This window comes from Lagenorhynchus albirostris, chromosome 19 (genome assembly GCF_949774975.1).
Source record: "Lagenorhynchus albirostris chromosome 19, mLagAlb1.1, whole genome shotgun sequence".
In the NCBI taxonomy this organism is placed as follows: domain Eukaryota; kingdom Metazoa; phylum Chordata; class Mammalia; order Artiodactyla; family Delphinidae; genus Lagenorhynchus; species Lagenorhynchus albirostris.
In genome coordinates, this window is record NC_083113.1 from 60,019,596 (window position 1) to 60,221,484 (window position 201,889).

At 51.8% G+C, this 201,889-nt stretch overlaps 2 protein-coding genes and 1 pseudogene across 12 annotated transcripts; 1 reads left to right on the plus strand and 2 right to left on the minus strand.

Annotated features, from left to right (window-relative positions):
• Positions 1 to 17,046: 17,046 nt before the first annotated feature.
• Positions 17,047 to 18,334, minus strand: LOC132509608 (small ribosomal subunit protein eS6-like; annotated as a pseudogene).
• Positions 18,335 to 23,567: 5,233 nt separating this feature from the next.
• On the minus strand, positions 23,568 to 196,432 carry ANKRD11 (ankyrin repeat domain containing 11). Of its 11 annotated transcripts, none has more exons than XM_060130819.1 (15): positions 196,109 to 196,432; positions 124,483 to 124,564; positions 111,128 to 112,346; positions 108,666 to 108,960; positions 55,136 to 55,277; positions 48,636 to 48,774; positions 41,072 to 41,242; positions 40,755 to 40,958; positions 39,923 to 40,065; positions 37,223 to 37,370; positions 30,438 to 36,898; positions 28,157 to 28,255; positions 27,943 to 28,086; positions 26,522 to 26,614; positions 23,568 to 24,537 (listed from the first exon to the last, which is right to left on the minus strand). In XM_060130819.1, the coding sequence occupies exons 5-15, from the start codon at positions 55,220 to 55,222 to the stop codon at positions 24,352 to 24,354; spliced, it is 7,875 nt and encodes a 2,624-aa protein (XP_059986802.1). In that variant the 5' UTR covers positions 55,223 to 55,277; positions 108,666 to 108,960; positions 111,128 to 112,346; positions 124,483 to 124,564; positions 196,109 to 196,432; the 3' UTR covers positions 23,568 to 24,351. The 11 variants fall into 11 exon arrangements, with proteins under 11 accessions (XP_059986802.1, XP_059986801.1, XP_059986811.1 ...); XM_060130818.1 differs by lacking the exon at positions 196,109 to 196,432 and adding an exon at positions 195,556 to 195,687; XM_060130828.1 differs by lacking the exons at positions 108,666 to 108,960; positions 111,128 to 112,346; positions 196,109 to 196,432 and adding exons at positions 41,667 to 41,763; positions 195,556 to 195,687.
• Positions 149,665 to 150,276, plus strand: LOC132509453 (essential MCU regulator, mitochondrial-like). Its single transcript, XM_060130508.1, has one exon. It carries the CDS (start codon positions 149,700 to 149,702, stop codon positions 150,021 to 150,023), a length of 324 nt encoding a protein of 107 aa, XP_059986491.1. The 5' UTR covers positions 149,665 to 149,699; the 3' UTR covers positions 150,024 to 150,276.
• Positions 196,433 to 201,889: the final 5,457 nt, after the last annotated feature.

The following is a 201,889-nucleotide window of genomic DNA, read 5'->3' on the forward strand; positions in this document are numbered from 1 at the left end:
TACAGTGAGTTTATTGTGCTTACTTTATTTTTCAGTTCTGAAATTTCAACTTGGGTTTTCTTGGTATCTTTTATTTCTCTTATGAGATGTTCTATTTTTAGCATTTGTTTGAAGAACGTTCGTGATTGCTTCTTGAGAGTACTTGCATAATAAACATCATATTTGTCAGATAATTCCAACATCTTTGCCATTTTGGCACTGGTATCTGTTGATTGTGTTTTCCTATGTGAATTGAATTTTTGTGGTTTTCATATGCTGAAGAATTTTTTAACTGTATCCCAGGTGTGTGAGACCCTGGGTCTTATTTTAAAACTATGGAGACAGGTACTTATGTTTTATCAGGCAGCCCACCTGGATAGATTCAAGCAGTAAGTTTCAACCTGCTTCCGTGAGCGGTAGTTCACTGTCAACTCAGTTCAGAGCCTTTGTGGTTTTCTTCTGAACTGTCCCAGGTGTACATCGCGTAATGGCAGTCTGTGATCTGGGTGTGCGTGGACTCTGTGTTCCCAGAGTTTGTAGTGTGCTAATTAGAAACAAATCCATGCATGTGTGAGTGGGGCTGAGCCCTGGAGTGAAAGAAGACGTTTTATGGATCACTCCTGAGCTGCTTGCTATCCACGGTCTCCTGGTGCTATCTGCGCCAGCCCTTTTTTGATCCTCTGGGCAGAAACTTGGGCCTCTAGTTACCCTGCTCTGCCTGAACTGTGTTTGGGTCCACATCCAGGCCCACGTAGTGGGAGGAGGGAGAGGGAAAAGCGCAGTGGGAGTTGACCCCACCCTCTTGGTCTCAGAGCTACTCTGAGCGGAAGAAGTTTTCCTTTCTCAGAATACTGACCCTCCCCCCGCCCACGCCCCTGCACCAGCTGCCGCCAGTCCTGCCACAGAATGGCCTGGACCTGCCACGTGAGAGGATGGAGGGATTCCATGCTCACTTTGAGCATTGGGAATCCCCCTGTTCACTCCTCCAGCCGGAAGTGAAAGTTTTTTCCCGGATCTCTGTCTGCGCCACTTACTGCCTTCTGGGTTTCAGACTGTATTAAGTTGAGGCTGGATGACGCTGGAAGAAAAGACAGTTGTGAACTCAGTGCTGGGTCAGCAGTACTTCAGATTTCGGTATCTCCCAGCTGCATCCGCTGCTGTTCACTTCTCCATCCTTAACTAGCTGTGCTGACATTCTGCTCCGGCTCAGCGCCGTATTCAGCTGCAGAGAAGGGCAAAGTGTGTCTGCCCCATCTCACCTGGAACTCGAAGCCTCTGTTCGCGGTGCTGGCCCCAAGGATGTCCTCCAGCCCAGGTCCTGCTCTGGCTGCCTTATTAGCTCAGGGGTCTCAGTGGGCACCCCGCCCACATACTTCTTTTGCTAATTATGTGGTGAATTAGCTCAATTTCTTTTCTGTCAGATTACCTCAAAGTATTTTCTAATTTCCCTTGTAACTTCTTCTACGAATATTTATGAGTGAGATGTCTAATTCCCACATATGTTTTGAATTTTCCAAATTCCCTCCTGTTATTGACTCCTGATTTTATTCCATTGTGGTTGGAGAACATACTTTATATTATATTATCTCAGTCCTTTTAAATTTATACAGCCTTGATTTATGGCCTAGCATATGGTCCTTCCTGGAACACATTCCATGTGCACTTGAGAAGACTGTATACTTTGCTGTTGCGGGTGGGGTGTTCTATAGATGTCTAGCTGGTTTATGGTGTTAAGTCCTCTGTTTCCTTGTTCATCTTCTGCCTACTTACTCCAGCCATTATGAAAAATGAGAGGAATGAAGTCTCCAGCTATGACTGTTGTCTGTCTAGTTCTCCTTTCTAGACGGCCAATTTTTGCTGAGTCTTGTAGGTAGCATATAGTTAAGTCATATTCTTTTTTAAATCACTTTTGTCAATCTCTACCTTTTAATTGGAGAGTTTAATTCATGTACATTTAAAGTAATTACTGATAAGACTTCTGACATTTTGCTCTTTCTGTGTGTTGTCTGTTTTCTTTGTCAGTTCCTCCACCACTGCCTTGTTTTGTTAGATGTTTCCTAGTATTCCATGTAAATTCCCATTTCTTTTACTATATGCTAAAAAAAATTGGTGTGGGGCTTGCAATTAACATCTTAACTAAAATAACCTAGTTTAATTGAACAGTAAGGGAATTTCAGTAGTACCCAAAAACTTTGTTCCAACATAGCTATCTCCTTCCTGCCTTTGTGCCGCAGATTACGTACAAATTACATCTTTATACATTGTAACTGCATCAACAGTTTTATAATTACTGCTTTATGTGGTTGTCTTTTAAATAAAACAGAAGAGTTGAAAACAAAAATGCATTTACACTGTCTTTTGTTTACCTGTATAGTTGTCTTTAGCAGTGTTTTTTATTTATGTGAATTCAAGTTTTTATTTAGTGATTTTCCTTTGCGCCTGAGGGGCTCTTTTTAGTATTTCTTGAAGGGCAGATATGCTAGCAATAAGTTCTCTGTTTTTGTTTATCTGGAAATGTCCTACTTTCTCCTTCATTTTTTGAAGGATGGTTTCAGCAGGTAGAGAATTCCTGGTTGACAGTCTTTCAGCACCTTGAATACGTCATCCCACTGTCTTCTAGCCTCCATGGTTTCTTTTTTTTTTTCAGTTTTTTTTTTAATGTGGACCATTATTTTTAAAAAGTCTTTATTGAATTTGTTACAATATGGCTTCTGTTTTACATTTTGGTTTTTTGGCCGCGAGGCATTTGGGATCTTAGCTCGCCGACCAGGGATTGAACCCACACCCCCTGCACTAGAAGGCGAAATCTTAAGCCACTGGACCTCCAGGGAAGTCCCTGGCCTCCATGGTTTCTGACTAGAAGTCAGCTGTTAATCCTACTGAGGGTCCCTCCGGTGGCCTGGACTGATTTTCTCTTGCTCCTTTCAATATTCTTCGTGTTTTGCTTTTGACAATAAGATTCTGACGCAGCTCGGTGTGGAGCTCTTTGAATTGATCTCCTTGTAGTTTATTGAGCTTCTTGGAGATAGAGTAATGTTCTTCATTAAATTGGGGTAACTTTGGGCCATTATTTCTTCAAATATTCTTTCTGCCCCATCCTCCCTCTCCATCTAGGATTCCCACTGTGCCTAAGTTGGTACACTTGATAGCAACCAACAGGTCTCTGAGGCTCTGTTCATTTTTACTGTTTTTCTTTCTTTTCCTCAAATTAGACCAAACTGGTTGATCTGTCTCCAAATTTGCTGGTTCTTCCTTCTACCAACTCACATTTAGCTTTTGTACTTTTCCATGATGGAGTTTCCCCTTGTGTCTTTAAAAACTTTTGTTCTCTCTCTTTATTGGTACCCTGTCTTTGGTGAGATACTGTTCTCTTAACTGTCATATTAATTCTTTAGACATGATTTCCCTTAGTTATTTGTACATATAAAAGCTGATTTTGTCTTTGTCTGATGTATTGGGGTTCTCCAAGGAAACAGCATCATCAGAAGATATATAGCTGGATGGATAGCTCGCTGGTTAGCACTTAGTCTCTCTGATTGTGGAGGCTGCAGGCTGAACCCAGGGCCAGCGGATGCTGCAGTTTGAGTCTTCAAGCAGGCTGGCGGGCAGAATTCCCTCCTCACTGGGGGACATCAGTCATTTTTTGTTAAGGCCTTCAAATGATTGGATGAGGCCTTCCCGTGACCTCCATAATATGGAGGAGGGTCTGCTTTACTCAACTTCTAGTGATGTAGATGTTAACCACATCTAAAAAATACCGTCACAGAAACATCTAGAGTAATATTTGACTGAAATTCTGTGTACTGTGGCCTGGCCAAACTGACATGGAATTAACCATCTTTCTTCCCGTTTCTCTCTTTCTTTCTAGGACTCCGTTTAAGCGTTATTGGTGCCCTTGATCGTACCCTGCTGGTCTCCGAAACTGTTCATTTTCCTTCATGCGTTTTTTTCCCCGTTCCTCACATGTGATAATCTCAATTGACGTATCTTCAAGTTTGCTGGTTCTTCTGCCCACTCAAATTCATTTAATGTACTTTTCAACCACGGAATTTCCATTTTCTTTTTGAAATAATTTTTTTCTTTACTGGTATTCTCTATTTGGTGAGAACCATTCTGTCATATTAATTCCTCAGACATAATTTCATTTAGTTCTTTGAACATGATTTATGAAAACTGACTTATCTAGTATGTTTAACATCTGGGCCTACTCAGAGATAATACCTATTAGTTGATTTAAAAAAATAATAAATTTACATACATACACACATTTATTATTTGTTTGTTTGTTTATTTATTTATTGTTGGCTGCGTTGGGTCTTCATTGCTGTGTGCGGGCTTTCTCTAGTTGCAGCGAGTGGGGGCTACTGTTCGTTGCCACGTGCGGGCTTATTGTGGTGGCTTCTCTTGTTGCGGAGCACGGGCTCTAGGCGCGCGGGCTTCAGTAGTTGTGGCACGTGGGCTCAGTAGTTGTGGCTCACAGGCTCTAGAGCGCAGGCTCAGTAGTTGTGGCACACAGGCTTAGTTGCTCTGCGGCATGTAGGATCTTCCCGGACCAGGCCTCGAACCCATATCCCCTGCATTGGCAGGCGGATTCTTAACCACTGTGCCACCAGGGAAGTCCCCAAAGTAGACACTGTACATAATATAATGTGGTGACTCGAGAAACCAGTTTCCTACTCCCCAGACTTGCTGCCGTTGCTGTTGCTGGTTGCTCTTGTTGCCGTGCTTAGTGACTTTCCTGAACTAATTCTGTAAAGTCTGAGCTCCCTGTGGTGTGTGGGTTGTGAAGTCTCTGTGCTCCTAGCTTGGTACTCAGCTAATGATTTCCTTAAAGCCCATGACCCAGTAAGTCAGCTGCCCTTTACCCACAGGCTCTTCAGTGTCCCAGCAGGTTACAGCTCTACCTTGGCCTTGACTTCCTGCTTCCACAAGGCCTCACGGTTAACCAAAAATGAGAAAATAGGATGTTCTCAGTTATTTCCTACGCACGCACACAGAGCTGCACGTGTGCATGGACTTCTGTGTCCCCAGGAGTATGTCAGCGCATTTAAGAGTATTTGTGGGCATTTTATTCCCCAGATCTTCCTTTTTTTTTTCCACTTTATGTGTGTATGTGTTTTAATTGAAGTCTAGTTGATTTACAATGTTGTGTTAATAACTGCTGTACAGCAAAGTGTTTCAGTTATACATACACATACATATTCTGTTTTTATATATTCTTTTCCATTATGCTTTACTGTAGGGTATTGAATGTAGTTCTCTGTGCTGTACAGTAGGACCACGTTGTTTATCCATTCTGTATATAGAAGCTCACATCTGCTCACCCCAACCTCCCACTCCATCCCTCCCCCAGCCCTTCCCCCTTGGCAAACACCAGTCTGTTCTCTATGTCCGTGAGTCTGTTTCTGTTTCATAGATAGGTTCATTTATGTCATGTATACATTCCACATATAAATGATTCCATGCAGCATTTGTGTTTCTCTGTATGACTTACTTCACTGAGTATGATAGTGTCCAGGTCCATCCATGTTGATGCAGATGGCCTTATTTCATCCTCTTTATGGCTGAGTAGTATTCCATTGTATACATGTACCACATCTTCTTTTCCGTTCATCTGCCGGTAGACCTTTTGGTTGTTTCTGTGTCTTGGCTCTTGTAACTAGTGCTGCAGTGAACGTTGGGGTGCATGTATATTTTCAAATTATAGTTTTCTCTGGACATATGCCCAGGAGTGGGATTGCTGGATCCTGCAGCAACTCTACTTTTAGTTTTGTGAGGAACCTCCATACTGTTTTCCATAGTGGCTGCACCAATTTACATTCCCACCAACAGTGCAGGGGGGGTCCCCTTTCCTCACACCCTCTCCAGCATGTGTTATTGTAGACTTTTTAATGATGGCCGTTCTGACCGGTGTGAGGTGGTACCTCATTGTAGTTTTGATTTGCGTTTCTCTAATCATTAGCAATGTTGAGCATCTTTTCATGTGCCTATTGGCCATCTGTATTTCTTCTTCGGAGAAATGTCTGTTTAGGTCTTCTGCGCATTTTTGCAATTGGGTGGTTTGTTTGTTGTTGCTGTTGTTGAGTTGTATGAACTGTTTGTAACTTTTAGAAATTAAGCCCTTGTCGATTGCATCACGTGCACATATTTTCTCCCACTCTGTAGGTTGTGTTTTCACTTTGTTTATCATTTTCTTTGCTGTGTAAAACTTTTAAGTTTGATTAGGTCTCATTTGTTTATTTTTGTTTTTATTTCTATTGCCTTGGGAGATTGACCTAAGAAAACGATAGTACGATTTATGTCAGAGAATGTTTTGCCTGTGATCTCTTCTAGGAGTTTTATGGTGTCATGTCTTATGTTTAAGTCTTTAAGCCATTTTGAGTTTATATTTGTGCATGGTGTGAGGGTGTGTTCTGATTTCACTGATTTACATGCGGCTGTCCAACTTTCCCTGCACCACGTGCTGAAGAGCCTTTTTCCCATTGTATATTCTTGCCTTCTTTGTCGAAGATTAATTGACCGTAGATGTGTGGGTTCATTTCTCGGGTCTCTATTCTGTTCCATTGATCCATACGTCTGTTTTTGTGCCAGTACCATGCTGTTTTGATTACTGTAGCTTTGTAATATTGTCTGAAGTCTGTGAGGGATATGGCTCTTGCTTTGTTCCTTTTCTTCAGGATTGCTTTGGCAATTCTGGGTCTTTCATGGTTCCATGTGAATTTTAGAATTACTCATTCTAGTTCTGTGAAAAATGTTATGGGTAATTTGATAGGGATCACATTAAATCTGTAGATTGCTTTGGATAGAATGGCCATTTTAACAATATAATTCTTCCAATCCAAGAGCATGGGATATCTTTACATTTTTTGAATCAGCTTCAATTTCCTTTATTAATGTTTTATAGTTTTCAGTGTATAAGTCTTTCACCTCCTTGGTCAGGTCTATTCCTAAGTATTTTATTTTGGGGGGTGCAGTTTTAAAAGGTATTGTTGGACTTCCCTGGCAGCCCAGTGGTTATGACTCCATGCTTCCACTGAAGGGGGCACGGGTTCAATCCCTTGTTGGGGAACTAAGATCCTGCATGCCAGGTGGTGCAGCCAAAATAAAAGAAAAGGTGTTGTTTATTTAAATTCCCTTTCTGATATTTCATTCCCTTTCTGATATTTCATTGCTGGTGTACAGAAATGTGACCCATTTCTGTGTGTTAATGTTGCATCTTGCTCCCTTGCTGAATTCGTTTATCAGTTCTAGTAGCTTTTGTGTGGAGTCTTTAGGGTTTTCTATATATAGTGTCATATCTGCATATAATGGCAATTTTACCTCTTCCCTTCAAATTTGTTTACATTTTATTTCTTTTCTTGTCTTATGGCTGTGGCTAGGACTCCAATCCTATGTTAAATAGAAGAGGTGAGACTGGGCATCCTGGTTTTGTTCCAGATTTTTAGCGGGAGGGCTTTCAGCTTTTCACCATTGAGTATTATGTTGGCTATGGGTTTGTCATAAATAGTTTTGATTATATTGAGATATAATCCCTCTATACCCACTTTGGTAAGAATTTTTATCATGAATGGATTTGAATCTTGGTTTTTTTTGTTTTTTGTTTTTTTAACATCTTTATTGGGGTATAATTGCTTTATAATGGTGTGTTAGTTTCTGCTTTATAACAAAGTGAATCAGTTATACATATACATATGTTCCCATATCTCTTCCCTCTTGCGTCTCCCTCCCTCCCACCCTCCCTATCCTACCCCTCCAGGCGGTCACAGAGCACCGAGCTGATCTCCCTCTGCTATGCAGCTGCTTCCCACTAGCTATCTACCTTACGTTTGGTAGTGTATATATGTCCATGCCTCTCTCGCGCTTTGTCACAGCTTACCCTTCCCCCTCCCCATATCCTCAAGTCCGTTCTCTAGTAGGTCTGTGTCTTTATTCCTGTCTTACCCCTAGGTTCTTAATGACATTTTTCCCCTTAAATTCCATATATATGTGTTAGCATACCATATTTGTCTTTCTCTTTCTGACTAACTTCACTCTGTATGACAGACTCTAGGTCTATCCACCTCATTACAAATAGCTCAATTTCGTTTCTTTTTATGGCTGAGTAATATTCCATTGTATATATGTGCCACATCTTCTTTATCCATTCATCTGATGATGGGCACTTAGGTTGTTTCCATCTCCGGACTATTGTAAATAGAACTGCAACGAACATTTTGGTACATGACTCTTTTTGAATTATGGTTTTCTCAGGGTATATGCCCAGTAGTGGGATTGCTGGGTCATATGGTAGTTCTATTTGTAGTTTTTTAAGGAACCTCCATACTGTTCTCCATAGTGGCTGTACCAATTCACATTCCCACCAGCAGTGCAAGAGGGTTCCCTTTTCTCCACACCCTCTCCAGCATTTATTGTTTCTAGATTTTTTGATGATGGCCATTCTGACTGGTGTGAGATGATATCTCATTGTAGTTTTGATTTGCATTTCTCTAATGATTAATGATGTTGAGCATTCTTTCATGTGTTTGTTGGCAGTCTGTATATCTTCTTTGGAGAAATGTCTATTTAGGTCTTCTGCCCATTTTTGGATTGGGTTGTTTGTTTTTCTGTTACTGAGCTGCATGAGCTGCTTGTAAATTTTGGAAATTAATCCTTTGTCAGTTGCTTCATTTGCAAATATTTTCTCCCATTCTGAGGGTTGTCTTTTCGTCTTGTTTATGGTTTCCTTTGCTGTGCAAAAGCTTTGAAGTTTCATTAGGTCCCATTTGTTTATTTTTGTTTTTATTTCCATTTCTCTAGGAGATGGGTCAAAAAGGATCTTGCTGTGATTTATGTCATAGAGTGTTCTGCCTTTGTTTTCCTCTAAGAGTTTGATAGTTTCTGGCCTTACATTTAGGTCTTTAATCCATTTTGAGCTTATTTTTCTGTATGGTGTTAGGGAGTGATCTAATCTCATACTTTTACATTTACCTGTCCAGTTTTCCCAGCACCACTTATTGAAGAGGCTGTCCTTTCTCCACTGTACATTCCTGCCTCCTTTATCAAAGATAAGGTGGCCATATGTGCATGGGTTTATCTCTGGGCTTTCTATCCTGTTCCATCTAAAGATAGATCTATCTGATCTATCTTTTGTTTTTGTGCCAGTACCATACTGTCTTGATTACTGTAGCTTTGTAGTATAGTCTGAAGTCAGGAAGCCTGATTCCTCCAACTCCGTTTTTCGTTCTCAAGATTGCTTTGGCTATTCGGGGTCTTTTGTGTTTCCATACAAATTGTGAAATTTTTTGTTCTAGTTCTGTGAAAAATGCCAGTGATAGTTTGATAGGGGTTGCATTGAATCTGTAGATTGCTTTGGGTAGTAGAGTCATTTTCACAATGTTGATTCTTCCAATCCAAGAACATGGTATATCTCTCCATCTATTTGTATCATCTTTAATTTCTTTCATCAGTGTCTTATAATTTTCTGCATACAGGTCTTTTGTCTCCTTAGGTGGGTTTATTCCTAGATATTTTATTCTTTTTGTTGCAAAGGTAAATGGGAGTTTTTGTTTTTGTTTTTGTTTTTTGCGGTACGCGGGCCCCTCACTGCTGGGGCCTCTCCCGTTGTGGAGCACAGGCTCCAGACACGCAGGCTCAGCTGCCATGGCTCACGGGCCCAGCCGCTCCGCGGCATGTGGGATCTTCCCAGACTGGGGCATGAACCCGTGTCCCCTGCGTTAGCAGGTGGACTCTCAACCACTGCGCCACAAGGGAAGCCCAATGGGAGTGTTTTCTTGATTTCACTTTCAGATTTTTCATCATTAGTATATAGGAATGCCAGAGATTTCTGTGCATTAATTTTTTATCCTGCAACTTTACCAAATTCATTGATCAGCTCTAGTAGTTTTCTGGTAGCATCTTTAGGATTCTGTATGTATAGTATCATGTCATCTGCAAACAGTGACAGCGTTACTTCTTCTTTTCCGATTTGGATTCCTTTTATTTCCTTTTCTTCTCTGATTGCTGTGGCTAAAACTTCCAAAACTATGTTGAATAAGAGTGGTGAGAGTGGGCAACCTTGTCTTCCTCCTGATCTTAGTGGAAATGCTTTCAGTTTTTCACCATTGAGGATGATGTTGGCTGTGGGTTTGTCATATATGGCCTTTATTATGTTGAGGAAAGTTCCCTCTATGCCTACTTTCTGCAAGGTTTTTATCGTAAATGGGTGTTGAATTTTGTCAAAAGCTCTCTCTGCATCTATTGAGATGATCGTATGGTTTTTCTCCTTCAGTTTGTTAATATGGTTTATCACATTGATTTGCATATATTGAAGAATCCTTGCATTCCTGGAATAAACCCCACTTGATCATGGTGTATGATCCTTTTAATGTGCTGTTGGATTCTGTTTGCTAGTATTTTGTTGAGGATTTTTGCATCTATGTTCATCAGTGATATTGGCCTGTAGTTTTCTTTCTTTGTGACATCTTGTCTGGTTTTGGTATCAAGGTGATGGTGGCCTCGTAGAATGAATTTTGGAGTGTTCCTCCCTCTGCTATATTTTGAAAGAGTTTGAGAAGGATAGGTGTTAGCTCTTCTCTAAATGTTTAATAGAATTCGCCTGTGTAGGCATCTGGTCCTGGGCTTTTGTTTGTTGGAAGATTTTTAATCACAGTTTCAATTTCAGTGCTTGTGATTGGTCTGTTCATATTTTCTATTTCTTCCTGATTCAGTCTTGGCAGGTTGTGCATTTCTAAGAATTTGTCCATTTCTTCCAGGTTGTCTATTTTGTTGGCATAGAGTTGCTTGTAGTAATCTCTCATGATCTTCTGTATTTCTGCAGTGTCAGTTGTTACTTCTCCTTTTTCATTTCTAATTCTATTGATTTGAGTCTTCTCCCTTTTTTTCTTGATGAGTCTGGCTAATGGTTTATCAATTTTGTTTATCTTCTCAAAGAACCAGCTTTTAGTTTTATTGATCTTTGCTATTGTTTCCTTCATTCCTTTTTCATTTATTTCTGATCTGATTTTTATGATTTCTTTCCTTCTGCTAACTTTGGGGTTTTTTTGTTCTTCTTTCTCTAGTTGCTTTAGGTGCAAGGTTAGGTTGTTTATTCAAGATGTTTCCTGTTTCTTAAGGTGGGCTTGTATTGCTATAAACTTCCCTCTTAGAACTGCTTTTGCTGCATCCCATAGATTTTGGGTTGTCGTGTCTCCATTGTCATTTGTTTCTAGGTATATTTTAATTTCCTCTTTGATTTCTTCAGTGATCACTTCGTTATTAAGTAGTGTATTGTTTAGCCTCCATGTGTTTGTATTTTTTACAGATCTTTTCCTGTAATTGATATCTAGTCTCATAGCATTGTGGTCGGAAAAGATACTTGATACAATTTCAATTTTCTTAAATTTACCAAGGCTTGATTTGTGACCCAAGATATGGTCTATCCTGGAGAATGTTCCATGAGCACTTGAGAAAAATGTGTATTCTGTTGTTTTTGGATGGAGTGTCCTATAAATATCAATTAAGTCCATCTTGTTTAATGTATCATTTAAAGCTTCTGTTTCCTTATTTATTTTCATTTTGGATGATCTGTCCATTGGTGAAAGTGGGGTGTTAAAGTCCCCTACTATGAATGTGTTACTGTCGATTTCCCCTTTTATGGCTGTTAGTATTTGCCTTATGTATTGAGGTGCTCCTAGGTTGGGTGCATAAATATTTACAATTGTTATATCCTCTTCTTGGATCGATCCCCTGATCATTATGTAGTGTCCTTCTTTGTCTCTTTTAATAGTCCTTATTTTAAAGTCTATTTTGTCTGATATGAGAATTGCTACTCCAGCTTTCTTTTGGTTTCCATTTGCATGGAATATCTTTTTCCATCCCCTTACTTTCAGTCTGTATGTGTCTCTAGTTCTGAAGTGGGTCTCTTGTAGACAGCATATATATGGGTCTTGTTTTTGTATCCATTCAGCCAATCTGTGTCTTTTGGTTGGAGCATTTAGTCCATTTACATTTAAGGTAATTATCGATATGTATGTTCCTATTCCCATTATCTTAATTGTTTTGGGTTCGTTATTGTAGGTCTTTTCCTTCTCTTGTGTTTCTTGCCTAGAGAAGTTCCTTTAGCATTTGCTGTAAAGCTGGTTTGGTGGTGCTGAACTCTCTCAGCTTTTGCTTGTCTGTAAAGGTTTTAATTTCTCCATCAAATCTGAGTGAGATCCTTGCTGGGTAGAGTAATCTTGGTTGCAGGTTTTTCTCCTTCATCACTTTCAGTATGTCCTGCCACTCCCTTCTGGCTTGTAGGGTTTCTGCTGAGAAATCAGCTGTTAACCTTATGGGGATTCCCTTATGTGTTATTTGTTGTTTTTCTCTTGCTGCTTTTAATATGCTTTCTTTGTATTTAATTTTTGACAGTTTGATTAATATGTGTCTTGGCGTATTTCTCCTTGGATTTATCCTGTATGGGACTCTCTGTGCTTCCTGGACTTGATTAACTCTTTCCTTTCCCATCTTAGGGAAGTTTTCAACTATAATCTCTTGAAATATTTTCTCAGTCCCTTTCTTTTTCTCTTCTTCTTCTGGAACCCCTATAATTCAAATGTTGGTGCATTTAATGTTGTCCCAGAGGTCTCTGAGACTGTCCTCAGTTCTTTTCATTGTTTTTTCTTTATTCTGCTCTGCAGTAGTTATTTCCACTATTTTATCTTCCAGGTCACTTATCCGTTCTTCTGCCTCAGTTATTCTGCTATTGATCCCATCTGGAGTATTTTTCATTTCATTTATTGTGTTGTTCATCGTTGTTTGTTTCATCTTTTGTTCTTCTAGTTCCTTGTTAAATGTTTCTTGCATTTTGTCTGTTCTATTTCCAAGATTTTGGATCATCTTTACTACCATTATTCTGAATTCTTTTTCAGGTAGACTGCCTATTTCCTCTTCATTTGTTAGGTCTGGTGGGTTTTATCTTGCTCCTTCATCTGCTGTGTGTTTTTCTGTCTTCTCATTTTGCTTATCTTACTGTGTTTGGGGTCTCCTTTTTGCAGGCTGCAGGTTCGTAGTTCCCGTTGTTTTTGGTGTCTGTCCCCAGTGGCTAAGGTTGGTTCAGTGGGTTGTGTAGGCTTCCTGGTGGAGGGGACTAGTGCCTGTGTTCTGGTGGATGAGGCTGGATCTTGTCTTTCTGGTGGGAGGTCCACGTCTGGTGGTGTGTTTTGGGGTGTCTGTGGACTTATTATGATTTTAGGCAGCCTCTCTGCTAATGGGTGGGGTTGTGTTCCTGTCTTGCTAGTTGTTTGGCATAGGATGTCCAGCACTGTAGCTTGCTGGTCGTTGAGTGAAGCTGGGTGCTGGTGTTGAGATGGAGATCTCTGGGAGATTTTCGCTGTTTGATATTATGTGGAGCTGGGAGGTCTCTTGTGGACCAGTGTCCTGAAGTTGGCTCTCCCACCTCAGAGGCACAGCACTGACTCCTGTGCAGCACCAAGAGCCTTTCATCCACACGGCTCAGAATAAAAGGGAGATAAAGTAGAGAGAAAGAATTAGTAGAAGTAGAAAGGAAGGAAGGAAGGAAAGAAAAGAAGGAAAGAAGGAAAGAAAAGAAGGAAAGAAAAGAAGGAAAGAAGGAAAGAAAGAAAGGGAGGGACGGACAGTGGGAGGAAGGAAAGAAGGAGGGAAGGAAGGAAAAAAGAAAGAAAGAAAGAAGATAGAGTACAATAAAATAAAGTAAAATATAATAAAGTTATTAAATTAAAAAATAATTATTAAGAAAAAAAATTTAAAAAAAAACAGACGGATAGAACCCTAGGACAAATGGTGGAAGCAAAGCTATGCAGACAAAATCTCTCACAGAAGTATACACATACACACTCACAAAAAGAGGAGAAGGGGAAAAAATCATAAATCTTGCTCTCGAAGTCCACCTCCTCGATTTGGGATGACTCGCTGTCTATTCAGGTGTTCCACAGATGCAGGTACATGAAGTTGATTGTGGAGATTTAATCCGCTGCTCCTGAGGCTGCTGGGAGATTTCCCTTTCTCTTCTTTGTTCGCACAGCTCCCAGGGGCTCAGCTTTGGATCTGGCCCCGCCTCTGCGTGTAGGTCGCCGGAGGGCATCTGTTTTTTGCTCACACAGGACGGGGTTAAAGGAGCTGCTGATTCGGGGGCTCTGGCTCACTCAGGCCGGGGGGAGGGAGGGGCACGATGCGGGGCGGGCCTGCGGCGGCAGAGGCCAGCGTGACGTTGCACCATCCTGAGGTGCGCCGTGCGTTCTCCCAGGGAAGTTGTCCCTGGATCCCGGGACCCTGGCAGTGGCGGGCTGCACAGGCTCCCTGGAAGGTGGGTGTGGATAGTGACCTGTGCTCGCACACAGGCTTCTTGGTGGCGGCAGCAGCAGCCTTAGCGTCTCATGCCCGTCTCTGGGGTCCGCGCTGTTAGCCGCGGCTTGCGCCGTCTCTGGAGCTCCTTTAAGGGGCGCTCTTAATCCCCTCTCCTCGCGCACCAGGAAACAAAGAGGGAAGAAAAAGTCTCTTGCCTCTTCGGCAGGTCCAGACTTTTCCCCGGACTCCCTCCCGGCTAGCCGTGGCGCACTAACGCCCTGCAGGCTGTGCTCACGCCGCCAACCCCAGTCCTCTCCCTGCGCTCCGACCGAAGCCCGAGCCTCAGCTCCCAGTCCTGCCCGCCCCGGCGGGTGAGCAGACAAGCCTCTCGGGCTGGTGAGTGCTGGTCGGCCCTGATCCTCTGTGCGGGAATCTCCCCGGTTTGCCCTCCGCACCCCTGTGGCTGCGCTCTCCTCCGCGGCTCCAAAGCTCCCCCCTCCGCCCCCCGCAGTCTCCGCCTGCGAAGGGGCTCCTAGTGTGTGGACACCTTTCCTCCTTCACGGCTCCCTCCCACTGGTGCAGGGCCCGTCCTTATTCTTTTGTCTCTATTTATTCTTTTTCTTTTGCCCTACCCAGGTACGTGGGGAGTTTCTTGCCTTTTGGGCGGTCTGAGGTCTTCTGCCAGCGTTCAGTAGGTGTTCTGTAGGAGTTGTTCCACGTGTAGATGTATTTCTGGGGTATCTGTGAGGAGGAAGGTGATCTCCATGTCTTACTCTTCCGCCATCTTCCCCTCCTTCCCTGAATCTTGTTGAATGCTTTTTTCGGCGTCTGTCGAGATGATCATGTGGTTTTTGCTTATGTGGTGTATCGCAGTGATTTCCATGCGTTGAACCATCCTTGTGAACTTGCGATGAATCCCACTTGGTCGTGGTGTGTGATCTTTTTTATGTGTTGTTGGATTCGGTTTGCTAATATTTTGAGAATTTTTGCATCTATATTCTTCAGAGATACTGGCCTGTAACTTTCCTTTTTGGTGGTGTCTTTGTCTGGTTTTGTTATCAGGGTGATGGTGGCTTCATAGCATGTCTTTGGGAGTGTTCCCTCCTCTTCCATTTTTTTGGCAAGAGTTTTAGAAGGATCGGTATAAGTTCTTTTTTGTATGTTTGGTAGAATTCACCTGTGAGGCCGTCTGGTCCTGGACTCGTGTTTGTAGGGAGTTTTTTTAAATTACAGATTCTGTTTCACTTCTAGTGATCAGTCTTTTCAAATTATCTATTTCTTCCTGATACAGTTTCGGTGGGCTGTATGTTTCTAGGAACTTGTCAGTTTCTTCTAGGTTGTTGAATTTGTTGGCATACCCTTGTTCATAGTAGTTTCCCTTACGGTTTTTTATCTTTCTGTGGCATCAGTTGTTATGTTTCCTTTTTCATTTCTTATTTTATTTGGGTTCTCTCTCTTTTCTTTTTGGTGAGCCTGGCCAGAGGTTTGTCCATCGTGTTTATCCTTCCAAAGAACCAACTCTTAGTTTTATTGATTTATTTCTATTTTTTAATCTGTTTTATTTCTTTCTTCTCTGATCTTTACTGTTTCCTTCCTTCTGCTGAGTTTCGGTTTTGCTTGTTCTTCTTTCCCTAATTCTTTTAAGTGGTAGGTTAGGTTGTTTGAGGTTTTTCTTGTTGTTAGAGGAAGGCCTGTACTGTTATGAACTTCCTGTAACAGCTGCTTTTGCTGCATCCCATAGCTTTGGATGGTTCTGTTTTCTTTTCCTTTTTTTTTTTTATTTTTGTATGGTTGTATTTTCATTTTTTCAAGGTATTTTTAAATTTCCTCTTTGATTTCATCATTAATTAACCCATTGGTTTTTGAGTAGCATGTTGTTATCGTTTTTTTCCCATTTCTTTTTTTTCCTAATGTCTGATCTTATTTGTTAGAACATCTCATTTTTTAAAAAATTTGGTTAGTTTCATGTTAGATAATGAATTTTCTCAGCTTTATTTCTTGCTTTAAATTTTTATTTTATTTATTTGGTTAGTTTCATGTTAGATGATGAATATTTTCTCAGCTTTATTTCTTGCTTTAAATTTTTATTTTATTTATTTGGTTAGTTTCATGTTAGATAGTGAATATTTTCTGTTTTATTTCTTGTTTTCAATTTTTATTTTATTTATTTGGCTGCATCGGGTCTTGGTTGTGGCACGCGGGATCCTTGTTGCAGCGCACGGGCTTCTCTCTAGTGGCACGTGGGCTCTCTAGTTGTGGCGCACGGGCTCCAGAGCACGTGGGCTTAATAGTTGTGGCGTGCGGGCTTAGTTGCTCTGTGGCATGTGGGATCTTAGTTCCCCGACCAGAGATTGAACCCACATCCCCTGCATTGGAAGGCGGATTCTTTACCACTGCGCCACCAGTGAACTCCTAGAACATTTCATTTTTTAAAAAAATTTATTTACTTTATTTTTGGCTGCGTTGGGTCTTCATTGCTGTGCACAGCCTTTCTCTAGTTGTGATGAGCAGGGGCTACTCTTTGTTGCAGTGCACAAGCTTCTCATTGCAGTGGCTTCTCTTGTTGCAGAGCACAGGCTCTAGGCATGCGGGCTTCAGTAGTTATGGCACGTGGGCTCAGTAGTTGTGGCTCGTGGGCTCTAGAGCACAGGCTCAGTAGTTGTGGCACACGGGCTTAGTTGCTCCGCGGCATGTGGGATCTTCCCGGACCAGGGCTCAAACCCGTGTCCCTTGCATTGGCAGGCGGATTGTTAACCCCTGCACCAGCAGGGATGTCCGAACATCTCATTTTTGACTGGACTCAGAGGTAGAAGCTCTGAGAGAGGACAGCCTCCATCTCTTGACAATCTGTTGCCGGCATTTTTCTTTGGCCTTCTTCATTCTCTTGGCAAAGAGTTTAGCATATTCTGCACTCTCTGCCTTAGTTTTCCTAGAATGCTGTTTCTTCAGAGCAATACACCGACATTTGTGTTGCAGAACACATGGAGTAAAAAGACACTGAATCTTGTGTGCTTTGGTCCTAGATTTCTTACCTTTGTTTAGGGGTTTCTCACAACATACTGGTGGACATCATCTTCTTTGGAGAGACTGAAAAGTTTGTGGATTCTGCTAGCTTTTTTTATTGATTGATTGATTTTTTATTTTTTGGCTGTGTTGGGTCTTCGTTGCTGCATGTGGTCATTCTCTAGTTGTGGCGAGTGGGGGCTACTCTTTGTTGTGGTGCGTGGGCTTCTCATTGAGGTGGCTTCTCTTGTTGTGGAGCACGGGGTCTAGGTGTGTGGGCTTCAGTAGTTGCGGCACGTGGGCTCAGTAGTTGTGGCTCGGGGGCTTAGTTGCTCCGAGGCATGTGGGATCTTCCTGGCCCAGGGCTCGAACCTGTGTCTGAAGCGTTGGCAGGCGGATTCTTTTTTTTTTTTTTGTGGTATGCGGGCCTCTCACTGTTGTGGCCTCTTCCATTGTGGAGCACAGACTCCGGATGCGCAGGCTCAGCGGCCATGGCTCACAGGCCCAGCCCTCTGCGGCATGTGGGATCCTCCCAGACTGGGGCATGAACCCACGTCCCCTGCATCGGCAGGCAGATTCCCAACCACTGCGCCACCAGGGAAGCCCCAGGCAGGTGGATTCTTAACCACTGAGCCACCAGGGAAGTCCCTCTGCTTGCTCTTTTGGGTCCCAGGCAATGAGGCACAGTAGTATCGGTGAGTCTGGTAATATTTTTCTCCCTTTTTTTAATGAAGACCAAATTGAGACCACTCAGATTGGCATCCACAGTGCAACCCCATACAGATTTGTGAATTCTTTCTCCAGTTCTCCTTGGTCTGTAACAGGAATGTCCCTTATTCAGTAGCAGGTGTACGCAGCCATGGGTTAAGACACCCTGCTTTATGGGGAAACCCTGTTTGTCATTCCCACCACTGATTCGGACCACATAACCCTTCCATTCTTCACCCAGAGTGTCAGCAGCCACTTCTCTGGCCATAGGATTCTCATAAAAGGTACGAAGTTTTCATTCATCATCCACTTCAGTGAGTTTCTGGCAGCCAGTGGCCAGGAAGGAAATCTTCAGCTTCATCCTTGAGTGGCCGGCTGCACCCAAGGCACCACGTGAAAGAGCTCATTTCTTCTTCTGTGGTTAATCGCTAGTTGCATGCCATTGTGGTCAGAGAAGATGCTTGATAGAATTTCTATACTCTGAAATTTGTTGAGGCTTATTTTATGCCCTCGTATGTGGTCGGTCCTGTATAATGTTCCATGTGCCCTGAAAGGAATGTGTATTCTGGTTGTTTTGGGTGTAATGTCAGTTAAGTCTTACTGTTCTGTTGTATCATTGGGGATCTCTCTTGCCTCACTGATTCTCTGTCTAGAGGCCCTGAGTGGGGCCTCAATACTATTATTGTATCCCTGTCAGTTTCTGTCTTTATGTCTGATATTTGTTCTGCGTATTTGAGTGCTCCTATATAAGGAGCATATATGTTGACGAGTGTAATATCCTCTCCTTGTGTTCATCCTTTATTAGTATATAGCGTCCTTCTTTATCTTTCTTCATGGCTTTTGTTTTGAAGTCTATTTTGTCTGATATGAGTATTGCGACCCCCACTTTCTTGTCATTTGTTTTCATGAAATATCTTTTTCCATCCCCTTACTTTCAATCTGTGTGTGTCCTTTGCCCTAAAGTGGGTCTCCTGTAGGCAGCATATTGTAGGCTCTTTTTTTTTTTTTAATCCAATCTGCCACTCTGTGTCTTTTGATTGGAGCTTTTAGTCCATTGACATTTTAAGGTAATTATTGACAACTTTTTGTTTTTCCTTTTGTGGTTTGATGTGTTTTTTTGGCCGTGCCATGTGGCTTGAGGGATGTTAGTTCCCCTACCAGGGACTGAACCCGGGCCCTTGGCAGTGAGAGCTTGGAGTCCTAAGGCACTGGACCGCCAGGGAATTCCCCGATGATTTTCTCTTGAATTATACTTACGTCCTCTTCTTTTTGGTTTTTGTGAGTCTATTGTATGTTTTTGATTTGTGGTTGCCCTGGTTTTCAAGTATGTTAACCCCTTCCTATATCTGCTTGCCCTAGACTGGTAGTCATATAGGCTCAAACACATTCTAGGAAATGAAAAAAAGTCTACATTTTCTTACTCTCCTCCCCCAACATTTTTTTTCCCCCCAACATTTTATGATTTTGACGTCCCTTTTTACATCTTCATGTTCATCCTTTTGCTGTTCATTCTGGTTATCATTCAGTTTCACAGAAATTTTTTGATTTTTAAAAAATGTGTGTACTGGCTTATTTAAGTGATTTATTTTCCAATTGTGATTTTTCTCTTTCCTGTAGATTCTTAGTTCTGTTCTATTTAGAGAAGACCTTTCAGTATTTCCTTTAGGATAGGTTTAATATTGCTGTATTCTTTTAGCTTTTGCTTGTCTGAGAAATTCTTTCTCTCTCCTTTATTCTAAATGATAATCTTGCTGGGTAGAATGTCCTAGGCTGCAGATTTTTCCCTTCCAGGACTTTGACTGTCTTGCCGCTCCCTTCTGGCCCGCAGCGTTTCTGTAGAGAAATCAGCTGACAGCCTAATGGGGGTTCCCTTGTCACTAACTCTTCGTTTTTCTCTTGCTGCCTTTAGAATCCTCTCTTAATCTTTAACTTTTGCCATTTTTTTTTTGAAGATGTTGGGGGTAGGAGTTTATTAATTAATTTATTTTTGCTGTTGGGTCTTCGTTTCTGTGCGAGGGCTTTCTCTCTAGTTGTGGTAAGCGGGGGCCACTCTTCATCGCGGTGCATGGGCTCACTATCGCGGCCTCTTGTTGCGGAGCACAGGCTCCAGACGCGCAGGCTGAGTTGTGGCTCACGGGCCCAGTTGCTCCGCGGCATGTGGAATCCTCCCAGACCAGGGCTCGAACCCATGTCCGCTGCATTGGCAGGCGGATTCTCAACCACTGCGCCACCAGGGAAGCCCAACTTTTGCCATTTTTATTGTAGTGTGTCTTGCTGTGGGTTTGTGTGGGTTTACCTGCTTTGGGACCCCCTGTGCTTCCTCTACCTGGATATGTTTCCTTCTTTAGATTTGGAAAGTTTTCAGCCGTCATTTCTTCAGATACATTTGTGGTACCCTTTTCTCTTTCTTTCCATTCTGGAATCCCTATTATGTGTCGATTGGCACACTTTATATTCTCCCATAGGCCTCTTATATTGCTTTTTTTTTTCATTTGGCTTTCTGCTTTTCTGATTGGGTCATTTCCTCATTTCCATTGGTCTACCTTCACTTATTCATTCTTCTGCATTATTAATTCTGCTGTTCATTGCCTTTAGCTCAGCTTTTGTCTCTGCAACTGAGTTTTCTAATTTTTTTTGGTACCCTTCAGAGTTTGTTTCTTTTTTATAGTACTCTGCATTTCTGTCGATAGCCTTTCTTTTTTTAAAAAAAATGTATTTATTTATTTATGGCTACATTGGGTCTTTGTTGCTGCGCGCGGGCTTTCTCTAGTTGCGGCGAGTGAGGGCTACTCTTCATTGCGGTGTGCAGGCTCCTCATTGCGGTGGCTTCTCTTGTTGCAGAGCATGGGCTCTAGGCACGTGGGCTTCAGTAGTTGTGGTGCATGGGCTTCAGCAGTTGTGGCTTGCGGGCTCTAGAGCGCAGGCTCAGTAGCTGTGGCACACGGGCTTGGGTGCTCCATGGCATGTGGGATCTTCCCGGACCAGGGCTCGAACCTGTGTCCCCTGCATTGGCAGGCGGATTCTTAACCACTGCGCCACCAGGGAAGTCCCCGATAGCCTTTCTTAATTCCTTACTTTCCTTTTTGAACTCAGTGTCTGTTGGAGCGAAGCGGTCTGTGTTGTTTCTTGCAGCAGAATTCTCTTGGTCTTTTAACTGGAGTGGTTCCTCTTCTTATTTCTCTTACTCTGTGCGTTTAGGAGAAACAATTGTCAGCTGTGGTTTTGGAGGGCTGTTGACACGTGGGGGCATCCCTGTGTAGCTCTCGTGGGTTTAATATATTTGGTACCAGGGCTGCTCTTAGTATGGATGCCTGTCAGCTCTTTCCTCAGTGTGTGCTGGTGGTTAATCCCCTTGCTAGGGGTGTGCAGACGTGGCAGCTGGTGACCAGTCCTGGGTTTCTCGACAGTGGTGGCAGCTTAGGCACACCCCGGGAGTATGCGACGGGAGTGGAGCTGGCTCACGATGCCTCCTGGAGCCCGTGCAGTTGGCGATCACACACGCAGGGGAAAAGGCTATGATTGCAGGTCCCGCTCCCCCTCTCAGGCACCCCCCAAACAATGGTGCCCGGCCTCCAAGGCAACCCAGGCTTCCTCTGCGTACACCCTCAGTTGCAGTTGCACCAGATTGCAGCCCTACCACCCAGGCTGTCTCCACACAATCACCCCAAGTTTTCTCCCCAGGTCTGACCTCCGAGGCCTGAATTTCAGCACCCATTCCACCCCCCGCCCAGGTGACCACCGTTATATTTTCTGTCTGTCTGATTTTGACTACTCACAGTACCTCCTATAAGTGGAATTGTACAGTATTTGTCTTATTTCATTTAGCATAACGTCCTTAAGGCTCATCCATGCTCTAGCATCTGTCAGTATGTATCAGGTATATACGCCACCTTTTCTTTATCCATTCATCTGTCAGTGGATAGCTGGGTTTGTTCCATGTTGTAGCCGTTGTGAATAGTGCTGTGATGAACGTGGGCCGTACAAGTATGTCTCTGAGACCCTGGTTTCAATTCCTTTGGGTATGTACCCAGAAGGGGGATTGCCAGATCCCATGGTAAGTATACTTGATGAACCTCCATACTGTTCTCCATAGTGGCTGTACCATTGTACGTTCCCACCAGCAGTGCACGGGGGTTCCAAATTCTCCACACCCTCCCCAGGTGCTTGTTGTTTTCTGTTGGTGGTGTTGTTAGTAGCCATCCTAATGAGTGTCGGGGTATCTCATTGTGGTTCTCATCTGCATTTCCCTAGTGATTAGTGATGTTGAGCATTTGTTCATGAGCTTATTGACCACTTGTGTATCTTCTGTGGGGAAAGGACTATTCAAGTCCTTTGCCCATTTTTGAAATTTTTTTTTTTTGCAGTTGAGTTTTACGGGTTCTCTCTTTATATCCTGGATACTAATCCCTTTTTGTTCTCTGGGGCCCACCGCTGCACAGCCATGTGGCGAGAGCATCTGTGCCGTTGTGTCTCATGGCAGGAAGTCCCACGCAGAGCCAGGAAAGGGACGTCACGATGTCACAGTGTCACTGTGGTGTAGACGCGCTTGCCGCAGCAGGACCAGCGCCTACAGCGGGCGGGACCTCTGAGTGCAGGGGCTGCGGGGTGGCCTGGCGTTGCTGACGCCAGGCTGTGCCAGATGAACAGGTGCGGCCCAGCCCCTGCTGCTTCGAAAGACGCTGGGCATGAAGGCTCTGGCCCCGCCCCAGGGCCACTCGAGGTGGGGCCGGCCGGGGTGGGGGCGCAGGGATTCGCACAGAGGGGAATGCAGAGTCGGGGCGTCTCTGAGGCAGAAACCGAGAGCTTGGGTCGGGCCAGGCAGCCCAGAAAGAGGAAACCACCTCCAGCTGGTCTGGGGCACCGTCAAGGCTGCTCTGTGAGGCATGCTGCTGGACAGGGCTGGGTTCTCACTCCCAAGTGGGGTCACGTCTGCAGCTCCCGCCTGTGCCAGGCACAGGACGCACGGGGGAGGGAGCGAGGTGCCCGAGGACTCCAGCAAGGGCTAGGGCCACCCCTGACCCCCTGCCTGGCCCTGCAGCCTCCACCCCTTGCCCTCCAGCTCGAGCCAGCCGTTGGACGGGAACTGTGGATGGAGCAGGCAGGACGGTTGCCTCTGCTCAGAAGGGGCCCCTGGCCTGGCCCTGTGCGCACCCCCCTCAGAGAGGAGCACAGACCCCAGGTCACGCTGGGCTCAGATCTCCGACTCCTGCCCCGCGAGCCGGTTTTCAGGCGGAACACACATCCCGGGTGGGGACTCCCACGTGGCAGCCCCACGGGGAGTCGGGAGACAGTGGTCCCTCTGTAGCCGTGCCACCCAGGGGACCTGCTGCCCCAGCACATGCCCCGCCCATCTCCTGCCCGCTCTGATGGGCCCTGGGAAAGAGCCTCTGGGTAGCCCGTGCTGTCCCGGCCAGCAGCCCCAGTCGTCCGTTGAGTGGAGGGCAGGAAAGCCAGGGGTGAGTATATTTGTTTCAAAATTATAAGCTACTCATTTGGTAGGAAAAAAAGTGGAAGACAGTGGGATTTCCAGGGTGGGAACCCCCCCCTCACAGCCACGTCCACCCTCCTGAGGGGGCTGTCGTGTACAAAGAGCATTTAATTAATTTATTTATTTCTTTACACATAACTGAAGTGATGTTACAGTACATAAGTTATTTACAACTGTGCAGTAATGTGTTGCAAAATAAATTATCTAGAAGGCAGCAAAAGTACATTGTGAACGTGTATAAAACTGTACAGCGTTTACGGGTACACTTTTTATATGATTATTGGCTCTGTAGTGTTTCAAGTTATGTTCTCAGAAAGAGAAACAAAATGCCCAAGATTAAAGGAAAAAATATACAAACCACGTGGATTTGACTCCATTAAAAACACAACCCGGAGTCCTGCCTGCGTGTCCCTGTGAGGCGGGCGGGCGGGCGGGCGGGCGGCGCAGCCAGGCCCTCGCCCGGCCCAGCGTCCCAGCCCAGATCTCGGGCTGGGACCGTCGGCAGCTTCGTGGCGACAGGACGGCTGCCGGCCCGAAGCTCTCCCCACCCTCTGACCCGGAGGCCGCTGTTGGTGAGGGGTGGACGCCTTAACTTTTATTCTCTTTAGTCGATCAGAAATGAAACAAGGAATTTAAAAAAACGCTCTCCATCCTGCAGCTCCTGAGATGCCTGTGCAGCCGCCGGAAAAGAGCCTGAGGCTGCCGTGTCCGTGCCCGCGTCCCCGGCTCTGCGTCCTCCCGCGGCGGCGGATGTGAGAGAGCCGCGCGCCAGAGGCCCAGCGCGGGCTTCTCCCTGGATGTCCCCACCGGGGACGTGGTCTCCTTCCACCGCCCGGACTCGGCGGCGGACTGGGGGGCTCGCCTGTGACCCGGGCAGCTGTCCCACCGCGTCAGGCCGGAAGGAGCACGAAGTCGTCGTTGACGTCGACCATGGGCACGTAGAAGGACGGCACCTCGTTCACACACAGGGACTTGTGCCCGGCGGGGTCCAGCTCCTGCACCTTCAGCTGCCACTCCATCCTCTGCACAGCGTTGAGGGCCGCGGCCTCGTGCTGCTGCCGCATCAGGAGACACGTCTACGCGGGAAACGCAGCAGGTGAGGGGAGGGGAGGCAAGACCCCGGCCGCCCCCCGCACCCATTCCCCCTGCCGCAGCGCCTCCCGGGAGGTCGGGGCGGGGGACCCTTTCGCGCTCTGGCCTCAGGACGACCTCTTGCGTCTGGGTCTCGTCCTGCGCGGTGAGTGGCCTTGCTGACCACACGGGGGTCTGTCCATCATCCCTGCTCTGTGCCCCCACCCTGGGGGTTTCAGCACAGCCTCTAGTCAGAACTCATAATAGCTTTGCTCTTCTGTTTTCATTTTCCATTTATCTTATTTATGGTTGGTGACATTGGCTTCATTTGCACTCACAGTGGAAATTATGCCTTTTAGAAATGCACTTAGTTTTTAAAAATTAATGTTCACGTGTTTACTCTTAAGCGGGTACTAAGTAAGGTAAACAGTTATACTACTAAAGGCGTACTCTGTATTTCATGTTGAGAAGGGAGAATGTTGAAACTGAAATAATGACGGTACCTGGGTTACCAACAGCACGTGGGGGGGGGCGGCGTTTGGGGTACAAGGCAGGTGACACAGAGCACAGCGGGCGAAAAGACCAGCCTTCATGTGGACAGAGTTAACGGCGTGACAGTGTGCAGGAAGATCATCTTATTTTCTTCGACGTGCACACAAGCATGTAGGGCCAGGTATCACAATTTCTGATTTGCTTAAAATAGTTCAGTTAAAAAAAGTGTTCTGGAAACAAGCCCCACAGGCCCCAGCGGCCAGCCGTGTCCTCCTCGGCACGCCTGGGCCGCTTGTCATCCTCAGGGAGGCTTGAACAAAAGGCGTGGCAGCTCAGACACCCTCAGGAGTCCAGCTGCTTTCATCTAATTTAGAGCGTTCTTGACTAGAATTGTACGTACCCCTGAGTTTTCAGTTACTAAAATGAAATTGTTTGTTGGGCTAAACCCCTGAAACATGACCAGCATGTCCGGAGAGTTGTCCCAGGGCTGCAGGAACTGAGGGTGGGCAGCCTGTCTCCTGAATAGGACCTCGTCCACCCTCTGCTCTGAGACCAGTGGCCACGCGGGTGGCCGTTTCGTGCCCCTGCACTCTCCGTACTTCACCAATTCCTTTTTCTATCCATCTATTTTTCTTATTGGTTTGTAAGTTCTTGGCACATTAAGGAAATGAGACTTAACGTTGTCTTTGTAATGTACCAAATCTAACTTCACTTCGGTCAGAAATTTTTTCTCTCTTGTAAGTTTCCCGTGCAGCTCCCTTCAGGCTGGCTGGTGGTGGGAGGAGTGACCGCGGGACCCCCGAACGGTCACCTTTGCAGCTTGTTAGAAACACGGCCTGGACCCGGCCTCAGCTGGGCCTGAACGCCCTGTAGGCTGGTTCCTCTCTGCTCTGGCCTCTGGCCTCCTGGCCGCCCCTCTGGGTGCGCTGCCGCAGTGCCGGAGGCAGGGTCACTGAGGCAAGGGGTGAGGCTGGCAGCCCAGCGTGGGAGCCTGGGTCACGCCTCCATCAGCTCCACGCAGCAGGCCCTGCCTCCTGGGGCTTCCCGGTGGTGCCGGCTTCTAGGTGTTAATTCTGTAACGGGCACGTCACTGCCGGTCAGTGTTCACGGGGGACCCCGGGTGCAACCCTCGCACCTGCAGACAAGGACTTGCTTCTTACTTGCTAATCTCTCTCTATCTCCCCCCCATCCTCTGCCCGCTGCACTGGTCAGCACAGCCAGGGGCAGGGGTGATGGGTGGATGCTGTGACCTTTGAGGAGGGCTCAAGGTGGGGTCCCACAGAGGTCTGACCGCCAGCTGGTGACAGGAGCTGCTCCCCGCACACCTGGACAGGAGGGAAGACACTCTAAGAGGCAACATGGGGGCGGGGAGGCCTCAGCTCCCTCACTGCCAGCTGGGCTCAGAGCGAGTCTGAAGCTGCCTCTTCCGAACACGGCCCTGCCGCCCCCGCCCAGAAGAGCCCTGGCCCCGCCGCCGCCGCCGGGGCCGGGGCTCACCTTCATGCGGTCATACTTGTCGTCCACGTCCTGCAGCCAGGAGATGAACTGGCGGGCGTTGAACCGGTCCCGCACTGACTTGTTCTCATCACCCTGGCGGGAGAGTGAAGCACGTGTGGGCGTCCGGGAGGGGTGGGCCTGGCACGCCAAGCCCCGGGTCCCCCAGTCAAGGGCTCCCTCCCCCACCAGCTCTCCACGCCGTCCGTGGGGGGAGCTGCCCTGTGGTGACTCGGGACCCCGGCGGCGCCTTCAGGCTCCCCTCCGTCTCCTGGGGAGGCCCCAGGGCGAGCCGGCGAGGGTAAAAAGCGGCAGTGACTTTTCCTTTGACAGAACGTCTGCGAGGCCTGGGGTGGCTGCAGGCCGCCCACGGTGGACTGTGGTTTTACAGGCAGGGCAGCCTCGGGAGCAGTAGGTCCCCACAGGCTCTTGCCGGCTGGGTTTGCAGGGCCTCCCGGGTCTCGGGGCAGGAAAGTCTCCCTCTCGCCCAGCCACACGCAACCACCTGCCTGGGGAAAGCCCAGGCCCCCACTACAAAGGGGCTTGAGGGGAGGAGGCTGCAGCCTGAGAGTCCTGTCTGTCTCCGTGACATTCAGAGGAAACCCAGCAATCCCTTGAAGGTGAGCAGATTCTTTTTTCTTTCAGATGCAAAAATCAAAAAAAGCAAAGCTTCCACCCAATCCCTAAAATACTTTGTGGACAAATGTTTTTACTTTAGGGAAAATTAGTTGCTATGCGTAGTACGTTCAAGTAGAAACTTAAAGAGGTATCCTTAAAGGTTACGTGTGAGGACCCTTTAAGGCACTAAAAAGAAATCAGGTTTAACTGAACCACCGTACGTCACCATGCGGCCAACTTGGGAATGCTGCTCAGACACCCAGGGGTCATGTGATCCACCTGTGGGCCTGGGGTCACTAGGGGCCTCCGTCAGGAGGGAACTCAGCACCGAGGCCTGGCCCAGAATGACACGCTCTGGGCTGAGAGTCACAGTGGCTGCGGGGGAGGAGAGAACATCAGGGGGGACGGGAATCGACTTGCTTTCTGCACATTTTAGATCTCCCGTGTGTCAGCTGACGGGTGGGGCCCTCAGGAGCACAGGTACCACAGGGACAGCGGTCAGCTGGGGAAGGGTGTGACCTCATGGGACAAACACAGCCCTGGGGGCAGAAGGAGGCGGGCTGGACTCTGGTGGACAGACGAGGCACACCGTGTGTCCAATTGCTGGGCGCGCCCTGGGCCCGCGTGCCCGTCGGGGGCAGCAGCCCTGTGGTCCCCAGCGTGACAGCCTCGCTGGGGCCTTCGGTGAGGAAGCCCTGGTGCAGCAGCTCCAGCCGCTGCGCAGGCAGACCGCACGTGAGTCTCCAGGGGCCCGTGACCCCAGCGCCGCTCCAGCCCCCCGCAAGCCCTCTCACCCGGACGCCCACCTGGCTCTCGAGCGGCATGTTGTACACCTCCGAGTCCAGCAGCATGGTGCAGGCGCTGAACGGCACCGCCTGGTTCGCGATGGTCCTCGCCGCCCGGCAGTGAACCCGCAGGATCTCCTGTTCGCAGGAGACGATCAGCTTCTCCTGGAAGAGGGGGGCTGGTGAGCTGAGAGCCACCCGGGCCGGGCGCCCTGGCCCGCGGCTGCCCGCTTACCCGCTCGATGCTGTGCTGCAGGCGCAGCTTCCCACGCACGGCCTCCTGCTGCTTGAACAGCTCCTTCAGGGGCTCCGCCAGGGAGGGAGGGGGCGCGATCTGCGGTCACAGGGGGAGACGGGGGTCAGCGGGGGCCGTGAATCACCCCAGCCGCCCCACTTGCAGGAGTCACCCCAGAGACCACGGTCCCACGAAGACGCGGACGCGCTGGGGGATGCCTGTCCCCAAGAGTAGGTGAGCGAGCACCCGTCCCCTGCGTGTGGCTGGGAGGAGGGCGGCCGGGGAGGGAGCGGCAGAGGTGGGGGAGGCGAGGGAAGCTAAGAACAGAGGGCATCTGCACCTCGGCCCTTGCGCAGCCAAGAGGGGATGGAGGAGGGGCAGGGTGTCCTGTTTACCGCAGGCTTCACGCACCCTGAGACCCACTGGGACACAGCTGCCCAGAAGCCACACGAACAGGACAACTGGGCCCGCCCCTCTTCCCAGGGCGTCAGTGAGGGGGAGGGCTCGCCGGGGCACTACCCCCAGGTGCCGGAGGCCACCCCTGAACCCAGAAGGGCGCTTCTCCCAGGAGAAGAAGCCGGTGCTTCCGAAACACACAGGAAGCATGTCACAACAGCACCAGATACGGGCTGGAGCCTCTCGTGGGGCCAGGAAGCAAGAGCGTGTTCAGGAAGCACGGGACTGCCGAGGAGCCCCTCCCTGGTGGCCGAGGCCAAGTAGGGTGCAGTGGCTCATGTGGCCACGACCTCGGGCTGGAGGGGAGGAATAATGCCCACGGTACAGTGGCCGCCACAGACGAGACCCTCGGAGGGGCTGGACTCGAGGCCCAAGCTCAAGGTACATGCTCTCTTCCAACTTTTCGGTCCAAAATTCTCAAAACCCGAGATGAAGCCACCCAGCCGGGTCTCTGGCTGCACGTCCTGCCCATCACGCCCCGGGGGCCCAGGGCGCCGGCCTCCCCTTGCCTCTTGGGCGCCTGCGGTGGTCTCTGTATAGGGGTCTTGTTTGGGGCTGTTGTGGGTGTGAGGTCACCTCCATTTCACCCTCCCCGGCTCCAGAGGGTGTGGGAATGAGGCCTTGGCCTGCCCTCACCCCCAACAGCCTGGGTCTGGCTGCGGGGCGACAGGCTGTGAACCGGAGCCCACCGCTAGAAAGGGCTGAGCTCCAAGAGACACACAGGTTGCTGAGGGGTGAACTCGGGTGGCGGGGGTCCAGGGGGAGGCAGGAGCACGGCTTTCTCTCTAGTTTCCAAATGTTCTAGGTGGCCACGGTGCTGTTTGTCTAAATTTTAGTTACTGAAACCAAACAGCAGCAAAGTCTCACTGACCGGGGATCCCAGGCCAGGTTCCCCTGCATCCAGTGCCTCGGGCTCCCCCTCTCGGCTCCACTTCCTGCCTGGGAACAGGCGGCGCAGGCCGAGGTCTGAGCGCAGGACGCATCCCGTGCAGCACCGACGACCGTTACGGGGGCTTCTCCCAGGCCCGAGAGACAGAACAAGCCGAAAGCTGGGCTTTTTTCCTCACGGGGGTGGGGGTGGGGGTGGGGTGGGCTGGTCAAGAAATGAGGCAAGTCCGCCACACAGGTGTGGATGGGCAGCACCTGGGCAGCACCGCGAAGCCTGGGGGCCGTGGCGGCTCTGGCTACCACTGAGCACAGGTGGCTGAGATCAGCTTTACTGGCCGCGACGCCTATGCCTGCTGCCTGGGGGGGGGGGGGGGGGGCGGGGCAGCAGCATGTGGAGGATGCGCGCTCCCCGCGTGGCTTCCTTCATGTGGCAGGACCTGCCAACGGCCCGCGTCTGGGCCTGAAGAGGGGGTGGGGTGTGTGCGGCGGGGCTCGGACAGGTCACGTCTGCACAGACGTGGGGCGAACCACCAGGGGACGGGGCACGCGAACAGACGGCCGAGAGGCGGGGCGTGGGCCTGACTGGGCAGGTGGGGAAGCCCAGAAACCCAAGGAAGGACCTGCTCTGAGGAGGCAGGAGAGGGGCCCTCAGGCCTCTAGGGGAAAAGGTCTGGGCTCTGGCCTTGGGTTGGCACCGTGGGGCCGCTGGGGGCCAGGGTTGGAGTCTGGGGAGCCCTCGGGCTGTTTAAGGGGATGGAGGGGACACTGAACCAGAGAGGGGGCCAGGCGCGCCCCACGTGGGTGGAGCCTGGGTCAGCCGAGGTCCAAGCGCGCGGACTGGGTGGGAGCCGCCATGGGGCAGACGGGGGAATGACGGGGAGGACGGCGCAGCGGGTCCTGGGCCTGGGGGGCGGCCCCCCCCCGGGCAGGCACTCACCACGGGGATGTGCAGCTTGCTGAGGGGCTTGCCGTCCAAGAGGTAGGAGCCGGTGTAGGTGACGTACTCGGCGTAGCACTGGGGCGCCTGCGGGCTGATGTAGCAGAGGATCTTGCGCTTCTCCTCAATCTTCTTCCTGATCTGCAGGTACTCGAAGTACGGGTTGGACCTGTCGCTGTGGTAAGGCTCGATGTCGTCCAGCTTGATGGCGTCCACGATGGCAGCCAGTGTCTGCTGGATCACCTCCCGCGTCTGACGCGTGGACGTGTGCATCTGCTGGGCCAGCTGCTGGCTGGAGCGCTGGAAGCGGCGCTTGCGCGGGTGCTGGGCCTGGGGGTCGTCGTCCTCAGAGCCGCGGCCCTTGGCCCTGGGGGTGGGCGCGGCCGCAGCCTCCTTCTCGGTGGGCGGCGAGCTCTGCTTCTGCTGGTTGGCCAGCATCTGGGCCCGGGTCCTGGTCATGCGCTGGGGGATCTCCTCCACCTTGGGCGCCTTTGGGGCTTCGGCTGTCGGTTTGGGTTCCGGTTCGGGGGCTTCAGCCTGGACGCCGTCCGGAGGCCCCTCGAGCCCGGCACTGTCCTGGGGGCCGGCCCCATCCGCTGCGCGGGCCTGGGCCGAGCCGTCCCCGGGGGCGTCGGGAGCACTGTGGGGCGTGGCCAAGGGGTCTGGGCCCTCGGCCTGCTCGTCCCCACTCCCCGGTGGATGCTGCTCTGAGGGGGCTGGCGTGGGCCCAGAGCCAGGGTCGGAGTCCTCGGGGGCCCTCCCCTCCGGCCCGGCCCCGGCCTCCACTGTGGCCTCGGGCAGCGCGACTGGCTTCGGCTCCTCTGGGGGCTCGGGCGCAGGCTCGGCTGTGAGCCGGGCGGCCACCTGGTCAGGAGGCAGCACCCGCTGTTCGTCAGCAGCTCCCACAGGGACGTCCCCGCCGCTCGGGAGCGCGGGGGTGTTGTCCAGAGGAACGAGAGGACTCTCTTCCACAGGCTCTGCTTCGGCATCGGAAACATCCTTCGTCTGGAGAGGAAGCTCCGGCAGCGAGAAAGGCCCCAGGTCGAGGTCATCCTCGGTGGCGGGGAAGGCACCGGGCCAGGGCACCGGCTCCACCTGGCCGAGGGCAGACAGGTTGTGACCACTTTCCAGGAAGTTATTCTCCAGGGGACCCAGGGCCTCCACCTGAGCCACGGCCGTCACACACGCAGACTCGGGGGGTGCGTCGGGGGGCGCTTCCGGAAGGGACTTGCAGGTACTGAAGAAGGACTCCAGCCTGGAGGGAGGGGCGAACGCGGCTGGCTCTTCTGAAGCAGAGACCGCGGCCGGGACTGCTTCCCCGGCCTCGTCCTTGACTTCCAGTCCCGGCTCGGGGACCGACAGAGGGTATGAGACGGGCGACACCGGGTAAGGGGGCTCCGAGTGGAGAGACTCGGCAGGGCAGAAATGTTTCGGGGACTCCGGGAATCTCTGTGGGGACTTCAGCAGGAGGTCCGACCCCACAGGCCAGCTGGCCGGGTTTTCGGGGGTGCCCCCGATGAGGCCAGAGGGGAGGCCCTGCTCCACGGTGGCGGGGTGTGCCCACTCGACCGGCTCCTCTGTGATGACAGTGCTGAAAGGGCCCTCGTCCAGGGGCTCCAGGAAGCTGGGCTCCGGGGGGATGATGGCCGCGGTGGCCTGCTGGTCCTCCGTGGCATCCAGGGGAATGCCAAGGTCAGGGGGAAGGGCCCCCTCCATGGACGGGGCCAAGAGCTCGTCTCTGTGTGAAGGGGGGGACTTTGTTGGTAAGCCGGAGAAGGCGCCCTCTGGGGAGGGGGTGATGTTGGCTGCGGCCGCAGGCGGGCAGTGCAAGGCGTCCGCTTTGGGGGAGGGGATGCCATAGTCCGGGGAGTAATACCCCGGAGACAGGCAGGCGAACTTCTCAGTGGGTGCTGGGGGCCCCGGGGCCTTGTCCTCCGGGTGCTGCCCCGGCGAGCTGTAGCTGGGCGCCGCAGGGACGCTCTGCTGTCTGAACAGCTTGTCCCCAAGTCCGAACTCTTCCTCAGGGGTCCTCCTGATGTCCACAGACACCGAGCGGTAAAGGTTCGTGCACAGCGGCCTCGTAGGTGTCTGGCCCGGTGTTTCTGAAGTCCCACTGGCGGCCACGGAGAACCTGTCAAAGAAGGAGGGCGAGCAGGCGCTGGCGGACGTGCTGGACACGGGCTGGGGGTCTGTGCAGTCGAACATGAGGTCGGGGTAGTCATCGGCGCTGCAGGACGGGGTCCGGGGCGTGTGCATGGCCTCCTCGTAGCTGGGGCAGGACACCACCGAGGCGGGGGTGGGGACCCCGGTGGGCCGGCCGTGGTCCGGCCTGGGGGAAGCGGGCAAGACCTCTTTCATGTGGGGGCCTGCCAGCCAGTCTCGGGGGTCCACCGCGGGTCCCGGGTGGGGCTTGTTCTCGGCAGCAGGGGCGGCAGGGGCTGACTCCTTGAGCTTCTTGTCCTTCGGGGCAGGGTCCAGCCCCAGCGGCTTCTTCGGCGGGCCGTCCAGGCCCTTCTTCCGCCCGTCCTCGGCGGGCCTGGCCTTGTCCTTGAGCTTGGGGTCACCGGACCGGTGGCGCAGCTTCTCCATCTGCTTCATCCTCTCCTTGTGCCGTTTGTGGCGCTCCTCGATCTCCAGGTCCTTCTGGGAGAGCATCCGCTCGAAGCTCGTCATCATCAGGTCCCCGTCGCCCAGGAGCTTCTCCCGCGGCCGGATGTCTTTCTTACCGGGGTCTCTAACCGGGAGGAGCTTGTCGTTCCCATTGCTCAGCTTTACGGGGTCGCCCTTGTCCTTCTCCAGATTCTCCTTGACCTTCTCCTTCAGCTTGGCCTCGCCAAGCTTCCCGCCCTCGTCCTTGGGCTTGTCTCGGAAGGAGCCGGGAGGGTTGTCCTTGTCCCTGGCCGCGGGCTTAAGCTCCTCCCGGTGGTGCCGCGGGGGCCCGTCCCCGTGCCGGTCCCGGTGCCGCTCCTTCTCGTCCCGCCACCGCTCCCGGTGCTTCTCCCGCCGCCTCTTCTCCTTCAGGAGGCTCACGGTGCTAGAGCCGTAAGGCCTCAGTTCCTTCTCTACCTTCTTGGGAGGTTCTCTTTCAGGATCATTTTTCTCCTTCTTTTCGGTAGAAAACAACTCGATGGTTTTCTCTAACTCGTCCTCTGCGTCGGCCTTGATGCCGTAGGAGAGGCCGTAAGCGTCGGCCTCCAGGACCTCCTTCTCGTACTGGCCGCTGTCCTTCCGGCCGCCCGTGTCCTTGCAGTCGTCGCTCTTCTCCTTCTTCTCGGGCTTGTCCTTCCTGACCCGCTCTCGGTCATGGCTCTTCTTGGAGGAGGATGAGGCGTGCCGGTGCCGCTCCCTCTCCCGCGCCCGCTCCTCCGGGGGCTCCGGGAAGGGCGCCTCCAGGAGGGCGCCGAGGCCCGGGTCGTGGCCGCGGTCGGGGAAGCCGTCCGACGACGCGTCGCTGGCCTTGTCGTTGGAGTCCTCGCGCAAGTCCTGCAGCGCCGCCTCCTCCAGCCGCTCCAGCAGGCTCTTCTCCGCGTCGGTGCCCTTGCTCGCCTTTCTCTCGCGGCCCTGCTCCCGGTCCGGCCTCTCCCGGTGCCTGCTCTTGGCCTTGTCCTCCGCAGGGGGCCTCTTCTCCCCCTTCTCGGGGAGCCTCTGCTTGTTCCTCTTGTCCTGAGTGGAGTCCACCGACGCTCGGTCCTTCCTGTCCTTGTATTTTTCCGTGGACTCTCTGTCCTTCTTCTCTTTGTGCTTTTCCAAGGTTTTTTCTTTCTTGTCCTTCCCCCCGTCTGTGGCGCCCTTCTCCTTCTTCTTCTCTCTGATTTCTTTGTCTTTCTGCTTCTCCGCATGCTGCCTGTCGGCCGAGTGCTTCCGGTGCCTGTCGGGGGGGTGCGGCTCCCGCCCGTCCTCCCTCTCAGGGGGGCCATCCCCCCGCCCCTCGCCGGCCTCCCCGACTTTGAATCCGCTCGCCGCATAATCATCTTTTTCATCTTCGCTTTCATCAGTGAATATGTCTGCAATGTACCAGCTTTTCTCTTTACCCTTCTTTTCATCTTTTTTTTCAGAGAAGTCCTCGGAGAGAATTCCGGGGAAAGCCTTCTCCCGTTTGTCTTTACCTTGGTCGAGAGATGCCTTTCTGTCTTTGTCTTTGCCATGCTTCTCCTTGGCGTCCTTTTTCTCTTTGAAACACTTATCAAGGTCTTTGTCCTTCTGGCACTTCTCAAGCATCAGTCTTTCGTTTCTGTCCTTGTCACTGGGCTTCTCTTTGTGCTTCTCCAGCTTTAGCCTCTCCTTCCTCTCCTTCTCTCTCGCCGGGTGGTGCCTCTCCCAGGGCTCCAGGCTCTTCCCGAAGTCGCAGTCGGGCCTGTCCTTGAAGACTCCCTCGCAGCCGCACTCCTTCAGGTCCTCCCTGTGCGCCTCCTCGGGCTTTGCACGGCCATCTCTCCGCTCCTTGGCGGCCTCGGGGGGCTCCTTCCTGTCCCGGCCGCCTTCCGCACACTCCCGCCTCCTCCTGTCCTTCTCGCAGAGGTAGCCGGGCACGGCCCTGTGCCTGTCGGCAGCGTGCTCTCTCCTCCGCTCCGAGCCCCGTTCCAGGCAGTCCCTGTCCTTCTTCCGAGAGAAGATGTCCCTGTCCGTGCGCTTCTCCCGGGCCTTGTTCTCCCGCCTCTTCTCCCTACTGTCCTCTTTCACCGTCTCCAGGATCAGCCTGGCCACAGACTCGCTCTTCATGTCCCTGTAGTCTGTCACTGCAGAGTCCCAGCTGTCTTCCCCTTTGAAATCGAAGGATGAATCTGACAAGTCAGAGAACCACCGATCCTGGTCATCAGAAAGACTAAACTTGGTGTCTTCGTTCTCCAGAAACTGACTTTTGTTACAATACTCATCAAAAGCAGACTCCTCCCTATACACTTTTTTGAGTTTTTCTTTATCTTTATCCTCTTTGAAGGTCTTCTCCCTCTCTTTTGAAATTTTATCCTCTTTAAAGTCATTCTTTTTCTCTAACTTGGAGGGCCTGTCTTTGGACTTCTTCTTTCTTTCCTCCTTGTAGAGCCTCAGCTTTTCCTCTTTTGGAGATTTTTCCTTCAGCAGCTTCTCCTTGTCGGCTTTGCTGCACCGGTCCTTCTCCTCCCGGAAGGCCCTGCCCCCGTCCTTGTTCAGCTCCCTGATTCTCTTGAGCGACTTCTCCTCTCTGGAGACCTTGATCATCTCGTCCTTGAAGAGCCACTCCTTCTCCTCCGCCTTCATTTTGCTGAGCTTCTCCTCCTTCTTACAGGGGTCTCTCTCGTGCTTCAGGCCTTTCAGCTTGCCCTCAGCCGGCACGTCGTCCAGGAGGATCGCCTTGTCTGCCCTCTGCTTGGAGTCCTCGTACTCGTAGGTGAAGCTCTTCAGCTTCAGCTCCTGGCTGACGGAGCACAGCCCCTTCTCCTTGCTTTTGTGTTTATGTTTCGTCTTGTGTTTCTTGACGACTTTGCCCTCCTTGTCCAGCTTGGGGATGGCGCCGTCCCCGCCAGGATGGAAGGAGTTCTTCCTATCGGGCAGCGCGCCCTGCAGGCCGGCCCTCTTCCTGTGCTCCTGCCTCTTCCTGATCGGCTTCAGTGACTCCACGCTGGAGCCCTCGGAGGAGCCATCAGACTCGCTGCTCAGTCTCGTCCTCGTGGAGTCTGATAAGGAGCTGACCTCGGACCAGGCTGGAGAGGAGATGGTTTTCCAGTTGTCTGTCCGCCAGTGCTTGGCGTGCGGGTCCGCGTGGCTGGGGTTATGCTTCTGGGGGGCGGAGCTGCCGTGGGACGAGGTGGAGGAGGCGGACAGGGAGCTGAACAGGGCAGGGTCCTTCAGCACCAGCGGGGACTCCTTGAGGCAGCCGGGGCTCCCCGCCGAGCCCCCACCGTCCTCGCCGCTCTCCGAAGACTCGCTCTCGGACCCGGAGGAGCAGAACTTGTCGCTCCTCTTCCCAAACCGCACTTCTTTGCCCTTGATTTCTTTCTTTCGCTTCTTTTTCACTTTATTTTTCTCCTTCTGCTGCTTGCAGTTGGAAGGCTCCCGTGTCTTGTTACCAGGCAGCATCGTGTGAGCCGAGAGTCTCAGCTTCTCCCCGGTCCCCACGGCGACACCGACGTCCTCCTCGTCTGACGTGTCCGACAAGATGCGGTGAGACGCCTTCTTTGGTGCAATCGTGCTGTTTTTAGTGTAACTTTTCACTTCCATTTTGGGTATAGAAATAAAACTATTTGACTTAGTTTCCTTCCTGTAATCCTTTTTCAGCAAGTGTTTGTCGTCCACGGGAGGGATTCTGTCCTGCTCGTCGTCCTCGTCAAACTCATACTCATCCTTGACGGGGGTCACAGTTTTCTGGGGCTCCGGATTCTTAGTCTTGTGCTTCAGACCTTTCTCAAACTCGGAGTCCGTGTTATTGCCGTCGACTGAGCTGGAAGGTGCGAACGATGGGGCGTCGTCCTCCTCCTCGGAGCTCTCTGCGGGGACAGGGGGGAGGAGGTCAGAGGTGCTTCAGGCAGGGGCTGCGGGCACCTGGGGAGGGGAGGGGAAGGCGCCCGTCCAACAAGCGCGTCACCTGGCTTAGTTCAGGTTGAGGCTGGCCCCGGGCAGAGGGGCTACAGAGAGGTCTGCACAGACACGGGGCTGGAGACCCTGCACGGAAGCCCCCATCCCGGCTCAGGGGGGGGACTCCTCACGGGCCAGAAGCTCCCGTCAGCAGCAGGCATCCAAGGAGGCTGCCGGGAGAGCCCTGCTGACCGCGGTGACGCCACCTGCCCAGCCCGCGCCCCCGCAGCACTGACCGGCCGAGCTCTCCTCGCTGGACGTGTAGGTGCCCTTGCCCAGCAGCAGGTTCACCATGGTTGGGGAGCTGGCCACCTTGAGCGGCGTCTCGCCCTTCCTGTTGCTCTGCTGAGGGTTCCCTCCATACCGGAGCAGCAGCTTCACCACCTGCGGAGCAGTGAGAGGCCCGTCAGGGACCCTGAGAAACACAGAGCGGCCGCCACGCCGATGCGCAACTGCGGCCCCTTCACAGGGCCTGAGCACGACCAGGCCAAGGGGTGGAGGCTGTTCACGCTGCCCGCGAGGCCTCTCCCACCAAAGACCCACCACTCAAAACAGGCTGCTCCTCTCGAGCCGCCGGGTTCCTGCAACTTGCGGGGAAGGCTTTTATGGGGGGTGGGGGTGGGGGGTGGGGGCGTGTTACACAGTACAGAAAACAAAGACCAAGCTTGTGCAAGCAGGTTTATTGCATGTTTGTTTATTGCAGGAAAGTAAGATCACCTGTCGCTAATCCGTGCCCAGGACCCACTGAACGCAAGGACAGCAGACCCCACTTTACTGCGCTTCAGATGCCGTGTTGTCTACAGACGGAGGGTCTGCGGCGACCCTACCCTGCACCCAGCAAGTCTACTGGCGCCATTTCCCCGACAGCATTTGCTCACTTGGTGTCTGTGTGTCACATTTTGGTAGTTCTCGCGGTATTTCAGACCCTCCACCAGCAAAAAGATCACGACTCCTGGAGCTTCAGGTGACAGTTACATTTTTTAGCAATAATGTATTTCTTTTTTTTTTTAAGGCCGCATGGCACAGCATGCAGGATCTTAGTTCTCTAACCAGGGATTGAACCCGTGTCCCCTGCAGCGGAAGCGTGCAGTCTTAACCACTGGACCGCCAGGGAAGTCCCGCAATAATGTATTTCTTAACGAAGGAGTGCAACTTGTTTATAGATACTGCTATTGCACACCTAACGGCAACTGTCCAGTGCAGACAACGTTCAGATGCACCAGGAAACCAAAGAATTCTGTGTGACTCACTCCATCTCGATCCTCGCTTCACTCGGGTGGCCGGGGCGGAACCGACAGCCTCCCCCAGGTGCCTGGCAAACGGGACGGCGGCCTCCACTTCAGCCCGGGCTGCACGCAGGTGTGCCTGGGTCTGCATGGCGGGAGCAGGACACTGCTTCCTGGGCAGGCGCTCCCCTGCCCTCTGGCAAATCACCACGGTGCTGGACAATCCTGGGGCCAGAGTCAGGGCTCTGGTCCCGTGTCCTTGCTGTCTGCCAGCCGACGAACACCCCAACTGCTTCAGGCCACCACGTTCCCTGGCTACGGCCCCTGCCTCTGAGACCAGCAACGCAGGTTAAGTCCCCTCAATGCCGTCCTCCCTCCGGCCGAGAAACGGTCTCTGCCGTATGCAGCCCCGAAGGCCACCAGCCCACCCGGACAGTCCTGGGTCATCTCCCATCTCCTGGCCCTCAGCCTTCTCCCCTCTGCAGAGCCCACACCTGAGGCCACGTGTCCATTGTCTCTCACTGCTCCCTAATAACAAGTTTAAAGACAATTACACAAGCGGAGATTCAGGCGGCAGTCCTCTCCCTCCCAGCTCCATCACCTACCAGCCAGCCAGCCTCATTTCACCCATACCCCATACCTGCCCACTGCCCCGGGTATCTTTTTGTTTTTTAATTTTTGGCTGTGTCGTGTCTTAGCTGTGGCAGGCGGGACCTTTCGTTGCGGTGTGTGGGCTCTTCGTTGCGGTGCGTGGGCTTCTCTCTAGTTGCGGCGCGCGGGCTTAGTTGCCCCATGGCATGTGGGATCTTAGTTCCTTGACCAGGGATCAAACCTGCATCCCCTGCGTTGGAAGGCGGATTCTTAAGCACTGACCACCAGGGAAGTCCCTGCCTGCCCTGGTTTTTTTTAGCAAATCCCAGATATTTCATAAAGTTTTTCAGCATACTTCTTCTCTAAAACGGCTCTTAAAAAGCAGTAACAACAAAAACCCCATAATGCCATCGTCTTCCCTAAAACGTTAACTAATTCCTGACGTCAGCTCTGTAATCAGCACTCGGGTGTCCCAGGTGTCTCGGCATCCTGAGCTCAGAGCACCTCCCAATCTCTCCCTGCGCCAATGCGTCATTTTCACACTGGCCACACTGCCGGTTCCCTGACACCTCCCTACAGTGACCAGCGGGGCCGCCACGACAGACCAGATGCACTCAAACAGCTGCCACGTGTCCTCATCACGCACCACCCCAGCTCTGGCCAGGGGCCTCTTGGACAGTGTGGTGGTGACCGCAGCCAGGCCCTCACCTACACGTGCGGCTCCTGCATTGGACCTGAGGGGCCGTGCCCCAGGTGCTCGCGGCTCCTGGGCTGCTCACCCCATGTTGTCTACCCCCGTCCAGGCTGCCGGGTCTGGCGGCAGCACAGGGCCGAGGACAGGCAGAGCCCCCCTGCCTCTGGGTATGACCACTCACCTCCTAATGGCTGACCACACCTGAGTGGCCAGAGCAGGGCCCTGACACACAAGCCACAGACGGCGCGAGAGGCCACCCAGGTGCTGACCCAGGGTGAGAAAGCTGGGCTGGGGGGGAGGCGGGGCCTGTCAAAGATTCACTTCCTGGTCACCCCGCACACAGGAAGGACAGAGAAACAGGTGGCTGCGGACCAGTGCACAGTCTAATGGCAGGCCTGCCGTGGGGTCTGCGGGGAGGCGCCCACCTTGTAGTGCCCATTGTTGGCGGCGTCGTGCAAGGGGGTGTCATCATCCAGGCCCTTGGTGTTCACCTCTGCGCCGGCGGCCAGCAGCTGCTTCGCGACATCGTAGTAGCCCCGGTTACAGGCCTCGTGCAGCGCAGTCCAGCCTGGAAACAGACACTCAGCACGTACGTGATTTAACCCTCAGGAAGGTCACTCCCGCTGCTGGGTGGCACTCAGGAAGCGCTAAGGACAGGACAGAGGCCTGGTGGGCACCCAGACTAGAAATGCCGAGTGGTCTTTACTTGGGCGCCTCTGGGTTGCTCGTGACCTCTAGCGGTTAACCTTACAGACTAAGAATCTGAGAGGGTGACGTGGCCCACCGAGCTGACAAGGGTACAGGATCAATGAACACAGGGTCACGAGGGGCAGCCTCAGCCCAAGTCACCTGTCAACACACAGGGAGGATGTGCCCTGTCTGCAGACAGGGAAGCAGGCAGGGCGTGGCCACGGCCGCAGGTCTGGAAGGGCCTCCGTGAGCATGCGCTGAGGCCTCTCGGGGAGCAGCTGCTCACGTCGGCACGCACACAGAGCTGCCCCGTGGACAGATCTCAGGGCTTTGGAAAAATGCAACTTAGGAAAATCGCTTTCTTTTTTCCTTTTAAAAAAAAAAAAGGTGCTAAACTAGGTTTGGGTCCAACACCCAGGGCCGTGGGAAAACCTAGGATTCCACACGGGAAGGCCTCCTGGTCTCACAAACACTCCTCTCTCAGTGCACAGCTCTGGACACACAAAAAGAGCAAATCATCCTACGTAAAAGGGGGTCTGCCCCACGGCCCTCCCTCTGAGCTCTCACCTGCGAAGTCCTTGACGTTGACGTCCGCCCCCTCGCTGATGAGCTCCTTGATACGCCGGGCGTCCCCCCGGATGGCCGCCCGGTGTAGGCGGGTCTCTCCACGCTCATTTCTCTTGTTCACTTTATCTTTGGTTTTTGAGGCAGAATTGGGCGTCCCCTTCTGACACACTGTCGACTGGGAGGGGTGCTTTGGTGTCGTGTCCACTGCAGGCCGAGGAGAGGATGGGCGGAGGTTACCGGGAGGGACCTGCGGGGCTGGGCCACCGTCCCGAAGGAGGGCCTCCCAGGCCCCAGGACCACCTGCCCCCAGGGCTCACCTGGGCTGTTGGCAGACTCCTCGGCCGTCATCTGCATGAGGAGAGCCACCTGCTGGCGCTCCGAGAGCGGGTAGCCGGCGCGGATCCCGGACAGCCCCATGCCGAACAGCAGCCCGGCCTTGCGGGCGACAGGCTCCTTCTTGATCCTCTTCCGCTCGGGACCCTGCTTCTCTGTGAGGCGTGGAGGAGAGAGGGGAGACTTCATGCCACGGAGCCCTCTGACTCCGGGGCCGCACAGCCTGCGGGGGAGGGGAGGGACAGCTGGCAGCACGCACGCTGCCCGTCATCACCTCTTCCGGCAGTAGCTGTGCTGGGGACACGATTCCGACACCTCGTCACCAGCCACTGAAGCCAAGCCTGGCCCCCACCGACCGTCCACCGCTCCAGGTGCCTCCCCAGACCGTGCCCTGCGCGCCAGGCGGCGGGACGGACGACCCCGAGTCCCGGCTCACTCAGGACGGGCCTCGGTCTAGCAACTCCTAGTGTCTGTGGTCCAGGTCCTCCTCCCCACCCCGCCTCCAAAGAGTTCAGATGTAAATGCAAACACAGCTTGGAGACCCGCGGAGAGGTCAAGGCTGGCTGGGCGGTACTGTACCTTTCTTCTTGCTTCTAGGAGCCTCCATCTCATGCCATGGCGCTTCGAGGAGCGAACCAGCCTTGCAGTACCACGGCGTGGACTGAGCTGGAGGCATCTAAAGGCATCAACACAGAGCACTAACGAGATACGGCGCCGGCCCGGCGCCCCTCAGCCTCCTCACGACAAGCATACTGTGCTCCTCTGGCCCCTCACCTAACACCCTGCCGGCCTCAGGCAGAAACACTGCGCCGTGTCTTTCACAGGGGCAGGGGGAGCGGAGAGAAGAGACACCCCCCACTCCACGGACCAGGAGCCAAAAGCTCACTTTGCTCCACACTCACCCTCCTACTCACAGGAACTGGGGCTCCGTCGAGTCTCAGACCCCTCCCCTGCTGCCCTGTGTGCTCTGGGGAGCCCGGGGATGGGGGGGCCTAGGTCACGGGTGCGGACCACGGGGAGGGAAGCTGGGTCGCCACGGGGCCCGGGTGTCTGAGGGGCTCTCCCTGCCCTCCGCGTCCCCGGGCTGGGGCGACCTCTCCACTCCCACAACTACAACCCTGGGCTGCTCTCCACCTCAGGCCCCACAAGCGTGTCACGCTTTCCATTTTCTTACAAAGCGTTTTCTGTAAACAGTTATTTCCTTAAAAAGTACCTTAAACTGCCCTTTTAAAAACTAAAGTTGTGATCTGCTGACAACGGTGATCTGTGCATCTTAGGTGATGACCCCCGAGCACCACACGCCACCCCGCCAGCAACAACTGGTTTCTAACCAACGCACGAGGCATAGGCCCAAGCAAGGAGGAAACTCAGAAAGGACGCTCCTCAGGGGTGACCAAGGACCCCGCTCGCCTTCTCCCCCGCCCCCAATTCCCCCACGGCCCGGCAAAAGCAGTGAGGAAAGGGCGGCACATGGCCCCGGCTCTTCGAGGAGGCCTCTGCACAGGGCACAGCTGGTACCCAGCAGCTTCAAGGAGCCCCAAGAAACGAAGCCACGCTGGGGCAGTGGCCGGACCTGGGCAGGAGCCTGGCTCAGAAGCTCTCCCACAGCTGAGCGCCACACGGATGGGTCTGGGGGTCGGGGCAGGGGGAGGCCGTGGGGCCCTGCTCTGCCCAACCTCCTGGGAAGCACAGCCTGGCCTCAGACAATTGGGGTGTCTGGCCTCTCAGGGGCGGTGGAGACACGAAGCCCCCAGAGGAGAGGACGGAAGCAGAACCTCAGCGAAGCGCGTGACCCCGCGGCCTCCCGCGGACTGTGGGCGGCACCTGCCGAGTACACTGGGTCACCTCGGGGGTGGAAGCAAGCAGCCCAGCCCCCTCTCCGCGGCGCACGGGTCTCCAGGACAGACGCGCCCGTGATTTAAGATGCCAGAGGAGCCCGGCAGAAGGGCCACAGCCACCTCTGTCTTCAAGGGACCGTGCAGCCAGTGGACGCCCAGGACCAGGGAGGTGCCTCGAGGGTCTTGCCTGCGCTGCTGTTGAGTGGCAGCGAAGAAGCAACTTCTACCCAGAGACTCTGATGTCGGCGGCAGAGCTGGGCCCTGTGGCACCGGCCTGTGGTCTCAGGAAGGGGCTGGGAGAGCTGTAAGGCTCAGGCAACCCCAGCGCGAGTCCACACCTGCCCAGGGGCCCTGCTCACCCCACACGTGGAGGAGAACAGACTAACCCAACCCTCTGGTCTCCCCAGGCTTAACACAGGGAAAAACCCCAAATGTAATCCCATCTCCTGAGACGCCAACTTCTCGGTGGTGGAGTGTACTTCTCTACAGGTGCCGCGGCTGCCGGGATCTGGAGAGCCCACGTCTGGCCGGGCTGGGCGTCGCAGGTGGAGCGGCTGCCCACGGAACCCGGGCCACAGAGGAGCGGAGGCCGGGGCGCTGGTGCTGCAGAAGGGCCTTCCTGCCCAGCCACTGCGTCCTGTCGGCAGGGGCCAAGCCGGGGGTCAACCCAGGTGAGACCTGCAGAACGTCCTTCCTGCCCTGCCCTGAGGTGGGCAACGGCCCCACCTGCCAGCGCTGGGATGGGGGCACGGCAGAGGAGGTGCCCGGGCAACGGCCCAGCTCCCTCAGCGCTCTGCCAGCATTTTGTTTCTCACATCCAACCGGAAGCAGAACAGAAGTTACACGAAGCCCAGGCGGCGTGTGTCAAGCTGTAGACTGGAAAACTGGCAGGTCCATGTGAGTGGCGAGCAAGGCCAGAGGGTGCTGTGGAGGCGCAGGGGCTGGAGCACACCCTGCCCCCTCGTTCTCCGGGGACGCCAGCCGTGCCATCTTCCCAGGGTAATGGGGGGAAGGCAGTCTCACGAGCCTGGACAGTCCCCTCACCGTGAGGAAAGCGAAGCACAGCCGTGTGACTCGGCCTGTATGTCCATGGCGCCTTGATTCTCACGCTCAATCACCTCGCTGGTCCTCTGTGAAATCGGGGCCACGTCTATCATCTCTTCCTGGGACACGGTCACCCAGCTAGCAGATGCAAGGATCCCCAGCCCCCCAGGCCATCCCTGCGTTTCCCCCTAAATGCGTTCCTGTCTCCCCCGGAACACGCCTCTGCTCTCCTCCCACAGCCCCCATGGCCTCTGCTGGGGCTGGGCCTGCGGAGGGCGCAGCCCTGAGGGCCTCTGTTTCAGGACCCAGCACCCAGAGTCCACTCCTCCTGGGGAGTTTCACTCCCCAGCAAAACTGACGGCGTCCAGTGGAGAACTTCCCCGAGTCACGGCGAATCCTGGCAGCAGAGACACAGAGTGAGCTTCTGGGAGGTCTCCTCTGGCTTCCGGGACGTGGTCTGCAGACACTCTCCCGGCCGCCTTCTGTGTCCCCTCGGGCGGTCCCGTGGTTCCACACGACGCTCTGCGTGGAGCCTGCACCCTGCGCAGACACCGGCGGCCCCGTGTGCTCCTCCTGGACCCCGGTCGGCAACTCCCCTGCTTCCTTCTGTGCGTCAGCCGAGGCGGCGTCTTCAGGTTCAGCAGCTTCCAGCTCACTCACCCTGCTCGTGGTGGACCCGGTAAGCGCTAGAACCCGTCCCCCGCCCGAATGCTTCGTTTCAGCAATCGTTTCTGCTGCCTCATGCTCTGTTTTACACTGTGAAAACCCTGCCTGATCTTCTGGACGCTGTTCTGTGTCTGCTCGGGTGTCTTCCTCCTGTGGCGGCCATCTCTGGGTCCAATCCTCATCTCCGCTCTGGGGCTAGGAAGGCGCACAGAGGCCCAGGGAGGGCCAGCCCCATGGGGGCAGGACGGCGTGAGCCTGGGGAGCCCTCTCGGCCCCCAGGCGGGAGGATGGCATCTTCCAGCCAGAGGAGTCGGCAGGCACGGCTGCCCTCAGCCCGTCCACTGGCACCAGACGCCCCGTGGCTGACAACCAGGGCGTACCACGTTGCCGAAAGTGGGAAATCTAAGACTCTCCTCAGATGTCACCATCGTCAGGGCTCCGCCCTGTGGTGGGGAGGGGGCGGAGGAGGTCCTCGGTCTCCCATGAAGTTGCAGGGCTCGGCCCACGGCAGGCTGATGGGAGGTGGGTGGTCGGCACTGGGGCCTGCTGTCCCAAGAGCGGCCCGTCCCTTGGCCCCAGAGCACACCTCCCACACCACACAGGGCCTGACCTCCACGATCAGTCACAAACACAGGCTTCTGACCAAGGAGCCGGCCCAGGCACAGTCCACATGTGACAGATACCCCGTCAGGTGACGTGCTGCACGGGGTCCTCCCCGCATTACACTCCGACCCTCCAAGCGCCACTGGACCCACATGGGCACCATCATTCAGGCTGTGGTGACAAACGGCTTCCCTTCCGGTTTCCTGCTCTGTGTCTCCTCCTTTTCCTTTTTAAAAAAAATTTCCAGCATTGATCGTTTAAAGAAAGAGCGGTCTGTGTGGCCTTCAGCAAGTCCCCGGCCTGAGAGGGACAGGCTGGACCCCCCACGTCTCACTCCCCCGGCAGAGGCTGCTCCAGCTCCAGGTAAGGGTGACCACAGAGCCGTCCCCCAGGTGACCGTGATCAGGAGGCCAGAATCCATGGAGGTGAGGTGGGCATAAAGGGCCTGGACAACAGGGGTTCCCAACCACTGACCCCAACTTTCACGACAGCAGCGAATCATAATCCAGACCGCCAGCAGCGCACGAACAGCAGCATCCATCCCGCCAGCCCCAGCCTGCCTGGGGGCCTCCGACCACCCCTCGAGCTCCCCACACCCAGACCCGGGAGTTCACCGGGTGGAGCGGCCACCCTGACCCAGGCCAGAGAGAAGCGGGCCCAGCCACGCCCTCTCGACTTGGCCTGGGATGGAGGTGGCCAGCGTCCTACACCAGTCCTGCCCGCTCTGGGGTCCCGAGAGCTCCAGGGTCACAGTGTGGGTGGCATGTGCCCTCCCAACCAGCGACTCACAGCGTGTCACGCCTGGCAGGCGGCCAAGCCCCTGCATGGTCAGCCACGTGACCTCCAGCATTTGGCAGGGGGCATGCTCAGAGCCCAGCGCCAGTGGATCCCCGCACACAGGGCAGCCTTGAGCAGGAGTCCCGACAGGCCCTGCCCACCAGGGAAGCTGCGTGCCCGCCGCCTCCGTCCCCAAATCCCAGCCCTAGACGGGTGAGCTGCTCACACATCCTCACTGCAGAGCCAGCACAAAGTAGAAGCAAAGAAACGTTGGGAGCTGAGAACAGGCCCCTCTCTGAAGGGCCCTGGGGGCTCCAGGTGGGAGGCGGGAAGGCTGCTGTCAGACTGAGCAAGAAGCCTGCAGGGCTTCATCCACACGGACCTCAGCAGGAGGTGTGCGTACACTTACGTTGCGGGGAAATTAAACACATAAGAAGCAGACAGCAGAGTATAATTTGAAGCAGGTCCTGGTCCCACCAAGACTGGCACCGGGCAGGAGGGCCCCCCTCCCTGCCTGCAGGCGCCCGCCCGCTGGTGGCCTGAGCTCCAGGGAGGATGCCCCAGCCCTGACTAAGCGCTGCGGGCCTCCTGGGGACCGGGAAACAGGAGGGTGCTCCCAGGGAGCCCGAGGGTCTCTGGGGGATGCTCACCAGCCTCCCCCGCTCAGGGAGCACAGCCGGAGAAACTACTGGCCACTTGCAACCGTCCCGTGAGTGCCAGGCTGCATCTTCCCAGCAGGGGGCGCTGGAGGGACACGGCAGGAGCCAGCAGGCAGGGAGGGGACGTGGGAACACGGGGACCTTCAGCCTCCCTAGCTCGGTGCTCACCAGAGTTGGCACTTCTGTACAAGAGCCTCCCCATCTGCCCTGGGGCGGGCGGGCAGGCAGCACCTGGTGGAAGCGAGGCCTCTCAGAGGGAGAGCTTCACTCTGCCTGGCCAGGCGGCCGCTCACCAGGAAGGGCAGGGAGGGGTCAGTGACCAGGGCTGCAGGCGAGGTGCCCAGTCCTGGCCCGAAGGATGAGACGCTCCCAGTTACCGGAGAACAGTTCTGCCACATGACCAAAGCAGGTGTACAAGAAAGCTGCAGGGTCAGCCCCGAACCCCGGGGGCGGGGGGGATGGGCAGGACACAGTCACCCAGTCGAAGGCCCCCCTCCTCCCACACTGTGTACTACTGAAAAAGCCGGCACATAAGCGGAGCCATGCAGCTCACAGTCGTGCTGTTCAAGGGTCAATGGTACAGCAAAACTGGCCCCCAAAGGGATAGCCACTCAACAGTAAGAGGACAAATGCTGGACTTTCCATGTATTTAGACTTTGTCCCTGCCTGGAAAATCCCACTTGCAAAACGTTCTTCAGTTTCCCACCTGCCTGGCGCCCCGTGCTGAGATGCCAACCGTCCCCCAGGCCTGCTGGAGGCCGCCTTCACGGCCAGCACCCCGCAGACACCCCCGAGGACGCCGCGCCCGCCTGTGCTCGGGCAGGGACATCCCAGAGGACGACACCGACCTGCAGGCCCCCAGCACCCAGGAGGCCGCACCCAACAGCGACGCCACGCCCTCCAGTACCAGAGCTGGCTCGGGCACCCAAGCCTGAGCTGGGCCTGTCTCTTCTGCACCCAGAGCCTGAGGCACAGGGTCCCTGCGAGGACGCCCACCTCCTCTGCCCTCCTCCCCGGCCCAACCCCTCCCCTTGCGGAGGACCCCGCGGAGGTCGAGCCGCCTGCCCCGGACCCAGCCATACCCCAGCTGGCACCACCAACCCCGCCAACCTGCCTCACCAGCCTGCACCTACCCCAGGTCATGCTCAGTGGCTGCGAGCCCGGGGCGCACCCACCTGGGGGTCGGCCGTGCAGGAGGCGCTGTGAGCGAAGACGTTCATTTCAGGCTGTTCCCCCTGCCATTTCTCCCAATTCTCTCACATTTATGTCATTCCCGTACCTGCCATTTTCCTGAGACCTGACACAAACCCTCACGTGCAGCAAAGCCCCCTGCCCTCCGCCCGATCCTGGCAGGACCTCTGCTCCTTCCCCCGTGGCTGCATCCTGGGGGACCCAGGCCCCCTCGCGGCTCTGTGGATCCACCCCACACCTGCCCCTGGCTTAGGGGGTCTGCAGTCAGATGACCGGCAGGCGGGGGAGGCCCAGCACACCAGGACCAAGAGGAGGAGTGTGAGCCGGCTGGCAAAGGGGCCGGGTTCTTGCCTGGACCCAGCACACGTCCCTGCAGGCAGCTCGGATGGAACCAACCTGAAGGCACACGCGCCACGTGGTGGTGAGTGGCACACCCGCAGCGCACGCGCAGGGGGACTGCGTGCCTCCTGCTCGTTCTCACAGCTCCCTCTGGCCTCCATTTCAAACAACTGGGTTTAATTTATGTGCTTCTGCAGCCCTGAGGGGAAACACGTTTATCCTCCCATGTGAAGTTCTCCAGAGGCTCTCCTTGAGAGAGAGGAGCCCGTGCTCACACGCACGGGAGGCCCCTGGGCAGGCTGGGGCTGGGGGAACGTGGCTTCTGTGCACACTTGCGGGAATCCTCTGCCTGGGAATCTGCCCTGTCAGCTGTGAGTCACCCCCTCCCGGGTCCGGGCTGCAGAACTGGGGCGCCGGGGGCGGGTGGGTACCTGTGTCCGAGTCCTTCTGCTCTCCATTGGCGCCCACAGTGAAGGGCAGCTTCCGCTTGGTCGTTCGCTCTCTCACCTCCTTCCCACCATCAGTGCGGTCCAGCTTTGGGGTCTTGGTTAGAGAAACTTTATCTTTATCCTGGAAAAGAGAGTGACGCTTTCAGACGCTGGCCCCAAGTTAGACTCTCAAAGTCCTTAGGTCTAGCAGGACTTCACGTGCCCGGAAAGCAAGTCTCTTATCTGGGCAATGGACACCCCTCCTGCCCACCAGGCTCAGAGGCACCCACGGCCCTACCACCTCGCTGCCTCCTGCCTCGTGTTCCCAGAGATGGACCCAGTAACGGGGAAAACGCACCTTCAGAGGGGCCTGCTGACAGACGGAACCTGCCCTCTACTGGAAACTCTCCCCGTGACCGTGAACGAAGGGGCCCGGCCTCGCACCAAACGGGAGAGAATGTCTGCCCTGAGACGCTGGCTCCCCTCCAGCGTGTCGTCCCTCGCCTGCCCGGGGCCTGAGCCACCTCTGATCACCACAGGCCTGTGACACTGCAGGGCCGTCTTTGGGACGGATCTTGCAGCCGCAGCAGCCCCGGAGCAGAGCCCAGTGCGGGCGACCCAGCCCAGAGCAGGAGCTGGCTAGAGGGCGGCCGGGTGTGGCCATCGCTCCCAGCCCTGCTGACCTGTAAGGACCCGGGAGCCCGAACTCCAGCCTCAACCTGGGAGGTCCAGCTGGGCGTCTGCCTCGCCTGCCACCGTCTGCAGAACCGGGGGAAGCGCCACCTTGGGGGGGGGGGGCGGGGGGATCGGGATGTGACACGCCTCTCACAGAAAGGGCAGCACACAGAGCCCTGAGGGTGGGGTGCGGGCGCTCAGCAGAGCCTCAGGCTAACCAGCTCCCCGGCTCGTCTGCCCGCAGCGCACCGCACCGCACCACACGGGCCAGCCAATTTGCGTTGCTGACATGGAGGACGGCACTGCTACCGCCAGGCGGCCCCTTCTCCAGCAGCAGGCTTCCTTTCTGGAATCCACCCCGGGGAGGCGGAGGCAAACACACGGCCCTCACAGCAGCCCTCACGGCACTGGGGCGTCGGGTGCTCCTGGGAGGGGACGCCCAACCCTGAGCGGCGCGAGTCCTGTCTCCCGGGGCCCTGAGAGTCCTCCACTTGACTGCCACGCCGTGCCCTCCAGTCTCAGCAGGCAACGAGACACCCTTGGGTGACCAGGGAGACCCCGCCACAACACACCGCCAGCTCCGAGGGCACCCGGAGCGCGAAGAGGGACCAGCAGGCAGAGCCCGAACCTCGGCCGAGCCGGTGCCAGAGGCACCAGGACACAGGCCCGCTTGTCACCACCTGCACGCACCTCCGCCCCGCCCCCCGCCGCCCCTGCCAGGAGAACAGCACCCACCAGTGAAAGCCCCAAACTGTAATAAGCAACCTGCCACCAAAAAAACTCCTGGTCCAGTTCGTTAATCTGATCGACAGACACAAAAAAAGATAACACAAATCACACTAACAATGTATTCAGAAATGCAAGAAATTAAAAAATCAATGTAATTCACCACACTAAGAAAATAAAGGACGGGGACTTTCCTGGTGGTCCAGTGGCTAAGACTCCACACTCCCAATGCAGTGGGCCCAGCTTCGATCCTTGGTCAGGGAACTAGATCCCACATGCCGCAACTAAGAGTTCGCATGCTGCAACTAAAGATCCCGCATGCTGCAACTAAGAGTCAGTGCAGCCAAATGAATAAATATTTTAAAAATGCTTTTTTTAAAAAAAAAAAGGATGGAAAATTATGATCATCTCCACAGCTGCAGAAAAGCCCTGAGGTCCTGAGACCAACTCCCAGCACACTGTGGGGAGGGACGTCCCCCACCTGACGCAGGTTTGGTGCAGAAGATTGGGTGCCACCCCCGAGAGGGGGTTCAAGGCAGGAATGCCTATACTCACCACATCTACTGAAAAACTAAACCTATTTTTTATTTATTTATTTTTTTTATTTTATTTTATTTTATTTTTTTTTTTGCGGTACGCGGGCCTCTCACTGTTGTGGCCTCTCCCGTTGCGGAGCACAGGCTCCGGACGCGCAGGCGCAGCGGCCATGGCTCACAGGGCCAGCCGCTCCGCGGCATGTGGGATCTTCCCGGACCGGGGCACGAACCCGCGTCCCCTGCATCGGCAGGCGGACTCTCAACCACTGCGCCACCAGGGAAGCCCCCCTTTTTTTTTTTTTTTTAAACCTATTTTTTAATGAGCAAAAGAGCTGAACACGCACTTGTCAGAAAAAAATATCCATACAGCCAGTTAACGTTTGGAAAGGTGTTCGGCGTTGGGAAAATGCAAATTAAAACCAGGAGGCAACACCAGTACTCTCACAAGAATCGCTGACTGGACCGGCAGAGCAGTGGGCCTCGGACGCTGCTTGGGGCCTCTCAGAGTTTCTAACAAAGTCCGGGGAGTGAGTGACATGCCACACGAACTCACAGTTTTGTTCATAACAGTAAAAGAAAGAGCAACCGCCCATCAAAAGGCAAATGGGTGCATCCACTCCAGTGCAGCCGTAGACGGAACATTCCACAGCTGCGGGAAGATGCCGGCGGGCTGCGCCCCACCGTGACAACATGCCTCAGGGGGGCGGTCTCCTCCACGGTCAGACCAGGCCAGCCCCGCCCCCCTCTTCTTCCTGAGGGATAACAAGGAGTATGTATCTTACGACGCTGTGTTTTTACACAGGAGAAAATCCAGAGGAATTTACAATTAAACTCTTCAAATTAGTAAGTGAATGAGAAGCTCAATCACACGTAAAGTGACTGGTTTCTATATACTATAAACCATTAGGAAATCATGCTGAAATATTACATATTTATATCGAAAGACATTAAATACACAGGAATGAATCTAACAGAAGGTGTTCAAGCCCTCTACATAGACAATTACAAACATTACTGAGAGAACAGAAATTAGACTGATAAAAATGCAGGCCCACTTATGGGACACTGTTCAATACTGTTAGCACGGCATATCTCCCCCAACTCATCTCTACATTCAAAGCAATCCAATCAAAACCCAGCAGGCTTTGCGTGGAGATCAACCAGCTTTTTCCAAAATGTACATGGAAACGCAGAGGGTCACAAGTAGCAAGGACAATTCTGAAGAACAACGAAGATGGGCAAATTAAACTGCCAGGTATCAAGACTGTACAATTATAGTCACAACAGGTAGTCCTGGACCCAAGGGCCAAAGGTTCAGAGCAAAGAGCAGAAGCTGAGCCCCACCTGACTGGTGACAAGGGCTCCGCTACAACCCAGCAGGAAAGGACAGTCTTCCCAGTGACAATGACCATGTGGACATCCACAGGGAAGAAAATAAACCTTGACCCTCCCTTACAGCACGAAACACAAAATGAGTCCAGATGGATCACAGACGGACAGCTTGCAGAGGACGGTACAGGAGACCAGTAGACGACAGAAAAAGGCAAATTAAACTGACATCCCCAAGTGTTAGCACGGATGGGTCCGCCTGACCTAGGCTTTGGGGGTGCAGAACTGTGCAGTCACTTTGACGAACCGTTAAACCCTATCTGCTGCCTCCATAGAAAAACCCCAATGTATGTATGTTCACGTCACACCTGGACTGGAAAAAACCCAGATGTGTATCAGCACAGGAATCGGCAGAGAAGCTGCTTGAACGTCCATCCGATGGACACCACACAGCCACAGAGGAAGAGCCTCCCTCCAACAGCAAGGGCCTGTCCATCGAAAGGAAGCAGAGATCCCCACCATGAGTCCGCATCCCCTGTGGGTGGGGGCGGGGTGTTACCGTGGGGACTGCTCGCGGGGGAGGGGGGTGTCCCGAGAGCCTGGTCTGGATCATCGTGATCCCAGGTTCTAGAAAGGAAATGTGCATTTCTACTTCACTAAAAGTGCTCACAGAAAGCTTTTAACCCTCAGCCAGAGCAGAGCAGGGCAGACCTTGCTGAGCCTCCCTCACTAGTACCCAGGCACCGTCACAGGGACCAACCGTACACACTCCACAGTGTGTTTACTTCCTCAATGCTAACAGGATGTCTAGACGTCAAGTTCAACCTCTATCGGGTTCAACCTCTATCAGTTCAACCTCCATGTAAGACCGTGGCACACCCTGAAAACTGCTGTGGCCCAGCAACCAGCGTCCCCTACGGACGCTCAGCCAGCTCCCACACACCACGTACAGAGACAGGAGGGCTGGCTCTTAACCCGCACCCCACACACCTGCCCTGGAACCCCCTCGACTATGACTAACTGAGTCTTATCTGTGAATGACCAACAACGACAGAAGCCAGTAGGAATGAGGACTCTATCAGCCACCAAAAACAGCACAAATAGGTTGATCTGACTGTCCCACCTTCGTCTGCTGAAAAGATGATCCTTTCGCAACGAAGCAGCCTCAGCATCTTGTAGACAAGCAGCTGAGCACACACGTGGGTGCCTGTAGGGACCCTGCTCCCCAGGACAGGTGTGCGCCTGTCTCCACTGCCCCGCAGCTTCACGGCCAAGGCCGAGGGCCTCCGACTCCCTCCTGCCTTTTCAAGGTGGCTGTTGCTGCGCCAGGTCCTTTGAATTTCCAAACACACTTTGGAAGCAGCTTATCGGTTTCTCCCCAAGAGCCCTCAGGGGCTTGGACCTGCATCGCGACGGCTCTATGAGACTGGCTTGGGGGGCGCTGGTATCTGAACACTATGGAGACACCCTCGGCCCGTAGGCCCTGCTCCTCTCCAGCGGCTCAGAACTGCCTGAGTTTCCCACAGCAAAGTTCTGCAGGTTTCAGGGTGCACATCTTTCATCAAATTAATCCCTAAACAGTCTGTAGCCTTTTTTTTTTTGCGGTATGCGGGCCTCTCACTGTTGTGACCTCTCCCGTTGCGGAGCACAGGCTCCGGATGCGCAGGCCCAGCAGCCACGGCTCACGGGCCCAGCCGCTCCACAGCATGTGGGATCCTCCCGGACCAGGGCACGAACCCATGTCCCCTGCATCGGCAGGCGGACTCTCAACCACTGCGCCACCAGGGAAGCCCCACACATGTGTTTTTAAACTTACACACCCGACCGCTGGCTAACAGCGCTCAGAAAAGGCACTCTGCACGCTGCTCCGGCCACAGCCTCGCTCCGCAGGCCTTGCACCCCGCCGCTTCTGCGCACACCTCCTGGGCCTCCTCTACAGACGGCCCTGTCGTCTGGGGGAACGCAGCTGCCCTCCCTGCTCCAGTCAGGGTGCTCCTCTCTCTCAAGGCCTGACCTGTCCCTCCCCTGCGAAACCTGCGTGGACACCTGTGGTGTCACACAGCCATGCCCGGGGAGCGTCCTGTGGAGGGGAGGGGGTCGCAGCGGGTGGCGTGTGCTTCAGCCGGCGTCCTGCAGAGAGCGGGGCAGGGCGCGGGGCTCGCTCCTCGGCCAGGCACAGCTTGTTCCTCGGCCCTTTTTCTCTATCTCCCTCTCTGCAATCCCCAGCGTCACTGGGACCGCAGGAGTCCACCTGGGACGGCAATACCCCGACCCCTTCACTGCCACCAGAAGGCCTGTCTGGAGCCCCGAGAGGAGCGGGGGCTCCCAGGGGCTTTGGATCCATGGACCCCTGCCACCCTTCCTGGGAATTCAGCATCTGGACGCGGCCTCCTACTCTCTCCTCGGTGGATTCCTCTGGGATTCCGGGAACCAGCGCTCCCAGAGTTTCCCAGCGCTGGGAGGAGCATGGAGCCCGAGGCCTCTTCCCAGACCTGCTCGTAAAACCGCGGGGCAAAGCAGCAACGAGCCACATCCAGCTTCCACACTGAGGGCTTCTCTGAACGTCCTCCTCCTGGATCAAGGGGGGCCGGGCACAGGCCACAGCACCCCACGCAGAGCACGGGCGAGGCCACCTTTGCAGGTGGGCCCTCCCTCAGGAAGCCTGTGAGTCTGTAACTCCTACAGACCAGCGTGGGGGTCCCTCTAAGAACAGTCTGGAGGGAACACTGGGTGTCACAGCTTGTGGAGCACACAGCACACACCCCCGAGCCCAGGGCGCCAGCACATTAACAGGACACAATGATGCAGATTTACAACCCATTTTTCTATTCACATTGGCAACACGCAAACGGGGAGTACAATTACCCAGCAGCGTTTCAAGTCAGGACCACTCGCACGGCTACCGTCAGATTTGGTCTGCCAGCAACCATATGGCAGGAACCCATGGTCCTGAGGGACAGACGGTGGGGCCGAACTGGGGTTCTCTCAGACAGCAATTTCTGTCCACGGACCTAGTGGTTAAAGCTCCACTTTGGCCCCCAAATAACAAACATCCTTAAAAAAAGCCAGACGTGTCCTCCACAGCCATCCAGCACAGCCGTTCCTCCACTGCCGCCCGAAGAGGGTCTCGCGGCACAGACGTCGCCCACTGCAGAGGGACAAGCGACAGTGACACCCCCAGCCCTCCCCCGGGCCCGGAAGAGGCCCACGCGGAGTGGTGGGGGAGGACGAGCTCACCTTTTTCCCGGGCTGCTTCTCCACCATGTCGCTGCTCAGGGAACGCTCCTCCTGCTGTGGGGTTCTAGAACACCCACCCTTGGGCATCGTTTCCTCCTCACCAGGCCTTCATTCACGCCGCCATCGCTTCATCGTCAACCGTCTGCTTAAAAACAGAGGACAGGGGTTAAGATCCAGTGACCCCACATGAAACCCAGGTGCCGCCTCCAGTCAGTGATGCACGATGCATGGACGCAGCAGCCTTCTGAGGGGCCGCTCCTGAGGCACCGGCCCGGCTGGCAGCCCCGGCAGCGGCACGTCCCCCTCCACGAGGGAGAACAGCAGAACCCCGGGGTGCACGCGGGGCCCTGCTCCCGGCGTCAGGCGCCACACACGCTCGGTGGCAGCACCCTCTGCCCACGGGCAGGGTCACACCTCGAGGTCCAGGGGATCACGCCCACCACCCTCTCGGCCCCCTGCCCCCACCCCCAACAGAAGGTCAGGATGAGGGCTACTCTGCCACTCAGAAAGCACCCAGCACTCCGAACTCCCCAACTCCCGCAAGTCAAATGTCCAGAAGGTAGGCAAGTGATGCCGCTGGGGAACGCCCGGAGGATGTCAGGTAGCTGTGGCGCCTACTCCTGCACGTGGGCCTGAGGCCTGCGCCCCTGCATTTCCCAGGACACATGCTGTGGTTATCGTGTTTTCTGTATTTTATGTTTTGGCATCTTCAGTTTGCTTTCTGGGGACCGACCGCCCTCCCACCAGGGCCAGCCCTTTCTTGGCAATGGCCAAGAACCCCCCACAAAACCACCCACCACCCCACCTACCTCTCACACACAAGCCGCCGACTCCCCCGAACATAACGCATCCCAGGTACCACGTAACCAGAGACCACCCCACAGCCCGCGGAACTGTCCACTCCACCCACCGCCTTCCCCGTGGAGACCCCAGGGGAGATGCTGGCCGACTCGCCTCTCAATCCTGCCGCTGCTCCCAACAAGCCCGGTGCTTCCCTGGCGGCCGTGCCGGCACAGCCAGGCGCTCTGCACCTGTGCGTGGAGTCGTCTCTGCCTGTGGCCACACTGACCCGCCCCGCCCCTGCCCGATGTGGACAGCTCTCCCCCACCCCCCCGGTCCTCCTGTGCTTGCTCCACGAATCACATCCAGGGTGCGTGCTGCGCTCAGCAGAGGGAACAGGGAAAAGCGCGTCTGCTCCGTCCTCCTGAAAGCCTTCCTCGCAGACATCCTCCTCACAGGGTCAGAGAACAGTTCACACAAACCGAATCACACCTCTGGCGCCTTGCCGTGTTGGACGAGGGGTTTTGTAAATAGCTCACCTGGAATTAAACAGCCTCTACTCTGTATGGTTTTGGAAACACGCTGTTCAGAAGCGTTCTGGAGTGGCAGCTCCGACCTGCTCTTCACCAGCCTCTGGAGAACCTGTCTCCTTTTCCACGTTAACGGATCAAAGGTTCCCCGAGTGTCCCCTTGCTTATTCACTGGCCAACACACATCTAACTGTAGTCAGTGGAGGGACCACACCACCTCCTGACACCGCCTCCGCAGCACACCACGCAGGTGGGCCGGGCTCTGCCTCCACACGTTCCCCGTGGCTGCGGCCGTAAATGATGGTTCCTATCTGCGCTTGAAACTGTGAACGCCAAGCTCTCTTCCAGTTTTCCACGACCAAACTGGGCTGTCTCAGGCTGAGGAATGGCATGTCAGAGCCTGACTCAGGACAGCTGCTGAATCTCAGGGCTACCTGAGAACTCATCAGCAATGTTTCCACAGAAATTTAAAGATTATCCGAAGTTAATGTTTTGAAAACCTCCTGACTGCCTGCTCCCAAGATGGAAACTCAGGCCACGGAGCCGTGGACGCGCGACGCTCGCACCCCCAGACGCGAATCCCCGAGTGTGTGGAGCCAGGCAGCGCACGCCGGGCGGACCCACGAGTCCCGGACCCCGACCTTGCCGCATCCAAACCAGGAGGGCGCGTGGACGGCCAGCCCAGGCCGCAAAAGCTGATGTCACCAAGTGCCCCACGGTGGCTCTGGCCTTTCCTGGGAAGCCCTGCACGAGCTGCCCAGAGGCTGGGGGCAAGAGGGGGGCCCGCTCCTCCAGGGCCTCGGTGCCCACGGCGGCCCCCCAAGCCGCACCCCCAGCTTCTGGAAACACCGGCAGACCCTGCGGCTCCTCTAGCGCCTCCTGCTCCGCTGCTGTCGTCGGCGTGAAATTTCAACACTACACCCGCGTGCATGTCTCCGACCCGGGCTCTGGCACGTCCCTGCCACCAGGAGACACTCGCCACTGCCGTCATTTTGGGCGCAATCCCCTAGCTGACGGAGGAGGCCCGCGCCTCACCAGGATGTCTGTGTTGGCAGCTGGCCCCGAGTGCCAGGTCTCCACTCATTCCTGAGGAGGGACAGGGCTCGATGGGCCCAGGTCCGCCCCAGCTGTGTCCCGGTCTCACAGGCACCCTTCTGTCCTCTCCCCTACGTGCCCAGCAGGACCCTCCCTGAGGCTGCCCAGTCCCTCGGGCTCCACACCACCCTGCACCCCTCCGCTGGGCAGCCTCTCCTTCCCGCCTGCCTGTCCTGGGCCCAGGGAGACGTCCATTCACAGGGGCTGGCAGGACAGACATCCTTGTCAAGAGACCTCGTGTCACAACGAGGCGTGTCCCTCCGCAAAGGCGCTCTGAGCACCATGGGCAGACCTAGCCCCGCGGGCACCGCAGTAAGCGACTGCCCGGACCACGGCACCCTCCTCCTTCCCGACACAACTCGGCCCTGCGAGTCCCTCTCCGTGGGCAAGAGGCGCAACTCTCGGAGGAGAGGCTCCCTCCAAACTAACCCTGAGGAAGGTGGGTGGCTGCACCCCTGCCACACCCGCCGTTCAGCAAACTCCTGCCTTTGCGAGTGACAAGCTAAAAGCAAGACACGAGGGGGAAGCTGAAGGCAACTTTACTGGCCTCGTGGGGATCAAAGCTGGAACCTGAGTGGAAAAGGCCACAGCACCGTGGGCCCCAAATCCACGGACAGGGAGAGCCCGGCCCCGCAGCTCCAGGAGGGAAGGCGCAATGGGGCGGGACGAGGGCCCACCGCCTGCCGACCTGTGCCAGCCACCCCCACCCCAGCGGCCTCATCCCCGCAAGCTGCAACCACAGGGGCAGAGAAGGCAGCTGAGAGGGAGGCTCAGAGCAGGGCCCGGAGGGACAACACACACAGGAGCAGGGTGAGCAGGGGCTCGAGAGAGACCGGGTCAGCAGCAACCTGGGCTTCAGGAGAGTCTAGAAAAATTCAGAGACAGAAGAAAAGACTCACAAATTTTAAAACGAGAGGATCCGCTAAGTCCTAGAGAAGCAATCCAGAAAGCCCGCTGTCACAGCAAGGCAAAGACGCTGCCCGAGGAGGAACCAGAGACAACGGCCCAGGACAGGACCCCAGCCAAAGGGCAGGAGCCCACTGAGCCCCGCCTCTCCCGCACGGGGGCCTCTGTGCAGGGGACGCGGACACAGCGCAGCAACGGTCCCGAAAAACGATTTCCAGACTCAAACACCAAATGTAGCCACACTGGCGACCAGGGTAACGGCAAAAGAAGGGCACTTGCGAGCCTGCAGCAAAGTGCCCCGGCCCTCCCCCTCCTGCGGGCCTTGGCGGGGGGGGGGGGGGGGGGGGGGGGTTGGGCAAGGGCAGCCGCAGGCGGCACAGCCCGGCCTCTCCTGTGGGGTCAGAGCTGAGCTCCAAGAATGGTCTGAATTTAAATCCTTGGGGGACAAAGAAAATCAAGACTAATATTTTGTAAACCAGGAAAACTGCATGGAATTAGAATTTCTGTGTCCATAAGTAAGGTCTCCCTGGACAGAGACCACACCCAGAGCACTATCGTGGGCTCCACAAGGGACACTGTGGCCTATCGGTGTCACCTGAGGGCGCCAAGACGCCCCAAGCCCCCTCCGGCCGGCGTGGCCATGCACCACTGGCACGTGGCCGCGGTGAGCCAGCGGCGTCCCTAGCGCTGCCTCGATAAAGCAGCAAACGTCGTCCACTCTGTCGCTCTGCAAACCCTACTCCCTGCCCTCCTGACACTGAGCAGACGGACGGTGGGGCTGGCGGGACTGCACTGGGCTCTGGAAAAGCCCCTGCGGCGGGGCTGTGGCCACGCCGGCTGCGTTTTCATGGGGCACAACGGCTACTTGAAAGACTCTCTCAGACAAGCTATGATTATTAAGGACTGGTACGTGTTTTCTCAAAAATGAACAAAATGAGGCCATCGCTTCAAGGAAAACTAACAGTAGTTGTGGCCAGCAATAAAATTTGAGCTTTCACATGAATTCTGGGAAACTTGTATCCCTTCCATTAGCTTCCTAGCACCCAGGCTGAAGACGGGTCAAATGAGGTTGGTGGTGATCATGGACCGTCCACATTTGGGAGACCCACACACCTCAGGGGACCAATGCTTCACAAGGGAGCCCCCAGGGTCTTCAGATCCCCCGAGTCCAGTCGGAGGAGAACCCACCCTCACGTGGAGGCTCCCAGGCGACTCCCTGTTCCCTATACATGTCTGTGAGAGGCTGGATCGTTTTCACACACTTTAAGCAAAACCGCAGAATGCAACAGATGGAGTAAAGGTGCCAGGTATTAGAAAGAGCTGCAGCTATATGAAACAATGCCACTCTTCTCACTAAACTTCTGTTTTCTTTGATAAAATAGTTACTTTTCAGTAAAAGTTCAGTAAAGTTTACTGTGGGGTCCTCACTGCAAACCCCCAGGTGTGTAAGGGACTCAGGGCCCAGCAGCTGAGCACCAGTACAGAGAGGCTCCTGGGCAGAGGGAACCCAGATGGAAGTACTTGCTGTCAGGAAACAATGAGTGCAAACCAGGAGCAGGGGCTGGGAACCATAAAATGACTCCTGTACAGAAGCCCAAATTGGCATAAGAAAAAAAAGGAAAAGGTCTTTAAAAAAGAAAGAACTTGGAAATTCCCTGGTGGTGCAGTGGTTAAGAATCCGCCTGCCAACGCAGGGGACACGGGTTCGAGCCCTGGTCCGGGAAGATCCCACATGCCGCAGAGCAACTAAGCCCATGTGCCACAACTACTGAGCCTGTGCGCTAGAGCCCGTGAGCCACAACCACTGAGCCCGGGAGCCACAACCACTGAGCCCATGTGCCACAACTACTGAGCCTATGCTCTACTGCCCACGTGCCACAAACTACTGAAGTCCACGAACCTAGAGCCTGTGATCCGCAACAAGAAGCCACCCCAATGAGAAGCCCGTGCACTGCAACAAAGACCCAACGCAGCCAAAAACAAACAAATAAATAAATAAATCTTCCTTCCAAAAAAACAGAAAGAAAAAAAGAACTCATGCTAATAAACTTAAAATGAAAAGGAAAGGACTTCAAATTGCATAAATAAATATTAATTTAAAAAATTAAAGTCAAAGTTAAAAAGCTGAAGAACAGTACTGACACCGCCTCATGCTGACAAGGGCCAACCGGCAGGCCAAGCGCACGTGCACGGTGACCCACGTTCCGACCAAGGAGCCCCTGACCTGAGCCCCCCGGCAGAGTCCATGCAGAGACATGAAGGTGATTCCCACTCACCCCCACACAGAACCCAAGTCCAGACACTGCAGACCAGAGGAGAACAGGCTGCTGGACAACAGGGTAGAGAACACCTTCACAACCTCAAGGTAAAGAAAGAGCCCGCAAAACCGGAAACACTAACCATAACGGCAAAGTCTGAAAATTCTGACACTTTATTTTTAAATTTTATTTATTTATTTTTGGCCGCGTTGAGTCTTCGTTGCTGCGCGCGCGCTTTCTCTAGTGGCGGCGAGCGGGGGCTACTCTTCGTTGTGGTGCGTGGGCTTCTCATGCCTAGAACCTGTGTTGCAGAGCACAGGTTCTAGGCATGCGGGCTTCAGTAGTTGTGGCACGTGGGCTCAGCAGTTGTGGCTCGTGGGCTCTAGAGCACAGGCTCAGTAGCTGTAGCTCACGGGCTTCATTGCTCTGTGGCATGTGGGATCTTCCCGGACCAGGGCTCGAACCCGTGTCCCCTGCGTTGGCAGGCGGATTCTTAACCACTGCGCCACCAGGGAAGCCCAGATTCTAACACTTTAAAAACAACAAGTTTTGTTCATTAAGGGTCACTTTCTCACAAAAGAGAAGAATTTTCTACACACATAACTGACAAAAATCTCTTATCCAGCATCTATAAAGAGCTCCCACAAATCAATAAGGAAAAGAGAAAACGTCCACTACAAAAGATGGAAGTGAGACTCAGGCCTTTCACAAAAGAGGAAATCCAGATGAAAAACTGATCAGCTTCTTTAACCAACAGGACAATGCAAACAAAAACCAAAATAAGCTATAGAACATCAGCGAAGATGCAGAACAGAGCAAACGACGCATCCTGATGGGAGCGCGAGCGGAGCCACAGGACCCACCGCGCACGCGCGCCCAACAGCCCACAGCTCCTGGGGCGACACCCAGAGGCCACGCCAGCGCAGGACGCAGGCCTGTACCGCACGCGCCAGCAGCCCCTGTGGGAGCCTGCAACAACCCAACCATCTCACAAGTCAAGGCAAAAAAAAGTTACATTGTATGTTTCCCTAAGTTTCTGAAAACAGTGCTGAGGGATGCACTGCTCAGCTGACAAGACTATTAAAAACGTCAAGCGGTGACTACTGTAAGTAAAAGTCTGGAGGAGGGTGGGATGGGCAGTCATGCCTGGGAGTGTGACCTGGAGTTTTCTACACAAAAGTCACATGCGTGTGTTCTTTGTGAGAATGAAATTGTACATTTTTATTTTGCAGACTTTTGGATATTATGTTACATTTCACAATAGTAAAGTTTAAAACACTGGGTAGGGCTTCCCTGGTGGCGCAGTGGTTGGGAGTCCGCCTGCCGATGCAGGGGACGCAGGTTCGTGCCCTGGTCTGGGAAGATCCCGCATGCCGCGGAGCGGCTGGGCACGTGAGCCATGGTCGCTGGGCCTGCGCGTCCGGAGCCTGTGCACCGCAGCAGGATCGGCCACAACAGTGAGAGGCCCGCATACCGGAAAAAAAAAAAAAAAAAAAAAAAAAAAAACACCACGGGGTATGTACCTGCTACACCCTGGAAGGCGCTTAGAAAGTGGAGGGCTAATTACCAGACCCTGTCCCAGGACAGTCTCCCTTCACGGGGCCCCATGCCCTGTGCAGAAGTGCAGCTCCCTGGACACAATGGGGCAGCAGCTCAAGGCTGCCAGCCTGTGGCGAGACCCACCCTCCCTTGCACAGAGCACACAAGCCACTGGAACTGCGCGGCCAGAATGGAAATGAAAACCTGATCAATTAACGGTGAACTAGGAAGGTTGGAGGAGGGGGTGGTTAAAACAGAGGAGGAAAAAGATGTCTTACAGAGAAGGGACCAAGCTGCAGAATAAATGAGAGGAGAAGACAGGGACAGGCCGGCACCCTGAGAGCCCCACGACGTGGTGACCAAGAGCACAGCACGGGACGAGTCCACACGCCTCCATGGCTGCTCCACGGAGACAAAAGCACAAGCCAGAGAAAGAGCAGACTGAGAACCCAGAGAAGGACAGCCCTGGGGAGGGACAGGATGGGAAAAGTGGCCCTGGGCGGGCACTACACCCACCCACCAGGCGGCTGCAGGACAAAAGGGGGGAAGATCCAGCACTGGGACCAGCGGGGGCCCCACAGGGTCACCACATGGAGAAAGCGACTAGAGAGGCCGGTGCAGCTATGCTTGTGTCAGAAACATGCAAACCTGGTTCTGTGTCTGAAAACCGATCCACGCAATCCACCACATTAACAGGCCAAAGAAGAAGAATCACACAATCCTAACAACTGGTGCAGAAAAAGTATTTAACACATATCAAGGCTCATGATGAAGACTCTCGGCACAAGAGGGGTCCAGGGAACCCCTCAGAGTGAGCAGGAGGGTGGACAGCATCGTCGGCCAGCATCACCCCTAACAGTGAGACACGGGACACGGCTGCCCTCCCACCACTGCTTCTGGACATCTTACTGGAAGCACTATCCAGTGAATGAGGGAGAAAGGAAATAAAAGGCAAACAGACTGGAAGGGAAGAAATAAAACTTTCTATGTGATAATGATGTGACTGTCTATCTAAAAAACTGCAAGGAATCTACCAAACTCCTGGAAACAGTGAGCTCAACAAGGTTGCAGAATACCAGATTGACACACGAAAACCCACCACATGTCTACGAATAGCAAGAACATGTGGAAATAGAATTAAAACACAATACCATTTACAAGTGCGTCAAATAAAACTGAAATGCTCAGGTATAAATCTAAATTTAAAAAAAGTATGAAAACCTGTACAAATTGTAGAAAAAAAAAAAGAAAAAGAAAATCTTTAAGACCTCAAGCTAGGCAAACAGTTCTTAAGACATGACACCAGAAGTACCGTCCATTCACAAAGGGAAAAACTGGTCAACTGTATCTCAGCAAAATTAAAACCTTCTGCTCAATGAAAGACCTAGTTCACAGGATGAAAAGGCAAACTGCAAATCACAAGTCAAAGGACTCGTATGAATAAAAAATAAACAACAATCAAAACAACTGTAAACAACAAACATCCAATTAGAAAATGGACAAAAGATGTGCAGAGACATTTCATCAAAGGAGAAACATGAGAGTGAGAGCAACTCTGGGAACGTGCCCTGCAGACACAGCTCACCTACTGGGGGTTTCCAAAACCACACTCAGTCCCACAATTGTTTTAGCATGTTCAATAGCCACTTGTTAGAAAGTGAAATAACACAGAACAGAAAATATCAGGAGGCATCACACACACCATCTCATGAAGAGTTATTTTGTGAACATGTTTCCAGGGTGTGTGTTAAGGGCAAAGACAGAAATAGACTGTTTTCCTAAATTATGAGAAGCTGTCAGGACACTTCAGAAACACTGGCCTAAGTAGTTAAGGACACAAATCTGTTGCTTTTCTATACACTAATAATGAACTATCAGAAAGAGAAAGAAAACAAAAATCCCATTTTGAATTGCATCAAAGAGGATAAAATACTGGGTTGACCAAGAAGTTCATTCAGGTTTTTCCATAACATCTTACAGAAAAACCCGAACGAACTTTTTGGCCAATCCAATACCTAGGCATAAACTTAACTGTGTAGGTGAAAGATCTATACTCTGAAAACTACAGAACACTGATAAAGGAAATTTGAAGATGATGCAAAGAAATGGAAGGATATCCCATGCTCTTGGGTTGGAAGAATTAATACTGTTAAAATGGCCATATTACCCAAAGCAATCTACAGATTTAATGCAATCCCTGTCAAAATATGTATGACATTTTTCACAGAACTAAAATAATCCAATCCTAAAAATTACATGGAACCACAAGTCTTGCCTAATTGCCAAAGCAATCTTGAGGGAAAAAAGAACAAAGTGGGAGGTATCATGCTCCCTGACTTGAGACCATACTATAAAGCTCCAGTAATCAAAACAGTACAGTGCTGACACAAAAACAGACACTTAGGGACTTCCCTGGTGGGGCAGTGGTTAAGAATCTGCCGACCAATGCAGGGGACACAAGTTTGAGTCCTGGTCTGGGAAGATGCCACATACTGCAGAGCAACTAAGCACGTGCACCACAACTACTGAGCCTGTGCTCTAGAGCCCACGAGCCACAACTACTGAGCCTGCGTGCCACAACTACTGAAGCCTGCGCACCTAGAGTGAGTGCTCCACAACAACAGAAGCCACTGCAATGAGAAGCCCACGCACAACAATGAAGAGTAGCCCCCGCTCGCCACAACTAGAGAAAGCCCGTGCGCAGCAACAAAGACCCAACACAGACAAAAATAAATTAATTAATTGATTTTTTAAAAACAGACACTTAGATCAATGGAACAGGATAGAGACCCATGCACCTATGGTCAATCAATCTACCACAAAGGGGACAAGAATATAAATGGAGAAAGGACAGCCTCTTCAATAAATGGCGCTAGAAAAACTGGACAGCTACACATAAAAGATGAAAGATTAGAACATTTCCCCACACCATATATAAAAATAAACTAAATATGGATTAAAAGATCTAAGCCTAAGACCACAAACCATAAAACTCCTGGAAGAAAACATAGAACTTTCTTTGACATAAATCATAGCAATATTTTTTTTGGATCTGTCTCTAAAGGCAAAAGAAATAAAAGCAAAAATAAACAAAGGGGATCTAACTAAACTTAAAAGCTTTTGTGTAACAAAAGAAACCATTAAAAAGACAACCTACTGAGTGGGAGAAAACTTGCAAATGATACAACTGAAAAGAGGTTAATATCCAAAATATATAAACATGAACTCCCTTGCAGTCCAGTGGTTAGGACTCTGCGCTTTCACTGCTGAGAGCGTGGGTTCAATCCCTGGTCGGGAAACTAAGATCCCACAAGCCTCATGACGCGGCAAAAAAATACGTGTGTGTGTGTGTGTGTGTGTGTGTGTATGCATGCATGCACTCACACACACACACACGCACCCCATGTAGATACAGCTCACACACTTAAATATCAAAAAAACAAACCAACCCAATCAAAAAATGAGCAAAAGACCTGAACAGACATTTTTCCAAAGAAGACACATAGATAGCCAACAGGCACATGAAAAGATGCTCAACATCTCTAATTATTAGAGAAATGCAAATCAAAACCACAATGAGGTATCTCCTCACACCGGTCAGAATGGCCGTCACCAAAGCCTACAAATTACAAACGCTGGCGGTGTGGAGAAAAGGGAACCCTCTTTACAGGGTTGGTGGGAATGTAAATTGGTGCAGCCACTATGGAGAACAGTATGGAGGTTCCTTAAAAAACTAAGAATAGGGCTTCCCTGGTGGCGCAGTGGTTGAGAGTCCGCCTGCCGATGCAGGGGACACGGGTTCGTGCCCCGGTCCGGGAGGACCCCACATGCCACGGAGCGGCTAGGCCCATGAGCCATGGCTGCTGAGCCTGTGCCTCTGGAGCCTGTGCTCCGCAATGGGAGAGGCCACAACAGTGAGAGGCCCGCCGTACCGCAAAGAAAAACAAAAAACAAACAAGAATAGAGCTACCATATGATCCAGCAATTCCACTCCTGGGTATATATCTGGAAAAAATGAAAACTCTAATTTGAAAAGATACATGCACCCCAATGTTCATAGCAGCACTATTTACAATACCCAAGACATGGAAGCAACCTAAGCGTCCATCAATAGATGAATGAATAAAGAAGATGTGGTGTTTATACACACAATGGACTATTACTCAGCCATAAAGAAGAATGCAGTTTTGCCATGTGCAGCAACATGGATGGATTTGGAGGGCACTATGCTAAGTGAAATAAGTCAGACAGACAAAAACACACACTGTATGAGATCACTTATATGTGGAATCTAAAAAATACAACAAACTAGTGACTATAACAAAAAAGAAGCAAACTCACAGATACAGAGAACGAACCAGTGATTACCAGTTGGGAGCGGGAAGGGAGAGGGGAAAGACAGGGAGAGGGGATTAAGAAACACAAACTACTATGTATAAAATAAATAAGCTACGAGGATATATTGGACGGCACAGGAAATTAGAGCCAGTATCTTATAATAACTTTAACTGGAGTGTAATCTGCAAAAATACTGAATCACCTGAAATATATATAGCACAGCAAATCAACGATAATACTTCAATGAAGAAAAAAAAGAGCCCTGGGTTTGTGGTTGGATATATCTGTTTCTCTATCTGTAAAATATGGAAGTAAACCTTCCTCATGTTAAGAGCTCAGGATGATACCTGACACCTGCCCAGGGCTCTTATCAGTGGCCGTTGAGTCTCTCAGGCTGGGGAGGTGGGGGCTGAGGATGGAGCCCTTGAAGCCAGTGTTCCTCCAGGGCACTTCAGATGCTTCTCCTGAAGGAACACCCGGTTATAGGCTTCTGCCTGAGAGCCAAGGTGTGCCCCCCTCTCTGAGGAACCAGTCTCCTCCTGCCATCACCTCCCTGCCCCCAAAGGGTGAGGTCCCGTCACTTCCGCGAAGAGCCACAGCCGCGGCAGTGACAAGGGGCGGGCAGGCACAGGCTCCGCCCACTGCCCTCACGGCGGTTTATCGCCCTTGTCTGCCCCAGGCCTGCGCGTACAGATGGTGGGGAGCAGACACGCAGCGGCGGGTGGCTGGACGCTGCCTCTGCCGTGCATCTCTGTGAATGCAACCATGGACACGTCCCCCTCTGCCTGATGACACCCGTGGGTAGATCTTTTATCAGTTTCTAAATTAAGAAGTGATGGCAACATCACAGGAAACTCGACACTTTTCCTGCCAGTTGGTTCGAAAAGGCCTTAATTGTTACTTCGATAATGGGTTTCTGGCCACGTGACCATGCAGCCAGGAGGCTTGAAGACACAGAACCACCATTCTCAGGGCGGTGAAGGCCCAGGCCAAGGACACTGCCTCCACCAGAGCCTGAAGCAGCCTGGCTGAACACACACACACGCAGGAGCACACAGCACACTCACCCCTGAAGGCTGGAGAGCCAGGCCCCGTGTGAAAATGCTACCCCCTCCCCACTTCCCGGCCCCGTCACACAGAGCTCAAATAACAGCCATCACCACCGTGGGAACCCAAACTTCCATGAGGCTGGGGGCACCCTGCCTACAAAGGTGCCTCCCCAGGAAAGGGAGGGGGCCGTGGCTGACGTGGCCCTGGGAGCCCTCCCACTCTGCACAACCCTCAGCACCTCTGTGTCCCCCCAGGATGGTCTATGTGGCCAGAAAAACCAAAGGACAGGTGACAAAAGGATTTCGTACAAGTGTAACGTTTTGCATATAAAGGGACATCTTCCCATCAGGACACCGGACAGATGGATGGAGACACCAAGCAGAGCATCAAGGTCAAAGTCGAGGTGCTCGCACACCTCCTGCTGCGCAGATGCATCCAGGAGAGGGACCCCGGCTGTCTCCTTCCTCCTCCGGTCTCGGCCCGGTGCCCACACACGGGCAACTCTGAGCAGGGGCTCGTTTCAGGAGACCGGGGCGCCACATGTCCTGTCCTGCAGCCCACGCCCCGCAGTGTGTCCCACAGCACATCCTCACCGAGGACGTGAGGCGCCCAGGCCCTGCTCCTCCAAAACTGCTTTTTAAAAAAGCTTGTTCACATCAGCCTGCTGGGCCACACGCTCTTACGGGCGCACGTGGCCCGTGTGGCCGGCGGCCCGGCAGCTGGTTATCGGCTCCGCATGCGCAGGCGCCGGTGTGTGCGCGCACTCGCAGCGTCTTAGGAAGGACTGCAGCTCAGCCTCTGAGCCAGCCCAGGAGGGCGCCCTGGCCGGCCACCAGAGCCAGAGAAGGCCTCCTCCCCTTCCCTCTGTTCTCAGCCCACAGCACAAGCCCGGGCCCAGAGACCGCAGCCTCTGAGGCGCACCTGCCGCCGGACATGCTCAGTGCAGCAGCGTCACAACATGGCCCCACAGTGACACAGGACAACCACCAGCACCCGCCTCAGGGTGGGCGACGTCCCCAGACGCGTCCTCTGCTGCTCCCCATGGCACACTGTCCCCTGTAGCCCTGCACGTCCACCTGCCCGGGCCGGGCACCGCCGAGGCCGCTCACCCCATCGTGTGCTGCTGAGGTTCCCGGGGTCACAGCCCACCCCAGCCCTGTCATCTGTCACAGGGGACACAGCGGCTAAACTCACACAGCAGCCTGGAAAAGACCTGTCTGTGCTGGCGACACTGTGTCCACCATAATCTCTGGTTCCTGAAACAGAAAGTCTTTTGCAGAAAAAGGCTACCAAAAGAACGATCCTCTCCACCTCCCTTACGTTTAAATAATCAGCTGGTAATTTCCCTCTTTGAATGGCAAGTTTGCCAAGGGGATGTTTGGAGCAAAACAAGTCTAAATTAGTAACAAAGTCATCCGGAAATAAACCCAGCATGAAGCCACCTCCTCTGCCCCAGAAGCCACCATCACCTGGCCTGTGCCCGAAGTCTCATCAGACTTGGGAAAGAAAGACCAGGGAGGCACGCGTGCCTACGGTTCCCGACGCTTCACCCTGGGACCTGAGCAGAGGGGCGTTCCGGTAACTGCTCGGGGCAACTACACTCACTGCGACCGTCTTCTAAACAGGTTTCCACGCACCAGAAACAAGTAACTCTAAACACACACCCCAGTCGCAAGTCCTGTTTGTAGTGATGGTCAGCCACATTTCACGCGCTGTTGCTGGGTGCCTTTGTGACAACGGGGGGCGTGGGCCCCACGGCGGGCAGCTGGAGGTCGTGGCCTGCCGCCTCCAGGGTCCCGGGAGCACAGGGCACCACTCCCAGGTCTCCCAGCCCTTCCTGGGCACTGGCACCGCCCACTCGGAGCGCAACACACGCTGACACTCGCCCTGGACCCACCTCCTCCCTGTACTGCTCACTTTGGCAAAACCCAACAAAAATCCTCTCCTGGGTGGAGCAGCAGGGCTCCTGGAGAAACTGAGCGGCTTTTCCTTAGCAAGAGGGCACTGAGAGAATATATTGAAAATGCATTTACCCAGACACCCTACTTCCTGTGGGAGGGAGCCTTGTGCACGACAGCCGCGAACTGCAAAGCACGTGTCCAAGAGCGAGCGGCGCCGGGTGCACCGTGCCCACAGGGCAGCGCTGCTCAGAGGCAGGCCCCCCACAGTGGGGTCCCCGCCACGTCACAGAAGTGCCCTCTCAGTGGCGTTGAGAGTCCCAGGGGTGGGCACACTTACACTGCACACCTAAGACCTGTGCATTTGTTCACGTCTACATTACATCTGAAAGAGGAAAGAGAAAAGCTACACGGTTACCTCAAGGAAGCATCAGCAGTGGGCTGAACAGCAGGCCCACTCCCAAAGATCTTGCCACGCAGCACTTGTGAGTGTGACCTTATTTGGGATAAGGTAACTAAGTGAAGGACCTCAAGAGGAGACCTTCCTGGATACTCGGGGCAGACCCTCACCCCAACGGCAAGCGTCCCCGTGACAGAAGGGAGACAGTGCCGCGGCCCCGAGCCGACGAAGGCGTGGGCCGCCAGGAGCTGGAGGAGACCGGGGGTGCTGCCCAGGGGTCTGGGGAGGGAGTGTCCTGCCAGCACCGCAGCCTAAAATTCTGGCCTCCAGAACTGTGAGGACGCACCTCTGCTGCCTACACCAGCCAGTGCGTGGTGACTTACAGCAGCCCTAGGAACTAACACAACACCTACGCAAGATAAACTCGTGGAGTGTCCTACGACTGGCCACTTGCTCCCCAAAGCCAAGATAAACGACCTCCTGCTGTGTCCTCCAGACCAAGAGAGGCTGCACCCCGCTCTCCACCCTGCGTGGTGTGGCCCCTCGGACCCCTAAGGGAAGGCGGCACACCAGCTTCAGGGGTCACCTCCACCCCGAGGAAGGGCCCCAGGCCTGGGTCGCTGGCTGCTCCCCTCACCCAGGGAAATGGACTCTGAGCGTGGTGGCTCCACGCCAGGGAATGCTCATCACAGAAACCGGGATTTGTTCACAGTAAACTCAACAAGGCTCAGTTGAGCCCAAGGCAAAAAGCTGGTGGGCACTTGCTGCCCCTCCCTGGAGAGGAGGATGGCTGGGAGGGGACCCAGAGGGGCCCTCCTAACAGTCCTCGCACTGCCAGCGCAGGCTTTCCTCCCTGCTGGGCCCACCCCGGAGCCACCGACAGTGCTGACACCTGTGAACAGCGATACAAGTACCCACGTGACACCCTCAACACTGCCCCTTAAGGTTGCGATGCCTGAAGTATTTACTCTCTGGCCCTTTAAGAAAAAGACAGCCAACCCTGTGCTAAACCAAGGCACTGGCAGACACAGTAAAGAGCAGGTCATGTCAGCAGTCACGGAGAAAAAGTCTTTTTCCACACAACAGCTCTGAGATCTGAAAGGAAAGGTAAAACCAGTTACAAGATAGGAGGCTCTAATTTTTGCTAAAATATACCATGTAATAATAAAATACAATTAATCCACGAAACAAGATTCCAGAAGCTAGTAACACAGGGACGCCCGCGGGAATGTGCTTTCAGTCTTCTTTGTATTTTATGATTTTCCACCATGCACATACACTGCCTCTATCATCTGATTACAGAATCAGACATAGGGAATTGCAAACTGCATCCACAAACCTTAGTTAACATTTCATGTTCTACTAATCATTTTACCTATATGATCTGGAAAAACCCTACGAGTTTTGTCCTAGGACAGATATTTTACAGGGTGAAAACCAAAATCCCCATGGTGGGAATGACACGCCCAGAACTAGCAAGCAGGATGCTTGGAGAGTCCGGAGTAGAACCCACGTCCCACCTAGAAACTCCCTCCAGGGCCACTGTCACAAGTCCCGTCCACTAAGGATCAGAACAGAAGGTGACATCTGACCACTGTGGTGAAAGCCTGGACTGGATCATGAAAGGACCCAGTGGGCTTCCCCTGGACACAACCAAAGGCATGACAAGTGGCCAGCTCAGTTCGAACCCTACCATCTGCCAATTAAACACAAAAAACAATCACAAACAAAAAACCTCACCAATGAAACTGTAATGAAAACATTACAGACTGGGCAGGCCAGTCAACAGCAGCCAACTGAGGTCAAGTTCTAAATCCCCAAAGCCCACGCATGGCACACGTTGTTTGAGTCATGTTTTCACAGTGTCGAGGGGAAAAGCAGTTCCTTTTCAAACCATTCCAGGAATCCGGAGGCCCCTAAATATGTTTAAAATGGGTTATTACATTTTATGATCTCCTCACAGCAAATATTTTCTATCCTTGGCATTTTATAACAAAGTAACAATGGCTAAAAGTTTCATTAAAATGAAGAAACATACAGAAAAGTATGAGAAATAATGTAAGAAACATTCATGTATCCATCGCCTGTTCATTTTGCCATATTTGGTTTGGAATTTTTTTATATAAAAATATTACATACATAGTTGGAGCCCCTGTGAATCCTGCTATCATCCCTCCTCCTCCTCCTCCTCTCCAAAGATTGTGGATTTTTTTTTTTTTTTTTGGCGGTACGCGGGCCTCTCACTGCTGTGGCCTTTCCCGTTGCAGAGCACAGGCTCTGGACGCGCAGGCTGAGCGGCCATGGCTCACGGGCCCAGCCGCTCCGCGGCATGTGGGATCTTCCCAGACCGGGGCACGATCCCGTGTCCCCTGCATCGGCAGGTGGACTCTCAACCACTGCGCCACCAGGGAAGCCCAGATTTTGGATTTTGATGCTAATCATCACCATACATGTTTTCACACTCGTGCTACATGCTACACTGTAAACCTATAAACATGATACGGGATATTTTTACAAGAAACACGTTGCACGGATCTTCATAAACCGTTTCCCCTCCAGATTATGCTTTGGGGATTTATCTATGCTTCTGTTCAATGTAGTTCTACTTTATTATAACTGCAGTGTGGTATTCATTGTCTGAAAGGAAAAAAAAAATCCTCTTATTGACTGGCATTTATTTTGTTCCTGCTCTTTGGCAGTACAAACAGTGCTACAATGAACATTTGTCTTCACGCTTCTGTACATGTATATCTAAGAGTTTCTTTTAGGGTTCACAACTAGAAATGGAACTGCAAGAAACTAACTAAATTCTTTTTAAAAACCTGATGCAGCTTCACACTGCACAGTCATTCACACCATGCCCTGTCACTTCTGATGGTGGCATACGTCTTCAGTTGTAAAATTATCAAGAGATCTTGACAGAGAAAGGGGGAAAGGTATCCTGCATGTGACAGAGTCATTCGTGGAACGTGACTAGGTTCTACCCCAAAAGTCAATAACCAGGAACTTTCATCTAAATAGAAACTGTAAATTCGAGTGATGGTATGAGACTCTTCCTGGGCCAAACCTCTGAGACGAAGTTCAGGGACAGCTGAGGTGAAGGGACAAGGGTCTGGAGAGCCCTGAGGCTCCAGAAACCGTGCAGGAAAAGTGAGAGGATCCACAGCTTTTAACCGATCCCCAGGGGGTCCATGACCCAAAGAAGGTTGACAGTTTTCTCTTCCTGAAAGTGCACAGTGACATGGCAGGTGAATAGAAGGCGGCCCCGAATGAAACACGAGGACGCTTCACTGTACAAATTCAACCTTCAGAGAGACGGAGAAGTTACCAACACACCCGGAGGAGCACCACTATAACATACGTGACTTCAGACTTCTTTAACCCAGCGGAAAAACCCATAAATCATAACCCAGGTCATATGACTACAGTTGTTTATATGCACTACTGTAAAAATGTTTAAATGGATATTTCCACTGAAAAACATATGAAGCCCGAGTTGGTCATTGTATCTCTAAGGAGGTCAGCTGAAATCAACCACAGAAACAAAGCGGGTCCCCTTCTCTCCATGGGAAACACACTGCAGGGAAAGCAACCAGGCAATCAAGCTACAAGGGGGCAGACAACGTGACTGCAATGGGACAGCCTGGGGACCCTTGTGTGAACAGATCCCGCCAAGCGTCCCCCCGCCCGGAAGGACTGTGTGGGCAGCGAGACGAGGCTCGTCACCTTGGCAACAGCTCTAAACATATGTGCAGTGATACCAGATGATTCCTGAAAGCTGTAAATAGAGGATAATGGCATAAAAATTCCAGATTAAAGCAAGGACCACCCACCCCCTCCCCTCACTACCCTGCCCACGGCTTAAATCCCACTGGTACCTCTCAGAGCAATTCCATGTATGCAAACGTGCTTTTAATCTCCGGATATACCAAACACTGCAAAATTATGTACCTAGAGAAGCAAAATATAAGGCCCCCGGATTAATCAGCTTTGTGCAAACTCGTGTACGGACATGAAGTGGCCACGAGACGGCAGCGTCTACAGCAGAGGGCGTGAGCCCACAGTGGCTGCAGTCACCTCAGGGATCTCTGGGTCCTCCCCACACGGTCACCTGAGCCTCCCCGGGGCCCTCGGGGCCAAGGTTCCTAGGACTGACTCAGACCTGGCTTCAAAGGAAGAGGTGGAAGTGGGGGCAGGCCCGCAGCCGGAGGAGACCCGAGGGAGGGTCCAGGCCAGACAGTCCAAGATTTCCGGCCTCAGAACCCAGTTCCAACTTGGTTTGAAAAACACAGTCCATTTCATCTTTGGCGAGTTTGAGACTCTGGAAGCAAATCATGCAGTCCAGGATAAAGCAGCAGCATAAGGAGGTGTGCGCTTCACAGGCTTGCAGAGAGACGGCTGACGTGAACCCAGCTGAAGGTGCGAGGGCGTGACTTGGCAGGGCTGCAGCGCCATCTCTGGGACTGTCAGCATTCACCCCACCACCTCTGGTCTTCTTCCAGCACGGGACGCGGTGAGAAGAACATGCTTTTCCCCTTTTTCTTCCTACCATATTTTTAAACCATCGTACAGAAAACTAGGCAACTAAATCCCCAATCATGAGCTGACATTTTTAAGAGAAAAAACAAACTTGATATTTTGTGTTACAAAAAATCTATTTATGGGCCCTACAGATACACTTCTCAGGACAGTCATTATTAAAATTAAATACTAAATATTCCAAGGAAAAAAACAATTGCAAGTTAAAACAGAGATGTTAAAAATGTTCCGAGAAATTGTTTTTACAGAATAAGCAAACTTTCGTTTACTCGGAGCGTCCCCCGCACTGATTCCACCCACATGGCAAAGGGGTGGAAGAAAGGGAGCAGGTGCGAGGCGAGGAGGCCTGGGCCATCACATGTTTAGAATCCTGGACTCAGGATGCAAAACCAGGAGAAACTGCAGTCACATCCGTTTGCAAATCTAAGTTCCTGAACAGATATACACAACAACATTTATAAACTCCAGTGCTCTGTTTTAAAGATCCTGCATCTGTGGCAAATTCTTTCAAAGTAAATACCAACTCAGATTTGTCTTTTTTGTGAACTTCCTTAAAAGCCACAGTACGCAGGTATTCTTCTGCACAGGGCTGGGGAAAGGGGGCGGGTGCAGGCAAGCCCTGTGTCTCCTCTCGACAGCCTGCTACAGAGAGAGGACCTGGCCCCGAATCCACTCCAGGGAGTAAACTCACGTGAGTGAAGACGTGTCCATAGGTGCTGCCTGACGAGAAGCGTCGATAAGCCCTGTACCAGCGTCATTCCCAAAGCTCACTGCTCCTGGTGTTCAAGGAAGCGCCCTGGGCCCTGAGAAAGGGACCCCAGGGCCACGGAAGGCTCCCCCTCCCCCCGTTCTTGCCCCAAAGCTGATGTAGTAGAGGGAAGGCAGGCCTCCGGGAAACTACAATGACAGGGCTGTTTCCAGCCAGGGCACCTGCAAGTCAGACCCTCACAACCTGTGGCGTGGTGTGGCCATGGACCACGCGGCAAACAACCCGTGCGCACTGGCTGAAATTGTGAGCAATCTCGGTCTCCCTGTGTATAAATCAGGAAAAGAACCACTGTCCTGCAGGGCCACATGGAACCCAGGCAAGTGCCCGGTACACACAGCAACTGTAATTAACGACAACGCCCCACCCCCTTCAGTAAGGGACTGGGTTTAATGATCCATTTCCAATTACATTTGCATGGTGCTTTACTCTCATATGTCATTTTATTTAGAGCCCCTAACTAGCCTCAGTTGAACAGATGGTATTGTTTCCACTTTACAAAGGCAGGCAGGGGCTCAGATAATCACGGGGGTGCCCCGGCAGGGCCTCGGAGGACCGTCTCTCAGGGTCACGGCCACAGGGTCAGCAGCTCCAAGTGAACCAACCGACACAGATTTTATCCTCTCAGGGATAAGATAATTCCATCTTCCCAAACTGCCCCTGAATAAAAGGAGTGGTGTCCTTTCCTTGTCTACAAGCTACCTCAGCGTCTTGAGGACAAAGGCGGGCACTTCTCCGCAGTCCGGAGAAGGTGTCTGGGAGACATCGAGAACCACAGCGGGGAGCGAGGGTCGTGGGCCGGCGGAGGCTCGGCCAAGGCCTGCACACAACAGAGGCCCCGACCCTCGGCCCTGTCTTCACCCGCAAGGAAACACTGAAGTCCATTTCTCTGGTTTCATTACGAAGGTCCTCATGAAAGAAACCAGTAAAGAAGATCATTCGGAAGAAGTGGCAGTTATAGGTGAAAATATATAAACACACGCACAACACAATCGAAACAAGAATGGACACGAAGCACGAGGAAAGGCAACCTGGGGGGTGTCCCAGGTGGTCTGAAAAGGCTGGCTTGCTACACACCACTCTCACGTCCAAGGTGACCGCAAAAAGTGTGTAATTCCCAAACCTGTAGAGGAAATAGAAAGGGAACCGAAGAAGATCTAAAAAGGCAAAATAAGAGAGAAAAAGAGACAGAAAAGTCAGAATAAACAAGTACAATGTGAAAGAACTAAATGTTTATTAAGTACAAAAGTAAGAGGACTAAGAAATACAGCTAAAAGACGAAGTCTGTCAGACTGGAAAGGAAAAAGCAATCCACCTAGCTCAGAATGAGCAAGGGATATCAAGAACATAACAACCTAGAAGGATTTCGAGAGAAGGAGAGAAAAGATACATTGCTTAAATGGTGAGCAGAGGAACTGAGGCTGCTACACGACCCAACCCAGGAGGTGATGAGGTATGTCACTACCTCACAGCAGAGGCTCCTTTCACGAAACACAGAAGACAGCCTCAGAGTAAAGAGCAAAAACTGACACCACAGGGCAGACAGAGCCACAATCACAGGAACAGGCTTTAAAGCACCTTTCAGTAGCTAACGGGCCAAGGAGACAAGCTCAGCAAACACTAGAACACAAGAGACTGGAACACAGTAGCCAGCTTGATCCAATGAGCACATACAAAACATCCCGGTCAGTAATCGCTCAGTGCCCATTCTTTTCAAGGACACAGGACAACTGGTCATGAAAAATGGCCACACACAGCCCAGAGAGCAGTCTAACATCTGAAAGGACCAACTTCTTACACCACAATACAGTTTAGATGGGGGGCGGAGAGACCACGGACACCTTAAATCTGAGAATTAAGAAATGCACTTCTAAGGATGAGGGTCAGAAAGGAAATCAGAGTGGGAACTAAAAGCCTTCAAAACTGGGGATGACAAAACGCTACACAGTAAACTGGGAAACAGCAGCATAGTGGTTCTTAAAAGAAAATGTATTTATTTTCAAAAGGTATCTCGATAAAGAGGCTTTCAAATCAGAATATACCTCAAAGCACAGAAGGAACATGTGATAAAGGTAATTACACAAAACCAATAGAAAGCAAACGTGTAACAGAGCCCAGACAAAGTCAAAGGAGGATTTCCTTCTTTTTTTGTGGTACGCGGGCCTCTCAGTGTTGTGGCCTCTCCCGTTGCGGGGCACAGGCTCCGGACGCGCAGGCTCAGCGGCCATGGCTCACGGGCCCAGCCGCTCCGCGGCATGTGGGATCCTCCCGGACCGGGGCACGAACCCGCGTCCCCTGCATCGGCAGGCGGACTCTCAACCACTGCGCCACCAGGGAAGCCCCTGGATTTTCATTTTAATGACCCATAAAATAGGCAAGCTGAACGGCACAGGACGAGGTACTCGTGCAACAGGAGAGCATGAAGGCAGGACCAGAAAGGGCGGCTCCGTGGGCAGGAGCAGGGGCAGGAGGTCTCTCTGTGGTCCACGCAGTGGACAAGACAGGGCTCACTGACACGGAAGGCGGCAGTCACTGACTGTAAAGAGGGGATTCTATAAAATTAATAAGTATACATTACACACTCGTATCAGGTCCGTCAGGGTCAGCCAGAGACACAGACACACATACTAAGAGACTTACTGCAAGCAGTCAGCTCGCAGGCCGGCAAACACGGCCCCTCCGTGGGATCAAGCCACCTTTACTCCAGCCACTGACCACTGGCCACGGGGCAAGTGCCCCACAGCAGCACCTGGACCACGTGGGCTACCTGGGCCCCAGAGCCTCCCACACACAATGCATGCGTGCACACGTGTAAGCACACACACACAGAAGATCTCTTTTCTCGGCAGTGAAAACGTGGTGTTGTATGCTTTATTTTTTCTTATCAGTATTTCCTAATTTTCCACAATGCAGAGTATTGCTTCAGCAGTAAAGGTTATTTCTAAAAAGAGAACAAAAGAGATGCCAGCAGCAACCTACTTGCACTTGGCATTAGGAGAGGACTCAGCTGTTCACACTGCAGTACCTGCAGCCACTGCGGGGACCCCTAATACCTGCTCATCAGGCTGAGGGAGCGCCTTCCGTTCTCACTTTGTACTGTTTTTTATTGTGAAGGGGTATGGAATTTTGTCACTTTCTTTTCTTTTTTTTTTTTGCAGCTTTCGAGAAGATCTTACGGTTTTTCTTTTTTATTGCGTCAATATGGCACCTTACAGCAATTGATTTTTGAATGTTAATCCAAATGTGAGTTTCTGAGATAAACCCTACCTGCATTATTATCCTTTTAAATTGCTAAATCAATTTTGCTCCAAAGCAAGGATTTTTACAGCCATATTGACGTGGGAACTGGCTTGTAGTTTTCTCATCACATCCTCCTCTGATTCTGGTATCAAGGTTATCCTGCCTCACGGACAGGTGGAGAAGCCTGTGTATGACAGACATTTCCTGTTCCCTGAGGGGTGGTAGAAATCACCAGTGAGGTCACCGGGGATTGAAGGTCTCTTTGTGTCAAGATTTTAATTAAAAATTCAATTTCTTTAATAGATACAGGGCTACTAAGGTGATCCATTTCTTCTTGAGTGAGCTTAGGTAGTTTCTGTCTTTTAAGGAATTTGTGCATTTCATCTAAGTTGTCAAATTTATTGGGATAAAGTTGTTCATAACATTCCCTCATCCTTTTAACAGCTACAGGATCATAGTGATGTTCCCTCTCTCATGCTTCATATATTGAAAATTTGTGTCTTCTTTTTTCCCTGATCAGTTTCACTAGAAGTCTATCCATTTTATTTCTTTTCAAAGAACCAACTTTTGGTTTCACTGAATTTTCTCTATTGCGTTTTCAAAAATTATCATCTTGATAGGTAAAAAGAGCACAGGACAAAACTCTACTCCTGTTTGCCTTAAACACTCTGAGCAAACTAAGAAAAGAAGAAAACTTCATCAACCTAATAAAGGGAACCTACTAAAACTCAACAGTAACCCACTGAACTGTGAAAGACTGCACACACCAAGAGTGCCCACTCTCAAAACTTCCCTTCAGTACTGGGCTTCAGTACTAGACAGTGCAGTAAGACAAGAAATACAGGTACACAGAATGGAAAGGAAAACGTAAAACCGTCTCCACTCACATGTGATAAACATAACCACACAGAAAATTCTATAGAATGTGGTTTTTTTTTTTGCGCAGTACGCGGGCCTCTCAATGTTGTGGCCTCTCCCGTCGTGGAGCACAGGCTCCGGACGCGCAGGCTCAGAGGCCATGGCTCACGGGCCCAGCCGCTCCACAGCATGTGGGATCTTCCCAGACCGGGGCACGAACCCATGTCCCCTGCATCAGCAGGTGGACTCGCAACCACTGCGCCACAAGGGAAGCCCGAATGTATTTTTTTTTAAACCTATCACAATAACTGAATTTAGCAAATATGAAATATGTAAAACAGGTCGCTACTGTAAAAAAAAAAAATCAATTATATGTATATGCACTACCAACCAACATTAGAAAACTGAAATTTTAAAAAAGCAAGATGGGGGCTTCACTGGTGGCACAGTGGTTGAGAGTCCGCCTGCCGATGCAGGGGACACGGGTTCGTGCCCCGGTCCGGGAAGATGCCACATGCCGCGGAGCGGCTGGGCCCGTGAGCCATGGCCGCTGAGCCTGCACGTCTGGAGCCTGTGCTCTGCAACGGGAGAGGCCACAACAGTGAGAGGCCCGCGTACCGCAAAAAAAAAAATAATAATGAAAAATAAATAAATAGATAGATAGATAAAAGACGATTACAATAGCACCCCGAAATTACTTAGGGATAAAATATGTGCAAGTCCTCTCTAAATACACGTAACATTCCATGTTGTTAAGATACTGATTCTCTCCAAATTCATCTACAGACTTAACACAGCCTCAATCAAAATCCCAGCTGACTTTTTTTTTTTTTGGTAGAAACTGATGACCTGATTCTGAAATGAACATGGAAAAGAAAAGCACACAGCGTAGCCTCAGCAGTGTTGAAAAAGAGCAATGTGGAAAGACGTACACTACCTCATTTCAAGACTTACTACAAAGCTACAGTCATGAGGACGGTGTAACACTGACCTAAGGGCTGACATGCAGATCAGTGGGACACAACGGGGAGCCCAGAAATGGACCCACATATACATGCAGCTAATCTTCAGTAAAGGTACAGCCACCACGTGGCAAACAGTCAGCTGGTCGGCAGGTGGTGCTGGAATAACTGGATATCCTCACGTGCAAAAAAAAAAGAAAAAGAACAAAAACAAAAAACCTTTAACCTTATACAAAAAGGATCTCAAAATGGATTGTAGAACTGAATATAAGAGCCAAAACTACCTAACTTCTAAAAGAAAACATAAGAGAAAATCTTGTGACACCGGGTTAGACAAAAATTTAAGACCCCAAAAGCATGAAGTATTGGAAAAAAACTGTTAGCTTGGACTAAAATAAAAACTTTGGCTCTTCAAAAGATACTTGAGAATGAAAAGACAAGACACAAACTGGGAGAAAATATTTGCATGACATAAATCTAGTAATGGACTTGTGTCTAAAATATATGAAGAACTCTCTAAAGTATAGAATTAGAGAGGATTCTCAGTAAGACAACCCAGTTCTTAAATGGACCAAATAAAATTGATATGAAGGAATAGATACTTCACCAAAACAGCATACAAGGAACACACACACACAAGAAAAGACAGTCAACATCATTTGTCATTACAGAAACAGAAATTAAACCCACAACAGTATACCACTAGAATGGTCAAAATTAGAAAGAACGACCATACCCAGTGACGGTGAGGCTACGAGCAACTGGATGGACTCTCATTCACTGCCAGTGGGAACACAAAATTGTACAGTCACTTTGAAAAACAGTCTCACAGGTTCTTTAAAAGTTAACCATTCCCCTACCGGAAATCCCAGCTCTGGGCACTAACCAAAATGAAAGGAAAACACAGGCACAGTGTCTGTACACAGCAGTTCACAGCAGCTCTGATCATAACAGGTAAGAACTGGAAACAGTGCAATGTCTGTAGACATTGACAGGTGCTGCATGGAACCCATGGGATGGGCACTGAGTGGAAGGATGAATGGAGCGGTGTGGTTCCGTTCACAGCAAAGTCTAGAGAAAGAAAACCTATAGTGACCAAAGCACACCAGTCGTCTCCTGGGCCCAGGGGATGGGACGAAGGTGTTGGTTTTGAAGAGGCACTTTGGGATGACAGCGATTTCTGCGTCAGGATTGTGGTGGTAGGAACGTGGCTCCGATGAGTTGTTAAACTCTGCGCACTGTATACTTAAAACTGGTGCATTTCGTTGTATTTAAAACTCTGTCTCCACAAAGCGCTCAAAGAGCTGGGGCAGGAGAGGCTCTGAAGACAAAGGTCCAACCACTTCTTTAAGAGGACTTTTGCTGTGGAGGGGAGCAAAGAAACAGGGTATAGCTGGCAGTACAGTGGGTTTGGAGGGTTCGGTAAAGAAGGGGAAAGGACAGCAGCTTGCGTGCCCATGCGCACTCCAGGCTCAGCCCTCCAGCGACAAGCAGGGGGCTCGGGGAGGGGGTCTCCTGGAAGCCCCACAGGAGCGGGAGCCGGGGTCCGGGGCACAGCAGAGGCCCGGCCGAGGCCTGGGGGGCTGGGAAGGAGGCCGCCTCTCTCAGCTCAGCAAGTGAATGGCTGGTGCTACGAGCACACATGCAGTCTCACTTAAACAGGATCAGACCACAGTTCTTAAATGAAACATCAGATATAATCTCTTTAACATGTCTGCAAGTTACGTTCAGCACATCTGGGTTCTTTCCATGTTTCTGCCGTCACAGACAACGCGTTCCTGACACGTGCCCAGGTGCACACGTGCGTGTTTCTCCGTGGGAGCAGAGGGTATGATTCCAGCACACACACGGTGCAGAAGAGGCAAATCCTCGGAGACGGAGAGCAGGTGGGTGGCTTGGCGGGGGGGGGGGGGGGGGGGGGCGGGGGCGGCCATGACCAAGGGGCGTGGCTTCTTGCTGAGGTGGTGAGAATGTGCGCAGGCAGCCGTGGCGACACAGAGGCTAGGCGGGGCTGTGTGGTGTGCCGACTGTATCTCAGCAAAGCTGTTACCTTCTTCAAAAATAACCATGAGACGAGGGTCCCTAGAGATGGATGGGTCAAAGAGACAGGGCCTTGTGACAGGTGGGCCACCGCGCACCTCAGCAGAGCGCACCTCAGCAGAGCCCCGGCGCCCGCAGCCCCTGCCATCAGGGCCGCCCCGCCCCGGGGCTGTGGCCACCTCTGCCCCACCTGTCGGGACCACACAGCAGCTTATCTTCGGAAAGCCCAAGGAAAGCCCAACTCCGGCCACGCCACTCCTCAGCACGGATGCCTCCCGTGGTGGCCCGTCCACCGAATGACCCAGCCTGCACGCCGAGCCCCGCCGGGCCGCACGGGGTGCCAGGTGCTCAGAGGAGCACGCTGGGTGGCTACCCCCACCCCACCCCCGGACCCCAAGCCTCTTTCACGCCCTGCGGCTGCTCAGCAAAGGGGACCATCGGAACCAGCTTACTTTTAATCCCGAGTTTGGAGGAAGGAGGTGGAATGATTAAACCTTCAGTATGGAAATACTACTGTTACAGGGCTTATTTACTTCACGTGAACACACACGTAAAGTTATAAAACAAGAGAAAGTAAACAGGAAGCTTCTACCTGTCTCTGAAGAGCATCTCGAAGGGTCATAAGCATTAGCAGGAAGACTCCTCACAAACGAACACCAGTCCCGGGCAGCTGGACGGAGCTGGGTACAGATAGCGCTTCTAATGACAGACACACGGCCAACACAACGGCACACCCGGCGGCACTGCGACGCCACAACAAGGCCCTGAGCGCGCTGCCAGGCCGGCAGGATGTGCGGGAGGCCGGGCGTAGCCTCCTCAGCTGGGCGCCCCCCCTGTAAGGACAGGCAGGGCCCCGCGCCGCCCCCGCCGGGGGACAGCCCGCCCTGCCCTCACGGTGCACCCGCCGCGTCATTTCACTGCTTTTCAGTAACACGTGGCACAGTAGCTGAAACACACAGCTCCCCTCCCGCACGTCTCGCGAGGCATATGCATCTTGAAGAATTAACCTTACGTGCGGCAAACAAAAAAATGCTCTTGTTGAAGCACAGTTATCTCACCCTAAGATCTGACAGCGTCCTGCTGCCTGCTCCCTCTGAATTTCAGTGAAAGGAAACTCTGAGAAATGACTTCATGACTTCATGAATATTAGACAAGTCACCAAATGCTTAAGAGGCTGAAGACGGTCAGTATTTCAGCAGGCGGAGCCTGGCCGAGCAGCACCGACCCTGTGAGGCAGCCGGTCCCCTGCACCAGCAGCCCCAGCATCAGGGAAGGTGCCGGGGCCACCACAAGCTCGGACAGAGGGCCGGGTGGGCCCGGGCAGCCCACCGCGGGGCTGCAGGAACCAGGTGGTTGATCAATCTGCAGCTGTTCTGTCATCTAGCTGTGGCGGGGTGACATGGCAAGGTCCGTTCTACTTCCTTTAAGAATGAAAAGCCCTGGTGGCAGGAGGGGGCAGTGGGGGATGGACCCTCAGAGTTCCAAGGGGTTCAGAGAGCAAAGCGCTGCAGATTCACTAGAATACATGAAGGAAAGCTCGGGGTCGCAGTTTGTTTCCATCTAACGACATTAGAAAAATCTAAAGGTTACCAAGTCTTCCCAGGCAGAGGGACACTGGCTGTGTGTGTAGCTGCCTGTGACCCCAAGGCCAGCATCAAATCTGTGGCCGAGGCCACCTCTGCCCCACCTGTCCGGACCACACGGCAGGGGGTCTGGGACCCCCCCCCCCCCCGCAACCCTTTCACTCGCTCCCAGCTTCCTCCCAGCCCAAGCGGGCCTTGCTGCCACCCTCGACAAGCCTGCAAGGATCACACACACAGGAGCAGCCACAGCAGGGAAGAGCTGATGGTCCCACTTCTGGGATTTTCAAAGCAAAGGTTTGTTTTTGTTTTGTTCCATAATGAACAAAAGAAAATGCAAAGATGCTTATTTTTACTTAGTCTTGGAATACGCAGAGACACACTGAGGGTGGGTAGTTTCTTAAGGACCGATTCACCATGAGCACTCGTGCTCCACTCAATGGGAGGCAAGGTCCCTTGTGGAGCTGCCTCATGGAGCCATTAAATAACCCCGAGCAGTAAGGAGACAGGGAACAAACACATCATTCTCATCCACAGCAGGAAGATCCGTGACTTGCCCAAGATCACAGAAACAGAACCCAGAGAAGCTGCGAGGCCTCTCCTACCTAATCCCTCCGCACCGGGAGCTGGTGTGCACTGGCCTGGGCAGGCCCAGGGCAAAGACGACGGCCAGACTGACCCCGCCCACTGGAGGGACGGCCCCACCCACCAGAGGGACACAGCCAGTGTGAGCCTGTGTGGTGAGCTTTTAATAAATAATTCAAGGCCCCTCATGTTACTACTGCAGAGAGCAAACAGATGACTGCAAAAGCATTTAGAAAACCTTACTATGAGCTGGGGCTGCTTTTCACTAACAAAGCACAGTATTTTTTTTATTCTCAAGTTTCTGATCCTTACCTTTTAAAAAATATGACATTATAGATTGCAAATACTAGTCTGTTGTGAACTTTTTAAAAGTATTCATTATTGATTCTCAACAACTCCACATGAGACGTCTCCTGTGAAGGGAGTGAAATGGAAACTTCCAGTGATGAGCACAGGCTCCCCAGGCCGCCATCGACTGGACCCGGGGACACTGGCTGTCAGCTGACCTTGGTCAGAAGAGGAAACAACCTCAGGAAGCTGGAAGGAGCAGAACAGGCCTTACAGCCAGGACGCAGTCAGGAGTCAGGAGCACGTTCCCGGAACGACACTGCTGACTCAAGGGCCAGCTCTGTGAGAAAGGCACAGTGCAGTTTTGGGGACCTCCCCAAAAGGACATTTTGCACATAATAAACGTCAAGAGAAGCCAGGGTGTCACCTCCCAGGGCTGCTCCGAGGCCCTTCAGCCATCGTCTCCAAGGGGCCAACTCCTGGACCCCTGGTACACTGCTGGTGAGAACGTAAAACAGTACAGCTGCTGTGCAAAACAATATGGCAAGGCCTCCAAGAGTGCAACTGAGAACCACCATGTGACCCAGCAACTCCACTTTTGCGCATACACCCTCCCCCAAACGAGAGCAGGGTTTCAAAGCGATATTTGCTCCGCCATGTTCACAGCAGCATTACTCACAAGAGTCAAACACAACATGGAAGCAACCCAAGTGTCCATCGACAAATGAATGGATGGAAAAAAACGTGGTTTATCTCTACAATGGAATATTCATTATTCGGCCTTAAAAAGGAAGGAAATTCTGCAATATGCTACCACACAGACTTCAGAACACTGAGGACATTATGCTCAGTGAAATACGCCAGTCACATAAAGACAAATACTATAAGATTCCACGGATATGAGGTCCTTGGAAGTGTCAAACCCACAGAGACACACAGTAGAGGAGATGACAAGGGGCCGTCTGTAACCGCTGGCATCACAGCCGATCCCGGCCCGCCTCCTCCCCGCCCCCAAACAGATGGCCCTCTCCTCCTCAGAGGGGAAGCACAAACGCCAGGCAAAGGCCCGCTGTACCCAAGCCCAGGTCCTCCGGCCCCAGGTCCTCACCAGGGTGACCCCTGCAAGGGAGGCAGGAAGGGGCCATGCCCGTGACAGAGTAAACCAGGGGGTCACCGCAGCCAGCCCCCTGGACCCCTCTTTGGGGAGGGCCCACGGCTGTTCCTGCTTGTGGCGGCATCTGGGAGGGCAGAGCGGAGAGCACGCCTTGCTGGCACTCCAGGGGAGGGGGGCCCTGGGGTGGGGCCGACGACACCCCCACCCTCCCCCAGCAGCCCTCCCCCAGCAGCCCTCTCCTGCTCGCCAAGCTGGAGGCTCCATTCAGGGAAACCTTCCTTTCTATTATTTTTGTAAAGAACACTGGGGTGATGGGACTTCCCTGGTGGCGCAGTGGTTACGAGTCCGCCTGCCAATGCAGGGAACACGGGTTCGATCCCTGGTCCGGGAAGATCCCATATGCCAGGGAGCAACTAAGCCCGTGCGCCACAACTACTGAGCCTACGCTCTAGAGCCTATGTGCCACAACTACTGAGCCCACACGCCACAACGACTGAAGCCCGCATGCCTAGAGCCCGTGATCCGCAACAAGAAAAAGCCCGCACACCACAACTAGAGAAAGACTGCACGTAGCAATGAAGACCCAATGCACCCAAAATAAATAAATAAATAAAATGAATCTAAAAAAAAAGAACACTGCAGTGAAAGTAACGAGAAGCAGGAAGTCTTTATAACACAAGTCAGGCATCATTACTATGCTCAACTTCTGACATCTATCTTTAAAAATGGTCCTGTGGACTTCCCTGGTGGTCCAGTGGGTAAGACTCCACACTCCTAATGCAGCAGGCCCCGGTTCAAGCTCTGGTCAGGGAACTAGATCCTGCACGCCTGTGACTAAGAGCCCAAGCAACCAAGTAAATAAATAAATTAAAACAAAAACCCAAGCAAAAACCGGTCCTGTGGCTAGTCCTTTTCCTCCTGTGAGACCAGGCCCACTCCCACAATCACAGGCCCCCGGGGCTTCCCCAGGCAGGGCGCCCGGAGCTATGTGCCCTCCTCGAACACCACCAGGGACAAGCACATCCACAGCCTTGGGTCCCAAAGACCGCCACCCCCACCCCTGTCCACCACTGGTTTTAGCGACGAAGAAACTGAGGGATCAGATACAACTTTTTTTTTTTCTTTCTTTTTTTTTGCGGTACGCGGGCCTCTCACTGTTGTGGCCTCTCCTGTTGCAGAGCACAGGCTTCAGTCGCGCAGGCTCAGCGGCCATGGCTCACGGGCCCAGCCACTCCGCAGCGTGTGGGATCTTCCCGCACCGGGGCACGAACCCGCGTCCCCTGCATCGGCAGGCGGACTCTCAACCACTGCGCCACCAGGGAAGCCCCAGATGCAACTTTTAACCCCTTATCACGGGTCACTATGAAGGGCTGAGCTCTTGCCCACGTCAGCGCGGGTTTCACGTCACCCACACCCACTTCCTGCTTCTACGCGTGTGTAGCGCAGCAACAGCACAGGCGGCAGTGCAGGCATGCCTCGGCCACGGGTACCGGGTTTCCACGCTGGGTTCGTCACCGACACCTGGGAGCGACCTGGGTAAGACCTCCCCGTAACGACTGTTCCCGTGGGCCTCGCTCAGAGGTTCTGTTTCAGCTGAAGTGGCTGTTCAGAAAGGTCAGAACACGCAGCACCTGGAGCCGCCTTGGCCTTACCAGCAGGGGTACCTGCGTGGACATTCTCTTAACTTCATCTCTTAAGAAAGAGCAGCCAGGCCCAGAGGCTTCCGTGCTGGGAGGGCGCCGCGCCCCCGCCCCCGCTGACACCAACGCTCGCTCCCTGCAGGTCTCAGAAGGTGATGCTCTGAAAGCCCCAGAGGGTGAAGGAGAAAGGCAGCCTCAGACAATGGACAACCAGACGGCCTGACACCAAGGCACTTTCCCGGGGCAATCGCCAGCTTAACTACCTGGACACAGGGTGCCGCCTACAGCCAACTTCACAGCCATCAAAAGTGCCAGGAGCGCTCTGCCCGAGACGGGCGCTCGCGGCCGACACTGGAGAGCACGCGGCAGGCCTGGATGCCAGCCTCCTTGACCCACCAAACTCCACGTCTCTCTGAGAGTTTTACTTTTAGGGTTAGTATCTGCGCCCCCCTCCTTTTTTTAGACTAAGATTCTGGAACATTGTTCACAGCCTTTTAAACCTCTGCTAGTAAAACACAAGAGGACGGGCAGCTGAATGAGGATGCAGGTGCCATCGACTCTGCTGCTCCGGAATACCGCAGACGACCAGACACAGCACACACGGGGACAACGGCGACCGGATTACGCGACCCTCACAGGCAGCACACAGCACCCCCTCCACCTGCAACACAACACCCGCCCAGCTGTCCGTCCACAGGCAGGAGTCCCGTGTCCCGCACACGAGCCCTTCTCCGCGCGTCCTCTGCTCCACGCGCCCCGAGGTCCCCACAGCGCCACTGCCTGCGTCCTCCCTTGAGGACGCCTCCGGAAAACACAGCCTAAAAAGCAGACCACGGGCGCAGCCCACACATACCACCGTGCCGCCAGGAAGTGAGTGCCAGGCGCCGAGGGCTCAGGATTCTTTCTTATTTTCAGCAAAGACCAAATAAGATCACCCAGGAGCCCGCTGCTGTGGACACCGCACCAGACCTTCCCTGACAAGGGCCCCCCACCTCCTCCCTCGGGTCCAGCGTCTGGACAGTCCGCTAAGCCCACACCCCGAGGCCAGGCCGCCAGAACCCGTCTTTGTGTTTCAGTGCCTTCTATGCCACAAAGGCCACCGTCCGCCCCTCATCCTGAAAGTGTAGCTGGAAGGTAATTTCGCAAGCGTCAGCTGCATCCACCTTCACACCCACAAGGAAAGGCACAGCGCTCCCTCAGTGGTGCAGAGAGGAAGATGGGACGGCATTCGGCACGGTTTTGCGTAAAAGCTACAAAATCCCGAAGTGCGTGTCACAGATGCCAAAAACAGCATCACGGACTTTCATCACCGGACCAACAAGCCTGGAGTGAGCGGCACTTGTGCTGTGCAACGAGACTCTAGAGCTGCGTGTCTTAAACCAAAGGCCCACAGGCCTGGGCCCGCCTCCTGCCAGCACTGGCGCTCCAAGAATTCCCACCCCTCTGGGTACAACAGCAACACAGCATGAATGGCAGTGAAAAGGCTTCCAGGGACAGCCACCCTTGGGCAAAATGAACTGCACACAGCCTAGAGTATGCATGTCACCAACATTCAGCGGCCTCATCTAATGGACAAGGGCCCCCTTTGCGCGCGCGCACGTGCGTGTGTGCGCTGAGGGGCTATGGAGAGAAGAGGAACAGAGTCACATACACCAAGAACTCCCACAAGAGAGGTCCAGGTAGTGAAGCATGCTGCTCAGCTGGCCTAGAGCCTGACCCACATGGCAAGGCCCGTGGCCGGCCTGGGGCACTGGGCTAGGCCTCCCAGGGCCACGCAGCCCACTACGGCACAGACTGAGTTATTCCAAAGCTGGGCGCCCTGCCTGTGCTGCTCAGCACCGGCCACCCACCTCTTCCCTGAAGACCCCCTTGGGCCTTGCCTTCTTCCTCCAAGTCTGAGGCCCTCTCCGCACAGGTGGGGAGCCCCGCCTGAGGCCCACCCAGGCCCCAGGGCACACCCCCATAGTTACAGTTGAAAACACTGAACGTGTTATCTTCTTTGGTTATACACAGGTCAAATCCCACGGTATCCTCATCAGCAGGGAAGCGCCCACCACCAGAAGGCTCCACCCAGCAGCACCAGGGCAGTGTCCTGTGTCTATTTAGAACCAAATCAAAGAGATAACAGTTGCAAAATGAAGCACAACGCTGAGCCCTGAAGGAAATGAAACACAATAAATATTCACCAAACGTGACCCAAATCCAAGCTGGGAAAATATATCTATCGATATTTCTTTAAGACATACAATATTTCCAGGCTAAAGAATTCTGGTCAGAAATAGGTAGATTGTCGGGATTTCCATGGGGGGGCAGTGGTTAAGAATCCGCCTGCCAATGCAGGGGACACGGGTTCGAGCCCTGGTCCGGGAAGATCCCACATGCCGTAGAGCAACTAAGCCCGTGCACCACAACTACTGAGCCTGCGCTCTAGAACCCGCAAGCCACAACTACTGAGCCTTCGTGCCACAGCTACTAAGCCTGCACTCTAGAGCCCGTGAGCCACAACTACTGAGCCCACATGCCACAACTACTGAGGCTGCGCTCTAGAGCCCATGCTCTGCAACAAGAGAAGCCAGCGCAATGAGAAGCCCACAACACCACAACGAACAGTAGCCCCCCACTTGCCGCAACTAGAGAAAGCCCGCCTGCAGCAACAAAGACCCAACGCAGCCAAAAATAAATAACTTTTTAAAAACTTAAAAAAAAAAAGGTAGATTTTCATTCCAACGTTTTTCACTCACTCTACAATCTGAAGCATTGTACAGTGAATGAAAAAATCTCTAAATTTACCTTGTAATTTGACAATGCGTACAAATTTGTTAATATGCTTAAATGCCAGGCAAGGGTTAAGACAGTCTTATTAAGTTTTGAAATCTCTTTTTAAAAAAAAAAGAAAGAAAGAAAAAGAAAGGAAGAAAGAAAGGAAAACCACGCTTACGTTGTCTATAATTCTATGTCCAGAATTTAGGGAAATCAACCCAAAATTTCTTTGCATTCTATTAAATTCACATGCAATCTCTGTGCCAAGCCTGGCTCAATACTTCTACACACCAAACAGCCTACACTTACTTCCGTCACACACCCCAGCATAGTCTGCGTAACGGGCCACCAGGTTCCCACCCCTGCCCATCACGGAGGGAAGGGAGCCTCTTCCCCAGCGCCTGGGCCCCAGAGGTCTCGGGGGACACTCCGGGCAACCCACCAGCTTTCTGTCGCTGCAGTGACCTCTGGCAGGACCAGCGGAAAGACCACCCAGGTGGGGTGACCTTTCGGGAGGGCGGGGTGTCTGCCGGCCAAGAGACCCTGCAATGCACGGTGGCTACCGGACTTTCTGGAACTTACTTTCCCAAACACCCCAAGCTCGTGCGCATTGTGCTTGCCCCCAACTCCTCCCGCTCTGCGTCCGCGGACACAAGGGACTGTGCTCAGGGGAGCCCAACACCGCACAACCCTGTCTTCATGACAAATCGGCCGCTACTTGCAGCCCCCAACCCAGCCCCTTCCCAGCTGGGCCACGTGGGTGTTGGCACGTGCTCACAGGTAGGCCAGGGGCACTTAACGGGACAGAACCCACGACGTCAGTTTAACAGAGCAAGCCCCCGGAGCTGGCCCCCCAGCTCCGGGCACCCCACATGCCAGCCCAGGAGGCTGACCCTGGGGAGGGCCAGATGGAGGGCCTTTGGCCTCTGCAAGCTGCGCTGTTGTGAAGAACTCGTTACAAACGTGGAAACCACCCTTATCAATCTGGCTGTACAAACTCAGGCCACAAATACAAACGCTGGCCTGTGGCCAACTAGCGTGCAGCCCAAATCCCTCGCCCCCCCGACCCCACCGGGGCCCTCCACCAGGAGACCCAACAGAGCCCACTGCCACCGTGGGCCTCCCGATGACCAGGGGCACCTCACTCCCGGCACCGTGCGCAGGGACACTGAGAGCACTCAGCCCGGCCCAACATCCAACATGACCCTGGGGTCCCAGAGTGTGCGGGCTCCCCAGACTCACGGGCCGGGGCTGAGTCCAGGGTCCCTGCTCTGCAGAACGAGCTTCCTTGGGGGCCAAACCTGAGACCGCCCTGCACGGCAACCCAAGGAAACCAGAGCGGGCTCCGGCTTTCAAAACATACCCCCCAGAAGCGTGGCTGCCTGAGGCAACCCACAGCCCCTGCACGCTGCCTTCAGTCGTGCCTCCCCGCCCACCAACGTCCTGATGATGTCCGGTGGCCATGCACATGCCACGCCCCCATGCCACCTCCCTCAGACCCCAGTCCAGAGCTTAGAAAACACCTCCTAGACACACATTGTATGCTACTACTCACTCCTTATTTTGGACTAAAACCAGTTCTCTTTGAGGGAAGTAACATTAAAACAGTAATCCAAAGCTAGAGAGCACTTGTAAAGTCCCTGTTTCATTCATACGGAAGCAGACAGACTTGCCGTGTGTTAGATGTTCCTCATCTGCTACTGGGCACCCCCCTGGGGCCCAAAAGTGAGCCCCACATGGAGAGATCTCTCTGGAAGATGCTGCACCTGCAGCAAATGTCTCTGTCTACCAAGGGGCTGCCCTTCCCTGGCTCCCAGCTCTGTTCACAAGGCCTGCGTTCAGCGGTGTCGCCAACAGGCCCTCAAACCAGCTTCCAACATCCCTTTCAGCACACATCTTGTCCAGGCTTCTCTCTTCAGCACTTTCTCTTGCTCTCAAATTAATTTCTTGCTCAACAGGAAAATTCAGAGCAACGGATGTACTGTACAATGCTTCAGAGCAGGATGGCAGCAGAGCGCCCTAGCGTCTTCCAGGAGGACGCGAGCACTGGCGGGAGATCCCCTGAAGGCCTCCTTCAGCCCCCTTGGCCCTGGCAGCCCACGCCGGACTCGGCAACGTGAGCAGGCACCCCAACCTCCACGGGCTTCCCCAAAGAGAACGTGACTCTCTCACCGCCAAAGGCTCCAGTCACAGCAAAGAGCAGAGCAACATGTCCACTCCTGGCGTAGCCTGAGACAAACACACGCACACACAAACCTAAGTGCTCGCGTCTGCAGCTGCACGGTTCACAGTCGCCAAGGGGAGGAGACGATTCAGGGGTCTGTCGACTCACGAATGGATCACCAAGATGTGGGTACTGCCACACGGTGAACTATGAGTCGGCCACAAAAAGGAACGGCGGCCGCTACACGAGATGCGGGTGAACGACAAACACGATGCTCGTGGAAGCTCCCAGACACAGAGGACGTTTATGGGCAAACGCACAGAGACGGGAAGCGCGTCAGCGGTTACAGGTGACAAACAACATCAGGAGGCCCTCATGGTGCGGCCGCTGTTCTTGTGTCCCGGCTGCGGTGCTGCATGCAGGGAGCCCAGGACACACACACATCTACGTAAACAAGGCAGTCTGAGTGTAATCAGGGGATTTGACCGAAGCCGGTATGCTACCCTGGCTGTGATGCTGTCCAGTTTTGCAAAATGTTACCGTGAGAGAAACCAGGCCAACTGTACAAGGCTCTCTGTGTTATTTCCTACACCTGCATGTGACTCTACAAAGATCTCAAGAAAATCAACACACACACACACACACACACACACACGATAGGTCCCAGCTGGGGTCTGGAGCTCTGAGAGGCTCTCGTGAGCAGAAAGCAAACCTTGTTTAGATTCAAGCATCAGGAAGAGCAGGGAAAGGGAGGGGCCGTTTCAATCAGGTGTGGTGAGAAGGGACTGGTGGTCAAAGTGCTATAATCAGTAAAACCAGCTTCTCTCGCTTTGCAAGAATCCGTGTGCTTGGGCTTCCCTGGTGGCACAGTGGTTAAGAACCTGCCTGCCAACAGGGACATGGTTAAGAACCTGCCTGCCAACCTGCCTGCCAATAGGGACATGGGTTCAAGCCCTGGTCCAGGAAGATCCCACATGCCACGGAGCAACTAAGCCCGTGCGCCACACCTACTAAGCCTGCGCTCTAGAGCCTGTGAGCCACAACTACTGAGCCCACGTGCCACAACTACTGAGCCCACGTGCCACAACTACTGAGCCCACATGCCTAGAGCCCGTGCTCCGCAACGAGAAGCCACCGCAATGAGTAGTCCACGCACTGCAACCAAGAGCAGGCCCCACTAGCCGCAACTAGAGAAAGCCCACGCACAGCAACGAAGACCCAACAATTAAAAAAGAAAGAAAGAAAAGCAGAATAAAACGATTAAAAAAAAAAAAGAATCCGTGTGCTCCATCACAGGCTTTCTTCTCAGGGCTCAGCACACTCAAATGAAAGGACCTGCATCCCAGGGTGGCCAGCGTGCATCCCCACAGCAGCTCTGAGGACATGCGTACAGCCGTGGGGGCCCACGTGGAGACGTTTCCCGAAGGGCCTGTTGCCACATCCGGCAGTCCGATCCGCTCCCTGGCCTAAGGGTGCTCGTGGGACAGCAGCTCCTGCCCCCAGCCCAGGGAGCGATGCCGAGTCTCCAGGTGGTCCAGCCATCACCCTGGAGCCCCTCAACAGCCGCTGTGGGGTCTCATCGGCATTCCCACGCCCTACAACCGGGCCATACGCAACGCCAAAGGTGGGTCACTGAAAACCACTTTTCAAAAATCCTATTAAAGCTCTAAAGGTGAAACCAGAGGGATGATGGACTCACGAACGCAAAGGCAGGAGTGAGGGTCTGCACGGAGCCCAGGGCCCCTCCCACCGACTCCTGCCGCAAACTGAAGGAACACGAAGACCACCAATGATGGCACCTGACTCTCACGTAAATAAAAGATTTTAAATTCAGTTCTGAGAAAAATTACCACTAGAGTTCACACCGTTATGAGGAAAAAGCAACTACATGCATTGCAAGACAGACCATAACACTCGAAGTCTAAGGAAAAAGCCCTGCACGCCGTCTGTGGGCCCGCAGCACAGCGCCAGCAGTCTGCAAGGACGGAATCACCGACACCAGCCACTCTCACCAGCCATCGCTAGAAGATCCAAGGGAAAGGTTTTAAGTCTTTAATTATGAGACTTACTACTGAAGTATGTGCAGGTAAAGTGATATGATATCACAGATTTACTTTAAAATACTAAAATTTTAAACTTTTTTAAAAAGAAGGAAAACAAAGACGTACACAAGCAGGGGAAGAAAGAGAACCAAATGCTGGTAATTGCTGAAACTGTACACAGAGTGTGTATGACTGTCTCAGGTTCTGGGAGTGTTGGGAAACGGAAGGTGAAATAAAAATGCTACCTTTACGTGTGCCGTGAGACCGCACATGCCGGGGCTCCTGACAATGCGCCGTCCACCCTCAGGCGGCGAGAGCTGTCTGTCCATCCCTAGACTTTTCCTGAACGACCCAGTCACCTTCAGAGTCATTCACAGAATGGCCGCATGCACGCTCCTCCACGCACGTGCACACGCATGCACACACACGTGTGCACGCCTCTGGAGGACCAGAGAAACCAGTCGATGTTCTCACTACAGGAAATGAACTCTGAGGTCCCAGCCATGCCCTCCCTCAACATCACAACCATAAAGGGCTCTCCTGCCCCGCCACCAGATCACGGGCAGGGGAGAAGGCACTGTCACACAGTGTGGGTGGAGAAGGCCTTCAAAGGTCATTCGGTCTAACCCAAAACAGTTCAGTTACTTTCCCACGATCCTAAAGCAAGCTAATGGTTAGCCTGAACAGAAAAACCGTACTTCCAAAATCACACCAAAATAAGTCATGTGGCTGTGAGGTAAACGACAACACCCACATCACGTCAACCCTGGGTCTGGGCCGCCGGAACCCTCACGGGCCAGCCCTGCGCGCCGCAGTGGCACTGACAGCAGCGGCCGCAGGAGTGTGTTCTGGTCCCTATAACACATGCGTGGACAAGTGGCACCTGTACCTGCCATGGGCACCACGACCACGGCCATGCTCCCCCCAGGGGCTTCCTGGAGAGCAGGAGGAGGGTAATCTGCAGATACGGGAACCTCAGTTGCCAAGTCCAGGCGTGTAATTGGGGGTGGGGGGGAGGGATGCTGAACTGCCCTCCTGGTCACGGGGCAACACCGCGGCCACCGACAGGAGACATGGCCTTGCCAGAAACCAGCCACTCCGGAAAGAAAGAAACTGGTGCGAGACCATACCAGCACCTGACATTTGTGTTCCCATGAGGTGCTTCACTTAGCAAAAATCAAAACACTAACTCTCACGTTCACCCAAGAGCCACAGGCAGCTCGGAGCACACACGTGTCCAGCTGTCTGCACACCTCTTACAGTGACCAGATCGACACGGTCAGTACAGTTACTTGTGATGAAGTCTGTTGATTCCATGCGTTTCACAGAAACAGAGGTGGGGCTCAAGTCTCGGGAGGTGGTACCAGCTGGGCAGGAGGCCTGAGTCCCGGCCCAAGCGGCCTGACTGCCCATGCAGGCCCATCAGCCTCTGGAGGAGAGCGTCAGGGCCTCTTCCCCGCCCTGGACAGACGCCTTCGCGGCAAGCAAGCACCTGCTGACCTAGGACACGTCCCCGAGGGCGCAGTGCTCCCCGACCAACCTCCCACCTTTCAGCCACAGACACCTTTTCTCCATCCCCTGCCAGAAAGGCTGAACCAGGACATGGGGCACCCAAGTTCAGGGTCTTGAAACTAAGGGGGCTCAGGGTGAGCTCTGCTGCCACCAAGGCCCTCACACCTGTCCATCCAGACCCAGGGGGCACACCAAAGGTGACCACTCCTGCTTCCCGGCAGGGCTCTCTACGCGTTCCCATCTAAAAAGGAGGGCTGTGCGAGCCATCCCCCAAACCCCTGCCTACTTCCAGCCTGCGCTCTCCCGGCCTCACCCACGGGGGTGGAGTCGGCTCTCTGCCGGGCAAGATGCGCGCCTCTGGTGGCTAGGGCTTCAGGGTCCGAAGTTCCCCAACGTGCTCTCTCACCCCTTCCGTTCCCTCCCCAAGCCCTCAGGAGCTCTCTGGAAATCCCTTTCCTCTGAACTTCTTCTATTAACCGTGTTTACTATTAGTGTACTTATTGAGATACCTGTAGTGCTGGTATTTTATGTCTCATTTCATGAACTAATCTGTTGAACCATGAGAATCGGGGCCTCAAAAAATACTTAACACGGCACTTAACACTCAGCAAGTATTCAAGAAAAGAACACACTTGATGACTGAAGGCTACACAACACAAGTCCTGGTGCCGGTCCTCTTGGACCCTCTTACTTCTTTGGGCTTTGCAACAAACTTAGACTGATACATGGTCGTTTTTCTACCCACACTTCTACAAAGCTGCAGTGAGAGACTCATTTGCTTACAAGTGAATGATGGGGGCAGGGGGTGCAAGAAAGACAAAACTTGTAAATAATTATTTTACTGGTAACTGCCTTCACCTTCTCTCCTCCCCGTGACATCCTTTAAACATAAAAACTCTGTAAAACACTAATATCAGATTTTGCAAACGTAAGAGGATTTTAACAGAAATCCTCCAGATCTTGTGCTTCTGATCCTAGACATTCTCTTCACCAAGTAAGGCCCCTCGAGAGCAGGGCCCGCAACCCTGGCCGCCGTGCCCATCTGTGAGCACGGCTCCAAGTGACAGTGCTCACTAGCACACACATCGCCGTGGCCGCTTTTGTTCTGCACCAACAGAGGCTCTTCGGCCAGCAAAGCCAACTGGCCCAGACGGAAGAGCCTGCCGGGCCTGCTCAGGGCTGCCTTCCTCAACGCGGTTCCGTGAGAGAATCAGACACCACCGTGTGTAATGAGCTAACTTCTCCGTATGCTTCCAGACCATGCCATCCAGGCAGCACCCTAACCAAGAAAACCATCACTCAGGTCATCCGGCTTAGATGAGAAGAGCCCTTCAGGAGCTTCTTCCGGATAAGGCACGGGCAAACACCTATCCTTTCACGTTTACAACCACATGATTAACATGTATACATGCATGTGTATAATGATTTTACTGGAAAAGTAAGCCTACCATCTTGATCACAGTGATTTAGTCCCAATTCTTGATACCAATTTCAAATCACGACACTTAAGCTTGACCACCATAATGACCTCCATAGAAAATCACAAAAATGTAGAGCTTAAGAAGATATCAAACTAAGTTTGTGTGTTATTAGGCCACAGATAAAGCACGTTGAAAATAACAGTAACAGGATTATAAAGCCTGGTTAACTAGCATATTTTCTCAGGCTTTCTTTAAGACACTGCTGTATACGAAGATCCTGAATATTAACAGGCCAAGCAAAATGCATCTAAATTTATTCATAAGCCTGAGTTACAAGCCTAAAAATATGCAGAAACAGTCGGAGCTCAGAAGTGGCTAGAAGCTCAGAGAGGCTCAACCGACCCACCGCTGAATCACTTTTATGAGGACTACGCCCCGCTGAGCCTCCGTGTGCACAGCACCCCCGGGGCTCCCCGTCACGCACGGGGCAGGGACCACGCATGCCACAGCCTCTGATCTGCGGCCACCCCGCTATGGTTAGGAATCACTTGTGCGACAAGCACAACTTGGAAAAGCAGAACACGGGAGAGGAGATGCAGTCGGGAGACACAGGAAGACGGAGGAGGCATTCTTAGGCACTGTTGTGGTTTTTTTCCTTTGGCACATGTTTTTTTGGGAGGGGTAGTGGGTGAGGAAGGATTGTGTAAAGTTTAAAGTCTGTTCAGAACCAGATCATCGTGAAGGGCGTGGACGGCACCCAGGAGTGTCGAGGCACCCGTGTAGCCACAGCCGAGCCCAGACCCGGGTGGGGTGGCGGCGCTCACTGAACAGCATCACTGAGAACCCTGGTGCTCCTTGACAATGACCAACACACAGAAACAGACTCAACACGGGGGCTCATCCGTGCCCACCAGTGTCCTTAAAACAGCTGGCCCCAAAACGTGCAAAGGCAGGACATGTCTGGAAAGGCTTTCCGACTGGGTACAGGAAGGTGGGGCAGCTCCCACACCTGCCCCACACTAGCCATGAGGCAGTTCAAGGAGTGCCTGCAGTCGGCGGGGCACATAGGGGGACTAGCAGTTTCTAAGTGAAATGGAAAAAAAAAAACAACAGATCAAATGTCAACAGTGAACGGGGCTCCCGATATGACCTGAACACTGAACGTGGGGTTAGGAGGCCGCCAGACCGGACAGGCACAGCCTGGACGCGCTGACCAAGCACTCCAGACGCTCGGCCTCTGAGCAGGGCAGGCCGCTGCATCGCTGCTGGCCCGGGTGTATGTGCGGTGTGCGCACTCACGCTTCAGGAAGCGGGAACCAAGGTGGAGGGCAAACGAGGTGTCATTTGTTTGTTCCACTCACATTGTAACTGTTTTCAGTAAGTGCCCAAGAAGTATTCATCAAAACTTTTTGTAAATACAGAAAAACAAAAAATTTAGAAAGAAGCCTGCTACAGACGCTTGCCATTTCACAGTTTCCTCATCGCTCAAAAACATACACTTTCATCTTTATTCACCAAACACTGCATCTCGAAACTACTCAATTCAAGTCCAAATATAAATGGGTGTATAAAAAACTCCTCCTTTCTACCAAGAAATTCACTCTGAAGAGATGTTATTTCTGGCACCCCAGGTGCAGAATGCCAATGCGGTTTTAGCTCCTCTGCTCCCAGGCTGCTCGAGTGCCACGACCTCCAGGGCCGGGCCACGGGCTATTCCAGGGCCCTCATGGCCACACCTGCGTCCTTGGGGGCCCCGGAGGGAGGCGCTCTGGGTGGTGGAGAGTCAGCGTGGGTGCTGGAAGCCAAAGCCGTCTTTGCTGAAAGGCAACGACCTGGTGCACACGGGTTCACTAGCAGGCAATCTAGAGAAGATGACCGCAGCCGTGAACAGGGCACTGAACTGACGCTGCAGGTGCCGCCCAGCGTGCTTTCCAGGGAGGAGCACAGAACCCGGGAAACACGCCCGCCAGTCTCCATGCCAAGTGACCAGCACGAGGCCTGGTGTCTAAAGGAGGAGAGAGGCTGTGAGGTTCTGGCCCCAAACGTCCCCCTAGTGACAAATGCCCGCAGCTCCCCTGCGCGAGCTCCAGAGGAGAGCTCGGCACAGACACGCCAAGCCCGGCACTGACGGCTCCCAGGGCCCAGCCCCGAACAGAGGGCAAGCCATCAACCTAAACAGCAGGGACTGCAGGAGGAAAGCCACCGAGAAACTGCCAACACGCCTGGGCGTGCGGCCCGAAGGGGCAGCGTCTCCCACGCTGCACGACCCCAAACCCTAAGCCATTAACAAGAAGCCACATGTGACAAGCGTTCTGCCTATAAACCAGGTGAGAGGACTCCATGGGGTGACCCGCTGCCAACTCTAAGAAAAAGATGGACTTAATCCTGCGCCGAGGCCCATGGGGGACAGTCAGCACAGAGCCCCGGCTTCCAAGAGATGGCGGACGCCCGCCCACAGCCCCTCTGCCCTCGGTCCTGTCCGTCTAATCTCCACAGCTCCCCTGCATTGGCAGCTGGTTCCATGTGAAGCAGCCTCAGGATGTGTCCAGAAGAAGCCTTTCGGGCAAAGGGGAAACCGCACCTGAACCCAGATCCGCTGCCCTCGACTGCCGAGCAGCCAAACCAGGGACTCGCTCCAATGTGGCCAGCAGGACTCGGGTTTGAAACTGCACATAGCGAAGGGCCCAAAGCACGGCCCCCACGGTCTGGTTGCACACGAGAGTCCGAGGGGCCCTCCGGACAACCTCGGCCCCTGTCCCAACCAGACGGAACCCTGCCCACAGGCTCGTCAGGACACACGGTCCACAGAACCAGACCTTCAGAACTCTCATGGCAAGAAACGAATGGCCTTCAGCTAGTCAAATTCAGCCTGGAGGATATCTGTCAGTATACATGTATGTACGTACACACACACCCCATATTTACTCACTTTATCATCCAGAGTTTAGTGAACATTTTTCAGCCCCACAAATGGATGTGACAGGGCGGGGGGAGAAGACTGGGCTCAGGGCATACTGTCGGCCGGCCTGGGTCCTTCACTTGGTGACCACAATGCAGCCACGCAAGCTCTCTGGGCCGTGGCCTCCCAGCAGTGCTCACACCGTGTCTGTTCTCTTCCCCCAGACAACTCGAGACCTTTCAAGTCCAAGTGCTGTGCAGCAGTACTGTGGAGGACCAGGAAGGCAGCGGTAGGCAGAGGCCCCCTGCTCTGACCCACCTCCTCCGGCCCCTGGAGCCCAGCAAGCTAGCCCAAAAGCTTCAGACAGTGCCCAGTGCAGGGGAGGCCCAGGCAAAGCTGAAAGCAATCTGTTACTTCCGCCTCTGCACACCAGGGCTCTCAAAGGCTAGAAATCAACAGTTTGTCCCTGCCTTACAGCCTAACAAAGAAATAAAAAGTACAGTCTTTAAAACACAAGTCCAGGGCTTCCCTGGTACCACAGTGGTTAAGAATCCACCTGCCAATGCAGGGGACACGGGTTCGAGCCCTGGTCCGGGAAGATCCCACATGCCACGGAGCAACTAAGCCCGTGCGCCACAACTACTGAGCCTGCGCTCTAGAGCCCGCGAGCCACAACTACTGAACCCCATGCGCCTAGAGCCCGTGTTCCCAACAAGAGAAGCCACTGCAAGGAGAAGTCCGCGCTCCACAACGAAGAGTAGCCCCCGCTCGCCACAACTAGAGAAAGCCCGCACGCAGCAACAAAGACCCAACACAGCCAAAAATTAAAAAAATAAAAATAAATTTATTAAAACACACACACACACAAGGCCATGTATTTATTCAACTATGCCCTGTCAAATAACTGTTTCTTGTCCGGATTTTCAACTTTCATACCACTGTCAGTTATTTTAAAACAGTTAATAAAAGTTACTAAAATACATTCGATGGACACACTAACTCAGGCATGACTCTGGACCCCTTCCCCCTGCACCACAGTCCAGGCTCCGGGCTCAGGGGTTGGGGACAGGACGAGGGGTGAGGCAGGGTCTGTCTTTTTTTAAACAACCACAATGTGAGCAGCATGTTTTTCTTGCAAAAGTTTAGATAATACTGATACCCTAAAAGAAAGTTTAAAAGTAACTAAAGACAAAAGAAAACTAAAGACAAGCCCCTACCATCGGGTCTCCAGCCAAACACTGAATCAATACTCCCCCGCCTCCGTTTAAGATTACAAGTGTTACCCATGAGCAAACTTTCCCTAACTTAACACAGAAACCCACGATTGATTCCCCAAACCTGCTGTGCACGGTCCCACAATAACTTATAAAACTGCAGGACCTGTAATCAGAGCCCATCTTCCCCTACTGCTCTGTTTAGGAGCAGAAAAGCGGCAAGTCACAGACGGCGCTCACCTCCTGCCTTGCAGAGCAGAGGGCGCAACAGTCAATCCAGAATGACCACCTCAGGGAACACTCCCTCCCAGGGAAGGGGGCACGCGGGCCGCACAAGCCCAGCCCTCCCTCCTGGGACCACCACCCCCGACCCGTTCTGATTCTCTTCTCTGTGGGCAGCTGCTAAATGAGACGGGCCAGCAGGCTCTGCCCCCTGGAAATGCATACCTATGACCTAAGGCAGAAAAGACACCATGGTGCTAAGGTTCGAGACAGGCTGAGGACCAAGGTCTCCGGGAATGGGAGTGGGGAGGAGCCACAGAGGAAAGGATTAGTCTGTGGACGAAAGGTTCGACAGAACAGAAAGGTACCAGCAGTGAGCCCTCCCCTTACTGCTTCCTGAGGGACCACGGACGTCGCCACCTCTGCTGGAACAGCGGGGACAAGACGGCACTGCATCGGCCCTGAGAGCTGCTTTCTGTCTGATTCCAAACCTTCGCGTCCCGCTCCGTGGACACCTGCTGATTACTGTGTGTCTGCAGTGACAGAGTCGCCACGGAACAAGGTGCATGAGAAGGAGCACAGGCCAGATGCAGCGGGTGGACAGCCCCATGGACGAGAGTCAAGGACCTGACACGAAGTGGGCACGTGCGTGGACCGCACTGACCCTGGAGAGCTGCCTCCACCCTCCTCCGTCCTCCGCGCTCGGCGGCCACGGGGAAAGGGGGCTGTGGTCATACCCGCCAGCGCCCTGCAGGAGCTCCGCTCCCGTGGAGGGAGGTGCTCCACCGTAAAGAATCTAAAACACCCTCCTCTGTCCTGAGTCCTGAACTCCCCCCTCCGGAAAGAGAGTATTCTCTAAGCTGAGGCCTGTCCCACACCCTCAGACCCTGGGACAGGGGGCTTACAGAGGGACCAGGCCCACGGCTGGACCCGTTTGCAAATCTAGCCCTGAGCCAAACACAAAGCCTGCCTGCAAGGGTCAGGGAGTCACCAGGCACAGGCTTGCAGGCTGCAGGGCTGCCGGTTCACGCAGGACAGAAGGCCAAGCACACCTCAGGAAGCAGGCGAATCCTGCCTGCAACATCTTCCCCTCACGTGCAGGAGGCCACCTGCTCTGAAGTTGTTCTGAGCCAGTGAGGCTCAGCTCTGTATCGAAATCAAGCTGAGATCCAGAACACAACGTCTATCTATACACACACGCGTGCGCGCGCGTCCAACGTCTATCTATACACACACGCGTGCGCGCGCGTCAATTATGTCTCAATCACACTGGGGGGGAAATAAAACATAAAAATTTTTAAAATTAGAAAGGGACAGGGAATGATTTTTTTCCTTCCTTTTACCTCAATCAGGTGGCCTTTTGATCTTACAACATTTTACGGTAACCCACACTTAATATCAACAGAATTCAATCCTAACGACAGCCCCGTGGTGGCAGAATCAGGGAGGGTCAGTGAGGAGTTTGTTGGCATATATGTGAGTGCCTGTGTGTGAGCACACATGTGAGCACATACACATGAGTGCACAGCAAGAGGCAGCTTTTCACGGCAGAGTCTGTAAGAGAGAAGAGAGCTTCCAGGCCCTAAAAAGGAAACTCGGGACTTGTCTGCTCATCAGTCTTCACAAAACGAGCACAGTCCCGTGTTCACGTCCTCCAGCACCAGGGAAGCGTGTGACGTGGGAATTAGCGTGGCCAGAGCCCTCCCCATGGTGAGGACCCGCCTTCCCAGGAAGTCGGGCTGGTTTCCAGCAAGAGATGAACCAAGTAAGGGAAGGCGACAGCACCCAAAGCCACCCCCAATTCTGCCTGCAGAAATGCAGTTAACTCCCAGCTATTAAGCAACAAACAAAACAGATGTTTTATGCTCTCTCTTCATTATTTTTTAATCGGACCACTGAACTGAGAAAACTCCAACTAAATGCTTTGTAGGCAGCCCTGAAGCTAAAACCTTATAAACAAAACCTTTCTATCATTCTTCTGCTGTAGCTTTTATGAAAATAGGTTCCAAGAGAAGCTTCTAAGAAATTCCAATTCTCCATGGACGAGACTCAGAAGGCCTGAATAGACGGCACCATTACAGACACAAGGACCAAGAACTTTCCCAGTGACCACGGCCGCTACGGCAACGCAGGTGGCACTCGCACTGCAAGGTCTCGGCCTTCGGAGCCCAGCAGAGCCCTCCCCGCCGGCCCGGAGACGGAGAAGTCCCCACCCACAGCGGGGAAGCTCGGAAGGGCCCGCGTGTCCTGGGCTGGCCGAGGGCCGCCCTCCGTGGTGAGAAAGGAGGCAGAGCGACCAGTCCCGACAAGAAAACAAAACCAAAGGACCGGGTCTTCACTCCTCAGCAATTACATTCACTTTAGGTACAGCCTACCAACCACAGCCTAGAAAGAAGACCACCCCCTGTGGCGGCGGCGCTGTCCGTCCGCGTCACAGGAAGCCCTCCTCCAGGCCATCACGCATGGGGACACCGGTCCACTTAATAGGCAGCTATCGTATCCCCCGAGCTACCGCCTGGGCCCCAAACCTGCATCGACAAACCATGGAAGGTAAATTTTAATAACTAATCCTTGGGAAACTGGGATTGACATAGAGACACTCACATGTATAAATTAGATAATAAAAAAAATTATAAAAAATACTTAACCCATCACCCATCTTATTTAAGGAGAGAAGTCACTCTAAGCTCTCAATCGACTTTAAAAACTTAAGGAACACAGTCGTATTTGTCAGCAAAAGAAGCAAAGAGGCTGCCGGGGTCTCTCCTATTTCTCGGATTATAATTGTTGAAGTAAAGCCCTTACTGATTGGAAAACATAATGTGGGACTTTATTTTTTTTTAATAAATTTATTTATTTAGTTTTGGCCGCGTTTGGGTCTTTGTTGCGGTGCGCAGGCTTCTCATTGTCGTGGCTTCTCTTGTGGAGCACGGGCTCTAGGAGAGCAGGCTTCAGTAGTTGTGGCACGTGGGCTCCAGAGCACAGGCTCAGTAGTTGTGGCGCACAGGCTTAGCTGCTCCGCAGCATGTGGGATCTTTCCGGACCAGGGCTCGAACCCATGTCCCCTGCATTGGCAGGCGGATTCTTAACCACTGCACCACCAGGGAAGCCCTAGAAAGTCACATTTTTTAAAACTTTACTCAACTATAGTTGATTCACAACGTTGTGTTAATGTCTGCTGTACAGCAAAGCAGGGCGTCGCACTGTTAACAGTGTGACGAGCAGGACGGTCCATGGAGCCTGTCCACCTCGTCACAGCCGCACAGCCAGTTCCCCAGACGCAGCGTGCAAGGCAGCCACTCCACCCTCCACCCCAGGAAGGCCTGGCCAGGAGGTCACAGCCACACACAGCCACTCTGGACGCTCGCAGCCCGGCCTCTCTTCTGGGCTGTGACAGCACAGCACAGCACAGCTCCCGGGCAGGGCGAGGCTTTCTGAGACCATGGTCTAGTCTAGATGGCCCCCGCAGAAGGAGGGCTGCAATTCGGGGAGGGGGGCTCAGAGCTGCTGACACTGTTATCCCAAAAGGTACCTGCCAGGGAACAGTATATCTGAAAGAACTTCAGGACACAAATAATAGTGATAAAACTGCAAGTCATGACCTGAAACAGTTTACCTCTTACCTCTGGTGAGTGGAGAAAGCAGATCGTTTCCCAAGTGATAAAACGTTCATTTAAGAAAATAATAATCTTGACAGCATGGATGACATCGAGCAAAACAAACGCTTCAGACGTTCTCACATGATGCAATGAACGCTTCGTAAAATGGAAGCCTGGAGATGCTTCCACCCCGACGGGACCGCAGGCGTTCCTCACCCAGGCGGCCGCGGGGCCAGCCAGCACCCTGACTGGACATGATGAGCAGGCACTTCTCCTCTGCGGCCATATGCCTCCCAAACCACAATCCCGTCTAAGGAGAAAACATCAGAGAAACCCACATGGAGGACATTCTCTAAGAAACACCTCACTGGTGGCCCTCGAAACTGCCCAGGTCACAGAAGAACAGAAGAGACTGAGGTGACAGGACCACTGAATGCGATGGGGTGTGCTGGGCAGGGCCCTGGGACAGAGGGGGCGTTGGGCAAGGAGTGAGGCTGAACAGTCGGAGTGCGAGTTAATACAACGCACCAGGGCCAGTTCCGGGAGGACAGACTGGCAGCGTCGACCCGACGATGCAAACAGGCCCGTCGACAGCCCCGTGTGCAGGGCTGCCAAGGAGCCCAGAGCCTGCGCCTCTGAACCAGCAAACTCCTGGAGCAGAAAACTGCCCGGGGCTGCTTTCTTCTGAATATCATGTCAGAGACGAGGAACACCGGAAACAGATTCTAAGCAATTCCACTGCAGAAGAAAGGAAACCTCTTTGAGTGAGCCTGTGTCGAATCCCCACCGGTGACCCTCCCCGTCACCCTCACCCAGTTGACCTGGGCACCTTCCTGTCCACGGAGTCCTTCCCTTGTCCCCAGCTCACAAAGTTTAAAGCCAAGAAATCCACAAAATGCTCCCACATCAACTGTGAAGACCCGAGAGGCAGTGGTGCCCAAGCCCCAGTCAGGCAGAGGCACCCGATTCCGGATGCCCACCCCGCTGCACAGCCCTGTCCAGCCCTTCCGGTGCCCACTCTGCTCGAGCCGGCATCACGGAGAGGAGAGGGAAAGTGTACCTTAATCTACACGGCTCTGTAAAAAAAACTAACATCTGTTCTTGGTGACACATAAATGTGCCAACTGAATTAGAAAAGGGACGTCCCTAAGGTCTAAAGCAGCCCCGGCAGAGCCGTGGGGACTGGAGGCCGAGTGCGCTCTGCCCTGCGGCCACCCGCTCCACCTGGCACGGCGGCCCAGGGGAGAGCCCGATAAACCTGCAGGCTCCAGGCTTCGGGGCAGCGCTCTCAGGCCTCTGGTCCTACCTGCCTGCGAGTGCTCGCGTTCACTAGTTTTGCTGTTTTCTGGCTCACCTCGTCTCACCCTTCACACTCCCCCAAACTGAAGGAGGTCAGCTTTACCGGAGCTTTACAGGAGGCAGGGAGGTGCTTGATAAAGAGTACAAACCCATTTCAAGTTGAAGCAAACAGCAACCAGTACATGGGGGTTCCAAACTGCTTAAGCCTCACCACAAATATTTAGAAATTAAACCACACTTGTTGGATTCTTCTGTGAAGGCTTCAGTCTAAAGCACCTCATTGTTATTGGTCCTTCAGACCATTTAAAATCCCAAAAATTGCTAGTAAAAAAAGTAACACATAGTCCATGTGAGCTATGCTTACTATGAGGTTTAAATACATAATAATGTACAGATTAGAACATAAGGCACCTTATTTCCCAAAACAGGAACGTGACCTAGACAACCACACGTCATCCATTCAAAGGACCTACGGCTTCCAGTGGAGAAGTCACTTCTATAGACGTTCTCTCCATTTCCTGTCTTATACAGAGCAAGCCTGCCCGCTGAAGACTACTGCGCTGCGCTCGGGGGCTTCTGCTGCTCTGCTCCGTGTAGCTTCCTTCTTCCTGCCCACCCTTCTCCCGGTGCGCACACACCCGCACCCAGGGGGACCCCCGGCCTCAGCTGCCTGCTGGGTATCCCAGTCACTCTCCTCCCAGCACCTCGAGTCCCTCGTGCCCAAACATAGCTCCTCCCATCAGCCCTTTCTCTCTGCGTCCCCTGTCTCTGCAGCGACGCTGCCATCCCTCCAGTTACCGAGTTGAGGATCTGGTTCCCCACTTCCCAAGCCCCAGAGCAGCCACAGGGATGGGTCCACGCCCGCTCGCTGGGCTTCCTCCCTGCCCCCCTTCCAAGACACCCCTTGGTCTGGTAGCCTAACCTCACCTGCACCCCAACCTTGAGACACACTGGACTCGCAGCTCCAGACTCACTCTGATTCCTTCACCCGAAAGCCCTGTTTTAAACACCACGGCCATTTGTTCTAATTATACTTATTACTCAAAGCCCACCCAAAGCTACCTCCTCAGCGGAGCTTTGGGCAAGCTCGAGCCACAAGAGAAACAGTCTCCCCCTTCCCACACGTGCCTCTAGGGGGTCTCTCTGTGCGTCTGACATCTTTCTGCGAGACTCAAATGCCTTGAGATTCACTCGTGCTCACTGGTGACGACACAGCCTCATGGAAGAGCACCCGCCGGAGCCGCTAGAGTCCCACGCACACACGAGACTCCACCTTCCTTCTGCAGGCAAAGCGAGAACGCCCACCACAGGGGGCCTTTCCGGATTAAAAGGGGGAGCAGCTGGCCCAGTGCTGATGGGCAGTAAGCAGTCCAGCTAGGCCATTACTCTTCATGCTGGAAATCCAGCTGAGTGTTAACATGGCATCTTGCACATACAAACGCTAAATATTTACTAAATAAAAGGAAATACGTCAGACAGTGAGAAGTACCATTCTGATTTGCATAAGTTTGAAGTTTATGCCAAAAAAGAATCACCAAGAAAGTTATGGCACAGACTGATTTAATTCTGAGGGCCAAAAATAAGGGAAGCTCCAACCACAATGTGTCAAAAGTGGCAGTGGGTCCTGACACACAGCTGTGGTCACACAGATCCAGCAAAGCCACAGCCCACAGAGCAGGAGCCAGTCCAGAGCAGAAAGCGCCGGGCAGGGCCCGCGCGCAGTGAGGTGCTCCCAGCCCGGCTGTCCCCAGCGCAGGCGTGCTCTCAGACTACAGTCCAACCGGCTTCCGCGTCCCTGGACACAAAGGGCCTCGACTCCACCAAGCTTGCTGTACTCCTCTCAATAATCAGGAGACGCCTCCCGATACAAAAATCTCTCTGACAGACAGTTAAGAGTATTTTCCCCTCCTCATCTCAATAAAACCTGAAAAAGATCACTTTCACATACGGAAGTCATGTTTTATGATAAAGAACTTCATTAAAGATGCTTACCGGGTTGTACATCAGAGTTTCATAGTAAACGGCCTGCAGAGTTACATCCAGGAGGTTACTGAGTTATTGGGAAAAGGCCCAGCGTCCTCACTTCCAATTAAAGCAGATCGGCCCCAGCATTATTAGAACGTCAGTCTCAAGGTCCCTTCACAGTCAATTCAGAGACAGCAATTTTTAGAGGACTAATAAAAGTTGAGTATACAGAACTCCATAACTTTAAAAAGTTCTCCAAACCAGCAAATGTGTACCGATCGATATATTTCGAGTCATTGCAATCCAGATCATCTTAAAAGGTCTGCAAAATTTGGAAAAACAAAGACAGATTTTTAGATCAAGTGACCAGGCTGAACTACAGAAGACAAAACCAAAGTGACCCCAGAGGAAGCTACATGGCTCAAATGATCCAAGAGAATCAGGGTCTAAAACTACGAGATGCACCATCAGTTTGGAGGCGGCGTCTCAGCAGGAAGAATTACGCAAGGAAACTAGATGAGGCCCGGGGAAGGGCTGTGTGCTGCCAGAGGGGTGGGCTGGACCTCGCCCAGCAACCTGTCCTGGGAGCAGAGTCCACAGCCCCAAGAGCAGCTGGTACACAGGAAGCCTGGCCGCACAGCACTGCCCTCTGCCGCTGGTCTGCTCCGGAAGAGGAAATCAGAGGAAGGGGAAGCAGCTTAGGGCACCGACACACAGCTGAGGATGTGTGCTGAGTCTGTGAGCATGCGCCAGAAGACATGCACAGACCTACTTTAAAGGGGGGGGCAATGTTCACATTTCTGTGAGAACTACAGGAGGGGTGCTTACTACCAAGGGTCCACCAAATCAGGAGCCCTCTGAAAATGCACACGAACTCGTGAGCTTACGCACTAGGGAGAGGTCATGGACACCATCGGATTCTCCTACGGCTGTGGAATTTTGAGAGACCGATAAGCATGTAGGCTGACTTGATTTGTTCAACTACGATTTCTCATACATGCTGAAGTGCTTGTTAGTACAGCTGTTTACAAACAAGGACCAAGGACCCTTAGGAATTTGTGGTCCAAGGACCCTTAGGAATTCCTGCAGCCCTTTTGAAACTTTTTTCATAGCAACACTGCCTTTTTAGCTGGGGTGGTATTTGCACTCATGATGCAAAGGTGATGGCCCAATTTGCTTAAGAACCTTCATGATGAACCACTAATTAATGAATTATTAATTTCATTAAATACCAAGCCTTTCCGTACTTGTCTTTTTCATATTCTATGTAACAAAATGTGAAACGTACATGAAGCATTTCTGCTGTGTACCAAACAACAGCTGTCCCCAGCAAAGGCATTTTTATATGGAAGAGTGACTGATATACAAGCTCTACAAACGAGGGGATGTGGCAGAGTGTTTCTAGCAAATGAACAAAATGAGACTGCCACTTCAAGGAAAACACCTGACCTAATTTATTGATCTTTGGCCACGACGTGCAGCATGCGGAACCTTAGTTCCCCAACGAGGGATCGAACCCAGGCCCTCTGCACCGGAAGCTCAGAGTCCTAACCACTGGACCGCCAGGGAAGTCCCAGCACCTGACCTATTTTATTGCCAACGCTAAAATTCAAGCATTTGGTCAAATATTAGAATTTTGGAAAACGCCATGAGCAGATAGCTTTTGATGGCTTAAAGGCTCTTCTGATGAGACTGGTGGTAACACAAACAAAAGTAGCAAAATAAAATACATCAGCATCTGGAAGACGGAAATAACTGAGCAAACCACAGTTGACCAACTGCCAATGCACAATGCTGCAAAATCCAACACAGGTAAAAGGTCCAGTTACAGTGCAAGAAAGACCAGTGGGTCGAATACAGCTGAGAAGAAACACGTGTGACCCAATGAAGGACGCACACTGCCAGTGACCATCACCACATGACCATTTGTTGAGTTTCAGTGTCATATCAAATAAAACCTCCAAAATTATATCAAAAACCTATTGAAGGGACTTCCCTGGCCATCCAGTGGTTAGGACTCGGCGCTTTCACTGCCGGTGCCTGGGTTCAACCCCTGGTCAGGGAACTAAGGTCCCGCAAGCTGCGCGGTGAGGCCCAAAAAAAAAAAAAGCTATTCAAATATTCTTCCCTATTCCAACTACATTTTTTTTGGGAGGGGGGGCGGTATACTTTAACCAAAGCAACACATGACAGTTTTTCATTTTGGAAAGTACAGTGATTTAGAGTAACATGCAATGGGTTTATTCCTCCTACTTTTAAATGAAATTAGTAAATAAGCATTTTATTGACAGATGCCCCTATACCGACAAGTTTTCTGAGCCCCTCCGTGTTTACAACATGAGGAGTTCCTGACATGACAGGGCCCAGGAACATGGGCGTGCAGGAGAGACAGCTACTCCAGGCCCCTGCTCCATCACAGACCCCGCCAAGACCTCACCCACAAGACCCTTTAATCCGTGTGCCCCACTCCCTGGATCCCACATGATCACCGTCAACTAGATGAAAAGAGAGAAAAGATGAACATATAAAAGTCTGAGCGTTTCTCTCAAAGAGGCACTGGCTTTCTGTCTGTCTCCCTGGTGGCAGCCGACGCCCAGGGCCGTGTGGTCCCACCTCAGGAGCACAGAGGAGACTGGAGCAGGGTGGAGGGCCTGGCCCGCCTGGTGGGCCTGTCTGTCCATTCAGCTCCACCGGAGACTCGTGGAGGCCAGCAGAGAGTGCCCGCCGGCTGCGGGACGCGGACACCGACACGCGGGGCCCACGCGCCCCGGGCTGGGGCATGACTGGGACTTGGTCCTTTTTGCTCGGCAAGAATAAGATGCACTATTCCAGATTTTACAGCAATCTTTTGTAGACCCTGACCCAGTACTATCCTCTGAATGTCAAGATGAAAAGGATCCAAAATCATGCCATTTACAGATGGGGAAATGAAGGCCTAGCGGTGAGGCCGCAGCACAGGGGTGAACAGACCGGGTCCAGGTCCAAGCAGCCCCCAAGCTGGCTACCAGAACCTCCGGGCGGGGCTCTGCTTCAGAACGTGGCTCAGGGCCCTGAGCGTCAATCCTACTGCTGAGTCCAGGGGCAGAGCTCACTCTCAAAAATGCAGGGTGTGGGTTGCGTGTGGAGAATTTGGCGGCATTCTGAAATAGCTACAGACCCAATGACACTCTATGTGTTCTAAGCCCAGGTTAAGAATTACTGGTCTTGTCTCTGAAAGGAAAATTAAGTGGTGTGGGCAAAGGCGCATTGGCTGGATGGGCACACAGACTTCCCAAGGAGCCCAGCGAGGGCCTTGCACCGCCTCTGGACTGGGGTGCGCACCCTCGGAGCCCAGGAGACCACAGCCCGAGGCCATCCTCCTCCCTGCCGCCCATCACCAACTCCGCAGTGTCACCGCTGTGGGGATGGTTTCCACGCGAAGTGTTTCAGGTGCTCCCTGAACAGAAGGCTGCATCGTTCTGGAGCAACGTCCTGCACAGTCCAGGGCTCTCGGAACTGGGGGACAACACGGCACAAGCATCCGGGCGGCAACACCCCCTCTTCCAGGCAATTCACAGAGAGGTCAGAGGTCAGCAGCTGGCTTTGTTTACTGTCTACTTCCCATCAGAGAAGACCAGAGAGACAATTAAAAGTGATCCAAGATGCCCTTCAGTAGGTGAATGGATAAATAAACTGTGGGACATCCAGACGATGGACTATTATTCAGCGCTAAAAAAAAAAAGAGAAATGAGCTATCAAGCCATGAAAAGACACGGAGGCACCTTAAATGCACATTCCTACGTGAAAGGAGCCCATCTGAAAAGGCGGTACGAGCCCAACCACATGATATTCTGGAAAAGGCAAAACTGTGGAGACAGTGAAGAGATGGAAGGGTGAACAGGTGGAGGGAGAGGGTTTCAGGGCAGTGAGACGAGTCTGTGTGAGGCTGTGATGGCAGAGACGCATCATCACACACTCGTCCAAACCCACAGGACCGACAGCACCAAGAGGGAAGCAGAATGCAGACCGTGGACTCTGGGTGACACCGTGTCTGTGCAGGTTCACTGCTTTCAATAGATCAGCCACTCCGCCGGGTTGGGTGGGTGGGGGTGGAGTGTATATGGGAAATCTCTGTACCCTGCTGCTTGATTCTGCTGTGAGCCTAAACCTGATCTAAAAAATAAAGTCTGCTTAATAAAAAAGGTGACTGAACTGCCACAAGCTCACCATGCTGGGCCGGGAGGCTCCCAGGAACAGAGCGCCTGGTTTATGAAACAAAGGCGGCCACATCAGGCTGGGCCGCCAACCTCCAGCCCACTCCCACCTCCTGAGGCCCCTCCCACCTCACCTGCTCCCCACCCAGTCCCCAGGCTCCGCTCAGCAGGACCCCCTGCTGTGTGAGGGCGGACAGTGTGCAAGGGGACAAGGCCCCTTTTCCAGAAAACGTGAAAATCATAACTTCATCAGGCACATTATATACACTGCTCTCTAGACTATGTAGTCACTAAAAGTCAGTTTGAAGTTTCACGTCATCGGAAGTTAATGCTAGGTTTTAAAGTGCAGAACACGAAAGTTTATATACAATCTGATCCCTGTTTTGTGAAATGTAACATATTCACAATTTTTAATTTGTATGTTTATCTTTGAGGGATAGGATTACACATGATTTTTATTTTATTCTTTATATTTAACTTTATTTACTGGTAAGTGTTATTATCTAAATTGTGTCCCCCCCAAAAAACGTTATTTTGGGATCGTAACCCCCAAGTACCTCAGAATGCGGCCTTATCTGGAAACAGGGTCTTTGCGGATGTTGTCGGGATCATCAGGGTGGGTCCTCACCCAGTACGACTGGTGCCCTTATAAAAAGGGGAAATTTGGACACGGACACAGACACGCACACGTGAAGATGGAAGCAGAGAAGGGCGTGACGCTTCCGCGAGCCACAGAACATCAGAGGCGCCAGCAAATGCGGCAGCTGGGAGAGGCCTGGGGCAGATTCTCCCTTGGCCCCGGCAGGGACCAGCCCGGCCGGCCCCTCGGTCTCAGACTTCTGGCCTCCGGGGCTGTGGAGGAGTCTGTCTCTGTGGTCTGAGGCCCCCGCTCTGTGGGTTTGTTACGGCCGCCCCAGCAAACTGATACACTGAGTTTTGGATAATGTGCACGAACTACTTGAATCATGGGAGCCCTAACTTTTCTCTAAGACACCGAATAGCGTAACTCTTAGAATAAAGAAAAGATTTCTACACTTCACTGTACTAAGAAACTACCCTTTCAACAAAAGAAAGCAACATCGTGTACAATTATGTTCGGTGACCTACACTTTACTTTAATCCGCTCTTTGTAGAAAAGGTAGGGGTTCTCTTGTTGACAGTAGTTTCCCTGCAACCTCAGAGTGCAACACAGCCCGAGAGCGAGGCTGCTGTCAACTGACAGGCAGGTGTGTGCAGGGGAGTGTGTCAGCTGTTTGGTGAAAAGACAGAGCTCATTACTGGGAGCAGTTCTGCTCCCGCGAACCCCAAGTCCTCCTTCTGCCCCAGACTCCACTCACCCCCAACCTCCCAACAGTAGCCAAAAACTTATTTGTTTTAAACGCGTAACAACTGGGAACAGCCTGAGCAAACTCCAAAGGCCCCAGGCCCCAACACGTGAGAAAGGAGCCTCGAGAGCTGAGATGAGGCCAAGGGCGGCCCAAACGGCGCCCCTGGAGAGGGATGGGAGCGGCGTCAGGGAAGGGGGAGGCCCACTGAGGGTCCTGCTCGCTCCCCACTAAACCCCCAGCAACTCTCAGCTGAGCCTCTGTGACTGGGCACTGGCCGAGAAGACCCCCAACGGCCGTGAACGGGCACCTGAAGGGGGGGACCTGCCCCTCAGGCCACGCGGATCCCTGCGCGGCACATGCTCAAGCGCCGTCATCCTCCCAGGTCAAGCATCTCGAGGCAGCCCCACGCTGAGAGGCGGAGCCCTCACCCCTTCCGCATCAGACCGCAGACAGGAAAAATGTCTGCCGGGTGAGCTCAGCCCACCACCTGGCCGGTCTCAGAGCTGTCCATCCTGCAATATCTAACAGCGCATGGCCTCCGGGACCGAGCATGCGCTCTGCCAGGCTGACCCCGTGCCCACGGGTGTGGTCCCTCCCCGCAGCCTCCCATGTAAACGTTAACAGTCATAAAACACTACGCTGTCCTCCTAGTGTCCTGCAGAAACCGCAGCCTCAGCTCGAAGGGTCTGGGTGACAGGGAAGCGAATGGCAGCAGCCCTGAGCCGCTGAGCCTCAGTCCGGGGTGGTCACCACACCCTTCCCTGGGGAGCGCTTCCAGAGAACGAAAGCCAAGCCAGCGCCCCTCTCCCAACCTCGCGGGGCTGTCCTAGGACCCAAGACTCTGTGCAGCCCTGTGCAGATGCACTCCTCAAAGCGCAGCCCACCAACAGCCGCCCTGTGCTCGCACCGCCAACGCCTGCCCACGGGCCCACTGGGAGGGGGAACCGAAGTCGTGAGCCACCGAGTGGAAACCACACACCATAAACACAGTTTGTTGTTTTAAATAAAACCGAAATCGAACTTCCAAAAAGAAACATCTCACGGTCTCTACTCTCCACACACCAGCCCAGGGTCACGGTTAAGACCACAGCCCGAGGCCACTGCCACAGGCTCTCGGGCACGACCACCCACAGGTAGGCCTGGTGAGGCTGCTGGGAAAAACGCTCTCATTTAATACTTCTCTATGGCTATTTCTAAACGAGTTTCAGAGAAGTTCTTCCCGCCAGAATCTGTGCTCTCAAATAACTTTCACTAGCTTATGACAGGTGCCCTACTTAAGTAATAAGGGGAAGAGAAAATATTTTGTAGCACACACTTGCAAAACAGCCCTTGGCAGGAGCCTGTCCTCACACAGTGACTTTCCAAGCAGCTTCCCGAGTACAGACTTGATTACGTCCAAGGCCAGGCCGCCCTGAGTTCCTTATCAGGAAATGCACTACTGGAATTCCAGAGAGTCCTCAGGACCCACACAGAGCCCGCACCCAGGGCTCAAATTCCTCACATGATCTCCCAGGACTGCTCGATGCACACGATGCACCACAGTGAACCTCAACGGATCTCCAGCAAAACTTCAGCCAGACAATCACCAAGGTCCTGACCCCAGTCATGCACTTCGCTTCCCCTTTCCTGACTCTAAAGCACAGGACGGGTGAACGCTGTGAGCAGGACACCCTTCAAGACCAGGTGCTCTGGACTGCAGCTCCCGCGTCATGGGCTCCAGGCACACACGGTCATGCCCACTCTAAGCACCAAGCAGAACTGTCCCCAGGCTACACACATGTCACACTGGTACTCCTTGCGGGGAGGGGCCCCAGTCCAGAAGGCCCAGGCCATAGGCACTTGCAGGTGGTCCTGGAGAAGTGAAGGTTCGCAGTGCCCAGAAGAAGCCGAGGGGCTAAGGTGCCACATGAGCCATGGTAAGAGGACAGCTGCAGAGACGGAGACAGATGCGCTCCGGCGCGGGGGGCCTGGGGGACAGAACAGACAAGGAGAGCAGGCGCGGAGTCCCCAGGCGGAGAGTCTGCCTGGATGGAGAAGAAGGACAGAGCCTTCCTTGAAGACAGGCCCCCACGTCTCTCGGAGCTCCCCGGGAGACCAGCAAGCCTGCCCGCCAGCCACAGCCCCACTCCTGCCCCAACCCCAAGGGCGGCAGTGTCCACCTCGCCAGCGTCTGGGCCACCGGGCAGCACGAGAGTACCAAGCCCATATCCTTTGTGCATACTACACAACTCCATCTTCCGCCGAGCTGACAACTTATCAGGTCACAAACGAGGGCACCAACAGCAGCCTGGGAGTTGTGGCTGTCCTTTCCCGGCCACCCCAGCAGGGTTCCCTGGCACTGCCCCACTGCCAAGGCGCCGGGCCTCACACACTGGTGGCCAAGCAGCCCCGAGTGGTCACCAGCTGGCAAGCCTCCACTGGCCACCTTCTCCGGGGGATGCAGGCCCCACGACCCCTCTGAGGCCACTACCCTCGGGACACAGACCGCAGTTCACTTAAGTCTCAGGAAAAAGTGTGAAAGGGTCGAGAGTGAACAGAACAGCAACTTCTTCCTTGGACAAGAAAAGGACAAGGATGGCAGGTGCGAGGAATCTAGAAAACAGGCTCTGCTGTCGACCCAGAGCAGTGGACCCAGTCCTGTCTGTACTGTGCCCAGGCCTCGCCCTGCACCCGGCACAGTTCAAGCACATGACCTCTGCCCCGGAGCCAAGCACTGGGTGATGGCCAGAGGCGCCCCCCCCCACCCCACACACGCCAGTGCCACACATACACCCCGCCGCACACAGTCCACCATAAACCCACACTCACTCACCCACCCACCACACACCCCCATACTCCCTGCAGCACAATCATGGTACGAGTGTAAAGTGGGGCCCAGGGAGTGCCATCGCCCGGAGGTGATACACCAGCACGCTACTTCATTCACTTCCTGCCCCTTTCCTCAAGTCAGACGCCAGCACAGGGATCTCCTGCCTTAGTGTAAGAAGGACCCCAGGACGTACTCAGTCTGCCGCTGATCAGCTATGGAACCTGGAAAACCCTACTATTCAACATCTTCGACGCCTAGAATCTTTTAATAAAAATGTGGAAAATGCCACTTACTTTCTTGCGTTTCGTAGGGGAAGAAAAAGAATGTAAGTGAAAGCATGTGGAGAGCCCGTGCCTCTCGTGCCTCTCACAGACCTTCAGCGTTCCTGGAAGATGCAACCCAGCAGCCAGTTCCCGAGTGGGATCCCTTCCTCGTGGCCCAGGGCAGCGTGGGCCCCAGGGCTTGCCGGCAGGAAGGCAGGGAAGGCAGTGCACACGCACCTCCCGTCTCAGCCCCGTGCCCACTCCCTGCTTCTGTCCACGCAGAGGCCCTGGAGCGGGAGCCCGGAGCACAGGGGAGGAAGGGAGGGAACAAGAATGGGGTCTTGGGGAATCGCATGACACTTACCGTTTCTGATTTTGTGGACCTTTTGTGAATGGGTAGTTTGCTTATTGGAAGAAAGAAGCCCCGGGGCCCTCATCCACCTCAGAGGGCGTTGTCACACGTGAAGACAGGGGCCCCCCAGAGACCCTCTGCACAGAGACCTAGAAGAGCAGCCGTCACTAGATGAAAAATGCCTGAGAGACGTCCTGTGAGGCAGGGTAAAAAGAAGAGGCTCAAACACAAAGAAAAGGGATTTTTAAAGAAAAGTGAGGTGTTAGCTTAAGGAGGTTAGATGAGCTTACACACCTGATTATAGCTTTTCCCATAAAAAATGCTCAAAAGAGGGTTGAGCATTCCCAGCTGTACCACCCCAGGTTTGGCTGCAAACCTTTGTCCTACCCCCGACCCATCTATCTCCATGGGCCTCAAGCCCAAAGACTGTATCTGGGATGCTAGTGTGAGACTGGGCTGCAATAAAGCCCAACTCCACAGGCTCCAGCACCCAACTCACACACACTCTGCCAGAGACCCCCTCCCCCAAACACGGGGGCGGGGCCTCACCATCCGACTTCTGCAGCCCGTGCGGCTCCTCCATAAGTCACCACTCTGCCCAAGATGAAAATACACGGGGGTGCAGGGCACGGGGGCGGGGGCGGGTGAGCTAGATGGTAAACTTTTCAAAAGAACAGGAAAATTCAAAATCTAAAAAAAATCCTTGTTCAAAAAATTAACAAGCACAGGGACTTCCCTGGTGGTGCAGCGGTTAAGAATCCACCTGGCAAAAGCAGGGGACACGGGTTCGAGCCCTGCTCCAGGAAGATCCCACATGCCGCAGAACAACTAAGCCCGTGAGCCATGGCCGCTGAGCCTGCGCTCTACAGCCCGCGAGTCACAACTACTGAGCTCGTGCGCTCTAGAGCCCGTGCTCTGCCGCAACAAGAGAAGCCACCACAATGAGAAGCCCGCGCACCGCAACGAAGAGTAGCCCCCGCTCGCCGCAACTAGAGAAAGCCCACGCGCAGCAACGAAGACCCAACGCAGCCAAATAAATTAATTTTTTAAAAAACCACAAGAACAAATTTTCAACAGAGGTCGACCACAACCAGGAGATGGAGAAAAAGAAGACGTGTGAAGGGTGTGCTAGGATCAGAAGGTGGGGCCACAAGCCAGATGCAGATGCACTGCCCACGCAGTTCCGGGCCCCACCCCCTTCCGGGCCCCACCCCCACAAACACCCAGGATCCAGACAGCGGCCCTGGAGGCCCTGGTCTTCACGTGTGACAACGCCCTCTGAGGTGGATGAGGGCCCTGGGGCTTCTTTCTTCCAATAAGCAAACTACCCATTCACAAAAGGTCCACAAAGTCAGAAACAGTAAGTGTCATGCGATTCCCCAAGACCCCATTCTTGTTCCCTCCCTTCCTCCCCCCTGTGCTCCGGGCTCCCGCCCCAGGGCCTCTGCGTGGACAGAAGCCGGGAGTGGGCACGGGGCTGAGATGGGAGGTGAGTGTGCACTGCCTTCCCTGCCTTCCTGCCGGCAAGCCCTGGGGCCCACGCTGCCCCGGGCCACGGCTGTGTACACATCCAGGGCCATGGGAGCAGACTCTGCCCCGCCCTGGGCAGGGACCAGACTGCTGCTCTGCTCCCCTTTCAAACTCACTACCCTGGCCAGCCCTCAGCTCCATCTGCAGGGTTCCCCACACAGCTTGGAAGAGCCTCAGTGGCAACCACGAGTGGTGCAGACGACCCTGCCGGACCAAACACCGCATCCTCACTCTCAGAACACAGTACACTGCAAACCTCACCGGAAACCTCACTATCACCCTTCTTTTTTTGGCACTAAGAATACCCAAATCCCTATTCCCAACGGGTAACACAAATAATGATCAAGGTACATATTCTATGATATACACACAGTACTATATATAAAAGAGATAACTAATAAGGACCTACCGTATAGCACCAGGAGCTCTACTCAGTACTCTGTAATGACCTATACGGAAATAGAATCTAAAAAAGAATGGATACGTATATGTATAACTGATTCACTCTGCTGTACAGCAGAAACTAACACAACATTGTAAATCAACTATACTCCAATACAAATTAATTTAAAAAAAAAGGTACCTAACCTAGAGTGCACAAGGCCAAGCCATGAAGGCGCCTCCCCAATTCTGTCCTGGTCGACCCCACAGAACAGCCCACCGGCCCACAGCCCTGCATCGCCTTTCCCCTGCCTTCTTCTTCCCCCCACCAAGATCCAAGTGGGCTGCACAGGAACCCCCCCCCCCGCAGCAAACATCCGTAACTGCACAGAGCCCTCGTCCCGTGAGGCCCAGCAAGGAGCAGCAGGAGGGAAGGTGGGATTTCAGGTTGGTCCAGCAGTCAAGTTCAGCTCAGTTTTAACAACCTGTGGAGCTCTACTCTGAGCCAGATACAGGCAAATCTCTTCACCCTCAAATATAAAACGTGGAGGAAATCCCTTTAGCCAGCTTTTAAAATTTGAAGGTATTAAAAGTAAAATGGGGATGGGCTTCCCTGGTGGCACAGTCGTTAAGAATCTGCCTGCCAATAGAGGGGACATGGGTTAGAGCCCTGGTCCGGGAAGATCCCACATGCCGCGGAGCAACTAAGCCCATGCGCCACACCTACTGAGCCTGCGCTCTAGAGCCCGTGAGCCACAACTACTGAAGCCCGTGTGCCTAGAGCCTGTGCTCTGCAACAAGAGAAGCCACCGCAATGAGAAGCCCACGCACTGCAACGAAGAGTAGTCCCCGCTCGCCGCAACTACAGAAAAGCCCTTGTGCAGCAATGAAGACCCAACGCAGCCAAAAATGAATAAACAAATAAATAAATATTTAAAAAAATAAAATGGGGGGTTCCCTGGTGGTCTAGTGGTTAGGATTCGGCACTTTCACTGCCGTGGCCCAGGTTCAAGCCCTGGTCCAGGAACTGAGATTCTGCAAGCCTTCGCGGTACAAGCAGAAAAATAAAAACATAAAAAATAAGTTAAAAAAATAAAATGAACACTGGCTCCATGAGAATCCCTGTAGCTAACGATGGAGGGAAAACAATGGCAATATTATAGGCAACAAATGAGGTGCTACAAACAGCCGACAAACCCTTCCAGTCGCAAGCAGAATCTCCACATGCCTTCCTGCCCAGCACAGCTGAGGTACCAGAGCCCAGAGGCCAGTTCAGCTAGAAACGTCCAGAGGGAAAGGAGCTGGGGCACAGCCTGGGCTCAGACCGTCCCTTCTGCTCTGCCCTGCCTATTTTCCAAACCCTGTTCTTGGGCATGTGCACTCTCCAGGCAACTCCCATGTCCTGGAATAAAAGGACCCAAGTCCTACTGACCAACAAGGGCTGTGGTGGGGAGAGCGAGAGCCTTCTGGGGAGGTGTGTGAACACAACTGCCAATTTTTATATGAACAAAAAGCATGCATTTAATGAAATCTAATTTAAATGACATCTAATATTCCATACTTTGTATGTATTTTAAGGGAGCCTAGACAATGAATATTCCCCAGAACTCTAAAATTACAATAAAAATTTACTATACTCAAAAATCCGGAATACATAAGTTTTATTGGTGTAATTAGCTAGACATATTTCTTAGAGAAAGAAGCAAAAGTGTGCCTTGTTACCTATTTTTAAATCCTGACAAATATCCTTCTTAAAAAGGCAAACGTATCATTAGCATTAGTATCTACAAGCTTCTTACCACCTGCAAATCCAACCCAGCCTTCCGCCCTGCAGCCAAGGCACAAGACGGTAGCCCCCCCAGCCACATGTGCTGTGACTGTGAAGTGCCACAGTCACTAGTGGCCACCACTAGCTGGGTGGTGGCAGGGTCAGCAAATCGCCACTCCTGCCACGTGAGGGGCACAGAGAGACATACCCAGAAGAGCTGCATCACCAAACGGCAACACATTCCCCATCACGAGGGGCCCCAGGCACAGGACGCCCTCCCCCACGCCCCCAGCCTGCATCCGGACAGCAGGTGGAGGGGGACTTGGTTCTGCCGCTAACAAGACCTGCAGTTCTCGCGCTCACAGCTCCACAGTGAGCACAGCCTGCTCCGGGCGCCAGGATGCCACAGACAGGGCGTGTCACTGCTCTGCACACCCCAGCAAGTCAAAAGTGATCACTCTGCAGTAACTGTAATGTAACATTTAAATCTGCGCATCACTATACTGTAACTTACTACGTAAGTTTTATATACTACACATCAACTGTACTTCAATTTTAGAAAGTGATCACTTTTCTATTTTTTATGGAGGTGTTCAATTAGAAACATAAACCATTAGATCCAAGCCTCCATTCAAATAGACACACTGCCTTTATTACTCTAACAGCCACTTCCAGAAGCCACGCTGTTTTTGGAAACATCACTCAGAACTCCTGTCCATAGGAAGCGACGGTACCACCCTGCGCTGCCCTGGGGTCCCTGCTGCTGACAACCCTCGGCGGCAGCAGCCACACCCGCACCGAACCCTGGCGGAACGCGTGCCATCGAGAGCCATTTAAGGCTCACCTCTGCCCCGACCCTTGCGCTTTACCAAGAAAGATGTTAACACAGCGAGAATTACACCAGCCATCAGGTGAAACTAGTGTTTTATGCTCGAGAAAGGAAAGCAAAGAATAAATCTAACTATTTTAAAGCTTCTATTTTCATTGAGCTTTACCTCCATAAACAGGGTCACTTAAGCTCTCGGGAAATCTTTCGGATGAGTATGGCCATCACCGCCTCACAGGGCAGGGGAGCCGAGGCCCAGCAGGACCTGGGCCCACGTCCAGAGCTGGCATCGGCCCGCCCCCTCCCGGACCCTGGAGCCACAACCACACCTGGATCACCTTAGGGCAGGGCCGAGAGCACAGCAGTGTGCACTGAAGGATATTTAACAAGCCCACCTCTGTCAGAAACAGTGATCTCAGATGTGATCTAAATGCTTCATATTTTACCTTACGTGGTCAAAATGAAAATTAAAAATAATGAATGGGGCTTCCCTGGTGGCGCAGTGGTTGAGAGCCCGCCTGCCTGTGCAGGGGACACGGGTTCATGCCCCAGTCCGGGAAGATCCCACATGCCGCAGAGCGGCTGGGCCCGTGAGCCATGGCCGCTGAGCCTGCGCGTCCGGAGCCTGTGCTCCGCAACGGGAGAGGCCACAACAGTGAGAGGCCCACGTACCGCAAAAAAAATAAAATAAAATAATGAATGATATAAATAACAATGAACAATTATTAGAGAGCCTGCAAAATTATTCTGTTTTTATATTTGTGCCTTCTGATGCCAGGAAAGGTCATGGATCGTAGACCCCGGCACCTGTGCCCACACACGCAGGCCCCGGACCCGGGAGGGGCCCCCCTGGTGATCAGTCAAAGTAGCACCTTTATCTCTATTCCTTCCATACACTGTGGATTTTTTAAAGACAATTACAGTCAATATTAACTGAATATTTATGGTTCACAAAAGTGATAAACGGCATTAGACACCGTGGATTACTGCCATGGGACTTACCGTCAAACAGCCAGCCCTTCACGTGTCAGGAAACTTTGCCAACGTTAACACACCTACTGCTCACAATCCACCAGAACAACTGGGCCAGCCCCAGATCTCTCAGCAGAGCTGCTGATAACTTCTTTCCTTTTAAGCAGCGATCACCAAATGCTTGTTAATAACCTAATTTAAGCAGCATTTTTTTTCCTCGTTATAAATTAAGGCCAATGTTATCATTTCCAAACAAAGGCCAGGCTCAAGCCTGCAGTGTGGGTGGGCCTGGCTGCCCCTCCACGCCCAGCTCACCCCCTGCTGGGCTGAGTCTCTCAATGGCTGCCCCACAGCCCGTGACAGCCAAGCTGAATGCATGGGCTCATCCTGGAAGACGGCCGTGGGAGCGCTCCCAGCATGCTACAGGGCCCACCACGGCCCCTCACCACCACACCCCACTGGCCAGGCTGGCTTCTTTCTAATCCCAGACCACCCTGCAGACTAAGATCTTTCCATCATACCTCACCCCCATTTCCAAGGAAACTTCCTCAAGTCAAAGAGTCCAGCCAGGTGCATTTCAAAGTGGCCGGATACAATGACGGCTGAGATAGAGGACGGGGTCTGTGAGATTAAGTAGCAGGAAAGGTTTCTTTCCTGTCTGCTAGAAACAACACAAAATAGAAAATACACTTTGGCACTGTTCGCTTTAAAACACTAATACCTGGCCACAGTAGGAAACATGCAAAGGAGCCAAGAGTTTTCTTTCCAACGTGTCCCAGGGGAGGAGGGCTCTGTCCTAGAGCAACGAGTGCCAGTCGGGCCCCAGGCTGCAGGAGGGCAGCTGCCCCTCCGGGCACAGCCGTGCTAGGAATTCCCAGCGGGACGCAAGGCTCAGGGCAAACGAGCCAGGAGCCCACTCCACACCCACACACGCTGGCCTCGGACTTCAAGAAAACCACGTGTGGCTACCAGCTGGCCCACACACGGGACACAGAGCAGAGCACAGCCAGGCAGCCTGCCTCCCCAGAGGAGGAGGGGCAGTTCTCAGATGGTGTGTGTGCAACACGCCCAGAGCACAAAACAGGCACCGCAAGCAGGTCCTACAGGCTCCAGACCACTTGGGGACAGAGCCAGTAAGACAACAGAAGTTGACAAGAAACCAACTTCTTTCACAGACCAGGCTGCCAACCTGTCTTAATTTGTCCACAGAACGCCTCTCGCTGGGACACCACGCAGCTCACCACCGCCCTGAAGCACCCTCAGGTAAGTGAAATCCAGGACAAAACCCAGAACACTTAGCCAAAGCTCTATCAAGCTCAAGAAAACCAATGTGAAGACTTAAGAAATATTTTGATACTTCTTTTTACAAACCAATGAAAATAACACAAACTGATGAGAGAGGCAATACAATAAAATATTTACCGAGTCCATCGCTAAAAGCCGAGGTTGATGACTGTAAATTAAATCCAACAGAGGCGTGTCCCAGAGCAGCACTGAGGGTATTCTGAAAGAAGAGAGTAAAGTTAGCTCATGTAAATAATAATTTCTACTCAGTTCATTTTATAATGTCAGTCTCTCTCCATTTGGACCACACTACAACCTTCCTTTACTTCACGGAACTCCAGACAAGCAAGAGGTTTTTAGGATGTCTGGCTGGCTGGTTTGGGCTATAAAGGGAGAGGACACCAGGAGAGGCACTCACACCTGGTGGTTTGTGGGAGGACGCTACCCAGGTGGAAGTCTCTGTTCTTGATCATGGTTCTTGGACGGCAGTGCCCAGCAAGGCCCAGTTAAGGAAAGAACACTCCGATGGGCCGGTCATTCTCCCCAGAGAAGGGGCTTGAGGACTGGGGCCCTGGAAGGGCCGTCCACAGACTTTCAACTTACTTGGAGTTTGACAGTAAACCTTTGTCGAAGTTATGCGTTTGCGTCTTCTACGGACCGCCGTCACACTCAGAGTAAAATGTGAACTCTCCTTTTGGCTCACAAGGCCCCGACGGCTGGCCCGTCCGCCTCGCTCCGCCTGGAGGCCCTCTCCCAGCCTCAAGCTGTGCTCCTGCGGCGCCCAGATGGGCTTGGTCCCGGCCACCCTGTATCCTCTCCACTCCTCTCTCTATCCACCTAGGGATCCATCCTCAAAGGCAAAGGACCATAACTCAGACCACATAAGCTTCCCGGGGTCCCAGGTCGGAGACATGCCTCCAGCGTCCATGGCAGGAGAAACCAGAGGTGTGGGGCGGCCCCACAAGGGTTGGCACACTTCGTCAGCACGACTAAGAGATACCGTCTGCGGTGGCAGCACACGGGCCTCGCGGGCAGGCCCGCCATGGGCAAGCCACCCCGTTACTCATGCGTAAGCTGCAGCTACACGCATCAACATCAGCAAATCTCAAAAACGGTCACAGTGAGTGAGAAAAGGTCCCAGAGGAATATATTGAATGTATGTGTCTTTCAAAAGTACGTGAAACTTAATATATTCGATTTACTATGTATACAGTAAAAATCAATGAAAAGGGACTTCCCTGGTGGCGCAGTGGTTCAGAATCCGCCTGCCAACGCAGGGGACACGGGTTCGAGCCCTGGTCCGGGAAGATCCCACATGCCGCAGAGCAACTAAGCCCATGTGCCACAGCTACTGAGCCTGTGCTCTAGAGCCCGCGAGCCACAACTACTGAGCCCGCGAGCCACAACTACTGAAGCCCGCGAGCTAAAGCCCATGCTCTGCAGTGAGAAGCCACCGCAATGAGAAGCCTGTGCACCACAACGAAGAGCAGTCCCCGCTCGCTGCAACCAGAGGAAGCCCGCGCACAGCAACGAAGACATAATGCAGCCAAAAATAAATAAAACTAAATCTTAAAAAAAAAAAAATCAATGAAAAGCAAATAACCATAAACTATAAATTTCAAAATAACGGTTCCTCTTGGAAGTCGGGGTGGGGTGGATAGCAACCAGGAAGCACACCCGAAGTCTAAGCAGTACTGCTCAAGCTAGGCAGGCCAGGGCCCAGGGCCTGGAGAGCTGGTTCTCACGTTTACACCGTGAGTCTTCCCCGGGTCCAGCAGCGACCTCGCCCCCTCTGCTGCCCTGACAAGGACCGGAGAGGAAGATGAGAGGACCATGCCCGCTCCTGGGACTGTGTAACTGGGCACCCTTCCATTTTGTCATTAATTGAAATAATTTATTTCCATCATTCAAAACTAGGAGTTTAAAGGTACAGAGACAACTAAAAACATCTTTTCATCCATCAAATATTTTTACATCAAAATGTAGCAATTTCAACTCTTTGAAAGTAAACCCAAAGTACAGTATCAAAAGAAAAGCAAATGGCACAATATACAATCTTCCAAAATCATTATAAAAAGAAGAGCTTTTATTGCAAAGCGTCTCCAAAGACCTCCATGTCCGAAATCAATCAACCAATCAAGCAAGCCTGCGGCCTGGCCATGTGAACACAGTGACGCTGCAGGGTCCTGAAGAGAACTGAGATCCCAAGAACAAAACAACCAGCATTATTCCATTCACACCCATTGTTCCACAATCCCATCAAGCTCGCTCCCACCTCCGAACGCACCAGCCGTGCAGCATCAGGACCGGACACGCACAGGCACACAGGAGACAAGCACAGCTGCCAGGACACAGTGCTTATGGAGAGCAGATTTCCAAGGTCTGCACTCGGTTTCCAAAAGATCTAAGTGGTTTCCTGACCTGTGCTTACAGATGTGTATGTGTGTTTTGCAAAGATGGTTTTAGATTTTTCTGTCCTTATGTTGCTGGTACAGGACTTTTTGAAGCTGACATTATTAACCTCAAGGACTAGAAAAGCAGCTTCCAATCACCACACCTTGGTTTTACTGAAAAGCAACAACTCACTAAGCTTTTCAATTTTCCTATAAAGGCAGTGACGGAACAACGCAGAGTTTATGATGAATGTCTACACTCGGAATGCAACAAATTATACAACTACTATTCAGTTTTGAAGGAAACTTGAGTTTCTCAAACCCAGCACAACTTACCACCTGGAGCCACATCATCCTGTGCTGTCCTGGGCACCGCAGGGTGCTGAGTATCCTGGCCTCTACCCACTGCATGCCGGGAGCACCTCCCCAAGCTGTGACAGCTAGAACATCTCCAGACACTGTCCCAAGTCCCCTGAAGGGCAAAATCACATGGGTGGAGAACCAGTGCTCTACTGGGCCCAAGTTAAGTGACGTTAAAAAATAATATATTTTCAAGTTGTCTGAGGTCATGCAGGGAATTAAAAGCCAGTTGGAAACAAAATCCAGGGCTTCTAAATTCTAGTCTAAAGGTCTTTTCATTTTAAGAGAAAATACTTAGTAATTGACTCAATTATTCCTAGAAGACAACACAAATTAAGAGCCTCTAAAATACTTATACCTTGTGGCAGAGTAATCCGATTTCTGGGGAATGCACATTGAAGAAATACCCTAAAAATATGAAAAACGCTTCGTGTTGCACACACGTTCACATCAGAACCAACACACAACTATAATCAAGCCACATATTCACAAGGAAACACAGCAGACTACACTTTACTGTCAGAACGACAGCATTCAAAGAGCACGTTCCCAGCCCAGAAGTAGAGACCAGTGGGGACAGAGTGCAGACGCAGACCCTGGCAACATGAAGCCAGTGTCAACCACAGCTAAACCCGTGCGCCACAACTACTGAGCCTGCGCTCCAGAGCCCGCGAGCCACAACTACTGAGCCCACGTGCCACAACTACTGAAGCCCGTGCGCCTAGAGCCCGTGCTCCGCAACAAGAGAAGCCACTGCAATGAGAAGCCCACACACCGCAATGAAGATTAGCCCCGGTGCAGCAACGAAGACCCAACGCAGCCAAAAATAAATTAATTAAATAAATAAATTTATTTTTAAAAAGACCCAATGCTGCCCAATTAATTAATTAATTAATTCTTCAAAGGCCTGTGACTGCTAATCGCAGTTTCCGTTCAGCATGAGATGAGCACTAGACAGTTGTAATCAGTCCCACGGAAAGCACGGTCCCCTCGGCTGGCCCACACTCTGGGTTTTAAAGCACCGAGCACCGCCCTGGCCTCCTTGACCGCCCTCCTGTGCGGCCTTTCCAGAGGCCCCAGATCCCAGGAGCCCCAAGAGGCCAAAGCCTGGTCTTGCTGCACTGGCCTCAGCCGGAGGTCTGAAGACACAGACCAGTTCTCCAAGCCCAAGCTCCCAGGGACCACAATGCTCCCTGGCAGAAGCTGGAGTGTGGATGCGAGTGACAGCGGAGCCCCGTGTGGGCAGATGCTCCACACACACCGTGGACAGAACCAGCGCCAGGACACCAAGGTGCTGGAGGGTGGTCATACCCACAGGGCAGTGGGGCTGAGTGCATGTCTGCCTTCCCTTCCCTGCTCCCCAGAGACAGCAGCCGCGGGCTCCTGTGGTAACGCTCCAGGTCAAGGGGCACGGGGCTGGGTGCGGGCAGCCAGCACAGAGCTCAGCCTTCCAGAGCAGGAACTTCTTCCGTAGTTCAGACAATGGCACGGAGGAGGCAGGATGTGTCTTGAGGTCTGTGCACAGACCAGCTAGGTCCACACATCCACACACCCAGCAGAGCGCAGGGCGCCTCTGGGTACTGGACTGCGTTGTCAGAGACCGCCATTTTGGTGCGTCAGAAATGGTCCAGTAGCCTCCACAGAATGTTCATAGCAGTTTTATTCATAATTCCCCAAAACTGGAATTAGCACAGATGTCCTGCAACAGGTGAATGGTAAACAAACTGTGGTCTGCAGGGAACAACACTCAGAAACACAAAGGAAAGAAAGTTGTTACCAGTGTGGCAACAACTCTGATGGATCTCAAGGGGCTTGTACTGAGCCAACCCCAAAAGGTTACATTCATGATTCCATTCCCATGACGTTCTCAGAGACAAAATTTTAGAAATCGAGGACAGATTGGTGGTTGCCAGGGTTAAGGACAAGGGTGAGGCGATGAAGCAGAAGGGAAGTGGGTGTGATTATGAAAAAGTAAACAGGAGAGTCTCTGGTGGGGATAGTGGATACAGGGACCTAGATGTGATGGAGATGCACAGAACTGCGCGCGCACACAGTACAAGGAAGGCCCACCTGAATAAGATTAAGATTCATCGGCTGTATCCATGTCAATACTCTGGTTGTGATATTATACTACAATTTGACAAAATGTTCCCATCGCAAGAAACTAGGCAAAGTAGCCAAGGGGTCTCTCTGTATTATTTCTTACAATTGCATGTGAATCTACAATGATCTCGATTTTAAAAAAGTCTCATATTAACAATTTCATATTGTTTGGCCTAACCTCATCTCTGAGGCCCTGTGAAGGTGCACAGCCTCACCAAGGTCACCCCGAATGGGGGGCCAGGTCTCAGACCCAGGCTGACTCCAGAGCCCACACTCAACCACCACCTCCCTGAAACTGGAAACGGAGAACACGTGTCCCTGCTGTTCTCACTGAAGCTTTAAAAACCCCCTTAAGGACTTCCCTGGTGGTGCAGTGGTTACGAATCCACCTACCAATGCAGGGGACACGGGTTCGAGCCCTGGTCCGGGAAGATCCCACATGCCATGGAGCAACTAAGCCCGTGAGCCATGGCCGCTGAGCCTGCGCTCCAGAGCCCGCGAGCCACAACTACTGAAGCCCGCGTGCCACAACTACTGAAGCCCGCGTGCCACAACTACTGAAGCCCTGGCGCCTAGAGCCCGTGCTCTGCAACAAGAGAAGCCACCGCAATGAGAAGCCCGCACACCGCAACGAAGAGCAGCCCCCGCTCGCCGCAACTAGAGAAAGCCCGCGCACAGCAATGAAGACCCAACACAGCCAAAAACAAAAAAACGTTAATTAAAAACAAAACAGAAATAAACCTTAAAATGTAACCAAGAGGACTGAGGGCACTGTTTGAAGAACGCAGAGGCAGCCGGGCCTCAGTCACAGAAGGACAGGACAGACTGAGCTCTATCTGCAGAGTTACAAAGCCTCCCCACCCCGGCCCGCCACAGTGCCCAGAGCCCAGAGCTCAAAGAAAGCCTCACTCTGCCGGGGGGCGGGAGGGAGGGCTGATTTTTGGTGTTGTTTTAGGATGGGTGCTATCTGTCACTGCTTCCTTGGCTAGATTGGAGAGAAGACTCAAGGGAACAAGGGGGGCGGGGGGGCGCGGGGCATAGCTGAGGCAGGTGGGGAAGGAGCTGGAGGGAAAACGAACACCCCATGTACAACTTCTCTCTTCAACTCAGATGCTTCTTTTCACCAGAGGACAAAGCAAGCAGGAAACAGAAAATTGATGTTTCCAGACAATTCGCTTTTTGCCCCTGAACAGAAGAAAGCGCAGAATGAACAGACACGGGCACACGGGGAGGCGGGAGAGCCTGAGCTGCTGTCCAGGGACCAGTGCCCACTGAGCCGCCAAACCTAGGGGAGGATAGAAAGGGGTTTCTCAGATATCAAGCCACACAGCTATGAAGAGAAACCCCAGGGAAACTGTAAACCAGGGCCTGGGCAACTCCTGAAAGCTGGGATAAGAGCACAGAATCAAACTAGGGGAAGTGGGAGCAGACTGGGAAAGCAGGCCCCTAACGACTGGAGCAGGGGACAGTGCTGCGCCTGGCAAAACAAGCTGTCCATTCGCGGCAGGAGTGACATGGACACCACCGAACCTTCACCAGCCTGCCTCTGGGTCAGCAAGTCCACACTCAAGTTCACAGGCTCCTCGCTCCCTACGCACCGTCCACACAACAATCCACATGGAGAGCAGTCCTTCGGACATCACAGACACACTTGAAATCCTGACTAACAAGACGAAGACTCCTTTCCTGAGGGTCTAAGTCAGGAAACAGATGACCGATGTCTCTAGCTCTCAGCAAACTCAGACTTCCCAGTCAGCATCATGCTCTCCAGAGACAACAGGATGCTGTCACCCACCGTGGTCGGGGTGCACTGGGACCCCAGCAATGGATACACGCAAGGTCACAGGAATCAGGGCTGTGGCTTCCCCACTTCACTCGTGTCAACAATCACGACTGATCGATCTCAGGCTCTCACCACTCCCATCTGCTTTACTTCTCCAAAAGGAACAGTCCAAGGAGGACAGACCACAGGACACTGGGCACCAGCCTGTCTTCTGTTAAAGGGAGCGCAGCATCAGTCCAGCTCCATGAAGTCGCCATCCCCGTGCCCCACGAGTCTCACCGCAAGCATCCACATGACAGTGCTTAACAGAAGCGGTCCACCGACCACTCAGGAACGCAGACAGAAATCACAACCTACCACAACAGGACACAACTAAAGCCTGAACTCAACCAGGTTGTCCAGCTAGAAAACTGACCTTAAAAAGGAACACAGAGACTTCCCTGGTGGTCCAGTGGTTAAGAATCCGTCTTGAAATGCAGGGGATGCCGGTTCCATCCCTGGTTAGAAAACTAAGATCCCACATGCCGTGGGGCAACTAAGCCTGCGCACCACAACCAGAGAAGCCCACGCACCTCAAAGAAAGATCCTGCGTGCTGCAGCTAAGACCCGACGCAGCCAAAAAATAAATAAATAAATATTTTTTTTAAAAAAAGAATAAAACCCTAGAGAATCTACAAGAAACCATGAGAGCTAACAAAAGAGTGCAGCAGAGCAAAGCTGCAGGACACAAGATCAATGTGCAAAATCAGAGGTACTTCTAACATGCCAGCAGGGAACACTCTGAAAGAGAAATTAAGAAAACAACATCATTTACAACAGCATCAAAAAAAAAAAATAAAATATATAGGAATGGATTTAACCAAAGCGATGCAACACTTGTACACTGAATGAAAACCCACAAAATACTCGTGAAAGAAATTACAGACGACCTGAACAAGTGGGAAAGCCCTGTGTCTGGGCTGGGAGACAAGACAGTTACAAGGGCAGCCCTCGCCAAGGAGGAGCCCACACGGCCTCTCCCAAAGCTGGCCCAGGTCCTCACAGCCACACCCAAGTGTCATCAATGCTTTCTTTCCTTTAAATATCTCAGACGCTTGCAACTTACAGATGTACAAAAGTTCTGTGAAAGGATTTTTGAGAGCAGGCAAGGAAGACACAGCTGAAACGTCTAGTACTCCTGAGTTGCCAGTTTTTCTCCCTAGAAGGGTGATTTAAAAAAAAAAAAAATTGACAAATTCTTAGAAAGGTATAACCTTCCAAGACTGAACCAGGAAGAAATAGAAAATATGAACAGACCAATCACAAGTAGTGAAATTGAAACTGTGATTAAAAATCTTCCAACAAACAAAAGTCCAGGACCAGATGGCTTCACAGGTGAATTCTATCAAACATTTACAGAAGAGCCAACACCCATCCTTCTCAAACTCTTCCAAAAAAATGCAGAGGAAGGAACACTCCCAAACTCATTCTATGAGGCCACCATCACCCTGATACCAAAACCAGACAAAGATACTACAAAAAAAGAAAATTACAGACCAATATCATTGATGAATATAGATGCAAAAATCATCAACAAAATACTAGCAAACAGGATCCAACAACACATTAAAAGGATCATACACCATGATCAAGTGGGATTTATCCCAGGGATGCAAGGATTCTTCAATATACGCAAATCAGTCAATGTGATACACCATATTAACAAACTGAAGAAGAAAAACCATATGATCATCTCAATAGATGCAGAAAAAGCTTTTGACAAAATTCAACACCCATTTATGATACAAACTCTCCAGAAAGTGGGCATAGAGGGAACCTACCTCAACATAATAAAGGCCATATATGACAAACCCACAGCAAACATCATGCTCAATGGTGAAAAACTGAAAGCATTTCCACTAAGATCAGGAACAAGACAAGGATGTCCACTCTCACCACTATTATTCAACATAGTTTTGGAAGTCCCAGCCATGACAATCAGAGAAGAAAAAGAAATAAGAGGAATACAAATTGGAAAAGAGAAGTAAAACTGTCACTGTTTGCAGATGACATGATACTATACATAGAGAATCCTAAAAATGCCACCAGAAAACTACTAGAGCTAATCAATGAGTTTGGTAAAGTAGCAGGATACAAAATTAATGCACAGAAATCTCTGGCATTCCTATACACTAATGATAAAAATCTGAAAGAGAAATTAAGGCAACACTCCCATTTACCATTGCAACAAAAAGAATAAAATACCTAGGAATAAAGCTACCTAGGGAGACAAAAGACCTGTATGCAGAAAACTATAAGACCCTGATGAAAGAAATTAAAGATGATACCAGCAGATGGAGAGATATACCATGTTCTTGGATTGGAAGAATCAATATTGTGAAAATGACTATACTACCCAAAGCAATCTACAGATTCAATGCAATCCCTATCAAATTACCAATGGCATTTTTTACAGAAGTAGAACAAAAAATCTTAAAATTTGTATGGAGACACAAAAGACCCCAAATAGCCAAAGCAGTCTTGAGGGAAAAAAACGGAGCTGGAGGAATCAGACTCCCTGACTTCAGACTATACTACAAAGCTACAGTAATCAAGACAGTATGGTACTGGCACAAAAACAGAAACATAGATCAATGGAACAGGATAGAAAGCCCAGAGATAAACCCACGCACCTATGGTCAACTAATCTATGACAAAGAAGGCAAGGATATACAGTGGAGAAAAGACAGTCTCTTCAATAAGTGGTGCTGGGAAAACTGGACAGCTCCATGTATAAGAATGAAATTAGAACACTCCCTAACACCATACACAAAAATAAACTCAAAATGGATTAGAGACCTAAATGGAAGATGGACACTATAAACATAGTAAGGAAAACATAGTAAGAACACTCTATGACATAAATCACAGAAAGATCTTTTTTGATCCACCTCCTAGAGTAATGGAAATAAAAACAAAAATAAACAAAGGGGACCTAATTAAAAGCTTTTACAAAGCAAAGGAAACCATAAACAAGACAACAAGACAACCCTCAGAATGGGAGAAAATATTTGCAAACGAATCAACGGACAAAGGATTAATCTCCAAAATATATAAACAGCTCATGCAGCTCAATACTAAAAAAACAAACAACCCAATCCAAAAATGGGCAGAAGACCTAAACAGACATTTCTCCAAAGATGACATACAGATGGCCAAGAAGCACATGAAAAGCTGCTCAACATCACTAATTATTAGAGAAATGCAAGTCAAAACTACAATGAGGTATCACCTCACACCAGTTAGAATGGGCATCATCAAAAAATCTACAAACAACAAATGCTGGAGAGGGTGTGGAGAAAAGGGAACCCTCTTGCACTGTTGGTAGGAATGTAAATTGATACAGCCACTAGGGAGAACATTATGGAGGTTCCTTAAAAAACTAAAAATAGAACTACCATATGATCCAGCAATCCCACTACTGGGCATATACCCAGAGAAAACCATAATTCAAAAAGACACATGCACTCCAATGTTCACTGCAGCACTATTTACAATAGCCAGGTCATGGAAGCAACCTAAATGCCCGTCGGCAGACGAATGGATAAAGAAGATGTGGTACATATATACAATGGAATATTACTCAGCCATAAAAAGGATCGAAATTGGGTCATTTGTTGAGACGCAGATGGATCTAGAGGCTGTCATACAGAGTGAAGTAAGTCAGAAAGAGAAAAACAAATATCGTATATTAACGCATGTATGTGGAACCTAGAAAAATGGTACAAATGAACCGGTTTGCAGGGCAGAAGTTGAGACACAGATGTAGAGAACAAACGTATGGACACCAAGGGGGTAAAGCCGTGGGGGGGTGGGGATGGTGGTGTGCTGAATTGGGCGATTGGGACTGACATGTATACACTTAAGTGTATAAAATTGATGACTAATAAGAACCAGCTGTATAAAAAAACAAATTAAATAAAATTCAAGGGCTTTCCTGGTGGTGCAGTGGTTGAGAGTCCGCCTGCCTAGGCAGGGGACATGGGTTCGTGTCCCGGTCCAGGAGGATCCCACGTGCCGCAGAGCGGCTGGGCCCATGAGCCACAGCCGCTGAGCCTGAGCGTCCGGAACCTGTGCTCCGCAACGGGAGAGGCCACAACAGTGAGAGGCCCGCGTACCGCAAAATAAATAAATAAATAAAATAAAACAAAACAAAACAAAATAAAATTCAAAAAAAAAAAATACCAGGAAACAACCCTGAGATTATTAATCCATAAAACAAGGGGATTAGGTTTGATAATCCCTAAAACACCTTTCATTTGAAAAGTTTAAGGTTCTTCGATATCCAATGTAAAATTGTTTCCTTTAAAAATACATCATTTTCCCTAAATGTGTGCTACTCTTTTCATGGAGAATGTGAGCTCACACCAATAATCTGTACAGGTTAACATCTAAAATGCAACGAATCTGATTGGGGGGGCGGTATGGAGCTGGCAGGGATGAGCAGCCCTAACACTGTAGAACCAAGATGCAGCGGGGGCAGGCGGCCCAGCACAGAACAAGGACCAAGTCTAGGAACTGCTGAATGGATGACTTAGTACCAGGTGTCCCACACTGCAGGCCCCACCCCAGTCCTGCTGGAAGGCCCACCCTCTGCCAGTTCCACCAATGCACCAGCTGCCCAGACAGGAAAGAAAGGGACAGCACCCAAATGAACAGCTCTCTTCAGACAGACAGAAGGCAGTGCACACTGTCTGGAAGCTCTCCAGCGTCTCTCTGGAGATCAGGACGGGAGCTGGTGCCCACCACACCTTCCCATGTTCGCAGGCATCACAAGCAGGGGACCTGCAGCCGCTGGGCAGGGAGGCGTAGGCAGGAACCCAGCCCCAGCCCGGCCTCTCAGGAGAGCTTTCCCGATGGCGGACTGACCCAACCCTGTCCTCCCAGGAACCCGCAGTGGTCACAGAGCTCTCGAGCAGCAACGGTGGGCGGAGGGGCCAGCTGGCCGCGCGCCCAGCGTGTCTCTGTGCCGTCCGCACACACTCTGGCGCGCGCCCTGCACAGAAGGGTAGCCCTGCCCCCCCACAGCTGCCCACCCCTGCCCTGCACCTGCTCTCCCTACACTGGCTCATTTAACCCTCAGGACAACCCTGACAGTAACAGGATCGGCTCCTTTTTTCTGTTGAGAAACCAGATTCCGAGATGTCGAATCATTTGCCTCAAAGTCAGGATCAAAGTCAGGCTGCAGAGCCTGTATCCACGAAGGTCACTCACACTACCACCCCCAACCCCACTGTGCACTCACAGCTTCTGGGACGCAGCTGAAGTCTAAAAGTGACCAAGCCCTTCTGACCCAAAAATACAGACACAAGGCTGGTATTCACAAGAGAGTTCTCAGCTCAGAAACCCAGGGCACGCTGAGCTCCTCCTCCCTCCAAGCCAGGATCATAACTGATGCTGCCCGGCCTTGGCCTCTGGGCAGCACCCATCCCGTCGGGCAGCACCCCACCCAGCCTCTCTGCTGTCACTCCACCCGCTCCTGCGGTGTGGGTCTTCCCGGCTCTCCCGGGGCCATCCAACCTGCCTCTGAGGCTCTAACAACCATATGGGTAGATCTCAATCCCCATTCTCCAGCTCAGAGCTCCCCACTGAACTCACAAAGTCCAGCCACACCACAGACACATCCACAGCACACACAAGTGCACAGATGGAGCCCCAAGGGAATTATGACTATATTTCCTGCCCTGGTTCAGGGTACCACTTTCTAGACGATCGATCCTCCAAGCCAGCAACCTGGCATGCCCCCCTCACAATCGAAACCCAGTCCATTCCAGCTCCAAGTCATCACTCTCTCCCCCTCCCTCCGCACCGGCCCAACTCCTGACTCAGGTGCAGTATTTCTCCACCTGTGTCATCACAACAACCTGATTCTCTCCACTTCCCACCGCACTGCTGAGAAGTGAACGTGGCACATTAGATTCATCCCTATGCACACCTCACTGCCCACGGGAGTCACTGAGCTCATGAGGAACAGATTCATGTTCAAACTTCAGACCATCATGGCAGAGCACACACGTACATGCACACACACAGCTGAGGAAAAGGCCTCACGGGACAGAAGCTCCGTCCTGCACGGCAGGCACCCCAGCGTTTCCTGCCGCGCTCCCGGAGCTGGTGGGGGTCAGCTCTTGCTGCAGGTGCACCCACTAAAGATGACCTCACAGCCCATCAGTGCCACCACCCTGGTGGACAGCCCCAGGGACACAGGTGCTGAAGGATGCTGTCCCCAGCTGCCACCCTGGCAACTCCAAATCTCTCCAAGTTTCTTGGAAACATCCCGTGTCACTCACAGGAGGCTGCCTCTCCCCCGCTGCCCATCTGGGCAGGTTCCTCTCCACCCTCCAACAGCATACTCAGGCCCTCACTTTCTTCCTTAACCTGTCGCTACTGTCCAGGCCGGCTTTCTGTCTTTACGTCATGTCACGATCATGCTGCAGGCCCCACGCTGCACCCTGGTCACCGGCAGGCACGCAACGGGAGGCCCCGTGTGGAGGAGACCGTGGGCCTCAGGGGCACCGGAAGAGCACAGCTGATCAGTGGGCAAGCGGGTGTGGAAAGGAGGCCGCTTCCCAGAGGCACGGCCAAGGGCTCGGCCCCGCACCTCCAAGCATCTGTGCCCGCTCAATCCACCCAGCTCACAGTCGCCCTTTGACACAGATAAAGATTCACCTCAAATCCACGTGGTTTACGGACAAAATTAATCAGAGGTAAAAATACGGACAATAAGAAGCCCTCCCCGGCCAGCGTGTGTCGCTGCAAGCCCCAGCCGAGCGGCCATGCCTGGTGGGCTCCTGAGCAGCCGCTCGAGGTCGCTGGCTCAGCGCTGCCTCACCTCCACATCAGTGCGCTTCCAGGATGAAGCGTCCACGTTCTCCTTCGCACAGTCACCAATCCCTGACCGCACTGCACAGCCCTCCCTGTATGCCACCCCACACACTACATCCCTCCTCCACCTCACTACTGCCAGGAGCCTTTCAAACTAGATTATTATCTAATGCAAAACAAGTTTTGTTCACTATCCCCAATTCAAGCAAGATTAAACGCTCAGATTGACAGCTGTCCCTCAGGGAGCAGTGAGGGGTGGTGTGAGGCAAGGGGACACCACCTCCGGCTCGGCCTGCAAGGACTGCGTAAGAAAACAGCTACTTAATATATACCTGTTCTCTTCTTTAACCATAGCACCTGGGGCGAATGACACAAACAGGACACTGGCCTCTAAAGGCAGGAGTCTCCGCTCCCACCACTTATACTGCATCTCACCCACCAGGAATTTAAGATCCTACCACCACCTGACCTCTTCCACACTCCAAGTGTAAACACATGGCCCAGAAGAAAGAACAGGGCTGCTCAGAAGATACGCCCTTGTATTTCAAAGACTTAAATCACCCGTGACTTGTCTCCTACACATTCCCACCCCCGAAAGATGCTTCTTATTTTGTGTGTCTGGGGTAAGCGTTGCCAAACTGTACTGTTTTGTTTTTAATGCTTTCCAAGCAAACCTAATAAATAATCACTGATCTACTCTCATTTGCCCATCCAAACCCCCAATTACAAAACTGTGGAGACGGCCACCAGAAAGCGGTGTTTCTTAGCCTTGAGAATTCTTACCACCCTCACCCTCTAAAGTAAGTTGGAGAGGACTAGTTTAAGAAGGAAGACCACAGAAATGAGAAGGTTCCACAGAAGTCATTGAAGCAGGAGTAGCAGGGCTGTGAGAATCCACACACCCACAGAGCCCAGGCTGCCCCGAGCTCAGAGGCAACCCACAGCCCCGTTTGTCAACACAAGGACACAGGGCTGCTAGTTGCTGGTCCACCGACCATGCTGCTTGGCCAAACAAAGGCGTATCCAACAGCCTAACACTATACATGCCACGACAGACATCTCCTGGGCCCAAAATCTGCTTTGAGGGGCAAGATCCAATCCTTCCTTATTAAAGGGTAGAATGTGGACGGGCTAAATAGACTCCTTATGGCCAAACCACTCCTGTGAAGTTAGGACTTGAATCGAGATCAACTTTGGGTTTCCAGTGATTCAATGTGTGATGAGTGATCTACGCTGTGATCCCGGGCACGAGAGGGTGTCCCCACCCTGATGACTGCACAGACACACAAGCACAGCAAGAGCACCCTGAAACGCCTCTGCACAGGCCTGCAGGGTACGGGTGCGGTCTAATCAGCGGGTGTGTGCGTGAGCAGGCTGACCCGCCCCCGGGAGCCCAACACCCTCCCGCCAGCCCCTGGTCACCATCCCTGCACAAACGTGCTTTCCACTTGTCAAGTCAAGGAGTGAGGCGTCTTCCTTACTTCAGTTTCTACGTTTAATTCAGTGTGCTGGCGATGTTCTTCATCTCTAAACCACCTCTAATTTCCAGAAGAACAGCTCTGTCCCAGTGACAGTGCTGAACTGTTACAGTGATATGCTCACCAGCCAGCAGGTCCTGCTACCAAGCAGGGAGACGCTGGCCCTCGCCCACCACCCCAGTCTCCCAGGAAACCCCTCAAGCAAAGAGTCTCCATTCTGAAAAGTGGAGTCAAATTTTCTTCTGTTAAAACATAAAAATCCAAGTTTCTTTCCTGGTAGATGACCCTCATCGACAAGAGAAACTCCAGTAGAAAACACACACTGTTTCCTAACAAGAAGTATTACTCAGACCTCAGGATGATCATCCAGCAAGAATAAACCTACAAGGGCTTCCCTGGTGGCACAGTGGTTAAGAATCCACCTGCCAATGCAGGAGACACGGGTTCAAGCCCTGGTCCGGGAAGATCCCACATGCCACGGAGCAGCTAAGCCCGTGCACCACAACTACCGAGCCTGTGCTCTGGAGCCCGCGAGCCACAACTACTGAGCCCGTGTGCCTAGAGCCCATGCACCGCAACAGGAGAAGCCACCACAATGAGATGCCCGCGCACCTCAGTGAAGAGGAGCCCCCGCTCACCGCAACAAGAGGAAGCCTGCGCACAGCAACGAAAACCCAACACAGCCAAAAATAAATAAAATAAATTAACTAAAAAAACCAAAAATGACACTTATGGATCCTGTGAGCGAGAATCCAAGAGAAAGTCCGCCCGAAGTCTTCCATTATACACCGAAACCGGAGCACTGTTTGCCTTGGTGCCTACCTTCCTCCCCAGCAGCAGGCACCAGGCCCGGAAGTGAAGCGCTTCCCCCAGGGCCTCCTCCCAGCAACTGCTCTCTCCTCCACCAGCCCCCGCACCCCCCCAACCAAGTCCCCACTGGCACCTCTGAGCAAGCAGCCCCTCCTGGGAGGTCCCAGTCCCTCCCAGTCCGGCTACACACCTCCACTGGCTCTGCGGACACAGAGCTCATACCCAGGCCTCCCGGCCTGTGGGCTTCACTTCCATGGCTCTGCTGCCTCTACTGCCCCTGACACCTCTGCGGGCGCCAGTCTGTACCCTTCCTACAAGTCGCCTTCCAATGCCCCTTCATGCTGCAGCCAGCTTAATTTCCTGAAGATCAACGTGGGCCAAGCTCAGACCACGGACAGTGGAGTGTGATGGCTGTCGTTAAAATTCTGACCCTGCCACTGTTTTGGCAGTGACCTTGGGTACATTCTAACAGCCTCTGTCATTCTTAAGTTTTCTCATCTGTAGAAAGAGAAGTTCCTGGATACAACATATAAAATGAATATACACAAGCCAACTGCATTTCTAGACACCAGCAACAATCAAAACTTATGATGAAGACAGGGGACAGTGTCACCAGGATAGACAAGCTGACCAATGGGACACACAAAAGCTCCAACACCACGTGGGCACACATGGGGAGACCTGATTCGTGACAGTAAGCAATGCAGGTCAGCGAGCAAAGAACAGCCCAATCAAGGACAAGGCTGGGCCAGCTGGCTTCCGCAGGGAAGACTGCGAGCAGCCGGCTCGTACGCAGACCTCAGTCCGGGACAGATTAAAGGCTTCGGTGTAAAGAGCAGAAGTTCAAAGTTTTCAGAAGGTGCAGGAAGCTACCTCTATGTCCTTGGCACAGGAAAACATTTCTTAAATAGGAGTGATGGTTCATGATCCACAGTTTGAAGACACTGTCCCAGAGGATGTGGCACAGATCCTTCTAAATAAAAGGATTCAGTATTGTTGCCAGTATCTTAGGGAACAAATCTAAGTACATTTTTCTGTTTATCTGAGGGGTAAGTATCACGACAGAACATCACCTTAATGCATGACAGGTGTTGTTCAAAATGCACGTATAGGCACAACAACAAAACTCTTATCTTTCCTACTCAGCACTGAAGGTTCAAGTAAGTCCCATTGTTTTTGGTAAACAGAAAAGATTTTTGAAAAAATGGACAGTATTTAGGTATAAGCACCTCTATGTATGAGTCATGAGCACAATTATATATGACCTCTGAATATATAACACTAAGTGAATGGATTTATTTCTAAGAAGACAGAATCAAATACATATGCCCTTTTAGTGCTAAAAACTGCACCAAAGGGAAAAACAAGTGATGAAGGTCTCCATGTAAAACAGTGATTTACAGATATAAGTGAGGGGAATTTCCTGGAGGTCCAGTGGTTAGGACTTGGCACTCTCACTGCCGGGGGCCCAGGTTCAATCCCTGCTGGGGGAACTAAGATCCCATAAGCTACGCAGTGCCACGGTGGGAGGGCGGGGTTTCGCTGCTGGCCCAAGTTTGGGTTGACATGGTTATTAAATTGTTAGTAATAAAATTTTAAAAAGCGGGGTGGGGTGGGGTGGGGGTGGAGATGAGAAAACTCATCTGAAATGCAGAGCAACATGAAGTTGAAACCTACAGGAGAGAGCCTCAGTACGCAGGACTGTGAAAATGACCACACCGTCCACGAAGGAGTACCTGTCCTACTCGGCACCCACATCGGCCACACGCAGCACCAAAGGCAAAGCTAGCCCTGTGCAACGTCCACGCCACGTTGATACACACGGACCCCAGGCAAGCTGAGCAGTAACCACGGCAGAGGTCAGCTGGGTCTGGACCCACAGCCAGCCTAAGGAGGCGGGCTGTGCGGCACCGCACACGGCTTTCTGACACAGCCCCACGGCCCACGCCCTCTGCTTGTCCTTGGTTTGGGAGCTGCGTCAAGTCCACCATTTCAACTCTGTGATCTGTGACTTTACTCTCAGAAAAAGAGCCGCAGAGGGATTCACTGCAAACCAGGACCAAGGTCCGCAACGTACAAGTCCCCTCGCTTCCAGCCCTGCGTTCTTTCTCCTACGTCATTCTCCCAGCCTCCTTCTACTCTCTGGTCCTCAAGGGGACAATGGAATGATTCACACCACAGGCCTCCTGCAAAGAATCCAGCGTGCCCCTGTTGAACAACGGGCAGCTAACAAATACGTTAATATAAAATGTGGGAACATATGTATATGTATAACTGATTCACTTTGTTGTAAAGCAGAAACTAATACTCCAATAAAGATGTTAAAAAAATAATAATAACAATTAATATTAGGGACTTCCCTGGTGGCATAGTGGTTGAGAGTCCGCCTGCCGATGCAGGGGACACGGGTTGGTGCCCCGGTCCGGGAAGATCCCACATGCCGCAGAGCGGCTGGGCCCGTGAGCCATGGCCGCTGAGCCTGCGCGTCCGGAGCCTGTGCTCCGCAACGGGAGAGGCCGCAACGGGAGAGGCCACAACGGTGAGAGGCCCGCATACCGCAATCAATCAATCAATCAATCAATAATAAATGTCAATGGTCCCAGGGGAGGGGCAAATGGGAACAGAGAACTGAGAAAAGACAACCACCAGACAACAGCAAGCCAAACTAAGGGCCCATAAAAGTCGGACCCAAATAGCCACAGGGGCAAAGCCCTGGAGAGGGCTGCCCATTCTGGGGGCTGCGAGTCCCGCCAGCACTTCCTGTAGTCTCGCCAGAGCACTGTGCATGTGCTAAAACTCCCTGGGAGGCAAGTCCTAAAATATTTAAATGAGTTTTCATTCTGAAGAGACTAAAGAAATTCTCAAAACAGAGTCTATTACAGATTTTTTTTTAATATCTTGCAAATCCAATGTCAGAATACATTCTGCCACCCAATAACAAATGCAAAGTCATAAAAAAAATCAATCTTCAAACGAAGAATTATTTCAAAGATGTGCAAATCTGATTCTAAAAAATTAAACCTACCCTGCATAATTAAACAGAAGCCGCACGCAGCAATCTATGTAACCCAGTGTTGCCATAGTGAGCCCTTGGCGCTGGCCAATTACAGCCACTCACGGAAAGCTGCCTTTCCCACATCCTCCCTGCAAAATGCTTTCCTAAAATCAGCCGAGATCTCAGTCTGACAGTGCATTTGTTGGAAGATTTCAAAACAATTTATTCTAGTTTAAATAACTCCAAATTAAAAGTCTGTCAGTTACAAATCCTTGCACTGGAAGCAAAATCAAGATGAGTTGTGACTAAGAGCCTAGAAATACATTTTTTTTAAGGTGATAAAGCATTAATTCACCGACCTGTGAAGGGTTAGATAGGCCTGAATGTCCTTGGTGGACACCACGAGGGCACAGCACAGGACAAGGGGTGCAGGGACCGTAAAGGACAGAGCAGGGAGGGAGGTGGCTGGGCAGACGCAGGGCCCAAGTGACACCTACAGACAGTGGTGCCGGGGGAAGGTGCCAGGCCCTGCCTCTGTCCTTCTCACCGGGGCTGAATCTCAACAGTCTACATTCTCCTCTAACTCTTTAAAACATAATTTAAAACTATGTTTTTGGACATGATAGATCTTATCTAGACAACACTTTGTAAACTATCTCAGAAAGCTGCCTGTTAACAAGAGACCAAGACTTCTAGGACTCTTCCTTTTCCTTTCCCTAGAGTTTTGCTCAAAACTGACGCTGAATATAGAAAATTCTAGGGAATTCCCTCGTGGTCCAGTGGTTAGGACTCAGCGCTTTCACTGCCATGGCCAGGGTTCAATCCCTGGTCGGGGAACTAAGATCCTGCAAGCCTGTCTTCATCTCTCTCTCTCAATTCCTCTAGGTTTTTGGCCAAAACAAATCCATTTTTACTGAGCTGGAGCGTGTCATTCAGCAGCGGTTTTACACACCCTAAGACTTGCTTCCAAAAGACGTCTGTAAGCAGCTCGCGGAGAGAAGCCTGCATCTTAAAAAGGGCACACTGGGGCTGCTTCAGCCCCTCCCCCCACCCCATCTACCAGGATTGCTGGTGGATTCCAGATTCTCACAGGAGACCCGCGCTGCGGTGCTGGCGTGTGCCCGCGCCACCCCACCCCTAGCAGCACGAAGGCCTGGGCTCCCAGCAGCCTCCAAGCTGTCACCACCACTCCTCCCCGCTGGCTCTTGGCCACTGTTAGCAGCACTTCACCACAAGAGCCAGTCTCTCTCCCTCTTTCACTAGAAAGATAAATAGGAATTTTTACTCTAGCCAGGAAATGTGTCAAATGTGAAGCATTTGCTACTAGGCTTGTTCTTAGTCAGCAAAAACAAACAGGTACCTGGCACGCCAGGGCATCAGGTGCCCTCCAGTCAGTGGGGGGATGACACACAAGGAGCAGGTGGGTCCCCAAGGCATACACCCTTCCCCAGCACCACCCCGCACGTGTGTGAGGACGCAGCCACACACCCTCCCTACCTGCCCACTGCGCAGGGAAACTCTGTAAGCAACACCCTCCCCACCCAGGGCCAACGAGACCTGTTAAAACCTTTCAACAAGTTTTGCAACCAAGAGAAAGGAATTAAGGACACTGTAGGGATGAGTGAGAAACACCCTTTTTTTACATGTAAAGATATACAAATGGGACGAATTAAATGGGGGCACAAAACAACGACCTATTACCTAGACAAGTTCAGAAGCTGGTGAGGGATGGACCTTGAACCACATGGGTGAAGAGTGAACGCACTTTGAGAACAGAGGTCTGTCCCTGGAGGACAGTATGAAACAAAACTGTGCTAACGTGTAACTGCTGTGCAGGGAGTAAGCAAGGACACAGCACCTGCCGGGCTGGACAGGTGATCCAGTCTCAGGGTCAGGTACACGGCCTTACGGGGACATTCAAGGGCTCCAAGGCTGGGTCAAAAGTTGATGGAAAGTTTAAATCTGAAATCAGTAATAACTCGCTTATTTTACCAAGGAAAGTAGTTAAATAAGCTTTATACTCCTGCATCAAATAGTAACAAGACTCGAAAAAGAGAAATAGGACTGTGCAACTTTTTAAATTACAAACAAAATAAACAACACACTGTACTGCAAGCCTCCACGTCAAAAAGCAGTGAGCACAAGAATATCAGTAAAAAAGGTTTTCATGCCTAGAGATACTCTAGTTATAACTCCCCCTGAAATGTAACTCTGAACAGACGGAAAACTGCAAGTGGCTGCCTGCCCGACATTTGTTGTGCATAAAAGGCTTTCTGCTGGAAAGGGCAGCTGAGCGTGAAAACATGCTTTCTTCAGACAGCCTACTTCTGGGAGGCGGGGTGCAGGGGGGCCAGCTGCCAGCATCAGCAGCTTTACCCACTACGAAAGCCTGGACCTCGGCCCAGAACCCCGTCCGTCTCTGGACTGCACGTGAAATCCGACCAGACCGAGAGCACCAAAGGAGCCAAGCAACCACCCTCTGTCCACTGCCTCTTCTCCCAAACGCGGTAAAAGAGGAGGCCGGTCGGTGTGGGCCGCCAGGGGACTCACCAGCACGCAAGCCCTCTTTCCCGAACTCTAACAAACAGAAATCAACCACGGAGCACCGACCGGAGATCCCGGCTAGACTTGTCCCTGCAAGGCACGCATCGGGCTGGCCGAGGGGGTCCTCAGGGCGTCCACGGGAAGACAGGCCCCGGACCACGCAGGCACCCGCACGGCACCGGCCGAGCTCCGAGGCCGGGACGCAGCACGGGGCGCCCAGGCTCTAGCTTCTCGAACCAGTATCTCTGCACAGTGGGCTGGGCCCAGCGAAGGAGAATGCAAACAACCGACTCCTCCCTGGTAAGCTGAGACCCTATCTGTGTGGCTTGCTCGCCAAAGGAAACCCGGCTGCTTGGACAGGGCAAGGAGCACCACGATTCCACCGGACACCCAGCGCCCGCTTTGGCTCGAGCGCTCCAGCCGCACAACCCCACGCCCGGAGCGCCAGCCTCGCAGGCCCACATGCACAGGGAGCACACACCCCATACGCGCCTGCGCCCACACGGCCAGGCCGCTGCCCCCCGCACCTGCCAGCTGGGGACGCATCTCCCCACACCCCAAGCAGCGAGAACACAGCCTCTTCGGTCAAACACGGGGACAGGCAGGGACCCAGGTGGACAGGATGTGGGGCCAACGCCAGGACACAACACGGGGAACAACAATGGGAGTCACGGAGGGAGGCCCCAGCATAAGACGGCTCCAGGGCCGCCACGCAAGTCCCACGCTGACTCCGCAAGCCCAGGGAAGAACCGGCCAGCTCTGTGGAGCCCAAGATGCTGCCCCTGGAGCCATGGCCTACCACGCACAGGCAGCCCTAACCCCCCAAGCCTCCCTAAGACCACTGCCCGAGCCCCCAGTGATCACCCCCACCTCCTCCAACCGCCAGAAACAAAAGAGAAGTCATCATAGGCACAGTGACGACATGTCGCCTCACATCCCATCCCCACTCTTAGGCTGATATCCTGACAGCCTCTTGACTAAAATCAGTAAACAGGTGTGTGTATGTATGTATGTATGTATGTATGTATGTATGTATGTATGTATGTATGTATTCTGGCTGTGTCGAGTCTTCGTTGCTGCACGTGGGCTTTCTCTGGTTGCAGCGAGCAGGGGCTACTCTAGTTGCGGTACGCGGGCTTCTCATTGCGGTGGCTTCTCTTCTTGCGGAGCAGAGGCTCTAGGCGCATGGGCTTCAGTAGTTGTGGCACACGGGCTCAGTAGTTGTGGCACACGGGCTCAGTAGTTGTGGCACACGGGCTCAGTAGTTGTGGCCCGTGGGCTCTAGAGCACAGGCTCAGTAGTTGTGGCACACGGGCTTAGGTGCTCTGTGGCATGTGGGATCTTCCCAGACCAGGGCTCGAACCCGTGTCCCCTGCATTGGCAGGCAGATTCCCAACCACTGCGCCACCAGGGAAGTCCCCATTTTTTTAAAAAAAGAAAGATTTTTTTAAAGATTTTTAAAAAGGAAGGACTAGCCTAACCTAGCATATGTTCTGCAACAAGTGAACAGCAAAGAGAATATGACGTTTTGTTTTTGAGAAGAGTCTACCTAAAACCTCTGTCCTGAGGAACAATGATGCCCTTACAGCTTTACAGTAATTTTCAAAGGGCCTCCTAACCGCATTTGTGGAGGATGTAAGAAGCGCGTGCTCAGCTCCTAGTCAGACATGATCTTAAAGAATGCACCGCCAGGACGGAGAGCCAAGGGGAAGCAGGCAGAGGCCCCCAGGCTGCACTGACCCTGGAGGGGGCACCAGAAGCCAGACCTGAGGTTTCCAGGTACAACAAGAGCTGAGATGTAGAAAAGGTCTAACACATGAGCTCTGAACAGTCCCCTAAAGCTTGGGCCAGAATCACGAGTGGTGAGAATAAGGAAAAAGAGGTGAGGTTTTCCTTGGCACTCGCGCCTAAAAGGAACTTTTAAGACAAAGTCAATCCAGCAACCAGGTCACTAAGGGCTTCAAATGAGCTCATGAAATCCTCTGGCAGGAACCTGGAGGTACACTGAGGGCACCCCCTAAGCTCTGCCCAGGCAGAGCCCCCCACACCGGGCCCTGCACGCGGCCTTTGCCCACACCCATGCTCTGCGCCTGTGCGCGCACGTGTGCGCCGCCAGTGGCCCCTCCTCCTGGCCCCCATCCTGGTTAAGGCCTCCGGGGAGCAGAGTTTGGGAAGAACACAACGTGAGGCCCGGCCCACAGTCCAGCTGCCACCGACGACAGCACCCGACTGGGCCTGGCCCCAGCTTGGCCTGAGCTGTCCCCACAGGAAAGGCACGTCCAGCTGGCCACCGCATGCTCCGTGCTCAACTCCGGTGACCCGCCCACCTCCAGTCCACGCGCCCGCCCTCCCACCCAGCATCACCCATGCCCTTTACCCCGGGGGACCCTTACCAGCAAACACCCCGAGGTCTCCTCTGCCTGTCACTGAACTGGCACGAATGTCAACAACAGGGCCTGGCAAAGGGCTGCAGGAACGTCACACAAGTGCAGACTGCAGCGTCCACACCGTGCGGGCACCCACACAGCAGGACTCCTGCTGGCCCCAGGGCCCCTGTCACACCTCAGCAAGTCCCAGGGGCGTCACCCTACTCAGCCCAGGCGCCGCCTCCTCTCCTTCTTCCTAAGCAAGCGGCATGCAGGCCCCCCGCTTCCATGATGGCTCGCCCTGTGCTCTTCCAGGAAGGACACGGACCCTTCCTGCCTGAGGCCAAGCCTCCCCAGCAGCCTCCTCTGCCAAGCTTCGCCTTCTGTACCTCGTGCTACACATACACCACCCTAACGCGTGGCACCAGGGCCTCTGTAACTAACTCCATCCTCCCCACAGTCCTCAGAGCCCGCTGCTTTGCCTTGTACGCCTCCCCCGCCCCCCTTAGCGCTCACCACACTGTCCTCTTTTCCACGCTGACCAACCCTGGTCTCTCTGCATGCTTAGGCCCCTCGGCCATTCTGTCCACTGGTCACCTCCTTACTCATCCCACAGAGCCCAGGTCAGGAGCCCCTTTCCTCAGGACACATGTGGACAGCCCCTAAGCTGAGGTGATCGCCCCTGCCTTGGGCCACTACTCTGCCTTATGCTCATTTCTAGGACGTTTCTAATGTCACACACCACATGCATCTGTCTGAAGATTCCATGGAGGATGTGGCTGCCAAACACGCGCAACCGTGCCCTCAGGACAGTCCCGTTGAGCCTCTGCTCCCCTCACCCGCCCCGAGGGAAGCGGCTGTCTCCTCCTGTCCATGGTGGTGGTCACCGGCACTCTTCAGTTACAAAGTTCAGCAAACATTGGTTAATGGGCTCCATAAAGCGCTCAATCACTGCTTTGTAAGACACAGAGAACTGCCGCCATCAGGCCAGCGCTGCCCGGTGCCTTGCTGGCAGGAACCGGCGCCTTTCTGCACGCACAGGAACTTCCCGCCTCCAGGCCCAATATTCGTGTCATCTTTCAGAAGACATTCCAACATCAACTGTACCAAGACTTTTACTACCAAAATATACATAACAACTAAATTTAAGCTGTTTAAACAGCAATGACGAGGTCCAGCCAAGTGCAGGGAATTACAACTAGTTAGGACCGCTGCTGATGTCCAAGACATCCCCTTCCAGAGTTGTAAAAAAATCACACATCTTGGAATCAACATGAAAAGACAGCAGTGATGGATTTATAAAAACTGTTTTCTGATAACAGGCAAAGAGCTCCTTAAGGGCAGCACCTGAGCACCTAGTGGGCTTTGAATACATACTTGATGAGAAGCTAAGCAAAGCAGAATCTCAAGAGGTGGAAAGTCCCTTCAAGGTCACTCAGACCAGGAGCTCTCATACTTTTCCACACACAATCAATGGTGAGAAACACAACTGACACCCTGACCCAGGATATACCACGCCCAAGCAAAACAAAAATAGAGACATTATTTCCATACAGTATGTGTGACACTCTGATGTTTTCTAGTCTATTACCTTAAATTTTTAAAAACTGGCAAGACGGGTGGGGTGCAGGTGCCCGGACGAGGCGGGGGAGCTGGGAGATGGCGTCCGGAGCGAGTCGCTGGCTGGCGTTGGCACCCGTCGGATTTGGGGCTTTCCGGAGCGGGCTGAGCCTGGGGAAAGGTGGCGATGTCTCCGCCGGACGGGGCGGCTTAGTTCGGAGTCTGGTACCATCGAGGTCAGTCATCGTTACTCGCAGCGGCGCCATTTTGCCCAAACCGGTGAAAATGTCCTTCGGCCTTCTCCGTGTGTTCTCCATTGTGATCCCCTTTCTCTATGTCGGGACGCTAATTAGCAAGAACTTTGCTGCTCTACTTGAGGAGCATGATATTTTTGTTCCAGAGGATGATGATGATGACGACTAATAGGGCGTGGAGAAGTATAGAAAGGAGAAAGCCCTAACTTAAGAAATGGTGATGCTCGCAGCCTCTCCTCCTTCCCTATCAGCAGATGGGCCCAGGGAAAGCCCTCAGCCTCCCAACCCCAGTGAAGCCTCCTGCATGGTCTGTGACCATAGCTCAGATCCCCAGGCTCCGGGAGGTTCCTGGAGATGTGCTATCCACTGAGCATAATCAAATTGTGAATAAACATAATAAACATCAAAAAAAAAAAAAAAAACTGGCAAGACCCACTCAGCTGTGCTATCCCTCTGCCCTACGCAGTCAATGTTTGCAAACTCACTCATCTAGGTACCGTATCCCTAAGTTTTTGCCATAATCATGCATTCATTACCCATGCCACCACTTATCTAGTTGTGGTTTTTTGTGGGTTTTTTTGCTGCATTGGGTCTTTGTTGCTGTGCATGGGCTTTCCCTAGTTGCAGCGAGCGGGGGCTACTCTTCATTGCGGTGCGCGGGCTTCTCTCGTTGTGGAGCACAGGCTCTAGGCACACGGGCTTCAGTAGTTGTGGCTCGTGGGCTCAGTAGTTGTGGCTTGTGGGCTCCAGAGGGCAGGCTCAGTAGTTGTGGCGCATGGGCTTAGTTGCTCCGCGGCATGTGGGATCCTCCCGGACCAGGGCTCGAACCCGTGACCCCCTGCACTGGCAGGCGGATTCTTAACCACTGTGCCACCAGGGAAATCCCATATCTAGTATTTTCTTTAAATAGAATAAATTTCTTATTTTAACGAAAGTAACTTTCCTTTCATAAGCGTGCCGTGATGAATGGGAAACGAGCACCACTCTGTACAGAGATGGAACTCTACACTGTGCCGTGCGCCTCACCTTCACAGCCGCGCCCCCTACTTGGCAGCAGCCCTGAGAGCCCTCCCGTTCCCTTCAGGTGAGCCCCTTGGCCCCAGGCCCCAGAACCTCCACGCCCCGGCACGGCCTCAGCACGCTCCAGAGCTGCAGGAAGGAGTGCAGGGCTGCTGAGCCCTAGGCCCCCATCACCACCACACACAGTGCCCAGGTGGCAAAGGCATCTGGGCCTCCAAGACTCACCCACCCGGCCCAGGGGTCCCCACAGCCCTGTGCACGTCTCTCCTCATCCTTCCCAAACCTTCCAGCTGTCTGGTATCAAGTGCGTCTCCACAGACAGGCAGCCAACTCCTGCAGGTGGAAAACTGGGCCTCCCCTCTCAGAGGTCCCCACGCTGAAGCATGGCACAGCCACATGGGCCTGATGCCCCACTGCGCGAGTCCAGGCGGGCCCACCGACAGAACATCCACCCTACAGGTGCCCAGGGACTCACGCCGGGTTACCTTTGGACTTAGGTAGCAAATACGTGCATATACTGCACAGAAAACACAAACCAAGACAGTCTCCTTAAGACCTTCTCAACCACAAAACTAACATACACAGTCCTCTCAAACCAAAAATTGAAATTAAAAATATATATAATAATATCTAGAAAATACTAGATATGGGACTTCCCTGGTGGCGCAGTGGTTAAGAATCCACCTGCCAATGCAGGAGACACGGGTTCGAGCCCTGGTCCGGGAAGATCCCACATGCCGTGGAGCAACTAAGCCCGTGAGCCACAACTACTGAGCCTGCGCTCTAGAGCCCACCAGCCACAACTACTGAGCCCGCATGTCACAACTACTGAAGCCCACATGGCTAGAGCCCATGCTCCGCAACGAGAAGCCACTGCAGCGACAGGCCTGCACACCACAATGAAGAGTAGCCCCTGCTCAACGCAACTAGAGAAAGCCCACACACAGTAACGAAGACCCAGTGCAACCAAAAATAAATAAATAAAACTGACTCATGATGATAAATAAATAAATGAATGAAACTGACTCTTTTAAAAATAAGTAAATAAATAATAAAACTGTACTGCACACGGTACATATACACTCACATGTTACATACCCCACGCGTGTTCCATATACACCCACACATGTGCTACACGTGTTACATACACGTGTTCCATATACACCTGCACACATTACGTGTGCCCACTCGTTACGTCATTTACTTGCACAGATGTGTTACACGTACATCCACACGTTGCGTACACACTCACATTGCATATAAACCCCACACATGTATGTCATATATACACCCACAAGTGTTACATTAACACTCACATGTGTTGCATGTACACCCACACACGTGTTACATGTTGGAAAGGAAGTGAGCATCTTTTAAGGCACAGCACATCTCCTGCACAAGGTCAGGCATGAAGTGAAGCAGAGGGAGCAGGTGGCAGGTTCAGTCCCAGGAACGGGCTGACCAGGCTGCGTGAGGAGCCCTCCTGGCTCCCTCCACCTGCTGACCCACAGGGTGACCCCTGCCATGGGGGTGGGAAGCACCTGACTGCAGGCTTGGTCCACACTCGTGCATTTATTCCCTCCTTGTTACAGGGAAAGCAGACGGCTGATAAAACAGCGGGCGATTCTAACTTGATCCCTTTCCTCTCCCGCTCCACGCCCAAATCTTGCATCACACAATCACGGCAGATCCCTCACCGTGACCCAGCCCCACACATCTCAGTCACTGAGCTATCACGAAAATTTTTACCTGAAGGACATGAAGTAAATTATTTTTAAACATCTGAAATTCCAATACTTAAAAAATTCACCCAAAAGTTACACTGTTACATATCAAACTTAAACTTATTACAAACACTGTGGGGCCGGGATCAGGCCTCTCAGTATCTGTCAAAGCCATTTTTCAGTTCCATGCATCACTTTCCTGTTTCCTTGCATTATGGGTTCTACACAACTTACCTCTAATTCACTGATTAACAGTAAGATAATCCCATCTTATTGTGCTGACAGAATCACAAACCTCCCTCACTTGTGCTGTCTTCCAGGGACAGTCAGCACCAATTCTAAGAGAGGGCGCTGGTTGATGCCAGAGGACCTACGAGTAGTGCACACATCACAAAAAGCTCTACTTTGGTGAGAAGTGGAATCACTGCAGGTGCCCAAGATGACTACTTATGTGTTTTTATAGAAATTCAGGTATAGATAAAAACGGATGAAGATCACTTCATCTTCTTCGCGCAGTTCCTTAGACACAAGAACTTATCAGAAGGGAAAAGTTAAAATATTTGAATTGCATCAGAATATAATTAAATTATGCCCCCAAAGAAGACCCAGAAAATCCCAAAGCAAGTCTCAATTCTACAGCACACAGCCAACTGCCCTAAGTCCCACCCGATGCTGCATTATGCATTAAAGAGCAGAAACAAATCAAAGTCAGTCAGGAAACCACCCAGGTCTCTAGTCACAAAGTGGAAGCCGACTTACACAGCGTCCTCGCTGTTAGTGATACTCCCAACGTCCTCCAAACGCCACATTAAGAAAAACAAAGGCCAGAAACCTAACACCCTGAAATGATGGGGGGGGGGGGTGACGAACTCAGAGGTCTACACTCTCACTTCACTTCCACCTTCATCAAAAACCTCTCTATAAACACAGCTCAGCAAAGCACTCCTGCAGGAAGCGGCTGCAAAGAGCCCCAGCACCTGGGAAAGCGTAAGCGTGTGCATTAAAGCCTAAGTCATGTCCCATGGCCTGTGTGTCCCGGGAGCCACCAGGCAGGGGTGGGAGGATCACAGAGTTGGGGAGACCTCCTCAAGGACCCAGCTCCCTGCAAGCGGGGTCACTGCCCCAGCAACCTGCAACGGGAGACACCTGTGAGGTGAGGAGGGGCACGCTGCCCTCCCTGACTTTAAAAAAATCATCCTGTTTTTAATGCTATCCTGGGAAACTTCTGCATTCTTTCCTCAGATCCCAACTGAATGTCTAGCAATTCAATATGTGGTGAAGAGATGTGCACAATATAGTAAGATTGGAAAAAAGAGAAAACAGGGTGTCTTAGCATACAAAGGCCTGTGACTTTCGTTCACATTTTTAAACTTACATTTTAACATATACACACACCTGTTCTCACAGGCCCGGGATGGGCACTGCAGCCTCCACAGGAAGACAACCAACCCCCCTCTGCGCCCTCTGTGGTGGGACCACGTGTGCAGATCCGGTATGTGCGATATACGCCTCACTGTTGCTCAGAACACAGCACTTTCACAAATTGGAGAAGGGAATTTTTCCACTTTATAAAAAAGTAAATATAAACTGAAGACTCTGAGACAGACCAAGAGCACACCCGGCTGGTGGGGCAACTCCCACAGCAACCACACTCCCCCGGGAAGAGGGGCTGCAGGCCCAAACCCACACTTGACAGCACAGAAGGGCTTGTTCTCCCAGTTAAATGTGACTAAGCAATATTCAAAATTAACAAGTTTGGGGGACGTCCCTGGCGGTCCAGTGATTAAGATTCTGCGCTTCCACTGCACGGAGCGCGGGGTTCGATCCCTGGTCAGGAAATTAAGACCCCATATGCCACATGGCGCAGCCAAATTAATTAATTAATAATAAAATTAACAGGTTTTTAGTTCCAAACCCAGTCATTTTCACATTTACTGCTGATGAATGCTTGCTTATGATCCTACAATATCCAAATCCTTTCTCTTGATTATCATTTACAAATTCTCTTTCTAAAACTTACTACTATACATGCACTCCTAAATTCCTCATTTCTCTGAATCATCAGGACCATCTAAATGCTTGCTTTATCTTCCCAGATAGCCTCACATGTTACACAATTTCATATATCCCCCAGAAACTAAGTACGCTCTCCATCAGCCACCAACATGTCACAGGACTGGAGAAAGGTCCAAGCTCAGCTTCTGCAGGAAGTCCTGCTGGCCCATTCCATCTCGGACGTGTGACCACGATCAGGGGGAGCCAGGGCCTGGCTCTGGAAAGGGTTTTCCTGGAACACGGCCACACTCTTTCCCTCCCCCGTTACCCACGGCTATCCTCGTGGTTCAACGGCAAAGCTGGGTACCTTTGACAGACACCTGTGGCCCACAGAGTCCAAAATACTGAGCATCTGGTCCTCTATGTCAGATCCCAAGGTTTTACTCAACCAAAGATAAAGTGTGTCTTCATACAGACAACTGAGGAAGGTGCTACTGCTGCTTTTAAGGGTGTTTAAGGGTTTTCATTTTCAAAGTTAATTATCTGTAAAGACAAATCTATAGAGATGGGAAGTAGGCTAGCAACTGCCTGGGGGTGGGGGCAGAAACAGGAACTAACTGGAAATAGGTAAGAGGGATCTTACTCAGTAAACTCAGGAAAAATCACTAAATTATACACTTAATATGAGTCAATTTATGCTATGAAAATTACAACTCAATAAATTAAAGAAAAATTTTAAGTTATCTGTATAACCGTGCTTTTTGTCATCTAAGACTGAAGCTCAGGGTGCAATTCACAGTAATTCTCTACAGATTCCTCCCAAACATGTGTCCGAAAACTTAACCCTGTGACAGCACGCAGCTCACTGTGGCTGGAGGGACAGGAGCGCACGTGCGCCCTCATCCCAGCCAGGCAGCCTGCGCATGGTCCACCCCGGTGTCCAGTGCTGCCGTGAACCCCCAGTTCTCCACCCTCCACCCACCCGAGTGCTCGAGGGCTAGGGTGTCCACGTTCTGGACCCGGCTTAACCAAATAACGCCTCGCTCTTAGTAACCACAGAGGTAAACACAGCCGTTTAGCTGTCACAAGTCAAGAATACTTCGTCAGGAGAAACACATCTTCAGCACATTTTAAATATCCTCTACTATGTTAGTAGTTAAAAAATCAACCTTTGTCATCAAATTTTGTTTTACTTTGCTGACATCAATGGTTCAAATCCAGGAAATAAGATGATTATCATTAAAGGTAAATACTACACTTTTTTTTTTTTCTTTTTGGTCACGTTGCTTGGCATGTGGGATATGGGATCTTAGTTCATCAACCAGGGATTGAACCCACGCCCCTTGCGGTGGAAATGCGGAGTCTTAATCACTGGACAGTCAGGGAAGACCCAAAACTCCATTTTTTTTTAAGTCTTTATTGAATTTGTTACAATATTGCTTCTGTTTTATGTTTTGGTTTTTTTGTCCGCAAGGCATGTGTGATCTTAGCTCCCCGACCAGGGACTGAACCCACGCCCTCTGCATTGGAAGGCAAAGTCTTAACCACTGGACCACCAGGGAAGTCCTCCAATACTCCACTTTTATATCAAAAAAATTCTAACTTAAAACTGAAGCAGGCCCACACCTCTACGGTCAATTAACCTATGACAAAGGAGGCAAGAAAATACAATGGAGAAAAGAGAGTCTCTTCAGCAAGCGGTGCTGGGAAAGGTGGACAACCACATGTAAATCAATGAAGTTAGAACACTCCCTCACACCATGCACAAAAATAAACTCAAATGGCTTAAAGACTTAAAGCATAAGACATGACACCATAAAACTCCTGGAAAATAACACAGGTCAAACATTCTCTGACACAAATGTTACCAATATTGGGACTTCCCTGGTGGTCCAGTGCCTAAGGCTCCGTGCTCCCAATACAGGGGGCCGGGGTTCAATCCCTGGTCAGGGAACTAGATCCCACATGCATGCCACAACTAAGAGTTCGCATGCCACGACTAAAGATCCCAAGTGCGGCAACTAAGACCCGGTGCAGCCAAATAAACAAATAAATTTTTTTTTTTAAATTTGTCCCAATGTTTTCTTAGATCAGTGTCCCAAGGCAAAAGAAATAAAAGCAAAAATAAACTAACTTGACCTAATCAAACTTACAAGCTTTTGCACAGCAAAGGAAACTGTAAATAAAACGAAAAGACAACCTACAGAATGGAAGAAAATATTTGCAAACGATGCGACCAACAAGGGCTTAATTTCCAAAAGATTCAAGCAGCTCATACAACTCAATAACAAACAAAAAAAAAATCAAAAAATGTGCAGAAGGGCTTCCCTGGTGGCACAGTGGTTGAGAGTCCACCTGCCGATGCAAGGGACACGGGTTCGTGCCCCGGTCTGGGAAGATTCCACATGCTGCGGAGCGGCTGGACCCGTGAGCCATGTCCACTGAGCCTGCGCGTCCGGAGCCTGTGCTCCACAATGGGAGAGGCCACAACAGTGAGAGGTCTGCGTACTGCAAAAAAAAAAAGGGCAGAAGACCTAAATAGACATTTCTCCAAAGAAGACATACAGATGGCCAAGAGGCACATGAAAAGCTGATCAACAATGCTAATTATGAGAGAAATGTAGAAAAACTACAATGAGGTATCACCTCACAAAGGTCAAAATGGCCATTATCAAAAAGTCTAAAAACAGCAAATACTGGAGAGGGTGTGGAGAAAAGGGAACCCTTCTACACTGTTGGTGGGAATGTAAATTGGTGTAGCCACTGTGGAGAACAGTATGGAGGTTCCTTAAAAAACTAAAAACAGAGTTAGCATGTGATCCAGCAATCCCACTCCTGGGCATATATCTGGAAAAAATGAAAATTCTAATTTGAAAAGATACATGTACCCCAATGTCCATAGCAGCACTATTTACAATACCCAAGACATGGAAGCAACCTAAGGGTCCATCAACAGATGAATGGATAAAGAATATGTGGTATTTATACACACGATGGAATATTACTCAGCCATAAAAAAGAATGAAATAATGCCGTTTGCAGCAACATGGATGGACCTAGAGATTATCATACTAAGTCAGAGAAAGACAAATACCATATGATATCACTTATATGTGCAATCTAAAAATTAATACAGGGACTTCCCTGGCAGACCAGTGGTTACAGACTCCGAGCTTCCACTGCAGGGGGCATGGGTTTGATCCCGGGTCAGGGAACTAAGATCCAGCATGCTGTGCAGCATGGCCAAAATTAATTGATTAATTAATTAATTAATACAACTGAACTTGTTTACAAAACAAAAACAGACTCATAGCAAATTTATTATTACCAAAAGAGAAGGGGGGAGGGATAAATTAGGAGTTTGGTATTAACAGATACACACTACTATATATAAAATAGATAATCAACAAGAACCTACTGCATAGCACAGGGCACTATATTCAGTATCTTGTAACACCCTATAATGGAAAAGAATCTGATATATATATACATATCTGCAACACTTTGCTGCACACCTGAAACTCACACACTATTGTAAATCAACTACAGTTCAAATAAATAAACAAACTGAGGCAGGAATCCCTCAAACAGCACCTACATCCCTGCTAACATTTCTAAAAAGAACTTATAGCTGAGTTAAAGTCCTAATCAGCCCAATAAGTTCTCTCCCTCTACAAAAAGACCCTTCTACAAGCCAAGCTGCCTTCCCCTGAGCAGGAACCGGCTGCTGAGGACCCCCTGAGCCAGTGTCCCCAGCAGCTCAGGGCAGCAGCATGGCTACGTCCACAAGCATAGCCAACCCAGGAGCCAAAAGAGATGTTATGTTACTTCTGTAAGAGCACAAGTCGTCCTTCCGCCAGCAAGAGTGTAAGTGGGAAAGCACGAGGCCACAATGTTGTGAGAAGACGTTCACTCGGCGCTCTACTACCTGCTGGAGATACAGCTGCCAACACAACATACGCTATCTACCCGTCCAAAACAGTGCGGGGAGTGGGGTGGCTTATTACAGAACGTGGCCAGAGGTGGGGCTCTGGAGCCAGGCTGCCCAGGGCCCAATGCCAGCCTTGCTACTCATGACCTGTGTAACCCCAGGCATGTGGTCCAGCCTCTCTGTGCCTCAGTTTACTCACCTCAACAACAGAGAGATGAGTAGGTCTACCTATGCCTCAGGAGTTACCAGGAGTAAATGAGTTGATCTTGCGAAGCACACAGAACAGCCCCCGGCAAGGAGCGCATGTTTTATAACTGTTCCTTCAATAACGAACAGAAATGATGTGCTCACTAAATGCACAAGGTACGCCGTTTCACAAAGGCCTGGACGCAGGCTGCCACGCGGACACGTGGAGAGCTGCTCTCAGCCACCCACGTCCAGGGGCCAGAGGTCAGGACGTAGCGCAGTGCCACCGGGGGCAGATGGAGCAGGCGGCACTGTGTGGGGAGTGGGTCTGCACCTGGCCCGGCACTGGCAGCACCTGAGAGCCGCACTTCACCCAGACCAGAGCCCGATCCTTCCATGAGCACTCTTCACAAACCATAACCCAACCTGCTTAAACCAGCCTCTACAGAAAAACGCTCCAGGCAAGACTCCTCAGCAATGACCAGGATCACAGGGTCCTCAAATCGGCTCCACGTGAGCCACACAGCTATGTGTGTCTCCTCAACAAGAAAAAGTCACAAAGTACCAACGCAGACGCATCTCAGAACACAGGCCAGGTGAAGATGTCACCACAAAGGCAGAACAGGGAACCCAACAAGTCCCTCCCTCAAAAGAAAGCAGTGGACAAGGTGGCAAAAACCATCAGAATCAACTTCTTCACAACTATGTAACCATGGGATCCAATCAAAAGCTTCCATCCACGGGGACACATACCGAGAAAGCTCCTGATTTCTTTGGCAGAGCACTGACAGTGGTGGGACGGACCCACTCACCACACTCTTCGTGCAGGCGGCTGACGCCAGACAGGGCACCGCACACCCGATCCCCAAAGGACTGTGGTTGTGCTTCTGACCTGTATGGTAGGAATGTAAAACGGTGCACCTGTTGTGCAAAAGAGTTTGGTGATTCCTCAAAAAGTTAATAACAGATCTATAAAAAATTAAAAAAAAATTTTTTTAAATCACTAGGGACTTCCCTGGTGGTCCAGTGGTTAAGACTCCACGCTTCCACTGCAGGGGTTGCGGGTTCAATCCCTGGTCGGGGAGCTAAGATCCCATATGCCACTCGGCACAGCCAATAAATAAATAAATAAAAATTAAATTAAAAAAATCAATCACAGAACTGTCACATCACCCGACAATTCCACTCCCAGTCACACACCTACGAGGTGTTCAAACAAAACCTTATACACATTTGCTCACATCAGCACTATTCATTATAGCCAGAAGGTGGAAAGAGCCCACATGTCCATCAACAGATAAATGTAAACAAAATGTGTATATCAGTACAATGAAATACTTTCCAAACATATAAAAGAATGGAGTTCCACTACCTGCTACAACAAGGATGAGCCCTGAAAACACCCAGATGCAAAAGACCAACCTTGTAAGATTCCCTTGACATGGAATGTCTAGAACAGGCAAATCCACAGAGAACCAAAGGACGTGAGTGGTTGTGAGGGGCTGGGGGAGGGGAGCATGAAGAGTGACTGTTTATGGGAAACCCTAAAACGGGCAAAACTAATCTATGCCAAAAGCGGAATAGGTGGTGGCTTGAGCGGGGCCTGGGGCATTAAGTGTGACAAGGAACTTTTGGGGGTGACAGACATGTTTTACATCAATTTTGACTGTTGGCCACATGGGGTAATACAACTGTCAAAATGCACCTAGCCGGGCTTCCCTGGTGGCACAGTGGTTAAGAATCCGTCTGCCAACGCAGTGGACACGGGTTCGAGCCCTGGTTCCGGACGATCCCACATGCCACAGAGCAACTAAGCCCGTGCGCCACAACTACTGAGCCTGCGTGCCACAACTAATGAAGCCCACATGCCTAGAGCCCGTGCTCCGCAACAAGAGAAGCCACCACAATGAGAAGCCCGCACACCGCAATGAAGAGTAGCCCCCGCTCGCAGCAACCAGAGAAAGCCCGCGTACAGCAATGAAGACCCAACGCAACCAAAAATAAATAAATTAATTTATTTAAAAAAAAACACACCTATATAGATTTTAGAACCAGCACTGTTACTGTCGAGACTATACCCATGGAAATGTCACTAAAACCATCACAGGCACACTAGTGATTACCCTGAGCAACACAAACACGTGCCGGATGGACATGAGAAATGACACACTCTGGTTAATGTCGGATCAAGTGAAGGGCCAGAGGCCCCACCTAAGAACGGCTGCTCCCACAGAATGCCCCCCGCCAGAGCCTTGGAGACTCTCCTCCCTGGAAGACAGCCCACCAGCACAGCTGCTGTCTGTCCTGAGAGGGACACCACTGCTGCAGGGCAACCAAGGGAAGACAGTGATGCTAACAGAAAAGAGTTTTCTGAAAAGTTGCTGTTTTGGGGTTTTGGGGCTCTGCTGGATCTTCGTTGTAGCGCGCAGGCTTCTCTAGTGGCGGCGCGTGGGCTTGGTTGCAGCATGTGGGATCTTAGTTCCCTGACCAGGGATCAAACCCGGGCCCCCTGCATTGGAAGCGCAGATTCTTAACCACTGGACCACCAGGGAAGTCCTGAAATGACGTATTTTTTAAAGTTTATTCAAAATAAATTCCAGTCAACTTCGTTCTTCAAAGTATATCCCCCGCTCCTGCATGAATTTAGCACTCATGTTATGTAATTCAGGTCTGCGGCAGGGCTTTCATTGATGTCACAATTCCCCTAGAAGACACACCATCACCCTGCTGGGTTCAGACGTCTCCCACTCATCTCCAAAGCTGCCGCCACAAAGAAGCCGCTGCATTCAACAACACTTCTTTCCACAAAATCCAGACTTGTCTTACCTAAGGTAGCAAACCTTGATTAAAATTCCCACAAAGGGAAATAAACCTACAGTGTATCTTCTCCATCTTAAAAATATCTCAAATCCATCCAGTCCCTCGGCTGTACCACCAGCCCTCCATGGTCCAGTTCCACCATTACTGCCTCTAGACACGGTCTCACCCATGTGCAGCAGGCGGGAGCTCTGAGATCAGAACTAGGTCAGAGCAGAAAGGACTAGTCGTCTTCCCGGAGCCGACACCTGCAAGACGGGTGCAGCACTGCTGCTCCGCAGTCGCAACTCTACGTGCAGTGTCACTTTACAGTAACAACACTTCCTCTTCTGGATCAATCAGTAAACCTTCACTTTGTTAAACTTCGACACTGAGCTACACACTGTCTTAATACTGTGACAGAACTAAAGAGGGCATGAAGCACACCTACTGAAGACACAGGACAAAGGTTCCCTGAACCAGGCCCTCGTGCTGCTGTCTGAGCTGCAACTACTTGTGGGGAGCCCAATCTGACTCCAACAAACAACTGACAAACTCTAGTTTTTCAAGTAAACAACTGTTGTCAGTATCTGTTGTCAATGATAAAATCTAAGCTTTTAAGCAAAAAATATTAAAATTCTGGAAAATTTCTATGCCAGCTTCCACTCTGACCAAGATGGCATAAAAGGAACACATTCACCATCCCCTCAGCCCTGGACAAAAGTACAGTTTCCAGACTCTGGACACCAGGTGGTGAGGAGTGACCCCCCAAGAGATGAGAAGTGGGAAGAGGGAGAGGGCGCGGCAGGGGCAGGAGAGCCTGAAGAGGACGGAGCTGGGTCCGGGTGGGCACATGGGGGACCTGTACAGGGACAGAGCTCCAAGGAGCAGAAAAACCAGCCCTGGACTGAACGCTGCTCTGGTCCCACCTAGCAAAGCTGCAAGTAAAGAACTGAAAGAAGTAACTGCTTCAAAGGAGCTTAACTACCCCCAAGAACAAAGCCCAAGGATGTTTACAGTAACACGAAAATATCCAGCAACGACAAGGTACCATTAACAATGCCTGGCACACAATCAGAAATGACCACGCAGAGGAGCAGGAGAGTGTGGGCAACAACAGAGGACAGCAGCCACGCACAAGTGAGAGGACAGCCACGCCGGATGGACACGGACCCGGACGCTGAAGACCCATGTGCTGATCAGACAGATGAAGATCTAAAACGAATCCAACTTCTTGACAAAATAAAACTACAATGTATGAGGTAAACTTTCCTGAGACGAGAATGTGTGTCACAGCAGACATCACAGAAGGAAAGCAGTGAGCTGAGAGACACAGCAACAGCAAGCGCCCCGAACGAGAGATTCGCGCTGGGTGACATTTTAGGCAATCCCATAGGAAGGAAAATGGAGTCTCCAAAAGAGAGGGAGGGAAAGAAAGTTATCTGAACAAATAACGGCCAAGAATTGATGGACACTATAAACCCACAGACCCATAAAGCTCAACAAACCCCAAGCACAAGAAACATGAATAAAACTGCTCTACGCTGCATCAGAAACCAAGTGACTTGAACTCTCAACAGCTTCAGAGGAAACAGCCACATTCCACACAGAGGTCTGAGTACCAGGGGGACAGCAGATTTCTGGCTGTAAACAGTACAAGTCACAATCAGTGAAGTGACAGGACTAAAGCACTCGGAACACAGGGTCAGCCTGCAAAACACCTCTCAAAACAATGGCAGAAGAAACACACAGTGAGGCAGACAGAAGCTGGAAGAGCTCATGCCTGAGTCCACTGTGAGAATACCACACAGAGGAATGAAGAACACCAAAAAACAGAAACCACCCAGTTTCTAAGCAGTTTTACTCCTTAAACTTACAAATCTGCAAACTATACCATATGATTTAGGTTGTCTAAAAAACTCTTCAAGTCTAGGTTTTAAAGTTTTTTCAACTTATTATTTAAATCTACTTAGAAGAAAATTAACCATTAAAGTAAAAATAATGTAGCATGTATTCTATAACATGTAGAAGATGTGTCACAGCAATAACACAGAGACCTAGAGGGGAAGAATGAAGTACAGCACACAAGAGCAGTAGAAGCACTGCTCACAACACCGACGGCCCACAGATGGCCGACACACACACTCCACGCGGTCCATCCGCGCAAGGGAACGGTATTCTACAGCCTGGACGAGCCTTAACGACAGTACACTTGGTGAGGCGAGCCAGACACAGAAGGACAATGCCATGTGACCCCACTCACACAAGGTCCCTGGAGGAGTCACGTTCACAGACACAAAGCAGCGTGGGGGCCGGGGCGGGGGGCAAGTTGACAGTGTCCTGGGGACAGAGCTTCAGTCAGGGAAGATGAAAAAGTTCTGGAAATGGAGGGTGGTGACGAGAGCTGCACAACAATATGAGGACACAAGACTGTACACTTACAAATGGCTAAAATGGGGCTTCCCTGGTGGCGCAGTGGTTAGGAATCCACCTGCCAATGCAGGGGACACGGGTTCGAGCCCTGGTCCGGGAGGAGCCCACAAGCCGCAGAGCAACTAAGCCCATGTGCCACAACTACTGAAGCCTGCAAGCCTAGAGCCCGCGAGCCACGACAGGAGAGGCCACCTCAATGAGAGGCCCAAGTACCGCAACGAGGAGTGGCCCCCGCTGGCCACAACTAGGGAAAGGCCAAGTGCAGCAGCGGAGACCCAATGCAGCCAAAAATAAATTTTTTTTTAAAATGGCTAAAATGGGTTATGTTACGTGTACTGTACCACAATAAAAAGAAAACTCAAGTTGGCAATAATCCAACTTTAATGCAGTTTTACTAAATAAAGAAAAATTCACAGAACCATGAACAGTACCATCCTATTTTAGTTGCCTAAATTCTCCAAACTTTTTCCCCTAATCTAGGAAAATAAGGACAAATGCCTCCTCTAACTAATTACCATGGTCATTTCTACTACACTATAAAGCTGTGAACACTAGGGTCTCCTCTACGCCATGGTCACTGACCAGCAGTGCAGCTCCTGGATGCCAGAGGGACCAAGTCCCAGCCCCTCCCCCACCGCCGTCCAGTCGTGAGGCGCCGCCCAGGATGTGCAAAGGCCCCTCAGCATCTCTGTCATCAGTGGGATACTCCACTCATCACAGCTTCACTTCACAAGCAGCCTCGTTAGTACCAACTCAATCACCATAAATACTTCATCCCAATGTGTTACTCCACAGCAAAGTGTTCAGTTCACATTTAATTCAAAATTAATTCCTTAGGCTGGCATACATGCATGATGACTGTTATTAAGTTTAATATTCCCCCAGCTTTCTACTTAAGGAAAAACTTCATTTCTTCTGTACAAGTCAAAACACACTTGGGGAAAGTGCTTCCTGTTCAGAGCGCAATTGTGTTTACAAAAAGATCAATATCAGTAGATCACGATGGTGGAATGTATCCCCTTAGCCTAAAATTTCTTAAAAGTGACAAACATCTTAGAAAAAATAAATCTAAAACAGCACTGAAAAACAATGATGTATCAGTAGCTGACCAGATCAGACGGACAACTAACCCACATCTAGGGAAACCACAGATCAAACTATATAGAAAGACCAAAGTCAAGACACTGCTGCTGTTAAAAGAAAGCTGCAAGGACAAAACTCAGTGAATTTATGCACTTCCAAATTCATCTGGTGTGACAGGGCTCTCTGCACACTGGCGCCAGAAGGCCAAATCTGTCCCACTGCTGCTTTTGACACAGTCCACAATCTAAGAATGGTTTTATATTTGTATCTGATTGAAATAGAAGAGAATATTTTGTGGCAACAGAAAATGACATGAAATTCAAATTTCCGTGTCAATAAATAAAGTCTTACTGGAACACAACCAGGCTCCTTTGTTACATATGGTCTATGGTTCCTTCATGGCAGAGCTGAGCAGGTGCAATGGAGACCATGCAGCCCCAAAGTCTGCAAGTTACTATCAGGCCCCTTATAGAAAACCTTGGAGAGATAAATAAATTAAGACAAGTTTGCATATTCAAAGAGCTACTAAATACTGACAAGATGAAAAAGTCCAATCCAAACCCTAACAAATAAGTGAAATTTCAGACTCCCACAAAAAGGCAGAAAACCCTACAAGTTACCAGAAAATCCTAAAAGGTTACCTACAGAGGATCATGAATCAGACTGGTGTCAGATGCCACATGACACAGAACAGGGGTCTGGAAAGCTCTGACATTCAGGGCACCGGTGCTCAGCCACTTGGGGCCGCACAGCCTCGTGCTGGCCCGGAGAACAGCCGCCCCAGCAGGCGGGCGGGCAGCCGCGCTCCCGCTCCACGCTCCTCCAGGATGCCCGGATCCAGCAACAACCACGTGGCTCCTGGTGACAGCTCCAGTCACCAGTCACACTCTCAGAAATGTCAGGATGCCAACGACAGCAGGGACCAGGAGAATGAGCCTGTACCTGAGCCTGGCAAGATGCCGGCAGAGCCTCCCGCTGGCTGTGGGGCAGCCACATCATGTCGCTACACAAAGGACACCCTCATGCTCTTTCTGTAACGAGCCCAACTTTGCTGACAGTTCAATTGTCTGAAGAAGAAATGATTCTCTGATTTATCTAAAACCTGACAGCCTTACTCCTTAACCTCTTCACTAAGCCTCGGTTTGGTCGTCAGTCAAGCAGAAATCATCCTGCCAACCACACAAGATCATCGCGGGATACAGAGTACCTGGATGATGCCCGGCACACAAACAACAAAGCACCTGACAAACGCTAGCATTATGTGTTGGCTAAAAGCTAAGTAAATTCTGGAAGAAAATCACACTGACATCAAAGGGAAAAAAACAAAGCTTAACTGCTCCCTAAGCTTTGGAGAGCCAGACCAAGGCCCTCTATGAACATTCTGACCTCGATAAATTCAGCATCAAAGCAGCTATCAGATTAGAAGTAACAGTGAGCCTTGCACAGGGCCATGAACAGCGTCTGTCCCCACCAGCCCACCTGCACACACACACATGTGCAGATATACACATATCCACACATGGATACACAATGCAGGATAATACTGTATGTTTATAAAAGTCACACCCAACAACTGAGTTACTTACTACCCATGTTCTTTTGGCCATGCCGCACAGCCTGTGGGATCTTAGTTCCCCAACCAGGGACTGAACCCGGTCTCTGGCAGTGAGAGCGCCGAGTCCTAACCGCTGGACCGCCGGGGAAGTCCCGCTAACTCATGTTCTTTAACACCCCTGACTCTGTAGTCACGAAACCTGGCAAGAAGGAACCATTAGTGTTAACCTGAAAAGGAAAACCAAAGCAGAGAACTAGACAGCTGTTAGGAAAACTACAGCAAAAATGAGAGGATCTGGGTGTGGGCCGTCCAAACGACTGTGCCCCACAGCGGACTGTGCACAGTGCACCTTCCCTGCCTCGCCATCCACACCTGCAGGGTGACTCCCAGCTCCTCCCGTCAAGAGGCTGCGTGGCCACAGCTATTTCACACCCCATAAACCTGGGCTGGCCTCACGATGAGCTGGGCCCAGCAGGACGGGGCACAAGTGACATCGTGCAGCTCTGGGCCTCAGGGGTCACACCGTGCCTGCCCTCTAGTCCACTGTCCTGGGCAGGGTGATGAGAGGCGCAGCCCAGTCACCTGTCAGCCAGCCACCAAGATGGCCTAGCAGCACACGGAACCAAGGCTTTAACCCTAGAATACAAGACTGGTTTCACGCTCGAGAAACAATCCGTGTAATCCACAGAATTTACAAACTAAAGCAGCAAAACCGTAGGACCAACTCGACTGGTGCAGAAAGTTTTTGCTAAAATCCACCGTTCATTCCCGATAAAAACTCAGCAAATCTAGAATAAAAGGGAACTTCCTCAACCTATGAAAACCCCGTTAACGGTGAAAACTGACGGCTTCCCCAGTCAGAAACAAGCCTCAGGGATTCCCTGGTGGCGCAGTGGTTGAGAGTCCACCTGCCGATGCAGGGGACACGGGTTCGTGCCCCGGTCCGGGAAGATCCCACATGCCACGGAGCGGCTGGGCCCGTGAGCCATGGCCGCTGAGCCTGTGCGTCCGGAGCCTGTGCTCCGCAACGGGAGAGGCCACAACAGTGAGAGGCCCGCGTACCGCAAAAAAAAAAAAAAAAAAAAAGAAAAAGAAAAAAAAAGAAACAAGCCTCAGACGGGAAGCTACTCTCCCCCTTCTTTTCATCACTGCACTGGAGGGTCTGTTCAGGGTAGTCAGACCAAGAGAAAAGAAAGAAAAGGTATCAGAGTAGAGAGGAAGGAGTAAAGCTGACTTCACATGTTGACAGCATCATCATCTATGTACAAAGACAAGCCAACCAAACCTAGCAAAGAGACATCAGAACTAGCAAGTGAGGTTTAGCATGGCTGTAGGATACAAGGTTAATAAAAAAATTTTTGACATCTCTACTATTACAAAATATAGAAATTTTGGGAATTCCCTGGTGGTCTAGTGGTAAGGACTCCACGCTTTCACTGCCGAGGGCCCAGGTTCGATCTTTGGTCAGGGAACTAAGATCCTACAAACCGTGTGGAGCAGCGAATTTAAAAAAAAAAAAAAAGAAAGAAATTTTTTAAAAACAACATTTATGGACTTCCCTGGTGGCGCAGTGGTCGAGAATCCACCTGCCAATGCAGGGGACACGGGTTCGAGCCCTTGTCCAGGAAGATCCCACATGCCGCGGAGCAACGAAGCCTGTGCACCACAACTACTGAGCCCGCGCTCTAGAGCCCGCGAGCCTCAACTACTGAGCCCACGAGCCACAACTGCTGAAGCCCACGCTCCTAGAGCCCGTGCTCCACAACAAGAGAAGCCACCGCAATGAGAAGCCCGCGTACAGCAACGAAGAGTAGCCCCCGCTCGCCGCAACTAGAGAAAGCCTTGCGCAGCAACGAAGACCCAACGCAGCCAAAAATAAATAAATTTATATACATATAAAAAAAAAGTCCTACAACACACAAGACAGCCCCCACAGCAAAAAAGAAACAAACAAAAAACAACATTTACAACAGCATCAAAATACGAACTACTTTAGGGGAAAATCTGACAAAAGATGTACAGTATTCTAACCCTGACAAGTGAAGCCCCGCTGAGGGAGACTGCAGGACAAAGCCAGCAGAGAGAGATCCAGTGTCCAAGGCCGGGAGACTCTGGTCTGCTCACCCGAGAGCCAATGCGACCCCAACCAAAACCCCAGCAGGCAGGCTTCCCTGGTGGCGCAGTGGTTATGAATGCGCCTGCCAATGCAGGGGACATGGGTTCGAGCCCTGGTCCAAGAAAATCCCACATGCCACGGAACAGCTAAGCCCACGTGCCACAACTACTGAGCCCTCGTGCCACAACTACTGAAGGCCGCACACCTAGAGCCCAAGCTCCCCAACAAGAGAAGCCACCGCAACGAGAAGCCCTCGCGATGCAACTAGAGGAAGCCCGCGCACAGCTATGAAGACCCAATGCGGCCAAAAATAAGTAAATAAAATGAATTTTAAAAGAAAAAGAAAAAAAAAACAGCAGGCTTCTCTGTGCAATGTGACATAAGACAGAAAATAACCAAAACAAGTCTGAAAAAAGAAAAACGAGTCTGCAGTACTGACACCCCAGGACGGCAGGCCTCACTGTACACCTACAGGAACCGTCGTGACGGGTGCTGTGGTGCGGGGACAGACGAAGAGATCAATGTGACAGAACAGAGTCCAAAAACAGACCCACCCACACACAGACAACCGATTCTCTACAAAGATACCGAGTCAGTGAAGAAAAAAGATTACATTTATATAAAATTCTAGAATATGCAAAGTACGCTACAGAAAATCAGGAGCAAGGGAGGGCTGCGGCAGGGGGGATTATGAAGGGGTCCTAAACTTCGGGAGGGTGGTAGATACATCCGTTATCTTGAGTGTGCCAAAATTTATCAAATTGTACACTTTAATAAGTACAGTTTATTGTACGTCAGTAACACCAAACTAAAGCTGGAGAAAAAAAAAAATAGCAGTTACCAGGCATCAAATGTCACCCTTGGCCAAGCAAAATGGGGGGAAAATAAGTAAAATTATTGTTTAGGGCTTATGTGCTAGTCACTGTGCTGGTTGCTTTAACAGTCATCAGCTCACTGAATCAGAGAAAGAAAAATAAAAAAGCCCTGAGAGGCAGATGTAATCTCAATTCTCATAACAACAACAAGAGAGATGCAGTGACTTGCTCTCAGTCCTGGCTCTGACCCTGCCTCTAACTCCTGCACAAGAAGGCCGAGATGCCACGGCACGCGGCACAGGGCAAACACGCGCCGCGATTCCAGCCACAGCTGGCGCACGGCAGTCTTAGGCGAGGGCACCGAGTGGCCAGGCTGTGGCCAGGCAGCCATGGGCTTTGTGTGTCCAGACTAAACGTAGGTGAGGGAAACTGGTTAGTCTACGAGCTGGAAAAGCAAAGGCAGAACAGCAGCCTCTGAGGACCAATCGTCTCTCCTCTACATCCTAAACTTAAAAGCACTACTGAACTCCAAACCAGAGACTCGATGGAAATGCTAACAATGTCCACGTCATAGCCTTCGAGCAGCTGAACACAAAACTGAAAGGACTGGTAACCTGAGTCCCTGAGTATCCATATTTCATACCCTCAGAAACACAAATCTGAGACAGGTGATTACAGCAAGTCAGGGAAAGCTCACAAGACAGCAAGAAGGCAGCAAACTGCCCCAGAGGCCTGAAGGAGCCCTGCGGGAAGGGACTCTGCCAGAGGCTGCTCTGAGCAAAGCGTGCAGTCACGATGAAGCCACTGGGGAGGTGTTAAAGGTACAACTCACCATCCAAGTCACACACTCAACTCCCATGCAGCACCACACAGAAGAGGGAAAAAGGAAACACTCCTCTCACCGTGTATTTTAAAGACTTGGCACCCTAACTGCCGGTCCCTGTCCACCACGCATGGGGCAGCTGGCGGTGTACACAGGTCCCTGCCAAGCGCTAGGACATCTCACTTTATCTTGATTTTTATAATAATTTTTCTTAATTAATTTTTTAATTTATTTTTTGCTGCACTGAGTTTTCGTTGCTGCGCACGAGCTTTCTCTAGTTGCGGGGAGCGGGGTCTACTCTTCGTTGCAATGTGCGGGGCTTCTCACTACGGTGGCTTCTCTTGTTGTAGAGCACGGGTTCTAGGCGTATGGGCTTCAGCAGCTGTGGCTCGTGGGCTCTAGAGCACAGGCTCAGTAGTTATGGTGCACGGGCTTAGCTGCTCCGCAGCATGTGGGATCTTCCCAGACCAGGGCTTGAATCCACGTCCCCTGCATTGGCAGGCAGATTCCTAACCACTGCGCCACCAAAGAAGCCCTATCTTGATTTTTTAAACTCTCTGCCAAAACATGGCTGAGTGGTAAACTGAAAATAATTAGCACTGTTTCCCACTTACCAGGCGTACGTCATCACTCACAGAAAGAGAGACAAATCTCTGTAAAACAAGAGGCCGGAGGACCCAGGCTGAGGCCTCCTCCAGCTGTGCCATCTGCCCAAGCAGGAGTGAGCACGGGGATGGGGACAGAGATGGAAAAAGGCACCTGCTCCAGATCCAACGGCAGGTTTCCCACCTTCTTTCTGAGGCTGAAGCTGCCACGTGAACACACCCAGGGCACAGAAGCGACAGCTCAGCAGGAAGCCCGAAGGCCATGAGCTCCCTTCTCCACGTGCCAAGTCTGAGCACAAAACACGTTCTTATTTTTGCACAGAGGTGGGAAGAGGGTACCAACATCTCTAAGTTGGGTGCAATATTTAGAAGATGCGGACAATATCTAAAAGAAGAAATCATTTTGGACTCACACAACAAACGCAGCAACGAAACAAGGAGCCTAACTGACACACGAAGCGAGTGAGAGGCACGGCGGGTCCAGAGAGCCAGAGTCGACAGGCACAGCAGCTGGCATGGCCAGGAGCTGCAGGCACCTGCTCCAGCAGGAACCCACCGCGCTCGCCAAGACAGCTTCCTCGGGTGGGAAGACAGCTAAGGAGAGGACAATTACCACATAGGACAATAAACTATGACCAGAGACATCCCCCTGGAGACGGAGGATGAGAATCTAGCCAACAGGGGCCAAGGGCACACCCGACAAAGGGGCAGCCGTGAGAGGCCTGAGGGTGAGCGGGCAGCGTCAGGCACCAGGGAAACTGGGGAGAAGGGACTCCCGGGCAGGAAGCAGCCCTTTTAAGACCTGGAAGAGGGCAGTTTCCTTAAGGAAGGGAGTAACAGAGTCAGATCTTCATTTTAGAAAATCACTGTGCAAATTGTGTGGAAGTGCCAGTGACTGGTGACAAAAGGGAAAAAAGGACCAACAGTAACAGAGGGACGATGGGGACAGACCTAGGTGGACAGACGGGAAGGAAGGTGTTTACGAGGGAGAACAGAGAGAGGCTTCAGAGAACGCCCTGCGCCGACCCCAGCTGGAGGAGCGGGAGGTCTGAGAGCCACGGCCGGGCAATCACCCTCCACTGACTCCGGAAAGGACCAACCGCAGCCAGGAGAACAGAGGAGGGTTCAGTCCAGAGCCCCGCCCGGGGTTCCCTGACACACCCCATCACCCACCCGTCTCCACCGGCCCTGCGAGGTGCACACTCGAGCCGCCCAATCCCACGTGTGTCAGCAGGCCCAAGAGGGCAGTGAGAACAGGCACCAAGGCCACAGTCAGATCCCAGGATGCCCCTGGGATGGGCTCTTGAAGGCCCCCATCCCAGGGGCCACCAGGGGCAGACAGCCCAGCACATGGCCGGGACTGGTGTGGACTCCTCCTGGGGCAAGGCGGCTGGCCTGAGGCTCGAGCTACGGGCTCGGGAGGGGGGCTCCAGGGCCAGGAGCCTACAGGGAGAGGCGGCACAGAAGCAGGGACTTCTCAGACACAGGGAGGGGACCGCTCCCCACGCTGCCCGGCCCGGGACCAGGTGAGGCCCAAGCAGAGGACCCCAGACGCCGTGCAGCAAGCAAGCCAGTATCTGCAGCTGCCGCCTCCTCACACACGCAAATGACCAGGCAGGTGCTGCCAGAAGCGTGCGGGCTTCTCGGACGCTCAGTTCAAGGCCAGAACGTCAGAACCAAAAGTATTCTCGACAGGCTGTCATTCAAAGGGAGACCAAGGTCTTTACAACTGACCTCATAGCTTCCAATGGCGACCACACTTCAAGCTGTGTGTAACAGAACAGAACACTGCTCTCCAGGGGGAAGCGGGCCACCACCTCCAACCACAGAGTGACGCGTGACGGGCCGAAATATACACACCCGTAGTCCACAGAAACCCCAGTGAACCCAGCTTACGTCTCCAGTGTAGCCGCGCTGGTGCTGTCAGGCGGTCTCCCCCACTGCCACCCCAGCAGTGCGGGAGGCCATCCCTGCCCTCACCTCCTGCCCGCTGCTGCAGTGGCACAAGGACCTCAGTGAGGGCTCAGCAGGGGAACCTGCACAATTCAGGACAGATGTGAACACTTCTTGTTCAAGAAATCACTGACTGCTCCCTGGGAGTCAATCTTCCAGGCCAGGCCGAGAGGCTGGAGGGGTCTTGGGCAGCAGGTGGGGTCGCACAGATCAATTCAGGTAGGGAGGAAATCCATGACCACTCAGTTGAATAACAAAAGCCTCTGGCACTTAAGCTGGAGGGAAAGAAAGTCACGCCGTTCTAACCTCCAGAACCTGATGCTCTCATGACCAAACGAGAACAGCAGACAATCCAGGGCCCTCCCCACGGAGCTGCGCCATGGCTGCGGAGAGCTCGTAATGAAGGCCTGGCAACTCGGCACTCGACTAGTACTCACTACCAAGCTGGACTGTTTCCAAAGCAACCAGAGAGGACCTCTAAGTCAACCGGTTTTGCATGGAAATTATTCTCCATTACAATAAAATACTGCAGTCAGGAAAAGCATTTTGACAAACTAGGTAGGCAACATCAATAACATTAATGCTAATTATTTATTCACCATCCGTACAACTTTTCCTTAAATTCTAAAATTACTTTATATTATTCACACCAGAAGTTTGAAAGCTATTTTATGAGCCCTAAATATTACCATCAATAAAGCACGCTGGGGGCTTCCCTGGTGGCGCAGTGGTTGGGAGTCCGCCTGCCGATGCGGGGGACGCGGGTTCGTGCCCCGGTCCGGGAAGATCCCACATGCCGCGGAGCGGCTGGGCCTGAGAGCCATGGCCGCTGAGCCTGCGCGTCTGGAGCCTGTGCTCCGCAACGGGAGGGGCCGCAGCAGTGAGAAGCCCGCGCACCGCAAATAAATTAATTAAAGCACGCTGGGTCTTCCATCTTTAAATCAGGAATAAGTGGCAGAAGACAGCACAAGAGCAAGTCAACAAGTACAAAAATACAATCAAATCAAAGTTCTGATCTTTGCTCTAATATCTACACCAAGCAAGAAATACCCTCAGAAGTCTGAAGAAAGATCAGGAACATAAAAACAGCTGAGCAACACAAAGATGAAAAGATAGAAACAAGTAAATTCTGAGAACAAAACCCCCTTAGCCAAGGCCTTCTCACATCAAAACCACCAAGTTCCAAATCCAATTGAGGCGCATCAACCCATTTTCAAAAACTGGAATCAAATTCAAAAGCCCCTGTCTTCGCCATCCCTAAAGCTACTGCTAACGTGTCACAATCTGAGGAACTCAGCACAGTGGGGACAGTCACGCCGCCCTGGAAAGAGATCAGAACGCTAGTATTTCACAGTATCCTCTGTTCTTAGGTTGTTCACAGAACAGAAAGTGATTTGTTTTGTAACGATAAAATGATTATTTACATATTAACATGAGGAAGAAATACAAAACAACACCCAGGCACACCAGGAAAGGGGTCCAGGCCCTGCTGGGCCACGCCTGCCTCCAAGCAGCCCTCCCCACCGTGGCGGCTGACGAGGGACTGGGCTGCCCAGAAAGACTCTTCTCCCCAATCCCCACCTGACTGGGGGTGATCGATCCTTCCGGAAAGAGGTTCTAGCATCTCGCCTGCCAACAGCACCGTGACCACTGCCAGTCCTCACACAGGCCAGAGAAGAGGCCAGCGCCACCCACAACCCCCTTACCAAACACAAGGCTCACCACCCCTCCTTGACTGGTGTTCCTCCCCCAGACCCACCTGTGCCTCTGCAAACTCCCTGACCCAAAGAGAACAAGGTACCTGCGAGATGCCTTCCCCTTCCTCCTGACCGACATGCTGGTTTAAAGGTGACCAAATCTGGGAGGGGATGAACCGCACACCACTCACCATGGTTACATGCTCTTTGTGGTCCAAAAGGACTTTCACGATCTGACACATGTGCAGATGCTGCCAGGAGTAACTACAAACTAAAACCATGACGACTTTTAATAAGATTAACTGTCTAACCAGTAACTTTTTCAGCCTTTTCTAGACAGAAAGAGAAATCTCTGTAAGATACCAACACCCACCAAACAGCAGCCCCTCAATGTATGAAAGCTTTCCACCTATTCAGAAAGGCTGGCCACCCCGACGCTCCTCTCAAAAGGTCAGAACTGTGCTGCTTTAAAACAAATCAAAAGCACTCAGACCTCACTGGTGAGCGTGAGCCAGCACAGGCTCAGCAGAGGGCAACCAAAACATCAAATGCCCATAACCCTGACCATGGAATCCTAGGGACGGAACCAACAGATGACACTTACACCAGATGGATGCACAAGGATGTCATTCTGTCACAGTGATATGCTGGAAACAAGAAAATGTCCGTCAGGAACAGGCAGGTTAGCTAAGTTGTGGCACATATGTGTTATGATGATGGAAAAACTTGAAGCAGCTCCACAATTATTAACACAGAACAAACTCAAAGAATAAGTGGAAAAAAGCAAAGTACAGAACATATATCTGCCACTCATGTAAACCACTCTGCACAGACTCATACACTTGTATACGCAGAGCCACCCCTGTAAGGACACCCAAGGGATGGGAAGGAAGTGGCCTGGAGCTCGGCACTGGGGGCCAGGAGCCAAGGCTTCCCATGCCAGCCTACAGACAAAACCACTGTTTTCAGTGGAAAACCAAGCATAAAGACAAAAGCAAAACAAACTGTGGGAGGATAAAAGAATGAACAGTTTTAAGTCATCACAGCAGGATCAATCTACTCCATCACCATGGATCTTAACAGTCCGAAGCAGAGAAATTTTTGTTTTCTCCTATTTGATCTGAAAACCCTAGCCACCTCTATCTGTCCAACTGCTGGAGTTACTTACATGTTCCCTCTAATGACACACCTGACACACACCCTGGAAGTGTCCCCAGCTCCTCACTCACTGTGCTCACAGCAGAGCGGGCCTCAAGTCCCAGTGAACCGGAGTCTCTCAGGGCATTAGCAGAGCTGGGTGGAGACCAAATGTGGGTATGCACTTCAGAGTCATTCATTCATTCATTCATTCATTTATGGCTGCGCTGGGTCTTCGTTGCTGCGTGCGGGCTTTCTCTAGTTGCGGCGAGCAGGGGCTACTCTTTGTTGCGGTGCACGGGCTTCTCATTACGGTGGCTTCTCTTGTTGTGGAGCACGGGGCTCTAGGCGCGTGGGCTTCAGTAGTTGTGGCACGTGGGCTCAGTAGTTGTGGCTCGCGGGCTCTAGAGCGCAGGCTCAGCAGTTGTGGCGCACGGGCTCCGTTGCTCCGCGGCATGTGGGATCTTCCCAGACCAGGGATCAAAGCCATGTCCCCTGCATTGGTGGGCGGATTCTTAACCACTGTGCCACCAGGGAAGTCCCCAGAGCCTCTTTGGGCAGACACAACACGCACGCACATGGGTGCACAGGCTGGCAACCTGCACCACACAAAGCCAGTCAAACAGGTGCAAGTCTGCCCCCTAAGTGTCTTCCCTGGCCTCCTCCACCACAGAGGGGGCAGCAGGTCAGCACAAAGGATGTCGCAGGATGTGGATGCAACATGACGTGGACAAGCATCACCTACAAAGGGTTTTTCCAACACGAGAGGCCAGCAAGGCCCCCACACACACTGCACAGTCCCCTGCCAGACTCCCCCGCCTACAAATCATGGGGGCAAAGAGTAATCTACAAACCACGAAATCATTCTCACACCTAAGCAGATTAGCAATTCCCATTACCACCTGACATCTGGTTCATATTTATATGTCCAAGTGTCCCCAAAACACTTTTTTTTTTTTTTTTGCGGTACGCAGGCCTCTCCCGTTGCGGAGCGCAGGCTCAGCGGCCATGGCTCACGGGCCCAGCCGCTCTGCAGCATGTGGGATCTTCCCGGACCAGGGCACGAACCCGTGTCCCCTGCATCGGCAGGCGGACTCTCAACCACTGCGCCACCAGGGAGGCCCCCAAAACGCTTTTTTAAATTGAGATCTGACACATAGCCCAAAACATTTTTTTTTAAAGCCCTTTTGCCCGCTCCCTCCAAACCAGGATCCAAGCAAGGTTTCCTCAGTGCCTGTGGTCACTAACACAGATGCAGGATAAACATCAGTTAGAAGAGCTCACAGACAAAGCCGTGAGTTGGCATTAGTGATGCTGAGTTAGATCACCTGGCTAAGGTGGGACCAGCAGGTCTTCCTACTATACCGACACATGAGTCCTTCTACAACCAAGAAGTCATCGATGGGGTGACCCTTTGTCAGTACATGAATACTTTGAACCAAAAATTTTACCCACGAAGGTAAAAAGGTTTAATCCAACTCTAATCCAGCCTTTCAACCTAACTTCCAGTTAACAGGAAACACAGGACAGAGGAGGAACCAGTTAAGACCCCAGAACCCGGACAAAGCCAGACAACTCAAGAATGCCCTTCCAGGGGCTTCCCTGGCGGCACAGTGGTTGAGAGTCTGCCTGCCGATGCAGGGGACAGGGGTTGGTGCCCCGGTCCGGGAAGATCCCACATGCCGCAGAGCGGCTGGGCCTGTGAGCCATGGCCGCTGAGCCTGCGCGTCCGGAGCCTGTGCTCCGCAACGGGAGAGGCCGCAACGGTGAGAGGCCCGCAAAACAAACAAACAAAAAAGAATGCCCTTCCATCTACGGGTGACTGGTCTCAATTCAGGAAGAAGAAACAAAGGGGGAGGCTGACGCTAAAGACCCAAAGGAAAGGGGCAAACACAGCATGGAGTCTGTCAGGTCCTGAGCGCGGCCCCGCAGCCTGCCCCACGGCGCACAATGCTGCTGCTCGCAGGAGACTGTCATTTCTTGAAGGCGCTCCTGAGGGGGACATGTCAGGAGGCTACATCTTGCTTCCAAATGGTCGGGTAGCGCGCACACCCCCAGACGAAGCAAACAGGGCAAACTTAGCAAGCGCTGAACCCAGATGGTAGCACGTGGGTGATCACGGTGCTCTTCCTGCCTCTCCATGGTTCTGAAAATTGTCATGTTAAAAAACTGGAGAACAACTAAAACCTTCGTTTTTTGTGCTCAAGTTTGCAGGACTAATAAGAGGTACTTACAAAATCAACTAAAAATACTCTTTACGCTAGGTATTAGGGACTTCCCTGGTGGTCCAGTGGGTAAGAATCCATGCTCCCAATGCAGGGCACCCGAGTTCGATCTCTGGTTGGGGATCCCACATGCCACGGGGCAACTAAGCCCGTGTGCCTCAACTAGAAAGCCCTCATGCCGCGAACTACAGAGCCCACGTGCCCTGGAGCCCACGAGCCACAACTACAGAGAGAAAACCCACACACCACAACTAGAGAGAAGCCCGCATGTCGCAACTAGAGAAGCTCGCCGCAACTAGAGAAGCCCGTGCGCCACAGAGAAGAGCCTGCATGCTGCAACAAAAGATCTCGCATGCCACGACGAAGATCCCACGTACTGCAACTAAGACCCGACACAGCCAAAGAAATAAATACATATGTATTTTTTTTAAAAAAAGGCTCTGCGCTTCTAACGCATGGGGCACGGGCTCAATTCCTGGTCAGGGAACTAAGATCCCACATGCCACGGCGTGCCCAAAAAGATTTTTTTAAAAAGGGTAAAATACTTCAACAAAATAATAATAAAGCAAACATGGCAAAATGTTACCTATTAAATCTGATACACAGGATGTTCATTTTACCATTCTGTCCTCTTTTCTGCACTTTATAGCAAAAAGTCAAAAACGAGTGTTCCTTTTAAAAAAAAAAAGTGTTACTGGTACAGCTGCTGTGGAAAACACTCCGGCAGTTCCTCACAAAGTTAAACATAGAATCACCATATGATCCACCAATCCCACTTGTGGGTGTGCACCCAAAAGAACTGAAAGCAGGAACTTGAACAGATATTCGCACACCCATGTTCACAGCAGCATTACAACAGCCAAAACATGGAAACCTAACCATGCATCAACGGAGAAATGGATAAACAAAACTTGTGATATACATACAGTTCAGCCTTAACAAGGAAGGACATAATGCTACGATATGGATGAACCATGAAAACATCCCGCTAAGCGAAAGAGGCCAGGCACAAACGGGTAAATGTGCAGAGTCCATGTCCAGGGGTCTCTGTGGACAGACTGCTTCCGTGAGGGAAGGTGGAAGAGTCTGAAACGGATAGTAGTAATGGTCATAAGAACAGTGTGGATGTAATTAATGCCACTGAATTGGACACTTAAACGTGGTTAAAATGGTCAATTTTATGTTATTTACATTTTATCACAATAAAAGAAGGATGAGAAAAGTTTAAGAACATATAGATCAAGGTAACACCCCCAACTCTACACCAAAGAGTGCCTAGAGAGGACTGCAGCTAGATATGAACACATAAAAGGCAAACTCAACACAGTATGCAAGAGCTTCCGAAGCCACTCCCAGAAAACACGGTTCAGTGCTACGGTACCCAAGACAAGGGCCGCCCCTTTCCTAACAAGCTTGTTTCCACTGCAGCTGAAGATACTTCTTCACTGAATCTGCACGCCAGATACAAAGTGCTCACCCACGAGTAGGAAACATGAAAACATCCTTGATACGGAGGACCAGGAATGACTGCCTACAGTCACTGTACCCTGACCTCCCTGGATGTAGCGGAACTGTGGGCAGAGCCAGAACTCCTTTCTCTCTCCAACTTTCATTTCTTTTCTTTTTCCTTCACCAAGTTTTCAGAACACTGGTGACTGTACATCTTTGAATGTGATTAATTGGGCTCCATGGGAAAACAGGTCACAGTAAAATAGTTTTGGAAATATTAAATATGGCTGATATATTTTAAATGTTAAAAATTAGACCTCGGGACTTCCCTGGTGGCACAATAGTTAGGAATCCACCTGCCAACGTAGGGGACACGGGTTCGAAACCTGGTCTAGGAAGATCCCACATGCCGCGGAGTAACTGGGCCCGTGTGCCACAACTACTGAAGGCCGTGCACCTGGAGCCCGTGCTCTGCAACAAGAGAAGCCACCGCAATGAGGAGCCCTCGTACAGCGAAGACCCAATGCAGCCAAAAATTAATTTAAAAAAAAAATTAGACCTCATATTCGTTTCTTGGTATGTATTCTTCTATTTCAAATTTATCATGGCTTCAAAAGAATCCAAGGAAAGGGGGCGGAAATGGCTCATTACGGGGAGTGCTTGATAAACTGGTTCTGCATCTTCCTCTTTCAGGAAGAGTTCCTAACCTAACTTCAGTCTTTATTAAGACACCAAGGACATAGCACAGCAGCAGCGGTGGCCTGCTTGGCCAGCCTGGATGTGGACTCTGGGGAGCAGCACATGCGGGGCCCTCAGGGCCGGCAGGTCCCCATGACTTGAGGGCCTTATTTTTACGGCCAAGTCTGACAAACCGGCGGGCACCTATGAACAATCACCCTAACGCACACTCTGACTGCAAAAATGAAAGAGAGGGATAGACAAAAACTGGAAGATAAGTAAAACCAAAGTTCTAGAGTTGGTTTTTCTTTTGAAATCCCTCAAATCTGTCTAAAAATAAGACATCCTATCCCAAATATCTCAGTAGAAAAGACAGACCCTACACCCTTAACCAACCTGCTGCCTGCATCCCACATGGGAACTCACAACCTGGCTGCCCCCTGGAAGCAACCTGGGTGTCCTGCCCCCACGAGCAGCATCCTTGCTGACAGGACAGTCACACCTCGGGGAGCTGCACCCTGGCCCACTCCCCTTCCACCGCGGCTGGTGGAGAGCGGCGCTCACGCGCACCCACTCCTGGTGAAGTCTGCCAACAAGCAGCAGCTGCTTCCTACCTTTGTTATCGACAATCCTGGATGCTTAGTGAAAACCCCTTATTGTAACTATAACTCTAACCTCAAAGGACCACACCTCAACAGAACGAAACCTTGGTTATTCTGAAGTTTTCCAGGATGAGGTAGCCTGGAAAGCTCAACGTGCCTGAACTGAGACATCCCACAGTGACACACTTGAGCCCTCGCATTCAGTGACTCCAAGCAGATAAACATCCCACCACTGGTAACTGCATGGATACCGCGTCCCCTGCTCCCCGTGTGTCCCCCACCCAACACTCAGTCCCTGGAGGATCAGTCCTTAAGGGTTTTGGTGTCAGATAACCAACCTCGGAAAAGTGTAGGGTCACTAGAAGGCAGGTTTGCTCCTGCAAGAAACAAATATAACCTGATACAAAAATATCTCACTACTCAGAAGTGACTTTAATGAACCTGAAGGCTATTTAAAGCAGCCTACTTCCCTACATTAATCAGCACTTGATATTTGCTTTTGTATAAACTCAGTTTATGAACTATTTGTGTTTACCTTTTACTTTTTTAAGTGAATGCATGTACAGATATACTAACATGCCAGCAACAAGGACTGGGCAGGGGCAGAGTGGTCGTGGGGCACCACAGGGACAGTGGGGGGCAGCAGAGCGCTGAAGGGCCTCACCCTGTGCAGGAGGTTTCAACGGCACTCCCAGACTACATCTTGTAGTGAACTTCTGTATTCTCTTTCCGTTTTACTGAAAAATAATTGACTTCCATCACTGTATAAATTTAAGGTGTATAGCCAGATGGGTGGATTAACATACATTGTGAAATGACTGCCACAGGTTCGGCTGACATCCGTCTTCTCATAGACACAATAAAAACAAAAGGAGAGAAAAGGAAAACCACCTTTCTCCTTTTCAGAAGGACCCTGAGGATTTAGTCGCCTAACAACTCTCCTGCACACTGTTCAGCAGTGGCAGCTATAGCTACCAAGTGGTGCACCCCACCCCCAGGGCTTATTTGTCTTGTAGCTGCAAGTCTGTACCTTTTGACCACCTTCCTCTAATTCTCCTCTCCTCACTCTCTGCCTCTGGTCTCATCTCTTTTTCTATGACTTTAGTGTTTTGTTTTGTTTTAGATGCCACATATAAGTAAGATCATACAATGTTTGTCTTTCTCTGACTTACTTCACGTATATAATACCCTCAAGGTTCATCCATGTGGTTGCAAACAGCAAGATTTCCTCCTTTTTATGGGTTGAATAATATTCCATTGTATATATGTACCACATTTCCCTTACCCATTCATCTATCAACAGACATTTAAGTTGTTTCTATACCTTGGCTGTTGTAAATAATGCTTCAATGAACATGGAGGTTACAGATCTTCTCAAACTAGAGTTTTCATTTCCTTAGGATAAGTACCCAGGAGTGAAACTGCTGGATCATACGGCAGTTATGTGACTGACTGACTGATTGATTGATTTAGGTCTTAGTTGCAGCACGCAGGATCTTTTACTTGCAGCACACAAACTTCTTAGTTGCGGCATGCATATGGGATCTAGTTCCCCAACCAGGGATCGAACCCGGGCCACCCGAATTGGGAGTGCAGATTCTAACCCAGTGGACCACCAGGCAAGTCCCCATATGGTAGTTCTATTTTTAATTTTTTGAGGAACCTCCATATTGTTTCCATAGTGGCTGCACCAATTAACATTCCCACCAACATTGTACGAGGGTTCCTTTTTCTCCACATCCTCGCCAATACTTCTTATTTGTTGTCATTTTGATAACAGCCACTCTGACAGGTGTGAGATGATCTCACTGTGGTTGTGATTGGCATTTCCCTGACGATTAGTGATGACGAGCACCTTTTCATGTTATCTGTTCGTCATTCATTATATTCTTTGGGAAAATGTCCACTCAGGTTCCTTCCCATTTTTTTATTTGGGTTATTTGGCTTTTTGCTATTGAGTTGTATGAGCTCTTTTTTGTATTTTGGATATTAACTCCTTATCAGATACATGGTTTACAAGTATTGTCTCCCAACTCCAGAGGTTTTCCGTTCACTTTGGTAATGGTTTTCTTTTGTTAATCGAATTATTAATATAAATTCACTATCATCTAGAATGAACGTGACTTTTACATTTTACATCCCAAAGAGTAGTTGTCATTATGTAATCAGTTTGTAACATTTGCAAGAGAGGCCCATGGGCATGAAACCTACCAGCACCGCCTCACCCACACCACGTTCTACCTACCTGGGCCCCCAGCGCACAGGGGCCTCTGGACGAGGAAACTGGCGTGCTCTCCCCTGTGAGGGGGGCCAGGAGAACCTTTTCTCCCCTTTGATGCAGTGACAATACCAGGAGAATCTATTCAGCAGACAATATCAACAATTTACAATGAGGGCTTACTTCTCTGAATGACATGCTAGGCTTCCAAGTCCAATTGTGAATTTATTTCAAGGGAAAAAAAGCATGTGCGCTGAGTCTCATCTATGTGACTATCACCTCTAAATCTTATTAGGTGACAAGTTAGTTATATTTTCAGCCGTAAAGCTACAGCTTAGGAAATGTAGCCACTAACGAAAGATATTTATTTGTGTGGGAAGTTTAGAAAGTACCCTAGATTTTGATGAGGACACAGGTCCCCGTTCCAACTCTCAAGCGGCTGCCTTGTAAACAGAGGTGTGGGTTGGAGTTAAACACGCAGACACCAGGCCGCGCAGGAAATAAACTCATCAACATTAGTCTGTTTGCTACAAATCTCTCCGCCTCCTTTTAGAGGCCCACAACCCACTTCCAGCCTCCCCTAAGAGGGATGCAGCGAAGCTTGGTCCCCCTGTAGTAGATACCTGGCACCCCTGCAGCTGTTATTTACTGCTCTCAGGACTGCAACCTGCAAGCAACTCAGAAAGAGCAGAGTCTGAGAATGAGGGGAGCACAGACTGTTTCTCTTCTTAAACCAACAGCCCACTTGCAAACACCTGGAAACGAAGTAGCCTTCGCCCGTTAATCTTAAGTTATTTTTACAGAACCCTCTTAGCTCTCAAAAGCATCCCTGGGGCTTCCCTGGTGGTGCAGTGGTTGAGAATCTGCCTGCCAATGCAGGGGACACGGGTTCGAGCCCTGGTCTGGGAAGATCCCACGTGCCGCGGAGCAGCTGGGCCCGTGAGCCACAATTACTGAGCATGCGTGTCTAGAGCCTGTGCTCCGCAACAAGGGAGACCGTGATAGTGAGAGGCCCGCGCACAGCGATGAAGAGTGGCCCCCGCTTGCCACAACTAGAGAAAGCCCTCGCACAGAAACGAAGACCCAACACAGCCATAAATAAATAAATACTTTAAAAAAAAAAAAAAGCATCCCTGGACAAAGAAACAGTACCAGGCCAGCCTCGGGGAGGGTGAGAAAAGGCCAGAGACTAGCACAGCCACTTGAGTCCCTGCCCCATCCTGGATCCCCCACCCCCGTGGTAATGGTGCAGCCATCAAACACTGCAGTCAGGGTCACAAAAACAACTATAGCAACTTGTTGTCTCCCTCAGGTGCAGGGCGGTTGTCAGCCAGTAAAATGGTGAAACGCTTTAATGTTATGGAGGGGTGGTAACAAAGGGACTTGGCAGAGCTACGAGCGTTTAAGTGAGAGTGAACGTTCAAAGCCAAGCACCACACAGCCAAGCGGCCCAAAACATCCACTTCTGCTCTCCGTTTATCTCTCCATCTGCAATTAGACTGCATGCAATTCGGGGCCCTGACTGTACTGCTGGCCCAGTAAAGCCATCCCCCGCTGAAGGCTCCAGGGCCAGACGCCCTGAGCGTAACTGCTGCCGCCCACAGTCCGACCAAAGGACAAAGTCCTCGTGACACAGCACATGACAAGCATGCAGTGACAGAGCAGGTCAGAGGCTCCGTTCTGACGGCCTGAAGCAAACCGCACCGACTCTCACGCGAGCAGACACCGGCGCAGCTTCACTGGACTACGAGCTCCAGGCACACAGGGCTGTGTATCTCCTGCCAGGTGCCACTCCTTCCTCAGCCTAGAGCCTAACTTTTTTCTTTTTTCTTTTGCGGTACGCGGGCCTCTCACTGTTGTGGCCTCTCCCGTTGCGGAGCACAGGCTCCAGACGCAGAGGCTCAGCACCCATGGCTCACGGGCCCAGCCGCTCCGCGGCATGTGGGATCCTCCCGGACCGAGGCACGAACCCGTGTCCCCTGCATCGGCAGGCGGACTCTCAACCACTGCGCCACCAGAGAAGCCCCAGCCTAACTTTTAAGATCCGTCTTTCAGGCAAATACTGACTAGGTATCTGATCATACGTGCACAACATGTGCATAGAACTATGGGAAATACAAAACAGACGGCGTGCAAGAGAAGCCTGAGATATCGTGGCCTTTCTCCTCTCCACCCACCCGCCTTCATCGCAGGCTGCTTCAACAGCTTCAAGTTCTCTAGCCCCTCCTACCCAGACTCAGAGCTACTCTCCTTGGCCTGCAGTTTAACTGTCTGGGAATAAGACGTGTAGGAGCCAATCACAGGCTCCTGGGGAGGTGCCCACTCCTCCCTGCCGGGGGCAAGCACCAGAGACTGGGGCTGGGTCTGTCACAGCTCCACAAGGCAGGGGACCTTTTATATAACTGGCCATCCCTCTCAGCTGACCCTCAAGTATTTACATCAACACTTGTCAGCAGGGACTTCCCAGGTGGCACAGTGGATAGGACTCCACGCTCCCAATGCAGGGGGCCCGGGTTCAATCCCTGGTCAGGGAACTAGATCCCACATGCATGCCGCAACTAAGAGTCCGCATGCCAGAGCTGAGGAGCCCACGTGCCGCAACTAAGAAGCCCTGGAGCCACAACTGAGGAACCCGCCCGCCACAACTAAGACCCGGTGCAACCAAATGAATAGTCTTCGCATCTTGTCCAGGCAGCCCACTCTCAAGATCCCCAGGTGCTCTGAGGGCGGCCTCGATGGGAGGCCCTCCCAGCCTCGCCTCAGGCCAGGCTCCAGCAGACACACTTCGCTCCTCAGCCACTTCCCTGGGACAGCACCTCTGCCAGTCATTTAAACTCAGGCATCATTCCGACAACAAAATCTCAATCCCATCATCCATTTCTACCACTCACCGTACATTTCCCTAGAAAATGGTGTTCCCACTTCCTGTAACAGTTTCCACTGAGACCTTTCTAAACCAGACATCATCCAAAAGCAGAGGACGGCGGGGCTGAAAGAACAGGCTAGAAGACAAGGCAGGGGGCCCTCATGAGCAGTGGCCACCCTGGCTGGCACTCACTGCCTCCACCCAAGCCCTAAACGCCACCCCTCTCCTGGCAGCCCAGATTCACGCCATCACCAGGCGCTGGCCTTCCGCTGGCACCAGCAGAGCCCGCGCACGGCCTCTGCCGTCCCTCAGCAGGCCACGGCCAGGGCCCTCATCCTAGGTCCCACACACTCAGGCTGTACTCCGTTTCCCTGGCTTCATCTGCTACCACCTTCTTTCATGGGCTCCGTGTTCAAACAAGCCAAGCTGACATTCTCACGTTACAGCCCGCCCTCGTGGCCCTTGTCCAGAGCCTTCCGGCAGTCTGCCGGCCTGACCCTGCTCTCTGCACACCCACCGACGCCCACCATGCTTCCAGAGCACTTCCTGCATCAACCCCCAGACCCGGAGCCAGAAATGCCCTCGCCCCTACGTGCAGCTCCTGCCCCACACCTTGCTTTCATCTCTGTGCTTCCCCCACACAGTCCTGCACACAGTGAGCAACCAACAAACATCTGACTAAATCAGTGGAACGTGGGGAAAGCTGTGTAGTCTTAGAAGCCCCTCCCTAGAGCATGTTATGCATTCCAGTTACAAAAAGACACCAAACTGTTCTCCCCGTATACAGCAGGCCACATTCAGGAAAACAGTCAAAGAAACCAGAAGTCAGCTACACAACTGCCTATACACAGTTGCTTTACAACTGTGCCAAATGGGTGAATGGTTACAAAGACAGAAAAAACAAAGACTGTACTCTTCACAACTGCCAAGGTCATGAAAAACAAGGAAAAGACCGAAAACCTGTTACAGATAGGAAACCAAAGAGACAGGCAACTAAATGCCACGTGTGATCCTGGAGCAGTGAAAGGACATTAGTGGGAATGAAATCTAAACGAATCTGGGATTCAATTAACAGTATAACGCATCAATGCTAATTTTTTTTTTTTATTTTCAGCCACGTTGGGTCATCGTTGCTGGGTCATTGTTGCTGCGTGCGGGCTTTGTCACTGCGGTGGCTTCTCTTGTTGCAGAGCATGGGCTCTAGGTGCATGGGCTTCAGTAGTTGCAGCTCGCAGTCTCAGTAGTTGTGGCTCGAGGGCTCTAGAGCTCAGGCTCACTAGTTGTAGCGCAGGGCTTAGTTGCTCCACGGCATGTGGGATCCTCCTGGACCAGGGCTCAAACCTGTGTCCCCTGCATTGACAGGCGGATTCTTAACCACTGCGCCACCTGGGAAGTCCCAATGCTAATTTCTTAGTTTTGCCAAAATTACCACTGCTATGTAAGATGTTAACCTTAGAGGACCTGGGTAAAGAATATAACGGAACTCTCTGTACTACTTTTGCAACTTTGCTGTATATCTAAAATTATTCCAAAATAAAAATTTATTTAAAACAAGACCTTGGGACCTCCCCAGCAGTTCAAAGGTAAAGACTCCACAGTTCCACTTCAGGGGGTGCGGATTCAATCCTTGGTCAGGGAACTAAGATCCCCCATGCCATGTGGTGCAGCCAAAAAAAATTAAATAAAAATTTAAAAGAATAAAATAAAAAATAAAACAAAACCTTGTCCAGGACATGTGTTTCCAGCATATCCACTAATCCCCTATCAATGCCAAGTTCTGCTGGCTGACGGACGGCACTGAGTCTCTCCGAGAGCCAAGGCAGTTCTGGGGAACCAAGGCCAAGCACCAGAGCCTGCTGCACACGGACCCGGCCCAACCTCACGTGTTACGACAGCGCCATGCACTCCCGGTGTGGCTGGCAGAATAACGTCCCCAAGGGCTCCACGACCTAATCCCTGGAGCCTCTAGATATCTCAGGCTACTCATCAGCAGACGGGGTACGAGTCTGCATCATCCAGGTGAACCCCACATAATCACAAGTGTGTTTAACAGTGGAAGATGGAGGCCGAAGACAGTCAGAAGAGCTACGTTCTTAGCTGTACTTTTAGTTCTTTCATTTTATATGGAGGTTTATATAACACTAATGAATGTACCCAATAAGGTAACAGAATGAAGATATTGACCTGTGATAAGTTTCAATGAATTATGAAAAGTAACAGTTTAAATAAACGTCCTGTGTTTTAAAAAAAACAAAACAAAACAAATCCACCTTGGAAGGTCAGAGAGACACAAGGTTGCTGGCTTCAAACATGGAGGAAGGGGCCATGTGAAGAGCCTCCAAAAGATGGAAGATGCAAGGAAATGAAGTCTCCATGGAGCCTTCAGAAGGAACCAGCCCTGCTGACACCTTGCCTTCAGCCCAGCACGATCCATGCCAGGCTTCTAAACTGCAGGACTGTAAATAAGAAAAAATCTGTATTGTTGTAAGCCTTTAAATTTCTGGTCATTTGTTACAGCAGCCATAGAAAATAGTAACAGCGCTGAAATATAAAAACCACAAGGGTTTCTCCAGATTGTGAGAGCATGCCTTCCTTCCAACCTTCACACCCTCCTGTGGTACCTCTTCAAATCCTCCATCTCCCCTGTTTCCCATCTCCCTCTAGACAACATATTTGGAGCCTAGAAGAAAACTGTCAAGGCGAGGAAAACGAGATGCTGTGGGTTAAATTCTAAGAGATTCCCTCCCCAGTGTTCTAAAACTTCATTGTGCCCTTAGTCTTTAATTAAGTATCTTTTTTTTTTAAAGATTAGAGTTATTGCTTAAACTGTCTTCTTTAAAAAGTTAGTCATCTGATGAGAACCCAGGTTCAGCAGAATCAGATCTAATCACTTCACCAAAGAAAAACAAAGTTCACATGTAAATCTCATTAAGGTTATATCTGCTGAAAATTACTTCAGCTGTGAGTGAAAGCACAGATCCCTTTCCTAAACTTCATACTAAAAGATAAGAGACACAATTCAAAGATCACCTTTCCCAAGTATTTGGGGGAATTTTTTCCCATAAGAAAACATTCTGAGCTTTAGCATATTTAATATATTAACCTCTAGACTAAAACACTTCAAATTCCAGATGGACTCTTCTCAAAGTAATGGAAATACCTATGTAGGTAAGCTAAAGCTAAACGGAACAAATCATACACCTCAGCGAAGAAAGAATTCACAAAGTCTATAAATTCTTTGAAATCAGAATCACCTGAGGGCTACAGTTTCAGACCCCTAAAGACTGGCTTTTCGGGACTTCCCTGGTGGCACAGTAGTTAAGAATCTGCCTGCCAATGCAGGGGACATGGGTTTGAGCCCTGGTCTGGAAAGATCCCACATGCTGCGAAGCAACTAAGCCCGTGCGCCACAACTACTGAGTACTGAGCCTGCGCTCTAGAGCCCACGAGCCACAACTACTGAAGCCCACGCGCCTAGAGCCCGTGCTCCACAAGGAGAAGCCATCGCAATGAGAAGCCCGTGCACCTCAATGAAGAGTAGCCCCCGCTCGCTGCAACTAGAGAAAGCCCGCACGCAGCAACGAAGACCCAACGCAGCCAAAAATAAATAGTTATTTTTTTAAAAAAAGACTGGCTTTTCTCCTCTGTAAGCATCCAAAAAGGCCAAGATTTCTTACAGTGTTCTGCACATCCTTTAATTAGTCCAGTGTTTTAGTAAATTTTTTTAAAGTTAATTCCTTCAAGAGTGCTGCTTTGGGGTTTTGCTGTTTTTTATTCTTACTTCCTGTTTTACAGGATGTACAACCGCATTTAGAAACATGGTACATACCAGCAAGGCTTAATTTCTTAAGAGTAATAAGGTTCTTCTCTGCTTTTCTCATGCTCTCTATTTTAGATAAGTTTACACAGTACAGCCATAGTATTCTCAAGTCTACATTATCACCGAGAATTAAATGAAAGTCTTTTTTATTTTACTGGATATGAATGCAGTTAAAAGAAAAAAAACCCACTATTCATAACTTTAGCCCAAACCTTATGAACAAAGCACCTTCCCAAAATGTTCTCACTATTTAGAAATGTTCTTTATTCCAGGACATTCGCATTCTGGGTCTGAAGACTGCCACTGGAAGGGGGAGAGGAAGGGACACTTAACTACTAATGAGCTGAGAAAAGAAGTCTATTTGCTACATTTTAGATGAAAAGTAATCTCTGATATCACAAAGTTATTAAGCATTTACAAGTCAAATTTCAACCCCAGCCATTCTTAAAGGTCACGTTTTTTTTTAAACAAGTAACTGAAAAGGGGGGGATTTTATGAATTTTATTTAACCTTGACAAAATACTTTTCTTTGACCTAAGTGATCAAAAATGTTTTAAGTTGAGGGCTTCCCTGGTGGTGCAGTGGTTGAGAGTCCGCCTGCCGATGCAGGGGACACGGGTTCGTGCCCCGGTCTGGGAAGATCCCACATGCCGCGGAGCGGCTGGGCCCGTGAGCCATGGCCGCTGAGCCTGTGCGTCCAGAGCCTGTGCTCCGCAACGGGAGAGGTCACAACAGTGAGAGGCCCGCGTACTGCAAAAAAAAAAAGTTTTAAGTTGAGCAAAGACCAACATTCTTATTTTGTGAAGAGGTGCACATTGGTTTCTTTGCAAGTGGAAAAAGAGCACCCACAGATTTTCAGGATAATAAATAATTCACTGCACAGATGCCAAAGGCAAGACTGGACACGTGGGTCTCGCCCTCAGCCAGCAGCAAGGACGCTCTAACTCAGCACCGCTCCCAACGGCCACCTACCTCCATCCTGGCTGCGGAGGGGGCATCACAGAAGGATTTTCAGTCCTTTCAGCCTTGGAAAAATCTGAGCTATATTAATAGGCCAGACTTCTTCTATTTTCACATTGAAAACCCACTTAACTCTTTATTCAAAGGACCAGAGTGTGAACTGCAGGATTTCTCAAGTTCTAGAATGATGTCTTTAAACGTTTTCGACAACCACCAATTCCCCTCACCCCTTACCACCTAAAATGTTAAAAAACCACACAAATCTACTATTATCTAAACCAAGAACTCAAGTCTTTATCACCCAAATTATGCCCACGATTAGGCTTTTCAATAACAACCTTTTCCCAAATACATAAGTTTCATTTTTAAAATTTTAGAAAACAGAAACATAAGGGGGAAAAAAATAAAACACAACTCCATTTTGGTGTATTCCCTCCAAAGAGATTTTCTTTTCTTCATTAAAATGCCAAAACTAGGGACTTCCCTGGTGGCGCACTGGTTAAGAATCCGCCTGCCAACACAGGGGACCCGGGTTTGAGCCCTGGTTCGGGAAGATCCCACATGCCGGGGAGCAACTAAGCCCGTGTGCCACAACTACTGAGCCTGTGCTCTAGAGCCCACGAGCCACAACTACCGAGCCCATGCACCACAACTACGGAAGCTTGTGTGCCTAGAGCCCGTTCTCCACAACAAGAGAAACAACCATAAAGAGAAGCCCGCACACCGCAACGAAGAGTAGCCCCCGCTCTCCCCAACGTAAAGCCCACGCACAGCAACGAAGACCCAATGCAGCCAAAAATAAATAAATAATGTTAAGGGGCCCACCTCCATTCTGGAGAATTTATATTGCTTTGGCCTTCTTTATTACAACCGTTTAGGAAATAAAAAACATAAATCAAAAAATTCTAACCCTTTCACAGGACCCCACACTGCTCACATGACACGCGGCCAGAAGGTGCCCGAAGTACTCATCACCATGAGCAGCAGCAGCAAACCACACTTGGCGAGCCTCTGACTGCTGCCTTTAAACAATTCAACAAATACTTCCTTAGCCAATTCTAAGCCCAGGGTCGTGCCTAGGCTGGGCCCTGGGTGACAAAGAGACCATGCCTCTCTTCATTCAGCTTAGAGCCCTGTGATCACACATTTGATCAACTGTGTTGATGGGGGGGGGGCGGTGAGGATTTGCAAGGGAGACAATGATGGACATTCAGCAAGACCCTGGTCCAGGCAGAGGGTCACCTAGGAAATGAAAGGCCAATGGAACCGGAGCATGAAGAGTTGAGAGGACTTGAGTGAAGGACATGGGTGGGGGCAGGGGGTCACACAATCAGGGTTAGGCCAGTTAATAATCCTTTGGGACACTTTCATAAAAATAATACTTGTAGAGCTTCCCTGGTGGCGCAGTGGTTGAGAGTCCGCCTGCCGAGGCAGGGGACGCGGGTTCGTGCCCCGGTCCGGGAAGATCCCACATGCCGCGAAGCAGCTGGGCCCATGAGCCATGGTCGCTGAGCCTGCGCGTCCGGAGCCTGTGCTCCGCAACGGGAGAGGCCACAGCAGTGAGAGGCCCACGTACCGCAAAAACAATAATAATAATAATACTTGTAGTTCTAGCATATATATAAAACACTATTTGGTTGAAAGGTGAATTTAAAGAAAATTTTTAACATGGGGAGAAAGGAGCAGGAGTTAAGAAAAGCACAGAAGAATACTAACAAAAACATACACTTACGTACACAGCTGAGTCTGACTCTGGCTTAAAAGATATCAAGAATAAGATGCATCAAACAACAAAAAAAAGAACCGCTTAGAAACAGAAACATCTCTATAAGAATTAACAACAACAACAAAAAAGAATTAACAGAGAGTTGTTGAAGTGGATCATTTCCTAAGCCTTTTTAAAAAGGCTTTCTATACCAATTATCTCTAACTGCCTGCGTTCCAGGTGCTGGGGATTGACGCCATCTTTCACAGAGTTTAAGATAAAACTGAAAAAGTTGAATTGCACAGAAATTCCATTTGAAATTCAAATTAACAGAACACACATGAAAACATTTCAAGACAGTAACTTTTATTTGCGTTCATTCAATTTTTTGTACAAAGTTTATCAAACAGGCCAAACTCAGTCCCCACAGAGCACTGACTGAACAGCAATAGTGAACTGACCCAGCACACAGCCAGGCAAGCAGTGCAGCGTCATTCGCACCTATTAACTAGCAAGTATCTTGCTCTTCAAGGAAGCTCATCCATTATACTTACATATGAGAGATGAAGGGACTTACATGGACTAATGGACAGATCAAAACACTTATTTTGGCAACAAATGCAGACCATGCTCTGAACCAGCATTTACTGACGCTCTCTAATTATGTTATTTAGTTGATGATGGGCTCATTGCCATCCTATGCAAAGTAACTCTCCTCTCATATTGGATGAAACGTAACCTTACTGTGTCAAATGTACTTAAAAACTCAAGGCACGCAACGCAACGCCTCTTGAAAAATATTCTCCAGTACAAATAGCACAGCTTCTTTAACTCTATTTGTAGAAAGTTCTACTTGTCACTGTATCAACACTGTAATTAGAGCTAAGATGACAGCCACTAGTCACAAGCAGCCCATCTGGTTTGGAGAGATGAAAGGCCTGCTGTGCAGTGTGATTATCATGGCTGGCCCACAGCACGCCCAAAGGAAAACATCCAACAGTGGCAGCACAAAGGTACAACTGCAAAGGAGGAATTCAAAACTATGTGACACCTTTAAAAACAAACTTCTGGTAAATTTTGTTATGTATATTTTCCCACGATAAAAAAAAACATTTAGAAGAAAAAGATCTTTTCAAAGTTTCAAAGCTGGGTCAAATTTGGCACTATCTGTGGGTAGCTTTTTAACTAACTCAAGAGGCACACACAAAGAACAGAGGAAAATGTCACAGCAACTTGGTCTTTGTTTCCTCCGTTCAGAGAGCCAGCCTATCAAAGGCGAGCCCGCTCCTGAGCGTGACACCGCAGAGGGAGGACAACAGCTGAATGGAGGGCGGGGGATGAAGGGTCACAATCTAAGTTGAGCAAGATGTGTTCCCTTTTTCCTTTCTAACTACAGTTTCAAAGTAATACCAGAGTACTTGTGCAATCGTCCTAAAAAACACAAACAGAACTCCAGGTCTTCCAGGACAGCAACACTGAGTAAGCGCAATCAAGGTCCTAAAGGCATCAAACACAGTCTCAGGGTCTCTGATTTAGAACTATCCAAGTTATGCCATTGACTGGGTTTGCACAAACCAAAAATAGTAACTGTTTCAATGGCACTTCTTCTACAAGCAGTATCATCTTACATCTTTTGGCTGAGAGCATTTCATCACCCCCCCAATTCAACAACTGCACGCACTCTCACTGCTAAGTGGAAAAGGAATGTTAAGGACATTGTGCAAAATCACTTCAGAATACTCTCTCACCATATAAGAAAGCCTGAAATTTGACTTCTCTGCTGAGAAATCCTGTTCTTGCAAACGAACACAAAACTTCTCATAACCTACAGAAACCATGAAACCTAAGCCTGCTGCATCTTAACTGTTAGAAAGAAAATGGTTTTGGAAGCACGGGGCCCTCTTAGGACAGCTTAATCTCCCAAAGCCTCTTCCAAAACTCTTCGGAAGTTGGGATACGAGACTAGCTTTCACAACACAACAGAAGCAGAAAACCTTGATGGGACACCAGGAAAAGAGCAGCCCTCAAGAAAAATTAAGACTCCCCCCAAAACGGCAGAGACACAAGATTCAACAACACGATCCCTCTTTGAAAGGGGACTGAATCCATGTGGCAGGGCCAACCCTACACACACACACACACACCACACACACACACACACACACACACACACACACACACACACACACACACCCCACACACACACACGCACGCGCTCTCACAGCTACCGCCCTGCCAGGGGATGATGAAATGAGGAACGGAAATTAACATTTCAGGCAACGTCTCACATTGTTCCTTGAGGCCAAGGGCTGCTGTTGCAGCCGCCGCCGCCGCTTCCCTCCCACCCGCCCCCCAGTCCCGCCTACCCTCCCCCCGAAACACCCCCGCACCGCTGCCCCGCATTCCTGCCCCTCCGCGGGCCCACGCGCCTCCTGCGGCCCCAACGCCCCCTCTCCCTCCAGGGCCCCGGCTCGCCCTCCCCCTCCGGCTTAGAGCCCGAAGCCGCCTGCTCCCATTTCAAAACAGCGATAATAATAGGACGCTGGGAATAACAACTACAGCCTACACCGCGAAGGCGCCCCTCCCGCGGGTCAGAGGTCGGCGCCCCGCTCCCCAGGTGCCCGGGGCCCTGCACAGCCCACGGCCGGCCTCTCAAGGCTTCCCGGGCCCCCCAGGCCCGCCCGGAGCCCCCAGCAGCCCCCCGTCTGCCCCTCACTGCTGCCCCGGGACCCCAAGGTCCCCACGCCCACCCGGAGCGCCCCGTCGGCCCCTCCGGCTCCCCAGGCTCACCCAGAACTCACCCTCAGCCCCGTGTCGGCCCCCCAGGCCTGCCCAGAGCCCCCGTCGGCTCCTCAGGCCCCTCGAAGACCCCCGTCGGCCCCCGCCCGTCCAGAGCCCTCCCTCTGCCCCTCAAGGCTGTCCCAGGACCCCGGTAGGGCCCCCAGGGCCCGAGGCCCACCCGGAGTCCCCCGTCGGCCCTCTGGGCCTCCCAGGCCCACCCAGAGCCCACCCTCAGCCCCTGTCTGCCCCCCAGTCCAGCCTGAAACCCCCGTCTGCCCCCGGCCCCCAAGCCCGTCCGAAACCCGCCGTCGTCCCTCCCGGTTACCCCCCAGGCCCTCAGGCACACCCGGATCCCCCCCCACAAGCCCGCCCGGAGGCCCTGGAGGCCCGTCACGGCTGCCCCGGACCCCGGCCCCCAGGCCCGCCGAAGCCCGCTGCGCTGCTCCGCCCGGCGCGGAAGGCCTGCAGGCCGCAAGGCCGCCCCACGCCCCGCGCCCGCCCCAACCCCGGCGCGACCGCGGCTCTCACCGGCTCCGGCTCCGTCTCCGGCCCAGGGCTCAGCGGCGGCGCGCGGGCGAGGCCATGCAGCCCCGGGCCGTCCCCGGCCCGCGGCCCGAGCGGGAAGGCGGCGCGGGCTCCAAGCGCCGGCGCGGCGGCGAGGCGGGCAGACGCGAGCCCGCCCTCGGGCTGCGCCGCGGCGGTCGGGCGCTCACTGAGGGGGCGTCGGGCCGCGCGCTCGGCCGCGCCTCCCCGCCTGGGGCCCTCGCTCCATCGCGCTCCGGCTCGGGCGGCCTCTGGCTCCGGGACCCGGCGGCGGCTGCGGCGGCGCGGGCCGCATGAGACGTTACCTCCCATTGGCCCGCCGTATCCACCACCGCCATTGGCCCGCCGCCGTCGGGCACAGGGCTGCGCACGTCACGGCGTCGGGAAGGAAGTGCGCGCGGGGCCACGGGGGACGCCGAGATTGACAGCTTCTACCACAGGCAGGGGCGGGACCAGAAGCACGTCCGCGGACGGATTGGGCAAGGTCTTGCGTCCTGGCGCACGGGACGCTGGGGTAGCGAGCAGCCGGATTGGCTACCTGCCTGGCGGAGGAGGCGGGTCTTTTGTTCTCGGACGTGACGATTGGCCTTCCCAAGTGCCGGAAGCGGCGAGGGGAATGGTCGGGAGCGGGTCTGGGCGGAAGGCGCCTGAAAGCGCGGTGTTGCGGTGCAGCCGCGGCGCCAGCTGGTCCGGAGGCGCGCCCGCGAAGAGAGGGCCCGGGGCTGGGGCCATCGGTCCTCTGTCCGCTCACAACGAGTCCGTCCTGCGTTGGCTTCACCTGCCGCTGTCCAAGGGGTGCTGGACCAACCGTCCGCCAACCTTGTCAGCTCTCAGACCTGCTTCCTTACAGGAAACTAAGATCCGCAAGCCGCGCGGCGCGGCCTAAAAAACAAAAAGAAAAACACTGACCTCAACCAAATAGAGAATTGAAAGTAGGAAATACGAATACGGAGGCAATTTGCTTTGAAATAATCTGAAAACATACTAAGGCAAAAGCAAAGCGAACTTCCACAGAAGCAGAACCTATGTGGTAAAAATATACAGTAGAGAAAAGGAAAGAATTAAGCCACTGAATACATTAATGCACAGATGTTTACTGAGTGTCTGCTATGGGCCAGGCACTAAATCAGGCACTGAGAACGACCAGGAACAGAAGGTAGTTCATCAAATAGCCATACAGGTATCTAATTACAGGCTATGATAAGTGCTTTGAAAGAGCAGTGTAGGGAGTTAAAAATACTGAGTGAAAATCAGGTCTTGTCTGGGGAGTGGCTTGCAGGTTTCCCTACTTAAGTATTGACACTCAAAGTGCTGACAGAAGGTTAAAGAAGAACTACCAAGTAAGATGTGGTGCAGAACATCCAGTGAGGCCGCCCCAGTCACATGTGACAAGTCCAGGTTGACATGGGCTGTGAATATAAAATACTGGATTTGGAAGACTTAGTACTAAGAAGAAAAGAATGTAAAATGTAAAAAAGTAAATTTTGGGGACTTCCCTGGTGGCGCAGTGGTTAAGAATCCGTCTGCCAGTGCAGGGAACACGGGTTCAACCCCTGGTCCGGGAAGATCCCACATGCTGCGGAGCAACTAAGCCCATGCGCCACAACTACTGAGCCTGCTCTCTAGAGCCCACGCATCACAACAAGAGAAGCCACTGCAATGAGAAGCCCGCGTACTGCAATGAAGAGTAGCCCCCGCTCGCCACAACTAGAGAAAGCCCACATACAGCAACGAAGACCCAACGCAGCCAAAAGTAAATAAAATAAATAAATTTTAAAAAAAGAAAAAGTAGGGCTTCCCTGGTGGCACAGTGGTTGAGAGTCCGCCTGCCGATGCAGGGGACATGGGTTCATGCCCCAGTCCGGGAAGATCCCACATGTCGGGGAGCGGCTGGGCCCGCGGGCCATGGCTGCTGGGCCTGCGCATCTGGAGCCTGTGCTCCGCAACGGGAGAGGCCACAGCGGTGAGAGGCCCGCGTACCACAAAAAAAAAAGTAAATTTTTTGTATTTACAACATGTGGAAATGATAGTATCTGAGACAGTTGCATTAAATAAAATATAGTGTTGAAATTAATTTTACCTGTTTCTTTTTTCTTTTTAATTGTGGCCACTGGGAAATTGTAAATCATACCCTGGCTGCATTCTGTTTCTGTTGGACAGCCCTGGGCAAAGGGGCAGACTAACCCATGTCCTGAAGGTGGAGAGAGGGACAGCACCTCTCCTCTCGTGGTGTCTGGAGGGATAGCACTCATTGGTTCAGAACACATTGAGGACTTTTAAGTGCCTACTGTGTGCCTGGCACCATTCTAAGGCCTGTATTAAATGTGGAGTAATGGGGGCTGGGGAAGGACTCAGATAAGATGAACTTTGAGCTGAGTCACAGAGTGAGGGAGAAGGCAAGTGAATTGAGGAAGAGCACCCCAGGAGGGGGCAGGAAGGAGCCCCGACAAGCACAGAGCAAAGTTGGAGCAAATGAGATGAGGGAAGTGGCTGGTGAGGGTCCCAGTTCAGAGTTAGGATTTCACTCTGAATGAAAAGTAAGCCACAGCAGGTCCCAGGGAGGTGAAGGGACCTACTGTTGAAAGGGTCGCCAGACTTCCCTGTGGTCCAGTGGGTAAGGCTCCGCGCTCCCAATGCAGATGTCCGGGTTCCATCTCTGGTCAGGGAACTCTATCCCACCTGCCGCAACTAAGACTCCCACGTGCTGCAACGAAGATCCTGCGGGCCACAGCTAAGACCTGGCTCAGCCAAAGAAAGAGAAAGAAAGAGTCTCTCTGGAGATGATGGGAGCCCAGAGGAGCTGGCAAGAGGTGGCAGTGACGTCTGGACTGGTGAGACAGTGTGATCTGGCATGTGTTTTGAAGATAGAGTAGGCAAGATTTTGTGGGCTGTAAGAGAAAGAGAAATGTCTGGGATGGAATCGACATTGGCAGGAAAGACGTGGCGGGGGAGAGCTTAGTTTTGTACAGTTAAGTCTGAGATGCTTGGGCCTCCTTGTGGGGCTCTAGGGGGATAGCAGCAGAGGTGACCAGGACCTGCAAGGCGTCCGGGCACAGGGGTGTGTCTTAGCCTGCAAGCAGCCCCTGCAGTGAACGGCTCAGCAGCAGCCCTGCTGAAACAGTGTGAACAGGACAGGAGGCCAACAGGGGAGCTGTCACAGCAGTTCCAGAGAAAAGAGACATAGGAAGAATAACAGGGACCTAGTGAAGGCGGACGATGGCAGGGTGGTGGGACAGGGGTCAGGGGCCAACCGCCTGCTGGGCCAGGGGGACGGAAGGGGGCTGCCAGAGCCAGCATTGCCACATCTTCCAGTTTTTTATTGGAAATTAAATTTTTATTGGACATTTCAACAAAAGGACTTAATTTGCCAAACATCGTGTGGCCAAGCAAAACATTAGATCTACAAATTCCTGATTTTGATCCCTAAAGGGTAGTTCTCCAGCCCTTGCCTGGGAAGCCTGCTTTCCTTAGTGCAGTTACCTGCGCATACCCCGAGGTTCTGACTCGGAAGCTCTGGAGCGAAATCCAGAGCGTGCACCCACGTAGTCCAGGGGCCATCCTCCGTCCCCAGAGCGTCCCCCAGCCCAGTGAGGAAGGCCTGGCCCCGACAGTGCCTGCGCTTGGACATCTCCTCTGATACCGCTCCTCGACTGGATTCATCACGGCCCATCCGCACCCCACACAGAGCACCTGGATTCATCCTGCAAACACTAGTACAGGGCCTACTGTTTGCTAGGCACTGACCTGGGAGCTGTGGATTTAGCCATGAACAAAACCAGGTTCCTGCCAAAGGCACTCACGCTCCAGCATGTCCGTGTCCCTGGAACCAAAAGGAGCTAATTGTTGACCAGACACAAGCCATTCATGGCTCCAGAAAGGCCCGGTGATGCTGGATGCCCTTCTGCATGAGAAATGATGCGTCCTACCTGGTCCCCCCCTGGGCGATGGCACAGATCACCTCTCCACGCTCCCCTGCCCACCCACACCCCTGTGCCGTGGCCTGGGAGAGCCACAGGGCTGCTGCACCTGCTGGGCTCCTCTCTCCCTTGCCGAGTGGCCAGAGCAGGCCCACAGTCTGGCACCTCCCTTCTTTCTCTTCCCTGCGGCCATGTGATAAGAACTGACATCTGGGTTTGGGCCCAGCTGGCCCAGCCTCAGCCCTGTGCTCGACCCCACCTTGCCAGCATTCTCAGCACTAGAATTTGGAGCCCAAGCTCATTTCACAGTAAATTATTATGCGTTTTGATTTCCAGTTACCATAGCTCTGTGGTGTGTTTTCCCCAAAACCTCAGGAGGAAGAGGAACTGTGGCAAAAAGCAGCACTCAGGTATTCCTGGGGTCCCCGACCTTGGGACCACCGGAACCACCCGCCAATTTGTAAAACTCTGTACCCAGTACTTTTCCTGCAGTCCTACCTGTTTTGATGTCATGTTAGAGTAGAAATGTCACGATGTATTCTTTTCTTTCGTGAATTCATCACAAATCCAAGTAGGAAGCTTGAGAGTAAAAATGTCTTCCTAAGACTTTGTTCCTAGTAAGGCTGTCCCACACTTGCACAATGTTTTATGTGATGAATTTCAGCCTGCAGAAGGCTGGGGCCTTGCTCAGCTGGGAGGTGAACGTGAACTCATTCAGCAAACAACTAGGTGCCTGCTGTGTGCTGGACAGTGTCACAGCCACAACAAAACACGGAGATCTCTTAACACTTTCACAGTCAGTCAGGACTTGAAGCACCGTTTGGTGATAACGTAACTGGAGTAGAATATGCCAGAAGCTTTGCTAGGCAGACACGTTCAAGTAAGTGACATGACACCGCCTGCAGCCCCTCTCCTTGGATTTGTGAAAGAGCCACGGACGTCCCTTCAGGGAGGCCGTGTTCCTCGCCATCCCTGGAAAGCAGCCCTTGGAGATGCAGCTGAGCTCTGCTGGTGATGGTGGATAGGACAGCAGCCTGCTGGCTGGTACCAGTTCTGCAACTAACTACAGTGCTTATTTTCCAGGATGGTAAATTCAGAAACTTTTAGTAATGCTGAATTCAGTAAAGACTTTATATTAAAAACAAGCTCCCCAAATTGTCCCTTGGTACTTGAAGTTGTCTTAGCTGGAGAAGGGCCCAAAAGGAATAATCTTTTTTTTTTTTAATGGTCTTCTTTTTTTTTTAATTGAAGTATGGTTAATTTACAATGTTGTGTTAGTTTCAAGTGTACAGCAGAGTAATTCGGTATACATATATATACATATACATATTCTTTTTCAGATTCTCTTCCATTAAAGGTTATTACAAGATATTTTATATACAGTAGTGTGTATGTGTTAATCCCAAACTCCTAATTTATCTCTCCCTCCCCCCCCCCAGCCCCTTTGGTAACAGTAAGTTTGTCTTCTATGTCTAGGAGTCTTGTTTTCATTTTGTAAATAAGTTTATTTGTATTATTTTTTAGATTTCACATATAAGTGATATCACATGATGTTCGTCTTTCTCTGTTTGACTTCCTTCACTTAATATGATAATCTCTAGGTCCATCCAAAGAATAATCTTGAATCTAAGTTCCCTTGTTAAATGTATGATGCTCATGGGGAATTCCCAGGTGGTCCAGTGGTTAGGACTCCGCGCTCTCACTGCCCAAGGCCCGGGTTCAATCCTTGATCAGGAAACTAAGACTCTGCAAGCCACACGGTGTGGCTAAAAAAAAAAAAAAAAAAAAAAAGTATGACACTCATAGATATCTTTGGTAAAAAAAAAATTCTAGTTACATAAGAATTGCCATGTTTGGGCTTCCCTGGTGGTGCAGTGGTTGAGAATCCGCCTGCCGATGCAGGGGACACGGGTTCGTGCCCCGGTCCGGGAAGGTCCCACACGCCGCGGAGCGGCTGGGCCCCTGAGCCATGGCCGCTGAGTCTGCGCGTCCGGAGCCTGTGCTCCGCAACGGGAGACGCCACAGCAGTGAGAGGCCTGCGTACCGCCAAAAAGAAATAAATGCCATGTTTGCCTTAGACCACAGCTTGCAAAGAGAGGTTCGGGGGAGGTCCCCAAGACTCTTTGTGGGTGTCAGCAAGGTAAAACTCTCTTCCTGACAATACTAGGAGGTGTCTGTTTCCCTCTGCTCCTGAGTGCACACACGTGACGTGAGACAACGACGTCCCTCTGACAGCTGAGGAACATGCCTTCCTGTGTCTTAAACATTTCTCGGTTTTGATATGAACATGGTAAACATCAATAGATACAACCCACATAATCAAAAAGTCTTGGGCTCTTACGTAGCAGAATCTACATATTTAAAGGCTTGGCTGGAGGAGAGGGTGGTGCAGCTGTGAACGC

What these genes read in the sequence shown, in the direction of transcription:
- ANKRD11 (XM_060130819.1), bottom strand. Translation starts at nt 55,222, where the DNA reads ATGCCCAAGGGTGGGTGTTCTAGAACCCCACAGCAGGAGGAGCGTTCC. An exon ending in AGAAGCAGCCCGGGAAAAAG is followed by an intron (nt 48,775 to 55,135) that starts GTGAGCTCGTCC and finishes TCTCTTTTCCAG; the next exon opens with GATAAAGATAAAGTTTCTCT. An exon ending in CAACGTCAAGGACTTCGCAG is followed by an intron (nt 40,066 to 40,754) that starts GTGAGAGCTCAG and finishes GTCTGTTTCCAG; the next exon opens with GCTGGACTGCGCTGCACGAG.
- LOC132509453 (XM_060130508.1), top strand. Translation starts at nt 149,700, where the DNA reads ATGGCGTCCGGAGCGAGTCGCTGGCTGGCGTTGGCACCCGTCGGATTT.